Genomic DNA, 201,880 nt, shown 5'->3' with positions numbered 1-201,880 from the left:
ATATATATGAACATTATAAACCAACAAAATAACACACTCTAGCTAATAACCCAACAAAGGAAATAAATAGAATTTGTAAAAAGTAAAAGAGGAAAAAGAAAACAAATACAAATGGGACAAATAGACAATAAATATCAACATGACAGATTTAAATCTAATCATGTCTATAATCTCATTGTTAAGTCACTAAGTCATGTGTGACTCTTTTTGACTCCATGGATGATAGCCTGCCAGGCTTCCCTGTCCTTCATTATCTCCTTGAATTTGCTCAAACTCATGTCCACTGAGTCGGTGATGCCATCCAGCCATCTCATTCTCTGTCATCCCTTTCTCCTCCTGCCTTCAATCTTTCCCAGCATCAGGCTCTAAGTCGTTTCTTTGCATCAGGTGGCCAAAGTATTGGAGATTCAGCTTCAACATCAGTCCTTCCAGTGAGTATTCAGGACTGATTTCCTTTAGGATTGACTGGCTGGATCTCCTTGCAGTCCAAGGAACTCTCAAGAGTCTTCTCCAACACCACAGTTTAAAAGCATCAATTCTTCAGTGCTCAGCCTTCTTTATGATCCAACTCTCACATCCATACATGACTACTGGAAAAACCATAGCTTTGACTATAAAGACCTTTGTCGGCAAAGTGATGTTTCTGCTTTTAATAGACTATCTATGTTTCTCATAGCTTTTCTTCCAAGGAGCAAATATCTTTTAATCTCATGGTTACAGTCATCTTCCACAGTGATTTTGGAACTCAAGAAAATAAAATCTGTCACTTTTTCCATGTTATACATAATCTCATTACACATAATCAAACTGCTGTCCATCGAGTCGCTGATGCCATACAACTATTTCATCCTCTGTCCTCCTCTTCTCCTCCCACCTTCAGTCTTTCCCAGCATCAGGGTCTTTTCCAATGAATCAGCTTTTCCAATCAGGTGGCCAAAGTATTGGAGCTTCAGCTTCAGCATCAGTCCTTCCAATGAGTATTCAGGGTTGATTTCCTTTAGGATTGACTAACTGGATGTCCTTGCAGTCTCTTAACTCTTTAACTTTAACAGACTTTAACTCTTTAACCACAGTTAAAAAAAGCATCAATCCTTCGGTGCTCAGTCTTCTTTATGGTCCAAATCTCTCATCCATACATGACTACTGGAAAAATCATAACTTTGACTAGACAGACCATTGTTGGCAAAGCAATGTCTCTGCTTTTTAATATGCTGTCTAGGTTGGTCACAGTTTGTCTTCCAAGGAGCAAGCGTCTTTTAATTTCATGGCTACAGTCATCATCTGCAATGATTTTGGAGCACAATAAAATAAAGTCTCTCACTGTTTCCATTGTCTCCCCATCTACTTGCCATAAAGTGATGGGACCAGATGCCATGATCTTAGTTTTCTGAATGTTGAGTTTTAAGCCAACTTTTTCACTCTCCTCTGAAAGAGGAGAGGCTTTCATCAAGGGGCTCTTTAGTTCTTCTTCACTTTCTGCCATAAGGGTGGTGTCATCTGCATATCTGAGATTATTGATATTTCTCCCAGCAATCTTGATTCCAGCTTGTGCTTTATCCAGTCAGGCATTTCAAATGATGTACTCTACATATACATCAGGTATTCTCTGTAGCTCAAATGGTAAAAAGTTTGCCTACAATTCAGGAGACCCGTGTTCGACCCCTGGGTTGGGAAGATCCTCTGGAGAAGGGAATGGTAATCCACTCCAGTATTCTTGCCTGGAGAATCCCATAGACAGAGGAGGCTGGCAGGCTACAGTCCATGGGGTCGCAAAGAGTCGGACACGACTGAGCAACTAACACTATTACTACTACTCTGCATATAAATTAAATAAGCAGGCTGACAATATACAGCGTTGACACATTCCTTTCCCGATTTGGAACCAGTCTGTTGTTCCATGTCCAGTTCTAACTGTTGCTTCTTGACTTGCATACAGATTTCTCAGGAGGCAGGTCAGGTGGTCTGGTATTCCCATCTCTTGACGAATTTTCCACAGTTTGTTGTGATCCACACAGTCAAAGACTTTGGCATAGTCAATAAAGCAGATGTAGATGCTTTTCTGGAACTCTTTTGCTTTTTCGATGATCCAGCAGATGTTGGCAATTTGATCTTTGGTTCCTCTGCCTTTTCTAAATCCTGCTTGAACATCTGGAAGTTCACGGTTCACATACTGTTGAAGCCTGGGTTGGAGAATTTTGAGCATTACTTTGCTAACATGCAAGATGAGTGCACACCATCGTGGTTATCTGGGTCATGAAGATCTTTTTTTGTATAGTTCTGTGTATTCTTGCCACCCCTTAATATCTTCTGCTTCTGTTAGGTCCATACTATTTCTGTCCTTTATTGTGCACCATCTTTGCATGAAATGTTCCCTTGGTATCTCTAATTTCCTTGAAGAGATCTCTAGTCTTTCCCATTCTATTATTTTCCTGTATTTCTTTGCATGGATCCCTGAGGAAGGCTTTCTTATCTCTCCTTGCTATTCTTTAGTCACAAACAATAGATATCTCAGGTTAATGATTTCAGTGCTTTCCTATATGTGGGAAGATGCAGGAATCTGAGTTCATTAAAAATCTTCCTGAGATATACATCTAAGGGGCCTGCTTGTCCAAATCACAGAGCATCCTGAGATCATCCTTTCCTCTGTGTGAAGCAGAGTGCACTGTTGGTGAGCATTTGCAGCAGGTTATTCCCTGTAGAACTGGTTGGTGAGCAAAAATGCTCTTTTGTTCTTTGTTTACAGTACATACAAGGTATATCTGACCACAGTGAAGTTAAACTAGAAATCAGTATAAGAACCATCTCTGGAAAATCCCTCAACATATAGAAGCTGAATAACAACACTTCTATATAACTCATGGATCAAAAATGAACTCAAAAGGAAAATTACAAAATATTTTTAAAGAACTAAAGATGGAAGTGAAATATTTGTGGGATGCCACGAATGCATACTTTGGGAAAATTAGTGGCACTAAATATTAGAGAAAAATGTCTCAAAACAGTGACTTCAGCTTGCACCTTAATAAACTAGAAAAAGAAGAGCAAATAAATCCTGAAACAACTTGAAGAAAGGAAATAATAAAGATCAAGGGCCGAGATCAGTGAAATAGAAAACAAATAATAGAGAAAGTCAGTGGACCTAAAAGGTAGTTCTGTGGGAATTTCCTGGTGGTCCAGTGGTTAGGACTCTGTGCTCTCACTGCTAAGGGCCTGGATTCAATTCCTGGTCACAGAAATAAGAACCCATAAGCCCCACGGCACAGCCAATAAATAAATAAAACAAATAAAAAGTAGTTCTATGAAAAGTTTAATAAAAATCAGTAAATCTCTAGCCAGACTGCTCAATACAAAAGAGAGGAGACAAATTACCAATATCAGAAATGAGTGAGATGCTATCACTACAGATTCCACATATATTAAAAAGACACTAGGAAATAGCAAGACAACTTTACTTATTTAATAAAATAGAAAAATTCATTGGAACCCACATGAACAAGTTTCACTCGAGAATAAACAAATGACCCAAATACCTGTATATTTATAAAGAAATTGAATTTTTATTTAAAAATCTTCCCACAGAGAGAACTCACATTTTTAAAACTATGATTTTATACTTTTGTAAACATATAAATTTATAAACTGAAAAGGTAAATATTATCTAGGTTTTCCTTTGAAATTCTTCTTTGACCAATAGGTTATATAGATGTGTATTATTCAGTTTCTATATATTGAGGGATTTTCCAGAGATGTTTATATTACTGATTTCTAACTTAACTCTGCTGTGGTCAGATATACCTGGAGCCCCAAAGCCAGGTATATGGGTGTTCATGAATGAATAAGATACCATATTCAAAACCTTATATGAAAAAAAAAAAAAAAACACCTTATATGACTTGAATCCTTCTACTTTTATTGAAACTTATTTTATGATCTGAAATATGGGTTACCTTAGTAAACACACCCTAGTGAATGTTCTGAATGCACTTTGAAAAGAATGTATATTCTGCTATTGTTGGGTGGAGTGTTCTGTGAGTGTTAATGTACACAGGATATGCATGTAAATAAGGACTGGAAAAGAAATTGAACCAATATTTTAAAAGTAGATTTTATTGTTCGTTAGTGGAGGTTTTTTTTTCCCTATGTAAACTGCTTGAAATCACATGAAGGAAAATTATGGTTTGGATTGGTGTAACTACCCTTCCAAGATGATTCTTAAAGATCCTATTCCCTGTTGTTTATGTCCTTGTATACTCCCTTCCCACACTGCACCATTTGTGACTTCAGATGCGAGGTCATAAAAGGCATTACAGTTTCTGCCTTGTCTCTTGAAACATTCACTCTAGGATGACCCAGCCTCTGTGGTATGAGCAGCCTTGTAGAGAGGCCCCTGTGGAGAGGAACCGAGTTCTCCAGACAACAGTCAGCAGCAAACTGCCAGGCACATCAGGGAGCCACCTGGGAAGGAGAGCCTCCATTCCCAGTTAAGTGTTCATATGACTACAGCCTGTTAAGAGACCCAAGCAAGAACTGCCTAGCAAAGCCCCACCTGAATTCCTGACCCAATGAAATTGTAAGAGACAATAAATGGTTATTGTTGTGTTAAGCCGCTAAGTTTTGAGCAATTTGTTATGGAATAAATGAATAATAACAAAATCATTAATATTCTCATTTGCCTCAATAGTATGTATACTTGGAGTTTATTTCGAGAATGTGAGTATGTATAGAGACTATGAACCATGTGTGGATTTGTACTAACTACTTTTCTTAATGTTTGCATTTTTATAGCAACAGTTTTGTGGTAGGTAATCTCTAAAATGGCCCTCAATGACTTCTGAGTCCTGGTACTCATGTCCTTGTACAGTCCCCTCCCACACTGAATAGGGTTGACTTATGCAACCAATAGAATATTACAGAAATGAATGTGACTTCTGAGGTTAGATCATAGAGAACACTGGAGATTTTACTTGCTTAAAAGACATTCGAGATTTGATATACAACACCTCATTACAAATTTCTTCCAAAAATGTTTAAAAATGAAAAGGAGGCTGCAACTAAAGTTTCTTAGTGACTCATTATGTAAGTGTGGAGAAGGTAATGGCAACCCACTCCAGTACTCTTCCCTGAAATCCCGTGGACAGAGGAGCCTGGTAGGCTGCAGTCCACAGGGTCGCTAAGAGTCGGACACGACTGAAGCAACTTAGCAGCAGCAGCAGCAGCATTATGTAAGTGAGCAAAGTCCTTTAATGATGACAAGTTCCTTAAATCATGTTTGATAGTAGCAGCCAAAGAAATATATCCAGAGCAAATAAACTTGCTTAAGAGTATTAACCTTTCTGTGAGAACAGTTGCTCAGAGTTAAAGACATTGAGAGCAATATCAATAGTTAATTAAAAAAGGGGTATCAGTTGGTTTTCCTTGACTTACTTTTTGTAGTATTAATAGCTTCTTGAGTTTTAATGGACATCCATATAATTCACCCATTGAAAGTGTACAATTCAGAGTTATACAACCCCCACCAGAATCAATTCTTATTACCCCCCAAAGAAATCTTATACCCGTTAGCAGTCATTACCCATTCCCCACCAAGCACCCAGCCATAGGTAGTCACTAATTTTTTTCTATCTCTATAATTTCCATATTATGAACATTTCATATAAATGGACTCATACTGTGTATTGTCCTTTGTGACTGACTTCTTTCAGTCAACATAAGGTTTTCGAGGTTCATTTACAGTGTATCATATTGCCCAATAATATTTTATTGTATGAACATGCCACAATGTTTATCCATTCACCTGCTGGACTTTCACATTGTTTTCCATCTTTTGGCTATTACGAATAATGTTACTGTGGACATTTATGTTCAAGGTTTTGTGAAGACCTTTTTTTTTTGTAATTTTCTTGGGTGTACACCAAGGACTCTGGGTTATATGGTAGCATTATGTTTAAACTTTTGAGGAGGGCAAGAAAAAAAAAAAGAACCTCTGTGCATATTTTAAAAATTGGGTATTTGTCTTTTGTCTTTTCGCTCTCTTAAAATATCTATTTACTTATTTATTCATTGGCTGGCTGGACCTTTATTGCTGCAAGAGGTCTTTCTCTAGCTGCAGGGCACTGGCTTCTCCTTGCAATGATTTCTCGTATTGAAAAGCACAGACTCTAGGCACGTGGGCTTCCGTAGTTGTTGCATATGGGCTCAGAAGTGGTGGAACATGGACTCCAGAGCAGTGGCTCCCTAGCTGTGGTGCATGGGTATAGTTGTTCCTCGCCACGTGGGATCTTCCTGATCCAGGGGATCAAATCCGTGTCTCCTGCAGCTCCTGCATTGGCAGGCAGATTCTTTACCACTGAGTCACCAGGAAAGTCCTGTCTATTCACTTTCTTGATGTTGTCTTTTTGAAGCACAAAACATCTTAATTTTGAAGAAGTCCAGTTCATGTTTTTCTTTTGTTGCTTGTACTTTTGGTGTTATATCTAATGAACCGTGGCTATTCCAGATCTTGAAGCTTTATGCCTTTGTTCTTTTTTAAGAGTTTTATAGGTTTAGCTCTTACAATTGGGGCTTGGATTATTTTCAGCTGATTTTTGTATGTGCTGTGAGGTAGGAATCCAACATAATTCTTTTACATGTGGATATCCAGTTGTCCCAGCACAATTTGTTGAAGAGACTATTGTTTGCCCATTGAAAATTGTCTTAGAACCTTGTTGAATTTTTCAACCACAAATATGAAGATTTACTTTTAGACTTTCAATGCTATTCCATGTAAATATAGGTACTTGAATCTTGATGAGTACACAGCTGTCGATGATATCAGTCAGTTGTTTACTTGAGCAATCAATACTGAGTTTGAAGTGACTAAAGAATTACCACTAAGAGTAGTCTGTGTGGAATAACTACAAAAGAGAATGTTTTCAAAGAAGTTGTGAAAACCCTAATTTTATATAACCTGCAGATGTGTTGAATAAGATATGTTAAGTTGATGGTGGTACTGGTGGCTCAGTGGTAGAGAATTCACCTGCGAATGCAGGAGACATGGATTTGATCCCTGGGTCAGGAAGATCCCCTGGAAAATGAAGTGGCAACCCACTCCAGTGTTCTTGTCTGGGAAATCCCATGGACAGAGGAGCCTGGCGGGCTACAATCCATAGTGGCACAAAAGAGTCAGAAATGACTTAGTGACGAAAACAACAACAACAAATGAAGATGTGTAGAGGACGAAACGCTTATTTGAACAGATTTACAAAGCTTTGGAAAATGTAAGGTGTTTAAAGCCTTGTTGTAAATATATGAATTTATCATGTATCATCTTACTAACAGCATCAAGAGTGAACTTTATTTCCTATTCTGGATTTAACCATCATGTGTTCCAGGAATTTTTTTTCAGAAATATACCTGAATATCCTCACTTGCTATACCACATGGCAGTTTGATGGCTTACTAATGGTAAAAATTTATTGTGATTATTTGAGCTCTGGACTGAGATGGAAACTTTTTTTAATGGTGGTAAAATACATATAACATAAAATTTAATATTTGACCAATTTTTTGTGTGCCATTCAGTGATATTAAGCACAATCATCACCATTATCCATTTCCAAAATTTGTTTCATCTTGCAAAATTAAAATGCTATACCCATTAAACAATAATTCCCCATTCCTGTCACTCCAGCCCCTGAAAACTACATTGTACTGTCTCTATGAATTTAACTACTTTTGGTACCTCTTATGAGTAGAATCATACAGTATTTGTCTTTTTGTGACTGGCTTATTTCACTTAGCATAATATCCTCAAGATTCATTCATGTTGTAACATGTGCAATTTTTTTTTTCCTTTTTAAGGTTGAATGATATTTTGTTAATGAATATACCACATTTTGCTTATCCATTCATCTGGGTTGCTTCCACATTTTGGCTATTGTGAATAAAGTTGTCAAATGGATTTTTGTGAATGAGAAGTGCCCTCAGCCACTGTTGAATACAAAATGGCTTGGAAATCAGCTTTTACTGAAGACTCAATCATGTTTCTTAACAAGTTCAACCTAAATTACAAAGCAAACTGTATATATGTAAAATTTTACTACGGTCAATTCATTTCAGCAACAATAATTTTTTTTAATCACAAATAATATCAAGTTGCTTTATATACTTCCTGTGCTGTCCAAAGATACAAGTAAAATGTCTATTACCATACAAAGTTGCAGCATATGTCTTTTCTGAGCTCAAATTGCAGTGCCTGTGGAAGTTTCTGGACTTCACAGCAGTGAAAGCACGGAGTCCTAAACACTGGACCATCAAGGAATTCTCAGTAATTAACATTCTTAAGTAATATTACCTATCTGTATTTGGCAATACCTACCTGTGAAAAGATGTTTTTGAAAATGAAATACATGAAACTTTATTACAGATAAGCACTAACAGAAGAATATCTGGCAAAGTAGAAGTGGGGAAAAAAAATCTGAAATCACATTTGATGATAAGAAATAATAACTTTGAAGTCCAAGTAAGTGAAATGTTATCCTCATTCCCTGCCCAAAAAGAAAAATTTTTATTCTCATTACAAATAATTCTTTATAATTACTTGAATTGCAAAGCTTAATTACTACATTTTGAATTTCATGAACAATTTATGGAAAAAATTTTAATCTACTATTTTGTACCTACACAAAATCCTTGATTTTGCCACTTGGCCTGTAACACCTGAAGTATTTACTATCTGGCCTCTACAGAATAATTTCCAGTCCCAGAAAGAAACAGAGAGAAAAGAGCTAAGGATCAAGTGTTCAGACATCTTGGAGAGTGTGGCATCTCAAAAACCAAGAGAGGAAAGTGTCTCAAACAAGAGAAAATGGTTCATTGTGTAAAACAAAAAGGTAAAGACAAAGATTCAACTTTTGGATTTGACAGTATGATGGTTACCTTGTTGATTGGTTTCAGCACGGTGGTAGCTCACAAGATAGAGAAGACAAGGTAAAAAAAAGTAAATAACGCATCTCAAAATGTTTAGCATTTGCCTGATACATAGTGTGTACAGTAATTATCACTGAAGCAGAAATTGTCGGTGCCAACCCATGTCCCTCACCTCCACTATTTCAGAAATGTCAGTGTATCTTTAGTTATGCAGATGTTCCTGATTTTATTTGCCAAAAAAATGTTTCTGGCTGTTATAGCTTGCTTTACTTACATGCAACAGGCCAGAGTTGCTAGAAAGCCTTCAACAGTGATCAACAGGAGTAGTTATATAAATAATTCTCCAGTTCTCTGGCCCCTCAAATGCAGTAACTAATATAAGTGTTCTCTAGTTTTCCTGAGCATTGCCCAGAAGGATTAAGAATGGAAAAACCTGGTACTTGTGCAATTTGAAACCACCACTCCCCAGAAATTTGATTCTTAATCATGATGACACTGGGAAAGACTGAAAGCAAAAGGAGAAGAGGGTGGTAGGGGATGAGAGGGTTAGATAGCATCACTGACTCAATGGACATGAATATGAGCAAACTGGGAGACAGTGGAGGACAGAGGAGGCTGGCATGCTGCAGTCCATGGGGTCCCAAAGAGTCTGTCACGACTTAGCCATTGAACAACAAAAATCATGATACCACAAGTGACAGTGAAGATTTGGATTGATCATGGCCAGATGTTAACGTTCTCCAACTCAGGCTGAAAAATGGCTCCAAAGTGAGACACAGAATTGAAACTATCTATTCCATTCATGTGATATTCTATATCCACATGGATTACTATCAACATTGACATAATTTTATTATTTCATTGTCATCTTCAACATTACTACTATTCCAGAACCATTCAACCAGGAACAGAAAAATTGCAACTTTCCATTTCAGAAATTTCTCGAAGTCCCATCTTAATGAACATTGAACTACTCAACTTTTCAATAGATGTCTTAATTTTATTTATTTATTTGCCATGCCATTCACCTTGTGGAATCTTAGTTCCTCCACCAGGAATTGAATCCCAGGCCCCTTGAAGTGAAAGCTTGGAGTCCTAACCATTGGACTGCCAGGGAATTCCCTATTTATTTTTACTGAGGTATAGTTGATTTAAAATGTTGGTGGTAATTTGTTAAAGCAGCAATAAAAACTAATATACACTCAAGACTCTTAAAAACCTTTGCTTTGCTGTGTCTGCTAATCCTAACCTACTATATCATGATTCTTACCCAATTCCAATCAAGCCTCCTAAACTAGGTGAAAAAAAAAAAAAAAGCCTCCTAAACTGAAAAACCCCCTTAGTCCAGACCCCAAAATCTTATAAATATCCCAAATTCCACTTGGAAATGCTACTGAAACCATCAAGGTACTAGTCTCTTTTACTAGTAAGCAATAAACTCAGCTTTGATTTATCAACACATCAGTTTGGTGATATTTTTGGGGGTGCCAACACTTGACAGTTGTTTTATTCATTGCCTAGAACAGTACTCGGTATAAAGTAGGTGTTTAATAAACAAAACATTTGATAAATAATGACTAATTTATTTGAGTTTCTTAAATAGTGCAGAATAATATTTATGCAGGTATATTAATGACTTAGCAATTCATATATCTAGAAGTGCCTTTCAGAAAATCAGTTTAAAGACTGAATGCAATCTTGTACTTGGGTGTTTATATAAATTTTATTCATAATTATTAAAGTAGAAACCACCCAAATGCTCTTCAACTGATGAATGCCTAAACAGTCTGTGTTATAGTAATAGAACACTACTCAGCAATAAAAAGGGATAAATTACTGAGATATGTAATGACGATAGATAGATCTCAAAGGCAGGCTAAGTGAAGGAAGCCAGATTTAAAAGGCTACTTACTATATGATTCCATTCATGTGATATTCTGGAAAAGGTGATGTATAGGGACAGAAAGTATATCAGTGGTTGACAGGAACTAGGATTGAACTGAGGGGTTCATTATAAAGGAGCAAGAGGAAATGATTAGGGGTAAGGGTGGTGGTCACATAGCTGCACACATTTGTTAGAACTCAGAGAATAAAACATTGAAAAGGATAAATTTTACTGTATATAAATTTTATTATTTTAAAAAATATTTGATTGATTTATTTGTAGCTGTGCTGGGTCTTGGAAAAGGCAATGGCACCCCACTCCAGTACTCTTGCCTGGAAAATCCCATGGACGGAGGAGCCTGGTAGGCTACAGTCCCTGCGGTCGCTAAGATTCGGACATGACTGAGTGACTTCACTTTCACTTTTCACTTTTATGCATTGGAGAAGGAAATGGCAACCCACTCCAGTGTTCTTGCCTGGAGAATCCCAGGGATGGGGTCGCACAGAGTCGGACACAACTGAAGTGACTTAGCGGCAGTAGCAGCAGCGCTGGGTCTTCATTGCTGCACTGTGGCTTTCTCCAATAGTAGAGAGTGGGGGCTACTCTTTATTGAGATTTCTCTAGTTGCAGCGAGCAGGGGCTACTTTTCCTTGCAGAGCCCGGAATCTAGGCACATGTGAGGGCTCAGCAGTTATGGCTCAGGGGGCTTAGCTACCCTGTGGCATGTGGGATCCTCCCCATCAGGGATCGAACCCATGTTGCTTGCATTAGCAGGGAGATTCTTAACCACTAGATCACCAGAGAAGCCCCTATTTTTTCAACTTTCTTATTGAACTATAGTTGATTTACAATGTTGGGTTGGTTTTTAGTGTTCAGTAAAGGGACTCAGTTTTATATATGTTTTTTTGCTGTATGTCAATTACACCTCTACAAAAATCTGACTTAAAAAACCACAGAATGCTACTAAGAATCGCTGTTGCAACAATGTATACTGAATACTTTGTTCAAATATTGCCTGTTAATAAAAGTCATATTTTTCTCAGAGATTTTTTTCTCTTAAAGTATTATGGTTGGTATTTTCTGCTATTATGCCAATCAGTGCAGTTGACTTACATTGCTCTAGAATATGAAGTTAAAGACAGAAAATTCATTTTGTTAAAATGGATGCATCTGATTAAAATGTTATGAGTTGAGAAATAATTTTAGGAATTTTTTCTCTCACTGCTAAAAGGGAAGGACATCCTTATTTGCAGGAAAATGCCAAAGAAAAGTCTATTTTTTCCATCTCTAGCCCCCCTTTTAGTTTTTAAGTAAGGTCTCATTTATATCAAAAAACTGTCTTGATACTTTATGAAACAAAAAGCATATTAGCTTTTAGTTTAGCCAAACATTTACTCCAAGATAAATAAAGGAATTTTCTTGTAAAATTTTATCATCAATGCTTTAATACTTCTTAAATTATTGTGTAACATGATAATCTTTCTTGTTGTCATTCTTCATCACCACTCCTTTCCTATATGGACTTGTAAATCTTCCTAGGCAAAATGAAATTGGCACTACATCTATGGAGGCAATTTAACAATCTCTATTCAAATTGAAGGGACTTCCCAGGTCCCTCAGTGGTGAAAGAATCCTTCTGCCAAAGGCAAGGGGCTGAGGAGACTCACGTTCCATCCCTCAACTGTGAAGATTCTCTGGAGGAGAAAATGGCAACCCACTCCAATATTCTTGCCTGGAGAATACCATGGACAGAGGAGCTTGATGGGCTACAGTCCACTGGGTCCCAAAGAGTCAGAAACGACTTAATGACTGAGCATGCATGCATTCATTCAAACTGAAAATACCTTTCCATCTAAAGATTGTGCTTTAATGAGTTACTGGTATAGTTGTCTATCTTATGAGATTATTAGTTGCAGCTTAGTTTGTAATTTAGTAATGACTTGGCAGCAACCTAAACATCCACCTGTAAGGGATTGATTAAATTATTATATTTTCATATAATGAAATATTATACTGTCCTTAGGAAGAATGAGGCAGTTCTTCATGTAGTGACATGAGAAGATATCCAGGATATTTAACTGAGGAAAAGAACTTAATGGTATATACAGTATGTTATCTTTTGCATAAAAATTTCATGTAAGTGTATTTTAATATATATTTATGACACATCTTGGGAGGGTTAAGGGATTGCCTCCAGAACTGGAGTAGTTGAAGGGCAAAGATGCACGTGCCAATTATTTTTCACTCTACTTTATCATAGTCCATTTTGGGTTTTGCATGACTATATTTCCTAATTTATATAGATACATGAATAAAATCTATATAAATAGTTTAGCTTAAAAGAATATGTGGTTACTTAAAAAAAAAAGGATATGTGGTCACTTCAGAATTTTATAAAGAGAAAATAATGATGCTGATGAATTTAAGACTAATCAATTCATTAGTTCTAATAAATTTAGGACCAGCTTTTAGGACTAATAAAAACATTTTCATATGCACATTCTTTATAGTTTATCAAAAAGCTCCTCAAAATCGTTGAATTTTATCTTAAAAAATTTTCTAAATGCTTCCTTCAAAATTAGTAGAAAGTGAAAGGAGAAAAAACCCCAACTTTCCATGAAGGCCCTTGGTGGAAAGAAAACAGATAAGCAGCAGGAAGTTATAAAGTGTTTTCCAAATAATGAACCCAAAGTAGTTTCTCTGGATAGTTACCATATTGGTGTAGCTATGTGTTGTATGAGATGCTTTGAAAATCCTGTCTAGTCTGAAGCTGGATTTAGAAAAGGTAGAGGAACCAGAAATCAAATTGCCAACATCCACTGGATCATAGAAAAAGCAAGAAGAGTTTCAGAAAAACATTTACTTTTACTTTATTGGCTACGCCAAAGCCTTTGACTGTGTAGATCACAACAAACTGGAAAAAGAGATGGGAATACCAGACCACCTGACCTGCCTCCTGAGAAATTTGTATGCAGGTCAGGAAGCAACAGTTAGAACTGGACATGGAACAACAGACTGGTTCCAAATTGGGAAAGGAGTTTGTCTGTCAAGGCTGTATATTGTCACCCTGCTTATTTAACTTACATGCAGAGTACATCATGAGAAACGCTGGGCTGGGTGAAGCACAATATCAATATCAATAACCTCAGATATGCAGCTGACACCACCCTTATGGCACAAAGCAAAGAACTAAAGAGCCTCTTGATGAAAGCCTCTCCTCTTTCAAAGGAGAGTGGAAAAGTTGGCTTAAAACTCAACATTCAGAAAACTAAGATCGTGGCATCCAGTCCCATCACTTCATGGCAAATAGATGGGGAAACAATGGAAACTGAGAGATTTTTTTGGAGGGGGCTCCAAAATCACTGCAAGATTGGTGACTGCAGCCATGAAATTAAAAAACTCTTGCTCCTTGGAAGACAAGCTATGACCAACCTAGACAGCATATTAAAAAGCAGAGACATTACTTTACCAACAAACGTCTGTCTAGTCAAAGCTATTGTTTTTCCAGTAGTCATGTATGGATATAAGAGTTGGACTATAAAGAAAGCTGAGTGGCGAAGAATTGATACTTTTGAACTGTGGTGTTGTAGAAGACTCTTGAGAGTCCCTTGGACTCCAAGGAGATCCAACCAGTCAATCCTAAAGGAAATCAGTCCTGACTATTCATTGGAAGTACTGATGCTGAAGCTCCAATACTTTGGCCATCTGATTGGAAAAGCTGACTCATTGGAAAAGACCCTGATGGTGGGAAAGATTGAAGGCGGGCGGAGAAGGGGAGGACAGAGGATGAGATGGTCGGATGGCATCACCGAGGCGATGGACATGAGTTTGAGTAGTCTCCGGGTGTTGGTGATGGACAGGGAAGCCTGGCGTGCTGCAGTCCATGGGGTTGCAAGGAGTCGGACACGACTGAGCGACTGAACTGAACTGAACTGAGTCTGTAATTATGACTTTACTCTCAAAAAAATTATAGCTCGCCCTGACTGGCACCGATGTTAAGAACTGAAGGAAAGTGTTTGCAATATCGTGGGGGAAAAAAAAAAAGTAACTAATGGTAGAAGCTGTTGAAACGACGAAGAAAAAAGGGCTGGCTTGGCTTCGTGGAAGTTCACGCGAGGTTGGTAGGCGGCCTCCAGCACAGAAACTCCTGGCAGACTTCCCTTTTCGGTCGAAGCTGTGGAGGGAACTGACCCCGGGCTTCAACGTCAGCACTTGACAGAGGGTCTGGGGGCTTCAGCCACACCCTTAGCAGGGGCTGACAGACTGCTCTCCAGAGCCCCAGAACCGGTAGATCCGGCTCGGCCCGGCCCCGCCCTTCCGAACCTCACTAGCGGCTAGGCGCCGGGGTGTGCAGGCCGGGCCCTGCCCAGCCCGCCCTGTCAGACGCTGCCGCCGGGCTCGGGACTCTGGCCTAGGCCACCTGAGCTAGTACCCGGCTTGCCCCGGGTCTTCGGATCCGACGGCCGCGCACGTCACTACCGTCAGCGTCACCCCCCGACACAGCAGGCCCCTTAGCCCTCCGTTTTTGTGCCGGGGAGGGGCGCGGCGTCGCCACGTGACGCTCTCGTCCCCGCCCGGCCCTGGTCACATGGGTGGCGCGGCCGCTGCGTCAGTCACAGTCCTGGCTGCGGTAGTCGAGCCGCCGTCGCCAGCGGACGGGGCGGGGGAGCCCGGTGCCAGGTCCTCGTCAGCCAGCCCCTGTCGCCTCAGCCGGCCGTCGGGGTCTGGGCCCGACAGTCATGGAGCGGGGCGGGACCTCCGCCTGTGGTGTGTGAGATACGTCGCCGCCGCCTGCGCTTTTCGAGACCTCTCGAACCCCCGCCGCCGCCGCCGCCGCCGCCGCCGCCCGGAGCTCCTCGTCCTTGGCAGCCTGTCGCCGCCCCCCCGGCGGGCTCGAATGCGCGTCCCGTGAAGGTGCAGGCTGGGCGCCGCCTCTGCCGCAACCGGGAAATGGTTCGGGCCTAGCGGAGCCGGGACTGGAGGTGAGAACAGCCGACGGACTGACTGAGGGCCGGGCTGGCCGGGGAGGGAGTGGGGGGAGGGGAGAACAGGGTTCGCCTCGGGGCTCGGAGAGACCTTCCAGGTTAGGACTGCTCCATCCGGCTTCTTCCCTCGTCTTGGCTTTCCACCCCCGACCCTCAGAAGAAAAAAGGGGGGGGGGGGGGGAAGAAAGAAAAGAAATTAATTAAAAAGGCTAACCCAGTCCTAACAAAAATTTCCAGAAATCCATCTTTTCACCGTTTCTCCTTTCGTCCCTTAATCCGTTCCTTCCCTCAGAAATTCATCATCGACTGATCTGTTACTTTTTAATACCTTCCTCAATTTCAAGTTATTTCCAGTTAAAAGAGAGAATAGGCCTAGGTTCTGGCTATCATTACCCAACTAGTTCTCGCTTTCCTTCTCGCGATCCTGCGCACGTCCTCCTCCTCCTCCTCCTCCCCCCCCCCCCCCGCAAAAAAGGAAAAAAAAAAAAGGAAAATTTCCGCCTTCGACTGGCGAAGGGGATTGACTAAAAATGGGAATATGGGGGTGTAATACTTGAATACCCCCCATAACTTCTGAACCGCTCTGCTAGCTAGTTACCCAGATAGCTTGTATTTGGGTATTGATGTGTAGGCCTTTCCTCCAGCTGCCTGTGCCCGGGGTTCATCTCGTAATTGACGTCAGGGCTTTGTTCCTTCCACTTTGCTGTTCCTTCCACTCTTTGAGGATGGATCATGGGATATAGGAGTTTGAGGATTATCCGTATTGTCTTTTCTTTCACAAACGATATCATTTATAGGAAGTTGAAGGTACAGATGTGCAATGCTTGCGTATAGAGTTTAACCTAAGACGAAGAGTTCGATTTAGGGTTCTCAGACACTTGCAATTCAGAATTGTGCGATTTCTTTTCTGCTGACCTGTTGGAGATTTTAAACTAAGGCCAGTCTCTTTTCCAGTTACCAGTACTTTTCCTGACGGAATTTAGGCTATAGTTGTTTGTGAATAGGATGTTTGTAAATGTGACGTTTAAAATGTGTCTTGTGTTTGAGGGCTCAGATGTTAAAAGCACTGAGCTTTGTTTCCATATTGATTCTGTAAAGCTTTGTAAAGTGCTCCTTTTATTTGACTGTCCCTTAACTTACTAAAATTGAAATATTTATGAGAACTTTCTTGATTTTGTGTTTAATAAAGAGCCTCTGTGGCCTGTGAATCTTGCCTAGAATCATCTTTGGTCTTATGTTCCTAAAGAAGTGTTGGCAAGTGGCCATCCGGTTTTTAACAAAGCTGACTTCTTTAAATTGCTCAGATTTATTTTACTTTTTCATCACTGCCTCTTTCAGTCTCCAAACACAAAAAAAATCTTGTTATTTTAAATTCTCTTTGAGCCTTAACTTACCTGAAGCAATTAAAAAATTGTGTGCGTGAGTGTATGTTTTTAACACCAGCAGTTTTCATTCAGTTTATGATGGCTTACAGGCTCACGACTTTGGTTTTTGTTAGCTCTACAGGAACAGTAGCCAGATTTTGCTTTAAATAAAATTCTGTGTCAGGTGGGGACAAGATAGGATGTTTGTGAATGACCAAACCTTTACTGTTTGATTTAAAAAAGAGCTTAGCTGTATTCATTGGGAAATAGTCTACCATTTTGAGATGTAAAAGTGATTCTACAGTGCTCTGAAACTGTGTAATTAAGAATTCTTAAAGATAGCATATTTTCATTTAGATTCAGTTTCTGCTTGTCAGATGATATACATTCCCTTCTCTGTGCCCTTAAGATGTTGTACCTCTTTGTGACAGTTGATGTATTCTGCTTTTTATTGTAATTTTTTTTATAGGTCTGTCGTGTCTTTAGAGCAAGGACTATATATCTTTGTGTCCTCCCCAATATTTTATGCAGTTATTAGGTTGAATTTGAATGGGATATCCAACCCAAGATTTCACAAAAAGGTACTTCTAAAAAAATCATATGAGCAAGTGACCAGTATTTGAAGGGGAAAAAGTAACTATCAGCTACAAAAGATGACAGAAGGTGAAGACTTCTAAAATTATGTATCTTTTGTTTTTAAGGGTTAAGATAGATGTCATAGTTTTTATGCATACCTGAGAGGAACAAAGAAAACAGGTGTTTCTTTTGTGACCATCTGGTTTAGAATGGAGTCCAGAATGTATGAGGCTTTCTCTTCAAATTTTTTTTCATAAAAATCAAAGAGGTATTCTTAAGTATCAAATGAAGGTACACCTGGACAGTGACTTAGAAGTGAAGTGTGTATTATAAAAATAGATGACTTAGATTTTATTTGATTTTATTAGTTTTTTAAATTTATTTTTTATTGAAGTATGTTGTGTTAATTTCTACTGTATAGCAGTGCCTCAATTATACACATATATACATTATCTTTTTATATTCTTTTCCATTTGGGTTTACCCCAGGATATTGAATATAGTTCTTTGTGCTGTACAGTAGGATAAACATTCTGTAATAGTTTGCATATACTAACCCTAAACTCCCCGTCTATCCCCTACCCTAGTTGCCCCTTCCCCAACCACAAGTCTGTTCTCTATGTCTTTTGAGTCTGTTTCTGTTTTGTAGATAGGTTCATTTGTGCCATAGTTTAGATTCCACATATGTGGTATCATGTGTTATTTGCCTTTCTCTTTCTGACTTCACCTAGAATGATAATCTCTAGTTGCTTCCCAAGTTGCTGCAAATGGCATTATTTCGTTCTTTTTTATGACCGAATAGTATTCCATTGTATATATATGCACCACATTTTCTTTATCCATTCATCTGTCAATGAACATTTAGGTTGTTTCCATGTCTTGGCTATTGTAAATAGTGTTGCAATGAACATAAGATGTGTGTATTGGCCAGGAGTGTGGTTGTTGGATCATGTGGTAGATTTTATTTTTTATTTCAGCTTTAATCTACAGATATCTTACTATAAAAACTTTTCTGTATAATATAAAGATTTTTCAACTTTTTAACCCCCCCAGTCTTCATTATGCTTTTCCCACTTCCTTTTTTATTCCCTCTAAGTTGGAACAATTATATTTGATCTCTGGAATGGTGTTTGCCAGTTTCAGTTATTATGAAATAATGTATAGTCAGTAACTAAAAACCACTTAAAGCTAACTTGACTTGTTACCTTGCTACCTTTCCCTTTGGTTTAAGAAAAGCACTCCTACACTTGTGGTTAACTCCTCACACCCAGAAATTGACTATATAAATAGATTTTTCTGGATAAAGCCAGTATGGTTTGGCTACCCAGATACTGTCGTGATCTGTCCTAGAACTGGGCTTCCTCAACTTCTTTGACTTTTTCTTTTTGTCATCGTTAGGGTGGGGGCAATTTTATGGAAAGGTGAGTACAGTCAGTGCTCTTCATAGATAGGTCTTCCCACCTCTTTCCAGTTGCTATCATTTCTTCTATCTGGAATATCACTTTTCCTCCTTTATTCCTACCTCTTTACGTTTCACCATCTTTTAAGGCACAATGCAAATACCATTACCTTAAGTTTTGCTTGACTCCACCCCACCCTAATTGTGCCTTATCTCCTTTGAGTCCTTGTATCACTTTGTATTTCTCTGAATCATTATGTGTTACACATTAACTATAGAACTGTAGCATGTTGGATGACTTCAAGCATAGTCAGGGAAGACTCACTAGTAGAATAAAGACTGTTATACTATATTGTGTAGCTCTAAGAATTAAAGCAATAATCCAATTTAAGATTTTACTTAAAAAATGACTTGATTCCTTAATATCATCACATATTATAATCATTGTTCAAATTCCACTTATTGGAGTTTTTATTTTAAATAGTTTGTCTGAATTAGGATCCAAATAATATTCATACATTATATTGGATTGATGTGTGTCTCAACCCTCTTTTCGTTTTTCCTCTATGGGTTCTTTACTGTCTTTTTGTTTTTATTCCTATGCAGATGGTTTGTTAAAGAAACCAAGCCTTTGCTCATGAGATTTCGCACAGTCTGGATTTTGCTGATTACATCCCTGTGGTTTCATGTAATATGTTCCTCTGTCCACTGTTTTTCCTGTAAATTGGTAGTTACATCTAGAAGCTTGATCCAGTTCAGACATGAATTTTCTTTTTAATGGGAAGAGTACTTCGTAGGTAGAGTTGTGTACTTCCCATGTATTCTTGAACTCTCAGCCTGGCTTCTCATCCTAGCATGCCAGTAAAATTGCTGTTACCAAGGCCACCTGTAACTTCTGCATTGTCAAATTGTATAGTTATTGCTTAGTCATTTACCTCTTTCTGTACTTGATATTGTTACCCATTGTCTCCTTGATAACTGTTTTGTTACTTGACTTTTATGACTCTGTCCCTTTCCTGCCTTTCTCAGTACTAGCTGCCTCTTTGCAAACTCTTAATTCTCTGCTAATCATATTGATAGTTATGAATTTTCACTTTGACCTGTTTTCACTCTTCTGGGTGATTTCATCCATTTTTATTGCTATAGCTACCGTCTTTAAGTGTTTTAATCTCACCGGAACTCTTGAATCCAACTGACTATCCTTCTTTAGATTGTCCAGTAGGTACCTTGTTTTAGTCAGTAAAGTGACACATTCTTAACTTAAGCAAAAAGAAGAATTTGTTGGAATTCCCATGAATTCTCAGGAAGGTAATCAAGCCATAGGAGGACAGCTAGAAGTCAGGAAGAATTAGATCCAGAGGCTTCATGTGAGGTCAGGAGTATCCTCTATATCTCACAAGATACTCTTTTTTTTTTTCCCTACAAGATGCTATTTGTGTGTTGAGTTAGTTCTCTTTTGCTGCAGATCAACTTTATTATCTTTTGAATTTTAAATCTTGTATCTTCTGCCGTCAGAGAGGCTGACATGATTGTTAGTCTCAGATCTCAGTAAAGGGACTCACTAGGTTATATGTCCGCCTCTGGATCCCCAGCTTTGGCTACGGGGTTGCCTCCTGCAGAGAAGAGGAGTAAAGGACATGCTACAGTTGTCCAGTTCATTCATTCCATGGCTCTTCAGTACACACAGAGTCCTACTTTTCTTATATATATTTAATATTTTGTGTAACATAATATCACTATATATACCAGCAAACACTCTCATCTCTGCTATGGAAATAACCCAAATCATTTCTCCTTACCGCATCCAGAGGTCATTGTTCTCTGAGTCCAGATTCTAAAGGTGATACTCTTTGTTAATCAGACCTAGATATGCTTTGTCACAGGTCTGAAAATTATGGACTAAATACTAAATTTAAGCATTCTTAACATAATTGATACACAGTGATAAGGGGGGAAAAAAAACTGAAACTCTTAGGAGGGGAAGGGAAAGGAAGGTATTAGTGTTCCAAAACTTACACCATGTCTTGCTGGACAGGTACAGTATAAGGTGAATAATAGAACCAGAAAATTACATGGGCCCTCATTTGTTGACTTTTTCCTTGCAAATGGAGTGAGTTCTTTGATGAGCCAAATGAAGATTTTCAGTCCTGTCTACTAGAAAGATTTTCCTTTTCTGTTGTTTTAGGTTGAAGTTTATACTTAGAGGGCATTTGAAAGAATTTTAGGAGAGGGCAGTTCTGTTGCCTTAGCGCGAGGATTGACACGTTATGGTTGGTAGGTCCAGTGCTGCCTGCTTTTGTATGGTCTGAGAGCCAAGAGTGGTTTTTACATTTTTTAAATGCTGAGAAAAAAAATCAAAAGAAGAATATTTTGTGGTATATGGGGAATTATAGGAAGCTCAAAATTCAGTGTCCATGAATAAAGTTTTACCGGAGCACAGACAGCACACCCATTTGTTCGTGTATTGTATGTAAGTGCTTTTGCTACTATAGTGGCAGAGTTGAGTAGTCCTAACTTTATGCCTGTAAAGCCAAAAATATTTACTTTGAAAAAGTTTGTCAACTTCTGCCTTAGCAGATCTAATGGCTCTTAGTGGATATTTTAGTCTGAGGATTGCGTTAGGATTGAGCAGTTAGTTACAAGGTCCTGTTTACTGTAATGACCGTTAGGGTATTTTTTGTTTGATTGTATATATATGTATCTATTTGTATGTATGTATATGTGTAGATATATGTATATGTGCATATACGTGTGTGTGTGTTTATACACACACACTTAAATATATAGATAGATAATTAAATAAAACAGGTGGGGTCTGCACATTGGCCTAACTTTAGTTAAAAATTCAAACTTTGCCTGTCAACTGCACCCTGAAGGTAAGATCACACTCTAGCTTGTGTTGTAACATGGTTGCTCTTAGTACATTTGTGTGAATGGGGGAGAGAATTTTGAGAACTGGGTGTGAGTGAGCTTCTAGGGCTAGAAGCTGATCAGATAGTCCCTGTAAGTATTAATTATGTTGAATTTAACTATTCTACTACTTCTCAACCCCCTCACTCCTAAGTTCTGTTTTCCTTGCCTTAGAGATTATACCATTATCACTGTTTTTTCTAGAAACCTGCAGGTTGTCCTTGATTCCTCTGTTTTACTTCTCACATCTGTCTGTCCCCAAGATTCTACCTCCATAAAATCTTTTAATCCAAACCCTTTATCTACATTATCAACACTTCTACCATTACTGTCTTCATCTAGACTTTCATTTTTCACCTGGGTTATTGCAATAGTCTTCTCATTTGTTACCTTGTAATCTACTTCATCCTGTACCAGAGTGATTTTTTTTTTTTTCCCTCAAATTGCAAATTCACTTCTCCTTGAACTCCTTAGTAGTGTGGCATTTTCTGTAGTATTCTTCTAACTGGGGATTCTTGTACATTAGTGAATTTTATGTTAACTTCTAAAGGACTGATTTATAGCCAAGTAATCGCTTGGGAGTTTAGATTTTATTTATTAAATTTTGTTTATTAATGTGTTTGTGCCAAGTTATAAAGCATTATAACTAATGCTTTAAAGCATCATTATACTAATGATGCTCAGGCAGGGCAAGATGGTGAGTTAAATTGGATCATGTATATGTTAATATAAACCTGGGCTGGTAGTTAGTATTATATTTTCACTGTGAGGTGTATCTGGTAGATCCCATCTTGTAATTAGTCAGTATGAAACAGTTTGTTTGCAGTATGAGTGTTTTATTCAAACTTCAGCAGTCGTTATTCTAGATACACATTTAACATAGTTTTCATTAAGGTGCATGCATGCTCAGTCCTGTCTGATTCTTTGTGACCCCATGGACTATAGCCCACCAGGCTCCTCTGTACATGGGATTATCCCTTCAAGAATGCTAGACTGGATTGCCGTGAAGGTACTAAACCACAAATGAACAAGAAAGATTACCAGAGTTAACAAGTAAGGCCTCTTTAAAATTGACATTTAAGGACTACTAGCTGGTATAGTAGTTATGTATATGGTTGTATTTGCCTAAATTAGCAAATAAACAGTTAAAGTTATTAAGTCTACTTATTATGGCATATTTATAAGCGTTTTCTACACTGTGTTCTTGTAGTCAAATTACAGAAATGGTTTAAAGCTGTAGAAAACTGTGGGAATTCCCTGGTTGTCCAGTGGTTAGAACTCTGTGCTCTCATTGATGAGAGCCTGAGTTCAATCCCTGGTCATGAAACTAAAATTCCACAAGCTCTGTGTTGCAACCAAAAAAATAAAAATAAAAAACTATCTACCTGTATATCTATATCTATCTGTCTATTGTTGTATAGTTGCTATGTCATGTCCAACTCTTCTGCAACTCCATGGACTATAGCCTACAATGCTCCACTGTCCATGAGATTTCCCAGGCAAGCATATTGGAGTGGGTTGCCATTTCCTTCTCCATCTTTCTGTCTATATATCTATATGTCTATGTATATCTGTCCAACCACTGGACCACCAGGGAAATCCCATATTAGTGTTATTTAAAGTTGTTTTAGTGTTACAGTTCCATAGAGCTGCAAACAAAATTAGTTCATACCTAATTTTATATTCATACCAAATTCTTAGTATTATAATTTTTAAAAGGTCATCACTCAAGATATGAGAGATATAATTTTCTCTGAAAAGATTTCTTTATGTCTTTCAGATTTCAGAAACAAACCCACAGGTCTGGTCTGATCCCATGTTTTTCTCCAGTGTTATCTTTCATTTTCACTCCCCCAACCCTATTATCCAACTACTCTTGATCCTATCTCTCTTCCTTGGGTGTATGCTGTGTTCACCCTCAGGGCTGTTCCACAAGATGTTCTTTCTGCTCAAAACTAACCTTTCTCCCTCCCTCTTCTTTCTTCCCTTCCCTTCTCCTGCCCTCATACCACCTTTCTGTAGTTAATATAGCTGCAACCAAATCTTAGGAAATGATGGCTAACTTTTGTTTTTATATCCTTAGCCTTAGTGCAGTGTCTGATACAAAGTATGCCCTAGTTAACTACAATGTTAATGTACCTTATTTATAGTATTGGTTTATACTGAAGAGACATTTTAAAATCTGAGTTATAAAGCCTTCAGAATTCCTTCTGAATTCTGTTTAAATATGTTACAAGTCTGAATTAGAAAATACTTTGAAAGTACATTTACTCATCCCTTTATAAATTGATTTTTCAAAGTAAATATTCTCTGTGCCATAATAAATAATTTATAATTTGTAAGTTTATATTCCAGTGATTTAAGAGAAGTAACCTTAAATGACCTTAGCTACCTTTAAAAGTAGTATTCTTATTTACATTTTTAAGCAATTTATTTGATTGCACCAGGTCTTAGTTGCAGCATGTGGGCTTAGTTGTGGCATGCAGGATCTAGTTCGCTGACCAGGGATGGAACAGAGGCCCCTTGCTTTGGGAGCTCAGAGTCTTAAGCCCTAGACCACAAGTGAAGTCTCCTTATTTGCATCTTAATAGAACCTTATTAACAAGAATTTAGGGTAATTAGGGTAGGGGCTGATGTAAGTTCACAAGCCTTGAGTATATACCTTCATTCAGTATGTTAGCATTTTTCTCTCTTTTTTTTTTTTAAAGTATTCTAAGGCACTAAATGGGCTTCCCAGGTGCCCCTGGTAGTATAGAACCTGCCTGCCAATGCAGGAGACGTAAGAGACACAGGTTCAATTCCTGGGTCCAGAAAATCCCCTGGAGGAGGGCATGGCAACCCACTTCAGTATTCTTGCCTGGAGAATCCCCACGGACAGAGGAGTGTGGTGGGCTACAGTCCATGAGGTCACAAAGAGTCAGACATGATTGAAGCAACAGCAGGCAGGCAAAGCACTAAAATATATTTCAGGAAATTCAGATACTTTTTTACCACTTGTCTTCCAAATAAGCAAGTGAAGATGAAATTGATTAGAAAGAATTCCTTTTTAGTGTTAACTCTAAAGAATCTTTGCTATGTAATGCTTTTTAACTTTTGCTGAATTTGCTATATGCATTTTTAAGTAATAAAAACTTTTATTTAGCCTTTTGGACCTGTGTTATTTTCTCTTGGCTTCCTCAGGTCCTATAAATGAAAGCAGTCTTGCAGTACTTTTTGAGCCGATCATTTCTTTCTGAGTGTTGTTACTGAAACACTCGGTTTTCATACCATCTCAGTTTGCCAAGTGTGATGCTGAGATTTTATAGTCTAGCACTTATATTTGGTGAACATTTGAGAGTACAGGGTTTAAGTAAAAATAGAAATTAATCATTTCTATGCTTGTGTTTTTTTTCTTTTGCATATGTTGTTTTTTCTTTTAGAGAAATAGCTCTAAAAACAGTAGTTCGTTTAGTATCAATAGTAGTGATTTATTGGGTTTATAATGTATTGAATGTGGGAAAAAGAAAACTTACTGTCTTATTGTTGTGAAATGTAAGCAGGTCTTAAGAAACGGGAGACTGTGTGGCTAAAAAAAATGGGAGACGTATCTGAAACACAACTTTCAGTGAGTACTGTCACTGCCTCTTTGACTCTTGAGGCTGTAAGACGTTAGTGTTACCTTCATAAAATTCATCAAGTGTTTTGAGTATGTATCTGTCGTATGCCAGCCATTACATTAAGTGCTGGAGAGGAGAGAGGGGAAGTTAAATGATATCATTAGTTCTTTCTCTCTAGAGGCTTATAATATGGAGATGAGTCGAGAAAGCAGGCAAAAGAATAACAATAATGTGAGGCAAGTGTTAGTGCCAAATGAAATAGGAAGAAATGCTTCTGAAAGTAAATGAGTTTAGTTCCCAGAGGATTCTTAGAGACCTTCTTGGAGGCGGGGTGCTATGTGATAAACTTTTAAATGGATATATTTGGAAATGGAGAGAAGGAAGGACATTATATGTAGAGGGACTAGTTTGAGCAAAGACCTGGGTCTGAATATGTGTAGGTTATTTTCGGGCTTAGGTAAATACTGAAGTCTTTATAAAAGTAGATAGGAATTGAACTTTGGACAACTTTGCAACCTGAGATAAGATTGTTAGATTTCCATAGAGAGGAGAGTTATTAATGACTTTTAAGCAGAAAATGTCTTAATTAGATCTGTTTTATAAAATTGTAAAGATAATTATTGGTTCAGACATTACGTAAGTTTCCAATAAGATACCTTTGCAGGTTTTAGATATTTGTATGCTTTCAAAGTAAGAAACTGAGTCAAAAGGTTTTCTTTATAAAGAGATTTCTAAAATTTGACTTTTAACTATTCTTTCCACCTATTTATTTATCTTTAAAGATAAAGGTGGACTTCTCAGTTTGATTTGTTCATATGCTTTTAGAGTGGTAGTACAGTTTTTTGAGATAAATTTTAACGAATTAAGTTTGGTTTAAACATTTCTCAAGTGTTAATAAATGCCCAAGAAGTATAATTTTATTTCGCTATGTTTTGAAAACAGCTTCAGGGCATGTAACCATGCAGGATTACTTACTAAGGGAAGGAGGAGCATTTAGTTTTAGTACTGAGAGAAACATTATCTGGAGAGAGGCAACTGGCTACAAGTAATATGAATACTCTTATTCTAATGCTTGCACTTAAGTTTGAGCATACTTGTGTATGCAATAAGCATTTCTGCTCTTCAATTAAGGTTTTAAATTGTCTAATATTTTAAAAAGAGCAACTCAGTTTATCAGTAATCAGTTTTGCAAATAGTGTTTCAAATTAGATACTGCTTAATAACATAATAAACCTTGATTGTGATACTGTTTGATTTCTAAGGTGAGGAAGTAAAGTTTTGCTTTCTTAAAAGAAGCTTCACAGAAAGGAGGTGAATTGAGTTATTAAAGTATCAGAGTTGTATGTATTGTATAGCTTAACACATTAGTAAAGAAATACATTTCAGTTCTTGTCAATCTGAAATCATTAAATGCAAATGTTAAGAGTCTACTAAGTTAAAATGTGTTGCAGAATAGTGTCTGATTTTAGTGAGATATAAAGTACTAATTGTTTCAATTTTGAAATACTAGTATTTTTAAAAACTATTTTTTTGGCTGCATCAGTCCATCTTAGCTGCGGCACCCTGGGTCTTCTCTGCACCATGTATGACCTTTTGTTACAGTGCACAAACTCTCGTGGCGGATGGACTCCGTAGTTGCCATGCTCTGTCCTAGTTGCTCCAAGGCATGTGGGATCTTAGTTATCTGACCAGGGATTGAACCTGCATCCACTACACAGCATGGTGAATTCTTAACCACTGGACCACCAGGAAAGTCCCAAAATAATAGTATTTTGTGGTATTAGGTAAAGGATATCATGATCTCAAGATATTATCTCCTAATAAATGAGATAATCCCTCCTTTTTAATCAGGTTGTGAAGTTCATTAGCTTACTTATTTGTCTGCCAAGTTATGTTCAGGTATGCGATGCTGAAAAACACATTCACAGATTATTGTCTAGTGGAAGAGGAAATACTAATTAACATCAAAGTAAGTTTATACTTAATTGTGATCGGGTACTCTGAAGAATTGTCTGCATGAATTTCCTTAAGCTGGAAGGAGTACCACAAGTTCTAGAAACCCGAAAACAGCCCTTGGTGGGAGGGGAGGGTGTCAGGATATAAAATGAATCTGATGAGATAGATAGGCAGGAGTCACATCAGGAGAAAGTCAAGTCCTGGCTTTGCAGGCCAATGTTAAGTACCTTAAAGTTTATCCTACAGGTGGAAAGCTTACTAAAAGTTTTTAATCAGGGTTTGAGTGATATAATCTGGTTTGTGTTTTAAAAAGATCGCTTTGACTGCTGTATGAAATATGGATTAGAGAGAGAAGAGGAAAACTAGGAGTCCCAATTAGAAGGCTCTAGCATTTGCCCAAGTCAGAGATAAAATGATGGCTTGTTTGAACAGTGGCAGTAGAGAAGGAAGTGAACTGATAAATACAAGGTATATTTTGGAGGCTGTGATTATGGATTGGATGTGGAGAGAGGTTGAAGGGAGGATTCAGCAAGAGCGGTTTGTTGGTAGAATGAGGATCACTGGAGCAGGAGTTGTTGAAGTTAAGGGAAAAGAGATCAAGAAATCAGTTTTGGATGTACTGAGATTGTATTCCTCAAACAAAGGACATGATCAAACAGGTCCCTGAATTTGTGGTTCTCTATCTCAGAAAAGAAAGGTGTGATGGGGAGATACCATCACACAAGGTATCTTGGTATTTGTAGTGTAGGCATATTGTTGGTATTTTAAGCCATGAGAATGTAGGGAAAGAATATAAACTTAATCAGAGACTGAATAAGATCCACGACTGAGTGCACAGGAACACCAATTTTTAAGAGGTCTGGTAGATAGAATGGGAAGAACCTGATACTAGGAAAACTGGGAGGTTATAGAGGCCAAAAGTATGTTAAGGAGCCATTAGTGGCTGAATATGTTCAATGGTAGGTCACCTAAAATGATAGAGTGTATGTTGAATTTAGCAACTTGCAAATGAGTATGATCTTGGCAAAGGAGTGAAATGTGGGAAGCTGGAAACAGAATGTTGCAAGGTTGGAAACAGAATGTGGAATAGTGATTGGATACCTTTTGGAAAGCAGTTTGTGTATCAGTTAAAATAGGAGATGCTCATTCCATGAAACCTAGCAATTCCACTTGTAGGTATCTGTTCCAGAAAAACTCAGTCATTGGTACAAAGAGAAATGTATTAAAATGATCATTACAGCATTGTTTGTAATGGCAGAAAAAAAGGAAACAAATATCTATCATCTGGAGAGTGGATAACACAGTAGTGGAAATAAATGAACTATAGCCACGTGTGTGAGGATAGAGTAGCTTCAAAATAATGTTGAAAATTTTAAAGGCTCAGAGTCTTTATAGAATGTACCATTTTTAAAGGTTGAAAAATATGCATAACAATTCAATGTCTTATTTAGGGATTCATGGGCTTCCCTGGTGGCTCAGAGGGTAAAGCGTCTGCCTACAATGCAGGAGACCCGGGTTCAAATCCCTGGGTCGGGAAGATCCCCTGGAGAAGGAAATGGCAACCCACTCTAGTACTCTTGCCTGGAAAATCCCGTGGACTGAGAAGCTTGGTAGGCTACAGTCCATGGGGTTGCAAAGAGTCAGACACAACTGAACAACTTCACTTCACTTCACATACATAGTAATAGATGGAGAAACAGTGGAAATAGTGGCTGACTTTATTTTTTCTGGCTCCAAAATCACTGCAGATGGTGATTGTAGCCATGAAATTAAAAGACTTACTTACTTGGAAGGAAAGTTATGACCAACCTAGACAGCATATTAAAAAGCAGAGACATTACTTTGCCAACAAAGGTTCGTCTAGTTGAGGCTATGGTTTTTCCAGTGGTCGTGTATGGATGTGAGAGTTGAACTATAAAGAAAGCTGAGTGCAGAAGAACCGATGCTTTTGAACTGTGGTATTGGAGAAGACTCTTGAGAGTCTCTTGGACTGCAAGGAGATCCAACCAGTCCATCCTAAAGGAGATCAGTCCTGGGTGTTCATTGGAAGGAATGATGTTGAAGCTGAAACTCCAATACTTTGGGCACCTGATGTGAAGAGCTGACTCATTGGGAAAGACCCTGGTGCTGGGAAAGATTGAGGGCAGGAGAAGAAGAGGACGACAGAGGATGAGATGGTTGGATGGCATCACCGACTCAATGGACATGGATTTGGGTAAACTCCGGGAGTTGGTGATGGAGAGGGAGTCTTGGCGTGCTGCGGTTCATGGGGTCGCAAAGAGTCGGACACGACTGAGCGACTGAACTGAACATATATAGTAAAAATATTAAGAAATTTATGAGAAAATGACTAACACCAAAATCAGAATAGTGGCTGTCAAGGGAGCACAGGAGATGTGATCCAGGAGGGGTACACAGCAGCCTTCATTGGCAATACTGTGTTTCCCTGGCAGCTCGATAACACAGGTGTTCACTATATTGCTTCGAACACCTTTTGGGTAACTTTTGAATAAAACAAATGGTTGCAGAGAAAGTGGAGAATCATCAAAGAGTCCTGGCCATGGAAGAGAATAGAGGAGAGGTAGAATGGTCGCTTGAGAGATCTATGGGACCAGGAAAGACTTTCTTTTTTTAAAGATAAATATGTTTGAATGATGATAGAGAAAGGATTAATTAAAGAGAGAAAAGTTGACCTTGCTGTAGAGAAGTCAGTTACTGATAAAAGTCTAGAAGAAGATAGCAAAATGGGCATAATTGTTCTTTGATAAATGCTTTTTCTTTTTTAGCCAGAGGAAAGAAGAAAATGGATGCAGTGCTGATAGTTTGAAAGTTGATGGTTGATTGATGAGAAGATTTCTCTCTGATCTTTAATCTTTCTAATCTTTGTTCAGTAAGACAAGGTCATTTGTGGAATGGAAGTTAGGAAGAGTCATAGAACTCCATGAAAATTCCTGTGAGGAATAGGAAAGAGCATTTGTCAGAGAAAGATAGTAAAATTTCTGGGAAGCTTTGAGGGCCTAGTTGAAAATGATTTATGAAACTTTATTATGAGAAGTTAGATGATACATAAAGATAAAATAAAGAAAGCAAAGATGGTATGGAATTGTCTTTGCTTCCATTTTTTTTTTTTTACTATGTTGTTTTTATTTTTTGGCCATGTGGCATGGCATGTGGGATCATAGTTCCCCAGACAGGGATCAACCCCTCTTATCCTTCCCTCCCACATTGGAAGCGCGGAGCCCTAACCACTGGAACACCAGAGAAGTCCTTTTACTAGTTAGTTTAAACCTGAAGGCTATAGAAGTCTGTTCAGGTGAAGGGTCCTTTCATGCAAAATTCTATTTTGGTACCTGTTTTTTTTTTTAATGTGTGCTGGGAAGATAAGCCCAGCTTAGTTTTTATTTTTAAATTGAAGGATAATTACTTTAGAGAATTCCCTTGTTTTCTGTCAACCATCAGCATGAATCAGCCATAGGTATACATATGTCCCCTCCTTCTTGAACCTCCCTTCCATCTCCCTCCCCATCCCAGGTACCTGATGTTTTGTTACTGTTGGCTTTGATCTCCAATGTACAACCTGTTTCCCTTCCTTATAGGAAATGACCTCTTCAGACTCTCATTGGGTGGAGAAATCCTGTCAAATGAGGCAAGAGGAATTTATATACCAGTGAGGCTGTTTGCTTTAACATAAAGTTAATCACAGTTGTAATAAACTGGATTCTGAAATAATTGAAATCTTAGCTCAATTCTCATTTTGACTTTTGAAGTGTAAATCATTTAATAATCAACACTAGTTAAAAAAAACATTGCAACATTGCAGACACTAGTTCTGAACATTTGAAAAAGGCAAGTTAAAGGTCACATTTTACGCTTTCAACCATTTTTGAGGTTTTAAATTTTAAAAGGTTTTAAAACTACATGTTTTTATTAAAAAAATTATAGGTGATGAACTTCTGGTTCTCTGGGAATGCACCCTTTTTTTAAACTATGAGTACTATATTTTTTTATTGTGGTTATATATATATAATGAAATTTATTTTAATCATTTTAAATGTACTGCTCAGTGGCATTATGTACATTTACAGTGCTGTGCATTTACTGTCCATTTTCAGAACTTTTTCATCATCTTGAACAGAAGCTCCATACCCATTAAATGATAATTCCCTATTCCGTTATGCCCAGTGTCTTGCAACCACCATTCTGCTTTTTGTCAGTTTGCCTTTTTTACATACCTCATGTAAGTGACTGGCTTATTTCACTTAGCTTTGATATTCTCAAGCTTCATTCATGTTGTAGCATGTGTCAGAATTTCTTTCCTTTTTAAGCTAAGTTATATTTCTTTGTATGTGTAAACCACATTTCATTTGTCCATTCATCTATTGATGAGCACTTGGGTTGCTTCCACCTCCTGACTTCTGTGGATAATGCTGCTATGAACATGGGGTGTACAAATACCTATTTTGAGTTCCTGCTTTCAGTTCTTTTGGCTGTGTACGTAAGCGTATGATTGCTGGATCATATGGTAATTCTGTGTTACATACTTTTTTTTGAGTGAGCAACAAACTTTTCCACAGCAGCTGCACCATTTTACATTTTCACCAGCACTGCTCAGGGTTCTAATTTCTTCATATTCTTGCCAACATTTTTTAAACAAGATTTAAAAATGTTGATAATAGCCATCCTAATGGGTGTGATGTTGTATCTCTTAGTTTTGATTTCCATTTCCCTAAAGACTGATGATGTTAAGGATCATTTCATGTGTTTATTGGCCATTTGTATATTTTCTTTGGAGAAAAGCTTATTCAAGTCCTTTCCCCATTTTTTGATTGAATTGTCTTGGCATTTTTGTGGAAAATCTGTTACAAATGTGAAGTATTAATTTATTTCCAGACTCCTGGTTCTCTTTTGAGGGAAGTGTATGTCTTCCAACTTTCTTCTTTTGCAAGATTGTTTTGACTATTCTGGAACCTTTGAATTTCCATGTGAATTTTAGCATCATCTCATCAGTTTCTGTAAAGAAGTCAGCTGGGATATTGATAGGGACTCTGTAGAATCTGTGGATCAATTAAAGGAGTATTTTTATCTTAATAAATTCTCAAATCCATGAATAAGATTGTTCCCATATTCTTAGATTTTCTTTAATTTCTTTCAATAATGTTTTGTAGGTTTCAGAGTTGGAATTTTGCTGTTCTTTTGTTAATTTTTTCTAAGTATTTTTGTGTGTGTGATACTGTAAATGTAATTGTTTTCTTAATTTCATTTTTGGTTTGTTTATTGTACTTTATAGAAGTAGAATTCATTTTTTTCTGTATATTGATCTTATGTCCTACAACTTTGTTGAGCTCATTTATTAGCTGTCACAGATTTTTAGTGGATTCTTTACGGTTTTCTACATATAATATCATTATTCTACTTTTCCTTTCCAGTTCAGAGCCTTTTATTTCTGTTTCTTGCCTGATTGACTTGACTAGAACCTCTATACAGTATGGATTAGAAGTGGTGAAAGGACATCCTTGTCTTGTTCTTTTCTTGATTTTAAGAGGAAAGCATTCAGTCTCTCACTATTAAATATGATAGCTCCATTTTCCTTGTAGATATACCTTGTTAGCTTTAGGAAATTTACTTCTATTCCTGGTTTGTTGAGTGGTTTTGTCAAGAAGGGATGTTGCAACTTGTCAGATGCATTTTCTTCATCCGTTGAGATGGTCATCTGGTTTTTGTCCTGTGTTCTATTGTTATGGTGTGTTAATTTAACTGATTTTTGAATGTTAAGCCAATCTTGCATTCCTCACTTGGTCATGGTATATAGTCCTTTGTAATATTGCTGGATTTGGTTTGTTAATATTTTGTTGGGGACTTTTGTGTAAATATAAGGTTTGTATTGATCTGTAGTTTTTTTTTTTTTTTTTTTTTTTTTTTAAGGTAAGAAATGGATTTACTCAGATTCAGAGAGAAGCACACTCCACAGACAGAGTGTGAGCCATCTCAGAGGGCGGGCACAGCAGCCTGATCTGTAGATTTTTTTTCTTTGTCTGGTTTTCATAACAGAGTAATATTACCTTTACAAAATGAATTGGAAGGAGTTTCCTCCTTCCTTTTTTTGGGGAAGAGTTTGTGAAGGATTAGTGTTAATTCTTTAAACATTTGTTCGAATTTACCAATGAAGTCATTCAGTTTTGAGCTTTTATTTCTAAGAGTTTTTTTGACTGCTAATTCAGCCTCTTGTTATGGTTCTGTTCTGGCTTCCTGTTATTTCTTGACTTATGTGATCTGGTGTCTTTTCAGGAATTTTGTCCATTCCATTTAGATTACCTACTTTGTTTGCATACAGGTTTTCATTGTATTCTTTTGTAATCTTTTATTTCTATAAGGTTGGTAATATTGTCCCCTCTTATTTTTTGCTTTTAGTAATTTGAATTCTCTTTCTTTTTTTCTTGGTCATTGTTTACTAAAGATTTTTCAACATTTTTGGCCTTTTTAAAGAACTAGTTTTTGATTTTGCTAATTTTCTCTATTTTTCTATTATGTATTTTATTTCCACGCTAATCTTCATTTATTTCCTCCCTTCTGGTCTCATTTGGTTTAGTTTGCTTTTAATTTTTTTTAGTTTTTTGTTTATTGTTTTAGCTTTTTAAGATTGGTTTAAAATCTTTCTCTTTGCTTAATATCAGTGTTTATAATTACACATTTTCCTTCAGCACAGCTTATAAGTTTTGGTATGGAGTTGTGGTTTTATTATTAATATCTCAGAGTTTCCTTTTTAGGACTTCTTCCTTCTTTGACCAGCTGGTTATTTAGGATTATATTGTTTATAATTTCCATACATTTGTGAATTTCTCAGTTTCCTTCTGCTCTTGATTTCTGATTTCATCCCATCGTGGTCCAATAACATACTTTGTATGATTTCAGTCCTTTCAGATTTATTTAGATTTGTTTTATGGCCTAATGTACAGTCTGTCACGGAGAATGTTCTGTGTACACTGGAGAATGTGTATTCTGCTTTTGTTGAATGTTCTATACCTGTTAGACCTAGTTGGATTATTACAGTGTTGTTCAAGTCAGTGTATCAAAACCTGAGAGACTGTTAACATTTGTTCTACTCATATCCTTTATCTCTTGAATAACACCAGATTATTTTAATGTTGTGAGACCTCAGTTATTTCTGATAGGGAAATGAACAGTTGAAGCAGAAAATTGGGATCCTCAATTCTTTAAAGGAACACACTAGTCTACGGCCATACCACCCTGAACGTGCCCGATCTCGTCTGATCTCGGAAGCTAAGCAGGGTCGGGCCTGGTTAGTACTTGGATGGGAGGAACACACTGGCCTGAAACTTGTTAATAATGCCATAAAGATAAAGGAAGAGTTGACAAAGATTTCTTCATTCTCTTTTCAAAAACAGCTTTATTGAGGAATAATTTGCATTCCATAAACTCACTTGTTTTTAAGTGTACAATTCAGTGATTCTTAATCAGTTTATGAGTGTGCAGCTATCACCACAATTTAATTGCTGAACACTTCCATCACCCTAAAAAGATGTGTTGTGTCTGTTTACAGTCACTCTTTATTCTTTGTTTTACCCTTTATTCTGTTTTTTTAGAGGGAGGGAGAGGGGGCTGTACACCGAGTGACTTGTGGGGTCTTAGGTCCCTGATCAGGGATCAAACCTGGGGCCTTGGCAGTGAGAGTGCCAAGTCCTAACCACTGGATTGTGTTAAATACTCTGGACCATGTTAAATACCACTGGACTGTGATAAATACTTGTATAGTGTTAAATATTCAAATACATTCAAATAGTTCCCTCATCTAATCCTTACCATCCAATTAGTATGGATGTTTTTTAAAGGACAGAAGTGAGATTTGTGTAGATTACTTACCTAAATCATATGTCTAGTGTGTTACATAATCACAACTAATTATCAAGTATCCAGTTCCAATATAAAGGCAGTTTCACTTGGACATAGCTGTTAGTAGTGGATGGATAAGACTTACAATAACTGCAATGAGTAGCAACTCTATTAAAGGGCTATTAAAGCCAGCCCTTTCCTTTGTTGAGTACCCCAGTCCCATGTATTCCATAATACAGTTCATTTTTAGTCTCTCGTCACAGGTAACTGAGAAGTAAAGATACAGATAGCACATAGTCTGTAGTAAAAATATTTAAAATTATTTATTTAGATTGATTATAGTTACTCCATTGAAATAAAGAATGGAAAACTCCACAGAGGTTGAACAAATATAGATCAAGGTGAAAGTCAAAAAGACAGAAAGAAAGCAAGAGACTTGAAGAGAGTATTGACAAATTTCAAAAACTGCAGTGTGAGGTTTGCATGTTAGATTGAGGAGAGTGTAGGCCTGCCTGTAGAGTTTGGAAGTAGTCCTGAAGGAGGAGCCAGAAGACTTGAAGAGGTGGTCAGTAGAGTTAGGATGCAGTTTAGCATAAGATTTCTAACCTCATATTTCTCAGCTAAGATGTAGCACAGATTGGAAAAGCAAATGGTTATTATGTAATCAAAAGGCTATCACTTTAATAGGAAAATGGACAAAAGATGTAAATAGGCAGTTCACAGAAGAAGAAATATGAAATATGAATGGCCAAACAGCTCATGAAAAAGATGTGCAGTCTTAACTATCATAGAAATTGAGTAGAATGCAGCTATGAGCTTTCAAGATCAAGGACCATCTAGAAGTCATTCTTTATTTTTTCCCTGACTTCTCGAATAGTGCCTAGAAGTAGCAGACAGGTTCCTGTATTTGTTGAATAAATAAAACAAGTAACGTTGGAATAATTTTTTTTTAATTTCTTAGGTGATTCAGTTAAAAAAAACTCACAGTGCCTGGATTGAAAATGGCATGGTTAAAGGACAGTATCACACTCTATTAGTAGGCTGTGAATTAAAACAATCTTTTTGAAAAGCAGTTTAGTGGTATACATTAAAGTGGTATAGCATATATCCTTTGACTCAGCATTTTCACATGGAGAAATTTATCTGAAACGAAAATAGTGTGCATACACATGTACAATCATTATAATGTTTGTCATACAGAATTCCAGCTACAACCTCTTCAGGGGCTTTCTGGTTAAATGAATACTGTGCAGGCAATAAAAGAATGAAAATTCATATATATTGTTATGAACTATGTTCATTACTTCTTAAATGAAATAAGAATTGTATGTGTAATAATTTTCACCTTTACTCTCTGTGACTCCTTGGAATATGATTTATTTCAGGGAAGTGAAACTATTGGTGACTTTACTTTCTAGTTTATAGTGATCATACTAGAGTTTTGGGGCAAAGAGCGAGTATTACTTGTGTAATTGGAAAAACAGACCCATCAAGGTTTATCTTTTTTGAAAAAGGAACCCTTTTACACTGTTTGTGGGAATGTAAATTAGTGTAGCCACTATGGAGAACAGTATGGAGGTTCCTTAAAAACCTAAAATAAGAGTTACTGTATGATGCAGCAGTCCCACTCTTGAGCATATATCTGAAGAAAACTGTGATTCAAAAAGATACATGCACCCCAGTGTTCATAGCAACACTATTTACAGTTGCCAAGACATGGAAGCAACCTGTGTCCATCAACTAATGAACGGATAAAGGTGATGTGATATATATACACAATAGAGTATTACTTAGCCATAGAAAATAATGAAATAATGCCATTTGCAGCCACATGGATGGACCTAGAGATTATCATACTAAGTAAAGTAAGTCAGAGAAAGGCAAATGTCATATGATACTACTTATATGTGGAATCTAAAAAAGATACAAAGAACTTATTTACAAAACATAAATAGATTTAAAGACATTGAAAACAAACTTACAGTTACTAGAGGGGAAAGAGGAGAGGGATAAATTAGGAGTTTGGGTTTAAAATATACGAACCACTGTACATAAAATAGATAACCAGCAAGGACCTACTACATAGCACAGGGAACTGTAGTCAGTATCTTGTAATGACCTGTAATAGAAAGGAATCCAAATACATACATGTCTATAACTGAATCACTTTGCTGTATACCTGAAACTAAAACAATGTTGTAAACAACTATATTTTACTAAAAAATTTTTTTAAGAAACGTTTGTCTTTTTTGGAAAATACATACGTGAAAGACTATTCCCTATTTACATTTGCAGGAACAGCCAAAATATTTACTGAGGGATAAGAAAGATGATTTAACTAAATAGGGAGATATCTTTCATATTATGCATGAAAACTGGATATTCAGATTTTCAGTTTTCTTGTGTTTAGCTTATGAGAATGGTGGTGGGCATGTTTTCCTATTAGTTGAGTTAGTTGTATTTCTGTATAATCAGCACTTAACGATTCTACTTCCAAGTTTAAGCTAAAGAAATAATGAGGCTGTCAGTCATATGGCCTACATTGTGTTGCACCTACTTTTCCTTACATAACAACATTTATGGAAATTCCCCAGGTTAATTGGAAATTATCTACTTCATTTGTTTTAATAAATCATGGTTTATTTAACCATCTCTTTGTTCTTGGGCATTCGATTGTTTTAAATTGTTTTACCACTAAAAACAGTGCTGCAGTGAACATCTCTGTAGCCTATAGATGTGCTTTTAATTCTGTGGAAGACAGTCCCACAAGTGAGGCTGCTGGACTGAAAGGTTTGTCTTTATTCTGGCTGAGTTTGAAATGTATTCACCATTTTAATAACTGTTAGTTTAGAAAAGTACATGGCTCTTAATTGTTATTAAATAAAACATTTTATTATTGGATTGGGCTTTTTAAACTATTAAAATCCCACATGTTTGGGGATTTATTTCTGGCCTCTGTTTTACTGATCAATTTGTTCATTTCTTTACCATGCTATTTTGATAATGGTAATGGATTATAATAAGCTTTAATCTAGTATGGCAGGTTATTCTGTTCTCCCCGATACTAAGTATGTAATAGACACTTGTTGCATATTAAGTTAATAGTGCACTTAATAATATTAAATTTTGCTTTAGATAAATTTTGGATGTTGATTTACTTTTATTGAACTGAAGCTTGGCCTGTGGATGTTGTCCCCTCTTTGCAAGTAATAAGTGTAATTTTTTTCTGAAATGTGATAAATCATGACACAGAGGAGTTGAGGAGAACCGGATAGCAGAGTGGATTTGGAGGTGCACCTTAGTCATGAGAGAAGTAGCGTAAGCCCTAGAGGAGAAATAGTTTGATGGTAGTCCCAAGGCTGAAAAATGCTGGAAAGAACCCATTGTGCTCTTAATATTTTAATCACTGTTAACCTTTCATATTTTATTTTTAAAATCTCAAACCTAAGAAAAGTATAACACAGATCTCTATACCCTTCACCTAGATTAACATTTAGTTGCTGCTGCTGCTGCTACTCTTCCTTCTGCTCTTCCTTACCCTTTCCTTTACCTCTTGTCTTTCCCTCCTTTTTTTGTCCATCCCTCTCTCTATTCATCCCTCTTGTCTCTCCCCCCAACACCACATACAATACTTTCTATAGATATACTATCTATACATACTAGGTATAGATTCCAATGGGCATTGAAGCATTTGAGAGTTGGCAAACATAACATTTCGCCTGTGTGTTGTATGTGTCCTAAGTAAGAATCAAGGATTTTCTCCTACATAATGAAAGAGTTATCACAGTTGAGAGACTTAACATTACTATGTTATCTGAAATGCCATCCATAAAAACAGAACTACCATATGATCCAGCAAACAAAAGAAAACAAAAACACTTGAGATATATGCACCCTTATGTTAGTTGTGGCATTATTTGCAGTAGCCAGGATATGGAAGCAGCTGCAGTTCCACTGGTAGATGAATGGATAAAGAAGATGTGATATATATATATATATATATATATATGTTTAATGGAAAATTACTCAGCCATCACAAAGAATGAAATCTTTCCATTTGCAACAATATGGATGGACCTAGAAGGTATTATCCTAAAAAGTTATTTAAGTCAGATAAAGACAAATACTACATTTTTCATTTATATGTGGAATCTTAAAAAAAAAAAAAAAAAAGCAGGCACAATAAAACAGAAACCAAGTTTTCCATACAGAGAACAAACAGATGGTTGCCAGAGGGGAGGGGTTGAGGTTGAAGGAAAGAAACAGGTGAGGATGATGAAGAGGTACAAACTCCAGTTAGGAAGTAAATGAGTCAAGGATTTGAAATGTACAGTGTGAGGAATATGGTCAGTAACTATGTATTATGTTTGTATGGTGAAGTATCTTACTAGATTCATTGTGGTGATCAGTTTCAAATGTATAGAGGTTAAATCAGGTTGTATAACAGGAACTAACATAGTGTTGCAGATCAATTACCTTTCAGAAACAAACTCAGAGGAGGCAGAGTTAAGATGTGTGGTTACCAGAGATGGGGGATAAGGGTCAGGGGAATTGGATGAAGGCAGTCAAAAGGTACAAACTTCCAGTTATAAGAATAAGTGCTAGGGAGGTGCTAGACAATACAATTTAATAAAATTAACAGTGCTGTATGTTTTACTTAAAAGTTGAGAGTCAATCATTGAGTTCTCATCAAAAATGATGTTTTTCTATTTCTTTAATTTTGCATCTGTATAAGATGATGAATGTTCACTAAACTTACTGTGATGATGACTTTATGATACATATCAAACCATTATGCTGTTAACTTTTCAAGTGCTGTGTATTATATCTTAATAAAACTAGAAGAAAAAATTTGTAATTAGTATATCAACTTAAATACTGGATAGGTACTTAAACATTTTACCTTAAGTAATTAAAAATTTTAGAAGAAGAACCTTCTTTCTACTTGCTAATTTTCTTTTAGAAATTATTTTATCTAGTAGATTGGTTGTGATATAGCAGGTTGTTATTTTTTACTGAATTCCATTTTAGTATAGTAGTTGCAAATATAGGAGGAATATAATTTTGCCTGTACAACAGAGATATACTTTAAATTGAGTCATCTGAATTTCATATTAATTTTGGGTCAGCTCAAGTGGAATTATTGGAATTACTGCTTTGCGGAAAACTTTATCTTAGGCAGAGAGACTGATATTGAAGACACAGAAGGAAAAAAGTAGAACCAGTGTATTAGATGTGAAAATAAGTCAAATGAGAAAAAACCTAGAGAGTAAGAACTGAAACTGGGATATTAGTTATTATTAGCAATCATTTAATTTCATCATGAGCTTCTTGGCAGTTTTGTTAAATGAGGAACTATTCAGTGTGATGACTTTTATTGTTTAAGAAAACAAAGTTTTTATTATTGAATTATAGGAGAAATTTTATTGTGGGAATCATCCGTTTTTGCAGTAAATGTTCACATGTTTCTTGCATGATTATGTTAGTGCTGTTGAATACATAAAATTAAATCATAATTTAAATAAGGCATATCTGTTGTTGTCTAATTGTTCAATAATTTGGGGGTGGGGTCTGCTTTGGGTCTCCATTGTGTTGAGCAGGCTTTCTCTGGTTATGCACAGGCTTCTTGTTGTGGTGGGTGAGCTTCTCTAGTTGGGGCACATGGGCTTAGTTGCCCTGCTGTATGGGATCATAGTTCCCCAACCAGGAATTGAACCCACGTCCCTTGCAGTGGAAGGTTGGAGTCTTAACCACTGGATCACTGGAGAAGTCCCTGAGCTTTCAATAATTAAACTTAGGAAATTAGAGGAAATTGGTAGTTAGTGCAGAAATGGATACAGACAGGTTCATGTGTTGTGGCACCATAGCTCTAGAGGTCTATTTGAAGTTTGATTGTTAGTGATACACAGTTATTAGTTGGCGCAGGTGTACTAAGGGGATAATAAATATTCTTTCATTTTAATTTCTGAATACCAAAGTGTAGATGTTTTGTGGTGTTTATTAAAGAAAGAATCAAATACTTTTTGTGGTTCTGATGGGAGACTAAAGAAAGCACACGCTATTCCCATTAACCTCAAAATAGTTTATATTCTTTTCTAAGTTTATTAGAAAGTTGTACATAAAAGAAAGAACTTGAATATATATTTGGATACCGGGAACACATTTTTAAACACTAAGTTGCTTTATTTGAATGATAGTAAATTGCAAATCAGAAAGTTTTATATTTAAATGTTTATTTGTGCTTATAAAAGTCCTCAAGAATATATTGGTTTTGCTGTCCTTTCTCATTTTACAATTATAGTTTCTACCAGTCTTGATTGACTTTAATTTTCTGATTTAATATAATTTCTGAATCTTATCATAATGCTGGAAATACTCCACTGTATAACCTGGTCTTTCTGTTTGGCCTCCAGCAGAATTTTCAAAGCAAAACAAAGCATAACTAGGACAGATGATTAAACATATCTCCAGGGAAGAGTGTGTTACAGAGTCCCTAATAATCCCTTGTCCCAGGATTAGACAACAGTTTTCATTATTATCTATTAACCAAAAATCCCACTGATGCAAACTATTTTCCTTGGTTTCTTACTGAAAACAGAACATACTGTCATGATTATAGAAATGACACCCTCATTTACCCCTTCTCCCAAAAGACTTTTTCTTTTTCTGTAAAATTTCAACTACTGTTACTAACCCAAGTTATTTTTAGATTCTGCTGCTGAAAGCCTCAGTTTTGGCATTTATTGAGGTGTTAATTGAAATATTAATGTATTTAGAGCAGAAATGTCGTTTTTTAGGGAATCTAGAGCAACAGCAAAGCTGAGATCAAACTGCCATAAGGATGGACACCAAGGAAGCTGTGTTTGGGACAAAAAGAAATCAAGATAAGGTAGATGGAAAGTAGAGAAAAGCACTGGACCCTGGGGGGAGGGGGTGGTAGGTAGGAGTGGGTTGTGTGCTTCTAATGACAAAGAATAGTTAGATTTCTGAAGAAGAAGCCACAGAAGGTTTATAGGAAATGCTAAGAATTATGTATGGGTTTAAGTACTACTTTCCCTCTGAATACGTCTAAGTTTTAGCTGACTTTTAGCTAGCAGAAAACTTAAAAAATTCATAAGGCTAAGTGTTTAAATGGGGTGGATCCTAATATCCTGGGCCAGTGTTTCCTATCTGGATAGTTGTGGGAAGACACTATCGGTTTTTAGTTGATAAAACCATTGCCAAAACCCAACTTCAGTACTAATGCCTGTTATCACTTGAAAGTTAAAAGGGAATATCCAATTGAAGCGTTAAACTGACAAAATGAGTACAAGAACATTTAATTTTTCCTTTAGTTGTGTGATGTAAAAGTTGTGTTTCTCTTCATAGCAACATGAACCGTGAAGACCGGAATGTGCTGCGTATGAAAGAACGGGAAAGGCGGAATCAGGAAATTCAGCAGGGCGACGACGCCTTCCCACCTAGCTCTCCTCTCTTTGCTGAGCCATACAAAGTTGTAAGTTGCTCTTTGAATGTTTTTTCCCCTATAATGTGACATATTTTTCTTTTAAAATGTTTAAACTTGAGTTTTTATATTAGAAATAGTTACTATGTTATGCCCTTTAACATTTTTTTCTTTCCTCATAATAGAATGTACTTCTTTGGTATAAATTTTTCATCGCTATGTAACATATATACAGAAAAGTACACAAATTAAGTGTTATAGGTGAAAGAATTTTCATTCACCATATGAACAACCTCACATAATTAATACCCAAATCAAGAAATATAACATCACTAGTGCCCTAAAGTCATCCTTACAACCCCTCACCCTACCACCATCCCATCTCTATCCTATAACTTCTTAAGTATGGATTAGCTCAAACATTCCTATCTTTATTCCTTGCTCTACCACTAACCCTTGGCAGGCATTTTACCTTTCTGAGCCTTGAACTAAATTAAAAGTTTCTTTATCAATGTACATCATCTGTTGTTTCCTTGGATGTTTGGGTATAGCATGAGTCAAAGAGAAATATTTCATAAATTCTTTTGTTTTTCCCTATTTCTTGCCATTTGCTTACTAGTTTATCAAGTTTCAGTGACTATTAGTATATTTGAATAAAAGTATTTTCAGTATCAATCTGGTTCTTTTTCTGTTATCATATACTAGATTCTCTGATTTTCTTTTTATATGTTTAATGTTTAATTAACAATGTCAAATTTAGATTAAAGCATGTTGTCAGATGTGTTCAATAAGTTTAATTAATTGCCTTTTTAAAAAAACTATCGTTATACTTGATTTGCATGTGTGCATGCTTAGTTGCTTCAGTAGTGTCCAATTCTTTGTGACCCTATGGACTATAGCCCTCTAGGCTTCTCTGTCCATAGAGTTTTCCTGGCAAGAATACTGGAGTGGGTTGCCATGCCTTCCTCCAGGGGATCTTCCAGACCCAGGGATCCAACCCAAACTGAATCTGATGACTTTAATGTAACTGTAGTGGCCACAAATGTTTCTCTCATATTTGATTTGGCTTTAGATTTTGTTGGAAGTAAGCTTTCCTGATGGCTTAGTGGTAAAGAATCTGCCTGCAGTGCAGCAGATACAGGTTTGATCCTGGGTCAGGACGATCCCCTGGAGAAGGGAATGGCTACCCACTCTAGTATTCTTGCCAGGAAAATTCCTTGGACAGAGGAGTTTGACGGGCTATGGTCCATGGAGTTAAAAAGAGTTGGACACAATTGAGTGACTAACACATTCACACTTTCTAACACTTTCATTGGAAGTATTACTATAATTTAAATGCTTGTATTGTGTAGAATAGCTATAATAATATGTATTACAGCACTGGTGATCACTGTTGGCTTCATAGTATGATGTTGAAAGTATGTTAAATTTTTTTCTCATGAAATACGAATTAACAACATATCCTGGGTTTACTCTTACAACATTTAGTGTTTATAGAAATCATTTGTGAGATCTATAAGTAGCCATTTATTCAGAACTTTTAAGATTTGTCCGATATAGGGCAATTAGACTGACATCATTTATAACACAATACTTTGGGATTAAAGACATTTTGAAAAGAATAGGAGTTTGGTCCAGAATCTTTGACTCATACTACCATTTTATTTTGTAGTATGGTATGTAGTATGTAAATATCCAATGAATAGGATTTGATTTCTGACCTTGATGTTGTCAATAAATTGGTGTACATTTACCTCTCAGACTGATTTTCATATAATCTAAAGTCCTTACTGATTCATACCAACCTGAGAATAAATACTGGTGGTTCAGGGTCTTCTGTTTGTTTTTCAGTCTTGATTTCCTTTTTATGTAATCAGTCAACTTTTTTCCTTAACATACATGAATGTGAAAGAGTCCTAAAGCTTGTAAACATCTTGGATCTTATTATTCAAAGATAATTTTTGAAACTCAGTGTATACACTTTTTGACTTCAGAAGTTGGAGGACTTGATGGTCATAATTAATAGCCAGAATTTTAAAATTTATCACTGGATTTGCCATACTTAATTTGTTGTTGACTTTTATTGACTTGATGTGTCCCAGTAATAGAAGGCATTATTAATTTAAAAAAAGTCAATTAAGTACATATAGCTTGTTTCATTCAGCTTTTTACTTCTGCTCTAACTATAGCATTGAATTGTAAGGAATATGTTGTTTTCCTTGACTGCCTAAAGTATGAGTATTGGCTAATCTGCTGATTTGGAACTTAATTACGTAAAGGCATAATTACTTTTCCTGCTCTTCAAAATATTTTTACTACTGTTCTAGTATATTTATTTGTGAAATTTGGATTTTTAAAAGATCTCCTATAACCTATTGTATATATATTTCTCAGTGTCCTCTAGAATATTAGTGTTTTAACGTGAAGGTTTTTCACTTACGGTGCATTTTCTTTTTCACCATAAAAAGATATGTATTTGGAGTTTGCTTTGAAAATTTAACCTTAACATATGAGATGAGACCTTTTGAAAAGTCCCTTTCCATTTAAAGTTTGTGAAGTTAGTTTGGAAGCATCTTTTATTTCCAGTTATACTAATTTTATAGTTTTATTTTGCTTTTTTTTTCGTAGACTAGCAAAGAAGATAAGCTGTCAAGTCGTATTCAGAGTATGCTTGGAAACTATGATGAAATGAAGGATTTCATAGGAGACAGATCTATACCAAAGCTTGTTGCAATTCCCAAGCCTACAGTACCGCCGACAGCAGATGAAAAATCTAACCCAAATTTCTTTGAACAGAGACATGGGAGCTCTCATCAGAGTAGCAAATGGACTCCAGTAGGACCTGCACCCAGCACTTCTCAGTCTCAGAAACGGTCCTCAGGCTTACAGAGTGGACACAGTAGCCAGCGGGCCAGTGTGGGTGCCAGTGGTGGCACTAATAGTAGTGGCCAGAGACATGACCGTGACTCATATAGCAGTGGTGGGAGCAGTAGCCGAAAAAAAGGCCAGCATGGACCAGAACACTCCAAATCACGCTCTTCCAGCCCTGGAAAACCCCAGGCTGTTTCTTCATTAAGCTCCAGTCATTCCAGGTCTCATGGGAATGATCACCATAGCAAAGAACATCAGCGTTCCAAATCACCTCGGGACCCTGATGCAAACTGGGATTCTCCTTCCCGTGTACCTTTTTCAAGTGGGCAGCACTCAAATCAGTCTTTCCCACCTTCGTTGATGTCAAAGTCCAGCTCAATGCTACAGAAACCCACTGCCTATGTGCGGCCCATGGATGGACAGGAGTCCATGGAGCCAAAGCTGTCCTCTGAGCACTACAGCAGCCAGGCTCATGGCAACAGCATGGCTGAGCTGAAGCCCAGCAGTAAAGCACATCTCACCAAGCTGAAAATACCTTCCCAGCCACTGGATGTAAGTCGTGCATTTAGAGCTTTTTACCTCTGTAACTCTATGAAGCAGTTCACCCTGAAGTTGTGATTGAACTTGAACTCTTTGTCTTAACAGTAAGGAATGTAAAAGTTTAAGGAAAAACTTGTGATTGACTCTCAAGTAAATCCATAGAGCTCTTAGATACTTCTCTTGAGCAGTAGAAAAAAAGTCATTCATTGTTTTCAGATATTAAAATGACAAGTCAGTTATAGAACTAAAACATGATCTCTCAATACCTTAGGTTTCCTCATTTAGATTTTATGGGATAATACATTTTGTTTCTTTTGTTTTAAAAAAATTACTTCTCATTGCATGGTTCATTGTGGTAAATGTTGAAACTTTTTTGGTTGCATGGAGATGGTAATGTTTTATGATTTGGATGCCATGATCCTTTTTTCTGGTTTGTGGCGACTGCTCCAGGGATAGTGGTGGCTTGAAATTTAAGGTACTTAGAACTATGTACCAAAACATTCTATTCAGAATAGTGAGCATTCTTTGTGAAATAGCTGAAATTTTATCCTTTAATCTAGTTTTTGCAATAAAAAAATTTTTAAGCCATATCAGTAGCTGAGAATTATAGCTCATAGCTTAAAACAGTGGGGGAAGGGATGGGGGATAGGTAAAATGATGTTTTGAGAACATTTAAAAATCTTTCTTGTGGCCTTAGGAAACGCATTGTTCCTGGCATTTGTCATCTAATTACTCCTCTCAAGAGAATAGTAAAGTGGTGATTTGTTCTTTCTTTACACATTATGATGGGACCCTTAGAGCTAGACTTCACCATAACTCAGTTGTTGTTTGTGCTTCAGAATAAACTTAACTTTCTTGATTTAAGAAATATTATGTAAAATGTCCATTGTGTTCCAGACAGCTAATCTTTCAATAATACTGGTTTTACTCTGTTTGTTAGTTTATGTGAAATGATATCTCAGTATCATAGTATATTTTGTATATAAATCGACTTTTAAATTTAACATCTTGTTCAGCTAAAAAAACTACATTTTAAAAGTTACTTCTAATCCAAGTATAAGAAAGAAGATTTCTTGGAAAACTTTTTTAAAAATTTCCAATCATGTACAGTTTGGTGATTAAAATTTTTTAGTGCCTGAAATTTTGTATTTAAGGAAATTAGTCCAAAGATTCTAATTAGTGTTCTGGCTTTGAGTAGTGGGATACCAAATATATCTTTAATATTAGTTTTATTTCTAATAATGTTAAATCTGTACAACAAATGATAAAAACCTAATAAGAAATGGCTTCAGACCTAATATATGTTTCTTTTCCTCTTTTTTCAGGCATCTGCTTCTGGGGATGTGAGTTGTGTGGATGAAATTCTTAAAGTAAGTTTTTGGACTTTTTAAAAATAGTTTGTCTCTTTAATTATGATGCTCTGGTACCCTCTTACCCTCCTCCCCCTCTGTGTTTCACAAAGTACCTGAAACTGCAGCAGACTGATTACATGTATAACCTGATTGTGTCCATCAAAAATAACTGACTCTTTTCTGTTTATATTCATACTTAAGTTCTGAACTACTTGGTTTGTCTACTATTTGCCCTCAAAAAGCTGGGGGTTTTGTTTGTAAGTAAAAACAAATTCTGGTCTTAACAGTTTGCTTTGAAGAGAGGAAGAAACCAAATATAACTATACCTTCTTAGGTTTATCAGTTAATAATTTGAAATGCTTAAAATCTCAGTAGTTATCACCCATTGTGTTGAAAATAGCTTGCTTTGTAGTTTATGTACTGGTCAGATATATATAAGTCTTCTCTGAATACTACACATTTTGAGTGTTTAATGGAATATGTTTAAACTTGACACATGACTAAAGAGTACATTCTTCTGTTGGGAAAAGAAAATGTTGTCTGTTGGAAAAAGAAACTGTTTTTGGCTCAATAGACAAAGACCATCAGTCACATATTAATTGTACTTTTTGTGTACACCTGAATTTTTGTGTCTGTACTTGTATTTCACTGTATGTACTTTTTTAAAATTTTTATTTATTTATTTTTGACTGCACTGGGTCTTTGTTGCTTTGCGCAAGCTGTCTGCAGTTGTCACGAGTGGAAGCTACTCTCTGGTTTGGTGCATGGGCTTCTCGTTGCAGAGCACAGGTTCTAGGGCACGTGGGCTTCAGTAGTTGCAACTCTAGAGTGCAGGCTCAGTAGTTGTGCCACATGGGTTTAGTTGCTGCAAGGTATGTGGGACCTTCCCGGATCAGAATGAAACCTACGTCCCCTGCATTTTGGCAGGCAGACTCTTATCCGCTGCACTACCAGGGAAGTCCCCTTCACTGTATATGATTTTGAAAGACTGCTTGCATTGGCTGCTGCCACTTATTTTCTCCTTTTTTTCTTTTGTTGTTTTTCAGCTGCTAAGTTGTGTTCGCCTCTTTGAGACCCCATGGACTGCAGCACACCAGGCTTCCCTGTCCTTCCTTTAGCCTACTAAAATCTCTCTTACCTCCGCCATTCTCCTGAACTTATTTCTCCAAGGTCATTACCTCCCATGCCATTAGAGGCTTCATTTGTGTTCTCTACTCTTTCTGCTGTTTTAAAGAATTTTTATTGTTTCCTTGTGGAAGCACCGTTGTTTTTTTTTTTCTTCCTTGACTGTTGTTACATTGTTTTTATTTTCTACACATCTTTTCTTGTCTCACCTTCTCAACATTCCAAAGTTGCCCTTTGGGAAAGCTTGTGTCTTCTCTTATCTCTTAAATTTGAGTGCATTTTTTAAGCCAGCCCTCCTCTCTTTTTCTTCTTTGATGAGACTTTCCTTCATCCTTTGGGCTTTAGCTGTTAGACAGCTATTCAATCTTTCTCTCCTGTCTTGGCCTCCTTTGGGTTTTGGTTTTTGTCTCTTCATTGCTTCTTAGGTGGGTCTCTGGGTTTCTCCTACCTCTTCAGATAAGTCTGAAGCCATATTTATCAGACTTAACTTCTATTAGAAGTATCACTGTTCTTCCTGGCTAATTGTAGAATCCTTATTATCTTTCACTTTTTTCTCTCATGTTCTGTTTAACCACAAAACTATATGCAGGACTTTGAAAATGTTTGTTCCTTTGTTTCCATTTCTGCCACTTTGAGCTTTAGTAATTGTAATATACAGTCCTCACTCTGACTTTCTGTCTGGAGTCTTCCTGCTCATCTGTCTTCTGTATTGCCACCATATTCTTTGCTTTAATCCTTTGTCTTCATAATTTCCTTCTAAGAAGTTTTCAGACTCTCTAAGGCCCCTGAAAAGAATAGTGTGCAAATTTAACATTTTAAATGTTAGTCTGTATACAGGCCAGTTTCAGCCTCTCCCACTACAGGTGGACCACTTTCCCAAACTGATTTCCCTAAGCCATACACTTTCTTATTCTTTCATCTCTGTAAACTTCATAGAATGTGTTTCTCCTTCCTCTTCAGTCATATACAGATTCTGTTTTTTCTTAGAATCCCACTGAAATCCTTTTTCTCCGTATATCAGGTCATCAGACCACAATGATGACTCATTGCTTTCATTTCTCAGTTGCCATGTACGTAAAAAGTCTAAGGGAGCATATATCTTTACTCTTAAATCCTCAGAAATGCATGGCACATTAATACCTGGATGAAATCTTAAGATTTTCTTGTATTTAATTATTTCTATGATGTTACTGACCATTTATTATAGTGAGTAAAAGTCGCTCAGTCTTGTCCGACTCTTTGTGACCCCGTGGACTCCACAGTCCACAGAATTCTCCAGGCCAGAATACTGGAGTGGGTAGCCTTTCCCTTCTCCAGGGGATCTTCCCAACCTAGGGATCAAACCCAGGTCTCCCGCATTGCAGGCAAATTCTGTACCAGCTGAGCCACAAGGGAAGCCATTTATTATATATTTTATGTATATGTATATATATGACTTGGCGCATGGCCTTGGGTGTAATAGATGCTCAGTCATTTGACAGTAGGGAGTTAAATAGATTTTTTATTGAGAGGATTTTGGTGTTTAAGGTGTAAAATGCCAACATTGAAAACCTGGGGTATATAAGTTTCTGTTTCTTTTCCCTTCCCTATGTGCAGCATATAAGCAAGTTCAGGTTCACATTGCCTTTGTGTTTTCTTCATACTTGTAGTCATATTTTTTCTGGGAACCCCATTACAAACTTAAAGGAAATAAAAAGATTTTTTTAGTCTAAAAGTAATATATTTATTGTAAGAAATGATTTATTAATTCAGAGCTTACTGTGTACCTACTGTGTGTCAAGCACCAGGGATATAGTGGTGATAATAGTGTTAGTGTTGCACCCTTTGAGCTGACATTGTCGAGCACAATGTAGGAAATAATCAACTATATACAATTACTTCAGAGAGTGAAATACTATTATAGACATAAAGCATTGTAAGAGGATAAAGAGCAAGCTGAGTGCAGGCGACTATCAGGAGATTCAAGTGGTGGAAGCTGTGTCAAGTGCTCTCGTCTCTTCTTCCCTCAGTCATTCTGTTGTCCAAAGGTTAACTATCTCTGAGAGATTTTTCCATAAATAAACATTTATGAGGACATACACTGATTTGTATTTGGCATTTAACAGTAACTGGGGGTATCATTGACTTTCAGAAGGTAACTTTCTCATTTTTCTGTTTGCTTGGTGTTCCATTGTATGAGTGTCTGGTAATTTAATTAATCCTATGTTGTTGATGTTTAGGTTGTTTTCATTTTTTTAGTGTGTATCCCTTGAACATGTATCTTTACATAACTGTGCTTATAGCTATAGGATAAATTCCTAAAGGTTATACCACCTTTAATTCATTGTATTTTCTCAATCTACTTGACGGCTGGCTTTGAACTACATGCCAGAGATAAAACATTTCTTCCTTATTCTGGGTCTGATACGTCTCTGTTTCTTGCTTCTCTAATGTGTACATTGTGATTGTATCCAAACTTCCACTTGGACATACTTGGCATATGATTAGACAGAAGGCATTGAATGAAATCAGACATGTAGTCTTACTTGTCTGTCTTCCTCTATGTGTGCATTTGATACCTTTCTTCTGATTTTCTCCACTTGACCAAAATTTCGGATCAGTGAATGTACTCTGTAGAGAGACTACCCAGGATCAAATTCTGTGTCCATTGCTTACTAAGTGTATGACCTTGAGTAAATAGCTTAATCCCTGTGCTTCAGTTTTATCCTACACAGAGTCAGGATAATAATGGTATCTACCTCATAATGTCATTATGACTACTAGCTGAGTAACAGATGTAAAATAGCATAGTATGTGGCCCATTAAAGGTACACAGTAAAAGCTGGCTTCTTTTCTTACTGTTATCCCCCTTTCCCACTCCCATAGCAAGCTCTTCCTTAATAGCATTTTACTATGTGCCCTGTATTTGGTTACAGGCTGATTGCTATAACTAGTCACAGGTCTTATCACCTTAACTCTAACCTCTTTGAAGTCAGAGTATAAACTATCTTCCTGTTACCTACCCCATAATGCCTTGCACACATTGTGCTTAATTAATATTTATTGATTAAATATGTACATCTTTGGAGGAGCAGTCACAAAACCAGCATTTATAATACAGATCTGGTTTTTAGCTGTGTAATTTTTATCCTTGACCTGCTTGAAAACAAACTGTAATAATTACATTTCAGGAGATGACGCATTCATGGCCTCCCCCTCTAACGGCTATTCATACACCATGCAAAACAGAACCTTCCAAATTTCCTTTTCCAACTAAGGTAAGTACATAAAATGTGTCTTTATACTGTAACAAAACGCTAAATGGCTTGACTCAAATCATGTGATTCAGAATTATCTTGCCATTCCCATTTTAGTGGGAGATAGATAATAAATAAATGAATGAATAGGTAACTTAAGATAGTTTTAATTACTATGAAGAAAATAAAACTAGACCGTAGAATTGAGATTGACTTAGATTGAGAGAAACTTGAAAAATCTTTGAAGGCAACTTGTGATAGAGACTTAGAGGTAATCACTGCTTGTTGTGAACTATTATGATACTCTCGGCCACAGATGGTAAGGGTTTCCCAAACTGTTTGTATGAGGAACTCATTTCCAGAGGATGCAACAGCCATACTTAAAGCCTGTGGTAACGGTTCTTCAGACATTAATTCCAAGCTCATCTAAAATCAACAGATTTGTTTTTTTAAACATTAATTTATACCAATAATGCAAGAAGGACCCCTAATAATAGCCTTCTCCATATTCTGCCTCTTTCATCTCACCAGAGCTACTTCATGCATACCTTTACAAGTCTTTCCAAATGCATTTATATGTACATATAATGGAATCATTACATATAAAAATTTTCTCATTTAATTTCTGTACAGATATATTATTCTGTATTTTTAATCAGTCAGCAATAGATCTTAGATACTTTTTCATGTTATTGTATATAATATATTACATATAGAAGTATTCAGTTCTTTTAATTGCATCCATTTCATATCTTAATTTAAATTTATTTAGCCATTTCCTTTTGATATTTATCTTGTTGGCCAAATTTTCATTTCTCTAAACATTGTTGTAGTGGATAACTTTTATTCCTGCCTTCTTGTGTGCATGTGAGTTTCTTTTGGGTAAAAAGCAAGAAATAAAATTGTTGAATATTGAGAGTATATAGTTAATATATACTCTCAAATTCCCTCTGTGGTAATTGTGCTAGTCAATACCTGCACTTGTTATTTCCTTTTATTCCTTACATGCACACTGCTATTTGTTATTTTAAGCACCAGTCTTTTGAGTAGAAAGTAGTATTCTATTTCCTAGATTGCTGGGGAGGTTCATCATCTTTACAGATTTGTCATCCATTTAATATCTATGTGGATTAACTGGCCTATTTCTTCTGCCCTTTGGGCTATACCTTTTGCCTAATGAGTTTTAGGAAAATTTCTGTTTTTGTTTTATGTTGTTTTGTTTGAATTCTGGATTTGAATAATTTATTCCACATACTGCAAATGTTTCTCCCACTTAGTGCCCATTTAAGTTTTATGGTCTAAAAGATTTTGTTTGATGAATAAATTTATCTTTCTCTTGTATAAAGCTTTTGCTCTTTAATGTCTTGTTAAAGAAGGTTTTTCCAAATCCAGGATCATAAACATGACTTCTTATTTTTCTTTTAATGTGATTGCAGTTTTATTTCCTTTGTTTATATTTAGCTCCATTTATTTTTGTGAGTGACATGAGGTCGAGAGAAAACTTGCTGCATGTATGTGTGTCATACCACTCTTTTACTTTTTCAGTCAGCTATGTTTACACATAAAAAATGCACATAGAATGTATAGCCTGAGTTTTGATAGACATGTGCACCTTTGTAAGCAACATGTTAATTAAGAATTAGAACATTTCCTTCAACCCACAAAGTTCCCTCAAGTTTCTTTCCAGTCCACCTTACCCCACCACTGGCCCCACACAATTGCTATCTGTTCTCTGTCACTATAGGTAAGTTTTGCTTTCTCTTGAATTTCATATAAATGTAATCCATACAATGTATATATGTTTTGGCATATATATTTGCATTCTTCTGCTCAGTATATACTTTTGGAATTCTTCCATGTTCTTGAATGTGTCAGTAATGTTTTTCTTTATATTCATAGTTTATTTTTATTTCCATTGTATAAAAATACCAACATTTATTTATTCATTCACCTGTTGATAAACATTGAGTTGTTTCTAGATTTGACCTGTTAAGAATTGAGTATTTATAAACATTGACAACAATTCTTTGTGTGAACTTGTATTTTCTTTTCTTACTGGTATACTGACTCATACAGAAAGAAGTAGAATTTCTGGATTATGTATCAAGTGCGTGCTAAATTGATTGTTCCATACTCCTACCTTATCCACTTCCATTTCCCAGCTGCGTATAATAGTTTCATTTGTTTTCAGTTCAGTTCAGTCGCTCAGTCATGTCCAACTCTTTGCAACCCCATGGACTGCAGCATGCCAGGCTTCCCTGTCCATCACCAACTCCCGGAGCTTACTCAAACTTACGTCCATGAAGTCAGTGGTGCCATCCAACCATCTCATCCTCTGTTGTCCCCTTCTCTTCCCACCTTCAATCTTTCCCATCATCAGAGTCTTTTCTAGTGAGTTAGTTCTTTGTATCAGGTGGCTAAAGTACTGGAGTTTCAGCTTCAGCATCAGTCCTTCCAGTGAATATTCAGGACTAATTTCATTTGTTTTATATCCTACATTAGTATTGTCATTCTTTTTAGTTTCAACCATTTTACTGGGCATTAGCAGTATCTCATACTGGTTTTAATTTGTATTTCCCTAATGTCTAATGACATTGAACCTTTTTATGAGCTTATTGGCCATTCTTCTTTTTGAAATATTAGTTCAAGATTTTTCACCTTTGCCCTGTGGGGGGAGTGGGGAGGGGGAGCGGTGATGCCAGCGTTGAGTGGGTGATGTTTATAGGTTTCTTTTTTCTTTTTTTTTTCCTAATAATGTCTTTGGTTTGATATCAGGATAGTGCTGGCTTCTTAAAAGGAGCAAGGAAATGTTCCCTTCATCTCTTATTTTCTGAAATAGTTTGTGAAATATTAACATTAATTCTTCCTTGTGTGTTTAATATAACTCAGCAGTGAAGCTATCTGTACCCCTAGTATTCTCTACTGGAAGATTTTAAATTACAAATTAAATTTCTTTATTATTTCTTTATTAAATACAAAGCTATTCAAATTTTCTATTTCTTATGTCAGTTTTGGTAATTTTTTTCTTTTCAGTCAGATTTATTGACCAGTGTCATTAATAAGCTATACTTATTCTTTAATGTCTGTAAGATCTATAGTAAAGTTCTCTTTCCCCTGCTATTGGTTATTTGTAGTTTCTCTTTTTGTTTTCCTTGATCTGTCTAGCTAGTCGTTTTATCAGTTTTATTGTCAGCTCCTAGAACCATCGTTTAGCTTTTTCAGTTTTCTGTTTCTTTGATTTTCGCTTTTATTGTGATTATTTTCTTCTTTCTGCCTATTTTGGGTTTCATTTGCTTTTCTTCTGATTTATTAATTTGGAAGCTTAGATCATAGATTATAAACATTTCTTGTTTTAAGTGTTTAAAACTATCAGTTTCCCTCTAAGCCCTTTTTTAAAATGTATCTCACAAATTATGATATATTGTGTTTTTATTATCATTCAGTGCAAAATATTTCCCTAGTTTCTTTTGTGACTTCTTCTTAGAGCCATGGGTTATTTAGAAGCATGTAGTTTTATTTTCAAGTATTTGAGGATTTTCCAGGGGGGAAATGGCAACCCACTCTGTTATTCTTGCCTAGGAAATTTCATGGACAGAGGAGTCTGATGGGCTGCAGTCCAAAGTGATTCAGTTTTATATACATCCATCTTCATATTCTTTTCCATCATGGTTTATCATGGGATAGTGAATATAGTTCCCTATGTTATACAGTAGGACCTTGTTGTTTATCCATTCTGTTTATAATAGTTTGTATCTGCTAGTCCCAAACTCCCAGTCCATCCCTTTTCTGCCCCCTCCCCCTTGGCAACCACAATGCTGTTCTTTATGTCTGTGATTTGGTTTCATAGATAAGTTCATTTGTGTCATGTTTTAGGTTTCAAATGTAAGTGATATCATATAGTATTTGACAGTGTATTCCTTTTTAAATTTTTATTCATTTGACTGCATCTGGTCTTAGTTGTGGCAGGTGGGACCTTTGTTGCAACATGTGATGCTTGGACTCTCTTTTATTTTAGTTCCCTGACCAGGGATTGAACCCATGTCCACTGCTTTGCAAGGGGGATTCTAAACCTCTGGACCACCAGGGAAATATTGACAATGTATTCTTTATTGGTGACATTTTTAGTTACAAAGATGAGGGTAAGAGAAGGTTGCAGTGGGCTAAAAAGGTATTAGAGGCAGTGATTATATAAATGGAGATTTTATTTTAAGAAACTGTCTGTAGAAGGGAGCAGAGAAATGTGGTGGTGCCAGAAAAGGGTATGATGATATTGTCTGGGGAGTATTTTTTTATAAGATGAGGGCATTTTATTATATTTATATGCTAATGAAAGTGATTTTGCTAAAAAGGAAAAGCAAGCGATAAGTGGGAAAGAAAGAAGGTAGTCTTAGGAAATCTTCACAAGAGGAATTGAAATTTGTGCCAAAGTAGAGATATTTGCCTTGGAGCACAATTAGGACTTCCCAGGTGGCTCAGTGGGTAAAAAATCCACCTGCAATGCAGCAGATCCCTGAGTCAGGATGGTGCCCTGGAGGACAGCATGGCAACCAACTCCAATATTCTTGCCTGGAAAATCCCATGGACAGAGGAGCCTGGTGGGCTATATAGTGTCCATATGGTCGCAAAGAGTTGGACACAACTGATGTGCCTGAGCACGCACACACAGAGCACAATTATGTCATTCTTTTTCACAGGAGGGAAAGCAGAGTGAATGAGTGTGCTTAGGGAAAAGTTGGTAGATTTTCCAGTAATAGTTTGCAGTGAACTAAAGCTCTTGACTGCCTTACTCATATTCAGCTGTATGTTTTGAACAATCCCTGGCAGTGTTCTTGGTGCTGTAGATATATCACTGAGCCATTTAGATGGTACCAATAGAATAGTTTCTGGCACATAATAGCTATTCAATAAATGTTTGTTGACTGAATTTAGATATATTAATATATGCTCAAGTAACTATTTACCTGAGTAAACAATGGAAACAGTGGGAACGGTGAGAGACTTTATTTTCTTGGGCTCCAAAATCACTGCAGATGGTGACTACAGCCATGAAATTGAAAGACGCTTGCTCCTTGGAAGAAAAGCTATGACAAATCTGGACAACATATTAAAAAACAGAGACATTACTTTGCCAACAAAGGTCTACCTAGTCAAAGCTATGGTTTTCCAGTAGTCATGTATGGATGAAAGAGTTGGACCATAAAGAAAGCTGAGCACTGAAGAATTGATGCTTTTGAACTGTGGTGTTGGAGAAGACTCTTGAGAGTCCCTTGGACTGCAGGGATATCCAACCAGTCAATCCTAAAGGAAATCAGGCCTCAATATTCATTGGAAGGACTGATGCTGAAGTCATGCGAAGTACAGACTCATTAGAAAAGACCGTGGTGTGGGAAAGATTGAAGCCAGGGGGAGAAGGGGATGACAGAGGATGAGATGGTTGGATGGCATCACCGATTTGGTAGACATGAGTTTGAGCAAGCTTCAGGTGTTGATGATGGACAGGGAAGCCTGTCGTCCTGCAGTCCATGGGGTCGGCAAAGATGACCAAACTGAACTGAACTGTGTTTAGATTTTTTATTTTTCTGAAACAGCTCAGTTAGCTACTTACTGATTATTGCTTTGGCTAGGTAGCTTTTACAGGGTTTTGCTTTTGTTTTTTTTCTGGCCCCACCATGTGACATGCTGGCTCATAAGTTCCCTGACCAGGAATCAAACCCTCACCCCCTGAAGTGGAGTCTTAACCTCTGGACCACCAAGGAAATCCAGGGTTTGGCTTTTTTGTAGCACGTTTCATTCTCTGACTTTTCAGTGAATACAGTTTCATGTGTAATATAGCTTAAAGCTTTATGTGAAGCTTCAATAGGTATTTATTCTTCTTGTGCACTAACCATATGGACTAGGTCTAATGACAAGACAGAGAAGGGACAAGTGATGGCACTTGAGAAGATGACAACAACTGGGGTTACAAAGGAAGTAAGTAAGTGCCAGAAGTAAGTTCCCAGAAGCACATGGGAAGATGAGGAGTACAACATAGAGGATTTCATACCCATTAACAGGTCTCCGGTGGCTTGATGGGTAAAGAATCTGCCTTAGTGAAGGAGACACAGGAGATGTGGGTTCATTCCCTGGGTCAGAAAGATCCCCTAGAGGGAGAAAATGCAACCCACTCCAGTATTCTTGCCTTGGAAATTCCAGGGACAGTGGAGGCTGATGGGCTATAGTTCAAAGAGTCAGACATGACTTAGCAGCTAAGCAACACGTCTGAACGGCTTCCCAGGTGGTTCAGTGATAAACTACCAGCCAGTGCAAGAGACTCCGGAGACATGGGTTTGATTCCTGGAGTAGGAATTGGCAACCCAATCCAGTATTCTTGCCTAGAAATCCCATGGACAGAGGAACATGGTGGGCTGCATTCCGTGGGGTCACAAAAAGTTGGACACAACTGAGTGGCTGAGCATACACCAACAGTTCTGAAAGAGCAGTTCATAGTGATGGGTGAGAAGTTGAATTTAAGAACATTTGGAGAGCTCATTTATTAGTGAATCACTGTCATTTACTTGTTAAGTTAAGCTTAACTAGCCACTACACTTATTAAGTTAAGCTTATTAAAGAATGGTTCATATTTGCTGTCTGTATATTAATACTTTCCTTCTCTCAATCCTCAGTCCAATCTGATCTTGCTTTTCACTCTCAATGCCTTACTAAAGCCATTAAGATCATCAGTGGCCCATTTTGGAAATTGCTGTTAACATTTTTCATTTTTTATCTTCATTCGAATTTTTGTGAGCATTGAGTATTGTTTAACTATTTCTTGTCTTCCACTATACACTACTCATCCAGATTAAGAAATTACCTGTTAGTTGGCATTTAATTGGATGCACAGTTAAATATGTGGAGAACTCTTGATTCCCCCAATCAAAAAGAAGTGAGAACAAACATGGTTCTCTTCTACCATTCCATATCTTAGTGAAGCTAGAAAGGATTATACAAGTTATGTTTGGCATTTCCCTCTTTATCATACCTCACAGACTGTCACCAAGTCCTAATGATTTTAACTCCTTTAATGTGTTTCAGTTTCATTCATTTTTCTCCATCTTTATTGTTACCACTGTAGTTAAGTCAACAGTCTCTAGAGTGGAAAATATATATCCCAGTGTTGTGTGCCATTCGAGAATGGGAGGTGGGAGATGAAAACTTTATTCTTATATTTTAGTTCTAAAAACCCTATATTTTTTGTTTTTAGTCTCAAAAGAAAAATGAAATAAGTATATATTTCTATTCCTTGATCTGAATGACAGATGATCACATTTTATGTCTGGTATGTGAGGTATCCAAAGAGAAGTTTAGGTCTTTTCAATATGGAAAAGTTGATAGAGTTATTCTTGTTCATTTGTTCTTCCTAGCTGTGGCATGTTGCAGTTTTAAGTGTGCTTTGTTAAGATTATTTAAAGATTGTGTTAACTGATTTTAATTCAGCTAATCTTCACCAATGCACAAATGGCTTAAAAGACATACCTGCAGTGAAACTATCAAAAGAAAATAACACACAAATCCTTTTCTGACCAAACAAGAAAATGGCAAAGTTGAGATTGTCCTTCTCCAAGTATGAGCTTTTTATCTGCCACTGCATAGTAGAAACAAAGATGCCATAAGCAGAAAAAATAAGAAAAAAATCCAGATTATCAGCAGTAATTTGACACACATTTTTATCATTTATCTTGCTTTTAGTATATATAGCATATACCTTGAGATAGTAACTGATAAAATGGTGAAAGCATCATAATTTGTACTTAGTGACATTTTGAATTATGTGGTATTCAGTACAACCTTTAACATAAATCAAGTCTAATAAGATTTTATTAAAAACCTCTTTTGTTGTTTCTCCCAGTGTTCTCCCTTTTGAAAAACTTGGTCTTTTTTTTTTTTTAACTTGGCCTTTTTATTGCAAAGAAAATGACTGAAATCCAGTACAGAGAGAACACAGAAAAAACATACTAAAATGCATTCCTTTGTCAGGAAACACTATTAAAACAAACTTAGAAAGCAAAACTAAAGATTTAAGAAACAAGTATTAGAATAAACCATGCAGTGTACAAAGTTAGCTCTATATAGATGGGTGAAAGTGTAGGTGCTTCTAGTAGCAGTACCAATTTAAGATATTGTTTGCTTCTCTTCTCAGTTAGGTGTGTGTGTGTTAGTCACTTAGTTGTGTCCAACTCTTTGAGACCCCATGGATTGTAGCCCGCAGGCTCCTCTGCCCATGGAATTCTCCAGGCAAGAATACTGGAGTGGATTGCCATTTCCTCCTCCAGGGGATCTTCCTGACCCAGGAATCAATCCTGGGTCTTCTGCATTGCAGGCATATTCTTTACCATCTGAGCTACCAGGCTTCTGGTAACTTCAATTATAAAATACTTGAAAAGCTGTGTTTGTGTGTGTACCACTCAAAGAAAGAAATAACAGAGAAAAGTCCTAAAGTATAGATAATTTCTCCTCCCCCTTCCTTCATGGAGAACTGGTGTGGCACTCCCAAATCCTTTTTATATTAACCGAGAAGTTCACTGATTATTTGTTTAATGACAATAAGAGTTGGTGTACTTAAAAGTCGAAGGCAATGGCACCCCACTCCAGTACTCTTGCCTGGAAAATCCCATGGATGGAGGAGCCTGGTAGGCTGTGGTTCATGGGGTCACTAAGAGTTGGACACGACTGAGCAACTTCACTTTTACTTTTCACTTTCATGCATTGGAGAATGAAATGGCAACCCACTCCAGTGTTCTTGCCTGGAGAATCCCAGGGACAGGGGAGCCTGGTGGGCTGCCGTCTATGGGGTCGCACAGAGTCGGACACGACTGAAGTGACTTAGTAGTTTAGATACCTCCTTCCTTTCCTTTCTGTCCCTCCCGCCCTCTTCTCCTTCCCTCCATCCTTTCTTTTTCCCTTTCCCCTCCCTCTGTTTCATACTTAAGTCCCAAATAGATTAGATCTTTTCATAGCATATTTAAAATGATAATAAATTATACCCTCTTAGAATAAAAGTGATGTCCTAACAATGAATGAAAAAGTAACTGCCTCAAGTTAGGAAGGCAACGTTTTAAAAATAATGTCATCACTATGTGTTTCCATTGTTGTTTATTTATGGCTGCTCTGGGTCTTTGTTGCTGCACACAGACTTTCTCTAGTTGTGGTGCATGGGTTTCTCACTGTATTGCTGAGGCTTCTCTTTTTGCGAAGCACAGACTCTAGGGTACATGGGCTTAAGTTGCATAGGGAATTTTCCTGGACGAAGGATCAAACCTGGGCCACCTGTATTGGCAGGCGGATTCTTAACCACTGAACCACCAGGGAAGTCCTGTATTTTTTATTGTTGTTGACAAAAACTGTGATGATTGTCATATGTACAAACTTTAAAGACTTGGAAACAGAATTTTCTAACGTCAGTGAGTTTTGAGCCCATTACCTAAAAATACTAAACCATAACCTTTTTTTTTTTTTTAATTCTGAGCTCAGATCAAGTGTAGAAACCTTCACAGTTATAAAGGTCCATCGTAATAAAACCTTTTCATCATTGCTCAGAACTGATCAGCCTTTCATACACACACATACATACACACACACACACACACACACACACTCACCCCTCAATAAAGTTCTCAGTAATCTACCATCACCTTTACTCACACACAAACACACACACACTTTATTTTAAATTCTTTAGCTTCTCAGAACTACAGAGATCATGTATCAGGTAGACTAAAAGGTCTTCTGATGCTCAGATTTGGCTATTTTCATCATTGATCCACTTCAGTAAGAGCAGATCTCAGAGAATAAACCATAACCTTTTATTTTCTTGAAAAATTGTTTTGTGTCAGTGACCACTGGAAATCTATTAGCTAAATTTCAACAGAAACTTTTGCATATTAATCTGCAAGATTGAAATTTTGGTATCATGATTTAGTCAGTATAGCATCTCTTCCATTTGTCTAGCTGTGTCTTTGTGATACCCAGTGGAACAATTATCAAACCAGTTTTAGTGTCAGACTGCATTTTTGTGTGTATGTAAGGAAAGCGTTGTTGCCATTGATAAATACAATTTTTAAATTACTCTAGAATATTATTTTATCTGAGCCCTTTAGAATTTTAATATTTTAGTCTTACATAATATATACTAGTTAAATAGTAATGCAAATGGCAACCCATTTCAACATTATTGCCTAGAAAATTCCATGAACAGAGAAACTTGACAGGGGGTCACAAAAGTCAGATGCAGCTGAGCACACACATATTTGGGAGATACAAATGCAAAACTGTCTTAGTGGTGGGGAGTACATGATCAAAAAAGCTTGGAGACCAGTATCTTTAAGCTGTAGTCATCTCCTATTTGCACCACTGCAGTTACCTCCTAACAGAAATATCTTTACTTCCATTCTAGATTTCTCAAAGCTGTTCTCTACTTAATAGCCAAGGTAATCATCACAGTATGTAGATGTATAATTCTTCAGCTTAGTAAACTGCACACACACACACACACACACACACACACACACACAAATGTTTAATATGGTCTATAAAAATCAGCTATGTGATTTAGCCTCTATGGTCCTGAATTTAATTTCTTAACCCTCTTCCTTCTATACTTTTTCCTCTCGTGGGCTGCCTTGAAGTTCTTTATACTAGGTAGGCTCCTATTCTTCCTTGCCTTTACACATGCTTTTCTGTCTACCCTGAACAGGATTTCTCATCCTTTCCCAGTTTACTTCCTACATATCCTTCAAATTTCATCCTGAGCTGTACCTAGGGAAGCCTTTGCTCATTTTCCTGGTCAGGGGTGTGTGTGTGTATGGGTATCTGTATGTTTGTTTCTCATGCACACACACATAATAATAATAAAATTGTTATTTTTATATTACTATATAATACTTTGCAAGCTTTTGCCCTTTGTTGTACTTAACACAGTTGCTATTTTATCTTGATTTGCCTGAGTGGTTGCAAAAATACTCATTGATATTAAGTTCCATGAAGACAAAGACCTTGTCAGTTTTTGCTTATTGTGTTTTTCCAGTACTTAGATACATGAGTGAATGTGTATCAAGGAGTTTGGGTTTCAGCCTTAGGAAAAATGAAGAGCCATTGTACGCTCTGTGAAAAATAGGGGAGTATTAATGATACATACTAAGACTTGGACTTTAGAAAGGTCAACTAGAGGCTGTAGTTGAGTGAAAGAGAGAAAGACTGGAGCCAGGAAGATCTGTTAGATGACCATTGTAAATGAAGAAAGGTGAGAACCTACGTCTTTGTAGTACAGATGGAGAGGAGAAGGTGTTGCATATAAGTAGATGGTCTAAACAGAATCCAGTCATATTTGCTTATTTATTTTATAGATTTTGGGTTTTTTTTTTAGGCCACCTGTGTGGCACATAGGATCTTAATTCCCCAAACAGGAATCAAACCCATGTCTCTTACATTGGAAATATGGAGTCTTAACCACTGAACCACCAGGGAAGTCCCTCCAGTTGCCTTTGGTCACTAGCTGACTGACTATTGTCAGAGGTGAGAAAAAGAAATCAAGAGACTACTTAAAAGCTTAGGTTATTGAACTGTTAGACCATTTACCAGATAAACAAGTATAAGACAATTAGTCATTCAAGGCCAGGTAGAGAATTCTTTCCATGTAAAAAGTAAATGTTTGCTTGGCTGCTCTGGGTCATAGTTGGGACATGCAGGATCCAGTTTCCTGACCAGGGATTGAACCCAGACCCTCTATATTGGGAGCGCAGAGTCCTAGCCACTGTACCACCAGGGAAATCCTTCTTTTCATTTTTAATAAGATTCACAGGAATGACCTCTTGGTCACTGATGTATTTAAAGACTTTTTTAGAATAGCTTTGTTGAGATAGAATTCATATATCATGCAAATCACCCGTTCAGAGTATATAATTAAATGGTTTTGAACGTATTTATAGATATGTACAACCATTATAGCAGTGAATTTTTAAACATTTTGGGAAATCTGTGGTGATCCAGTGCTTAGGACTCTGCACTTTCACTGACAAGGGCCCGGATTCAATCCCAGGTCAGGGAACTAAGATCCCACGAACCATGTGGCATAGCCAAAAAGAATTTTTTTTTTTTTATTGTTTAGAACATTTTTATCACCTCCAAAGGAAGCTCCCTACCATTTATTTAGCTATCAACCTCTTTCCTTCTGTTCCCCTCCCAGTTCAGTCCTGCCCAACCAATATGTCCTCTCTATTGATTTCCCCTTTCTGGACATTTCATGTAAATGAAATCATATCATATATTGTATATCTCTTGCAACTGGATTCTTTCTCTTCGCATAATGTTCAAGGTTCTTCCAAGTTGTAGCATGTATCAGTTCCTTAATTCTTTTTTATGATCAAATAATAATCCATTGTTTAGATGTATATCATTTTGTTTATACGTTCATCACCTGTTGGAGGTCTAGTGACTTAGACAGTTAAGAATCTACCTGCAATGCAGGAGACCCACGTTTGATCCCTGGGTTGGGAAGATCCCTTGGAGAAGGAAGTGGCAACCTCTACCGGTATTCTTGCCTGGAGAATCCCAGGGACAGAGGAGCCTGGTGGGCTGCAGTCCATGGAGTCACAAAGAGTCGGACATGACTGACTGTCTAACACAACAACAGCTGATGGAAATTTGGGTTGTTTTGGACTTTTGGCTACTATGACTAATACTTCTGTAACCCTTTGGGCACAATTTTTTGTGTGGACATGTTTTCATTTCACTTGGTTATATACCTGGGTCAGAATTGCTGGATCACGTTGTAACTCTTACGTTTAATTATCTGAGGAACTGCCAGAATGCTTTCCAAAGCAGCTAGATATACCATTTAGTATTTCCTATTAGGCTTTCAGTTTTTGCACATTCTTATCAACACTGCAGTTATCTTTTTGATTTTAGTCTTCTTAGTGGGTATGAAATGATATCTCATTGTCAATTTGATTTGCATTTCCTGCCAGTGACAAATGAAGTCAAACATCTTTTCATATGCTTTCTAGTCACATTTCTTGGGAAAATGTATAGTCAGATCCTTTGCCCATTTTTTTCCATTTGGTTACTTGACTTTCAGCATTGAGTTTTAACAGCTTTTTGTATATATTGTAGATACCAGTCTCTTTTCAGATGTATGATTTGCAAATATTTTCTCCTCAATTTGTGTGTTGTCTTTTTGCCTTCTTGATGGTGTCCTTTGAAGCACAAAAGTTCTTGATTTTAATGAAATCCAGTTTATCTATTTCTTTCATGTCGTGTGCTTTTGGTGTCATATATAAGAATTCTTTGCCAAATCCAAGGTTATTAAGATTTGGCACTGCATTTTCTTCTAAGAGTTTGTAGTTTTATCTCTTAGATTTAGGTCTTCGATCTATTCCAGGTTAATTTTTTTTTTATATTGTCTGTGGTAAGGATCCGACTTCATTAGTTTGCATATGACTTCACTTGTCCTAGCACCTTTTGTTGAAGAGTATTCTTTCTGTGTTGGATGGTCTTCACACCCTTGTTGAAAATCAGTTGACCGTTGGTGTAGGTTTAAAGTATTTTTAAACAGCAAAACTGTATTTTAGCTTTGATACTGTTTGGATTTCTCTTTCACAGGTATTTCTGTCATTCTTAGAAGATTATACTTATTTTTAAATAAGCTTTTGAAGAGATTAGGGATGTTTGTGTACTCTTAGTGTATTGCACTGTGTTCCACAGACTTAACCTAGAAAAATGTACAACTTGCACTTGTGAAACAGCTGTTCTCGTCTTGAAAGTTGAGTTTGAAAAGTTTCTTTCCTGGACATTTTGGCTTTTTTTTAAACTGATGCTTGCTGAGTGCCAGGCACAGTGCTAGTGTAGGGCTTACAAAGAAGTATGTAAAATGAGTATGGGAGATCTCTTCCTGAGGTCGCTAATTATAAGATACTGGGAGTGGGGGGGGGGAATGCAGTAAAATGACATGGGAGTAACTGTGAAAGGGTCACTAGTCCATGATAGTGGTATGTTTTGAGTAAATATAGTTTGCACAGCTATCTTCATTTTAATACATCATTATTTGTATTCTTTAAAAAATAACATTTTCTTAAGACCAAGAATTAAATTAGGATATGAGTGCCAAGGATGCTGCTAAAAACAAATGATAAAGAAAGACTGTTACATAGATTGGTACTTTTCTGTATTAAGCCCTGGGAAGCTCTACTACTGACCATTGAATTGGTGAAGCTGATCAGATGGGATCATTAAATTCTTTCAGTGTTGGTTTTTTTTTTATGCATTCTTTTTTGTTTTTTGTTTTGCTTTTGCTTTTGACTTTTATGCATTCTTAGTAACTCAACAGACTCTTCCATTGAATTAGTTGGAAATGAGTAGTTTAATATGAAGTATTTTTCTCTAATGAACCTTTTTCTCTTAATGTCACTATATAATTTTATGTCCCTTTTTCTCAGGAGTCTCAGCAGTCCAGTTTTGGCCCTGGAGAACAAAGTGAGTATTTCGTTTCCTCTTGGTTTTTATTTAAGCTGTTTATTTCATTTCTCGTGGTCACATCATATGTTTCTTTAATAATTCTTTTGTGTATCTTATCCCAGTATTTATGATCTGATGATTAGTAATGGGTTGAACTGAATCTTAGCTTAAAAAATGAAGAATTATAAATCACTTGGTATCAAAATAAGCTATTTTTATTAAGTATTTGAACTAGTTGTTCAGAGCTCATGAGTTCAATTTGATGGCCACCTCATATCCCCAAGAGCCATTCAATCTTTCTGGGTCTTTTTAGCTGGGAAGAAAGTCTGATGTCTGCTACAAAGTCCCTGTCTACCTTCACTGTCTTGGCCTCTCAGTAGAACTTGAGGGGAAGGTAGCTATGGGGAATTTCATTGTGGTTCCACGAGTTGATGGCTGTATGAATTGGTAGTGGTAAGGTCAGGAACCTTGCAAATGTCTGGACTTCACCATAAAGCTCTCTAAAAACAAACAAATGTTCTTTTGCCAAGAGCAGTAACTTCTCAGGTATATTTACTCTGGTAATAAGCTGTTTTGAGAGGTTAAAATGTGGAGCTTTTTTAGTCCTTAGTTTGTTGACTTTTAGTGATCTTAAAGCAGAGATCCATTTTAAGGTTAACAAATCTTATGTACCTATTTCTTTGTTCTGTCTTAAAGCTACAGATAGGAAAAAAGGACCCAACATTATAGATACATAGTAAATAACTAACTGTAGGCCAGAAAGTATTCATTTTCTCTTAAAATCTTTTACAAGTATCTCTTTACTTCTACTTCTCTTCCCCCGTTCTCCCTGTCCATAGCTAGCTATTGGCAAATGGAACCATAAGCTGCACCTTCTCTTTATTACCTGTGTTTTTCTCTTAATTTATTTTAGAACTGTCTTTATATCAGTGTGGGCTTCCCTGGTGGCTCAGACAGTGAAGAATCTGCCTGCAATGCAGGAGACCTGAGTTTTTGATTCCTGGGTTAGGAAGATCCCTTGGAGGAGGGCATGGCAACCCACTCCAGTATTCTTGCCTGGTGAATCCCTATGGACAGGGGAGCCTGGCAGGCTATAGTCCATGGGGTCTCAAAGAGTCGGACACGACTGAATGACTAACACTGTCACATTTTTTTTTTTAATATCAGTATAAAGCTCTAGTTCACTCTTTTTTAAAAACAAAAATGTGTTATATTGTTGAAACTATCCTAATGTATTTATCTAGTCCCCTGTAGATGGGCATTAGTTTCCAGTTTTGCTGTTGCAAACCATGCTATAATAAACTGTATGAGTGTTTATTTGTGTGTATGTATTCCTCCAGATGTACTTGTAGTGTAAATTCATTTCCTTTTAACTGCTTGGTCAGTGGATATGTGCATTTACAGTATTGGTAAGATAATATTATCAAATTGCCCTCCAGAAAGATTGTATGAATTTACAGTCCTACCAATAACATGTGACATGCCTGTTTGCACCAGTATTTCATATTATGTACATTAAAGTGTTACCGGTTTGATTGATGAAGAATTATATCCCATTGTTTTTATTTATATTTTCTTTGAGGTTATATAGATAGACATTTTAAAATATGAATAGCCGTACTATAGTTGCTGATGTCTGCATTCTTTTTTGCTCCAGAAAGATATAATCCTTCTTCTAAAACTTCAAATGCACACCAGTCTAAATCGTAAGTTTAATGTTTGTCTTTTTTTTGCTCAAAATCTACTTGTAGTATCTGGATATCTAGAACACTTAGAAATATGTGTTTAATCTTTTAAGGCACAAGTAGGCAAACTTTTATGTAAAAGACCAGATAGTGAAATAGTTTATTAGACTTTAGGGTCCAGATGGTTTCTGTCTCAACTACTCAACTTTGCTGTTGTACCATAAAAGCAGCCAGCAACTATGGGTGCGGTTATGTTCCAGTTGAAACTTTGTTTACAAAACAGGTCTAGATTTGGCTTGTGGGACCATAGTTTACCTACCCCTGCTCTATGATTACACTTTTTTCTTATCTTTCAGAAGTGTTTGTGTTGATAATTTGTTTAAAAAAACAAACCCAAAAAAAAACGTGAAAAAAATACAGGATTCTTCTTAGTAAAGCCCTCCATTTGACCACAAAATTTAGAATATTAAAGCAGCATAGTTCATACTGTCTATGTTGTTTTCCTACTTTTATTTTATAGATAGACCCAGAAATATGTATCAGAATGTAGTAGAGTGGTATATTGGATGATAATAAATTCCAACTTAAAGAATGAATTTACTGCTGAATTCCTGAGACCACAAGTTAATCCAGTGATTGAAACAAAATTCTAAAGAAAGTGAATAACCAGTATAACCACAGTCTATACTGATAACCTCAGTCTCTTCTGCTGAACATAGTGGGAATTGAGTGAGAATGAAAATATATGAATACAAGTAATTTCACCTGACTGCTGAAGAGTTCAAATTATGTAAATTCCTATTTATAATATTTATTCATGTGCAGAAAACCGATGGGAGCTTACCATATATGTGCAGATAACTTTGCTTTCTGAGGGAACAAGAGCATCCAGTACCTTAAGCAGTATGGTAAAAGCTTTGACATATTCACATGTGTAAACAGGTTCATTGACCTGCCATTATTAAATCATAAGGGCTGAGAGAATTCAGAGTAAGTACATTTCCTTATAGGAAATCAGTCATAGAGATGTACTGAGACCTGGACCAAAAGAAACCTTTTTATTTGTCCCACTTATTTGGTCATTCTTGGAACAGATTTCATAGTTCTATAATCATCTGGTTACTTTGTATCAAGGTGGTGGTTTATGTGAAACTCTGAATTTGGGATCAGATTTAGAAACAGGTTAAGCTTTGAGGGGAGAGTATTAGTAGGAGGAGAAGTGAAAGATTTCCTTTCCATTGATTGAAGACTGTCAGGAAATTTTGAGAAGAAAGGTAATGCAACTAGTGGTGATAGAAGTCAAACATTTTCTAGTATTCCCTAAGGTTTGTGTTAATTTTTCCTTTCTTATAAAAAGGCAAGGAGTGTTTTGTGATTCATTACTCAGTTTTTAATTTTGATTTTGATTCGGTGACCTTAAGGAAAATATAAATCTGTAATTTTACTTTTAATAGTTGATTTGAATTTTGATTAAGAAAGATTTGGACTCTGGATTTATTATATGTATTATATATATAATAATTATATATATTTTATATATATAACTCTGGAGTTATTTTTAATTCATACATGGTTATTTCTCTTGTATAACCAAGGTTCTTACCCAAAATTGGACATCTGCAAAGAGCACTCATCTTTAATAGCAAGACATTTACGAACTAGCACTTTGTGTGTTCTGGTTTTCACAATTACCCAGGTGTACGTATCTCTTCGTAAAACACTGGGGATAGTGAAAGAGAATTGCTGATGCTTTCATTTTATCTTCCTTCTTTTTGAGAGTCATATTCCTCTAGTGGACTGTTGGGTATGAGTATGGTAATTTGTTTTAATAATAAATGAGTTTGTATATATGCAATTAGAGAAAAATTAGAGATAACAAGTGAATAAGAGTTTGTGGAAGGTAACTTTTATTTACTTAGAAAAGAAAGATGAATATTTTACTTATGGAAAAGTTAGAGCTTCCAAAATTGAAATTGTTAAATTTCATCTTTCCCAGTTTTTTACTCTGGATATAAAGCAAACCAGACAGAGTAAGACTTACTGGGTCTTTTCTTTATTTTGCAATTAAATCTTTAGCTACCACAGTGATTATTTCTAGAATTATTGTTGAATATCTAATACTCTGCTATGCTATGGTGAAATTCCCAAAATAATCATCCTTTCTGCCTTTTCCTTCTAGTATGTTAAAAGATGACTTAAAACTAAGCAGCAGTGAAGACAGTGATGGGGAACAGGTGTGTCTACTTATGATTTACTAGTTTCATACAGTGTTTGTTTTTATTGTATTTTATAAGAATTATAATTGAATAATACATTTATGATCCAGGTATTTAAAATAAGTTCATTCCTGCTTTTCTGACACTGGAATATTATAGTTTTCCACTCTGTCTTTAAACCTCCACTTTTTTCCCTTTTTTTTTAAAAAAATGGCTTTTCCTTATTACTTACCATATATCAGAACATCCTCATGAAGCATGAGATTGTTGACAAGAAGAACTATTAATACAGCTTTTAATCTTATCCTGGCAATTCATTTTTATTCAGGTAGAAACAGTATTTCTTAAGTGTTAAGTGACCATTGATGCATATATTAGAGAAGAAAGTTTTTCTATTAAGATTTCACATATTGTTCACATTAAGCAGATAAAGTACTATTTATTCATTTATAAATTACCTCTCATGTTTTAATTTTAGGATTGTGATAAGACAATGCCAAGGAGTACACCAGGAAGGTAGGCATCCTTTTATTTTTTGTTTTATTTAGAGTGGAAGGGTCAATCTGATAACAGTGTGTAGTGATAGAGTAATTGACCTTATAAAGTAAATATTATTATTACAACTCTGTAAATTAACTAAAAATCATTGTGAATTGTGTGTTTAAAATAAATGAATTTTAGAGTATTTTGTACCCCAGTAAAGCTTTTTTTAAAGGTGAGTACTAATGGCTAATGCTGCATTTCAGAAACTTTTAAAGGAAGTATTTATTTCCTTTATAATAAAGTTCGAGAATCATAGAATTTGAAGAACTTAACAAATAGTAAACATTTTAAATAAAGTGGAGTGTCAACTTTGAATGCTTACCTGTTGTCATTCTTAAAAAAAATCTTTTGGTCATTTATATTTTTTATTTCTTTTAGTAATTCTGAACCTTCACACCATAATAGTGAAGGGGCAGATAACTCCAGGGATGATTCTAGCAGCCACAGTGGATCTGAAAGCAGCTCTGGATCTGACTCAGAGAGTGAAAGTAGTTCCAGTGACAGTGAGGCAAATGAGCCATCCCAGAGTGCATCTCCTGAGGTGAGAGGGAGGCAAGAGGGTCCCTTCTGTAGGCACTCTGAAGGCCCCTGGTGATGCCCAGTATTTACCTTGAGCTTTACTTTTGTTTCAACCTGGTGACTCATGTTATTTAGTTATGGTGAAAAGAAGTCTTAAATAGTATAAATTCACTGTAGCTTGATAAAATGTGGTTTAAAATCTCTGTTGGTGCCTACATCATTTGTTTGCTTTCTGGAATTAAATGTACTGTATGGATTCCTGACAGGTCTATTTAGTATTTAAAGGCTATATATATAATAATTAGTTTATATTCTCATTCAAGTGATTAGAGCTTTTATTATTTTTAGCCTTTTGCTTTGGTTCAGTTAGAACTATGAAAAACAAATGCTTTTGTGTTGGTGTTAGGCATTGTGTTTTTTCCTCTTCCTTGAGATTATGAAGAAAGGAGAAAGTTTCAGTACTGAAAAAGCATACTTCTTTCTCTGTTTTTCAGCCTGAACCACCTCCCACAAATAAATGGCAACTTGATAACTGGCTGAATAAAGTAAATCCACATAAAGTATCACCAGCTTCTTCCGTGGACAGTAATATCCCATCATCTCAAGGCTATAAAAAGGAAGGCCGAGAACAGGGAACAGGGAATAGCTACACGGATCCAGGTGGTCCTAAAGAAACAAGTTCTGCTACTCCTGGACGAGATTCCAAAACTGTCCAAAAGGGATCAGAAAGTGGGCGTGGGAGGCAAAAGTCTCCTGCCCAGAGTGACAGCACAGCACCGAGGAGAACTGTAGGAAAAAAACAACCCAAAAAGACTGAGAAGGCAGCTGCTGAAGAGCCCCGTGGAGGCCTGAAGATAGAGAGTGAAACTCCTGTAGACATGACTACCAGCATGCCCTCCAGCAGACACAAAGCAGCCACCAAAGGCTCAAGAAAACCCAATATAAAAAAGGAGTCCAAATCTTCCCCTCGACCTTCAGCAGAGAAAAAGAAATATAAGTCAACAAGTAAATCTTCCCAGAAATCAAGGGAAATTATAGAAACAGATACCTCATCCTCAGATTCCGATGAAAGCGAGAGCCTTCCTCCTTCCTCACAAACTCCTAAGTACCCTGAGAGTAATAGGACTCCCGTTAAACCCTCCTCAGTGGAGGAAGAAGATAGCTTTTTTCGGCAACGAATGTTCTCTCCTATGGAAGAGAAGGAACTTCTTTCACCCCTCAGTGAGCCTGATGACAGGTATCCACTTATTGTGAAGATTGACCTGAATCTCTTGACTAGAATACCAGGAAAGCCTTACAAAGAAACAGAGCCACCCAAGGGGGAAAAGAAAAATGTGCCAGAAAAGCACACAAGAGAGGCTCAGAAACAAGCCTCAGAGAAAGTTTCCAACAAAGGCAAGAGGAAACATAAGGTTTGTAATGGGTTTTTTTTTGTTCTTGTTGTTGTTGTTGTTGTGTGAACATTATCCTCTAAAATGCAGTGGAAATCTCATTAAACCAAAAACTAGCTAGTTGATTCATAGCTTTGAAGGAAAATGGAGGTGAGCCTAAAGCCCTGATGAGGCAACAGACACAAGAGTCTTTTGAGGACCACTGTGCCTCTCCCTGTCTCCTTTAGTAAAGAATTATAGTTTCTAATTAGATAAGAAATGAACCAGTGCATCTGTTCATAGTGTGTGCTGGCCAGTGTAGAGGTGAGAACAAAGCAGAGATTGCAAACTGGCTTTTACAACATCCTTACAGTTTTTGTTTTAAATGTCTTTAGTTGGGATATGTACTCTCCAGGTTGTCACACTTCATAACACTTTCTTCTCTCTTATATCCAGACCAAGTCACATGTTTTAGATTACAAACTCTAGCTAGTAAATTGACTCACCAATTTTAACACGTCCTTAAGAATTTCACCAATCCATCGTACATAGCTGTGCCCCAGCTTTTCTGCTTTGCAAGTTCAGAATTAAAAACATCTGCTGGCACATAGCCAGCTCTCATCCCTAAATAATTCCACGATAATTTGGATTTACAGATAAAGCTTGGTGTATACTTTTAAGGTCAGCCTTTTTTAGACCCAGGAAATGTGAAAATTCATAGATATCTGTGATTGGAAGATAATGGATGTATAACGGAGCTGAAAAACTTACATATAGAGACAGATTTTTTGGAAAGAAAGAAGTGTGATCTCTCAACTTTAGTGAGACATCTTTCGAGGAATATACATTTTACTAATTTGTATTGAAGAATAGTATAATTTCCCTTGATACACATGTGTGAATGCGATTATAAGATATTGAAAACATGAGCAGGTAAATGGGATACCAGGTGGACTCAGAACAAAATCCCAGTCCCAGTTGACCTTGAGAATCTCGTGTGGGAAGACAGGAGGAATATAGCATTTTCTTGAAATGAGCCTGTGGTTTTCCCTCTTTTTTCCTTAAAACCACAGTACTGTGTGCTGTTACTGATGTATTTGGACAAATGAGAGTAACACTTTTTTTTTTTGCATCTTCGAAAATTGAAGATTTTTAAAAATTTTAATTCCTAGAAAACTGAAGCTTCATACTTTTCAGTACTATAGCTAAGAGCTTCCATTATTGTAGTAAAGGGATGCCTTATTCAACTGGTAAACTCTTTAGGGCTGCTGGCTTCTAGAGCCTACAGCCTCAGATTGCTGGACTTAGTTATGGGATTTTATATTATTCTATATAATTCATAGAAATTATATGAAATAAGAGCTTGTGTATGATAGATTCTGCTCCTTAAAAAAATGTTTCTTATGAAATTTAAAAAATGGTTCTTTTATCTTTAAAAAGATATTACAAATTCTTTGTAAACTTTTTCAGACATTTAAAATATAATATACTGAGTAAATTTTACTCTTGTTTAAAATTTTACAATATACATAACTTGTAATAAAAAAATCCCCTTCCTCTAAAAGGAGTGTCCCGTATCTCCTTTGGAGAAGGAAATGGCAACCCACTCCCGTATTCTTGCCTGGAGAATCCCATGGACAGAGGAGCCTGGTGGGCTACAGTCCCATGGGGTTGCCAAGAGTCGGACACGACTAAGCGACTAAAGCATATCTCCTTACCTCCCCCACATCTCATCGGCATATGTTCCTCACAAGTTTTTTTATATTAATGCCTGTAAATGAAATTTTGATTTTGTAAAATGTATATCACCAGGAAACTTGGTGATGATTATTTTTTTCCCCCAAAATGCCATACAACTTGCAGGATCTTAGTTCCCAGGCCCCAACAGTGAAAGCTCTGAGTCCTAACCACTGGACTACCAGGGTATTTTCCAGTGATGATTTTTGAGATTTGTTGCTTTGGTAAAATTATTCTTGAAGATCAAGCAGATAATACTGAGAAAGAGACCAGCCAAGGATAATGAAAGATGTGGATTCCTTTTTCTCATACTCTCTCATGTCCAACTTTAATCATTTGTATATGGGAACAAATTCTTTCATATAGCAGGATGTTTGCAATATTTGTGCCCTGATATTTAAGTCAGTAGGAAAACTTAAATTCCCCAAGCATAGTAGCTTGGTGATTATAGACAGGCCCATAGCTTTTGTTTCAGCAAAAAAGTTTTTCAAAGATCTTTAGTCTTGGCTAAAAGCAAAAAGATGGACAGTAACAAGTGTTGGTGAAGATGTGAAGAATGACAGTGCCAGTGGGAATGTAAAGTGATGTAGCCACTTTGGGACATGGTTTAGCAGTTCCTCAGAAAGTAAATAGACAGTATTACCTTATGACTCAGCAATTTCTGTCCTACATATATACCCAAGAACATTGAAAATATGTCCACACAAAAACCTATACTTGAGTGCTCGCTTTGGCAGCACATATACTAAAAAAACCTATACTTGAAAAGTAGGAAAAATTCAAATGATGAATGGATAAATAAAATGTGGTATATCCATACAATGGAATGTATTCATTCATTAAAAAGAAATAAAATATTGACAAATAATCTTACAACACAGATTAATTTTATGGTATGTGAATTATATCTTAATTATCTCATCCCCCCTCCTCAAATCATTTGGCTGAAAAGATGCCATCTAAAAAGACTGTTTGAGCATTTCAGCTCTTCATGTCTAAAACAGGAGACTTCTTCTCAGACTTAAAAACCTAATTTATTTAACACTGTTTAAATGAGTTCTTTCACTTCACATTTATCTTCTTTCTGAAGTATATCAGAGATTAACTGTTGGAGGGTAACTAGCACTGAAAACTGAAATTAGATGAATAAAAATCAAAACCTCATTGCTTTGTTTTTCCTGTTTTTCATCCAGAATGAAGATGATAACCGAGCCAATGAGAGCAAGAAACCTAAAACAGAGGATAAGAATATGGCAGGCCACAAGCCATCCAGCAACAAAGAGTATGTCTGCAAAACATGTGACATGTGTGTTGATCTATGTGGGTTATTTGCTGCTGGGTACTTTCTAATGTGCTCTTAGAATATTCCATTTAGTATGTATATGTTATACATTTCTGTACACAGTCATATACCAAATAGTGGGAAGTTTTGCTTTTAGTTAATTGGGATGAAAAGCAAGATTCAGTCACTTTATCTCTCTTTTTAGGAGAATAGGAAGTATTCATAGGATAAGAATTAAAGTAAAGCTTTACCACTTTCAGGCTGGCTGTGTAGCTGCAGGAGACATATGAGCATTAGTATCTTCATTCACCATTCCTCTTTTTGTTCTTTTATCCAATCACTATTGAATACTTGTGTGTGGCAGACCAAGGTTTAAGCACTGAATATACAACCGTAATGGGGAGAAAACACTGGAGAAGATATCTGCCCTTGTGAAATTTATAGTTTTATTTTGTTTTATGGAAATCATATGTTCTAATAATCAAATAGGGAAAACCGAATTTGTCTTGAAATCAGGCAAAGTCAAGTGGGAAAAGTCCATCACTCTTACATGACTGTGTGGAGAAATGAGGGCATTTGTTTGGTTTGGCAGGTCATCTAAACAGAGTGCTGCTAAAGAAAAAGATTTATTGCCTTCTCCTGCTGGGCCTGTTCCTTCAAAAGATCCAAAAACAGAGCATGGCTCTCGGAAGAGGACTATTAGTCAGTCTTCTTCCTTAAAGTCAAGTAATAACAGCAACAAGGAAAATAGTGGCAGCAGCAAAAACAGTTCCTCCGCATCAAAGCAGAAGAGGACTGAAGGGAAGACTTCCAGTAGCTCTAAGGAAGTCAAGGTAAGGCACTGGGGGACCTGAGCCTTTTGAAAAAAAATCTCCTTGCCATGTGACTTCTCCAAGGTAACTATGCTTTGAAAATTTTGTAAACATCTTACTAATCTTACAGACCTGTTCATTTTTACTCTCAAAATGTCAGTCTGATAATAAGCTTGTGCTGTGGTCTGAGACCATGAAAGGAATGAAATCATCTGGACACATGCGTATTAGTTAAGGTAGAAATTGGAAAAGTTGGTTTTCCATAATTGGAAAAGTTGGTTATGGAAGAACAGTTGATTATGATCAAATTTATAAATAACTCCAGTTGTTCTGATTGAGTTCTTGTCTATGGTTTTAAATTGTCTTTGGATCATTTAGAATTAGATTTTACAGGCTAGTTATACTACATAAAGTGCTAAAGCAACCATTTAGCTTCATGAAGAAGAAAAATATTCTTTAGCTGAGCTAGCACTGGAATTGGCCCTAGAGCATGGTCATCAGGTAGCCCATATTCTTAATGTTTGTGGGTGCATAACTAGATCAGAAAAGCTTTTTCAAGGCTATACTTAGGCTCTAATCCTGAATTTGTTTATCGGGTTTTTTCATTGCTTTCTAAAGTGATCTGATCAGGAGCAAACTCCCTGACAAAATTAAGAAAATACCTAGATTTTTAAGTATATAATTTACTGCATTACTTTGTGACTTAAAATAAGTAACTGTTTAACAGTTGAAAAAATTGACAAAGGCAGTTAGTTGTGCTTATTAAATGTGGTGATTAAATCTTTTAAATTTTGAGGTAATTTAAATTGTGAACAATGTCTCAAATGGAGATATACTGAAGGCTTTTTCTCCAGCTGGACCACTTCCATAGCAGTTTAGATAGTGTCCTTGAGGAACCTCTTCTGTGGGCCTCCTTCACTGACCCAGTTCTCTGTTTCCCTGCTGGCTGGCTCTTTCTCCATATCCCATCCTTGAACTGTAGAATTTGAGACCTGTATGCTTCTTCTTTTAAACCTCTTCTCTTTCTTTCTTTCTTTTTAAAATGCACTCATTAAGTGAGCTCTTCTGCTCGTTTGGTTTCTGTTATCTCATAGGTAAAATTCAACGTCTGTGTCTCTTTTGTCAGCTTCTTGAAAGCAGGGATTTGTGTCTCACTTGTTTGCACTTTATCCAGTGTTTAATTTACTGGATAAAATCAGATAATATGAAAAATCAAAATTACATATGATTTTTACTTTGTTTCTCTAGATATTTGCTGATGCCAAATTTTTGAAATATGTTGGCATAAATTTTGTTCGGTATAGTCTTATTTTTTTTTTTTTTTATTTTTTTTTTTAGTTCTACCACTTTATTGCTACCAACCCATCTCCCTCCACCCTTGTGCACACATGCTAGGTCATGTGACCCCATGGACTTCTGCCCACCAGGCTCCTCTGTCCGTGGACTTTTCCAGGCAAGAATACTGGAGTGGGTTGCCATTTCCATCTCCTAGTCTTTCATTTTTAATATCTTTAATACTGCTTCTTATATTGTCTTTTATTTTTAATTTTAGTTTTCTGTACTGTCTCTTTTCTTTCATCAATTTCATCAGAGGCTTATCACTTTTACTTGTCTTTTTTAATAAAACAGCCTTTCTGTGTCTTTATTCACTATAGTTTATTTTTGTTCTCTATATCACTAACTTACACTCTTTATAATTTCCTCTTATGCCTTTTTGTTTTGGTGTTCTGTTTATTCACTTTTAAAGATGAATACTAAGCTTGTTTTTCAAAATTAATTGTAAGCCCTTTTTCTCTAATATTCAAATATAAACAGTTAGACTATGTATTTTCCTCTAATTACTGCTTTAGCTGCATCTTCAAGACTTGGTATATAGTATTTTTTTTTTTTTGGTATATAGTATTTTTATAACTCAGTTCAAAATGTTTTTTAATTTCTTGTGTGATTCCATCTTTGATCCAAGAGTTACTTAAGTGTGTTACTCAGTTTCTAAACATACAGAGATTTTCTGGTTGTCTTTTGATTAGTACCTCGTAGAAGGGTCTAGAAAGTGATCCGCATGCAGTGATCTTTTGAAATTTGTTGAGTTGCTTTGTAAAACAGCGTAGTTTATGGTAGATTTTTGTAATGAAAAGACTGCGTCTTCCACATGAATTAGAGACAGCGACCTGTGTAATTCAGTTAGATTAATGATATTTTCACACCGTCTGTATGCTGACTGATATTTTTTAGTCCTTTTCTATCAGTTTTTTTAATTAGTTGAGATAAAGTTGATATATAACATTGTATTAGTTTCAGGTATACAACAGAATGATTTCCTATATGTATATATTGCAAAAACTTACTCAACCACAGTAAGTCTAGTTAGCATTTCTTAACACACACATAATTTTTCTTTATTTTCAGAAACTTCAGTTTTCCTTCAATAAATTTAAACTTAGGCACTAATATTTAAGTTGGTGCAAACTTAATTGAGGTTTTTGCATTGTTGAAATTTGCCATTTGATATTGGAATACATTCTTAAATAAATACAATTATGTTATACATTATTTTAATGCACTAAGTTTTTTGCTAGTGACTTTTATTACTTGCTATTCATTTTAAACTTATCTTATACTATGAAAATAATGTTAGAAAAAAATCAAATTCGAGTGATTTTCTTTTTTGAGTTCAAAATGGGTGGCAAAGCAGCAGAGACAACTCACAACATCAACAGTTTGACCCTGAAACTGCTAATGAATGTACAGTGCAGTGGTGGTTCAAAAAGTTTTATGAAGGAGATGAGAGCCTTGAAGATAAGTGAGTGGCCGGCCATCAGAAGTTGACAACGACGGGCTGAGAGCCATCATCGAAGCTGATCCTCTTACAACACAAAAGATTGGCAAAGAACTCAACGTCAGCTGTTCTACAGTCATTTGGCATTTGAAGCAAATTATGAAGGAGAAAAAGCTTGATGAGTGGGTGGCTTGTAAGCTGAAAATCAAAAAAATCATCGTTTTGAAGTGTCATCTCTTTTTCTGTGCAACAACAACGAACCATTTCTCAATCAGATGCGATGAAAAGTGGATTTTATACAACAACTAGCAGCAGCAGTGATTGGACCAATAAGAAGCTCCAAAGCACTTCTCAAAGCCAAACTTGCACCAAAAAAAAAGTTATGGTCATTGTTTAGTGGTCTGCTCCCAGTCTGATCCACTGTAGCTTCCTAAATCCTGGCAAAACTATTACCATCTGAGAAGTATGCTCAGCAAATTGATGAGATGCACCAAAAACTGCAATACCTGCAGCTAACATTGGTTAACAGAAAGGGCCCAATTCTTCTCCATGACAGCGCCCAACTGCACATTGAACAAACAACGCTTCAAAAGTTGAACAAATTGGGCTACGAAGTTTTGCCCTATCTGCCATATTCACCTTACCTCTTGCCAACAGACTACCACTTCTTCAAGCATCTCAACAACTTTTTCCAGGGGAGATGCTTCCACAGCCAGTAGGATGCAGAAAATGCTTTCCAAGAGTTTGTGGAATCCCAAAGCATGGGTTTTTTTCACTATAGGAATAGACAAACTTATTTCTCATTGGCAAGAACATGTTGACTCTAATGGTTCCTATTTTGATTAATAAAGATATGTTTGAGCCTAGTTGTGATGATTTAAAATTCGTGGTCTGGAACCACAATTACTTCTGTGCCAACCTTAATAGATCTGTTTATGAAACAAATGGGGAAAGCTGGCCAAGTAAAGTTAGGTTGCAGTAGTATTCAGGAAGCCATTTGGTAAATGTGCAGATTTTACCATAAAGAGTTTAGTATTTTTTCAAATCTCAGGACTTTTATTTTCATTCTTGAAGAAAGCTGTAATAGGTGGAACTTGAAAGGACTCTTACAAGAAAAGAAAAAAAAATGGTTACATGGTTTCTTTTAAACAGAAGTAATAAAAATATATATATTGTTGGGTTTTCTAATGTTGAGACATTTATGAATTCGTAGGATAAATTCTACTTATTTATGGTTTTTTTAATGGGAAAAAAATGTGTATTCAATTTATTGAAGATAGGACCGGAGAGGAAGCTGTTGGGAGGACAGGATCATAGCCCTTGTGTTAAAGGTCTCTGTTGATAGGAGACAGAATGGACATATTGATAGGAGGCAGAATAAAACTTAAGAAAGTGTCCAGGCTTTTGAAATATGACAGATCTGGACTTAAAACCCAAATTCCAGGAATACTACTTAAAAGCTGTTTGGACTTGGGCAAGTTGCTCAGCTTCCTTGAGGCTACTTTTTATTCTGTCCTGATAGCAGTACATGTTTCATAGGGCCGTTAAAGGGTTAATAATTATGCTAAGTACTTGGTTAACTTAGTGCCTAGTAAGTGTAAGCACACAGAAAGTGTTAGATGTTGTCATTGTTTTCGTTGGCCAGTTATTACCGGTAAATTTTGTCTGAAGTAATACTGCTATATTGATATTAGATTTGTGTATTCCTTAAGTTTTTACAAGTGTCAATGTCATTGCTTCCCACATGGTAGACCCCTAATAGAAGGCTCTCAAGAGTCCCTTGGACTGCTAGGAGATCCAGCCAGTCCATCCTAAAGGAGATCGGTCCTGGGTGTTCATTGGAAGGACTGATGTTGAAGCTGAAACTCTAGTACTTTGGCCACCTGATGCGAAGAGCTGACTCACTGCAAAAGACCCTGATGCTGGGAAAGATTGAGGGCAGGAGGAGAAGGGGACGATAGAGGATGAGATGGTTGGATGGCATCACCAACTCAATGGACGTGGGTTTGGGTGGACTCCGGGAGTTGGTGATGGACAGGGGGCCTGGCATGCTGTGGTTCATGGGGTCGCAAAGAGTCAGACACAACTGAGGGACTGAACTGAAGTGAATATTATAAAGAATATTCTTGGTTATTTAAAATGGGCTCATTCCATAAAAAGGATATTTACATTATGAAATTTAAAATTTTTATAACAAGAGAATTAACTACCACAGACAATGGAATTTTGTTTGCTTTTTAACCATGAGCTAAGGAATACTTTTAATTTCATAGTTTTCATAGTTTCAATTTCATAGTTTTAAATGTGGTTTTTGTTTTTATTTTTCTGGTCAGGAAAAGGCTCCAAATAGTTCTTCTAACTGTCCTCCATCTACACCAACTCCTGATGCTTCTAAGCCTCGGAGAACGAAGCTTGCCTTTGATGACAGGTAAGATAAATAAGATTTTTTATGCATTTAAGAAATCATTTTAGTCAGTGTGTACGAAACTCATTTTAATGTCTGTCAGTGACCAGAAGAATTGGTTGTATTGTGATGTTGTTGTATTGTGATATTGTGACAGAATATTCAGATTTTTAATTTTAAAGGCACCCTCAAGTCCAAGTATTGCTCCTTTTAACTTAATTTACCTTCATGATTCTCATGGGGAATGTGAATAATATACCTTCCAGTAGTCCACCTTTGCTGACTTTACTGTTTAAAGGCTTTCTTAAGTAAAACAGTGTAGGTTTAAAATAAAGACTGTTTCAAATAAGTAAGTAACATAGGGTTTTTTTCCCCTCCCTTTTGATAAAGGTTATTTTTCCTACCTACATTGTTTACTCTCAATCTTTCAAATAATTTATGCTCTTAACCTAATAGAAACATTTGTCAGGGAAAAAAATAATAAAATGTTTATTAATAGCTCATTTTCTTTACTTGAGGACATGAAAACTGAGGGCTATAAAACTAATATTATCTTATGAAAATATTTCCCATTTTACTTAAAATAAAAATTTACATTGCAGAAGTTATTCAGCAGACCATTACTTACAAGAAGCAAAAAAGCTAAAGCACAATGCAGATGCATTGGTATGTAAATATTTATATATTTAATCAAATTAACTTAAATCTTCATTTGTTCTCATAGCACATCAGTGTGGCTCTCATTTACCTTTATTCTCCTTTCTTCAGTCTGATAGGTTTGAGAAAGCTGTATACTATCTTGATGCTGTGGTATCTTTCATTGAATGTGGGAATGCATTAGAGAAAAATGCTCAGGAATCCAAATCCCCATTCCTTATGTATTCAGAAACGGTGGAGCTCATCAAGTAAGTGGGGAAACTTGCCACGTTGTTGGCAATAATGTTTCTCTGTTCCTTCTTGGAAAGGACTAATTTATAAAATAATAGCTAAAGAAGATCCTTAATCCTTTATTGTCCTTGGATAAGGAGAAGTAGACATTTTAGTGGGTATTTTTGTCTTTAAGTTTGATTCTAATGTTTAGAGGACTGAGGAGGTCATAAAACAGATGAATTATTATATTGTGTGTCCTTTATTTCTTCTCTTATCTCACAGATACACTATGAAGCTAAAGAATTACTTGGCACCAGATGCTACAGCTGCAGATAAAAGACTTACAGTGCTTTGGTAAGTGTTGTATGTTAGCCTCTGCTAGATGACAAAGCAATTTCGTAAGGAACTGTACTGTTTGTGTTCTTCTGAGAGTTGTCCTTGAATCGGCCTTCCATAACCCAGTCATAAATCTATTCTTTATGGGGCAAGAAGAAAACAACAGAATTACTACTGAAAATTTTTAGTTGTTGTGAGCCTTGCCTCCATTGCCCTCTTGATAAAAGCCTTAGTAGAGTGAGACTGATATTAGAACTTTCTATTAAGTGATCACTTTTTTAGGCTTTTTTTTTTTTTATTTGACTATAGTTTACTTTTTTTTTTTTAAATCTAAGGCTTCTATTGTGTATTTCAGTAAAGATGGACACTATAAAAAATCCAGGCTCTTCTTTTGGTATCCTCTTCCTCCATTTACATATACATACACCTTACCTTTGGGGCTTCCCTGGCAGCTCAGCAGTAAAGAATCTTACCTGCAATGCAGGAGTCGCAGGAGATGGGAGTTCAATCCCCAGGTCGGGAAGATCCCCTAAAGGAGGGCATGGCAACCCATTCCAATGTTTTTGCCTGGAGAATCTCATGAATAGAGGAATCTCGTGGGCTATAGTCTATAGGGCTGCAAAGTTAGGCACAACTAAAACGACTTCGCATGCACGCATACCTTACCTCAGGTAGCAAACATCTAGCTTGCTCAGAATAAGGAAATGGCTTGCTTGCTTATCCCCAGAGAGTTTATTTATCTTGGTTATTTACTTTACCTGGCACCGGGTTTAACAACTGGGAGAGCAGCTGTAGAAAAAAACTGGCACAGTCCTCTATTTGTCATGGAGTCTAGGGTATAGAGTGAAGAGACAGAAATTAATCAAATAACCACACAAGTACATGAATTAAGTACTTTGAAGGAAAAGTTTATATAACTCTAAAGGTAAACTTAGTCCTCGGGTAGAGGAAACATTTACAAGGGCTGGATAGTGGAAAGAACCTGGAAACCTTGTGTCAGGAAACTAAAAGACCCAGGAGAAGTAAGTGAAAGTGACTGGAGAGGTAGGCAGTGACGACCGTGCACGGCCTTGGTAAGCCATGTTGGTTTTACATATGTTACTTCAGAGTTGTAATATTTACAATTGAGTTCCTAGTTTTGTTGCTTTAGATTATTTTTAGTTTAATGTAGAGATTATGCTTTGAAGTTTTTTGGGGGGCAGGGAGTTGAGGGGAGGGGTGGCTGTGCCATATGGCTTATGTAGGATCTTAGTTTCCTGACCAGGGATTAAACCTGGACCACAACAGAGAAAGATGAAACACTGAAGCCTAACCACTGGACTGCCAGGAAATTCCCCCGCAATGATTTTTTAGTCCCTATGTTATAAATGACACGTTGGTGTCCTGGGGCTGAGGTTTTGATTTTTGAATGTCAACAAAAGGAGGCTAGTCCTAGGTCTCTTCCTGTTCCTTTCCCTCCCTAGGTTGTGTACCGTAATAAGATCACATCTTTTGATTTTGCCTCAGACTTGGTGTCATTGACCTTATGTCATGGTCTGCTCACATGAATCACTTGTGTACTCTGGCTCAATGTGAACCTTGTCTATGCGATGTGGCCAGAGTCTGTTGTCCTGGTAAATAAGCTGTCCTTTTCCATTGGCTAGCCTGCGATGCCAGTCTTTGCTGTACCTGAGGCTCTTCAAACTAAAGAAAGAAACTGCTCTGAAATATTCAAAGACGCTGACAGAGCATCTGAAGGTAAGTGCACAGTAGGAGTATCTGTTTCCTAGGAGACAAAATTTGTAAAGTCTCCTATTCCCACCTCAGAAGTGCCCTCATGTTTTTCCTGCCAGAGGAGAGGAAGAGGTACTATTTGGGAACTTTCAAATAGTTTGAGGTTTAAAATGCACACATATCTGACTGTGGAACCTATGTAGCCGTATACAGTAGCTCTTAGTAATATTACAATGTATATAATCTATTTTATCACAAAACCTAATATTTTTTCATGATAGCCCTACATAAGTCTTCCTAAAATTCTGCCCTGATAATGACTCAGAATGCTTTAATAGCTTAGCATTGACTTCAGGGTCAAGTGAAAGATTCTTACTCTCACCTACAAGTCCCTCAAGATCGATCTCTCTCCCACTGTCCCTCTTTCTTTTCTGAAATTTACTCCAGGTAAATTGTCTGGGTCATATACACTCTCGTGTACAGCCTTTGTACATAGGATGACTTGCCTTGCTCTATGCCTTCTCCCCTCTTCTTTATCCATCTGAATGTTACTCATTCTTTGTCTCTCCCTTTTCAGCCTTCTAGAACACCCCAGCTCTTATCTAAATAACTTCCTTCTGTTGCACATTTCTACATACACACACACATTTTGGTTTCTTAAGATCAGCACTGGCCCAATGCTTTTGAATATATTTATTACATCATAAATAAATATTACTTCATAAATTACTTTTTTGTTTGTTTTTTTTAGTTATTAAGTACATTCTCTTTTCTCCACAGAATTCTTACAATAATTCTCAAGCACCATCACCAGGCTTGGGAAGGTAGGTAAATTTTATTCTGTAAAATTTTATGTGACAAATTTATTTTTATGTGAAAGTGGAATGGGTTTGGCCACTTTCCAAAAAAGGCATTTTTTGTGAAAGTGAAAGTCACTCGGTCATGTCCAACTCTTTGTAACCCCATGGACTGTAGCTTGCCAGGCTCCTCCGTCCATGGAATTCTCCAGGCCAGAATACTGAAGTGGGTAGCCATTCGCTTCTCCAGGGGATCTTCCCAACCCAGGGATCGAACCCAGGTCTCCCACATTTCAGGCAGATTCTTTACCATTATCATTTTTTTTAAAGTTGAAAATATCTTAAACATGCTCTTAGAAAGATTAGAGAAGGAACATTTCACCTGTAGAAGTCTGAGTTTTTTTTTTATTTCCAACTCCTCAACCTTTCTCAGCTTGATTTCTATAGCTAGTTGCAGTTTTATCACCTTGCACTTATCTTTGTTCATGTCTGGACACTGCCAAAATTTAATAACAGTGGCATGAGTATGGTTTGTCCTCCATTCCCACATCACTTCCATCCCACTCACCCACAGAAAGGATGAAAAATACCATGAAATCTCGTGTTGTTAATCCACTCAGCTTTCTATAAAACAAATGGAAAGTACCTAATTATATGCGCAGATAGGTGGAAAGTGTGTTGAGCTGAGAGTGAGATGACTTAACTTCTAAGTCTTGAAACAGCTCTTACCAAAGTATATGACTTCCTCACTTCTTTCCCATCTTTTGTACTGTTGCCATTGGTTAAACCAAAGAGTCTTGATAAAATGATAACACAATAAACACTATAGTGAGCTAAGTATTTATTTAAAAGAACTTGTACTTCTTTGGAAGTACAGTTCCCTCTTAGTTTAAAAGAACCTTTAAATTTTAAAAGCCTTCCTGTAGGAAGAGCCAGGTGTACATTAATTTCCTCACATTCGTCATTTTCTATATGAATAAACTTTCTGTTTCTCTGTGTGTAGCAAAGCTGTTGGGATGCCTTCCCCTGTTTCTCCAAAGCTGTCACCAGGCAATTCAGGAAATTATTCTTCTGGAGCCAGTAGTGCTTCAGCAAGTGGTTCTTCAGTGACCATTCCACAGAGGATCCACCACATGGCAGCCAGCTATGTTCAGGTTACATCCAACTTCCTCTATGCCACTGAAATTTGGGACCAAGCCGAACAGCTTTCCAAAGAGCAAAAAGGTAAGGAGGTCTCTGGAGAGACTCTGAAGGATGGAATTGTTAAAAAGAGCTTTTATGGAATAGTTAAATTAAGTGTCTGTTGTACATTTAGTTTATTATCTAGTCTAGAGTTAATGACAGTCAGTTTGCTGATCTCCATTGCTTATCAGTCATGTAAATGTACTGAATTTTGTCAAAAAAATACCTTGCACTATAGTGGTGACACAAACTAAACAAAAAATAGTTGTGGTCTAAGACAAATATACCTTTGTTCAGCCACATTTAATTGCAGCTTATACTATAAAAGTAATAAAATGTATATTCCGTCCTGGGATGGTTAAGGTAAATTTGGCTATGGGCATAGGATTATATCCAGACATGTCATACATATGAGGTATCTAATATATAAGAAAACATGTTCGTACTGGATTTTTAAAGACATATTGGAAGAAACTCAGGTGGTAAAAGAGACTATAAAATGAATAGCCTTCTGTCTAGCATTCTTTAATATTAGGTCATTGCACCTTGTTATCTCCCAAACTAAGAACACCAAGAATTAGGAAGTATTAAAGATCTTTGAATACAGAATAAACACTTTAGTAGATGTTTTTTATGTATGTATGTAGCATGCTATATGTATGTAGCATCTATTCAGGCAGCTCCTTTGTAGAAAACTTAAAGTAGCCAATCAAGCAAGTATACTTTTGTCACAGAGTATATTTAAATATAATGCTTATAGCATCAGATGAAAATGAAAAATTCTGATCCCTAAAGAGGGGTAATGGTGGGAGGAAGGTTGTGTTTTTAAATACCTGATTTGTTTTTAAAATTTTAAATACTGTCAGTACAACTCAGGAAAGGTTACAAGATGAAATTCTTAAGTTATCCCTACATTACATTCTTCTCCCTGATGCCAGTTTTCTAGTATCATTTTTCCTTTCCTTTCCCTTCATCTCTTCATTCCTCCATCCCTTTCCTTCTTCCTTCCCCTACTATTGTTTACATTCTTACTTGCCTGCCTGCATACCTACATATTTTATGCTAATTTTCAAACACTGACTAAAGGAAAGAGAATGGTATAATGAACCCATGTACCTTTTACTCAACTTCAGTTTCAGCAATATAACATTTTGCTAATCTTGTTTTCTTTTCCCCCCACCATCTCTCCTCATCACCCCCCCCATCATATTTTTCTTTACCCTGGTATATTTTAAAGCTAACTCCTTTATGTCTTCTAAGACATAATCTCCCTTTAGATTTCCTATTGTTTGAAATATGCCTTTTTTCTTTAAGCAATCGGGTTTGTTTCAAACAGGATCCAGACATTCATTGATCAGTTTCTTAGTATCTTCCATTCTTCTATTTCTTTGGCGGGGAGGGGCATGCCATTGATATCAAGGAGAAACTGTACCATAGAACGCATCAAATTCTGGATTTTGCTGATTACTTCCTCATGGTTTTGTTTAGCTTGTTCTTCTGTCCCCCTCACTCCTACTGATAGTTATATCTTGAGACTTGATTAGAGTCAAGTTCATTATTTTAGGTAAGAACTTTTCATAGGTGGTACTCTGTATTTCCTATTAAATCATATTATGAATTATATAACGGTTATTCCTTTTTTAGTCTTAGTAGTAATTGACCATTCAGCTGGTGTTGGCCTGATTCAGTCTGATGTAAACTTTAAAATTTTAAACTATTTAACTTAGGCTTTTAGCATCCATTGATGATTATCACCTACATGTGTTATTCCATTAGGAAATAGAAAATTCATCAGGAATTTATTAGCTGGAGTTATATAAAGGAAATCCTTTTCTCCTCAACTGTTTGATGACTTCTTATCTTATGTATGTATACTAAGGTCTTTATTATCATTGTGCATATAAAAACTGTCCTCACTGAGTCCTACATCCCTCTCTTTTCTCCCAGAATGATGTTGGGATCAAATGTTAGGATACTGTCATTCTTTCCTCTTCTCTACACCCTGCCTTATATACACATCAGTCTGATTTTGTTGACATAGAAAGAATCATGTCATTTCTATCTCTTACATTTTTAAACTACTGTTTGAAACATGAGATTCAGTTCATCAAAGTTGCATGGCATGATTACAGTAGAAAGATTGGACACAGGTTCTTGTAAGTATCTAACTTCACAGGGGCTCTTATGGGAGAAACCTGCGGATAACAACATTCTGCTTTCTCATACCACTTGCTTCTTATACAAAAACTGTTCACAGAGAATGTTTTGAGTAATAGTATAGTGTCAGTACCTTGTATAAGTAGGTCTCCATTTTAATCATGTTTGCTTTGTAGTAGTAATTTCCATCGGTGACATTTTGTTTATATGTGTAACTCTTAGTTCCTGACCATATAGTCTTTTTAAAATGTTTTGTGACTTAGGGAAAAAGTATAACTTGATTGACTATGGGACGATTTGTTCTAAAGCATGAACAGTTACCATTTTAGTGCAGAAGGAAATGTTTTTTACTTTATATGAATAGTTTTTTACAGTCTAAACTAAAAACTTTAAAGCACTGATTGAAAAGAGTGTACATCATTTAATGAGTGTTTTTGATTTTCTAGAATTCTTTGCTGAACTGGATAAAGTAATGGGCCCTCTCATCTTTAATGCAAGCATCATGACAGACCTAGTTCGTTACACCCGGCAGGGATTGCACTGGCTTCGCCAGGATGCCAAGCTGATATCCTGAACTGAACACAGTCTCGTTGCCTCTGATTTTCTCCACAACACTGTGTCATGTCACGAAGGAAAACTGCCATAACACACCACCTAGTTGACACTAAGAATGAGGAATGGTTTTCTCTTCCCTGGTTCCTGCATTTTTTTTTTTTTAATAACCCAAAGTCATGTCATTTGATCCTCCAGTATTCCCAATATGAAAAGTTATTTAAATGCTTTTAAATCTGCAGCATGTTGATAGTTGGTTTCAATGAACTATAATATTGAAATTTCAGTTGCAGTTCATTACTGATTTGTTGAAATTCTATTTATTTTAATTTTCTTAAGTTCCCAGATTGGGGCTAGTTTAAAACTTAGTTATTTCTGCCTATAAATTTACTCTGTTGAATATTTTATGTAAATTTAATGTAGACTTTATTTATATACTTTGGGAGCTTTGTTACCTAAAAGTAATGTCTTTTTGTGGTAGCTCTTCTAAGAGTAAGAGTTGGTTTATCTAGAATATGGACATGTTCTTTCTACACCTACTACCTGATATTACTTCAGATCTTAAGTACAATTTTATTATTGCAGAATTTATACTTAGTACAATATTAAGGATATTCTTCTACACATGGGAAATCACTTAAATAAGAGAAGATGGCAGTCTACATGAATGTAAAGTGAAATGTTTCTGATTTGGTATGCATTATTTCAAGAACTGTGAACATGTGTTAATAACACTATAGCAATCACAAGGTGACTGTAACTTGCATTTAATGCATTACAAAAGAGGGCAGGCAAACTTTCTAGGAGAAGCATATCATGTGAAGGGTTTCATAAAAGGACAATCTTGAACCTTATGAATTTTATTAAATCATATGTTTGGTTGTTGTTGTTGTTACTAATAATTTGACACTTAACTGAAACAGAATCTAAGTTACTGTTGAACAAAGGATGATCCAACTCCTGAGGGTTGCCGCCTATATCTCTTTCATTGATGATGTTTGTAGGGTAAAAATCTCTCTTCAGAATTTTAATTAAAAAAAATTTTTCCCACACTAGATTGTGATGCTCCGGTAGGAGCATGCGGTGACTGATGTAAAATGGCCTGGAGCTTTGGTGTGTGTGCTTTTTGCTATACAACTTAGAGTTCTAATGCCTGATATAGAGATGATGAATTTCACCTTTTAAACCTATCTTATGTTTACTACCTTTGTATTTTGAAAGCCTTCATCAATGATATATGTTTCTGATGGGATCAGAAAATTCGCACTAGAAAAGTACCTAACTTGGTTCAATGTGAGCTCTCTTGGGAAGGGGAGGGGAGCAGGAGTAGAGCTTAATAAGCCAGCTCTGTTAAGAGTTGTATATCAAAGTACCTTTCCCTTATAAGGTGCAGATAGGAGTTAAAGGTGAGAGATATACCTTCTGTCTTTTGTTTTAGTGCCCCTATCATGTCTGGTGTGCCTTAAATCTTACCTTTAAATGAAGACTCTATGGATTGTTTACAGATGAAGTTTTACACTAGGAGCAGATCACCCGTATGGTTGGTCTTCTGTAGTAATAATGTTAAATTCTCTTTCCTTTTCAGTTGTCCTTTAGGGTCACATAAAGATTAATTCTTTCAGAAAAGCTAATGCTTTGGTACATGACTTAGTCTAACCTATTGGGTAATGCTGCTTCAAAAAATAGTTTGTCCTCCCAATTCCAAAAATGAATCCATCCAATCAGAAAAAAGGATTGCCCTGTTATTTATAGATGATTGCTAAGGTTTGAAATGAGAAAGAAGGGATAGAAAATCTCTAAGCCCAGTGGTGTAGTGGCCCCTCTGTGTCTGAATCTATACTTATGAAGCTAGTTAACTTTTCTTGTCCTGTGGCCTCATCTTGAACTTCTTAATGGTTTTGTACCCCAAGTTGTTTTTTTGCATATCACTGAAGATTCAGATTCTCAATTTATGTTGAATTTAACAATTTTCCCTTGGAGAAAATTGCCTCTAATATCTTGCTAATTTTATCTTAGTGTGTTTTAGGAACAGTTTTCCTTAAGAAGACAGCTTCTAAAAAACAAAAAAATGACATCTTCTCTATGATCCATGGTGGTTATTCAGTAAGAAACTTGCCACAGTTAATCAAAGTAAATGTTTGTCCTGTTCTTCTCTAATTTCTCTGACTCTGATTCCTTAATTTTCTGTGATATCTTGGAAATGGAAAGAGTATCCTTTGAGCTTTTAGACTTTCAGCAACAGCAGCCTGTGGGGCACTTCTGAGTTCCAGTATGTTCTAGCCTCTTGTGAGTCCTGAAAGATAGCAGGAACATTTATTTCCCAGGTCACACTGATAATTTGTTAAAGCAGAATTTCCTGCATGTTTTATGGTGCTGTGCTAAAATATTCTGTCTCTAAAACTGTGTTAATTCTTGGGAAATTAGTTTTTTAAGCTTTTAATTGTGGAGGGTTTTTCCCACTAGGTGGTAATGGACAGTGGATCAAACTCCTTTTCTAAACAGTTGAATTTTCAGTGTAAAAGTCTGTGGAAACACCACTCCCTGTCCTCTGTGTCCATCTCCTCAGAAGTTGTATCCGTCTGCATCTGTTCTAGCACGTACTTAGGACTCCTTCACAGGCGACCATTCCTCCTTTCTCAGTGGGTGTCTTCAGTGTTCTCTAAATACTTAAAACTGATTTTGACAAGTGGCTAAAACTTACTTAGCCTAAGACTTGTATTTAATATAGTTAATTATAAAAATAGCAACTATTTTAAAAATTGTTCTGTTGACTGCTCTTAAGACCACACTTGTATGCCAGGAGGCAGCAGCCACACCACTGGCAACCAGCGAACAGATTACAGTGGAGGAAGTTGTCACATGGTATAATATTGCCCAGCCTAGGCCAGGCTGTGGGGAACACTCCCCTCCAGGTGATTCAAGTTTCCACAGTCCAGCGTAGGCCCAGCCTGACTGGGGAGCATTCAGCCCATTTCTTGCCTCAGTGCCACCTTTTTCTGGGCAAGTAGTTAACTGATTTTATAAGCAGTGAATACTTCAGATAAATTCAAAGCTGTAGTTGCTGCAGAATAGAGGAGGTTGACCATCACTAGTTAATTCTCCAGTGTAAGAGCTGTCTAGAGTAATGTGTGCACATGCCCACACATGCCTGTGCTCGGAGGGGGGCTCTCGCGCTGATGGATGCGCAGGTGTCTGGGTTGCACTTTGAACGACACACTTGTGGCTTTATTAGGTTTGCTGTTGTTTGTTGTTTTTTAATCGTTTCTTTTCATTCAAGAAAGGTCTAATCAACTAGATCAGACAGCATCATTTTTGTATTTAATGACAATGACTTTGAGAAATTACCTTATTGAATAAGCTTGTGTTGTGAAGCAAGGCCTGCAAAACACACCTGTTGTAAATGAACGTTCTGGCTCTGGAGGCCGGCAGCACTCTGTGGAGTTTCAGAACAGTCTGTAGTTGCTCCAGTCAGTGATGCCTGGTTGTGTAGAGGAGAGGTACGCTGTGCACTCTTCTAAGTGTGAGGGTGTGCAGCTTTGGATTTTAAAATTATATACACATACACACTTTATATATATGTATGTATGTATGAAAACATGAAATTAGTTTGTCAGAAATGTGTGTGTTTAGTATTTTAGCTTAGTGCAACTATTTCCACATTATTTATTGATCTAAGACACTTTCTTGTTGACACCTTGAATATTAATGTTCAAGGGTGCAATGTGTATTCCTTTTAGATTGTTAAAGCTTAATTACTATGATTTGTAGTAAATTAACTTTTAAAATATATTTGAGCCCTTCTGTAGTATTATAGGGCTCATACAGGGTGGGAAGGATTTTAATTTTCCAGTTGCTAATTGAACAAAAGGGCCTCATTATGTATTTTGAATTATAGAAGTTTGCCTCTGGGTCCCAGGAACATCTACTGGGAAGGATGTTTTAGGCAGATTGTGAAGATTGTTTTTTAATCCTAAGAAAATTGCAAAGCAAAACATTTCAAATCCATCTAGATTCCTATAACTCATATTCCCTAATTATGTGGAACACAGATTTCATTTCAATTTCATGTATCTATGTGTTGGAGAGGCAGAATTTTTTCCAATAATAAATAATATTGCACATCTAAGGTTGCTATTCAGTAATATAAATAGAAGAGATAAGTATTGAATGACTTAGAATATATAGTGACAAGAGGCCAAATTATTCATGTTTGTGAGCATTTCTTTCACATATTCACTAATAGAGAAACTCATTTTAGACCCCTAGACCCTATAACTAAGCCAACAAGTAATAGGAAGTAAGTTATTAATAGTTGGTAAAGCAAATGCAGATTCTGTTCACTCAAACCATATGGTTAATTAAAAAGAACTTACAGTCTCCCAAAAAGCGAATGGAAAGAATATCTTCTTTTTTTCTTTTTGATGGCATTTGGTCACAGAATAAGGCATTAGAGTTAAGTCTAAACCAATATTTAAGCAACCTAAAATAGCAACCCAAGTAATCGTCGTATAATGAAGTTGACTTTGGGGAATGTCAGCTTTGACCTCTCCTTGCCCACTGTTCCTCAGCTAAGCATAAATTCCCATTCTTAAAAAGAAACAGCCAAAAGGTGCTCTAGTTTAGAGCATGGGGGAAAAACTCCTACCCAGAAATTCTAGTAATACTCTGTTTTGACCTCTTACTGCCTCCACATGGGGTTTCTTTTCAGCTTTTTACCACTGGAATTTTCTACCTACTGTGTTCCTCTCTGGAAAACATCTATTTGGAAATGCTGCCTTTCAGATCAATGCCATAATTATCCATACTGTTGAGTTTGTTGTTGCTGTTCAAGAAGTGTCCCCATTTTACAGCATCATGCACGCACCTGGCAGATCATTGACACGAGCATTCAACAGTACTGAGGTCGAGGTGGGGTGAGAATGGGCAGAGCTCACCAACAGAGCTGGCCCAGGTGGAAGTGCCTGAAAAGGCGTCTCCTTTGAGGACCAGATGTGGGGTTGGTAAGCACAGTTATGAGAATTTCTATCTAGCCTCCGTTTTGAATGGTTTTAAGAAATTTTGTATATGGAGGACATAAATGCTTATATATTTATTGAAAATCCTTTTTTTTTTTAATTAAAATTATTTGGTGAATAATGGTTTGATATTTGGGGAGGGTTTTGGAGGGGAGGTAATGCCACTGATAAATTAAAAGCCTTGTTGATTCTGCAGAAAGGTACTGTTAGCGTCTGATAGGATGCCTTTATTTTATACATGATCCAAATCTTTGTTTTACATTTCTTTTATCCAAAATATTTAGGCATCTGACATTTTCAACCAAAATTTCAATTATATACTGTGATTTTTATTTGTTGCAATACATTAAAATTTCAGAGGTACTTTGGGGCTCAAAAGCTAGGATTTCTAAGTCAGTATGTGCATTTCACATAATAAAGCTGTTAATGGTGAGCAAAGTATTATATACTAACTAGATTTTTCCACATCTGTATAGTATATTATATGTATTTTGTGGTATTGAGATTATAGAAAGTTTAGAGTGTCAAACATGCGTTTAATGTGTATTTTTAAACAAATTTATGGCAATTAAAATATTTGGAGACAAGGGTATCACATTTCAATTTGTAAAGATCTTTTTAACTCTACTGTGTCATTAAGATGCTTTGTATAATGCCAAACCATAGCTGGAGAAACTAAGTTTAATAAATATCAAATAGATTTTCTGTATTAAAGTTTATAAACAGTGTGCTCTCTATACTTTTTCAACTCTTACTTTGCCTTTTTTGTGTACTTTCTGCTTTGTATATTAGGGTCCAGTGCTACTCTTCTTTTAGAGTCTGGTCCCACCAGCGCAGGTCTTAATTTCTGATTACAGAAATTCTGAACTGGCTGGCCATGGGTCCCTCTGCATAGATCATAATTCTCCCTGCTCCAGCAGAAATCTCATACACATCCTTTTTGTTATTCTTGGTGGCTTGGGCTGTAATTGTTTCATTTAACTAGGTTTTTCTTCTGGTTCTCTCTGTTCATAGACAAACCAATATTGCCTGTCTTTGCACCTCACTGATATGTTCTTTACATGCAATGAAGGGTTAAGATCCAGGGCCATAGTTAATGAACTTGCTGAGGTTAATCACTAGCTATTACTAAACTTTTGCCTTTAGCCTGCCATTGTGTTTCTATTACCTGAAGAAATGTTAACTCTTACTGAAGTTTTCAGATTAAGAAGTTAACACATTATCATTAGGCAATGCTGGGTTTTCTGTAGTATACAAAATGAATCCTTCCCCTCAGAAGTGTGAATTCCAGGCTGCCAGAATTTCAGTTTGAGACATTTAATAGTATCCATAGAAAAATAAACTCAAGTTAACAAGTTTAGTTATGCTTATCTACATATCAACATTCTAAGAAGAAACGGAGACCAATTTAAAGCATATATCTGTCTTCAAACATTTAAAAACAAGATTGCTTTACTTAAGTGTCTCCAGCCAAATGCAGTTAGTCAATATTCCATAGAATGGAGCATTGTTGTAGGCAAGCGCTGTCCTTTTTTTCCGTGGTATGTACATCATTCCTGGGCCACACTTAGGGAGCAGCGTCTTTTTCTAAGGGAAGAGAAAGGTGATTTTTAGGACAAGGTCTGGCAGTGCCCAGAGCCACCCCTGCTTCGTTTCCTTCCTGTGCTTGGTATCCAGTCTCAGGGGAGAGCAGAGAAAGGAAAGGTACTACTCTGTCAGGGTACCAGTATGCAGCGGTTCTTGGCTCTTAACTTGAGGGACTGTCCTCTATGGAGCCCCTATCCTTGGCCCAGGCAGTCCTCCACCCGTTTCATTATTCGGTCTGTATGTGCTGATCTCTCCTCTGCCCAGCTTCCCAGGCCTCTTGGGTCCAGCCAGCCCTGCTCGCAGGTTTGTGGAGTACCTGCATAGCCTCGTGATACATTCAGAATCATCCCGACAGGAGGCTCCAATCGGCCTGAGGGAAACCCCCCTCCAAAATGGAGTCATTCTCTTCGGCCTTCTCTTTGCTGAACTCAGTTCTGGTATTGGAGAGCCATCTACCTGTAGGGCGAACACATAGCCACCTCAGGTGTAGAAGAGTTGAAACCTTAGTGTTTATCTTAGAATAATGATCACCACCCCACCCCACCCCACCCCCACTCCCAGATGCTGTAGACTCAGAGCAGAGGGGTCCATTCCTCAGGACTGAGTCTGGCTCTTAATTTCTGCCTACAGTTCCACCTCCACCACTACCATCCCCACACACCCACATACATATCCAGTCCTTACCTGGGCTAACGGCAACAGGCAAATCATGAGTACTGCAAAGAGTTTAAGGTGCCACATCTTGATAGAGGGGATCCAAGAGCCTGAAGGCCGGGAACAGTACCCACTTCTTTTTATAGACAGACCCACCTCTTTTTTGGTTGCCAGGTAAGATGGGGGCAAAGTCTGTATTTGCAGTCAAGGTCAGTTTAATAAGTTAATGTCTACCAGAGAGGAATGTGTTCAAGGCCTGCCTCCCAGGCACGTATTTACTGATCCTTCATCTGGACTTTGTGTTGCTGGCTCGGACTTTTTCACCCATTTTACCAAAAGTCAGCACTACCTCCTCCCCTTTGAAAAGCCACGTGAAGCCATTGAGGGAGACCAGGCACCTAGCCACATTTTCATTCCAAAATAGCTCAGTGAAATCACTAATCAAAATAGAATTCTCATAATGAGGTGAGGTCTTTAGAAACAGTTTTGAATCCTTTCAGCTTATTTAAGAAAGAAGCACTGATCTCTTTTGTTACAGGCAATTGGATATGGCCCTTATCTCCCCTCAGTGGAAAGATGTATGTGGGAGGATGCTTCAGTCAGACTTGCCTACACAGTGCCCCAGATCCTTGTTTGTATAGATTGACTGTCACCAATTATTTGTTCCACATCATTTGTCTAGAAAATGGAAACCCAGCAGCAGAAAATTCAAAGCCTGACCTACCTGCTGTCTCCCAGGGGAAGGGCAATCAGGACTGACATGTTTCAATCATGGGCAAATAAGTATTGGTTGACTTTGTCTCTGTCTTTAAAATTTGAGGAAATAGCAGGGCCTCCTAAGTCAGTGAAAGCTTGACAGTGGTGACGGATATTGCAAACCTTGAATTATTAGCTTTCCTGCCAGTACATGACTGAGCCTTTTACAGAGCACATCCATCAACTTGAGGGAAGCAGGCATAGGGCTTAGATCTCTCCAAAGTCCAAAACATCTGTCACCTTAAGTAGGAACCCCTGCAAGCCCCTAAACCATGGGTACTCATTAAATGACAGATATTTTAATAAGTTTGTAGAGAAAGGTGTGAATTCGAATTCTGTGAAAAAGATATATAAAACTTCAGATCTTCCTTTGATCTAGAAGAAAAAGCCAAGAAAGGCAACAAGATCTTTATTTTCTGCCTTGTATCTCCCTGAACATTTGGCTGATACCTCTTCCCTAAGCCCTTCTCATCTTTACAGGTTGGATATGGCAGGTGAGAGCCTGCCTGTTCCCCAAGAAAAAGTGGTGGAGATGTGGCACAGCTGAAGGTACTACAGGACAGTCACCAGTCCTCTTGCCAAGGCAGTAAAGGGTAGTATGATTAGACCTCAGAGCTGGGGTTGGGTAGGGTAGGACCACAGACCATCCATCTGCCTGTTTCCAGTCCTTTCAGGACCAGGCCAGGCCTGGAGACAGACGCCTCTGCTTGCACTTAAGGAACATGGAGAAGCAGACCTATGCCAAACTCACCTAACCAATCCTCCAAGTTTGAGACTAATTAGCTGTTCCTTCCCTTTACTCCTGAGCTTCGATACAGCATGACCTCAAGTAGGGGCTTAACTAGGAACTTCTGTGGGATGGAGAAGAGGCTGTGAGGTGACCTAGTGAACATTGAGTAAGAACAGAAATCTGATGAAGTAAGCAAAAGCCTGAACAACGTGATAGCCTAGAGCCAGTTGGGTCTGTGGGCTGAGGGCCAACCTCCCCTTAACAAGCCTACAGTGATGTGCCAAGTGGGATGTGGAAAGGGTTTATTCCCAAGATGGACTCTTTCTCCCAGTCCTCCATTTCTGCCATCCTGTACTTCAGGCAAAATCAAAGTAGCCTGTTGTGTTAACTTATAAAGCCAATACCACAGCCAAGGGAAAGGTCTGGGGCTTTGGGGCCCCCTTTGTAGGGGGAATAAAGGACTGGCTATTCATTGTCATGGGTGACAACACTGCAGAAGCCTTTGTGGCCCAAGCCTCTATCTTGTATGCCATCCCTCCTCCCAAAAGAAAAGATCTGTTAGTTACTACCCATGGAGGAATCACTGTGAGGGAGAGTATTTCAGTATGTGTCTATACTAACTCGGTAGTTGTTTTATTTAAAATCAAATTTTAAAAGCAAAGTGGCATCCAGACAGCATTCAGCTGAAGTGACAGAATTGTCCAGATGTGGGCATAGCCATCCCACATCCCTTGAGTAGCTGTGAAGGCCTATTCCTGAAATTAAAAAAAAAAAAATTTTTTTTTTAAGTGCAGGAGCTCTCTACAATCAAGTATTTTGCTGAATGACTCAACATAAAAGTACATGTTCCTTTCTCCAGCAGAAAGGTCTAAGCAGCCATAAGGAGAAGAAATGCTCAGCAGGAAAGCAGAAGCCAGGAACCTACGGAGGGTAGCTAACCAGAGGCCGGCCCTGCCCCTCTTTGGGCTTTAGTCTCTTGTGTCAATGAGATGGATGGGAGCACCTCTGTGAGGCCTCCCAGGCACTGACATGTGGGATTTCAAATGATTAATTTACAAGAAGAAAGTGAGACTGAAGCACAGTTGATAGCTTACAGCTTGGTAACTCTGAATACAACTCCGAGGGATTTTCTGTTTCTGCAGTTAAGTGCCTAGGGTGAAATGGGAGACCGAGAGGGTAGCTACATGAACAGCTGTTTGAAACATTCCAGGTGGAGGGAAGATCATGAAGGGCTTGACAGTAACTGGAAACTTTTTTGCTGTCCTTGAGTAGGAGATGCCTAATGAAAAATGAAAGACTGAAATGGAAAAACTTTTCCGGGTAAAACCTCAACAAATAGAATGTATTTGCTCAATTGCTGACTAGAACTGGCGTGGACTTCTGGGCCTGCATCTCTGGGAAAGTGTTGGCTGATGGAAGTGTTCCCTTCACGGCATTCTGCAGACCAGAGATAAATGCCTTTGTGGGAGCAGGAGCATTGCTGGGGAAAAGGAGGGCTAAATGAAAATGTGATTGTGCCCCAGCAGGTGAAGGAGCCACACCAGGGCTGGAGGTTCCAAGTGGATGGGTTATAAGGATAGAGGCCCACAACAGTGGTCCCTCTTAAGAGACCACCCATTTTCAGTTTCTTTATGAATTTCCACAGATAGAATAGTCCATAAAATGATCTCAGATCCCAGTAATGTACAGGTGTACTGAGCTATAATTCATATTCCACACCATTCACCACCACCACTACCCCCACCCTCCAGGACCCTACTACACAGAGCTCTGAGTCACCAGAGAGGGAGGTCCGTCAGTGAGGGACAGGCTTAAAGCAGCGCTTAACAATTTTATCTGGAAGTAGAAGCTTAGCGCATGGAAAGGCTTATGACAGTCTTCTCAGTAGAGCACTACTGGGATAAAAGATTTTGGACCACAAGGCTCAGTACCTGGTCTAGACTAAAAAAGGGTTAAGTTTGATTTGGAATCTCCAAAACACTCAAGGAACCAGAAATAAGTCTAAAATAACGCAAAGATGGGACAAGGGTGGCCATGCCACCTAGGAAGCTTGGGGCTAAAATTGGAGGGAAAAAAGAAAAACTATTTAGTTTATTTATTTATTTAAATAAAATTGGAGGGGAAAAAAGAAACAGAGATCAATGGCCTGTCAAGGCAGTAATCGATCCTCCCCTGGCCCATGAACCTGTTTGGACTATGCAAGATTAAGAATGGGTACATTTACACCTTCTTTAAGTTCACAGCTTTCATCAGATTCTTAAAGGAGACTATAAGCCAAATATGTTGCATATCAGGCAGCGAGCCCTGGGAATAAACTTGGACAAGCCAAACAGGAAAATTACAGTTTGGTGAGGTTAGTTTTCATCACACCACAGCTCTGTTAGGCCTGCACTACCTTACCAGACTTACATGTCACTCATTTCAGTTACCTCAGCCCTATGGCTTTGTCTTATACCTATTTTATGGGTAAGCAGTTCATAGCTCAAAAATGAGGGTTTCTTGCCTTTACCACACATTAGGGAAGCAAATTAAAAGGATATAGGCCCCAGGTCTATTTGTCTCAGCTGTACCTCCTTATCCTGCCTCACAATCAATGCAATCTACTGATACCTTACAGATTTTTGAGGTAGTTTTTAGTTCATGAAAGGCAGGAATAAGAGTAAGAAGGAAAGACACAGCTTGAGCCAGAGTTGATCTACCCTGTGGAAGCTGCTGCTCTGGACCAGGACAGCTCCTTAGAAGAGAGGACATTTCTAGAAATGGAGTAGGGAACCAGAACCGTAAACTTCCAACACCTACCCCCACCATCTCCTGGTGAAGGGAAAAGGGTACTTTTTCCACTAGAAAGATAATTCAAAGGCTCTAAGACAGGGGTAAACATTTTCCATAAAGGGTCAGAGTGTAAATTTAGGTTTTATGGGTCATACATTGCTAAAAAGCACTTTTAGTAACCTGGTACAAACACAGCCAGTTTGCTAACCTCAGTTCTAGAGGTAAAGGAGTCACCTCACCTCTTCCTTTGATAGCTATCATGTAATACAGCATAGCTTTTTTTTTTTTCCCCCAGCATAGCTTTAAGAACAGAAACTTTAGTGCCAGATTCTACCATTCACTAGTTTTATAATTTGGGGCAAATTACTTAACCTCTCTGCCTGTGTCCTCATCTGCAAAATAAGTGTAATGGTGATTCTTCAAAGGTACTTGTGAAGGAAAACACACCAAAGGTAGCTGTGAGGTTTAAAAGACATTATTTGTGTAAAAGGCTAACAATACCTGACACACAGTAATTACTAGATTTTATTGTCAATATGGAAGCAGTGGGCAGGGAGCTAACATTCCCTACAGTTGATGCCACCCACAAATGTTCAGTTGCAGCTACAGTCTTGCAGATTTCAGAACAAGGGGTGAGCCACACTCCTTCCCAAACTCAGACTAGCCAAAATGGTTCAGGAATCATGCTGGGGAGGGGAATTTATGAACCTGAAAATTGTCATCACATCCAAGCACTCTGCTTACACAACACACAAAATCACAACAGTGAAGTCCTTAATAAGTTTATTGTGTCTTCAAGACACTACAATATACACTCCTCTCCCAGAGAAGGGTCTTTCAGAGACAAGGAACCATTATCCAGATGAGTTGCTTATTTGTCATTTTCATAGGCAGCTGGATTCTTCCTCTTCGATTTCTCAAACTCCTGCATTCCCCATGTGTAGACAAGATAAAACACTACAAACGCTATAAAAATAATAAATGAGAGTAAGCAGTGAGCACATACAAGACACATGGATCCCAGTCCTCTTTTCTGATTCACCTCATATTCTGCTTTCCTGTCTCTAGTTCTTAACAAATCACTCTTAAACCAGATGATCAAAAACCTTACGCTTCAAATCCACTTTTCAGCTGTGTAAAAGAAAGGGGTTTATCCAGGAAAATTGTGAATTGTGACCAAATCTTCCCTATCGCTCCCCTGTTGCACATTTTAAAATACTTTAAAAACTGAGGTCAAAAAAAAAAAAAAAAAACCTGAGGTCAAATTCACATAGCATAAACTTCATTGTTCAACCATTGGAAATGTACACTTCTGTGGATTTTAGCAAAGTCAAAATGTGCAACTATCATCACTATCTGCTGCACCTTTAACACAAAACAGTTCACTGCTAAGAAAGAAGTGGGTAAAGGTGACCTCAGAGGGAGACACTGGAATCACACGTGACCTTGAGCCAGTCATTTCTCTGTGACCCAACTCCGTCATCTGTAAGATGGGGAGGATATGACCAGTTCAACGGCATTTAAGACTACTGAAATAGAAAGCGTGTGTATGGCACGCCGCAGTACACTCTGTGGATGGGAGTCTAGACCCTCCGCCCGGCCAGGGCACTCACGCGGCGCGACGCGAAGGATGCACGCCCGAGTCCGGCGCAGCACGTTGGGGATGCCCTTGCTGAAGTAGTGCGGGAAGGCGCGCTGCTCGAAAGGCGACAAGCTGTAGGTGATCACATGCCGCACCCGTGTCAGATGCCCAAATTCGCGGCCCATGGTCGCGGCGGCCTGTGCAAGACGGAGGGTGGACAGGCGTTGGGCTCAAGCCCGGGACTTGCTGCCGTCAACCCGAGTGCTTCCGCGGCGCTCCTCATCCTCCCAACCTAGAGCGCAACCCCACCCTCCAGGGGTCCCCGAGACCGCGCGATGCGACCCCACTCACACACCGAGGTCACCTCGTCAGCCTCAGCACAGGACCCTCCGGCTTCCGTCCGCCACTTCCGGTAGGATCCGACGCCGCGCTAGGAGGCGGTGAGGTCACTTCCGGGAGAACTAGTTCCCGACTGTCTCCAGGTGACGGCGCCATTGCCCCCCGTAGCGAAGAGACGTGCCCCCGCCGCGTGACGTAAAGTGGGCGGTGCCTGCTCTGGGGTGGGGCCAAGCGCCTCTGGGCGGGCTCTGGGGTCCCGGGGAGCCCCCCCACCGGATCACCTCAATCTCCTCGGTTCCCGGCTTTCCTCGGAGCCTCAGGAAGCGGCCGGAACCGGACTAACAGTAGAAGAGCGAGGGGCCTGTCAACCTCGAGAGCTGCCCTAGGGTCGGGTGTCCTGGCGCGGTGGAAAGCGTCTTTGAGGCCGCCGCCTGGCAGTCAACGCGAGGTTTTGTGGAGTCATGTCCAGTAAGCTAGAACTGGAATCGGCTATGATCAGGCCCCAGGATCCGAATCAGGGACACGGATCTGAGACTTCTCTTGTCAGCCACCGGCTTAGAATCCACTGGCAGGGTGTAGACTTTCCCAAGAGATAATAAAAATGTGTCCATTTTATTGGCTAAAATGTTTCCATTTAGCCACAAGAGTCCACAGGTAATAGTCCAGCAAGTGATGACCAGCTGTTAGTGATTGTAGGAGGGAAGAGGCAACCTCCATCGCAGCCGGCTTCGCCCACACGGAGTTCTTGCTTGGGGCCGAATGTCACATTGCCCATTGTTCACTGCGCAGGAGGGAGGCAGGAACGTCGCGTGTGAGGCGATTCCATTTTCAGAAAGTGCTTTCTACTTAAGGATACTGCTGTCCTGTACAGTTGACTGACTTTTCCACTTGATGCAATGTGTCTGTAAATGTTTTGTTTTCCCATGGAATTGCTGGCCATGTGTAATCTAGGACTAAGTTCTCATTCAGCAGTTTGGATGTGTTTTATAACCCTTCTTGCCAGATCCGGGCCAGGGAGGTTTGGCAGACAATGAACTTAAAATTTACCTATATACCTCGGTTTTATCAGCCTGGGTACTGCACAGGCTGGTTCTGTATCTTACACGGTGAGTATATTCAGCTCTTCTTAGTGCACCCAGGTCTCATTTCTCTGAAACATAATCTCTAACCTGATCTTAGCTCAGAGGCAAGAACATAAGTACTTATACAGGTAAGAACAAAACTACCTAGCAAATTCTCCCACCATTTGAGTGATTAATAAAAAGCAAACCTTTCATTTATTTTCTAGCACCTGAAAATGTCTTTAAACTTTTCCATTAAAGTATGCATAGATGAATGTGCAGACCAATATTTTAAAATGAGTCAAGATTAAATGTGATCTCCTTTTTAAAGCATATTGCAGTATTCCAAGTTCATATCCTTATAAAGCTACCTGAGAGAACTAGGCAAAATAGCAGTTCTCTTCTCTCTGGAATCTCAATTCCAGTTGTGAATTTCTCTCACCCTCCAAATCAACATGCAGTAAATAAATATTCTAAGCACCTGGAAGTGGGAGAGGTGGTGCAGATGCAGGGGGAAGAGTAAACCCAATACCATAAGTTGCATACCAACAGATCTGGATATCATCATGAATAATTAGCTTTTCCACATGCCTTGGAAGTTTCAGCAAGCACCTAGGGAACATTTTAAGAATCCTAATCTCTCTCAAGAAATGGGCAGCTTTTTTTTTTTTAAGATCATTCCTCACTTTCTCTTAGCCTTTCAGCTACATAGCTAGTCCATTAACTTAAGAGATTTTAAATAAATGCCAGGGGAAAGGAAAAGGAAAACTATATGACCAAGTAAATCTGTATCTAATTAGGACAAACTGGATGACTAGGGTGTTGTCAGCTGATAAAAATTATCCTCAGCTAAAGATCCTTAAGGTCTGATTACAGAAGTGAACCTAGCCCACCCACACACCTAAAGTTTATTTAAGAGACCAACCGAGGCGCTTCCTGGTTTTTAGGAAGAAGACTGGTATGGGGAAATGTGTTCCTTGCTAATTCTTCCAAGCCATGGCACTTCCCAACAAATTCTTCCTTTGGTTTTGCTGCTTTGCCTGGCTCTATTTTCCTATCAGCCCTGATTCTCAGCATTTTAGGGGAGAAGCTCAGATTGTAGCCAGAACTGCGTTGGAATCTGAGGCTGAGACTTGGTCCTTGCTGAAGCATCTAGATGGGAGACACAGACCTGGTCTCCTTTCCCCTCTCTTAAAGGTTCTGTATGATGGGCACGGGGGACACCCCAGGCTGCAGCCAGATGACGGAGCTTTGCGCTACATGAAGAGGCTCTATAAGACATACGCTACCAAGGAGGGGACCCCTAAATCCAACAGAAGCCACCTCTACAACACTGTTCGGCTCTTCACCCCCTGTGCTCAGCAAAAGCAGGCTCCTGGGGACCAGGCGACAGGTGTGTGGGAGCAGATTGGTTAGTGGGTGGAGGGAAGAAGAAAGACCTTTTGCATTTCAGTTATGAAAGGAGTTGGCCCTTGCTCCTTGACTTGCATTTTACTTTGCATGGTACTCAATATCCAAATCCAAACAAACCTGGTACTTGATCTTACTGTTTATTCCTAATGCCCTCATGGGTTGATGTAGGTTAAATCTCTTGCTAGAGGAGATTTAATGGCCCTAAAGCCTGGGGAGAGTGCTGCTGGAGGTTAGCATCTTGTCCAGGGTCACAAAATCAGGACTGGAAAAAAGACATTTTGACTTCGTTGTATATTCTTTCTAGTCTACCAATGTTGGCCTGGACATGAACCTACAGTACCTCTTTCAGCTGTTGGTGTGCTTTAGTAAACAGGATGTTTTCCCCACGTTTGTTGCTTTCTGTGAGAGGAAAGCTTAAATCCTTATGTGGAACTCTAGATCCATACAAGGACAATGTGTTAGTCAACAATCCTGTGTGTGTGAGAGAGATGGGAGCAGTGCTATTTAAAAAAGAAAACAAAATTATATTCATTAGCTCCAGACTTACAGAAAACCCTTCTAACCCAGCAGGTCTTTTGTGGCTATCTTAAACCCTTTCTCCTTCCTTGATGTCCTGTTTTGTTACAGTGGGTTTAGAGCTTCCATTTGTTGTCAGTCTCAAGTGTTCCAAATTAACTTAGACAAGTACTTTTTCTTTATTGATTCTGCTGGTAAGAACTTAGAATGTTATCTTAACAAGCCTGGCAAGTGTCTTTTGATAGTTTTCCTCTTAAAGACTTTTCAAGAGAAGGATACTGCCTTCCTTTTTAGCTTCCTCTTTGTTTGGAGCAAGTCATTAAGATTCTAAAACTTCAAAATATAATGATTCCCTCTTTTAATTCACCACCAAAGCTATTCTGAATTTCTGGTGATCCAGCAGTAAGTGCTGGGACTTAGATAACTTGCCTTTTCTTTATAACCTCTATCCCATCCTGACTTTTAAGGCTTGAGAAAGTGGGGGATAAAGGGACAGAAGCACATACTGAGGTACTGATTCATTGATTTGACTTCCTGTTACATATGGCATTACTGTTGATTGTTTTTCTTCTCAGGAACCCTTCCATCAGTGGACCTGCTGTTTAACCTGGACCGTGTTACTGTTGTGGAACATTTATTCAAGTCAGTCTTGCTATATACTTTCAACAACTCCATTTCTTTTCCCTTTCCTGTTAAATGTGTATGCAACCTGGTGATAAAAGAGCCAGAGTTTTCTAGCAAGACTCTCCCTAGAGCTCCATACTCATTTACCTTTAACTCACAGTTTGAATTTAGAAAAAAATACAAATGGATTGAGATTGATGTGACAGCTCCTCTTGAACCTCTGGTGGCCTCCCACAAGAGGAATATTCACATGTCTGTAAATTTTACATGTGTGAAAGACCAGCTGCAGCATCGTTCAGCACAGGACAGCCTGATTAACATGACTCTTCTCGTAGCGCCCTCACTGCTTTTATATCTGAACGACACAAGTGCTCAGGCTTTTCACAGGTGGCATTCCCTCCACCCTAAAAAGAGGCCTTCACAGGGTCCTGACCAGAAGAGAGGGCTGTCTGCCTATCCCATGGGAGAAGAAGCTGCTGAGGGTGTAAGATCGTCCCGTCACCGGAGAGACCAGGAGAGTGTCAGCTCTGAATTGAAGAAGCCTCTGGTTCCAGCTTCATTCAATCTGAGTGAATATTTCAAACAGTTTCTTTTTCCCCAGAATGAATGTGAGCTCCATGACTTTAGACTTAGCTTTAGTCAGCTGAAGTGGGACAACTGGATTGTGGCCCCACACAAATACAACCCTAGATACTGTAAAGGGGACTGTCCCAGGGCGGTCGGACATCGGTATGGCTCTCCGGTTCACACCATGGTGCAGAACATCATCCATGAGAAACTTGACTCCTCAGTGCCGAGACCATCCTGTGTACCTGCCAAGTACAGTCCTTTGAGTGTTTTGGCCATCGAGCCTGATGGCTCAATCGCTTATAAAGAATATGAAGATATGATAGCCACTAAGTGTACCTGTCGTTAACACAGACTCCTGTCAAGTAAAACCGTGAGTGTCCTGGCCAATGTAAATGCTGCACACCTGTCTATGCCTTTGGGAGGAAGTTTCTTGTGTCAAATCTCTGACCGCACTACAGTGTGTTGTATAAGGAGGAGCCTGTGTAGATCAGCATATTCTGTGGCATCTATCAATGTAAAGGGCTAACAGCTGCCTTCCTCATGGCCAAATGTTTAAATGAAATGTATTTCTTTTGGAGAACTTTAAATTTTTTCCCAAGTGATTCTTTTTTCTTTTTGTAGGAGTTTTCTTTTTGGTGTAAGAAAATAAAAAAAAACTTAATTAGCATGAATTTTGGGTGAAATTTGCAGTTCTAGACAACTCAGAATGCTGTAGTCTTACTTAATGGAGGAATAAATTCCTGTGAGTGGCATAAATTTTCTGTGTGTGGTTTTAATTAAAGATTTGCTTTTAAATGGTCATTTGAGAGGGAGAGGAAGTGTGTCTAAAAGCTAGTCTTTACTCAATTTAACTTACTATCCCTTTTTCAGAGTTAGAGAGACTAACTCTCTACCTAAATTAGACTAGAAAGTATACAATATATTGGGCTTCCCTGGTGGCTCAGTGGTAAAGAATCTGCCTGCCAATGCGGTAGATGTAGTAGGTTCAACCACTGGAGAAGGAGATGGCAACCCATCCAGTGTTCTTGCCTGGCAAACCCCACAGACCGAGAAACCTGGCAGGCTATATAGTCCATGGGGTCACAAAAGAGTCAGGCATGACCTAGCAACTAAACAACATACACTATAACCAATTTCTGTTGTGTTAATGATTGGTACTGACTCTGTGCCTTAGATGACTTTATTTAAAGGAAACAGCCTTGCAAATTTTCCCAAGAAATTGCAGAGTTTAAGATTTTTAAAACGTATTTTCTTCTCTTTATATTTAAAACCCTGAACCTTTGGAAGGCAGTCAAGAAGCGTTTTTTCTTACTTTGGTTTTGCTACTTTCCCTCAGCTCCCATCACTCCACCCCTGCAGGTTTTTTCCAGGTGAATTTAACACTGTTAGCACTAAATTAAGCTGGCAGTGACTAGGTTATATTACAGAGCAGCCCTTGTTTGGATATGAGGGCTTCTATGTAGGTTTTCAGTAAATCTACCTTGAGAGAGACCTGGAGGCAGGGAGTCCAGGGCTGAGCAGTGATTTCTGTTTCAGAGTTTGTAAAACCCTCATCTACAAATCAAAAGTTCCTCCAAGGGACATCCCTGGTGGCCCAGTGGTTAAGAATCCGCCTTTCAATTCAGGGGACGTGGGTTGATTCCTGGTCTGGGAACTAAGATCCCACATGCTGCAGAGCAGCTAGTGTGTCACATCCACAACTAGACAGAAGACAGAATGCTGCAACTGACCCAACACAGCCATAAATAGATAAATATTTTTTAAAAAGTACCTCCAAGATGCAAGTACTTCTCATTCTTGTAAATTATCTTTGCTTGGTGCCTAGTGTCTAAAGAAGTCAGCTGGGATTTTGATAGAGATTGTGTTCAATCTGTAGATTAGTTTGAGGTGTATTGCCATCTTAACAACATCAAGACATCCAATCCATAGGTGTAGTGGATCCATTTATTTAGATCTTCAGCTGGTAAAGAATCTGCCTGCAGTTGCGGTTCAATCCCTGAGTTGGGAAGATCCCCTGGAGAAGGAAAAGGCTACCCATTCCAGTATTCTGGCCTGGAGAATTTCATGGACTGTGTTGTCCATGGGGTCACAAAAAGTCGGACACAACTGAGCGACTTTCACTTAAACCACTACAATATGGTAAAGTAATTAGCCTCCAATTAAAATAAATTTTAAAAAATAAAAATGTTTTGTAGTTTTCAAATACGTTTTGAACTTTATTATTAAATTTATTTCTAAGTATTTTTTTATGCTTTTGGGAATGAAATGTTTACTTTTGAGTTGTTTCCTAGTGTTATCTTGCATATACTTTATAAACCTGCACACACTGTCATAAATGTTCTTATTGCCTCATGATTTTTTTCCCTCCAAAACCCTTTCTTTCTTTTCTTTTTCTTTTTCAGAAAAATGGGACTGAAAACAAAAGCTTCAGGTGGCCCAGTTTCCAATAACTTTGCAATCTTGGAGTCATTATTCTTGGGTACATGAGGCTGCAAGTGTAAGAGAGAAAGGGTATTTTGTTATTCTGTTATTCTTAGGATTAAAAAATATTTGGAATAGTCAGGCTACAAGTGATGGTGACAGGGTACAACTGAGCTTGTTAAATCTCCCTTAATATGCTAAAGGGAGCCAGGAGAGTTGCCTGAGCCCACAAAGTGTGCAGTGGAAGCTGGAGATTGATATTCCAGGGTTGACAAGAGTAATTAGTGGAAGCTTTTTGCCCCTACGGTGGAATGGTTTGGAGTTGAATTATGTGCTGCAAAAGAGGTCCCCTGTTAAATGGCTTTTGTGTTCAACTTTTTGTGCAGACTTTTTGAAGGCATAATGCACTGAACCCTGAAGTTCTAGAACATAGAAATTATCAGATTTCCATTATAGTTGGAAACTTTCTTTCTGTATAAAGAAGCAAATTAAACATAGTTTGATGGGCAGATTGGCCCTTTGATATCATTTAGGCAGCAGCTCAATTCTTTGGGAAATCGAAAACTTTGTCTTACCAATCTCTCAAAACCATAACGTCTTTAAGATTATTTATCAAAATATAGTTTACCCTTAAACAACACAAGGGTTAGAGGCGCTGACCCCTTGCATAGTAAAAAATCCAAATGTAGGGACTTCCCTGGGGTCCTAGTGGTTAAGACTTCCACTGCAGGTTCATCCTTGATTGGGCAACTAAAGATCTCACATATGGCGAGACCAAAAAAATTAAAAATTCACATGTAACTTATGATTCCCCACAAAATTTAACTACTAACAAACTGTTGACCGGAAGCCTTACCGATATCATGAACAATCAATCAACACATATTTTGTTAGTTATATGTGCTATAGGGCTTCCCTGGTGGCTCAGCGTTAAAGAACCCACCTGCCAATGCAGCAGACCCAGGCTTAATCCCGGAATCAGGAAGACCCCCTGGAGAAGGAAATGGCAACCCACTCCAGTATTCTTGCCTGGGAAATCCCCTGGACAGGTTTGGTGGGCTACAGTCCATGGGGTTGCAAAAGAGTTGGACACAACTTAGCTACTAAATAACAAACAAGAAAATGTACTATATCCTGTATTCTTACCATAAAGTAACTTAGAGGAAAGAAAGAAAAAAATCTCCCTTAAGTATGGCTCTTTTCAAATGGATCACATGAAATCTATCCACTTTAAGGATCCCTTATAATTCCCCAATCGCCCTAAACTGGCATTTATTTCCTTAAACAGGGGAATTTGTTTTGCTTTATTGTTTGTTTGGGTTTTGTTTTTTTTTTTTATCGTGGTTTAGTTCTGTGGCTGAGTATGGAATTTGGTCTGCAATTGGAAGGTTTTGAAAAAGGTGGGGGAGTTTGATGGAAGCTAAGTATTAGAGTCAATGCCAAAATTAGGAGTAGATAAATAGTTCAACTATATAGGTAAGTTCTAAAATTGTCTGACTTAGAACACTTTTGCATAGTGTTTTGATGCTATAACTGAGTAACTGTAGTTTGAAGATATGTGAGCTTGGCTTCCTCCCATCCCCTACGCTTTATTTGTAATTTAGTCTCTTTCATAGGACATCATTAATATTCAGGGCTTATGTTTGCTAAATTTAAACTTCAAAGATTCTCCTCTACACAATTGAGGAGAATATACTAGTCTCCCAGCTGCCTCCTCCGTATGAAACCTGTTTTTCTTCAGTTACTCTTATAAAAGCTGCCAATTTAGAAAATAAATGAGAAAGGACAACAGTGATTTAGATCTGGAAATTCAAGGATGAGGCTACATCTGCCTTAAATAGATGCATTCAGCTTTGGTATTTAGTCCAGATGAGATACGAGGTCACTTAATGTGATGAGTGCCTTAGTGTGCCAGGAAACAATGGGCCATGTCAGGAGCTCGGATCACCTTCAGCTCCGAGTTTCCTGCTCTTTATCGGTTTAAATCAACTCCTCTCTTAACGTTGAATACTTTGTTTTACTAGCCAGCTTCAAGCATAGCAGCTGCTCAGGTTGGTTCAGAACTCAATTTAGCCAATCTGTGGGAAAAATTAGTTACCTTTTCATGAGGTAAAGGATGTACTCATGGTTATTTAAGTGACAAAAGAAAAATGCTCAGGCAAAAGAACCTGGTTTTTTACATCAAAATTTTAAATAGTCAATTTTAATTTGTAACTTTGGAGGGATTGTGACATAAAATGATAATTAAAGTGAAATTAAAACATTTAAAATATTCTTTAGAATATTTAGAGGATGTAAATCCCCCCAAATATTTCTTAGATATAAAGATTTCCTAGATGATTGATAGAGTAGAAAAGTATGCTGTTTTATACATTAACTGTTCTCTAAGAAGGAAAAATAAACACAACCAGGAGATTCAGACACTTCATCCTTAACCAGAAATGACAAGCCAAGTATGTTCTCTTTATGTGGTTAATTACTTCCAGATGGAGTTGTGCTTCCCAAACTCTATATATATTATACAATTTTTGGAAACGGTCTTGATTTGTTAGTAAGACTAGGACAATTTCAATATTCATTTGAAGAACAGGATTTTGTAGATGGCCTGACAGTATTTCTGTCTCTTACCCTACTATGTAATACAACTTGTTTGGAAGAAATGAGTAATTAGATAAATGTGGATAAGAGTCAACTGTACATTTGGGACATCTCATTAATAATAAGTACCTTGTGAACAGTTTAGAGTCATTTGTAGAACTGTGTTTTGTGCTGGTGTCTTTCCACATTGAAGTGCTATGACTGGCAGTGTTAAGAGTTCACACAGCCTGTGCCTGGATGTCATTTCAGTATTCTCAGAAATAATTAACTCATTGAATAAATATTTATTGAACACTGACTATGGGCTGGGTGCTGTGTGTGCTTAAGAACAGTTTGATGTCCTCAGCTTCACCTACCAGAAAAGGAGACATCCTTTATTCCCCTAAATTCCATCAGTGAGCATTCATCACTGCAGCATGTTCTGTGAAGGAATACATTTGGGTCAAGGGAAATGTTGACCCTAAAATCAATATAGTTTTTATCTCTGGATGGAATTAATGGTTCAGTATGTTTTCATGTTAGACCATTTCGCCTCTACCTTTGAAACAGTATACCCACATTTTCTTTATCTATTCATCTGTGGATGGACACTTAGTTTCTTTCCATATCTTGGCAACTATAAATAATGCTGCTATGAACATTGCAGTGCATTTATTGTTTCAAATTAGTACTTTTGTTTCTGGTAGATATATACCCAGGAGCAGAATAACTGGGTCATATGGTAGTTTGGAGCTTCCCCTGTTGTTCAGCAGTAAAGAATCTACCTACAATGCAGGAGCCACAGGAGATGTCTGTTCGATCCCTTGGCTGGGAAGACCTCTTGGAGGAGTGCATAGTAACCCACTCCAGTATTCTAGCCTGGAGAATACCATGGACAGAGGAGCCTGGCAGGCTACTGTCCATAGGGTCACAAACAGTCGGATGTGACTGAACTGACTAGCGTGGTAGTTTTACGTTTAGTGTTTTTGTAAACACTGTGTTTTTAGTGTTTAGTGTTTAGTTTAGTGTTTTTGTAAACACTGTAAAACAGTAGCTGCACCAGTTTACATTCCCACCAATGGTGTATGAGAGTTCTCTTTTCTCTATATCCTCACCAACATTTCTCATTTGTGTTCTTTTTGACACTAGCCATTCCGACAGATGTGAGATGATATCTCATTGTGGTTTTAATTTGCATTGTTGAGAATGTTATCAATAGCTGGGGGTATGTCATATATGGCCTTTATTATCCTGTGAGGTATGTTCTTCTATACTTGTATACCCACTCTCTAGGGAGTTTTTAAATTTGTATTTACCTTTGGTTATACTGGATCTTCGTTGCTGTGCAGGCCTTTCTCTGCTTTCAGGGGGCAAGGGCTGCTTCCTAGTTGCGGTGTGCATGTTTCTCATTGTGGTGGCTTCTCCTGTTGTGGAGCACGATCTCTAGGGCACTGGGCTTCAATAGCTGCAGCTTGTGGGCTCAGCAGTTTTGGCTCCCAGGCACTATAGCACAGGCACTCAGGCTTAGTTGCTCTGCGGCATGGGAGATCCTCCCAGAAAGGGAAAGTCAGTCAGTCGTGTATGACTTTTTGTGGATCCCATAGACTATACAGTCCATGGAATTCTCCAGGCCAGGATACTGTAGTGGGTAGCTTTTCCCTTCTCCAGGGGATCTCCCCAGACCAGGGACTGAACCCAAGTCTTCTGCATTGCAGGCAGATTTTTTATTATCTGAGCCACTAGGAAGTCAGCTATCAGTAAGCTCCCTCTTGAGCCTCCCTTCCACCCCATCCCACCCATCTAGGTCATCATAGGGCACCGAGCTGAATTCCCTGTGCTATATGGCTGCTTCCCAGTAGCTATATTTTACACATGGTAGTGTATATATGTCAATGCTACTCTCTCAATTTGTCCCACCTTCTTTCCCCGCTGTGTCCACAAGTCTGAGAAACTTGGAGACTTTTAAACTACAATTTTACTTATTCAATAAATATTTACTGGGCACACCCTACATGTAAGGGAATCTTCCAGATGATGTTATGAGTGGTTAACAAGATAATCATGGCGCTTGATCTTATGGAGTGTCTATTACATGGGAAAGAGACAGACAATAAACAATTAAACAATACAAGTAGAGATATACAGGAACTTCTAGGCAGAACAAATGGATGTGAGAAGAAACTTGTGTTCCAAGAACAGAAAGAACTGTGTGTGATTGGCAAGTAGGAAAGGAGAAAGAATGGGTAGAAGGCAAGTGGAGTATGGAGGAGATGAGACTGAAGAAGCAGACAGACCAGATGATGCAAGACCTTGACCAGTGCAAGGGGATTGGACTTATATGTCTGGTTCAATCAGAAGCCCTTGAGAGTATTTAACTGGGGACCTGAAAGGGTTAGATTCATTGTTTTTTTAAGATCATATCAATATTCTATGTAGAGTTGTTTGACAGAGATGAGTCTGAAGCAGGGAGAACTTTGGGTTTTACGGGGCTGTTGTCATGGTCCAGGTGAGAGATGATGCTGACTTGGAATGTGGCAGTAGAGATGGGCATGCAAAGACATGAAGAAACATGGAATTTACTTTTGTGACCTCCATTTGTTACTTGGCCTATCTCTCTGAGCTTGTAGGATGGCAGTCTTCTACTAAGAGAAGAAACTTAGGTTCTTATGGTGAAATGAAGAGCTAAAACTTGTCCTATTCCTTGGCTTCATATTCCCATCCATGTGAGCTGCCTCTTAATTATAATTTTTTCATTGTTCTGTTTGTTTCCTTCTTAAATTATTTCTTGAGTTTTGTTTCTGTTTGTTCAGGTTTTGCCTTTCACATTGGAAGCTTTTCTCAAATGTCTTTTGTCCGTTTGTAAGTATAAGATTCTAGAAAGCTGTTCGAAGCTCTGCATGGGAGGGTGAGATGTGTTAATTTATGGGCTCTTTAGTTTGAGGCTCCTCTGTTTCTTTAAGTTTTTGTGCAAAAAAATTATCCATCCTTCTGGTGGGAGAAAGATGGGTCAAAGATGTATCCTTAGCTGCTGGTAGTCTTAGAGCCCAGCAATGCAAAGGACTGTAAACTTTTACCTAATCCCTTTTTATTACAATACTGACTGCATCTCTTCCCCCAACCTCCACAACGCCTCTTTGTTTTAACTCTTATGTCTGGAACTGTTTTGATTCAACTCTTACATAAAGTCAGGGCTTCCCTCATAACTCAGTTGGTAAAGAATCTGCCTGAAATGCAAGAGACCCCAGTTCGATTCCTGGGTCAGGAAGATCCCCTGGAGAAGGGATAGGCTACCCACTCCAGTATTCTTGGGCTTCCCTTGTGGCTCAGATGGTAAAGAGTATGCCTGTGATGCAGGAGACCTGGGTTTGATCCCTGGGTTGAGAAGATCTCCTGGAGAAGGGAAAGGCTACCCACTCCAATATTCTGACCTAGAGAATTCCATGGACTGCATAGTCCCTGGGGTCACAAAGAGTCAGGCACAACTGAGCGACTTTCACTTACATAAAGTCAGCTCCTGGTCGCCTGCTGAGCTGGATAAGGAGTGGGCCTCTCTCTGCTTGGAATGGGGAGTATACACTGGGTCCGACTGTTCCATCTTCAGATTTGGGCAATATCCACTTAGTTGTAGCTGGTACTGCTGCCTTCCATGGCATGTGGCATCATTTCCTGAGGTTCCCAGGATTCTATTCAGTGTCTCACCTAGCTTCTCATTGACATCCCCACTCTCCACAGGTTTAGATTTCCTTTTTAATTAGCTCTGTTCACTCTTTTAGACAATTTTCAGTCCAAAACTTTGTTCACACATTTGTTGTGCTCTCTTCACCTGATCTTTGTCCTATGGGTATATTTAATAATACTTCTAATAAAAAAAAAGGCAGAGGAACCAGAGATCAAATTGCCAACATTCACTGGATCATCGAAAAAGCAAGAGAGTTCCAGGAAAACATCTATTTCTGCTTTATTGACTATGCCAAAGCCTTTGACTGTGTGGATCACAGTAAACTGTGAAAAAATTCTGAAAGAGATGGGAATACCAGACCACCTGATCTGCCTCCTGAGAAACCTGTATGCAGGTCAGGAAGCAACAGTTAGAACTGGACATGGAACAACAGACTGGTTCCAAATAGGAAAAGGACTACGTCAAGGCTGTATATTGTCACCCTGCTTATTTAACTTATATGCAGAGTACATCTTGAGAAACGCTGGGCTGGATGAAGCACAAGCTGGAATCAAGATTGCTGGGAGAAATATCAATAACCTCAGATATGCAGATGACACCACCCTTATGGCACAAAGTGAAGAAGAACTAAAGAGCCTCTTGATGAAAGTGAGAGGAGAGTGAAAAAGTTGGCTTAAAGCTCAGCATTCAAAAAACTAAGATCATGGCATCTGGTCCCATCACTTCATGGCAAATAGATGGGGAAATAGTGGGAACAGTGGCTGACTTTATTTTTCTGGGCTCCAAAATCACTGCAGATGGTGACTGCAGCCATGAAATTAAAAGATGCTTACTCCTTGGAAGAAAGTTATGACCAACCTAGATAGCATATTAAAAAGCAGAGACATTACTTTGTCAACAAAGGTCCGTCTAGTCAAGGCTATGGTTTTCCCAGTGGTCATGTATGGATGTGAGAGTTGGACTATAAAGAAGACTGAGCACAGAAGAACTGATGCTTTTGACTGTGGTGTTGGAGAAGACTCTTGAGAGTCCCTTGGACTGCAAGGAGATCCAACCAGTCCATCCTAAAGGAGATCAGTCCTGGGTGTTCATTGGAAGGACTGATGTTAAAGCTGAAACTCCAATACTTTGGCCACTTGATGTGAAGAACTGACTCATTTGAAAAGATCCTGATGTTGGGAAAGATTGAAGGCAGCTGTAGAAGGGGATGATAGAGGATGAGATGCTTGGATGGCATCACCAACTCAATGGACATGGGTTTGGGTAAATTCCAGGAGTTGGTGATGGACAGGGAGGCCTGGTGTGCTGCGGTTCACGGGGTTGCAAAGAGTCAGACACGACTGAGCGACTGAACTGAACTGAATGTCAGTGGGAGGAACTAGAAACAAGTTTGTCTCCTCAGCTCTTCAAATCAAAAGGGTAGATCTTTAAGCAGCATGTAAAGTCCTTGTACAAGCCTCTGTTTAGAGAAAGTGAGTAAGAAAATCTATTGCGAATTCCCTTTGTGATCTGAAAATAACTTTAGCACCACAATCTCTTCCTCATGTGATTTCACTCCAATCTCCACCTTGATATTGCCCCCCTGCCAAGGTAGAGCTCCTGACACTTATAAAGTGCACATATTATACAATTGGCCCTCAGTATGGACTGGATTCTGCACCTGGATTCAACCAACCTCAGGGTGTGCAAACTGCATATGGGGAGGGCTGTACTACTCTGCTTGATATAAGGGACTTGAGCAGGGTGGATTTTTATATCCACAGGGGGTCCTGGAATCAGTCCCCTCAATACTGAAGGACAATAATATACTTATCTCTTAATCTGATACAGCTCCCTCCTGCCAGCTCTTTTGAACAATGACACTAGAACGTCCTTCTTCCCCTCTGTGGAACTGCCCAAGCCTTGTAGAATCACTGTTGGTAAAAATGAAGTCACAGCTCTCACTGGTGAGAACAGTGACGACTTTGAGGAGAGAGGCACACATTACCTCTCTCTTTACACATGTGAAGCTTGCATTAATTTTCTGTAGCTACCTTTGGAGTATAGTTCTCAGGGGCAGTCTAATTATCTGCCCCATCCAAATGAGAGGAACTGATAGAACTCTGTCCACCATAAAGACCTTGGACCTAATTCTGCCAAAGTTCTTTTTCTTTGATGAAACTGCACATGTGAGGCTGACAACTACCATACAGATACACATACAGTGTCAGGACTGGAGTATGCCTTCACTTAATAAGTCCTGACAATAATTTAAGTATTCTGATTATAATTCAAGTCAAACAACATTTTGTTAACAGGTAGCACTAGGCTATATACTCTTGATCAGACTCCTTTTGTATTACGGCTAAAGACTTATTTTAATAATTAGTAGACTTTAATTCATCCTCAATAGTTTAATTTTTTTAATTTTATTATTGTTTACTCATTTACTCTACTGCATCAGGCCTTAGTTGCAGTATGCGGGATCTTTCATTGTGACACACAGACTCAGCTGCTCTGTGGCATGTGGAATCTTAACTTCCCACCCAGGCATCAAACTGGCATCCCCTGCATTCCAAGGCAGATTCTTAACCACTGGACCACCAGGGAAGTCCCCTCAATAGTAACTTAAAAGTCATATGACCTCCATGCATGTGAATATTGAGATTTGTGGCCCACAGATAAACCTGAGATCTCCTGGTATGCATGCTTTTAGGTCTGTGGGCAGATGGTGCTCTGAGACAGTGGGTAAATTAGTGCAAGAATACATGAGTTTTCTTTTTGGGTTTAGACACACACTTAAAATATCAGAGTGATTATAGCCCTTAGAGACCATCTGTTGCTTATGTATGAAGATCGTGGGCAAGAACGGACCAATGTCAGCAACTGTTGTTAACTCTATGAATATATGTGTGCATCTGTAATACATACACATACAGAGAGAAAAGTTCACATACCATAAAATCACCACTTCACATCATACACTATAGTGATTTTTAGTATTCTCACAAGGTGTCACAACTATCACTGATCTCTAATTCCAGAAGATTTCCATAGCTCCAAAACAGAAGTTCATGCCAAATAATACTCCACATGCCCACACCTTCCAGCCTCTAGCAGTCACCAATTTATTTTCTGTCTCTATGGATTTGCCTCTTCTAGACATTTCATTTAAATAGAATCATATAATACGTGGTCTTTTGTATGGTTTCTTCTTCTTAGCAGAATGTTTTCAAGGTTTATGACTGTTGTAACAAGCATCAGTACTTAATTTCTTTTTACAGCTAAATACTATGCCATGTTATAGATATACAGCATTTTGTTTATCCATTCCTCTATTGATGACCATCTGGGTTGTTTCTAGCTACTGGCTATTATGAATAATGCTGCTATAAACAGCTACATGTTCAGATATGTGTTTTTGCATGCAACCTATGTTTTAAATTCTTTTGGTCATATACTGAGAGTAGAATTTCTGCCTCATATGATAACTATGTTTAATTGTTTGATGAACTGACAAATTGTTTCCAAAGCAGCTGTACCATTTTACATTCCCAACAGCAGTGCAGGAAGATTCTGACTTATCTACATCCTTGCCAATACTTAATGTCTGTCTTTTTGATTATAGCCATTCCTGTGCATGTAAAGTGGTACCTTGTGGTTTTGATTTGCATTTGATGTTGAGTATCTGTTCATGTGCTTATTGGCTATTTGTATATCTTCATGGAAGATACATCTTTTTTAATCCATTGCCCACTAAAAAATTGGATTCTTTGTCTTTTTATTGTTGAATTGTAAGCTGTTAAGCATGCTAAGGTAAATCTAATTTAGATAAAGCATTCACTGTTCTAGGAAGACCAGAGGTTGCAGTTTGGCTTTATTTTTAATACGTTTCAGGCACTTGCTGCATTTTTCAAAAAGAACCATTGTTCACAGACTGTCTGTGAACTAGGGCCTATTGCCATCACTGAAAAAGATATTAATCTACTTCTAAGAATCAATGCAGAGGATTGGAAAACCCAAATAAACTCACAAACCCTTGGTTCCATCCATAGTAGCAGCTTCAAGACCTCTATCTGCTGTGCCCAAGTGAGTGATAGAAGCAGTGTACTCTGAAAAGAACATAGCTCCTTACAGTATATTAAATGACATCTTTTTGTTAAAACCACCAACAGGAGAGAGTGAAACAAGAATTGTAGGTAAATTTTAAAGTGTGTACACACAGGCTAATCGCTGAGTCCTGGGGACCAAGGCCATCCTGAGGATGTTGCTACCAGCTGTGAATTCAGAAAATGGAGGAATGACCCAGCTGTTCACCTGGGTCTCCCAGTTACATTCATTCAACAATCACTGATGAAAGTTCTGAGCCTGGTACTTCCTTTCCTTCAAGAGTTCACAATCTGTCTTATGGGACAGACACACAGGTAAATGAGATTGTGTTTGTTAGGTGCAGCAGGGAACAATGAACTCTCCCTAGAGATAGCATGGATATTTCCCCGAGGAGGCGGTTCTTGGCTCAGGGGTTGTGTAACTCAGCATCATGATGGGTCCTTCCTAAGGACATTTCCTAGTAGGAGAGGGAAGAAAAAAAGAAACTTCAGCATGTGCCCAACCCTTTGTGGGGAAGGGGACAGCTATGGGATGGAAGCCTATGCTTCTAGGTCTCTAGGCAGGCCCACCTTGGCCTGACATTTGCTTAGTCTTTTGGTCCATGCTTAAAAAAAAAAAAAAAAAAAAAACAGGTAGAATCTGGGCAACCCTCTTTAGTGCAAGAATAGGAAAAAGGAACCAATCTCCAAACTTTCTTGTCTTTGATTTTATGTTTATCAAGGGAAATCTTGTTTTCATTTTCTTAGCAAATGTTTATAACTTTGAATCAGGAACTTGCCTGCCTTGTATTTCTCCTGCGCTGCTTTATCCTGTTTCCTGAGTTGCTAGTTTTGAGCTTGTGTTAGACTTGTTAGAGGATCTCCAGCCACATCAAAGGGCAGGGACCACATCCCCTTAGCCCCAGGGCAGCTGTGGGAGAGCTTTCTCGCTACTTGCCTAGTGGTTGCTTCTTCCAGGGATAGAATAACTCTGAACACCCAAATCTGGCCAGATTTTCCTCCAACCTAACATTGGCATCCCAGTATTAAAAGGTGTCTTGGCTCTATTTCCGAAATTTCTTAGATTGAGGCAGCAGCAGCCAACTCCTACAACTCCAAAAAGGAATGCATCGGAAGGAGGACTTGTGGCCCACAGAATTGACTAAAAGGCAGGAGGACCAGGCAATGAAAATAGACAGGAGCCCAAGGAGGCTGGACAGCAAGAGCAGGAGACAGGTTAGACCACCGCCACATCACACCGCCCAACTCCTAGTGGTTTCTCACCTGTCCCTACATCTCCATGTCACCCACACGAGAGTCCCAGTCCCTGGCAGGAGCATCACATTGGTCAAGCCCAGGTCTCATGGTTTGCGGTGTGGCAAGCTGTCTTTCAAAATGGGAGAAGGGGCTCTCTCTCCCCAAGACCTACACAATATGGGTTCCCCTAGGAAGGAAGAGTTCAGATGTCCACCACAGCCCTGTTTGAGGGAGTAGTAAGCAAAGCTTAGGAGGGGAGCAACACTCATGGCAGACCTCTGGTGTATAAACCAGTCCTCAGAGATCAAATTGAGGCTGGGATTTAGTCAGGATTGTCTTCCCTACAGGAGAAACTGAAGTGAGGAATAATAATAACTAACACCACTTGTTGATGGCCTCCTGTGAGCCTGTGCTGAGTAGATTTGATGAAATCTCATTTAATCTTTACCTGGCAAACATGTAGTCATATCATTTTATAGATGAGGATATGAATTGTTCAGGAAGGTTGGGATATCTCCAGGGTCAGACTGGCATTCACTTAGGTCTGCCAGGCTGTGGACTCACGCTCGCTCTCTCACTGCTGGTTTTTGTATACCCAGGATATAGTGAATTGGAGGATAGATCTCTGTCCTCCTTATTTATTTTTTTTAATTGTGGTATTTTATTTTTGTTTGTTGTAGCACAACAGAAGACTAGCAGGCAGCATGATCTTGTGGGAAGACCTTGTGGCTGGGGTGTCTGCAGAACTGATTTCTAGGCTGTCACCCACACTGAAGTAGTTAAATGTAAGTGTAGACACTTGCATCTCTACACAAACCAGGCAGGGCTTAAGAGAATGTTCCACTTATTGGAGCTATGTTGGAGAATTTTGTTGTCCTCTTTTTTTAAACTTCTCTTGATGCTTCCCTTGGAGTACAAAAAGCTGCCAACTAAACTGTGTGTGTGAGTGTGCGTGTGCTGTCACATTCACTCCTGGCAGGGTCCCAAAAACTCATGTACCATGATGGATGCCAGATATACACACCCTCAGGTTTTAGAACAAAGTCTCCTCCATGTGAGTAACTGACCAGACACCATCAGTTAAGATCAGCAAGAGTTTCTTGGCGAATGTTAAGGACATGCATTATCTGCTTCCAGAGCTAATGACTAGAATCCATTATATGTGCACATGGCATGCTGTGACCCAATCCTGTACCAAGGCTTCCGTGTGCAGCCCGAGGCCCAAAGTTCTAGGGTTGGAACATCCTCTCATTGAAAATGCTTATCAGATGACTTCTGATGACACCAGAGACTTGGCGGATTTAGCTCAATTAGAAGGTACTTTTAGGAGAGGGGCCTTTGTAGACCATTTCACCCCTTTGTTAGGACCTGAACACAGGGCCACTCCTGGACCTGAGCCTACTTTTGCGCTCCCTAGGGATGCTATTGGGGGTCTGGGTTCAGTCTTGAGTTAATTTCTATTCTTGGGGATCAAAATGACATGTAAGAGACAGGTTTTCATCTAGATCCTGGGAGGCCAGCAAAGCAAAGTCGAAAAGTTCATGTGACCACCACTTATCTGTCTTGGGTCCACTGGAGTCAGCAGAAGAGGAGAGAGGCCTGAATCCAGCCATCTCTAATCTCTCTTGCCCAGGGATGTGTGGGTAACAATGAGGGCAGACAAGGAGGATGGAATGGTCCCAGGTCTGGGGTTTGTAAACCAGGCTAGAGGAGTTAAAAAAAGCTGAGTTATTATGGCCAAAGCAGAGGCTGAGGAGTCACCCAGCGTCTGTAGGGAAAAGGTGATATATGTGTACTCAATAGGAATGTGACAGACCAGCATTCTTTCCCAGGAACTGCTGATCTGAAAGGAAACTTTGATTCAATCGCTGGGACAACCAGTCCCTACCCAGCCTCGCCCAAAGGCCTTCCTGCCAGACACCCTCATATTGGTGGGGGGCGGGGGGGGGGAGGCGCTCCATTCTTGTGGCTGATTTCCTATAAAGCCCTATCTTTGGACAAGTGTGGTAAATTCAGTGCATAATTAAAAAGCAAACAAACTTGCTCTAAGGGAACACTTAAAATTTAAGTAGACACTTGTGTAAAAACAGTGATTCATGCTTTGTTGGATTTCCAGAAATAGACAACATAATTCATTGAAGGATTTCTGGCCTTTAGTGTATTTGAGCCAATATATGATGGTCTCTGAATTATTAAAATAACTCTGTAGTTGCTATCTACAAGAAAGAAACTTTTTTTTTTTGCCTTAATCATGGTTTATAAATTCACTCCCACCACAAACAAAGTCAGAAGACACAAACTTGGGAAAATATTTGCCACACATTAAAAAAAGTAAATTACCTTGATATATAAAGAAATCTTATAAGTCAGTAAGAAAAAGACCAATAATCCAATAGAAACATGGGCAAGGGAAATTGACAGATCACAGAAGTGAATATGAGTGGCCTTAAAATGTACAAAATAATATGCAATTTTCTCTACAAAAAATTGAAACATTTTCACCTTTCAGGTTTCAGAGATCAAAAGTCTGATAATGTACTATGTCAGTGAGGATGTGGGAAAATGGGCACTCATTAATGGGGATACAAATTGGTACAACCTCTTTGTAAGAAATTTGAGAAGATTAACCAAATTTGAAATTTTACATACCCTGTTACAGTTATCTATTACTGTTTAACAGAATATCCCTCAGCTTAGTGGCTTAACCCATTTACAATTATTTTACTTGCATGACTGAGGAAGGGCTAGGTTGGGTGGTTCTTGGCTAACTCACACGGTGTCAGATGTACTCTCCCAGGCCTGGAGAAGTACTGAGGTCCTGAGGGGCACAAACACGTCTTTTTATGTAGGAGAGAAACTGCTGGGTATGTGCGTGTGTCTGTCTTCTCCATGGCCCCCGCTCCCTAACCACTGCCACTGAGGGAGACTCCAAGTTGGTTGCAGTTTCTTCCCCTTCTTCTCCTCTAAGGCTTTTTGAGGTTTTGCACTAAAGAGATGGCCTCCAGTCAAATATCATGAGGGATACACCTGTAGTTGAAAAAATGGAGTGTATTAGTTGTTACAGTGAGGGGAACCATGAAGCATCTTGGTAAGAGGGCATTAGAAAGGACTTTAAGGATTTAGTGATTTTGGAGAGACTTAAAGAAGTAGGACTTTTCTCAGTGTTTGATGCTTCAGGAAGCAAGAGTAATTCTATGATTGGGTCCCTTAAAATCTTATTAGAAAGAGGAATGACTAAAGCAAAGCTAAAGCCACAGTCGGTAAGGAAGCAGCAGTTACACATATTATCCAGGACAGAAAGACGTTTGGTCATTTTTTTCACTTGGACAATATTCATTGTTTGTCTGTGTTCAGATATGATTACAGAATGGTCTTGTTTTTATCTTGACCCATCATGGTTACAAGAGGGTCTTGTCTGATGTTGATGTCCTATGAAATTGTTTATGTGCAACAGGAGAATTCCATGGCCTTGTCTGTGACTGTCAGATCAACTCCTATAACACCAAGGTCTAGCTGAGAGTCCCAGGCCAACTTCCAGATGTCAGGGGCTGCTTTCTCTTTCACAGAAGAGAAGAAGAGGCAAGCAGAGAAGTGGGTGGATGGGATTTCTTTTGGGGTATTCAGGCAGAGATTTACTATTGTCTATGCAAGAGAAATAAGGAGGAGGAGAGAGGATTATCAAGAATGACTGTGGATGCTGTGTCCACTTCATAATTGTCAAGAAATACACTTTTTTAAATATAAATTAAGGAACTTCCCTGATGGCCCAGTGGTTAAGACTCCATGCTGTCAATGCAGGGGTCCTGGGTTTGATTCTTGCTTAGGGAACTAGAGCTCACATGCTGCAACTATTAATAAAAAGATCCAGCATGTCACAATGAAGATCAAAGATCACAACTAAGACTTGGTGCAGCCAAATAAATAAATAAAAATAAATTTTAAAATACATATACATATATTTTAAAATATACGGACTGTAGCCCTCCAGGCTCCTCTGTCCATGGGATTTCTCAGGCAAGAATACTGGAGTGGGTTGCCATTTCCTCCTCCAGGGGATCTTCCTGACCCAGGGATCAAACCCGTGTCACCTGCATCTCTTGCATTACAGGCGATTCTTTACTGTCTGAGCTACCAGGAATTTGTAGTTTCGTATACACACACACACACACACATAAAATTAAAATCTTGAACATTTTTGAACTGACTTTTGGTTGCTGGGTTTTGTTTCCTCTATTGTGATACTGCTCTGAGACCAACCATGTGGATCAGAGTTGGTGCTAAAAGGACAGGTGTTCAAAACCAAGAAGTTCTGAGCCATTGTCTGAGTCCAGAGCTCCAGCTCCTGCTGATGCCTGGATCAGAATAGCATTTGAAGTAAAATCAGTGCCAGGAGTGTCCCAATCAGAAGCCAGGCTCAGGTGCCTGCTGCCTCCATCCCCTAGAAGACCCAAGTTCCCCAGGCTCTTATTCCCCCTAGAAAGTGGTAGCCTTAAAAAAAAAGAAAGTGGTAGCCTTGTCCCCCAGTCTAAGTTCTGGCTTCTGGTTATTATCACCAGCAAACCTTGTCAGCCAAGGATGCCAAGATATAGGGATATGGTCTCTGCCCCCCAGGCATGCTGATTCTGTGGGACAGTGAAGGAAGCCACAACAATAACAGAAAGACCAAGCACTGACTGGGTTCAACAAAAAGGCCTCCAGCCCCTTCCAGGGATGGAGCATTTCTTGGTAGAGCCAGTATTCATAGGATACAAGTTTGGAAAGTGGGGGCAGGGAAGGCTGAGGACAGAGCAGTGACCAGTGTACAGTGGCTGATGAATTCAGATCATTCTTTGGAGCCTTGAGATCCCCGAAAGTGAAGAGTCAGATTCTATGGCTGGAGTAAACCCTATCCAGGTCACAGGGGACATGCATAGTCCAGCACCTTAAAATGCTGAGCACCAATGAGAAGAGCCGGAGTGAATACACAAGTCAGCAGCGCCCCGGCTTCCCTTCCCCCTTTTCAGGTGGCCAGCCAGGGGCCCAGACTATGCGAAATATGAGAGAAATGAAAAGGGGAAAAGAGGGAGTAAAGAGCCCATAGTAGGAATCAGAGAGCTGCAAGAGTTCTGGAAATGGCAGTTCTAGAGGGAGAGTTGGTCAAGGGAGGATGCATTAGCATCCGAACTGTACTCAGAGCTGGACAGGGACAGTGGCGCGTCTGTTTACTTAGCCAAACTGGAGTGACGTGGCCGTCTGGAGTTCTTCGGACCTGGCCTGGGCGTCCCCACTGATGGGGTGGTTTAAATCCGTGGGACTCCAGCCGAGCACTACAGGCCGTGAGAACACATTGGATGGAGGCGGGCGGGCGACCGCCCTGGAAGCCCTACACCTATTTTCCCGCCTCTCCAGCCGGAGCAAGAGGCCTGTGCCCGGCGGGGTAACGAGCGTCCAACCCCGACCGGGGTCTAAGCCTACAAGCGGACACTAGGAAGGGGCGGTCAGCTGCCCGGGCAGCGCGGCCGCTCTGCGCTCCCGCCCCCGGGAGTCGGATTTGGCGCCTCCCCCGCGGCGGCTGGAGCCCGGAGGTGGGGTCGGGAGCAAGAGCCCGGGGCTCTGATGTCACCGCGCGGCCGCAGTCCAGGAGCGCGTCTCGGTTGGAGCTCAGGTACGCGGCGAGGCCGGGGGCCAGGCGGCGGAATCGCTGTTCCCCGCAGCGGTAGGGCGAGCCCCGAGGCTAGGTGAGGGTGGGAGTGCCTGAGCCGCTGCGGAGCAGCTCCTGCGTCGTTGGGTCTGGAGGTGTTGGGCTCCACACCACTTCTGGTCTGCGCGAGCCGGGTTCGGCTCCTGCGCCCCTGTCCGCGCCTCCGGCAGAGGGGTGGTGAGCGCAGAACCGGTAGCGGCGGGAGCTGCTGGGGGAGCACGCCGGGGGCTGGCAAAAACGCAGTGGGGGTCTCAACGCACCCCCTAGCCACTCCCCGACCCCCGGCTCATGCTCTTCGGTAGCGGAGCCGCTAGGGAATCCAGCCCGCCCCACCCTCACCACCCCCCTCTCCCGCGTCCAGGACCGCGTGGTCCCCTGCGTGAGTTTTGAGCCCTCCTTCCCCGACGGTGAACCCCAAAGGAAAGACCGAGAAATGCGCCGGCCGGGGGCCATCCACTCTGCCAGTGTCCGCGAGGCGTCGCTCTCCTGCCGCACCGCCTGACTGTCGCCCCCTGTGGCCACCAGACCTATGCATCTTGCCTCCCTGACGCACCTCAACTCAGCTTGAAGCCCCAGGTATATGGTCTGACCTCGACCGCGGCCTCTTTTCTGCCTGTGCCCCAGCATCCTCCTTTCCTGCCCGCAGCACGGAGCTAGAGCCTATGGAGACTCTCGGGTGGGCGGCAGCAGTGGAGAGGGAATGCTTCGCAGGGTGCGTTGTGGGGCGGACAGGCTTGGAGAACGGGGAGCCGGAGGGGGCTGGGAGAGCCGTGGAACTTCCCCTAAATGCCTGCTCTTCCAGACCGTGTCTGGAGAGCTGGGATTCAAGACAGGCCCAGGACCCAGAAACTCAGTCTGGGTGACATGGAGACAACACCCTACAGTGAGCCTACCTCTGAGGAAGACCATCCCAGATATGATTTAATTCCTGATCCTTATTGATCATTTGAGGTTGTCTGTCTGGTCACTTTCCCTGGATCTGTTTCTGTGGCCTTTGTGTGACTTTAGTCACTGGAAGCAGTCTTCATCGGTTTCCCCCAAGAACCTCTAACTAAAAACCAGCTGCTTGCCTGGTCCTAACTCTCTGCTGAGGTCCAGACCCACATCTCAACCTACCCAACTGCTCACCAGACTTGCCACAAACACTGCAAAGTCCACGGGCCCCAGACCCGGCCTGGAACCCTTGGCCAGTCCACATCTCAGCTTCCTCATTCTTGACACTGGCACCTCCACCTCCTCAGCTCCTAGCTCTGAACATTGAAGTCATCCTTGTCTCCTTTTCCTCTCTTGCTCTTTGATTCAGGTGATGTTTATTGCAAATGATGCCAATACTTATGACCCTAACTAATCTAGCAGTTTTCCAGCAGGGATTCCATGCTGCTCCCCCTGGGCTGATGGGGTTTGAGAAAGCTTTAGTTCTGACTTACATTCAATGCAGGCATTGGCTCTGCAGCCCAGCCCACAGCTGACATTAGTGCTGATGCTAGGGCTCCTGGGATGTGGCCACTCCCAGCCACAGGGGCTGTCTAGACTGCAAGAGGCTCCCTGCAGCCAGACAAAAACTCTCTGCTCTTTGGTCTGAGGCCCCAAAACACACTAAAGGAGCTGGACTTTCCTAGCCTATCTTGCATGGGTATCGGGTGCTCAGGTTACCACTGAAAAAGCATTCTCAACACAAGTTAAGATCAATAAGAAAATATACAGACATTTTTATTATCTATTTGAGCTGTTTTTATTGGGCGAACTCAGAACCCTCTGTCATTCAGTAACTCACAAATAAGAATTTTCAAGGCCTTTTTAAAGGAAACATCTTTATATTTGAAGAGTTACCCATGCCTATAGATGCAGTGAAAGTCAACATGGGTAGGCCTGGGTGGCATGAGCCAGGATAAACAGTGCTCCCAAGTTGGGCTCAGAAGGATAGCAGGAGAAGGGGCCAGTGTCTGGGAGGCTGGAGAGGTTCCCTAGAGGAGGTGAGTCTTCCCAGGGGCTGCTACTCAGAGTAGCTTCTTTTCTTTCTGAAATACAGAGAGTATAAACTACTTTGCAAAAGTGGTCCCCAAGCCTGAGTGTGAGGACCAGTCTTCAGGGCTGGCTTTAGTAGGCACAGTGATGCCTCCAGGTGGGTGATGTCAAGATGTTCTGGTACCAGATCAGCTGAGAGCTCCTCCTGGGAATGTTGGAAGTACTGCTTCTCCCTTTAAGGAAACACCGTATCCTCCCACCACTAACCTCTCTACCTGCCCTAGCCAGCAATCTGTAGAATCTGGGGTCTCAGGGAATTGGGTAGAGGGTGATCCTGAGCTCAAAAATGTGTCTAGGAGGCTCACCAAAGTCTCTTTTTTCAGTTTCCACCCAGCTATGGGCCACCCTCCTCTGCAGTCCCAACCAGGCAGCTCAGGGAAGGCACACCTGCTTTCTCCCCACCATCCACCCCCACACACAAAAGTCCCTATCACCCACAGTGAACCCTTAGTTCCCAAGACTCAAAGCTACTTTCACCCCTGATCCAAGTACACTCCCCCAGCTCCTCCCCTTGCTCCCCCTCCTGGCACTGGGAAAGTATTGATTTCTGGCCATTCCTGTTCCAAGCTATGCTTGCCTGCTCTTTTGGTTCTTAATAACCTGAGTAACCTGGTCAGTGTCCATGAGTGGCAACTGTCTCACCCATTCTGTCCCCTTCTTCAAAAAGACTAATAGGGAGAGAAGAGTAAGTGGAAGAAATGCTGCTCCTTTCCTTGTCATTCAACAAATACTTCACATCAACGACATACCAAACATTGAGGGCACAGAAATGAGTCAGTGCAGGGCCTGTCCTCAGGAAGTTCATGGGTGGGAATGGGGAGAGGGAATCACAGGCAAACCAACAATCACCATGCAGGGTGATGAGTGCTGTGATGGGGAAGCTAGGACACTAGAGGGATCCCAAAGGGCCAGGAAACCTCTAAGCTGAGCCCTATAGGAGAAGCAAGAGTGGCACAAAGACGGGGTGAGCCTGTCACTCCTAAACAAAAGGCAGAGTCTCCCAAGCAGGGAACATATTATCCTGGAATCTGACAGTAATTTGAAGCGGGGGGGGGGGATTGTTTCCCACAGAGGAGTCTGAGCTTTGTTGCAGGGGTGGGGGTAAACTGGCTTTCAGCAGAGTTTGCTTCTAGGAAATTGATTCTGGCTTCAGTAAGCTTGGAGGCAAGCCCAGATTCCAGGCAGGGCTCTGCCTGTTACTAGCTCTGTGCCTCTGGGCAAATCAGTCCCTGGTTCAGAACCTCACTGTCCTCATCTGTAAAACGCAGGCAACAGTTGTGAGGTTCAAGATAAATATTTGTTCAGAGCACCTGGAACATGACTGGCCCAGAGGAAGGCTGTGAGGCTGCCCCTGCCACCTGACCTGGGTCTTTCCTCCCCTCCTTTCTTGGCTCCCCTCTGATCTCAGATCGTTGCTGACTGTTGTTTATGAGGGAAAGATCACCGGGAGAAGTTAACAAAGCAGCCAGGAAGCGGCCAGGGTGGGACAGGGTTGGGGAGGGAAGGAGCTTGGGTACGTTCTCAGCGCTCCAGGAGGTGCCAGGGTAGAGGCTGGGCCAGAAGAGCCCCAGTAGGGAATGGACTAGTCTCCACTTCCTTCCCCTGAGCGAAGGCCCTCAACCTCCAGAGGTGCTCCCCTGGTCCTCCTGCCTTTGCCATCCCAGACGAGGGAGGTGCGGGATGTTAGGGCCATGGGTCCCGTGGCCAGGTAGGCGATGTGTAAGCATGTCGTGTTGGAGGGGCCAGCAGGCTGTCCTAAACCCATACCCGGAGCGCCTCACCTACCACGCCGCCCATGCTTTTCCAGGCCTCACAGAGCTGGCCAGCCTCCGCCCTCGTCCGAGCAGCCATGGAGGCCCTGGGTCCCGGAGGTGACCGCACCTCCCCGGCCTCATCCACTCGCAGCCTGGACTCGCGGCGGTTGTCTGCACCCACCGACTCGGCCTACAGCTCTCTCTCCGGCGCCTCAGGCGGTCCTGAGCCTCCAGAGCCGCGCACGCTGTCGCCTTCGCCGGGGAGCCAGCAACTTCCCTACCTGGACTGGGACTACGTGCGCGTGGTGTGGGGCGGCCCGGCCCCCGCCGCCGGGCTTCGCACTTCCCCACAGCCCCGGCCCGCGGCCGCCGCACGCAGTGGGCCTCGTCCGCCCGAAAAGGGGACCCCGGGACCGCTCAGCCGCCAGACCACCCCGCTGCTGTACGCGCTGGCGGCCGAGGCTGAGGCCTCGGCACGGGCCGCCGAGCCGCCCAGCCCGCCCGCTTCGCGGGCCGCCTACCGCCAGCGGCTGCAGGGCGCGCAGCGGCGAGTTCTCCGGGAGACGTCCTTCCAGCGCAAGGAGCTCCGCATGAGCCTGCCCTCCCGCCTGCGGCCCGCGGCCCCCGCGCGGCCCTCGGCCGAGCACCCGCGCTCCGCCTCGCTCAGCCACCCCGGCGGGGAAGTAGAGCCGGCGCGCTCGGGGGCTCCCACCCAGCAGCGGAAGTGGTGCTTCTCAGAGCCAGGGAAACTGGATAGCCTGGGTAGGGGCGCTGGGTTGGCGAGGCAATGCTCGGGAGAGGTCTGCTCCAGCTCTGGCTTCATTAGGCCGGAGCCTCGGGAATGGCAGCAGAGGACGCTGGCTGAGTTCGAAGGTCACCAGATCAAATGGCTGCCTGCGACCCAGCCCCCAAGCATAGAGGACCCGAAACCCCGGCCCTTGAAGCTTGGCAATGCCTACAGGCCTGCCGCCAGTCGGAGTCGGAATGCTTCCGGGGAAGTCTTGGCCCCCTGGGGAAGTCCAGAAGGTGTCATGCCCATTGCCCAGGTATGGAAGATAGGGGCTGCCACCTTGGGGTGGGGGAATCTAGAGGACTGAAAACTTGAGCACCATTTCACCCAACTGCTTGCCTTTTCCAGGCTGTTCCCCAAGGAGCAGAAACCCCCAGACCACCGTTGCAGACCAAACTTAACAGGTGAGAGACATGGACCACTCTGCGAACTGAAAGTTGGGGGAGGCAGCTTTCATGACTCTTGCTCAAGAAAGAAGGCCTCCACCCACCCTCAGTTTGAGCCTTATGTCTCAAGGCAGAGTGCAAACCACACCCCCTAGTCTCACCCCCAACACCCCACTGTGTCTCTGGTACAGAACCAGAATCTTCCTGGTCACTGTGGTCAGTGTGGGGTCCTTGCCTCCAGGTTCCTGAATCAGAAGGAAGCTGCAGAAGTGTGTCCTGCAGAGGGCCCCCAGAGCGGTCCCTCTGACTGTGAGCAGAGGGGCTCAGAGAACTGCATTGTGTCTGCTCGGCTCCCATCCCTTCCTGATGATGAAGTTTTCCTGGAAGAAAACCCCCTGGTCAGAGCAAGATCACCTGCAGACTCCCAGACTCCCCTGGGGCTCCCAACCTGGTGAGTTCCCTCAGACTTTCAAGCAGAGTGAGATATACCTTTCCTACACACATCTATAAAATGCTGGAGAGGCAGGGAACTCTCTCTTGACCGAAGGCTGGGGTCCAGGGGTTTTGGGGGGGGAAGTGGTTGGCAGGGGGAGGGGAGAGGGGGGCCCTTGGCCAGAGCTTTTTCTGATTTAGTGTCTCTTTCACTTTCAGTGTCCATGTCTCTGACCAGGAGTACGGAGCTGGCTTGAGTCAAAGGACTGACCAAGCTATAATCCCCCCGGAGCAGCCCCTCCATGAGGACCCAGAAACTGCAGGGGTGGATGAGTGTTGGCAGGGGTTAAACGGTTCTGTGAATGTTTCCAGGCCTACATGCTGTAGTCCCCCTGAGACTGCAAATGGTGACATCCTTACATTTGACCCCACTGGACTGCTGACGACTGTTCCCCCCACAGCTGCAGAGACTGACCTCAAACCTTTCCCAGGTGATACCCTGGGACCTCCAGACAATGATACCCCAGGGCCCCCTGACCACAGTGCCCTAGCTTGGGGCCCTGGGGAGCCTGGTCCCAGGTCAACATGGCCCAGTCCACGCCTTGAGGAGCTGGTTCAGGAGCTGGCCAGATTGGATCCCTCTCAGAGTGACACTTTCCCCTCCTATCCCAGCCCAGAGCCATCCCTGGGTCTGCTAGATGGACTGATTCCGTTAGCTGAGGTCTGGGCTGCAATGAGACAAGGCTGTAGGGAAGCTGAAGAGGAGGCTGCTGGTAATTCTGAGCCAGGGTGAGTGAGGGGCATCAGGGACTCAGACGACTTTAAACCTCTGCTCTCTAGGGCAGGACAACCCAAGGAGCTCTGGTTTTGTCCCCAGGTCCTATCTACCTAACTCTACCCAGCACCTGCCAGCTTCTCAGGAGGAGACAAGGCCTGAAAACCTTACCACCCACGTTGTGCCTGACCAACCATGTGACCAGGGTACTCCAAAGCCAAATAACAGCATCCAAGCCAAGAAAGTGAGTGTGGAAGGGGCCATTGGTGGCTGAGTGGGGCCAGAACCCAGAGTCTGGTCTGAGGAGTCAGGGGCCTGGCTCCAGACTTAAGTGCCTACACACTCCCGGCAGGCAGAGCTGGCGGACCTCCTCCAAAAGATGCTAAGGGACCTTCAGGCCGAGCAGAAGCAGCTGCAGGGAGCGGCCCAGGCTTGGGCCAGGCGCGGAGCTGCTCTGGAGGCCGCCGTCGGCCAGGCCTGTGCACCCCACGAGCTGGAGCGGTTCAGCCGGTTCATGGCCGACCTAGAGCGCGTGCTTGGCCTCCTGCTGTTGCTGGGCAGTCGCCTGGCCCGCGTGCACCGCGCCCTGGCCCGGGCGGGTGCCGACAGCGACCCTGAAGAGCAGGTAATGGTTAGGGCTGAGGATGGAGGGGAGACGGGAAGGGCGGTGAGGGGCCTGATCGGGCCTGGCTCACAGCCCCGTCGCCCTGCATCTCCAGGCCTCTCTGCTGCAGCGACTGGGGCTCCTGCAGCGGCAGGAGGAAGATGCTAGGGAGCTGAAGCAGCACGTGGCGCGGCGGGAGCAGGCCCTACGCGAACTGCTGGCGCGCGCACTGTCCGCAGAGGAGCTGAGCGCCTACCGCACCCTGTTGGCCGGCAAGGCCGCCGTCCTGGCCCAGCAGCGCAGCTTGGACGAGCGGGTCCGCCTTATTCAGGACCAACTGGAGGCAGTCAGGAACGGCCTTGGCCTTCATCCCTCGCCTCCCAGGCCGGCCTTCCCCTCAGGGACCCATCCTCCGGATAAACCTCCCTTCCCCCCTCCCCTCGTCTAGTTACAGGTGGTGAGGGTGGGGAGCATTGCCCTTGCTTCTCACCGACTTGAGTCCGGATCACGCTGGTTTATTCGGTGCTTTTCCCTTGGGGTGGGGAAGACCCAGGCCCGGCTTTGCCGGAGTACTTCTTCCAAGTGTTCTCATGTGGTCTTTCCCAAGTCTTGTGGATTATCTGGTAGTTAACTGAGAAATTTAAAATCTGCAGTATTCTCTTCTGCTGTGATGAGAAAGAGTTTCAGTAAGTGTTGGTTGGAGGGAGATGAGACAAGTCAGAGAAGCACTTCAACTTAAGATTCAAAATGGCCATTTCTTTTCCCTCTCAATAAAAAAATTGATGAATACCCGGAGTCTGGCTTGGAGGCAGGGTTTGCAAATTTCAAACACCTCCCTGACTAGGGCAGAATGGCTGTTTGTCAGAGGACATCAGTCAGGTCTGGGGATTCCTAGGAAGACTGAAAGAAACAGGTTTGAAAACAAGAGGGGCCAGGCAGATGCTGTCACCAGTAGCCCCTAACTCTTCTGGTGACTGCATTTTTACCACAAAACTCTAGACCTGATTGGCTGAGTTCAGGTCTCTTTTGCTGGTTTTTAGCCAAGCCCCTAACCTCAGTGGTATAGTGGAAGTGGGTAGGACTGCCTCGCTTCAAGATTCAAGGCACAGGGAACTTCCCCAAATGGAAAATGGGTTCAGATGCTTTGCCTAAAAACCCTGATGAGTGTCAAATACACTTGGACATTTGGGGAAATTCATTCACCTCTCCTTTGGAAGACCCTATGGGGTCAGCCAGACTTGAGGAGGGCAGTTGGGAGAATGGCAGCTGAATGGGGATGAGTCATGGGGCATCTGGAGACGTATTATGCTGGGGGGCTTATGTCCTGCAGATGCCGATTTGGGGTTGGGCTGGAGCTGGGAGTAGGGGAATAAGGGCTAGAGTGAAATGTAACAAACGACACACACCCTCTGTGTATCATCCCTGTGTGCATAGAATCAGTGTTCTCCAATATACATGTGAAAATCTGCCTTAGTATTTGGAGCTGCAAAGGCTGGGGACAAGAACACTGTTCATGCAAATACTGAGTGTGTTTTTGGAAGCTGGGCACCTTAATAATAATGGTATTTAAAGCCAACTGACCTCTTAGTGAGAAATCTCTGCTTCTGAGCTCGTTTTCTGATGCATATTGTCACTAAGTGCAACTGGTTGGGAATTTTAAATGGTCGTATTCATACTAAAAGCATTAGTTATAACAGTCGCGCTATTGAGCACAGAACAATGCTCACATTGTGCCTTTTTATAAAAAACATATGGGGCTCCTGCTGAGGCGGTTGCGGGTTCTAACATTCTGCTTTGCTTCCCCTCTTTGAACGCTGTGGGCGGGGCCTCCGCTCCAAGGCCCTCTGCCCCGCCGGGCAGCTTGCTGCCAGACGCCTTCTGGAGGGATCTACTTATTTCTGCCTGGCCTGTACAGTGCTCATTGCTTTCTCCTATTGTGATATTCTTCCCACTCCAGTATTCTTGCCTGAAAAATCCTATGGACAGAGGAGCTTGGCGGCTACAGTCCATGGGGTCGCAGAGTGGACGCGACTCAGCGCGCATTGTGATATTCTTAGAAATACACTTAACCTCGTCCATAGGACCAGTGGAAATTGTGTATTTCAGACAAAACACTCCCAGCCCTGAATGGACATGGGAAATAGCGTCTGCCCTTGTCCGGTTAAACTGCACTTTGGTTCTTGGCTGGTTTTTCCCATGGGGAAATAGGAGGCTACTGTACCAGATTGAGAGCGCCCACCAAAGTGGGGCCCCAACTGAGCAGGTCTTTCCATTTGTCTCCTTCTCCTTCCTGCCCCAGTTTATCTTTCTTCCACACCCCGTTGTTCCTTCAGAGGACAAGAAGCTCAGCATAGGTGTTGGATATTGGCACCACAGGCTGACTTGGGGGTGGAGGGAGGCAGTGCAAACGAGAAGCCGGGTGAATTCCACCCTCCTGGACGCTGCCAGCAGAGGGCGCTGTTCTTTATATGACACTTCACCACCTCGCCAGCTACCAGGCCTTCCGGGCTAGCCGCAGGGACGCTGCTTTGTCCGGAGCACTGTCCCTGTTGGGCCTGAAGGTTGGGGGAAGCGGGGGGTGGGCTAAGCCTTTGCTTCTGTCGGAAGGAAATTCTAGCCAGCCGGCTGTGGGAAGGTTGGCTCGCTTTCCTTTGCCTTCGACATTTGTTGGTTAATGAGGAGTGGGGAGGGGAAAGCTGGGGGTGGGAGGGTGGGGTTGATCTTGAGGATCAATATCCAAAAGAGCCTTACTTAGTTCCCCACGGTGGAAAAGAGGGTTCCTTCGGTCTCTGCTGGGGTTTCTGTCCGCACCTCCCCAAGCTGCTACGCCCCAGCCTGCCGGTCCCACCACCCCCAGCCCGGCGGCCTGAGGCGCTGCGCCCCACAGCTTAGCGGGTGCCCTTGTTGCTGGGCAACAGGCAGCCGCGATGCCTCATCTCCCACTCGCCTCATCCCGCCCCCGCGGTGCCTCCTAATATGGATTTAATTAGTGTACTTTCTACCTTCTGACTGTAAATTGGAAACTGAGTAGGGAAGCAATGTTCCGCGGCGCCCCAAGCCGGCGCTCAATCTGGCTGGAACAGTCTGCTCCTCACACCACCTACCTTGGCAAGCGGCTGGAGTGAACCTCAGAAATCCTCAGGGGAACAAACTACCTCGCTGTTCAGTCACGAGCAATTCAGAAGTTTTCAGAGGACATTTAGGTCAAATGCGGTTGAGGACCACCGCAGAGAGAAGAGATGAAAGGGGGAATGTGGGGGGTGGGACTCAGGCAAATGCTGTAAATCAGTCCTCCCAACGAACACTTAAGGTTACTTTCACGGCCTAGCTGCAGTTTAGAAAATCACCATGGGTGTTTACCTGCTGTCTTTGAAATTGAAGTCAGCACTAAGTTCTCACTAGGAGAACTTTTTCCCCTTCTGGAGGAGAGGTCCAGAGATCTCTCTCTCAATCACTCCCTCCCCACCTCTTTTCCTCCCACTCCCTCTCTCACTATCTGGTCCTTCTTTCCACTTCCCTGCAGTAATATCTGAGGCCACCTCTGCTCCACAGGTTCAAGTTCAGAGGTAGGGCAGTTCTGGAAGTGTGACGCCAGCCATAGAGGTTCAAGGCAACAAGCTACCTGGAGAGTGACAGTCTACTTATTAAACCATTTTAAAAGGTCAGATAATTTATTCCAGGATAAGGCAAAGAAAAGGGGAAGAATATAGGTCCTGAGTAGGCCCAGCCTAAAAGCCATATGTGCAGAGGGGTGTTTTCAATCCAGAAGGCTGAATGACTGCTTGTTTAGGACTGGAAGGTAAGGCTGGGGATTCTAGAGGTATGTGGGGTAAGAAAGGCATTGTGGAGACTTCTCTGATGGTCCAGTAGTTAAGAATCTTGCCTGCCAAAGAAGGGGACGTTGGTTCAATCCCTGGTGAGGGAAGATTCCACACACCTCAGAGCAATTAAGCCCCTGTGCCACAACTACTGAGCCCATGTGAGCCTAGAGCCTGTGCTCTGTAACAAGAGAAGCCATCGCAGTGAGAAGCCTGAGCTCTGCAACTAGAGAGTAGTCTCCACTCATCCCAACTAGAGAAAGCCTACTTCCAGCAATGAAGACCCAGCAAGCTAAGAATAAATTAATAAATTAAAAAAAAAAAACAAAAAGAACCCACCTGCCAACACAGGAGACAAGGGTTAGATCCCTGACCAGAAAAGATTTCACATGCCACTGGGCAGCTAAGCCCGTGTGCCACAACTACTGAGTCGGCATGAGCCTAGAGCTTGTGCTCTGCAACAAGAGAAGCCATCACAATGAGAAGCCCGCTCGCCACAACTAGAGAAAGCCAACACACAGCGACGAAAATCCTGTGCAGTCAAAAATAAACAAATAAAAGGCATTGCGATATTTGAAATAATGTGATATCACTTACAGAATATAGGATAGTTTCCCTTTTGTGGTAATATATTTTTCCTAGTAGTGTCAATGTTGTTGTTTTTATATATATACATAGGTACTAACATGGTAAAAGAATGGTGATCAGGTAGAGCAACACCACAAATCAGAGCTATTTGGTTTTGGAATGCATCCAGATATCCCTTTGGGACCAACTTGGCACTCCTAGTAATATTTCAGGATGGTGTTGCAGTTCACAGACAGCTCTACCTACTCATTCCATGTGCTCCTCCCTCCCCACAGCCTGTAGGATAAGTACTGCCAATTCCACAGAGAGATGGAGCTTGGAGAACTAGGTGACTTGCTTAAGGTCACTGAATGAATAAAGAGCTGAGATGAGACCACCTTACTTTTCTCTAACAGGATGCTTTACTGGAAAAGAGCACCAGGATGCCATCCTGACCATGACAGTTACTAACTTGAGGCCCATACAGGTTACTTACAGTTTCTCTAGGCTTCCTTACTTTAAAAATCAAGATACTAACAGTACATACATTGTAAGGTGGTGGTGAATACCTGCAAAGTGTTTAGAACCGTGCTTAGCACCTAGTAAACACAGGTTATATATGCATTCCCCATAGCCTGGTCAAAATTGGGAAAGGAGTACGTCAAGGCTGTATACTGTCACCCTGTTTATTTAACTTATATGCAGAGTACATCATGCAAAATGCTGGGCTGGATGAAGCACAAACTAGAATCAAGATTGTGGGGAGAAATATCAATAACCTCAGATATGCAGATGACATCACCCGTATGGCAGAAAGTGAGGAGGAACTAAAAAGCTTCTTGATGAAGATGAAAAAGGAGAGTGAAAAAGCCATCTTAAAACTCAACACTCAAAAAACTAAGATCATAGCATCTGGTCCCATCACTTCATGGCAAATAGACAGGGAAACAGTGGAAACATGACAGAGTTTATTTTCTTGGGCTCTAAAATCACTGTGGATGGTGACTGCAGCCATGAAATTAAAAGATGCTTGCTCCTTGGAAGAGAAACTATGACAAACCTAGACAGCATATTAAAATGCTGTTAAGTGTGACAGCATATTAAAAAGCTGTTAAATGTGACAGCATATTAAAAAGCAGAGCCATTACTTTGCCTACAAAATCTGTCTAGTCAAAGCTATGGTTTTTCCAGTAGTCATATATGGATGTGAGAGCTGAACCATAAAAAGGTTGAGTGCCAAAGAATTGATGCCTTTGAACTGTGGTGATAGACTCTTGACAGTCCCTTTTACCACGAGGAGATCAAGCCAGTCATTCCTAAAGGAAATCAACCCTGAATATTCACTGGAAGGATTGATGCTGAAGCTCCAATACTTTGGTCACCTGATGGGGTGAACTGACCCACTCGAAAAGACCCTGATGCTGGGAAAGATTGAAGGCAGGAGGAGAAGGGGACAACAGAGGATGAGATGGCTGGGTAGCATCACCAACTCAGTGTACGAGTCTGAGTAAACTCTGGGAGATTGTGAAGAACAGGGAAGCCTGGCTTGCTGCAGTCCATGGGGTCGCAAAGAGTCAGACACAACTGAGCAACTGAACAACAACAACAACATACCCTGGTCTCCATTAGGTACATAACACATACACAAGAACAGCCTCCATCCTCCTGAGAGGAAACGTACAATTGTATTAAGAAGTTTGCTGTGGATATGAGTCATACACATCTACATCAGCAATTAACTCTTTCCCCATTAAGAGGAGTGATTCTGTTCCCTGTGATAATTTTAACCAGATAAATTGCCTTAATCGATGAACAACTAATTTGGGGCGGGGGGGTCAGTTGTTGGAAATACCCTTCCACAGGTATGCCTCCTGTTAACCAGTTATTCTTCTTGAAAACTTCCCATATACATATTAAACTGTAACTTCCTACTAACTTCCCTTATAGTTTCAGATGGTCTTAGCCTGCAAGGGAAAAGCAGTGGTTTCTTACACCTGCACGTTAGGCTTATTGACCCTAAACTCTTGCCAAATATTTTTACTTCACTTGGAAGGTTTGCAGCACACCCTTGTGAAACACAAAGATTCTTCCACAGTTTAAGAATCTTCTTCTGATTTAAATGTGCCGTAAACATTAATTATTGTTATCGCTAATATGCTGGTTTACATTTTGTCTTTCTCAAAGCCAGTCATACCTGTGTGTGTGACCTTTGTTACCCTCAGTCAAGTTTCTCTTTCATTATGAAAAATTTCTAATATTTTATTTTTAGACCTTCAGCTCCTCACATTGCTTTAATTATTGCCTCTCGTCATTTATTTTTTCACAGAGGCAGACGATTTGATGTGCATTTTGAAATAATTTATGCAGCTTAGCTAGAGTTCCAGGCAAGGAAGATGGGAGAGGCCAGATCAGGGCCTACATTTACCTACAGTTTTTGGCTATCATATCCATGTTTGGCTGATTCCTTTACTTTGCAGAGAAATCCAAATTCTTTCAATAGTAGAACACTTGAAAGAAGCAAAAAGATGGGGATAAAAGTAATGAAAGAGAAATACAGTAGCAAGTCCCATAGAATGTTTAAGGGAAGTACAGCATCACACAAGCAGGAACAAAATGGGAAAATGTTTATTTCATTGTTTAAATCAAAACATTCCAGGAAGGACTGCCTTAAATAATTTCAGAGGCCTCACTGATACATATATGGGAGGGGAGCCCCACTACCCTGGCCACAAAAACTATTTGGTATAACTAATCACATGCAAACCCAATTTGCAAAAGCAGAGCATTATTACAATATGATATTTTTTAAAAAGATTGGTTGAGCAAATAGACTCCATATCTTTAAAATGGGAAAAGAGCCATTACAATTATGCTGGGTTGAACCTGAGAAATCCTGGCAATACTTAAAACCTTCTCAATTATAAATAGGAGCAAAGATACAGGTGAATTAAGCTACCCCTCTCTAAAGTCGCTGAGCAAGGAGACTTTGCATTTGCTATTTTGGAATAAGTTGTTTGCTTTCAGATGGCTTTTTAAAATGGGTACCACATAAGTTTTGCTTGTATAGAACTTTCTTATAAAACAGTTGCTCCTTAATTGTATCTGTTACTATTTAACCAGTTATTTTCCTGGTGTTAGGCTATGACATTTTTTGTCTTTGAATATTCACCTACTGCAGTGAAAGGCTCAGCCAGATTTGAAAGCCACAGATTCAGAAACATGGCACAAGGGTGCAATTCACAAATCAAATTTTTAAAAGTTAAATATTCATGCCATATCAAAGTAGCCAGCGACCACTGCCAAAGATACATGTTTATATTTCACCATAAAGACAACCACAGGAGAAGGGCATGGCAACCCACTCCAGTATTCTTTCCTGGAGAATTCCACGGACAGAGGAGCACAGTGGGCTACAGTCCATGGGGTCGCAAAGAGTCGGACATGATTGAGCAACTAACACTTTGGACAAAGTTACTTAATTGCTCTGTACCTTTGTTTCTTCTTCAATTTAAAAATAAATAAATAAATAACCCAGAGCTGGGCTCAAAGGGGGGAAAAAACCCACCACAAATTAAAAGTATTTGCCAAAAATGTCTCTTTTCTCTCATTGTTAAATCACTTTTACTCCCAAGATGCACTTGTTTTCTAATATTTAGCATTCACAGTATAACTGAAATTAATTACATTCACAATGGTCACTTTCTGTGTTCAAGACTGTCTGGCATCTTGATTGCTTAAAATGAGGTAGATAACCATTCAAGGGTTTTGTTGGTTGGGACTTAATTCCTTTAGATCTTGATCGTTTGGTGTTTTTTTTAAATAGAATTCCAAAATATTTAGCAAAAGATCGAAAATGTCTGAGCATTTTGGAAAAATATAATTTCAAGAGGTTATTTTATGAAAGTTGTTTTTACCTCATTTCAACTTAAAAACAGGATAAAAGCATCAAATTACAAATGCACTGCATAGCTTAAAGCTGACAAATAATCTATCATCACACAAAACTGTAATTCTGCTTTGGAAGATATAGATGCAGAGGCATTGGGTTAAATCATTCAGGGGCCAGACCAGCTGCTGCCCCTGAACCTTTGATCCTAAATTGCAAACCTCCTCCAAGGTTCAAGCCTGATTTCCAGAGTTCTTCATAGGAGGCTCTCACTGAGATCTTGAATCCCATCTCTGGAGAAAGATTAAGAAGTTGGAGACAAAGGCCCGCTTGGGTAAAACAGGCTGCAGTGGACAAAGCTGGAGACACGATGGAGCCAAAAGTGTTGGACCATGGTCTTGGGCAGGCTTTGACTGTGAGAGGGAGGGGCGATTAGAGAGACTAAATCGAAACCTTGGGAACCGTCAGGTTGCTGGGGGTAGGCTGGGCACTAGACCAGCCAAGGGCCCCGGAGTGGGTCGACGAGAGATTTCTGAAAAGGTTGGCAGACTGCCGCGGATCTTTGTCTTTTTACGAGGAGCCATGGGCGAGGCTCCCAAGAATTTGCTTAAGGAGCTTGACTTCCTCATGCCTCGAGCCAGATCCTGGAGCATCAGGTCATCAGCCAGGACGCCCAGAAATGCGCTGGTGGTGGAACTGAGGATGGTGGCCGCCACCTGCACGGGGCGCCGGGCCGCAAAACTGCCACCACCACCAGCAGCCCCGTCAGGTTCGGTCGAACCTCGCAGGCCAGGGTCGCCAAGTAGGCGACGCAGAGCATACGAGGCGCCGGACTGCAGGTACTGGTAAGCGCGCCGTCCGCTGTGGTCGCGCACGTGCACCTGCGCACCCAGGCGGACTACCAAGAGCACTGCCGCATCCTCGTGGCCGTGCAGCGCCGCCAAGTGCAGCGGCGTGTAGCCGCCGTGCGAGCGCGCGTTGACGTCGACCCGTGCGCCCCCACGCCGCGCGACCTCCACCAGCTGCTGCACCATCTCGAGGTCGCCGCTCTTAGCGGCCCAGTGCAGGGCCGTGAAACCAGACATGAAGTCGCGTTTGGCTGCCAGGCCGAGGTCGCGCAGCAGCAGCCCGTGCAGCTGGTGGGTCCAGCGGCCCCCAGCCGCCCGCACTAGCCACTCGTGTTCGGCCGGCTCCAGGGGCACGGCGGACGGCGGCTGGGCAGCCGGAGCCTCCTCGGTGTCGGGGCTCAGCAGGCGCGGGCCGGCGCGCGACAGGCGCCTCAGGTGAGGGGAGCGGCCAGAGCCCAGACCGAGGCCCAGGCCGGCCTCCTCAACCGAGAGCCGCCGCAGCAGCATCGGGGAGCTCCGCGGGCTGGGCTCCTCCGACAGCTGCCTGCGCAGGCCCTGCTCCTCAGCCCGGATCCGCAGCGCCGAGGGGACGGGGACGCAGCGCACAGGCAGCATGCAGGGCTTCTGAGGCGGCGGGCGCGGAGCGGGTGGTGGTGGCCCCCGAGGCGCAGCTTCCGGGTCTGGCGGTTCTACGCGGGTCGAGGGTGCCTCTGACGGCGCCGTGTTCGGTGGGGCCACATCTTCAGAGACACTCTCAGCGGGCTGGGCCAGCTCGAAAGCTGGAATCTGGGGGTCCGAGGGCACCCCTAACTGCCAGGCCGAGTCTAACAACAGCCCCTGAGTGGGCTCTGAGGCCGGAGCCCCGGTGCTGTCCTGCGGCTCTGATGGCGGGGCCGGGTCCTCAGCCGGTTCCGCCGCCCTCGGTGCCGAGGACGAGGACAGAGCCCCCGAGGCCGCGGTTTCCTCCTGTGATACAGAAGTGACCTTCGACGGCGGGGCTGGTTCCTCCCGGGCGCTCTGGAAGCAGCAGGGCGGGGGCTCGGGTCCGTCGCGGGACCGCGACTTCTTCCTCAGCACCACGAATTTGACGCCGTCAAGCTCCTTCACCACGGCCACGTCGTTGACGAACTGCTTGAAGCGGTCCCTGCGGGCGGCGCGGCCGCGTGGGTCGCCGGCCTCCAGCAGCGGTTTGAAGCGGCTCAGCAGCTCCGAGTTGCGCACCTTCCCGCCGTTCTCCTGCAGGAAGCCCAGCACCGCCGCCTGGCTCACCCCGGCGGCCGCCGCTGCCGCGGCCGCGGCCAGCGCCATGGTCACTTATCGCCCCGCAACGGGGGAGCCAGGCCGCCCGCTCCCACCAACTCCGCGGTTCCCGGTTGCTGGGCAAGGTGGACGTCGCGGCGCCGCCGGAGGAGGGAGCCGGGGTTCCGGGAGTCAGGTCCGCCCCGACCAGGCTCACCTGATCTTTTTCACCGAGGCGTGACGGGCGTGTCCTCGAAGCTGGACCTCGGTCATGCCAGCGCAGCGGGGCCCGGCAGTCTCCTGGAGAAATGAGCCGGGGGCCGCGGCGCGCGACCCCCGCCGCCGCCCCGCGGGGTCCCCAGTCTTCTGGGTAGGTGTCTGCCTTTACAGCCTGTCCAATGGGCGCCGGACTCCATCCCCCATGCGCGGTGCTCGCCTTACAGGTGACAGCTGCCTCCAGGGCCGCGGCGGGAGTTGGGGAACGGAAATTCTCCAGCGCCCCTCCCAACCCGGGAATTAAAGGCGCAGTGCCAGGCTTCAGCTCCACTCCCGGTTGCTAGGTGGGTGTGTTCCCCAGGGATAACGCGGTCGCCCGCCGGAGCAAGGCTTCTTATTCCTTTAAGAAATGTTTAACCACGACAAAATACTGGGCGATTGCTTAAGCCTGTAATTTATTTAAAGACCATCAATGCCTTCTGAATTGTTGATTACAGAAAAATGGCTTCGTGCAACTTGCAGTAGACACAATTCGCTGTGCGTGGCAATCTATGTCACCCGAGATTTAGAAGAGACGTTTTAAAAAGCAGTTTTCTTATGATGAGATAATACATTTTCACATCGAGTTTGGGGAATAAAACCACGGGAAAACATAAAGAAGGAAAAATATCACTTAAAATCACCATTAACATTTTGACTGTTTTTCTTCTCTCTCCCCCTACACATGTGTATACATGTTTATGCTTTAAAATAAGAAAGTAAAATTGGAATCATGCTATGTTTTTAAAAATTCACTTCCTCCACAAATATTTGCTGCGCAGCTAGTTTGTGCCAGTACCTTTTCAGATTGTGATGCATGGCTTAGAAAGACAGATAAAAATCCCTGATTTAGTGGAGCTCTTATGGTAGAATGGAGGAAGGTTTATGTTATTCAGTCGGTAAGTCGTGTGGGGCTCTTTGTGACCCCTTGGACTGAAGCATGCCAGGCTTCCCTGTCAGGGGATGGTGGGGAGAGACATAGAGAAGTGATGTGGTGAATATGCAAATTGTATAATATACTAGAGAAATACTATGGGTATTTAAAGTAAAATAAAATACTATGGGTATTTACAGTAAAGTAGAGGGGCAGGTTGTAAGTTTGTACCCTGTATTCAGGATTCAGTTCAGCTCAGTCGCTCAGTCGTGTCCAACTCTTTGCAACCCCATGAACCACAGCATGCCAGGCCTCCCTGTCCATCACCAGCTCCCATAGTCCACCCAAACCCATGTCCATTGAGTCGGTGATGCCGACTCATCTCATCCTCTGTCATCCCCTTCTCCTCCTGCCCTCAATCTTTCCCAGCATCAGGGTCTTTTCAAATGGGTCAGCTCTTCGCATCAGGTGGCCAAAGTATTGAAGTTTCAGCTTCAACATCAGTCCTTCCAATGAATATTCAGGACTGATTTCCTTTAGGATGGACTGGTTGGATCTCCTTGCAGTCCAAGGGACTCTCAAGAGTCTTTTCCAACACCACAGTCCAAAAGCATCAATTCTTCAGTGCTCAGCTTTCTTTATAGTTCAACTCTCACATCCATACATGACTACTGGCAGAACCATAGCTTTGACTAGATGGATCTTTGTTGGCAAAGTAATGTCTTTGCTTTGTAATATGTTGTCTAGGTTGGTCATAACTTTTCTTCAAAGGAGCAAGCATCTTTTAATTTCATGGCTGCAATCACCATCTGCAGTGATTTTGGAGCCCCCCAAAATAAAGTCTGTCACTGCTTTCACTGTTTCCCCATCTATTGGTGATGGACAGGGAGGCTTGGCGTGCTGCAATTCATGGGGTTGCAAAGAGTCAGACACGGCTGAGCGACTGAACTGACTGACTGAACTGATGGGACCAGATGCCATGATCTTAGTTTTCTGAATGTTGAGCTTTAAGCCAACTTTTTCATTCTCCTCTTTCACTTTCATCAAGAGGCTCTTTAGTTCTTCACTTTCTGCCGTATGAAGGGTATCATCTGCATATCTGAGGTTATTGATATTTTTCCCCTCAGTTTTGATTCCAGCTTGTTCTTCATCCAGCCCAGCGTTTCTCATAATGTACTCTGCATATAAGTTAAATAAGCAGGGTGACAATATACAGCCTTGACATACTCCTTTCCCTATTTGGAACCAGTCTGTTGTTCCATGTCCATTTCTAACTTTTGCTTCCTGACCTGCATATGATTTCTCAAGAGGCAGGTCAGGTGGTCTGGTATTCCCATCTCTTTAAGAATTTTCCAGTTTGTTGTGATCCACACAATCAAAGGCTTTGGAATAATCAATGAAGCAGAAGTAGATGTTTTTCTGGAACTCTCTTGCTTTTTCTATGATGCATTTCTATGATATGGATGTTGGCAATTTGATCTTTGGTTCCTCTGCCTTTTCTAAATCCAGCTTGAACATCTGGAAGTTCACAGTTCACATACTGTTGAAGCCTGGCTTGGAGAATTTTGAGCCTTACTTTACTAGCGTGTGAGATGAGTGCAATTGTGCGATAGTTTGAGTATTCTTTGGCATTGCCTTTCGTTGGGATTGGAAGAAAACTGACCTTTTCCAGTCCTGTGGCCATTGCTGAGGTTTCCAAATTTGCTGGCATATTGAGTGCAGCACTTTCATAGCATCATATTTTAGGATTTGAAATAGCTCAACTGGAATTCCGTCACCTCCACTAGCTTTGTTCATAGTTATGCTTCCTAAGGCACACTTGACTTTGCATTCAAGGATGTCTGGCTCTAGGTGAGTGATCATACCATCGTGATTATTTGGGTCATGAAGATCTTTTTTGTACAGTTCTTCTGTGTATTCTTGCCACCTCTTCTTAGTATCTTCTGCTTCTTTTAGGGCCATACCATTTCTGTCCTATTATGCCCATCTTTGCATGAAATGTTCCCTTGGTATCACTAATTTTCTTGATGACCATTATATCTATTACTGTGGGCAAGAATCCCTTAGAATAAATGCAGTAGCCATCATAGTCAACAAAAGAGTCCAAAATGCAGTACTTGTATGCAGTCTCAAAAACGACAGAATGATCTCAGTTCGTTTCCAAGGCAAACCATTCAATATCAAGGTAATCCAAGTCTATGCCCTGACCACTAATGCGGAAGAAGCTGAAGTTGAACAGTTCTATGAAGACCTACAAGACCTTCTAGGATTAACACCCAAAAAATATGTCCTTTTCATTATAGGGGACTGGAATGCAAAAGTAAGAAGTCAAGAAACACCTGGAGTAACAAATTTGACAAATTTGGTCTTGGAGTACAGAATGAAGCAAGGCAAAGGCTATTAGAGTTCTGCCAAGAGAATGCACTGGTCATAGCAAACACCCTTAAAGATTTTGGACTGTTAATGAATAGTGTTTGGTGCCATCCTGAGATATTCTCTATAAGAAAGCAAATGTGTTTTTTTTGGAAATTATCACTGGTATTTATGTTCACCAATCTATAGAATGCTAATATAAAGGTCAGTTCTTGGTTGCTAAAGGAAAGTAGGAAGTGTGTTTTCAGTAAAGAATGTATGAGGAATGAAATTACATTTTATGAAGGGAAAAGGAAGTAGGTCTAACTTACAGGTGGCTGTTTTAGGATGGGAGAACAAAGTAATGGGTATAAAAAGTGATAAGAAGGTTTTATAGAAAGTGGGCACCAAGGGAAGAGTTTTGTGCATAAATGCAAGTTTCTTGAGATGTTGAAATGCTTTTGATAATGGATTTTAAGTTTCTTCACCTCTGAAGTGATCTGTTCTGTGTTTACCTTTGAAATCTTCTTTGCTACTTTGGCTAAGTGAATATATTGTTTCACAGTGATCTATATGATTCTATCTGACTGAATGTTATAAACCCTTTTGATGTTTATCGGCAAAACTTCCTAAATAACTTGAGTTCTAGCTAACTTTGGGATGCCTCAGAGGGCCCCTGGGACATCCCAAAGAGGTATTAAACTACCTGGGTTCACTGGACATGTTAAATTACATGGGAAGTACTGTTGAAGGGGTGATAAATCTTCTCAGGTGATACTGTTATGGTTGATGTTACTAATATACATATCCTAAAATTATGTGGAATTCATGAAAATCTGATATGTCCTGGTATAATGTTGTCAGTTATAATTCTAGCTATCATGTTAAAGTGTTACAAGTCACAGCAATGACCAGGTTACTTTGTCAATTTCAATTTAATCAGATTTTAAACATGCCTTCTATGGTTTCACTCTGATGCCTTTGCAAGAATACCACTTGCTACTTCCAGATTTATGGAAAAGACTTTCCTAAGATTAACCAATAACCAAATTTTGTTTATTTGTTTTCTGGTAAACTGGTAACAGACTGGAATTTAGTCTACTCTCTCTGTTAAGAGAACAAAGTTTTCTTAGAGTGGAGCTTTCGATAACAGATTATGAATTTCTTTGCCTTTAAGGGATTTATATTCGTTTTTAAAATCTTTCATTACTTTGGTAAAGCAAATAAACATTATTTAAGATTATAGTACATGTAGACAAAACTCATTCTGCTTCTAGAAAAAATAAGCCCTCACGGTTAGACTTTTGCTATTCTGATGGTCTTAAAACATGGCAACAGTCTACTCCTAAATCAGGGAATTAAAAATGGGTGAACAAAAGCTGTAAATCAGAGTCAGGGCTATGGCAAACCCAAGATGGCCGCTTGGATTTTCCTGGCTCCCTGACAAACCTCATTTTTTTTTTTTTTATTCTTTTTTTTTTTTTTTTTCTAACCTCATTTTTATTTGATGGGTTAAAGCCTTCCCTGGCTACAGGGTTAATGCCCTCAATGAAAAAAATCATGTTTCACTGAATATTAAGTTTTTTTAATTGTTAAATTAAGTTTCTAGTTTTGTTAATTAAGGTCTAGTGTTTACTAAGACTCACTTCTGAGATAGTTCCTTGTTGTTTTGTTATATTGCTAAAAGATTTAATTAAATTATTAAAAAAGACACTCTAAGTTTGTTTCTAAAGCTTATCTCAGTAACCAATCTTCAGATAAAGATCAGATGCTCTATGATGTACAACCAGGAGAGTAACAACTGGCTATAATCATTTAACTAAGTCAGATGACCTGGGGTATACTGGGCTATACCTAATGAAATTTCTTGACTTAAATTCTTTTTCTTTTAAATTTTATCAGAGTATGGTTGATTTGCAGTGTTGTGTTAGTTTCAGGTATACAACAAAGTGATTCAGTTATACATGCTGCTACTGCTGCTGCTGCTAAGTCACTTCAGTCGTGTCCGACTCTGTGCAACCCCATAGACGGCAGCCCACCAGGCTCCCCTGTCCCTGGGATTCTCCAGGCAAGAACACTGGAGTGGGTTGCCATTTCCTTCTCCAATGCATGAAAGTGAAAAGTGAAAGTGAAGTCGCTCAGTTGTGTCTGACTCTTAGCGACCTCATGGACTGCAGCCCACCAGGCTCCTCCGTCCATGGGATTTTCCAGGCAAGAGTACTGGAGTGGGTTGCCATTGCCTTCTCCAGATCAGTTATACATATATTCATTCTTTTTCAGATTCTTTTCTCATATAGGTTATTACACAATATTAAGTAGAGTTCCTTGTGTGGTATGATAGGTCCTTGTTGGTTATCTATTTTAAATATAGTAGTGTGTGCATGTTCAGCCTAAGCTCCTGATTTATCCTTCCCATCATGTTTCCCATTTTGTAACCAAAGCTTGTTTTGTAATTGCCTTTAATTCTTGCTTGTGACCTTATTAATAACTGTTAGCTATATTATTTTCTATGTCACTTGTTTCAGAAGAGTGTTTCTTATGTTACTAAATGTGTGACTGAGCCTGTGATAAAATGCTGATATGCAGTTCCATATAAGATCAGTGATTGTAATAATGTAACTCTAGATATAGGAAGAAGCAACAAGAGGGAATATTTCCCTGGACCAAGAGGCTAGTAAGACAAGAATAGTTCAGAGACTTTTGTCGCTTGCCAAGGCCTGGTCTAGTAACAGCATATTGATTGAACTGTCAATGGAATCTTCGGTAGACCTGGGAATAAGCCTTCCCAGCACCGTGGGACCCAATGTCCATGAAATGCCCCAAAGCATGGTCAAATGTGGGGCTATGAAGAGACCCTGCTGACTGGAAGTTGGCACTGGCCAGCTGCCTCTACAAAGATTAAATCATGACCACGGCAAGCTGCTGACCTTCGACACCCCCTGAAAGGAGTTCAGGGTGGAGATCAGAAATAAGGCACTCTGTGCTCTGGGAAAAACCCAGAAAAACTGGCCTTCAGATAGTCAGATGGTTTTCAGGTAAATATTTTATGAGCCCAAATTCTTGCATCTTCTCATACCTAGAGAAACACTAATGTCACAAACCAATGTCTAGTCCTGGTTCTCCTGGCCAGCCCCTGAGCAGCTTTTCTATTTCTATTCATCTCTGGGTCGTGTACCTGTGACTTTCTTGTTAAGTTTGTTTCTTCTAGACTACAACAAATCTAAAGTGGTAGTACGACAAGAATATTCCCTGCCCAACACCTAGTCGATGCTGAAACAAGTCACCTTATCATTCCATGGACTCTCATCTCCCTCTGTAAATGCACCCTGAAAGAGAGCAGGCAAAGAGAACCCAGAACCCCACAACGTCCCTGTGCAGCCTGAAGATGTCAAGATGCTCATTGCCCCCTTTCCTTTGAGACTGGGTTCCCAAATGCCTGAAAAGGGAAACAGGTAGATAGTTAGACATGAGCAGGGTATCAACAGAGGCCAAAGAATGGCCCTAAAGATAAAGAGGGGGAGGAATGTGGTGACCCAAGGACAAAAGAGCAGAAAAAAACCAAGGAGGGTCTTGGAATACAGGAACGGGAAAACCAGACCCTTATCATCCTTCCCTCCCTCATGTTGTAACCATTAATGGAACAGTATGACCTGTCTCCCCTCCTACCCTGTAGGGAGAAGGTATTTGCCCTACTCTTCCCCCACCCAGTATACATTCTTTATCCAATCAGCAAATGACCCGCAAGACGCCTATCCCACTCCTTGTACCCTGGCTATAAACGCGAACTAAGGACCCCTGTTCAATGTCGGTTCTCCCTTAAGCTGGCCCGTTCTAACAGCATCTCGCATTCTAATAAACTTTATTTCTCTCTCATTCTGTCTCATATCTGGAAATTCTTTTCCAACCCATCCCTACAGGGCACAGAATTTCTGGCCTGCGGACACCATCTTTATGGCAGAAAGCAAAGAGGAACTAAAGAGCCTCTTAATGAAAGTGAAAGAGGAGTGTAAAAAAACTGGCTTGAAACTCAACATTCAGAAAACTGAAATCATGGCATCTGGTCCCATCACTTCATGGCAAGTAGATGGGGAAACAGTGGAAACAGTGACAGACTTTATTTTCTTGGTCTCCAAAATTGCTGCAGATGATGACTGCAACCATGAAGTTAAAAGACGCTTGTTCCTTGGGAAAACAATGACAAACCTAGACAGTATATTAAAAAGCAGAGATATTATTTTACTGACAAAGGTCTGTACAGTCAAAGTTATGGTTTTTCCAGTAGTCATGTATGGATGTGAGAGTTGGACCATAAAGAGCTGAATGCAGAAGAATTGATGCTTTTGATGTGTGGTGTTGGAGAAGACTCTTGAGAGTCCTTTGGACTGCAAGGAGATCCAACCAATCCATCCTAAAGGAAATCAGTGTTGAATATTCTTTCATTCATCCAATATTCATTGGAGCTGAAGCTCCAATACCTTGGCCACCTGATTCGAGAGGCTGACTCATTTGAAAGGCTGACTCATTTGAAAAAACCCTGATGCTGGGAAAAATTGAAGGCAGGAGGAGAAAGGGACGACAGAGGATGAGATGGTTGGATGACATGACCGACTCAATGGACATGCCCCGGGAGCAAGCCCCGGGAGTTGGTGATGGACAGGGAAGCCTGGTTTGCTGCAGTCCATGGGGTCCCAAAGAGTGGGACAGGACTGAGCGACTGAACTGAACTGACTGATAAAGCAAAAGTCTAATTAACCTGAGAAGGAGAGATACTCGCTTGTGAAAGAAAGAAAGTGCTAGTCACTCAGTTGTGTCCTACTGTTTGTGACCCCATGTATAGTCCATGGAATTCTCCAGGCCAGAATACTGGAGTGGGTAGCTTTTCCCTTCTCCAGGGATCTTCCCAACCCAGGGATTGAACCCAGGTCTCCTGCATTGCAGGTGGATTCTTTACCAACTGAGCTATCAGAGAAGCCCAAGATGCTGGTTTAGATAGTGTCATTGTGATGTTCCCCTCAATGTCTCTTACAGATGCTAATAAGAACAATTAAGAATATCAACAGGAAGAATTTGGAAGGAAAATCTAACTATTAATACAAGGAGGTAAAGTAAAAAATAAATTCTCCACAAATTAAAGAAAAATCTTTTTATGTTTATTTGGTATGGGATAAATAGAATGGACATTTATGTAATTAAAACAAAATTTGACATTATTACACTACCTAAAGTTAATGAGTCAAGAGAGGCTCCCTACTGGTCCCCAAAAGTAAAATCCAAACAAGTGTGTTCTAGTTTTAAGTTGTATATTTAAGGGGCTAGAAAAATTTACACTGAGACGTCTGTCCAGCAATAATTTTGGAACAGTTAGGCAAAAAGGGCCTGACTTCCTCAGCTCTACCTGACTCTGGGGATCCGAGAACCTCTTATATAAAAGTAGGAATTTTGCTTTGGCTCAATTTATAAATTCAGAAAGGTCTGTGCTGAATACCTTAGACAAACTTTGAAGGCATAATAATTTAACTCTGAAGTTATAGAACATAGAACTTCCTAAATCAGTTTGATTAAAAATCTTGTCCTTGATTTTAGTAACTTTAGGCAGCAGAACTGTTCTTTGAAAAAGCAAATAGTGTCTTTATCTTGCAAATGTCTAAACTAGAATATAAATACAGGCCTCAAGGACCTGCAACCAAGGAAAAAAAGGACACTTCTAAATGTAAACGACTAAAATGTTCCTCAGCCAAACTTAGATAGCTGATCTCAGTCATCTGAACATGCAACCTTAATGTATACCAACTGCTTATAAACTAGTAAGTTTATGTGGTAGTCCCTGATTCATAACTAAGCTTTTAAATGAAGCCATGAGATCTCTCGAAGGAGGGAGGGAAGGTGAAATACCAGACCACCTTACCTGCTTCCTGGGAAACCTTTATCCAGGTCAAGAAGCAACAGTTAGAACCAGACATGGAACAATGGAATTGTTCAAAAATGGGAAAGGAGTACATCAAGGTGTTGCAGAGAGGAAGCCAATTCTGACTCCATGTTGGAAACCCTTTCTTTGACTTCTTTTAATATTATAGTCATACTCAATGGCTTGCCTAGAGAATCCTGCCCCTCTTCTGGACTGTAAATTAAAGTGCCTTTATTCAGCTTTGGAGAGATAGTTTATCCCTGCCCACCTGTGAATAGAAGAGATTAACACCCCTTCTGAAGGCTGGACATTCCCTTGGAGATATTTTACAAGACTGACGATCCTTTTGCTGTACTTCCCTACTGCATCTCCCTCTCTGTTCTGCCTTTTGACTTTAGTTCCTCACTGCTTCTTTCTCTCTGACCCATGAAAGAACCTGGCATCCAGGCCCCAATAAGATGGTTATTTTGAGGTGCTAGCCTGACATCTTCTCAGTCTTCGACTCCCCGATTAAAGTATCTTCCTTGCCTCAACAGTTTGTCTCTCGGATTCATTGGCCTATCATGCAGCAAGCAGAGCGAGATTTGACTCGGTAACAATGGGTGTATATTGTCATCTCACTTATTTAACTTTTATGCAGAGTACATCATGAGAAATGCAGGGCTGGTTGAAGCACAAGCTGGAATTAAGTTTGCTGGGAGAAATATCAGTAACCTCAGATATGCAGATGACAGTACCCTTATGGTAGAAAGAAAAGAGGAATAAAAAAGAGCCCCTTGATGAAAGTGAAAAAGGATAGTGAAAAAGCTGGCTTAAAACTCAACATTCAAAAACGAAGATTATGGCATCTGGTCTCATCACTTCATGGCATATAGATAGGGAAACAATGGAAGCAGAGACAGACTTTATTTTCTTGGGCTTCAAAATCACTGCAGGTGGTGGTGACTGCAGCTATGAAATTAAGACTCTTCTCTTTGGAAGAAAATCTAAGATAAACCTAGACAGCATATTAAACAAGCAGAGACATTACTTTGCCAACAAAGGTCTGTCTAGTCAATGCTTTGGTTTTTCCAGTGGTCATGTATGGACGTGAGAGTTGGACCATAAAGAAGGCTGAGTGCAGAAGAATTGATGCTTTTGAACTGTGGTGTTGGAGGAGATTCTTGAGAGTCCCTTGGACTGCAAGGAGATCCAACCAGTCCATCCTAAAGGAAATCAGTCCTGAATATTCACTGAAAGGACTGATGCTGAAGCTGAAGCTCCCATACTTTGGCCACCTGATGCAAAGAGCAGACTCATTAAAAAAGACCCTGAGGTTGGGAAAGAGTGAAGGCAAGAGGTGAAGGGGACAAAAGAGGACGAGATGGTTGGATGACATCACTGATCTAATGGTTGTGAGTTTGAGCAAGCTCTAGGAGTTGGTGAAGGGCAGGGAAGCCTGTGTGCTGTAGTTCATGGGATCACAAAGAGTTGGACATGACCTAGTGACTGTAAACCAACAACGAGAACTCTAGTCTGCCTCTTTATATCTGTGTACATATTATATATGAAGTACCTCTACTTCTAAAAGGTAATATCAATATTAAGAACACTAAAAGAGAAAAGGCAGTGTTGAAGAATCCAGAGTCACAAAGCACTCCAGACAGTGAGTACAGTTTATTACGCCAGAGGGTTCAGGGGAATTGGTTCCCAACAAGGACCCTGATGATTTTGGAGGACTTGGTGCTATGCCCTCCGCTACACGACTGCTTACGTTAGTAATTATTTTTACAACGCGCAGGTGCGGAAGAATTAACAGTTACAATATGCAGGTGCAGGCGCTATCGTTTATCTAACTGAGACAAACTGACCTTTACTTCCAATGTTTGTTTGCCATCTGGGAAGGGGTTTCCTGGTTTTTCATTAAGGATGGTTAACAGGGTTCAGGCCCAGTTCATTCCTGCCTTAAGATGGCTGACAATCTTCAAGATGGAATCCCTCTTGCCCTCCTCCCAGCGGCCCCAACAACAGTGTGGCCACAATATTCTTTAGACTCTGGAGAAAACTGGCTAAGAGAAAATTTCTTTTGAAATTATAAAACCAGTTATTTTTGCATATGCAAGTAAAACCCTCTAGCATGTTAAAAACTTGCCTAAAAAAAAAAAAGCTTGAAGTTAACTCTTATCATGTCCTTTAGAGGCACAGTCCTCATTGCCTTGAATTTAAAGCCAAAATAATAATAATAGTAATGGTGGAAGGGAGGGATGGGGGAAATAAGTCTGGCTTACAGGCGACTGTTTCTTAATGGAGAAAGATACAGAAAGTATAAAGCAGTTTTGTGGAAAGTAGAATCTAAGAAAAGAATTTCATCCATGGTACAAGATGTTGTACTACCTTTGAAGTCTTCCATGGTTATCTTGCAGGAAGAGGGACGAACCCTTTCCAGGGCCCACATGGGGTTCTTGTCTAACATTCAGAAATGAATTGTCTGAGGAGACACATGTGCTGACAAAGCAAGAGGCTTTATTGGGAAGGGGCGCCTGGTTGGAGAGCAGCAGGCTAAGGGGAACCCAGGAGGACGGCTCTGCCATGTGGCTCACAGTCTCAGATTTTATGGTGATGGGCTTAGTTTCTGGGTTGTCTTTGGCCAATCATTCTGACTCACAGCCCTTCCTGGTGGCACACGCATTGCTCAGCCAAGATGGATTTCAGCGAGAAGGATTCTGGGAGTTGGTTAGACACGTGGTGTCACCTTCTGACCTTTCCTGATCTCTTCCAGTTGGTGGTGGCTTATTGTTCCATGTTCCTTACAGACCTCCTGTAGTAAAACAACTCATGCAGATGGTTACATGGTTAGACAGTGCCTGGCCAGGGTGGGTGGTTTCTGTCAGTGTACTTCCCCTAACAGTTACTTTGGCTAAGTGAATAATAACTGTTGCAGGAAGGGGGACCCCTTCCAGGGCCCAAAACTGGGCTCTTGTCTAACGCTCGGAAATGAATTGTCCGAGGAGACACATGTGCTAACAAAGCAAGAGATTTTATTGGGAAAGGGCACCCGGCGGAAAGCAGTAGGTAAGGGAACCCAGGAGAACTGCTCTGCCGCGTGGCTCGCAGTCTTGGGTTTTATGGTGATGGGATTAGTTTCCGGGTGGTCTTTGGCCAATCCTAATTCAGAGTCTTTCCTGGTGGTGCACCCATCGCTCAGACAAGATGGATGCTAGCGAGAGGGATTCTGGGAAGTGGACAGACACGCTGTGTCTCCTTTCTACCTTTCCCGAACTCTTCCGGTTGGTGGTGGCTTATTAGTTCCATATTCCTTATCAGGATTTCCTGTCATAAAACAACTCATGCAAATGGTTACTATGGTGCCTGGCCAGGGTGGGCGATTTCAATCAGTGTGCTTCCCCTAACATAACTATTGTTGAAATCAAACAGTCAGGGACACTTGGCTTTTCTTGACCCCCTGACGAATCTCACTTTTATTTCATGGAATAAATAAATTAATCTCAGGCTGTGAGATTAATGTCCTCACAATGAAAGAAAATTTTTTTTTGTTTCACTAAATGTTAAATTCCAGTCTTGTTAATTTAGGTTTGTGTTTGGCAAAGCTCACTTCCCAGTTAGTTCCTTGCTGTTGTGCTATATTGTTAAAAAGTTTACTTCAGCTATTATAGACCTAAGTTTGTTCCTAAAGCTTATCTCACTAATCTATCTTTGGATAGAGATCAGATGCTTTGTGACCTGCAACCAGAGAATTATACATTGTGAAAAAGACATAATTCAAAGGGCTATCACCAACCTGGATAGACTGTAATGGAGAAGGGTTAATTTTAAATTTACATTGTATCTGCTTCTGTGACTTAAATGCGTTTTTGTTATTATAAACATACATAATGGCCTGCCTGAGGGAGATAACCTGAGCAGCCCACCGGTGAAGGACTGTTAGAAGTGAAACTAACACATTCCCCTGCCTGAAGGCTTGCCTCATTCTAGGGGACTTTTGCAAGGACTGAATAGTTTTACTTTGCTTCCTCACCTCCCCCCCTCCCATCTCTGATCCATAAAAGAACCAGGCAACCAGGCCTTGACAAGATGGTTATTTTGAGACACTAGCCTGCTATCATTTTGGTCAGGTGACTTTGAATAAAAAGGCTTCTTCCTTACCTCATCCCCTCATCTCTCAGATTCACTGGCCTGTCGTGTGGCAAGCAGAGCGAGCTTGGACTCAGTAACAATTTGGCTTAGCCAGCCAGGAGCCTTACTGCTGGTGGTGAGCTGGCCCTGATCAGGGAATATTGGGACCATTTGTCCTGAGGGTCTTTTCTTTAAGATTCTCTGTAGTGGCAGCGGCTGCCCCCAGTGCTTGACAGTTGAGTCGAGGAACCAACAAACTTCCAAGAATTGACTGTAGGATAAGGGAGTTAGAGAAGGCACTTTACGGGAACAGATCACCTTTAATGTGGCGAGAAGGGGCAGCAGTCAGTGAGCTGCTGCACTAACCCAAGAAAGAGTATATGTGGAAATCTACTTTCGTAAGGGGGCCTGTTCTCCAAGGTTGTTCAGAGTAGTTCTCTCTTAAACAGCTGGGGCAAGAAATTCTGGAGACAGGCCAAAGGCTGGACTGGCTGGGCGTAATCAACCTTAATGTCCATTTTTTTCCCTTCCGGTGAGAGAGTTCTTTGTTTTGCATAAAATGGTGGGGAGGATCTGGAGGGGAATTTTAACTCCAGGCAATTTTGAGCCATGTAACTTTCCTTCATTGACAAACTTGATTTCATTTGTAGAGTAAATCTACCCCAGTTTGCTTGTTTTGTTTGCCCGTTCGTGTTAAGAGCCTGCAGGCTCAGTTTTGGAGTCTCTCTGGTGTGCACACTGGGAACATTTCCCCCCTCAATTTGTAATTTTCTTTTATGGGACAAAAATGGGAAATATTTCATCTATCCAGAAGGAAAGATCTTTGGGTTGCATATTAGATATGTTAAGATCAGAAGAGCAATTGCTCACAATAAAACAATCTGGCAGTCAGAAGCGCTGTACAAAGGTAAGGAACACTCTGATAGTGAACGGGCCTGCAGGCTTCCTTGAATGTAAGGCATTCAATTCTAACTTCCTCTGTGAGGCTGCGCCATGACAGGCAGCCTAGATTAGGAGTAGGCCTGGTTTTCCAGGGTAATATGATTATCAGGCCACCTGGAGCCAGCCAATCAACAGGCTCCTAGCAAGAAAAAGGGAACCTATCAGGGGAAAGCTGAAAAACCCGCGAACGCCCAAGTTTGAAAAAAGCCCGCGAAGGTTTGGGCCAATAAGATTACTTTGCAAACAGGTAACCAATCCGTTTAAGCCAGCCACCAACTGCTTATGCGCACCCTATAAATTTGGGTAACCGTTTGGGCCCAGGGCTTTTGGACCCTGCACCACTGCGTCGGTTGCGGCAGTAAGCCCTGACTCGAGTCAGCAATAAACTTCCCTTTCTTTGCATGTTGCATTGTCTTGGAAGCCTTCTGTCTTCCCGCTTGGGGATTCGGACATCGGGCATAACACCTCTACAGGAGCCCTGGATAACTTTGACAGTGGGGAACAAGTTGATTGACTCTGTGATAGACACTACTTTCCTTTGTGAATTAAAAGCTCAAATAACCTTTTCCCCAGAACAGCTTGACATCAGGGTCCCATTGGGGCCTTTTTTGACCTTGTCCAGTCTGGGGAGCTTTGGCTTCCGTCTGGGGGCTTCACTCCAGTTAGGGGTGTTCTCCCTGTGAAGGGAAACTCTGTTTATAAGGCACTTTGGAGAAAGGTCACTGGTTTAATGGGACTGGAATGTCATGTTAATGTGACTTTCCGGCTGGCTAGGTTTTGGTTTATTCTGGTTACTTTGGTAATGTGCAGACATCTGGTACTAACTGCTTATTCTAAGGTTTCCTCTGCAATTTTCTCATTTCTTCTCAAACCCTCTGCAAACAGGCGAGTGGCTGTGGAAACAACTGAGGAACTCTGGCCAGAGTTACACCCTGGTGTGTTCTAAAGGCCCACAGCCCACTGTGCCCCAGTAACTGCCACCCAAGTGGAGGATGTCCTGGCATGCTGCAGTCCATGGGGTCGCAGAGTCAGAGACGACTGAGCCACTAAACGGAATTGCAGTAAGCTGAGGTGGTCAAGTTGTAGTTACAGGACATGTCCACAAGTCAGCAGGTTTTTCATACTCAGCTTTGGTTACTGGGGCAACCAGAGCCTTAGGGAAAGTCAGCTTTCTGGCTGCGAAATAAGAGTGGAATGTGCCTGGGCTTGTGTCTCACTATTTCTGCCCCCTAAAGTTTCACACCTTGTTTGCAGGCGCATTCCCAACTGAGGGTTCTCAGGTGCCGAGGAGGATGCACTGGCAGGAAGGAGGCTTGAGCTGGGAACTTTCTCCCAAAGGTCCTTGAGGCCAGAGGCCCGACCACCATCCTTTGGGTGCATCAGGTACTCTGGTCCCAGAGAGGTAACCATACAGTACAGGTTTAAGAGGGAGTTCAACTAAGTGCGCCTAGCCTGGTATGTCAACATCACCCCAGTGCAGCCATGGGACCCAAGCCTGCCCAGATTCCAGGAACGGGATGGCAGCCCAAGTCAGGGAGGTTAGAGATAATACAGTAGGGACTGCTTTTCTGTCCTTGACATTACGCCTGTTATGTTGGAGGACAGCTCATCTGCAGGGTTGCGCTTGGTGTACAACCACCCAAATCAGGTGTTATTTATCCACAGGGTATCCTTTTTTTTTGGCCATAGAAGGTTGAACAGCGTGCTGAGCATCAGGTCCTTGTGAATTATTTATCTCAGATACACTTTTCTGTGTATACAACAGAGAAAGGGACAAAATAATTGCTGCAGATTATCTCTTAGAGATACAGATGTCTGTGTATAGGTAGTTGTTAGGTAGTTAGAATAGGGAAAAGGAGTCCAGAATGGCAGTGGCTAAAAGACTTGGAAGGGAAAAGCCCACGAAAATAGAAAAAAGGAAGGTCCAAGGACCGGAGTGAGAACCTCAGGTAAAACAAACAACACTCCTGACTGGCCCAATTTACATAGGACAGGCCCAGGGAGAGAGAAACATATAAAAAGAGGAGCCAAAGTTCTTCTCTCTCTCTCTCTCTCTCTTCCGCGCGATGGGGCGCTCTTCTCTTCGTGTCTTTGGATCAATGTGCCCTCACGCCTCGAAGATGGATTTTCCTGCTATTATCTAAATAAAATAGAGCTGTAACACTGATTTATTTAAGAGCTATAGCACGGTCCATTCGAGACCTGAGAGCTATAACATGGTCTGTCCAAGACCCGAGAGCTGTAACACGCTGAGGGGGCTTTAATGTCCATCACTCCAAATCTTTGTTGTGACAAGACCAAGAACCGAGGAGCATACACTCGCCTGACAGTAGTGATACAGATTTTTGTGTGTATGTGGAAGGAAGGAAGACAGGAAGAGGATAATCCTTGTGGGTTATCTATTATAGATACAGGTTTCTATGTTTATGTTAGTCTGGAGATCTTAACTCATTCTAGGCCCTTCACTTTTTTTTCCCCTGGAACCCTTTGTTTGACTTTGAATTTTCTGAATCTCTTTTTGGATTGTAAATGTGTTGCCTTGTATATTTTTACTTTGCCTGGAAGGTGCCTCACATACTACGGTCTTCATCTGCCTGACTGACTACCCTTAGTGTGTGATACTTCAAGGTCCATCTCTGTGGCTACCAGTGTCATAATTCCCTAATTTCAGTGGCAGCTTTTTATGACTGAGAAATAGTCCATCATATATATATATGCCATGTGACTTAGCAGCAGCATATACCACATCTTGTTTGAGCTTTAATCTCTCAGGGGAGATTCTGCTGGTTGTGTGTCTTGGCTCTTGGATATAGTGCTGTCGTAGTGCTCCTCGGGGTTTGTGTGCCTTTGCCTCAGCGGTTTTCTTGGGATATAGGCCCAGGTGTGGGAATTCAAATCCTAGGCTTTGTTCCCCATGATAGTTCCCCTCCCCCCCCCGCCCCAGGGGATTTGGAGACTGTCCATTATACTGGGTGCTGCTACAGATACAGTAGGGGCTTCCTTTGCCTTTAGGCCCTCTCCCGTCTGTATTGTTTGTTAACTTGTGAGGGTGTCTATTGTGACTGGTGGGTTTTGATATTTCATTGTCATTATGTTGACATTCCTACAGCAATTAGGGATGCTGAGCATCTTGCCCTGTGGTGGAGGTATGAGGTTCTTTTTCCTTAAAGGGTTTGAGGAAAATTTACCTTTGGCAATTGGCTTCCTGAAAGTCAGTTGCATTTGGGATATATTTCTGCAATTCCCACCCCAGGACATTAATTACCTGAGGGTAGCAGTCATTAACAGAACCCCAGGCCTTGTGAATTAGAGGTGGCAGGGAGCACGGGTGGTCATATTGTAGTTACAGAAAATTTCCACAAGGTGGCAACACTTTTTCATGCCTGCCTCTGTTCCCTGGTAGCTCAGTTGGTAAAGAATCCACCTGCAATGCAGGAGACCCTGGTTCAATTCCTGGGGTGGGGAAGATCCTCTGGAAAAGGGATAGGCTACCCACTCTAGTAATTTTGGGCTTCCCTTATGGCTCAGCTGGTAAAGAATCCGCCTGCAAGGCAGGAGACCTGGGTTCAATCCCTGGGTTGGGAAGATCCCCTGGAGAAGGGAAAGGCTACCCACTCCAGTATTCTGGCCTAGAGAATTCCATGGACTATATAGCATGACTGAGCAACTTCAAAATCTCAAAAAAAAAAAATCTGTATCCTGGGGCAACCAAAGCCTTAGGGAAAGTATGCTTCCTACCACTGTGAAATAGAGTGGAGTGTACCTGAGCAAACATTTAACGGCTTGAGTCTGACTACTTTCTCCCCCTTAAACATCACACAAACACCCTGTCCAGACTAATCCCTTCCAGATCCACTGCACCCTGCTGAGTGTGCTGAGGTGCTAGGAGGCTGCGCTCTCAGGTAAGAGGCTTGAACTGGGAACCCCAGCACAAGAAGAGGTCGTAGTTAGCTGACTCTTGCCTTCAAATTCCTCCAGGCTTTGATGCCACATTGAACACTCATCACAACCAGAACATAGCAGACAGTGGATCTTTAAAAACAGTCAGTGAAGGGAGAAGGAAATGGCAACCCACTCCAGTATTCTTGCCTGGAAAAGTCCATGGACAAAGGGGCTGCAGTCCATGGGGTTACATGACTGAGTATGCATGCATGAGGGTGGAGGGAGATGGGTTGGTGGAGGGAGATGGGTTGGTAGAACTAAAAAAAAAAGGGTCGATGAAGGGCATCATGCCAGGCTGTCAACCCCACCCCAGCCCAGCATTAGGACCCAAGGCTGCTCAGCTTCCAGGCATGGGATAGCATTCAAGTCAGATTTCAGAGATAATAAAATAAGCACTGATTTTCTTTCCTTTTATTTAACATCATGCTGTATAAACAAAATACAATGTAGTGATTATTGTCTGTATATAGCCACCTAATTAGGGTATTATGTATCTATGGAGTATCTTGATTCTTTTTTTTTTATTTTTTGGCCATAGATCTTCTATCAGAGTGTTGAGCATCAGCTTTCTGTGTATATGAGGAAGTTCAGTTCAGTTGCTCAGTCGTGTCCAACTCTTTGCAACCCCATGGACTGCAGCATGCCAGGCTTCCCTGTCCATCACCAACTCCCAGAGTTTGCTCAAACTCATGTCCATTGGGTCGCTGACGCCATCCAGCCATCCCATCCTCTGTCATCCCCGTCTCCTCCTGCCTTCAATCATTCCCAGCATCGGAGTCTTTTCCGATGAGTCAGTGTTTCTCATCAGGTGGCCAAAATATTGGAGCCTCAGTATGAGGAAGGAAGGAGATAAACATTGTGGATTGTCTTTCAGAGATATAGATATATGACAGGCAGGCAGGAAGGAAGAAAGGAAGGAAGCAGATAATCCTTTGTTGTTGTTGTTAGTGCCTCAGTCGCATCTGGCTCTTTGCGACCCCATGGACTGCAGCATGCCAGCCTTCCCTGTCCTTCACTATACCAGAAACACTGATTTTTTTCAGGCAAAGAGTTAACAACAACAAAAAAAGTTTATTGTCTTGGAATAATAGAACAAGTCTCTTTGGCAAACAATAGGCCAAACAGCAAGAACAAGATGGCGGAGGAGGACGTGCGCTCATCTTCTCCAGTGAAAACTCCAAAATTGCAACTCCCTGCTGAACAACCATCAGCAGGAGAATTTGGATCCCACCAAAAAAAGATACCCCGCATCCAAGGGCAAAGGAGAACCCCCAACAAGATGCAGGAGGGGCGAAATTGCGTTTAGAATCAAACCCCATACCCACCAGAGACGCTCATCAGAGGGCTGTGTGTTCATGCTCATCAAGTAGTTAACATCTTCTTTTCAGTGGGGGTTTTAGCATCTGTATAACAACTCAGGAAGTGTGCCTCAGATACCATTACCTCCACACTTCAGAGGGGAGCTACAGCAGAGGATATGGGATGAGGTCTGTCCTGGGAAGGCCCTATAGGCTCCTGCTCTATTACACCAGGTGTCTGGGCTCAGCAGCCGGGGAAGGTGGGGCTCCCTCCTGGGTGTGGGGAACAGCAGGATCACGGGCCTCTGAGGGGCCTGTTAGCCCCCAAGGTGAAATGGTGAGGCAGTGGATAGACAGATGCATCTTGTCTGGGAGAGGGATCCAGGCTGGAAATGTCACTGGAATCATCATCGGGAGGAAGAGGAAAGGCTGGGGTCAGGGAGTGGGGGGGCAGGTGGGTCACAGCCAATCCTATGCAGGTGATGGTGGTCCTGATGGAAGCAACTCAGAGCTGGAAGGACTGGCCCTCAGAAGCACAGCTTCATTCTCTTGTTCCTTTGTAAAAACACTGTGTCAGAGTGTGAGAAACCCTCAGGAGACTTCTGAGCCCAGTGCTGCTGGGGCTTCATCATAGGGCCTCAGGCCACGCCCATATCCCCACTGGAGATGAAGCCGATCAGGGCACCGGGGCCCACAGACTTCAGGGAACCCCTGCCCTCAGAACTGGTCTCCCTTCTTCCAACCAACTGCTGGTCAGAGGCCCACATTCTCCCATCCTGATTCCACCCCCAGAGCCTGAGGAGAAGTCCCGTATATAGAGGGACCACTCTGTCTTCGTGTTCCTGTTGCTGGACATTTTGGTGGACTCTATGTCTTGGCTATTGTAGATAGTGCTTCCCTGAAAACAGGGGTGCACGTGTCATTTCAAATTGTGATGTTCTCCAGATCTGAGCCCAGAAGTGGGGTTGCAGCATCCCATGGCTCCTCTGTGTTTACTTTTTTCAGGAATCTCCATGCGGTTTTCCAATGTGGCTGCACCCTTATGCATCCCCAAAGTGTAGGGAGGATTCCATTTTCTCTACGTCCTCTGCAGCATTTATTCTTTGGAGATCTTTCTGCTGATGGCCATTCTGATCGGTGGGTAGGGGTGATTCCTCAGTGTAGATTTGGTTTGCATTGATTTAATAATAAGTGGGTCTCCCCTGGTGTGCTCAGCAATAAAGAATCTGCCGGCAATGCAGGAGACGCTAAAGATGTAGATTTGATCCCTGAGACAGGACGATCCCCTGGAGAAGGAAATGGCAACCCACTCCAGTAATCTTTCCTGGACAATTCCATGGACAGAGGAGACTGGAAGGCTACAGTCCACGGGTTGCAAGAGTCGGACATGGCTGAGCAACTGAGCACAGTAATGAGTGAGGGGGGTGTCTTTCCAGGCACTTGACTCATGTGTAGCTAGACATATACATGTTCTTTTTCAGGTTCTCTTCCTATATAAGTTATTACAGAGTGTTGAGGAGGGTTCCTTGGCTATGCAGTGGGTCCTTGCTGGTGATTCTATAAAGAGTAGTGTGTTAATCTGAACCAACTCATTTCTCACTGCCCTCTTTTCCTTCTTGGGAACCACAAGTTTCTTCTTGAGAACCGTAAGTCTGTGAGGCCATTTCTCTGTGGTAGAGAAGTTCATCTGTCTCCATTTTTAGACTGCACCTAGAAGTGATACCATATGATTCTTGTCTTGCCCTGTCTCCCCTACTTCACTTAGGATGATCACCTCTACTTTCCTCCTTGTGGATGGAAATGTCATTATTTGATCCTTTTTAATGACTGAGTAATATTATCCTGTGTCTAGGTACCCCATCTTCTTTATCCGTTCATCTGTGTTTTGCACGTGGTTTGCTTCCATGTCTTGTTTGTGGTACCTAGTGCAGCCGTGATCATAAGGCTGCAGGTGTCTTTTCAAATTTTGGCTTTCTCCATATCTACACCAGGTGTGGGATTGTTGGATCCTATGGTATTTCTATGTTTAGTTGTTTTTTTTTTTTTTTTTTTAAAGAAACTTCATACTCTTTGGGCTTCCTTTGTGGCTCAGCTGGTAAATAATCCGCCTGCAATTCGTGAGACCTGGGTTCAATCCCTGGGTTGGGAAGATCCCGTGGAGAAGGAAAAGGCTACCCACTCTAGTATTCTGGCCTGGAGAATTCCATGGACTGTATAGTCCATGGGGTCGAAAAGACTCAGACGCAACTGAGTGACCTTCACTTTCACTTTCACACTCTTTGCCTAATGGATGTACTGATTTACATCCCCACCAAGAGTGCAGGGAAGTTCTCTTCTCTTCACATCCTCTGCAACATGTTTGTTGGAGATTCTCTGAGATGGCCTTTCTGACTGGTATGAGGTGATAGCTCATTGGACTTTTGATTTGCCTTCCTGTAATAATTGGTGATATCAAGGGAACATTTCAGGCAAAGATGGGTTTGATAAAGGACAGAAATGTTATGGACCTAACAGAAGCAGAAGATATTAAGAAGAGGTGGCAAGAATACACAGAATAACTGTACAAAAAAGATCTTCATGACCCAGATAATCACAATGGTGTGATCACTGACCTAGAGCCAGACATCCTGGCATGTGAAGTCAAGTGGGCCTTAGAAAGCATCCCTACGAACAAAGCTAGTGGATGTGATGGAATTCCAGTTGAGCTATTTCAAATCCTGAAAGATGATACTGTGAAAGTGCTGCACTCAATATGCCAGCAAATTTGGAGAACTCAGCAGTGGCCACAGGACTGGAAAAGGTGTGTTTTCATTCCAATCCCTAAGAAAGGCAATCCCAAAGAATGCTCAAACTACTGCACAATTGCACTCATCTCACACGCTAGTAAAGTAATGCTCCAAATTCTCCAAGCCAGGCTTCAGCAATACGTGAACCGAGAACTTCCACATTTCAAGCTGGTTTTAGAAAAGGCAGAAGAACCAGAGATCAAATTGCCAATATCCGCTGGATCATCGAAAAAGCAAGAGAGTTCCAGAAAAACATCTATTTCTGCTTTATTGACTATGCCAAAGCCTACGATTGTGTGGATCACAATAAACTGTGGAAAATTCTGAAAGAGATGGGAATACCAGACCACCTGATCTGCCTCTTGAGAAACCTGTATGCAGGTCAGGAAGCAACAGTTAGAACTGGACATGGAACAACAGACTGGTTCCAAATAGGAAAAGGACTACGTCAAGGCTGTATATTGTTACCCTGCTTATTTAACTTATATGCAGAGTACATCATGAGAAACGCTGGGCTGGAAGAAGCACAAGCTGGAATCAAGATTGCCAGGAGAAATATCAATAACCTCAGATATGCAGATGACACCACCCTTATGGCAGAGAGTGAAGAGGAACTAAAAAGCCTCTTGATGAAAGTGAAAGAGGAGAGTGAAAAAGTTGGGTTAAAGCTTAACATTCAGAAAACTAAGATCATGGCATCTGGTCTCATCACCTCATGGGAAATAGATGGGGAGACAGTGGAAACAGTGTCTGACTTTATTTTGGGGGGCTCGAAAAATCACTGCAGATGGTGATTGAAGCCATGAAATTAAAAGACACTTACTCCTTGGAAGGAAAGTTATGACCAATCTAGACAGATTATTAAAAAGCAGAGACATTACTTTGCCAACAAAGGTCTGTCTAGTCAAGGCTATGGTTTTTCCCGTGGTCATGTATGGATGTGAGAGTTGGACTGTGAAGAAAGCTGAGCGCCGAAAAATTGATGCTTTTGAACTATGGTGTTGGAGAAGACTCTTGAGAGTCCCTTGGACTGCAAGGAGATCCAACCAGTCCATCCTAAAGGAGATCAGTCCTGGGTGTTCATTGGAAGGACTGATGCTGAAGCTGAAACTCCAGTACTTTGGCCACCTCATGCGAAGAGTTGACTCACTGGAAAAGACCCTGATGCTGGGAGGGATTGGGGGCAGGAGGAGAAGGGGACGAGAGAGGATGAGATGGCTGGATGGCATCACTGACTCGATGGGCATGAGTTTAAGTCAACTCCGAGAGTTGCTGATGGAGGCCTGGCGTGCTGCAATTCATGGGGTCGCAAAGAGTCGGACACGACTGAGCGACTGAACTGAACTGAACTGAATAATTAGTGATGCTGAGCATCTTTTGAAGTGCTTAATGATCATGGGTATGCCTTCTTCATGAAATGTCCATTGAAATCTTTGGTTCATTTCCTAGTTTTGGTTCATTTTACTTTTGATATAGAGCTGCTTGAGTTGTTTGTATGTTTTGGAGATGAATTCTTTGTGGGGATCTTGGTTTTGAAATTTATTTTTTCCCCTATTTTGAGTGTGTTTTTCTTTCATCTAGGATTTCCTTTGCTGTGAAAACGCTGCTGTGGTTAATTATGTCCCTTTGGCTTACTTTTTTTCTTTCTCATGCTTTCTCATTATGGTTTATTATAAGGTATTGAACATAGTTCCCTGTGCTGCACAATAGGCCCTTGTTTATCCATTTCTTACATAGTAGTGTCTGTGTGTCAACCTCAAACTCTTAATGTATTCCTCCCTCTCCCTTTTTCCCTTTTGGTAACCACAAAGTTTGTTCTCCATGTCTGTGAGCCTATTTCTGTAATAAGTTCATTTGTATCATCTCTTAAAGGCTCCACACATAAGCAATACCATGTGATATTTGTATTTCTCTGTCTTGTTTATTTTACTTAGTATGAAAATCTCTAGGCCCATCCATGTTGCTGCAATACTTCATCCTTTTATGGCTGAGTAATATTCCATTGTATATATAGACCACACTACCCATTCATCTGTTGATGGACATGTAGGTTGCTTCCATGTCTTGGCTATTGTGAATACTACTGGTATGAGCATTGGGATCCATGCATCTTTTCAAATGAGTGTTTTCATCTTTTCCAGATATATGCCCAGGAGTGGGACTGCAGGATCACATGGTAGTTCCACTTGTAGTTTCTTAAGGAACCTCTGTAACCGTTCTCCACCGTGGCTGAGCCAGTTCACATTCCCACCGTCAGTGTGGGAGGGTTTTCTCCACACCTCTCCAGCAGCTATTATCTGTAGACTTTTTGATGATGAAGCTGGGTTCCTTCTGAAGCGCCCTGGCCTCCAGGAAATAAACAGTAGGTGAAAAAGGCTGGTGCAGAAAAGTATGTAGCACACGCCATTCCTTGTGTTAAAATGTGTGTATATTGACACTCCAACCCCCCAGTGTGACTGCATCTGCAGACAGGCCCCCAAGAACGCCGTCAAGGTTAAATGAGGTCAAAAGGGTTCAGCCCTGATCCCCTAGAAGCAGCGTGTCTGAAGAATCCCCAGAGAGCTCCCCTGCTCTCAGATCAAGGAAAGGCCACATGAGGATGTGGTGAGGAGGCGGCCAAACCAGGAACAAAGCCTCCAGAAGCGAGCTCAGGCTGCAGCCTCCAGAACCAGGAGAGGGTCACTGCAGCCTCAGCAGCTGGGCCTCCGTTCTGTGGTGGCAGTCATGAGATGGCTGTTTTCACGGAGAGGATGTTTCTAGCCTCCTCCGGGACTTGGCAGGTGTTACGCAGTTCATCCTCCTGCACCTGCTCATGTTTGTATCTGTGCCTATACAGATGGGTTCTCAGGTGTCTCCCTTCAAGACACAGAGTCTCCCCCAAATGAGATGTGGAGGAGATGGCCTGAGACTTCTGAGTGGCTTGTAAAAGGCAATTCCCCCAACCTCACTCACCATGTAGTAAGGAGGCTCAAGTCACACCTGAGAGGCCCACACGGGGAGGAGCCATGTGAGGGGGCCTCATGGAAGCCCCAATACATGCCCACCCCCACCCCCAGCCATGAAGCTGATGCCTCTGCTGCAATTTCATGAGGGACCCTCAGCCAGCACCCCTCAGACAGATCACTCAAACTCTCACTGTGAGGTAATGTTTGTCCTAAGCCACCAAGTCGAAGTAACGTGTTTAGGCAGCAAGAGATAAAAACACTGTGCAGGTATCACCCACCACACATCTGAAATGATCAAACCATGTCTGCCAGCCCCTGGGAACCCCAGACCTGTGCAGTTCTGGCGCTGAAGGGATCCCCAGGTCACCGCACCCCAGCATGAGCACGTGCAGGCGGGCATGTTTCAGAGCGAGGTTTAATGCCGTGTGTGTGTCTGAAAGGTTGCTGCTGAACCATGAAAGACACTGGGATTCTTGGCCTCCGGAGGAGAATTCAATCTGGGGCCAGAGACGAGGCTTGATCGCTCAGAGCTTTTGTGTAATAAAGTTTTATTAAAGTATAAAAGAGATAGAGAAAGCTTCTGACATAGACATCATAAGGGGACAGAAAGAGTGCCCCCTCACTAGTGTTAGCAATGGAGTTATATAGTTTTAAATAGTTATTGCAGTGAATCAAAAGAATGTCTGGAGGTTGTAAAGACCTTACTAAACCCACTCCCGTAATTTACATTTTAAGATAACAGGATTAGCCAGAAGGTTTTTTCCAGAATCTGTCCTCAAGCAGGATACATTATTATTATTATATAATCCTAAGGAATGTAGAGGGAAAAAAAAATCTGTCCTTTCTTCCTCCTTGAGAATTCCAGACCCCTCTCTCCTTGGGGACCCCCGGACTTCTTATCAACCTGCCTAGGAATTGACTCTCATGTCCACACACTGAAGCTATTTCCACCAACAGAGAAAATGAACTCCTGCCAGGGACTTCCTAGAGTCCATCCAGAGAGCCTGGGCTATTCCAGATGCAGACGGCAGGAGGTAGCACCAGCAGACACCACAGGGGCCCGAAGGGGTGAATTTAATTAGTCACCCCTCTTGAACTTGCTGTTGATGTAGGGCACCCAGTGCAGAATCAGCTGCCAGTCAGTGGCCCACACCAGCCCCACGGCGCCCATGGCGCCCCTCATGCTCGCTGCGGGGACCCAGTTTCTGGCCAGCCAGTGGTAGCGCAGGCCCAGGAACCTGGTCAGCATCACAGTGCCATCCCAGCTCAGGGTGTCCGTTTGGCTTATTTCTGTTTTATTTTTTGTTACTCCAAGATGTGGATCCAAAATGAACTTTGCTGCAGTTTGCAACAGTGTTTTCTGCCTATATTTGCCTCAAGGGTTTTAGAGTGTCTGTCCTCATATTGAGGTCTGTTAATTATTTAGAGTTTATATGGTGTTAGGGAGTGAGAAATGGACTATTTCCTGCTGTATCAGTAAACAAGGATGTCCGCAGTTCAGTTCAGTTCAGTTGCTTAGTCGTGTCCAGCTCAGCACATCAACAGTTCAGTTGCTCAACACGTGTGCAGTGTGTGGCCCCATGGACTGCAGCACACCTTCCCTGTCCATCACCAGCTCCCAGAGCTTGCTCACTCATGTCCATTGAGTCGGTGATGCCATTCAACCATCTCATCCTCTGTCATCCCCTTCTCCTCTCGCCTTCAATCTTTCCCAGCATCAGGGTCTTTTCAAATGAGTCAGTTCTTCGCATTAGGTGGCCAAAGTATTGGAGCTTCACCTTCAGCATCAGTCTTTGCAATGAATATTCAGGACTGATTTCCTTTAGGATTGACTGGTTTGATCTCCTTGCAGTCCAAGGGGCTCTCAAGAGTCTTCTCCAACATCACAGTTCAAAAGCATCAATTCTTCGGTGTTCAGCTTTCTTTATGGTCCAACTCTCACATCCATACATGACTACTGGAAAAACCATAGCTTTGACTAGACAGACCTTTGTTGGCAAAGTAAAGTCTCTGCTTTTCAATATGCTGTCTAGGGTGGTCATAGCTTTTCTTTCAAGGAGCAAGTGTCTTTTAATTTCATGGCTGCAGTCACCATCTGCAGTGATTTTGGAGCCCAAGAAAATATAGTCTGTCATGTTTCCATTGTTTCCCCATCTATTTGCCATGAAGTGATGGGACCGGATGCCATGATCTTAGGTTTTTGAATGTTGAGTTTTAAGTCAGCTTTTTCACTCTCCTCTTTCACTTTCACCACGAGGCTCTTTAGTTCTTCTCTTTCTGCCATAAGGGTGATATCATCTGTGTATGTAAGGTTATTGATATTTCTCCTGACAATCTTGATTCCAGCTTCTGCTTCATCCAGCCTGGCATTTCGCATGATGTGCTCTGCATAAAGTTAAATAAGCGGGGTGATAATATACAGCCTTGACGTACTCCTTTCCCAATTTGGAACCAGTCCATTGTTCCATGGTTCCTTTGAACCATGTCCACTACTAACCGTTGCTTCTTGACCTGCATACAGATTTCTCAGGAGGCAGTTCAGGTGGTCTGGTATTCCCATCTCTATAAGAATTTTTCACAGCTTGTTGTGATCCACAGTCAAAGGCTTTGGTGTAGTCAATGAAGCAGAAGTAGATGTTTTTCTGGAACTCTTTTGGTTTTTCTATGATACAATGGATGTTGGCAATTTGATCTCTGGTTCCTCTGCCTTTTCTAAATCCAGTTTGAACATCCAAAAGTTCTCAGTTCATGTACTAATAAAGCCTTGCTTGGAGAATTTTGAGCATTACTTTGCTAGAGTGCAAGATGACTGCAATTGTGTGGTAGTTTGAACATTCTTTGGCATTGTCTTTCATTGGGGTTGGAATGAAAACTGGCTTTTTCCAGTCCTGTAGCCACCGCCGAGTTTTCCAAATTTGCTGGCATATTGAGTGCAGCACTTTCACAGCATCATCTTTTAGGCAAATGCCAATGGATATCATAGTCATCAGCAATTGCAGCCCTCCAGTGTGAGCTGGTGAGTCCTCAGGGAACTCAGGAAGAAGAATATCTGCTTTCTAGCAGCCACCAGACTGCAGACATTCCCTCAGGTGAGCCCTGAGGAGAGGAAGCTCAGGATATGAAAACAGGATGCTGGTCTCAGATAGGTGAGGTGCATATAAAAGGAATTATTTCAGTGAGCCCAACTCTTACATCTTCCCATACACAGAAAAACACTAAATTCTTTGACTCAGGACATCTGGTTTTCTTTAATAATAATCTCTTGATATTCAGACAACCTGCCTGTTGTTACAAAGTTCTGTGTAACCTGGCTCCTTCCCTCACCTCCTGAGAGCAGTTCTCTCAGGGTTAGTTGATATGGTGTCTCCTGGGCTTGAAGACCTAAAAATTCCCACCGAATAAAACATAACTCTCAAATTTTAGGTTGTGAATATTTTTTAGGTCGACAAGAATATTGTAATTTCATTCCCATTTTCATTGTTTAAGGAATGTCCACACTGTCTCCATGAGCTATTCAGTTGGCGCTAGTGGTAAAGACCCCACCTGCCAAAGCAGGAAACATAAGAGATGCAGGTTTGCTATGGGACACTATAAAAGCAGTGCTAAGGGGAAGGTTCATAGCATTACAGGCTTACATCAAGAAACAAGAAAAAAGCCAAATAAATAACCTAACTCTACACCTAAAGCAATTAGAGAAGGAAGAAATGAAGAACCCAAGGGTTAGCAGAAGGAAAGAAATCTTAAAAATTAGGGCAGAAATAAATGCAAAAGAAACTAAAGAGACCATAGCAAAAATCAACAAAGCTAAAAGCTGGTTTTTGAAAAAATAAACAAAATTGACAAACCATTAGCAAGACTCATTAAGAAACAAAGAGAGAAGAACCAAATTAACAAAATAAGAAATGAAAAGGGTGAGATCACAACAGACAACACTGAAATACAAAGGATCATAAGAGACTACTACCAGCAGCTCTATGCCAATAAAATGGACAACTTGGATGAAATGGACAAATTCTTAGAAAAGTATAACTTTCCAAAACTGAACCAGGAAGAAATAGAAGATCTTAACAGAACCATCACAAGCAAGGAAATCGAAACTGTAATCAAAAATCTTCCAGCAAACAAAAGCCCAGGACCTGATGGCTTCACAGCTGAATTCTACCAAAAATTTAGAGAAGAGCTAACACCTATCTTACTCAAACTCTTCCAGAAAATTGCAGATGAAGGTAAACTTCCAAACTCATTCTATGAGGCCACCATCACCCTAATTCCAAAACCAGACAAAGATGCCACAAAAAAAGAAAACTACAGGCCAATATCACTGATGAACATAGATGCAAAAATCCTTAACAAAATTCTAGTAAACAGAATCCAACAACATATTAAAAAAATCATACACCATGACCAAGTGGGCTTTATCCCAGGAATGCAAGGATTCTTTAATATCCACAAATCAATCAACGTAATACACCACATTAACAAATTGGAAGATAAAAACCATATGATTATCTCAATAGATGCAGAGAAAGCCTTTGACAAAATTCAACACTCATTTATGATTAAAACTCTCCAGAAAGCAGGGATAGAAGGAACATACCTCAACATAATAAAAGCTATATATGACAAACCCACAGCAAGCATCACCGTCAATGGCGAAAAATTGAAAGCATTTCCTCTGAAATCAGGAACAAGACAAGGATGCCCACTCTCACCACTACTATTCAACATAGTGTTGGAAGTTTTGGCCACAGCAATCAGAGCAGAAAAAGAAGTAAAAGGAATCCAGATAGGAAAAGAAGAAGTGAAACTCTCACTGTTTGCAGATGACATGATCCTCTACATAGAAAACCCTAAAGACTCTTCCAGAAAATTACTAGAGCTAATCAATGAATATAGTAAAGTTGCAGGATATAAAATTAACACACAGAAATCCCTTGCATTCCTATATACTAACCATGAAAAAACAGAAAGAGAAATTAAGGAAACAATACCATTCACCATTGCAGCAAAAAGAATAAAATACTTAGGAGTATATCTACCTAAAGAAACAAAAGACCTATGCATAGAAAACTATAAAACACTGATGAAAGAAATCAAAGAGGACACAAACAGATGGAGAAACATACTGTGTTCATGGATTGGAAGAATCAATATTGTCAAAATGGCTATTCTACCCAAAGCAATCTATAGATTCAATGCAATCCCTATCAAGCTACCAACGGTATTTTTCACAGAACTAGAACAAATAATTTCACAATTTGTATGGAAATACAAAAAACCTCGAATAGCCAAAGTAATCTTGAGAAAGAAGAATGGAACTGGAGAAATCAACCTGCCTGACTTCAGACTCTACTACAAAGCAACAGTCATCAAGACAGTATGGTACTGGCACAAAGACAGAAATATAAATCAATGGAACAGAATAGAAAGCCCAGAGATAAATCCACGAACCTATGGACACCTTATCTTCGACAAAGGAGGCAAGGATATACAATGGAAAAAAGACAACCTCTTTAACAAGTGGAGCTGGGAAAACTGGTCAACCACTTGTAAAAGAATGAAACTAGAACACTTTCTAACACCATACACAAAAATAAACTCAAAATGGATTAAAGATCTAAATGTAAGACCAGAAACTATAAAACTCCTAGAGGAGAACATAGGCAAAACACTCTCCGACATAAATCACAGCAAGATCCTCTATGACCCACCTCCCAGAATATTGGAAATAAAAGGAAAACTAAACAAATGGGACCTAATGAAACTTAAAAGCTTTTGCACTACAAAGGAAACTATAAGTAAGGTGAAAAGACAGCCCTCAGACTGGGAGAAAATAATAGCAAATGGGGAAACAGACAAAGGATTAATCTCAAAAATATACAAGCAACTCCTGAAGCTCAATTCCAGAAAAATAAACGACCCAATCAAAAAATGGGCCAAAGAACTAAACAAACATTTCTCCAAAGAAGACATACAGGTGGCTAACAAACACATGAAAAGATGCTCAACATCACTCATTATCAGAGAAATGCAAATCAAAACCACAATGAGGTACCATTACACGCCAGTCAGGATGGCTGCTATCCAAAAGTCTACAAGCAATAAATGCTGGAGAGGGTGTGGAGAAAAGGGAACCCTCTTACACTGTTGGTGGGAATGCAAACTAGTACAGCCACTATGGAAAACAGTGTGGAGATTTCTTAAAAAACTGAAAATAGAACTGCCATATGACCCAGCAATACCACTTCTGGGCATACACACTGAGGAAACCAGATCTGAAAGAGACACGTGCACCCCAATGTTCATCGCAGCACTGTTTATAATAGCCAGGACATGGAAGCAACCTAGATGCCCATCAGCAGATGAATGGATAAGGAAGCTGTGATACATATACACCATGGAATATTACGCAGCCGTTAAAAAGAATTCATTTGAATCAGTTGTAATGAGATGGATGAAACTGGAGCCCATTATACAGAGTGAAGTAAGCCAGAAAGATAAAGAACATTACAGTATACTAACACATATATACGGAATTTAGAAAGATGGTAACGATGGCCCTATATGCAGGGCAGAAGAAGAGACGCAGAAGTACAGAACAGACTTTTGAACTCTGTGGGAGAAGGTGAGGGTGGGATGTTTCAAAAGAACAGCATGTATATTATCTGTGATGAAACAGACCATCAACCCAGGTGGGAGGCATGAGTCAAGTGCTCGGGCCTGGTGGGCTGGGAAGATCCAGAGGAATCGGGTGGAGAGGGAGGTGGGATGGGGGGCCGGGATGGGGAATACATGTAACTCTATGGCTGATTCATATCAATGTATGACAAAACCCACTGAAAAATAAAAGAAAAAAAAAGGGGGGGGGGGAGAGAGATGCAGGTTTTATCCCAGAGTGGGGAAGATCCCCTGCAAGAGGGCATGGCAACCCACTCCACTATTCTTGCCTGGAGAATCCCATGGACAGAGGTGTCTGGCAGGTCACAGTCCACAGGGTCGAAAAGAGTCAAACATAACGGAAGTGACTTAGCACAGATGCATGCTGTCTCCATAGTGGCTGTTCCCAATTGACATTCCAGCATCGATGGAGGAGGGTTCTCATTTCTCCACAACCGCTGTTAGGGGAAGCACACTGATTGAAACCGCCCACCCTGGCCAGGCACCATAGTAACCATTTGCATGAGTTGTTTTATGACAGGAAATCCTGATAAGGAATACGGAACTAATAAGCCACCACCAACCGGAAGAGTTCGGGAAAGGTCAAAAGGAGACACCGCGTGTCTGTCCATTTCCCAGAATCCCTCTCTCCAGCATCCATCTTGGCTGAGCGATGCGTGCGCCACCAGGAAAGACTATGAATTAGATTGATTGGCCAAAGACCACCCGGAAACTAATCCCATCACCATAAAACACGCGGCAGAGCAGTTCTCCTGGGTTCCCTTACCCTCCTGCTGTCCGCCCGGGTGCCCTTTCCCAATAAAATCTCTTGCTTTGTCAGCACATGTGTCTCCTTGGACAATTCATTTCCGAGTGTTAGACAACAGCCCAGTTTCGGGCCCTGGAAGGGGTCCCCCGTCCTGCAACAGCTCCAGCCTTGGTTCTTTGTAGAGTGCTTAACAATGGCCATTCTGAACGGTGTGAGGTATATTTAGCAAAGTCGACAGCATTTCCTGTGATTTTTTTTTTTAAGAGTATGAGTGAAACATCTTGCAATTGACTCGTGAACGTCTGCTCTGTGTTTTGATGAAAACTGCTAGAACATGCTTTGAAGGCAGGTGGTGTTTACTCACAACCCCACGGGCCTTCTGAATATTAAGTGTCCATCAGCACAGCTTTCAACGTTGTTGTTATGAAAAACGGCCACAAGGAGGCAACATTTCTTCATGCCCCGTTTTCTTTTTCCTTCTGTGCAATTTCATTTTGATCTTTTATTGGAATAGAGCTGCTTTCCAATGTTGTGTACAGGAGCGTAATTCAGTTATGCATAAATCCATACCTATTTTTTTCAGGTTCTTTTTCCCATATACAGAAGATCCTAAAAAGTACTGAGAAGCTAGAGTCAGAGAAGAGAATAAAAATGCAGCAAGAGGTGGTGGAAAAGTGAAAGTGAAATTGCTCAGTCATGTCTGACTCCCATGACCCCATGGACTGCAACCTACCAGGGTCCTTCATCCATGGGATTTTACAGGCAGGAGTACTGGAATGGGTTGCCATTTCCTTCTCCATGGGATCTTCCCAACCCGGGGATCAAACCTGGGGCTCCCACATTGTAGGCAGACGCTTTTACCATCTGAGCCACCACGGAAGTCACATGTGTTGGAAACTAATGCAAAATCCAAGAAATGTAATCCTGTAGAAGCAGGGCTCTACAAATTTAAAGCACTAAAACTGGATTCCGGAATTCCTTACAGTGGGCACATTTTCCCTAAGAAACTGCCGGAGAAGCCACCCACTGTGCCTACTGGCTTTGATTTTGAAATGGAGAACAGAACCAAACAGAGAAAAGCAAAGAAGGTATTGGAAGATAAACACTTTATTTTTTTATTTTTATTTTTTTAAAGCACTTTAAATTTATGCGAAGACTTACCCTTATCTATCTTGTTAGGTGTTGCGGGTGTTCCTAAAAAGAGGGAAATTCCACTCACTGTCCCAGGACTCCTGCCTTTGTTTGGAGGAAGAGAACCTAAAACCCACCCAAGAAGATGAGGATGAGGGAAGCCAGGAGTGATAAGAGCTCAACAATTATGTGGAATTTAGAAAGATGGTAACGATAACCCTGTATGCGAGACAGCAAAAGAAACACAGATGTATAGAACAGTCTTTTGGATTCTGTGGGAGAGGGCGAGGGCGGGATGATATGGGAGAATGGCATTGGAACATGTAAATTATCATATGTGAAACAGATCGCCAGTGCAGGTTCGATGCATGAGACAGGGTGCTCCGGGCTGGTGCACTGGCATGACCCAGAGGGATGGGATGGGGAGGGAGGTGGGAGGGGGGTTCAGGATGGGGAACACATGTACACCCATGGCGGATTCAAGTCAATGTATGGCAAAACCAATACAATACTGTAAAGTAAAATAAATAAATAAATAAATAAAAAAAGCTCAACAATTACCCCATAATGGAGTACCTTTTAAGTCCAAAATCCCAGTGAGGAGAACTGTGGAAATATGCCCTTTCTCTTTTGATTCAAAAAAGTCACTTACAGAAGGAGAAGAAAATAAAACAACTGCAGGAAGGGGAGTTGCCTAAGTTCTAGGTGCTTCCTTCACCTCATTTTCCTACCATCAACCTGCAGGAGAGGAAGATGAAGGACACAACTCAGGTTGAGCCTTCTGCTTGGAGCCTGGCAGAAGTGCCTGAAGGCACAGACTTGGGTTCTCTCCGTGCCCCGGTGACAAGAAGGCTCCTCCTGATGTGATGGAAAGAGCAGCTCTGGTCCTGGATGGTGTCTGTAGCCAAGTCTAGCGGTGGAGTCGGCTGGAGAACTTGGGTAGTACCCACATAGTCAAGGGTCACTCACTTACAGTAATTTGTGTTGTTCCCATCCTCCTCCTCTTTTTTACATGTCAGAATGTATAGTTGATTTAGTTTGTAATTTATTCACTTAAAGTATAATTTTTGCTGCTCTTATCCTTCACTTTTTATATTCAAATTTAGAAATAAAAATACTTGATTTAGTTTATAGTTTATGTCTGGTTCTTTCCTCTTCTCCGTGCAAAATGAAGTTAGACTTAAGGAGCCCTTTGCTCTGAGGAGGGAGCCTCGTTATTCGCCTGATGAGGAAGAGACTTGACTGATGTGTCCCTCACTGAGGCTGTCTGCCAACTTCAAGCAGAACTGCTGTTCAGGCATCTTCTTCCCTTGTTGGGAACGCTGAGCAGGATATGCTTTAAGTCCTCCTGTAACCTGGGCTGGAATCAATGTTTGTCTTACTAAAAATTTAAAAAGGCAGTTCCATACTCCTCTCAACAGTGATTCTTAGCATTACATCTCATCAGCACCGTATGTGTTCACAAGGAGACATGATTTCTTCATGCCCTACTCCTGTTGACTAGAATAACCAGAGCCTTAGGGTTACTCCTTGTTAGAAAACGCCGCGGGAAGAAAGAGCCACCTCTAAGGACCGGTGGTGAAGGCCTTTATTGGGCGGGCGCTCTCGGGCAGATCTCCCGGGGAGGGGCGGGCGAGCGAGGAGACAAAGGGAGTCTGCGAGGCATGAGAGGTGGGGAGAGGTTTTATAGCCAAGACTGGCGTCCAGGTCAGGTCCTTCTATATAAGGAAGAAAGCGCGGGCTACAGCAGCGGTGGGTGTCCAAGGGCTCTGTGTCGGTTCCTGATCGGACCAGGCTGCAGGTGGGGGTCGGTCCCCAGAAGTTTAGCCAGCCTCCGGAACTTGTCTGCGGCACTTTTTTCGGGGCATGCCTCAACATACCCGACCTTTCACTCCTAAAACATGGTTTCTTCTGGCAAATGCCGGAAGCCTATCTCATGGTGGTTTTTTTTTTTAAGAGAGTTAATGTTTACTTCTTTTAGAGGATAGCTGACTTACAATGTTGTGTTTGTAGGTGTAGAGATTCTTCATCAGTTATCTCCATACACATATTGATTCATCTTTGTTTTCTTCCACATACACGTTATTATAGAATGTGTAGTACACTACCTTTTCTAAAGTAGGTCCGTGTTGATTCTATATGCTATATGTATTTGTGACTGTAAATTAATCCCAACCTCCTAATTTATCTCTTCCACCCACTACTTTCCTTCAGTAACCATGTTTGTTTCCTAAGACTGTGCGTGTATTTCACTTTTATAAAATAGCTCATTGATATCAGCTTCATTTTCTGAAGTACTTCACTTACTATGATTGTTCTAGATTAATATATAGTTGTTCTAGATTATTCCTGTAAATGGCATTATTTTTTTCATGGCTGAATCATATTCCATTCTATGCATATATGACTTTTTTATTCATTCATCTGTCCCTGTACATTTTGGTTACTTTCATATCTCAGCTGTTATAAATGCTGCTGCAGTGCATTCTTGTTGTTGTTCAGTCCCTACTTCTATCTTGAAAAACCCAGACAGTCCCCATGAGACACTCAGGCCCCATTCCCCTCCCTCAGCCCCTGGCACCTACCATTCTGTTTTCCATGTCTAGGGAGCCGACTGCTCTAGGGACCTTCTATGAGTGGGTTCAAACATCATTTGTTCTTCTGTTTCTTGCTTATGTCACTGAGCATAATGCCCTCAGGCTTCATCCAGGCTATAGCCTGTGTTGGAACTGCCTTCCTTTCATGCTGGACAACGTTCATGGTCTGCTTGTCCGTTTTTCTCTAGAGGAAACATGGAATATCTACATTCATCTCTCATGTCTTATAATGTTTGTGGAACACCTTTAGAAAGTCCCATGACCCAAAAATCATTCATCATTAACTACTTTATAAACTTTTTTATTTTGAAATCCATCAAAGCTCAGAAGAAGGGAGGAATGTATGTGAGCTTCACCTGTGTTTAGGGTATTCATTTTATTCCTGGAGTGAGCTTTGGGTGTGCTTGCGCCTGTTTGCGGACATGTGCTGTATGTGTGCACAGTGCGTGTAGGTGCGCAGTGGCATATGTGTGGGGGGGCTGGGGTGGCGGGGAGCTGTAGTGGGTCATGGGCTGGGGGCTTGGGGCCCGCGGTGGGCAGGCGGGCGCAGGTGGGAGCTCCCCGTGGGTTCTCTGCTCTGATGGCGTCTATACCCCACCTCCTTCCGCATTCCCGCTTGGATGCAGCGCGGTGCCCTGTGGGCGTCAACCCCAGCACGAAGTCACCTGACTGGGAGCCTAGGAGGTGTCGGCCCCCCTTGCCCCTATCCTGCGGGGAAGCAGGACCTGAGCGCGATCCATCCCTAATGGACCATCAGGATAGTCGGACCCGCTCTCCCCGCTCGACCCTGCAGACTGTCCTTTCTGGGCGCGTGGGGGCAGCGCCGCCTGCCGGAAGTCTGGGACACTGCAGCCGGGCCACTTCCGGTCCGTCCTTGCGGGACCCTGGGCTGCGCTCCCCGAGGTTCCTTCTCTCCCCTGGGCCCTGACCACCGCGTGGCTGTAGAACCTGGTCACAGTTTTGTTTTTCGTTGAAATGTTTAGTGACAAAGCTTTTGTTCCATTTCCTGATGTGGGTGAAGTGTGGAGCCCAATGATGATTTCTTCTTCAGGAAAGGTACATCCTAGTTCCCACACGCGCGTGAGCCCCCTGTCCAACGATGAGAGACCCCCGGTGTGCCTCCTGGGAGCGCAGCCCTAAGCTGCTTTGAACCTGACCAAGTTCTGTCTACATGGTAGATTCAGACCTCTCCAAGTCCTGTCTACACTGATTATGTTTAGATGAGGCCGTGTGCTTATACAATGAAAACATTTAAACCTGACCAGGTTCTCTGTGCAGTAGGACATGGAGACCTGGGTAGAGACCCGGCCTGGCCTCTGTCCTGGAAAACTCCGTGCCTGCCTCTGAATGTCAGTGCTCAGATGTCTGGGGTTGCGAGCTGAGGTGGGTTTCCCTGGGTAACCGTGCTGTTCTCTGAGTGGGATTCCATGGCCCTCCCAGGGGTCAGTGCTGAGGCAGGGCTCTTAGCCTTTCCTTCTGACAGTTCACCTTCCCTGGGGCTCATGGAGACACCTCAGGTGGGCTGCCTGGTTGTTTTTCAGTCTTTATGTCCAGCTCTTTTGTGACCCGATGGACTGTAGCACGCCAGGCTTCCCTGTTCTCCACTATCTTCTGGTGTTTGCTCAAACTCAGGTCCGTTGAGTCAGTAATGCCATTCAACCATTTCTTCCTCTGTCGTCCCCTTCTCCTCCTTCCTTCAATCTTTCCCAGCATCCGGGTCTTTTCCAATGAGTCAGCTTTTTTCCCATCAGGTGGCCAAAATATTGCAACTTCAGCTTCAGCATCAGTCCTTCCAATGAACACCCAGGACTGATCTCCTTTAGCATGGATTGGTTGGATCTCCTTGCAGTCCAAGGGACTCTCAAGAGTCTTCTCCAACACCACAGTTCAAGTGTCAATTCTTCGGTGCTCAGCTTTCTTTATGGTCCAACTCTCACATCCATACATGACTACTGGAACAACCATAGCTTTGACTATATGGACCTGGCTTGTTTACACATTGGGAGCCTGCTGACCACAGCCATGGTGTCCTGACTAAGGGGACGTGTGACCCCAGGTGGGGATGTCTGGGGACTGTGTGAGTCTCACCCCAACTGTGTGGGTCAGAATCATGTGCAGAGAGAGACCATATACACAAAACTTAAAAAAAGGGAAGAATACATGTGAGCTTCCCTAATGTTAGGAATTAATGCTTTACAATATCATTTTATACAGACCTGTGCGTATTCCCTCTTTACCCCTGCAAGATTCCCCATCCCTGCGGCTCCTGGAGACTCCTCAGGTGAGCTATCTGGTAATTATTGCAATTCACCAGCACGAGCATGCCAAGAAGAGAGCAGGTTTACCTGGGCACTGTGGACGTGTGACCCCAGGTGCAGCGTGTGGGGGAGGTCACCCTGGAGACTGTGGACGTGTGCCCCCAGGTGCAGGGTCTGGGGACGTCACCCTGGAGACTGTGGACGTGTGCCCCCAGGTGCAGGGTCTGGGGGGGTCACCCTGGAGACTGTGAATGTGTGACCCCAGGTGCAGGGTCTGGGGGGGATCACCCTGGAGACTGTGGACGTGTGCCCCCAGGCACAGGATCTGGGGGGTCACACTGGAGACTGTGGACGTGTGCCCCCAGGCGCAGGGTCTGGGGGGGGTCACCCTGGAGACTGTGGACATGTGACCCCAGGCGCAGGGTCTGGGGGGGGTCACCCTGGAGACTGTGGACATGTGACCCCAGGTGCAGGGTCTGTGAGGGTGGGTCACCCTGGAGACTGGACGTGTTACCCCAGGTGGGGGGCCTGCAAAGGTGGGGTCACCCTAGAGACTGTGGACGTGTGACCCCCAGGCATAGGGCCTGAGGAGGTGGGGTCACCCTGGAGACTGTGGATGTGTGATCCCAGGTGCAAGGTCTGGGGATTGTGTGGGTCTCACTCCATCCATATGGGTCCGGATCCTGTACCCAGAGACCCCGTATGTGCTCTTTACCTCAGTGTATCTTGCCCCTCCGAGATTTCCAGCATCTGAATGGAGGGAGTTGCCCTGACTAACCTGTGGTCCGTTTTCTTCTCTTCGTGTTGTCACAGTCACATGAGGCCGGCGCCTTTGAGTGAGTTGCTGCTGTGCATTCCCCTGAGTGAAAGAAAGCCTTTGGTGGTGTCACACTGATGTCACAGTGCGTCACAGATCTCATTCACGGGGTCACCACTGACTGGTTTCCTCCAGACCAAGTTCACGTAATTTGATTTGTAGTTTATTGGTGTTTTATATTGGGGTACAGTTGATTTCCAATGTTTTGTTTGTTTTAGGTGTACATGAACTTGATCTATGCATAACTATGTATAGATGTGTATCTATTCTTTCTCTGTTTTTTTCTCATATAGATTATTACAGTTTGTTCAGTAGAGTCCCCAGTTCTATTCAGTAGGTCCTTTTTCTTTATCCACTTGATATATATTAGTGTGTATATTTTCATCCCAAACTCTTAATTTATCTGTCCCTTCTAACTTTCCTTTGATAATCATAATTTGATTTTCTCAGTCTGTGAGTCTGTCTCTATTTTGTAAATTAGTTCATTGGTGTGAACTTACAGATTCCACCTGTATGTGCTATCTTAGTATATTTGTCCTTTTCTCTCTGAAAAACTTTTATAGTATGATAATTTTTTGGTATATCTAAGCTGCTGCCAGTATCATTGTGGTTGAGTAGCATCCCAGTATATAGATGTACCACATAATCTTCATTTTTCTGTCAATGGACATTTTGGTGGATTCTGTGTCTTGGCTATTGCAGTAGTGATGACCTGAAAATCAAGGTGCACGTGTCATTTTGAATGGTGATTTTCTCTGGACCTAAGTGAGGAATGGGATTGCAGGATCATATGACCCCTCTACGTTTAGTGTTTCAAGGAATCTCCATGCTATTTTCCATCATGGCTTTACCATTTACATTCCCACCAAGACTGAGGGAGGATTTTATTTTCTGTACATTTTCTGCAGTAATTATTCTTTGTAGATCTTTTCGATGATGACCATTTTGGCCAGTGTATGCGAGGTATTGCCTTGTAGTTTTGTTTGGCATTGATTTAATAATTACTGACGTGGACTATCTTTCTATGTGCTTTTATTTATTATTTTACATCTTGTGAGAACAATTTACCTCTTCAATCTGGCTTCTTGAAAGTTGGCCCTGTTTGGAATTTTTTCCAGTGATTTACCCCAGGACATTTCTTGAGGGCAGGTGTCATTTACCTGCCCTCTTGGACTGTCATTTACAAGCCTTGTAAATGTGACTGTTATGAGCTCTTTAGTCTCTGTTTTAAGGGGTGTATGTATTGATCTGAACCAGCTAATTACTCCCTGTCCCTCCTTCTTTATTTTTTGGTAACCATGAGTTTCTTTTCTGTCTATGAGGCTGTTTCTCTTTTGTAAAGAAGTTTATTTGTATCCATGTTTAGATTCCACAGAAAGTAATATCCTGTACTTGTCTTTCTCTGTCTCACTTACTTCACTAGTATGATCATCTCTAGTTTCTTCCTGGCATTATTTCATCCTTCTTTACGTCTGAGTAATATTGCATTGTGTACATGTACCCCATTTTCTGCCTTCATTCACCTGTCCTTGTCCACTTAAGTTGCTTCTGTATCTTAGTTATTGTACCTAGTGCTGCCATGATCTTTTGGTGCAGGTGTCTTTTTATTTTATTTTTTTACAAACCCTTGTGTCGAGGGCTGACTTTCGATAGATCGCAGCGAGGGAGCTTCTCTGCTACGTACGAAACCCCGACCCAGAAGCAGGTTGTCTACGAATGGTTTAGCACCAGGTTCCCTGCAGGTGTCTTTTTAAATTTTGTTTTCCTCTGGATCTATGCCTAGGTATGGGATTGCTGGGTCCCTTGGTACTTCTATGTTTAGTTTTTCAAAAACTTCTGTAATGTTCTCCCTAGTGGGTATACTGACTTACATTCTCCCCAACAGAGTAGAAAGGTTCCCTTTTCTCCACACCCTCTGCAGTCTTGATCGTTGTAGGGTTTTCAGTGTGACCATTCTGATCAAAGTGAGGTGATACCTCATTGTACATTTGATTTGCCTTTCTCTAAGAACTAGTGATGCTGAGCATCATTTCATGGGCTTTATGGTCATCTCTATGACTTTGGAGAAATGTGCATTTATTCTTTGGCCGATATTTTATTGTGTTGTTTGTCTTTTTTATATCAAGCTGTACTAGTGGTTTGTATGTGTTAAAGAGAAATTCCCTGTAGGTATCTTTGTTTGCAAGAATTTTTTTCCGTTCTAAGGGTTGTCTTTTTCTTTCACTGATGGTTTCTTTTGCTGCGCAGATGCTTTTAATGTTTATTAGGTCCCATTTGTTTATTTTTGTTTTCTTTTCATGATTCTATGAAGTGGATCAGAAAAGAGCTTGCTGCATTTTTATGTCAAGGTGCGTCCTCTTTTCCTCAAGAGTTTCATAGTAATACTGTCTGTTTATTTAGGTCTTTAACCTGTTCTGAGTTTGTGTATGGTGTTAGGGAGCATTCTGATTTCATTCTCATTCTCATGCTAAGGAACCTGTCCGGGGTCCTCCACAGTGGCTGCTCCCAATTTCCATTCCAGCATCAGTGCAGGAGGGTTCCCTTTGCTCCACACCCTCTCCAGCATTTGTTGTTTGTAGTTTCCACCTATGGCCATTGGGACTGGTATGAAGTGATACCTCCTTGAAGTTTTGATTTGCATTTCTCTCATGTTTAGTGATGTTGACATCTTTACATGTGATTTTTTTAAAATAGTGTGAGTTAAACTTACTTATTCAAATTGGCTTCTTGAATGCCTGCTCTGTTTTTTAATATTTTTCTGTTGACCTCCCCCTAGGACACTTCTTGAGGGCAGGTGTTTTTTACTTACAGCCCACAGGCCTAGTGACTATTAAGTGCCCGTGAGCAAAGGTTTCAGTTATTGTTATGGGAAATGGCCACGAGGCAGCAGCATGTCTTTGCGCTCCTACCCTGGTTACTGGGGGAACCAGAGCCTTAGGGAAGGTCCTGTTCCTGGATTGTCAATTAGAGTGGCATGTGCCAGAAGAACGGAGAAGCAATGGCACCCCACTCCAGTACTCTTTGCCTGGAAAAGCCCACAGACGGAGGAACCTGGTAGGCTGCAATCCATGGGGTCGCTAAGAGTCAGACACAACTGAGCGACTTCACTTTCACTTTTCACTTTCATGCATTGGAGAAGGAAATGGCAACCCACTCCAGAGTTCTTGCCTGGAGAATCCCAGGGACAGGGGAGCCTGGTGGGCTGCCATCTATGGGGTCGCACAGAGTCAGACACAACCAAAGTGACTTAGCAGCAGCAGCAGTGCCAGAAGAAACACCCAAGGCTTGTGTCCCATTCCTTCTTCCTTCCTTACCGCTGTCTCCTGGACACATCCCAGTTCCTGCAACACCACTTTGTTGAGGGTGCTTTCATCATAGGTGGGGTGACACTAAGGAAGGAAGCTGGAGGTGGGAACCCCATCACCTCGAAAATGGAACCCAGGGGGCTTTTCAAAGCTCTTCCAGCCCAGAGGCTCCACATCCTTTGGGTGCAATAGGTGTAGTTTCACTGCAGGAGGGCCCACCTGGATCTGGAGGTTGTGGGCCAGTGCAGAGGGGAACAGGCACACCAGGTCCATGGGGAAGGGCTCATTAGTAGACATATCCTCCCCACCTTCCTCAGTCCCAAGACAGTCCATCCAAGGGACCCAAGCCTGCCCAGGCTTCAGGGATGTGACAGCAGCCCAGGTCACTAAGGCCTGAAGGGAAGAGAGTCAGCATTCTGTTTTTGTAATTTGTATTTTGTATTGGTGTAGGGTGACTTACAATGTTGTAGGGTGTGTTTATTTGCTTGTTTCAGGTGGAGAGTAACATGATTCACTTCAGCATAGCTGTGTACATGTCCTTACTTTGGTTCTCTTCCCATATAGTTTATTATGCAGTGTTGATTAGGAGTCCTCAACCTATAGTGGGTTTTTGTTGATTATTTTACAAAGAGTCATGTGTATATGTTCATCTCCACCTTCTCATTTCCTTTGCCCACCACCTTTTCCTTTTGGTAACCATACGCGCTTTGCTATGTTGTGAGACCGGTTCTGTTTGGTTAAGAAGTTCATTTATATCCATTTTTAGCATCCACCTCCAAGAGATTATCATATGATAGTAGCCTTCCTCGTCTTACTTACTTCCCTTAGTGTGATGTCTCTATTTCCTTCCTTGTTGCTGGACATGGAGTGATGTCACCCTTTTTATGACTGAGTAATGTTGCTCTGTGTGCGTGTACCCCGTCTTGTTTACCCATTCATCTGTCCTTACCATTTAGACTTCATCCATGTCTTGGCTATCGTACATAATACTGCCGTGAACATTGGGGTGCACCTGTCTTTTAAAATTATGGTTTTCTCTGGATCTGTGCCCAGGAATGGGGTTGCTGTGACCTATGGCACTTCTCTGCTCAGCTTTTCAGGACCTTTTGTACTATTCTTCTTTGTGGATTTCCTGACTGTCATTCCCACCAACAGCTAGGAGGGTTCTTTCCCTCCATTTGCTCTCCAGCATTTATTGTCGTAGATTTTCTATGATGACCTTTCTGGCCTGTGTGAGGTGATGCCCCATTGTACTTCTGATTCACAGCTCTAATACTTACAGATGCTGAACATCTTCTCATGTACTTCATGGCCATCTCTATGTCTTCTGTGGGGAAAGGTCCATTTAAATCTTGTGCCCCATTTGACTGGGTTGTTTCTTTGATATCGAGGTGCATAAGCTGTTTGTGTGTTTTGGAGATAAATTCCTTGTGGGTGTCTTTGTTTGCACATATTAGTTCCATTATGAGGTTTGTCTTTTTGTTGTGTTTATGGTTTCCCCTGCTGTGCCAGTGCTTTTAAGGGGAGTTAGGTACCATTTATTTATTTTTGTTTTTCATGATTCTAAGAAGTGGGTCAAGAAAAACTTGCCACATTTTATGTCAAAGTATGTTCTGCTTTTTCCCTTAAGAGTTTCATATTGTCTGTCCTTTTATTTAGGTCTTTAATCTATTTGGAGTTTATTTTTGTGTATGCTGTTAGGCAGTGTTCTAATTTCATTCTCATGACCATTTCTTAAAAAACCTGCTCCCTGTTCTTCATAGAGGTTGTTACTAGTTCATCTTTTCACTAACAGTGTGGGAGGGTTCCCTTTTTCCACACTTTCTCCAGCATTTATTGTCAATTTTTGGACAATGGTCATTGTGAACTGTGTGAAGAAATACCTCATTGTAGTTTTTATTTGCATGTCTCTAATATTTAGTAAGGTTGACATCTTTTCATGTGATTCTTTTAAAGGGTGTAAGTTAAACTTACCTCTTGAAATTGGCCACCTGAATGCCTGTCTTGTTTTGAATTTTTTTTTCAGTGACACCTGGGACATTTCTTGAAAGCAGGTAATTTTTACTTACAGCCCCTTGATCTTTGTACATACTAAATACCCAACAGCACTGCTTTTCGTGGTGTTGCTAAATTAAGAGGAGCATGCTCCACGAAGGAGCAGCACTTCTTCATGTTCCACTGTTCTTTTTTTCCCCTGTAATTTCCTCGTTATTTTATGTTGGAATATTGTTGATTTCTGATGTGTTGGTTTCAGTTGTACAGATGCATGATTCAGTTATGCATAGACGTTTATTTATTCTCTTTGGGTTCATTTTCATGTATAGCTGATTACGGTGTGTTCATCAACTTTCCTATGCTATTCAGTATTTGATCATCTTTTTGATCAAATACTTTTTGATCATCTGTTTTATATATGTTACCGTGTATATGTTAATTCCAAACTCTTCATTTCTCCCACTCATTTCTGAAGTTTGGGGGCTCTGCAGAGGGCAAGAGGCACTCCAGGTCCATTGTGGAGGCACACTGCCTGCCACTTGCTCCCAGCTCCCTCAGCCCCAGGACACTCCAGCCTTGGTACCCGAGTCAGTCAGGCTCCAGGGATGTGACAGCAGCCCAGGTCGCTATGGCCTGAGGGGAATAGAAACAGCGTTTCTTTTTCTATATTTTTCTGTTTTTGCTCTACAATTTGAACTGGAGTATATAGGTGAATTACAATCTTGCGGGCTTTTTTTCCTTTTCCATCTCATGCAGGTTGATTTTCTTGGTGACTAGAAGTTTCTTTTCTAAATCTGTTAGGCTGTGTTTCTTTGGGAAAGAACTTCATTTGTATCCATTTTTAGATTACACCTAGAGGGGATATCATATGATACTTCTCTCTCCCTGTCTCCCTTACTTCACTTGGAATGATCATCTCTATTTCCTGTGGCCGGACTTGGCATTATTTGCTACTTCCTTATCATTGAGAAATATTGCATAGTGTACATGTGCTCCATATTCTGTTTCCATTCATCTACAATTTCTACATTTAGCTTGCTTCCCAGACCTGACTACTGTACGTTGTTGGGCCGAGATTTTAGGGGTGCCCATGTCTTTTAAATTTTTCATTTTCTCTGGATTTATACCCAAGTGTGGGACTGCTGAGTCCTAAGGTACCCAGTGAAAAGGGAAAAAAGATGAATTTGTTGCAGTAAAAAGAAAAAAAGAGACAAATGAGTTTTTCTGTTTCCCCTTCTTGAGAACAAAGAAGATAAACAGAACAGTGAGCAGACCTGAACATTCCTTGTTTGTTTTTTTAACTTTAGTCACTCCTAGCTCTGCATGTCTGTAACTAAGTTTGCTTTCCAACCCCCTAACTCTGCAGGAGCTACATTTTGCAGCTATTTAAAGTCTCCTCTGTATTGGGAACAATTAAATCATACTAAGGATAATCAGTCTAATAATACTAGAAAACTAGGCTGGGTGCGTTATGGACAATGCCAGTATATAGTTTCCCTAAAAAATAAGGATTGGTAATGCGGGAGACCTGGGTTCGATCCTTGGATTGGGAAGATCCCTTGGAGAAGGGAAAGGCTACCCACTCCAGTATTCTGGCCTGGAAAACTCCACGGGCTGTATAGTTCATGGGGTTGCAAAGAGTCAGACACGACTGAGTGATTTTCACTATACTTTACCATGGAACAAACTAAGTCAGATGACAGGTATATACTGGGATACTCGCAAGTTCTTGACTTTAGTTCTTACTGGTGACATTATTATTATTACTAGCTATATTGTTTTCTATATTGCCTGTTTCAAAAGTGTTGTCCATAACCTATTATACAGAGTGAAATAAGTTGTAAAGAGAAACACCAATACAGTATATTAACACATATGTGTGGAATTTAGAAGGACAGTAACGACGACCCTATATGCAAGGCAGCAAAAGAGACACAGATTTAAAAACAGTCTTTTGGACTCTGTGGGAGAAGGTGAGGGTGGGATGATGTGAGAGAATAGCACTGAAACATGTATATTACTATATGTTAAATAGATGACCAGTGCAAGTTCAATGGATGAAGCAGGACACTCAAAGCCAGTGCTTGGGGACAATCCAGAGGGATAGGGTGGGGAGGGAGATTGGGAGAGGGTTTCAGGATGGGGGGACACACGGGCACCCATGGCTGGTTCATATTGAGGTATGGCAAAACCCACCACAACATTGTAAAGTAATTACACTCCAATTAAAATAAATTAATTAAAAAAAATTTTTAAGTGTTTTTCCTTACATTACCAAGTGTGTGACAAAGCAGTTGTGTAATGCCCCCAAACTATGGTCAGATTCATGACTCTGAAGGGGCTCTGCCATCTGCCTCTACAAAGATTAAATCATGGTGACTGAAGCCACTGACCTTCAACACCCTCTGAAAGGAGTTCAGGGTGGAAATTAGGAATGAGGCACTCTGGGCTCCAGAAAAAACTGCAGAAAAGGGCTTCAGATAGTTAGACACTTTTGGGAGGAGATTTCTATGACTCTTGATTCTTGTGTCTTCTCAAATCTAGAGAAACACTAACATCACTGACAGTGACAGCTGCTTTGGCTATTAAGAAAAAAAAATTTACAATTAGAGTGAAAATAGAGTAGCTGTGCAAATAACTAGGTGACATTGTGGTGTGATTTCAGACAAGTCCTTGTACTGTTGAGAACTTGAGTTTTCTGAGTTCTGTCAGACTTAGGATGCTATCAGCCATTCTGAAAACCAAGTCTGCTAGCAGCAGGTGACTACAACCTTACTTTTTAAAGGTCTCTTCTTGTAACTGTTATATGTTTAGACAAGAAAATTGCTCTGGATCATATATTGACAAGAAAAAAAAATGTGTAATGACCAATAGCCACATTGAAGGTTAAGACCTATGCAGATAAACCTAGACAAATGGCTACCTGGCCACAAGTCCTCTCAAAGTGTTAAGTCTAAATTAGGATTCAGGCTTAATTTTTTCTAATTTGTCTATTAATGTTCAGGTTGTCATTCCTTCAACTATTTCTGAGTTCAAATGGCTCCATTCATTAGAACAGGATGACCCAAGCACTGACCCTATCTGGACCACAATCAAAATCATCATCAAATGTAACTTGGTTCTTGCTCCTTCTTTGACCCCTAGTTACAATAACCCTTCTACTGATCTATGACCTTGGTTTTCTTAAGCTACCTGTTAAGACTTGTCTCCTCCAGATGACAACAGTTACATCAAGATAATAATGATGTGAAGAGAAAACCCACACCCCAAAGAGATTACAGCCCCTCCTCCAAACAGATTCTGTGGGAATAACCACAAAAGTCACTCTGGGGCCCCTTAATAAAACAGGGCAAGAGCTCAGTGACCCCGATTAGATAGGGTCTATGAGTCCCATGTCAGCTTTGAAGAAGTTACAAAAGATTACCATCTGTCCCTCATCACCCCAATAAAGATTTCTTGGGGTTCATATCTCTCAAGAAAAATTTGAAGTAGGAGATAGATGGGCCTCTGGGCTTAACAGCTGGTGATTGTCAAACAGAGCAAAACTGAGGATTTGTCCTCAGCCAGACAAGAACAAGAACAAGACCTATTTCCCTTTCTCCATTGATATGGAGGAAATAAAATGATGGAGGAATTTGTTGCAGTGAAAAGGAAAATAAAAAAGAGAAAAAAAGAAGAGTGAGGTTTTTTTAATTTTCTTTCCTGAGAACAAAGAAGATAAAGAGAACAGTGAGCAAGCCTGAGCATTCCTAGTTTGCTTTTATTTTTTCTTTTCTTTTTTACTTTAGCTGCTCCTAACTCTTCATGTCTGTAACTTAGTTTGTTTTTCTGCTCCCTGACTCTGCAAGAGCTACACTTCACACCTACTGTCCTTTGCTTACCCTTACAACACCCTTCCCCTTGTAGTTACACATCAGAAAGAAGGCTGCAGAGCCTGCGAACTGCCAGACTCAATTACTGGGTTACTGATGCCAGCCTATGACTGTTTTTGAGAAGATTCTAATACATTTGTTCCTCATCACCAACCCCTCACTGGGAGCCCTTGCTTTATATAAGCCCCTAGACTCCTCATGGTGGGGGGCGGGGCACAGTTCTTGGGGCATTAGCCTACTGTGTTCCCCTCTAGCCACCTTTCTATTTCCTCCAAGCTCTGTCTCCTTATTTTTTTAATTCAGCTTCCGTGGACAGAAAAAGCTATTTAAGATTTTGGCCAGCAACACTTCTATGTTATTTTTAAGTGACTCTCCATACGTGCTCCTAAGTATGCTGTGACCAACAGTGAAGCAGCACTTTCTCTCCACACCCTCTCTAGCATTTATTCTTTAAGATATTTTGAGATCACCAATCTGATGAATGTGAATGCTTACCTCATTGGACTTTTGATTTGCATTTCTCTAGTCTTTAGTGATGCTAAGCATCTTTTTAGGTGCCTATCTGCTATCTATAGGCTTTTCTAAGAGAAATATCCATTTCGATTTTTTGCCCATTTTTTTTTTCTTGGTTTGTATGTATTTTTTATATTGAGCTGCATGACCTGTTTGTATGTTTTGGAGATGAATTCCTTGTGGGTTTCTTCTTTTGCAAATATTTCTTCCTATTCTGAGGGCTATCCTTGTCTTTCCTTGAGGGTTTTCTTTTGGTATCCAAAACTTTTAAGGTTAATTTGGTCCCATTTTCTGATTTGTGGTTTATTTTTCTTTTTTCTTTTTTTGATTTGTGATTTACTTTTCATTCTTCTAAGAGGCGGATCCACAAGGAACTTGCTGCATTCATGTCAAATTGTGTCTTGTTTATATTTTTCTCACAAATTTCATAGTATCCATCCTTACAATTAGATTTTTTTTTTTACAATTAGATTTTTAAAATCTACTTGGAGTTTATTTTTGCATGTAGTGTTAAGGAGTATTCTAACCCCATTCTCATTTTCATGGCTGAAGGAAGCTTCACAATGCCCTCCATAGTGGCTGTTACCAACTTACGTCCCAAGCATCGGTGGAGGAGGGTTCCCTTGTTTCCACACCCTCCCCAGCAGTCACTGTTTTTATTTTATTTTTTATTTTTTTTATTTTTTTAAATATTATTTTATTAGCTGGAGGCCAATCACTTCACAACATTTCAGTGGGTTTTGTCATACATTGACATGAATCAGCCATATAGTTACACGTATTCCCCATCCCGGTCCCCCATCCCACCTCCCTCTCCACCTGACTCCTCAGGGTCCTCCCAGTGCACCACGTCCGAGCACTTGACTCATGCACCACACCTGGGCTGGTGGTCTGTTTCACCATAGATAATATACATTCTGTTCTTTCAAAACATCCCACCCTCACGTTCTCCCCCAGAGTTCAAAAGTCTGTTCTGTACTTCTGTATCTCTTTTTCTGTTTTGCATATAGGGTTATCGCTACCATCTATCTAAATTCCATATATATGTGTTAGTATGCTGTAATGTTCTTTATCTTTCTGGCTTACTTCACTCTGTATAATGGGCTCCAGTTTCATCCATCTCATTACAACTGATTCAAATGAATTCTTTTTAACGGCTGAGTAATATTCCATGGTGTATATGTACCACAGCTTCCTTATCCATTCATCTGCTGATGGGCATCTAGGTTGCTTCCATGTCCTGGCTATTATAAACAGTGCTGCGATGAACATTGGGGTCCACGTGTCTCTTTCAGATCAGGTTTCCTCACTGTGTATGCCCAGAAGTGGTATTGCTGGGTCATATGGTAGTTCTGTTTTCAGTTTTTTAAGAAATCTCCACAGTTTTCCATAGTGGCTGTACTAGTTTGCATTCCCACCAACAGTGTAAGAGGGTTCCCTTTTCTCCACACCCTCTCCAGCATTTATTGCTTGTAGACTTTTGGATAGCAGCCATCCTGACTGGCGTGTAATGGTACCTCATTGTGGTTTTGATTTGCATTTCTCTGATAATGAGTGATGTTGAGCATCTTTTCATGTGTTTGTTAGCCATCTGTATGTCTTCTTTGGAGAAATGTTTGTTTAGTTCTTTGGTCCATTTTTTGATTGGGTCATTTATTTTTCTGGAATTGAGCTTCAGGAGTTGCTTGTATATTTTTGAGATTAATCCTTTGTCTGTTTCCTCATTTGGTATTATTTTCTCCCAATCTGAGGGCTGTCTTTTCACCTTACTTATAGTTTCCTTTGTTGTGCAAAAGCTTTTAATTTTCATTAGGTCCCATTTGTTTATTTTTGCTTTTATTTCCAATATTCTGGGAGGTGGGTCATAGAAGATCTTGCTGTGATTTATGTCAGAGAGTGTTTTGCCTATGTTCTCCTGTAGGAGTTTTATAGTTTCTGGTCTTACATTTAGATCTTTAATCCATTTTGAGTTTATTTTTGTGTATGGTGTTAGGAAGTGTTCTAGTTTCATTCTTTTACAAGTGGTTGACCAGTTTTCCCAGCAACACTTGTTAAAGAGATTGTCTTTTTTCCATTGTATATCCTTGCCTCCTTTGTCAAAGATAAGCTGTCCATAGGTTCATGGATTTATCTCTGGGCTTTCTATTCTGTTCCATTGATCTATATTTCTGTCTTTATGCCAGTACCATACTGTCTTGATGACTGTGGCTTTGTAGTAGAGTCTGAAGTCAGGCAGGTTGATTCCTCCAGTTCCATTCTTCTTTCTCAAGATTACTTTGGCTATTCGAGGTTTTTTGTATTTCCATACAAATTGTGAAATTATTTGTTCTAGTTCTGTGAAAAATACCGTTGGTAGCTTGATAGGGATTGCATTGAATCTATAGATTGCTTTGGGTAGAATAGCCATTTTGACAATATTGATTCTTCCAATCCATGAACACAGTATGTTTCTCCATCTGTTTGTGTCCTCTTTGATTTCTTTCATCAGTGTTTTATAGTTTTCTATGTATAGGTCTTTTGTTTCTTTAGGTAGATATACTCCTTAAGTATTTTATTCTTTTTGGTGCAATGGTGAATGGTATTGTTTCCTTAATTTCTCTTTCTGTTTTTTCATTGTTAGTGTATAGGAATGCAAGGGATTTCTGTGTGTTAATTTTATATCCTGCAACTTTACTATATTCATTAATTAGCTCTAGTAATTTTCTGGAAGAGTCTTTAGGGTTTTCTGTGTAGGGGATCATGTCATCTGCAAACAGCGAGAGTTTCACTTCTTCTTTTCCTATCTGGATTCCTTTTATGTCTTTTTCTGCTCTGATTGCTGTGGCCAAAACTTCCAACACTATGTTGAATAGTAGTGGTGAGAGTGGGCACCCTTGTCTTGTTCCTGATTTCAGAGGAAATGCTTTCAATTTTTCACCATTGAGGGTGATGCTTGCTGTGGGTTTGTCATATATAGCTTTTATTATGTTGAGGTATGTTCCTTCTATTCCTGCTTTCTGGAGAGTTTTAATCATAAATGTTGAATTTTGTCAAAGGCTTTCTCTACATCTATTGAGATAATCATATGGTTTTTATCTTTCAATTTGTTAATGTGGTGTATTACGTTGATTGATTTGTGGCTATTAAAGAATCCTTGCATTCCTGGGATAAAGCCCACTTGGTCATGGTGTATGATTTTTTTAATATGTTGTTGGATTCTGTTTGCTAGAATTTTGTTAAGGATTTTTGCATCTATGTTCATCAGTGATATTGGCCTGTAGTCTTCTTTTTGTGTGGCATCTTTGTCTGGTTTTGGAATTAGGGTGATGGTGGCCTCATAAAATGAGTTTGGAAGTTTACCTTCTTCTGCAATTTTCTGGAAGAGTTTGAGAAAGATAGGTGTTAGCTCTTCTCTAAATTTTTGGTAGAATTCAGCTGTGAAGCCATCTGGTCCTGGGCCTTTGTTTGCAGGAAGATTTCTGATTACAGTTTCGATTTCCTTGCTTGTGATGGGTCTGTTAAGATCTTCTATTTCTTCCTGGTTCAGTTTTGGAAAGTTATACTTTTCTAAGAATTTGTCCATTTCATCCAAGTTGTCCATTTTATTGGCATAGAGCTGCTGGTAGTAGTCTCTTATGATCCTTTGGATTTCAGTGTTGTCTGTTGTGATCTCACCCTTTTCATTTCTTATTTTGTTAATTTGGTTCTTCTCTCTTTGTTTCTTAATGAGTCTTGCTAATGGTTTGTCAATTTTGTTTATTTTTTCAAAAAACCAGCTTTTAGCTTTGTTGATTTCTGCTATGGTCTCTTTAGTTTCTTTTGCATTTAATTTCTGCCCTAATTTTTAAGATTTCTTTCCTTCTGCTAACCCTTGGGTTCTTCATTTCTTCCTTCTCTAATTGCTTTAGGTGTAGAGTTAGGTTATTTATTTGGCTTTTTTCTTGTTTCTTGATGTAAGCCTGTAATGCTATGAACCTTCCCCTTAGCACTGCTTTTACAGTGTCCCATAGGTTTTGGGTTGTTGTGTTTTCATCTTCATTCATTTCTATACATACTTTGATTTCTTTTTTGATTTCTTCTATGATTTGTTGGTTATTCAGAAGCGTGTTATTTAGCCTCCATATGTTTGAATTTTTAACAATTTTTTTCCTGTAATTGAGATCTAATCTTACTGCACTGTGGTCAGAAAAGATGACTGGAATGATTTCAATTTTTTTGAATTTTCCAAGACCAGATTTATGGCCCAGGATGTGATCTATTCTGGAGAAGGTTCCGTGTGCACTTGAGAAAAAGGTGAAGTTGGTTGTTTTGGGGTGAAATGTCCTATAGATATCAATTAGGTCTAGCTGGTCCATTGTATCATTTAAGGTTTATGTTTCCTTGTTAATTTTCTGTTTAGTTGATCTATCCATAGTTGTGAGTGGGGTATTAAAGTCTCCCACTATTATTGTGTTACTATTAATTTCCTCTTTCATACTCGTTAGCGTTTGCCGTACATATTGCGGTTCTCCTATGTTGGGTGCATATATATTTATAATTGTTATATCTTCTTCTTGGATTGATCCTTTGATCATTATGTAGTGTCCTTCTTTGTCTCTTTTCACATCCTTTATTTGAAAGTCTATTTTATCTGATATGAGTATTGCGACTCCTGCTTTCTTTTGGTCTCCGTTTGCGTGAAATATTTTTTTCCAGCCCTTCACTTTCAGTCTGTATGTGTCCCTTGTTTTGAGGTGGGTCTCTTGTAGACAGCATATATAGGGGTCTTGTTTTTGTATCCATTCAGCCAATCTTTGTCTTTTGTTTGGGGCATTCAACCCATTTACATTTAAGGTAATTATTGATAGGTGTGGTCCCGTTGTCATTTACTTTGTTGTTTTGGGTTCACGTTTATACAACCTTTCTGCATTTCCTGTCTAGAGAAGATCCTTTAGCATTTGTTGAAGAGCTGGTTTGGTGGTGCTGAATTCTCTCAGCTTTTGCTTGTCTGTAAAGCTTTTGAATTCTCCTTCATATCTGAATGAGATCCTTGCTGGGTACAGTAATCTAGGTTGTAGGTTATTCTCTTTCATTACTTTCAGTATGTCCTGCCATTCCCTTCTGCCCTGGAGGGTTTCTATTGATAGATCCGCTGTTATCCTTATAGGAATCCCTTTGTGTGTTATTTGTTGTTTCTCCCTTGCTGCTTTTAGTATTTGTTCTTTGTGTTTGATCTTTGTTAATTTGATTAATATGTGTCTTGGGGTGTTTCGTCTTGGGTTTATCCTGTTTGGGACTCTCTGGGTTTCTTGGACTTGGGTGGCTATTTCCGTCCCCATTTTAGGGAAGTTTTCAGCTATTATCTCCTCGAGTATTTTCTCATGGCCTTTCTTTCTGTCTTCTTCTGGGACTCCTATGATTCGAATGTTGGGGCATTTCACATTGTCCCAGAGGTCCCTGAGGTTGTCCTCATTTCTTTTGATCCTTTTTTCTTTTTTCCTCTCTGCTTCATTTATTTCCACCATTTTATCTTCTACCTCACTTATCCTATCTTCTGTCTCCGTTATTCTACTCTTGGTTCCCTCCAGAGTGTTTTTGATCTCATTCATTGCATTATTCATTTTTAATTGACTCTTTTTTATTTCTTCTAGGTCTTTATTAAACATTTCTTGCATCTTTTCAATCTTTGTCTCCAGGCTATTTATCTGTACCTCCATTTTGCTTTCAAGATTTTGGATCATTTTTATTATCATTATTCTAAATTCTTTTTCAGGTAGATTCCCTATCTCCTCCTCTTTTGTTTGACTTGATGGGCATTTTTCATGTTCCTTTACCTGTTGGGTATTTCTCTGCCTTTTCATCTTGTTTAGATTGCTGTGTCTGGAGTGGGCTTTCTGTATTCTGGAGGCCTGTGGTTCCTTTTTATTGTGGAGGTTTTACCCAGTGGGTGGGGTTAGACGATTGGCTTGTCAAGGTTTCCTGGTTAGCGAAGCTTGCGTCAGTGTTCTGGTTTGCGGATCTTGATTTCTTCTCTTTGGATAGCAATGGAGTGCCCAGTAATGAGTTTTGAGATGGGTCTATGTGTTAGGTGTGACCTTGGGCAGTCTGTATGTTGATGTTCAGGGCAATGTTCCTGCGTTGCTGGAGAATTTGCGTGGTATGTCGTGCTCTAAAACTTATTGGCTCTTGGGTGGTGGTTGGTTTCGGTGCAGGTATGGAGGCTTTTGTACGGTCACTTATTACTTAAAGATCCATGTAGTCAGGAGTTTTCTGGTGTTCTCAGGTTTGGGGCTTAAGTCTCCTGCCTCTGGATTTCAGTTTTATTCTTCCTGTAGTCTCAGGACTTCTCCAACTATACAGCACTGATAATAAAACTTCTAGGTTAATGGTGGAAAGTTTCTCCCCCGTTAGGGACACCCAGAGAGGTTCACTGAGTTACATGAAGAAAAGGAGAGGGAGGAGGGAGATAGAGATGGGCAGGAGGAGAAAAAGGGGGACTCAAGAGGAGAGAGACAGATCTACGAAGTTGTCTGATCTCAGAGTGTTCTCCGTAGCCCAGACACCCATAAAGATTCACAGAATTGGATTGGGAAGAGAAGGGGAAAGGAGGAAATAGAGGTGTTCTGAGGTAGAAAACAGAGTCAAGATTGGGAGATAATAATCAACACACTCCTGAATAAAAATGGGAACTGAATATTGGATTCTTAAATGTTCACAATTTATATCATATACTGAAAAACAAAAATTAAAAGTCTAGAGTAGAGGTTAGACTCTTAAAAATACTATATTAAGAACAAAAACCAAAACACACAAAAGAAATTTTAGAAATATATATGAAGTTTGGTTTAAAAATAGGGCTTCTCTTCTTTTTTTTTTTTTTTCTCTTTCTTCTGTAAGGTTATAGTGTATTGAAAATGAAAATTAAGGCGTAGTAAAAGGAGTGCTAGAGGACTTTAAAAGAAATAAGAGAAAAAGAAAAAGAGAAAATAGAAGAGAAGAAGAAAAAAGAAAAGAAAAAGAAGAAAAAGAAAAAAAAGAAAAAAGAGGAAAAAAAATTGTTTTGCCTAATTAAAAAAATCGTAAAAATCTATGAAAATGAAAGTTAAGGAGTAATGGGGGAGTAATAGGGAATTTTTAAAGGAAAATAAAAGAGAACCAAGAAAAAAGAAAAAAAAAATTTTTTTTTTCCTTACTTAAAAAAAAAAAAAGAAAAGAAAAGAAAAAGAAAAAATATATCTAGGAATTTCTCTGGTGCTGTTGTGGTCAGTGTGGGTTCGACTCAGCTTCAGATAGCTCCTCGTTCCAGCTTACACTTCTCGATATCTACAGGCCCTTCCGTTGTGGTCAGTCGGTGTTTTCTTCAGGGATTTTAATCTGTTGCACCGGTCCCTTCCGAAGCGGTTCCCTTTGTTTATTTGGGTTCTGTTGCCGGTCTCTTCCGCGCCTAATTTCCGCCCTGACCCAGGGGGCGGAGGTGGATTCTTATTCAGGTAGCTAGTTCCGTCGCGCGGCGGGGAGGGGCTGTGCGAGGAGGGGCCGGCGCTCCAGGGAGAGGCTTGCGCTCTTTTCTCGGTCTGCGCCGCTCAGGCTCCGGGCTGCTCTGTATGAAGCGCGCGCCACGCTGCTCGCGGCTCCAGCCCTTGGGCGATTCACAAAAGCGCGGCACACAAAGGTGGGCCTGCGCTCCGTCCCCACGCTGCCCAAGCGGCCCAGGCAGCCAGGCGCTTGACGGGCGCTCTCTCCCCGGGTGCGGCGCGTCTTCTGCTCTGCGCGGTCCCAGTCTCAGTCCCCGCCGGCGCCAGTCGGGCGCGCGCGCCCTCTGCCCTCCGCGTCCCCAGCCGCAGTTCCCGCCCGCTCCCTCCGTCTCGCCACGACCCTCCCGGCGGACTTCGGCCGCCCAGAATCTCGGTTCCTTTGTTCTGCGAACGGCCGGCAGTGTGTTTGGGCCGGTTAATTTTCTCTCTCTCTTTTGCTGACCCACAGTTCAAGCTGGGAACTCACAAAAGCTCCCTCCGATTGTCCTCAGGGCACTCAGGCCCGGGTCCAGCCCCAAGTAATGCTGCCCGCTCCTCTCCGTTCCGCCCCCACTTGCTGGTGGCGGATGCGGGCGTCTGGGGTACTTTTCTGCTGGGAGTTGCTTTTAGGCTCGTAATCTGTGGGTTTTATTTATTGTATCCCTCCCAGTCAGATTCAAACTCTGAGATTCCAACACTTCCCCCAGGCCCGCCAGTGCGAGGGTTTCCCAGTGTCTGGGAACGTCCTCTATTAAGTCCCTTCCCGGGAGGGATCTCCGTCCCTAGCTCTTTTGTCTCGCTTTTTATCTTTTATATTTTGTCCTACCTTCTTTCGAAGACAATGGGCTGCTTTTCTGGGCGCCTGATGACCTCAGCTAGCGATCAGAAGTTGTTTTGTGAAGTTTGCTCTGCGTTCAGTTATTCTTTTGATGAATTTCTAGGAGAGAAAGTGGTCTCTCCGTCCTACTCCTCCGCCATCTTGGCTCCTCCCCAGTCACTGTTTTTAGAGTGTTTGGCCATGGCCATTCTGACTGGTGTGATGTGATACCTCGCTGTAGTTTAGCTTTGTATTTCTCTGATAAATAGTGATGTTGACATCTTTTCTTGTGATTATTTTAAAAGGTATGAGTTAAACTTCTTGAAATTGGCTTCATTATTGCCTGCCTTGTTTTGAGTTCTTTTCCGAAGACCACCCCTAAGGCATTTCTTCATGCCTTAGGAGGGCAGGTG

General features: G+C 40.8%; 6 protein-coding genes, 2 non-coding genes and 1 pseudogene across 12 annotated transcripts; 3 read left to right on the top strand and 6 right to left on the bottom strand.

Annotated features, from left to right (window-relative positions):
* The first annotated feature begins 15,634 nt into the window (after nt 1–15,634).
* Nucleotides 15,635–95,166, top strand: AFF4 (ALF transcription elongation factor 4). Of its 2 annotated transcripts, XM_065918545.1 has the most exons (22): nt 15,640–15,774; nt 42,223–42,314; nt 42,794–42,920; nt 45,498–46,292; nt 47,606–47,650; nt 51,928–52,014; nt 66,459–66,495; nt 68,135–68,183; nt 70,342–70,396; nt 70,857–70,894; nt 71,300–71,462; nt 71,935–72,852; nt 75,741–75,829; nt 76,422–76,662; nt 81,751–81,845; nt 82,424–82,487; nt 82,590–82,726; nt 82,974–83,045; nt 84,671–84,764; nt 85,521–85,564; nt 86,541–86,761; nt 89,323–95,166. In XM_065918545.1, the coding sequence occupies exons 3-22, from the start codon at nt 42,798–42,800 to the stop codon at nt 89,448–89,450; spliced, it is 3,495 nt and encodes a 1,164-aa protein (XP_065774617.1). In that variant the 5' UTR covers nt 15,640–15,774; nt 42,223–42,314; nt 42,794–42,797; the 3' UTR covers nt 89,451–95,166. The 2 variants fall into 2 exon arrangements, with proteins under 2 accessions (XP_065774616.1, XP_065774617.1); XM_065918544.1 differs by lacking the exon at nt 42,223–42,314 and having other exon boundaries at nt 15,635–15,774.
* Nucleotides 61,492–61,564, bottom strand: LOC136156451 (small nucleolar RNA U2-30). The gene has a single exon (XR_010661003.1). It is a non-coding gene; the product is annotated as a small nucleolar RNA U2-30 (small nucleolar RNA).
* LOC136156456 (small nucleolar RNA U2-19) lies at nt 61,711–61,790 on the bottom strand. The gene has a single exon (XR_010661006.1). It is a non-coding gene; the product is annotated as a small nucleolar RNA U2-19 (small nucleolar RNA).
* On the bottom strand, nt 95,083–96,870 carry LEAP2 (liver enriched antimicrobial peptide 2). Its single transcript, XM_065918546.1, has 3 exons — nt 96,715–96,870; nt 96,347–96,486; nt 95,083–96,030 (listed from the first exon to the last, which is right to left on the bottom strand). Exons 1-3 carry the CDS (start codon nt 96,769–96,771, stop codon nt 95,994–95,996), a joined length of 234 nt encoding a protein of 77 aa, XP_065774618.1. The 5' UTR covers nt 96,772–96,870; the 3' UTR covers nt 95,083–95,993.
* Nucleotides 96,871–101,708: 4,838 nt separating this feature from the next.
* Nucleotides 101,709–103,027, bottom strand: UQCRQ (ubiquinol-cytochrome c reductase complex III subunit VII). The gene is made up of 3 exons (XM_065918543.1): nt 102,880–103,027; nt 102,556–102,721; nt 101,709–101,908 (listed from the first exon to the last, which is right to left on the bottom strand). Exons 2-3 carry the CDS (start codon nt 102,707–102,709, stop codon nt 101,814–101,816), a joined length of 249 nt encoding a protein of 82 aa, XP_065774615.1. The 5' UTR covers nt 102,710–102,721; nt 102,880–103,027; the 3' UTR covers nt 101,709–101,813.
* Nucleotides 102,930–107,925, top strand: GDF9 (growth differentiation factor 9). Of its 4 annotated transcripts, none has more exons than XM_065918541.1 (3): nt 102,930–103,006; nt 105,122–105,317; nt 106,429–107,921. In XM_065918541.1, exons 2-3 carry the CDS (start codon nt 105,185–105,187, stop codon nt 107,391–107,393), a joined length of 1,098 nt encoding a protein of 365 aa, XP_065774613.1. In that variant the 5' UTR covers nt 102,930–103,006; nt 105,122–105,184; the 3' UTR covers nt 107,394–107,921. The 4 variants fall into 4 exon arrangements, with proteins under 4 accessions (XP_065774613.1, XP_065774612.1, XP_065774614.1 ...); XM_065918540.1 differs by lacking the exon at nt 102,930–103,006 and adding an exon at nt 103,164–103,969; XM_065918542.1 differs by lacking the exons at nt 102,930–103,006; nt 105,122–105,317 and adding an exon at nt 103,164–103,969 and having other exon boundaries at nt 106,429–107,922.
* Nucleotides 107,926–126,311: 18,386 nt separating this feature from the next.
* On the top strand, nt 126,312–135,034 carry SHROOM1 (shroom family member 1). The gene is made up of 9 exons (XM_065935340.1): nt 126,312–126,692; nt 127,090–127,304; nt 130,561–131,553; nt 131,646–131,701; nt 131,925–132,134; nt 132,335–132,904; nt 132,993–133,134; nt 133,243–133,515; nt 133,610–135,034. The coding sequence occupies exons 3-9, from the start codon at nt 130,603–130,605 to the stop codon at nt 133,940–133,942; spliced, it is 2,535 nt and encodes an 844-aa protein (XP_065791412.1). The 5' UTR covers nt 126,312–126,692; nt 127,090–127,304; nt 130,561–130,602; the 3' UTR covers nt 133,943–135,034.
* Nucleotides 135,035–140,499: 5,465 nt separating this feature from the next.
* SOWAHA (sosondowah ankyrin repeat domain family member A) lies at nt 140,500–144,059 on the bottom strand. The gene has a single exon (XM_065918538.1). It carries the CDS (start codon nt 143,919–143,921, stop codon nt 142,230–142,232), a length of 1,692 nt encoding a protein of 563 aa, XP_065774610.1. The 5' UTR covers nt 143,922–144,059; the 3' UTR covers nt 140,500–142,229.
* A 26,283-nt stretch (nt 144,060–170,342) lies between these two features.
* On the bottom strand, nt 170,343–170,513 carry LOC136167788 (cytochrome b-c1 complex subunit 10 pseudogene; annotated as a pseudogene).
* Nucleotides 170,514–201,880: the final 31,367 nt, after the last annotated feature.

This window comes from Muntiacus reevesi, chromosome 1 (genome assembly GCF_963930625.1).
Source record: "Muntiacus reevesi chromosome 1, mMunRee1.1, whole genome shotgun sequence".
In the NCBI taxonomy this organism is placed as follows: domain Eukaryota; kingdom Metazoa; phylum Chordata; class Mammalia; order Artiodactyla; family Cervidae; genus Muntiacus; species Muntiacus reevesi.
The sequence above is the reverse complement of the archived record's forward strand: the minus strand, read 5'-3'. Positions and strand labels throughout refer to the sequence as shown.

Bases quoted from the DNA above. Each gene is read 5' to 3' on its own strand.
- AFF4 (XM_065918544.1), top strand. From the start codon at position 42,798: ATGAACCGTGAAGACCGGAATGTGCTGCGTATGAAAGAACGGGAAAGG. The intron at 52,015-66,458 runs GTAAGTACATAA...CCTTTTTCTCAG, and splicing joins AATTTCCTTTTCCAACTAAG to GAGTCTCAGCAGTCCAGTTT. The intron at 82,488-82,589 runs GTATGTAAATAT...TCCTTTCTTCAG, and splicing joins AGCACAATGCAGATGCATTG to TCTGATAGGTTTGAGAAAGC.
- LEAP2 (XM_065918546.1), bottom strand. From the start codon at position 96,771: ATGTGGCACCTTAAACTCTTTGCAGTACTCATGATTTGCCTGTTGCCG. The intron at 96,487-96,714 runs GTAAGGACTGGA...TTCGCCCTACAG, and splicing joins GCCTGTTGCCGTTAGCCCAG to GTAGATGGCTCTCCAATACC. The intron at 96,031-96,346 runs GTACTCCACAAA...CTCTTCCCTTAG, and splicing joins TGTATCACGAGGCTATGCAG to AAAAAGACGCTGCTCCCTAA.
- UQCRQ (XM_065918543.1), bottom strand. From the start codon at position 102,709: ATGGGCCGCGAATTTGGGCATCTGACACGGGTGCGGCATGTGATCACC. The intron at 101,909-102,555 runs GTGAGTGCCCTG...TTATTTTTATAG, and splicing joins CATCCTTCGCGTCGCGCCGC to CGTTTGTAGTGTTTTATCTT.
- GDF9 (XM_065918539.1), top strand. From the start codon at position 104,921: ATGGCACTTCCCAACAAATTCTTCCTTTGGTTTTGCTGCTTTGCCTGG. The intron at 105,318-106,428 runs GTGTGTGGGAGC...TTTTCTTCTCAG, and splicing joins TCCTGGGGACCAGGCGACAG to GAACCCTTCCATCAGTGGAC.
- SHROOM1 (XM_065935340.1), top strand. From the start codon at position 130,603: ATGGAGGCCCTGGGTCCCGGAGGTGACCGCACCTCCCCGGCCTCATCC. The intron at 131,702-131,924 runs GTGAGAGACATG...CCTTGCCTCCAG, and splicing joins TTGCAGACCAAACTTAACAG to GTTCCTGAATCAGAAGGAAG. The intron at 132,905-132,992 runs GTGAGTGAGGGG...TTTTGTCCCCAG, and splicing joins GCTGGTAATTCTGAGCCAGG to GTCCTATCTACCTAACTCTA.
- SOWAHA (XM_065918538.1), bottom strand. From the start codon at position 143,921: ATGGCGCTGGCCGCGGCCGCGGCAGCGGCGGCCGCCGGGGTGAGCCAG.